Source organism: Dromaius novaehollandiae, chromosome Z (assembly GCF_036370855.1).
Source record: "Dromaius novaehollandiae isolate bDroNov1 chromosome Z, bDroNov1.hap1, whole genome shotgun sequence".
In the NCBI taxonomy this organism is placed as follows: Eukaryota; Metazoa; Chordata; class Aves; order Casuariiformes; family Dromaiidae; genus Dromaius; species Dromaius novaehollandiae.
In genome coordinates, this window is record NC_088132.1 from 32949347 (window position 1) to 33237704 (window position 288358).

The window sequence follows — 288358 nt, forward strand, 5'->3', positions numbered from 1 at the left end:
AATGCCACAGTTTTTCACCAAGGGTCCAATGCTTTGTTCGCAGTTGCAGCTAGCAATTCGAGCTATAAGAACTGGCAAAGTTTGGTGCGTGAGATTTTTGCTAGGGCCCTTCTAATTAGTGGGAAAACAACTGTATTGTTGCAGGAGAATATCATGGCTGTGGTGATATTCCGTGTGCTTGTCATTTTTCACTTCTGTATGACTGCCTGGTGCAATCTTAAAATTTTAAGTAAATAGTTGTTTGTCTGCATCACAACTTGATAGTTCTATCTTGGCAACAGAAGAAGATGAATACATAACTAAAAAGTCAGTAACAGTAGTACAGAATTTTCAGAATGCAGATAAATATATTAAAAATGGGCAAGGATCCTAAAAGCCAGATCCAGGAATTTCATGACTGATGCTATTTCATCCACATTTTTGTTTAGTACCTTTTTTCCCCCTTGCAAATTATCTAATTAAGTTACTGTTAACTATTTTATCTAATTGATATACTAGGAAATTTTCAGGACTTTTCTTATAAAAATTGTTTGAGGAGTTGCTCTCAATCAGAAAACCTGAGCTCCAAAATGCTGAATTGTCACATAATGAAAAGTAAGCAGAACTCTATCGACTGACCAGAAGTTTTGGGGTTTTTTTCTTGCTTTCCTCATTATTAGATTTCCTAAGTGTTTCAGTGTTTATATACTCCATAATAAGGACGGATTTCCTCTTTGCCAGGAAGAAGCTTAAAATTCCAGGGAACTTTGAGTTTATATGTATAGAGAAATACAAATTGAACTGATTGTTTAAATGTAAAGCTGAGCCATGCATTTGTTTTTGCAGGAACATGTTACTTCCTTATTTTCTCCAGACTCCCCTCCACATGACTTGACACTTTTACTTTCCAGTCACTCTTATAAAACCGCTTCCACAGATCACACCTTCCTATCTTTTCAGCAGATTGAAATGAAGACTATAACATCTGTTGCTGTGGTAATTCAGTAGCCTCCTAAAGAACATTTTTCAGGTTCACCAGAATTTGTCAATTTTACTCTCCCTTAACTTAAGGGCTCTATAACTACGAAGAGCAGCAAAAACTTACTTGCTACTGATGCTGCTGCCCCACAATGGGGAGAAAGACAGGGTATTATATTTACTTTACTTAGACTATTTACATGACTAGCAACTGAATAAAACTTACGCGACTGAATAATTTTATTGCTGCTGACAGGATTAGTTTCACTGAAGTTCAATTAATTATGCCAGTTTTACTCTGCTACAGCTACAAGCTATTTGTCTAGCTTAAATTTCATACTTGCTACGTGTGGAGTTTTATTGGGCCTATTTTACATATGGATGAACTGAGGGTCAGAGAGGATTAGCGATTTGCCAAAGGTTGAATAATGTTCACTAACATAAAGTCAAATAAACCCAAAAAACTTTACTTACCATTCTCTTTTCTAAGCACACTCACAGAAAGAGCCATTTTAAAATACCTTTGTAGAAAGAACATTTAGAAAATTAAGGTCCCCCACCCCAGTAGGAAATTCAGGTACACAGAAGGCAGCATCCACTTCTGAGCTAACCTGTTGTTGAGACTGTAAGCACTAGTGGGGATCTGCCTTTAGGCCCTTTATTAAGCATCAGTACTACAGGAGAGGGCAGAAGTGATCGCAGCAGAGAGAGACAGCAACAACCTGTAGGGGCAGACAGCAAGGGATTGGACAAGATAGAGTTAAGGAACCGAAAGCCTTGGGAGGAATAAATAGCAGTATGTAAACAAGGTAGTAGCCGCACAGGATGAGAAGGAGTGATGATGGGAACTTGACCTTCAGGAAGGTACAGATCTGAGCTAGAGCTTATATAAAGGGCTTGCTTGCTTGCTTGAATAAAGTTGAATCTGATCCAGCACATTGGAGTCCGTGAATCAGACTGCCACAAATGGCGCCCGAACAGGGACCAAAGACTGACTTCGTCCAGGGCTGTAGAGGCAGCGGTTAGCTGAACCGGTGGCGGAGCCCAGCTGAACAAAGAGCTGCTGAAAGGAAGCAGAAGGGGAGCCGCTGAAAGGAAGCGGCATTGCGTACAACAGGTTACCTACCGCTGGACGGAGGTAAGAGGCTGGGAATGCGTGGGAGTCATGGGAAACGGAATCTCCCCGCAAGACAGGTCCATGCTAAACGTAATGCAAAAGACTTTGAAACAGCATGGCAGAGATATACCCCCCCCCAAGATCTCCAAATGTTATTGATGTGGGCACGCTCGAACTGTCCCGAGGTAAATTCCAGTATGATTTATAGCCTCGGTACGTGGCACTCGATCGGAGTTAAGCTCTGGGACGCGGCAACAAGAAACGATAAGATGACAGCAGGACTTTTAGCCCCATGGTGTAGCATGCTTGAGACCCTGAACGAGCATAGCAAGAAGAAAACACAGGGACTGGAGGCACCCACAGCCCCCACAGCAACTCCGTCAAGCGACACGGTGGTGGGGGCGGTGGGTGGGTGGGACTCCCCAGGAAACGACCCAGACAAACCATTTGACCCACGGCCGATCGATCCGGAACAGGAGCCGGACCTCTATCCACCTCTTAATACGCCTTGCTGTGTCCATCTTACAGCCCCTTTGGAACCACCGCCCCCCCAAGAGACGGGGCCGCCCGCGAGTGCGGACTGCCCACAATCCCCACCAATGACCCGGCCTTCTGGGAAGGATCCATCGCCCCAGGGCCGCTCAGCGGGGCGTGACTACACCAGCCGGGGATGCCCACCGCCTGCCTCCTTCCCTCCCTCCTTTCCTCCCTGCCTTCCTTCCCCTCCCACCCGGCCCTTCCTCTCTCCCCCTGGTGCCTCCTCCACCTGGTGCTGCCACCGCCGAGCAGCAAGGGGAGGAACATGGCGAAAGTGGAGCAGGAACATGGCGAAAGCGGAGGAGGGCCTCAGCCTCGAACTGCAGCACGAGCTCAAATTCAAAGAGCCTTTCACAGATGTTGTCACCATAAACCTGAAGCTCAGCAATCCTACAGACAGAAGTGTGTGCTTCGAAGTTAAGACCACAGCACCACGTAGATACTGTGTAAGACCTAACAGTGCAATTATCGATGCAGGAACATCAATTAATGTTTCTGTGATGCTACAGCCTTTTGACTATGATCCTAACGAGAAAAGTAAACACAAGATTATGGTTAAAAAAAAAGAAGAAAAAAGAAAAAAAAGAAAAAAGAAAAAGAGAAACAGTCTGTTTGCTCCAGCTGACTCTTCAGATATGGAAGCAGTATGGAAAGAGGCAAAACCAGAAGAACTCATGCATGCGAAACTTAGGTGTGTGTTTGAGCTACCAACGGAAAATGATACGCCTTATGACACAGAAATGAGATTGTATCTACAACTGCAACAAAGACAGATTCTTCTGTAATGTCTAAGTCCCTCTTCGGAGGCACCCAGCTCGAGCTGTAATTACTGCATGCATGTCATTAAAATTTAATTATTTAATTTGCTTTGATTTGGCTCTGAACTTTTCTGCGGGAACCTAGGGTCAGGCCCTGTTATGGTGGCCGACAAGCCTAATTTCCATAACAGTTTGGCACCCCAGATGGGACCCTAGGCAACCACTGTCGGGGCCTCTCGTCTCCAAACGATCATCTGGCGTCATCGGGTGAGTTTACCTGGGATCTTTGGCAATGAGAGGAACCGAAAAGATGAGTCTTCAATTCCCGCCTAAATTCTAAATTCTGGTCTGGTAGCAGTGCACTGTAAGGGGTACGCGGGCTGGCCACTGTAAGGCGTACCAGGGGATGGGTGCGAGTCCCATCCCCAGGGTTTGGGTGGGTTTTGAGTCCCAGCTCGGTCCATCCGGAAAGGGGAGTGCGCAGCCTGATCAGCATAAGGCGCACTGCAAGACTGTAAGACGGAAGTCTAGAGTCACTGTGACTGGTGTGAGTGTGAACAGTACTGTGTGTGCGAGTGCGTATAGCCTGGCAACCGACCGGGGCGCCCGTCAGCTGATGAAGCCACCCGCTGCGAAAGGACAGCAGTCCTAGTAGTTAAAGACTCAGGTGGTGTGAGTGTGGTTCCCAGAGAGTGAGCGAAAGAGAGTGTGTGATGATTAAAAAAAAAAAAAAAAAAAGTTGGTCCAACTACGTCAGGAGGATTGCCCATTCCTGACAAAGGAGGAAAACCCAGCGGAACCCAGCAAGGGACTTTTGATCCGCAGGATAAATTGTCCCATGATTTCTTTTTTGTTCACCAAAATGCAAAAGCGCTACAAAAATCTTATCACAAGAGACCAGGCCCAAGACATTATTCGAAGTTGCCCCCATTGCCAAAATGTGTCCCCACTACCACCCTACTTAGGGACCAACCCTCCAGGCCTGCAACCCTGCAATGTCTGGCAGACAGATGTTACCCATTATCCCTTACTCCGAAAATTGAAATATGTCCATGTCTCTGTAGATACCTTTTCCCATTACGTTGTTACTACTGCCTATGCTGGGGAAAAAAAAAGCCGTGATGTATGTTGTCACTGGCTTTCCTGTTTCGCCACAATGGGGGTTCCCACGCTAATTAAAACTGACAATGGTCCCGCATACACTGCATAACGAACGCGGGCATTTCTCCAAACCTGGGAGGTCACTCATGTGACCGGAATTCCCTATTCCCCAGCTGGCCAGGCAATAGTGGAATGTACCCATCGTACTCTAAAAAACATGCTTGAAAAACGAAAAAGGGGGAATAGCCCCGGTGCCTCCCCACAAGAGCAGCTGTGGAAAGCCTTATACGTTCTCAACCCCTTAAACCATTATACAGACCAAATGCAGTCAATAATCATTTCTCATGCCCTATGTGGTGAGAACAGCCTCAGGTTCACTACAAGAACCTGGAAATGGGTCAGTGGAGTGAACCAGTAGATTTAATAATGTGGGGGAAAGGTTACGCTTGTGTCTCCACAGGTAACAGGCCTCGTTGGATGCCTGCACGGCTGATTCGACCTGTTGACGCATCCCTCGAAACACCAAACGAGGACTGAGAGCCAGTTAAGATGAGCCCACGTCGGGACATTTTCTGGCAATATTTGCCTGCCTTGTGCAGGGTCAGTATCGATTCATAAAAGCTTACTGCGACTACATGGCCTTACTGATAAGTTGTAGGCAGAATCAGAGTGGAACCCTTTTGAGGAATAGGACTGGATGTTAGGTTTGGGGTCATGAGTTAAGAAGGTACTGGCGTGTGGATTGGTAATCTTGCTAAGATTTCTAGCCCTTGCTATCTATCTCCCCTGCTTAATAAGCCTAATGCAGAGCATGACTCGAAGGGCTTTGCATCAAGTACTTGTTGTACAAATACACACTGCACTGCCAATATTTAGTTTAGAAAATAAAAAAGGGGGAGATGTAAGGGCAGACAGCAAGGGATTGGACAAGATAGAGTTAAGGAACCGAAAGCCTTGGGAGGAATAAATAGCAGTATGTAGATAAGGTAGTAGCCACACGGGATGAGAAGGAGTGATGATGGGAACTTGACCTTCGGGAAAGTACTGATCTGGGCTAGAGCTTATATAAAGGGCTTGCTTGCTTGAATAAAGTTGATTCTGATCCAGCACATTGGAGTCCGTGAATCAGACTGCCACAAGAACCAAGGAACAGATCTGCAAAATCCCAGCAAGAGCTGAGAAAGCAGAGAATATAGGAACAGTCAGGTTAAGGTGATAAGAGGCTGCATGACAACAGGCATGCTATGGTTATGTGACGGGTATCCAGCAGAAAGTATAAATACGGGTTCCTGCTCAAAACTATACAGAAGCAAGCTCACCAACCCATCCAAAGTCAGGTCCATACTAAGATGGCTAAATCTGATTAGCTATGAAGACAGAGAGAAAGAAGCATTTTGGAAGTCCTCTGAACAGACGGATTCAAAGGTCCTGAATAAAACAGTGAGAGAGAGACACTTACAGTTGGCAAAGGACTTGTGCTGTTTGGATGTTATCCTCAACATCAAAACCAGAGTTCTCTCTGCCATAGTAAGGAACAGGATGCTGTGATCATCATTTCTGCATTAGAGGCTATCTTTTTCAAAATTCAGTTTGCCTATATTATTAATCTGGATTTTTTTCACTGCATCCAGTCAATAAAATCATTCTATAAAAGACTGAGATTAGCCCCAATATTTCCAAATTCACTGGGAACACTGTCAAGACTTGATGCACTCCAACTGCTTTTCAGTTATTTCAAAATTCTTGGTTTTGACATCTTTCTGGAAAACAGCTATTTGCTTGTATCATCCTATCATTAAGGTATCCATTAAAGTACTCTCTTTAGCCTTCAGTAACTTCATTGTTTATAACTTACAGGTGTCTTTTTTGTTCTTTATCAGACTAACTTGTGATTTATCCTTTCCTTATACAATGCTGCCATCTTATTAGGTCTTCTATCCTACTCCAAATTCTCACCCAGCTTTACAATAATTGTCCTTTAAATTGCTTAGATTCTCTCATACTTGAGGCTTCATCACATGCCCTGATGTGATCAGATTACTGTTCAAAATGCAGTGATCCTAACAAATCGATCTTCAGTTTCTCTCTGGGATCTTCATCAAGCTACCTGTCATTCTCTAAACTTGTAGGTGCTCTTATCTCTTCCATAGCTCCTTTTGCTGTATTTAATCTGTGGTCCTCAAAAATTCTGTGCTTTATCTACAGTTCATCTATTTCATTCATTTCCTTTTCTTGTGATAAGTCATTCTCATTACCTGTGCAAGCAGTGACCTGAGTTTACAGTCAGACTTCCTTCTGTGCAGTTCTGGGCTCCTCAGTACAAGACAGACATGTACCTACCAGACTGAGTTCAGTGAAGGGCTACAGAGATGATTAAAGGACTGGAGCATTCCTCATAAAAGAAGAGGCTTCTGCCTGGAGAAGAGAAAGCTCAGGGAGGTGCTTATTAATGTTTACAAATATCTAGCAGAGGGCATAAAGAGGACGGGGCCAGACTCTTCTCATGGGTGCCCCACGACAGGACAAAAGGCAATGGGCACGAACTGAAATACAGGAAATTCTGTCTAAACATGCAAACACACAAAACACTTTTTCACTGTGAGGGTGGTTGGACACTGGCACAGTTTGCCCAGAGAGGCTGCAGCGTCTCCATCCTGGAGAAGCTCAAAACCCGACTAGGTACTGTCCTGGGCCACCTGCTCTACCTGGACCAGAGGAACTGCAGAGGTCCATTCCAAACCCACCTATTCTGTGAGTCTGCCTTCTCATTTGCCACGTGTTATTCTAGTGTTTTGAATTAAATCTATGGTCAATCTGACCAATTTCAACACCATCTTTGGACAGCTACACAGGCTTGAAAAGCTGCTCACTCCAATCATACCTTTAGCTGTATTAAATTCATTCCATTCATACTGGTTATATGGTGAGCATGGGCTCTGATGAGGATGGTAGGAGTCAGTCATTTAATTTTTCTTCCTCTCTTTGTCTCATTACCCCAGTCCATAACTGGACCACTCATGCTCTTCTACTTTTAGATGTGTTGTAAGATTAAGTACTGCAGTCACATGGGGCAGTTCTGGTGTGGTACTTTGGAAGACAATTGCTCAAGCCCTTCCTAGAAGGCATCTGTTGTTTCATTATATATATGTGTCCAATCTGCTATCACCCTTTTCCCTATATTCATTCCTGGATGCCAATGTAATAACATGGGATAACATGCTAACATGGAATCACTTGCCATTACTGACAACTCTAATTGCTTTTCCTACAACTTTTCCACAATACAGTATAAAAATAAACAGATTTGGTATGAGATTCCGAAGTTTTCCCAGCTGCTGTGTCTCTGGTAAGACTCAGATGTGCATATGATACTGCTCCAGTTGTGCCAACATATTATGAAAAGTTTCTGGTCTGCTAAAGTCTCCAAATGGAGCCATAATCTCACCAGCCTAGCAGATGAATTACAACACAAAAAAGATTTGATCTGATTTGTGAAACTGTTATTGCAGTTTTGTACCAGAATAACTCTACTGAGGGAGGATGGCATGTTTTTAACCAAAGTTAATTCCCTTTTCTACTAGATAGAAGAAAACAGTAGGAGCTGTACAGACAAGGATTAGGCAAAAACAATACAGAACTTCCTAAACAAACTCTCCAGCCTGAGGACAGGGGAAAAGTTTGATAGGCGGATTATGCAATCCCCCTATCTAATCCCCCTATTTAGCTGGCAAATAGATTTATGGATCTGGATCTTTTCTTGGCAATTTCTCAGTGCCAGAATGTTCCTCGCCCAGAACAACTACACAGGTATTAAACTGAAGTAAGAATGTGATGAGTCAGCCTTTTTTCTAGCCTTGATGTCAATGAAAAGTGAGTGTTCAGCAACTGACAAATTCCCGGTTTTCGTGTTTTTAAAGCAATTTGGGAGAAAGTGCTGAGTATTTTTATTACCATGGCTTTGAGGAACATTCTGCGGTTTTATTGGTTCACTATCAACTGCTTAATTTGAGATGAGAAACTAGTGAGGGGAAAATGTTTGGTGATCTTGCCAAAAATAAAAATAAAATCCCGAAGTATGAACAGAAGCATGATAAGCAGAGCATGAAGTCATGATATAAGGAAACAAATCCTAAATTCACTAGTTTCTGGTGCTTCATTTAGGACAAAAGGAATATAATTATAAGAAACTGGAGTTTTTTAGTTTCATAAGCATTGTCAGCATATTCAGCATTAAGGGTTGCATCCATAGCTAAGGCAAACTTTCAGATTTTTGTCCAATAGGCCTATGTAAATTTTTATTCACTGAGAATGTTAGAATCATATTCTGATTCTGTGAGCTTTTGATGGTAGAAGCAGGTATTTTTATTTTTATTTCTGCCAAATTCTGCTGTAATGCATCTGACTCCATTTTTATGATGGTTTAGTTTTGGTTGCCACTTTTAGCCATATAAACTGGCCTTTCTAACAAAATGTATTTAAGGGCATTAACAGATTTGAAGGGGATTTAATACCAGCTTTTTCAGAGAACAGAAACCCAGTAAAGGATCAAAAATGATGGTACAGCCCATGACAGACGGATCAAATAAGAAGAGGAAAAAAGGCTCCATTGGTACATGGAATCTAATTCACAGAAAAAAGTCAAGAACTGATTAAAGGTCATCTGAGAAGAGAACACAGGATTGAACAATTTATCAAAGGCTACCTTTTTCATATAACTTAAGCTTCCAGATGGAAAATTAGAAAGTTCAGTGTAGAAGAAATTGTGCTTTTGTGTTATTAAAGGGAAAGGGACATACAGGTCAAGCATGGCAGGACCCTGTATTCAGAAGCTGACTTTAACCAATGCATGAATAACAACTGTCAGATTGACATTCCTGTGGCCAGTGATCCAGCTGGGAATTTTGATCCACTTTTATATTTTTCCCCAAATACCAAGACTTTTATCCTAGATGATAATCTATGGCTGAAGAAGGAATTATTGATGTCTTATGCAGTGCATCTTTCCTGAACCAGAACCACAAGGAGAATCTTGTCAGACAGTATTGCACATGAACCTATTTCACAAGGAATTTCTGGTGGCACTTCTTTCCAAGTATTATGGAAAGAACTTTCTTTTCACTTGAAATCTTTTTTTTTTTTTTTTTAAGAGAGGAAACTACCAGGCATTTGGGAACTTATTTTGGAGCTGTATCATTATTGTAGAGTGCATGCGGAGTCACCAAAGTGTGCGTGTTGCTTCCTTGTGATTTTCCAGGAAGTATCTAACTGATAGGAGTTAAAATGTAGACAAAGTATAATTTCCTGCTCCGGACACTTTTCTAAGTCTTTATAACTAGTTTTCTTGCAGTGCAACCTATCCCAGCCTGTCCTCCTCCAAAAATGTGCCAAAGGAAATAACGGTCCTGCAAACATATTCTACAAAAACATCTAAGGCACAAAGCATATCTTGGATAGAAAATATTCAGCACAAGTCGAGCAACAGAAAAATGTCTCAGAACCCTGGAAATGCAGACTTGAAGAGGCCTACTGATACAGTACAGGTACCCATATTTCAACCAAAGTTACTATGGTGCAGTGAAGATCTCCATCCACTCCTCAACTTTCAACAGCAGAAAAATTCAAACACTAGTATAGGAATGATGCAACTGAAACTTGTGTGAAGATGGTTCCTTTAAATATTTTTGATTTTGCATATAACTATGATGACAAACCATAAATAGCAGTATCTTTCTATCCTGGAGTAAATACCAGTACTTCTTTCACACAGTCCTACAGCAGTATTATTATAGTTATTGTTAATAATTGAGTTAGTTACAGTATTCGTAAAAGATCATAACTGAAGTCATGACTGCATTGTGCATCGACACTGGCTGTATAGTGGAACAAGAAGTTCCTACCTCAAGTAAGTTAAAATCTAAATAAATGGGGGAGGGGGGAGACATTACTAGAAAGTCACTACTGCAATATTCTTTGTGCTTATCACTGCATCTCCACACTACATTTCCAAAATTGTGAAATTACTTGATTACAGCGTAGTTAAAATCTTAGTAGAGAAACATTCACATTCTGCAGGATGGCATTAAAGAAAATAATAAATTTCTAAATGATGAAAAGACGCTGAAATGTGTAACTGCTAAGTTTCCATTCCAAACTGAGCAATTGGATAGCTCAGCTGATCTACATTGACCAATTAGAAGTGAACACAACATGTTTCGGGGATTGATTTTGCTTGTTTTTATGGAAACACCCTAACTAATCAGGTAAACATAAGCAACGATTAATGTAGAACAGACTGATGAAAGCATAGTCAGGATGAAAAAAACCCCTAGATTCTTGAGTACACAGAGTTTAAACTATTGGGCAGCAGTAAAGAGGAAACAGCATGATACCAGAGAAGAATAAGTTCACTAGCTTCATTTTTCATGTAAATGTTCTCTCTTTAAAAAAGAAAAGGCAATTTAGTGAAATGAAATAAGTATCTCTGTGTGAACACGTGCTGTTGGGAAAATGCCTATGAGCATACTGGAGAAACTTAAAGGTTTGCGACCTTTTGACTATGATCAAATACTCAAAAGAGTACTCCTATAAAAGAGTAAGGAAAAAGACTATCCTGAAAACATCTGCAAACATATGTTGACGTAGGAGAGTTTAGCTTTTTTTCTTTTTGCCAGGTGTTTACTTTTTCTACTTTCTGCAAAACTTGAGTCAGAAAAATCATGCACACTTAAAATTCATAAGAATCCTAAGCATTTACTGAAGTTGCAAAATGAATGTTCTTACAGAATAGCCTTAATCTCCTGATACAAGAACATTTAAGCGGTAGAAATACTCAAAGGAGGAAAGTACACTTCTAAAAGAAGTGTTCAAGTATTTTATTCCTTAATGGTACTAATAACATGAAATGAAACCAAGACAATAGTGATGGTGAAAAGCATTTCTAGCGTGAGCCCAGCTTTGAAAGGACTATAACCTGAGTGACTCGGTTACACTGAGCATTTACTTCTGAAAACAAATTCTGTCATTCTGTCACCTTACCCATCAAACCAGGTATCTGGATATCTAACAATTTCCTTTGTCATTAGCCCCCCTGCAATACTAGAGATTTGGGGTACAAACTTGGAGTTTATTCTGTTCCCTGGAAATCTGAAATTAGAGGGAACAGGCGTGAAAATAAGCAAGGAAAAAAACTAATCACTGAATCTCTGAATTGCTACACGTGTCCATGAAACAGAAACCATAATGAAACTCCATAAATTTAAACATTTTTGAAACTTAACATTTAGATACAACAGGTGGAAGCTAAGTAAGGGATGAGAACTTATCTGGAAATCCTGAGGTACTCTATTCCAACGTTGTTACTTGTTCTGCGTATAGAACATTAAAAAGTTGGTTTTAGAGTCTATTTTTAAAATCAGTGTTTTGACATTAAAAAAATCTTAAATAGGATTGTCATAAACATTTGAAGCTGTTATTTTAGCTCACTGATGACTTTTAGCTTGATAGCTGGTCAAAAAACGATGATGCAAAAGATAGCTACTTTTTTTCCTGTCAATTATTGTGCACCACCTTCAGAGAACAACAAAAAATTCCTACACTGCCTTTTGTTACTTATAACAGTGCCTTCCAAATCTTTTAGACTGCAAGACCACCATATACCCTTGTTACTATATTTTTAATTCAAAATGGTTCGATTAACAGCTGTGAAGCACTCTATCACAGCTACACCTTCAATATTACTACACAGAATAAGAACACCACTCCCAAAACTAAAACAATATTCTGGATGCTTTCCATTCAGTTTTCATTCCAGGGCCATTTTATCTCCATACAGCAGACAATCTATGGTTAAGTGGCCATGAGTAAACAGTAGTTGGCATATCACAACATTATTTGCAATCACTCTTCATTAAAAAGACAACTGAGGTAAGACATATATCACTAAATCTTGTCTTCAGCATCCATACAAGCCCACATAGACAAATAAGTTCACACATCATTTGGCTTCAGCAGCCAGCAGTTTACCAGTGTTACCCAACTGTGTGGCCAACTTTACATTGGTGCATATATGACTGCTACTAACATGAGCTAAATTCTGCAGGAAATCAACTTCTGCATGCAGAGCAGCTGATGGAGCCTCAATTCAGAATGCCCCTGAAAATGCACCCAAAAAAAAAAAATAAATAAAACACACACACAAAACTTTATTCTGACCAGCAGAAAGTGCTTTGATAAGATAGTTATGGCAATGCTTTTCAATCAACCTGTCTCTTTAAAAGCATGTGTTCTTCACAAACACGGTGTGTAAAAACCTCCAGATTTATAATGAACTGTGACTGCCATCTAGAACTGCAGCATAAAATGTGTTGTTTCATCTCTAGCTCTCAGAACACTCCAGCTCTCCCCCCCAGCTGAGCAAATGTTCAGTGATACCTACATTTACTGTGTCAACCATGGAAACCATACCGAGATTTTAGGCAGTGCAAAACAGAGCAGCCCACCTCCAGAACGCAGGCTGCCATGAGGACACTCCTCCTCCTTTTCTTTCACAGTATCTACTTCATTATTACTGTCACCTTAATTTTTTGGCTAACTGCAATACAGTCTTATTTGAAGCTCTATTTATAAAATAGTTAAACTCTATCGTAACTTTGGATAATCACCACCATACCCAAATTATCACAAAGCACGGGCACCTCTCCATAGTAACTTGAACTGTAAAGTATCATCACCTCTGGCTGTAAACCGAAGAACTCAAAGCCCAAAGGGCTGGGCACTTACCACAGACACTTGGCTGGACCCAGGCTTACTGTCTGCTCCTCTGCAGTGATTGTGGGACAGTTACAGTCTCACAGGCGTGGAAGTCAAGTGCCCTGAAGCACCCAGTGTGGCTGCAAAGGTGGCAGCGCAGCCAGTTGAAGGAGCCGCACCTGTGAGCCCCTGCAGTTGCTCCTGGTCTCATGGGGTGGCCAGGACAGCTGGGGCGACCCTCGCCGTGGGATGGCCACTGGGCACTGTGGGGTGGCCCCTTACAGGGTGTTGTGACCCAGAGCACAGCTGTTGGCACAGCAGATCTAGGGGGCACATGGCTCTTCCCAGCTCTATTCCCAGTTCTCCTGGGAGCTACTTACAGCATCTACAGATTCAGCTGCTGCCAGGAAGGGCTAACACCTGACTGGGGAGGCGAGGCACACAGCAAGCAGCAGATAGAGACACAGCCCTCGTCATAGCAGGGCCCAGCAGGGCCCAGCCCTTCTGCCCCATGGAGGCTGTGCAGTGCTGGTGTCAGCACACTGCAGGGTATATGCTCTGGCACCTCCTGGTGCTGATGCCCTCCGCACAGAGGAGGCCTCCCCCTAGACAGGGCTCCTCAGGGAGGATGCTGGCGAGGGGGCTGCAGAGAGGGCCTGGGCTCTCCCCCAGGGCTGGGGCAGCAGGGGTCTCTTGGGTCAAGGCCCTGAGTCACTAACGAAGGAGCTGCAGGGAGAAGGGAGCAGGCAGTGCACCATCAGGCTGTGCATGAAGGGGACATTGACAGGGTCTTCCTGGAAAATCAGCTGAGCCACAAGGCTGAGCCACACAAAGCAAGGAAGCAGGGACAGCTGGAAGCGATAGTCACACAGGTAGCGGAGGGTGGCTGTTGGGTTGGAGAAGGCTGGACGCTTGTGACTTCTGGCAACAGGAAAAAGGCTTCTGCTCCACCTGCAGCTGTTCAACTTCAGCATAAGTATAGTGCCCCAAGCACTGGTGAGGACAAACAAGACATGTCTGGGGAACCATCAAAGCCAGCTGAGCCTAAACCTTGTGTCCACACAAAAAAGAGAAGGCATAGGATAGTTATAGGAGACTCCCTCTGGTGGGGGACAGTCGCCAATCTGCCAACCCGACCTGGTGTCTCAGGTGGTTTGTAACTTGCCAAGGGCCAAAATCCAAGGTGTTGCAAAGGGACTATCATGTCCTGTCTGGTCCTTGGACTGTTACCCCTTACTGCTCTTCCATATGGGTACCAGCAATACTGCTAGGATAACCCAAAGCATATCAGGAGGGACTACCAAGCTCCAGCTGAGGCTGAAAGGCATAAGGCCTGGGTGATAGTCTTCTCAGTCCTGCCAGTGATGGGGAATGGCTCAAGTAGAAGTGGTCTTAGCCAGCAGGTCAACACCTGCCTTCTGCCTGGCCTTCTGCCTGCCTTCAACACCTGGTTTCTATGACCATAGGACCCTTTCTGAGGAGCGAGGTCTACTGAGCAGGGATGGGATACAACTGACCACATAGAGCAAGAATGTCTGCAAAAAGGCTTGCTGATGTAGTGAGGATTGCTTTAAACTAGTTATGCCAGGGGAGGGTTACAAAAATCTGAGAAGTGAAAGCACAAGGGGTAGAGAAGCTATATCTGAGGGACAGCATGACAGGGAAAGATCTCACACTTCCTCTGTAAAAATCTCATGACTTAAGGCTTATCTTAAGCCCGTACACAAATACATATTGCATCTGGAACATGCAGGAGGAATCAGAAATCCATGCACAGTTGCAGAGCTATAATTTCACTGGAATTATTGAAGCACAGTAGAATAGCTCTCATGATTGAAATGCTGCAGTGGAGAGATACAGGCTCTTTAGGAAAGATAAGGTGGGCAAGCGTGGAAAAGTGGCTGGACCAGAGAACCTCTGAAGGTCCTTTCCCACCTGGGTTTTGTTTCTGTGATTCTTCACTCTGGACTGTTGGTGACTCTTTAGGTGTCCAAAAATTTGTTTTAAAGGCAATAGTAGGTGACATGAATATAGCCCTATGTAAAGATTTGTAACACAGATTTTAGAATTGGTATGAACTAGAAAGAATTGGAAAGCCTGGCTTTGGAAGCACCAGACCGAAGGGCAGAAGAAAGGATCTAAGAACGTAATGTGTTGATTGCACCTAGCTCAGCAGGTCATCATGATCACAGCATATCTGCAAGCAGTTTCTAAAGCTTTTTCCAGACTGGAAAAACAAATTACAGCCTGAAACGAGTGACTGCTTTAGTCTGGCTATGCCCAGACTAAAACATAGGATAGACTACAGACTGAAGCCGTTAAGACAGAATGGGGAGAAAATAAAGAACAGACTTGGAACCATAAAATTCCCAGATGGGGACACAAAATACAGCAAGTCATTAAGAATAAAGGAAGTTTTATTATGACAAAAGCATTTAACTTCATGTGGCAAAAGGAGGTTCAAACCTCACTGCATAGCTTTTCTATGCACAGCCACATAGAAACTGTCATTAATACCATATTGGAATATATGTGTGAGAGTGCATACAGGGTATTATTAGATGTTTAAAGAGATTTAACACAGGAGAAGACAAATAGTTTGAAGTATCTTTGGAGCTAAACACTCTAACCTGCCTTAGGGAGATGATGACACAGACAAAAATGAAAATATAAGGGTTAGTGGCTATGCCAATATAGTAGAAGGGGTGAGTAACGAACTGGTGAGTAAAAAAAAAATCAAGAACAGTATAGGGGACAATAAACTGAGTGGGACTTGAACTAAGCTTTGATCTGACTGATATAACTCACAACTCGGGCTTAGAAGACTCCAGGGTTCTGTAGGGCTTCAAGAAGTTCTCTATGAAAGAAACCAGGAAGGCTCTCCTGCAAGGCTGAAAAGGGTCAAGTTTGATTTTGGAACAAATTATCAGAAGATAAGTTTAAGTCTTTAATTATTCAAAAGATTTATCATGTAGGCATAGTTTCAGCTTTTTCCTAAGGGTGACCAGGTTGTGAACTTAAGAGTTGAAGCCTTCCAAATGAGTATATTTGGTCCCTAATTCTTACCTGTTTTATCATGGGTTTCGTGACTGCTTTGGGAGTGTTTGCAGAAGATTACCTAGCAATCAGCATAACATACAGGAGAGCTACTCAAAACAAAAGATCTCTACCAGTTCGTAAGACTGCAAAGCTATAGGGCAAATGTGTCTATACAGCTACAGCTTCTCTTTTTAATTCTTCATCCTCCAAGCTAGTCATACTGCAATTGTGCTAGAATTATAAACACAACTGTAATACAGCATCTGTGCACTTGTAACATGGTAGTCTAAAGAGGACTGTTAAGATGGGATTTGGATGCATAAAAATGACACACCATTAGGAGATCAGGAAGGAGTAAGTTTCTTGGGGGTGGAGAGGGGAAATCATTTAAAAGTATAAATAAATGTCTTGTAACTAGTAAACATGCCAGATGATGAGGAAGAAAGCAAAGAAATGAACTACCATGTTTTCCTTCCCCCTCTATGCCCACCATGACCTTATTAACCTGTCTGGTTTAAGATGAAATCTTTCTGCCAGTTTGCTTCAAAGCTACTGATTTGCCATGCTTTAAAGAAATTCCATTTCAGTTTTAGAGGTGAATATTGTCTTTACTTTTGGTTTTGGCTTTTTCACTTATTATATTATCTGAAATTATTTTCTGATATTTATGCACAAGGCATTAATATTACTAACATACGACACTGGTCAACAAGTCTCAAAGTGTCTTTCAAGGCATAAGTGAAGATGATATCAACAACAGTATCTTGTTAATATTCCAGATTTTGTAAACTTAAAGGTAGATATATGTCATAACCATCAAGTCTGAAAATTAGTTCTAAGTAGGACAGGCCCAAATCTAATGTTTACAATTGTTACACACACACACACACACCATTATTCTGCTCTGAATCTGTCTAGGAAACAACATTGCTTAGCTTCTCCCAAATTTTGACTGGACATTGATAACCCAATTTACATCCCTTTGAACTTCAACCTGCAGATTCTAAATGTTCCAGAACTTCTGTAAGTCACCTTATTTGATATTGCCCTACTTTCTAGAAGATTCACACATTATGAGGTTACAAAAAGTTTGAGAAATCATGTTGCATATTACTTCACTTAGTTTAGTGATGTTTAACACATTTTAATGAACACCTATGTTAGATAATCGAGAAGAAAATGATCAGTTACAAAATGAATGACTGCAATGCTTAGTGATTCAGTATCAAAATTCAAATACGAACAAAATGAAAACACACTGCAGAGATAAAAACATGACAGTTTTTTCTACAAATACTAGAAAATTAACAAGCATAGATGATATACAGACACTTTCTCTCTTTAATAATGGGATAAACATGAAATTGGCCTTTGTGAATTATTCATGAAGCTCAATTTGACAGGATTTTTTTTTTTCCTACCATCAAGCCATTGTGGTAATTGTATTTTGAGTGGAAATGTTGCTTTTACTAACTTGCTAATTCCACAGGAAGAAAATATGGCTTATAACATACCTTCTAAGCCTGCTAGACCTACAGGTTTAGAAAAACATGATCTATGCTGCAAAGAGACTGAAGTAAACTCATAGATTAGTTCTGCTTTCATTTAAAAGGATCCACAATTTCACAGAGAAAAACATGAGGAAAAGAAAAAACACCTCAGAATTTGATTCTTGAGGGAATTGAGGAGACATTAGACAATTCCCTCTGTTTTTAAGCCACACATAACGTAAAGAGGAAGAGACTCAAATGGACTTGGACTACAGCCAGATTGACTGGCAGGCAGCATTTGACACATGTAAAAATCATTTTCAAATAGAACCGTTTAACAAAATGTAACTTTAGGAGCATTTTCCAGAAAACTCCTAGTAGTTAAAATGAGAACTATATGGAAGAAAAATAACAATCCAAACAATCAAAAAAAAAAAAAAAAAAAAAAAAAAAAAAAAGCAGTCCCTTAGGGTTGCTTAAATAGAGATTTTTGTCATATTTTTGTAATGTGTATAGAACAGCCTTTATTGGGGCAGAGATTCAAGAGGAAGCTGCCTGAAGGGGAAAATTTTAAGGGAAATTTTAATGCTTTTCCATTTTTTCTTCTCACGGACTTTTTTTAATCTGGTATCAGGCAGCACTTGAGGCTAGCCCTAATTTTAAATAGCTTTAACTGTTACTGAAGTGCACTTTTTTTTATTCCTTTTGTCCACCGAGATAAGTCTGAAGGAAAAGCAAACCACAAATTACAGGAATAACTGATAGGTGTCAGCAAGATTTCCCAAGATGAAATAAGTGCATCATGAATCCGCACACAAAAATCTGATCGTAAATAGCAACAACGCTGGTATCAGCAGAAGCTGACCTGAGCAATGCTAACCAAAATCTGTTTGGTCACAGGAGTTTTACTGAAATTTCTTGAGCAGCTGTACCTTTAACTGTATAAGTGACCAGGCACATCCATCAGAATGAGAGGAAGATAGAGGAAAAAACAGGAATCCTCTTGTAGAAGCCTTCAACAGTAAACTTGGTATGCTGTTTGTCTGTGCAGGGCACTACTCACAATGAAGTGTAATAAATCAAAATGTTAAAAGGTGAAAACAAACAAACAAGCACACACACTAAATATATTCACTTTGAGAATGCTTTCACTGCCAGGATAAGGCCTGTAGAAACGAACTACATTAAGAATTCTTCTTTGATCCCAAATACACTCTTCTTAGGATACTGTTTTTACTCAAGTGGCAGGAGAAATGTTAGGGTAGTTTGGTTTCTGACAGAGAGAGTGCAAGAGAACAAGACTTCCTTTTAAAAATGTCCAATTTAAGCAATCTGCAGGATATTTTGAGAATTACTAAAATGTTGCCCTAAAGCCAGATTAGACAGGAGAAATTCTTCTCTGTGCAGAGAAATCATAGTATGTCACTAGGTCAGTGCAGCAGGGACTTCTGGCGTGTGTTTCCAGGAGCAGTGACTGAGTTAATCCGTCTGACTGAGATCCACAGCTGCCAGCACTGGCAGCAAATATACAAAAGAGCAGCCTGAAGGCTGCTAATTATATACATAGGCCAACCAACACCAAGGAACACAGGAGTGACTTAAGGCCAAGTATGACCACACATGTAAGCAGACTCAAAGCTCAAGTTCTGCCTTTACCATCTTGAGGTGCGGGATGTTGCAGTTTGGCGCTGAATTAATGGCTGGATTGCTGCAATGATCTTTGCCACTTGTCTGTCTCTGGCAAGCTTGAAAGGAAGCTGGAAACCGAGTACTAGACTTTCCAGGAGACACTGTGTAATCTCAAATGACACAAAGTGCACTATGCTGGGCATTGTAAAACATGGTAAAAAATGTTCACCTGTAAGGGCTCTGTCTGAGCTCACAAACTTCAAGACAGTACTCTAGAAAGTGCCTTAAGTAGCCTTGTAGTGGAGTCTCAAAAGTGAAGTCCTTGTGGAATCCAACTTTGCAGACTAATTTCTTCGCACACATGCACGCACACACACACACTGAGGTTTACTATTTAAATCGCTTTGTATATATATGTTCACTTCAGCTTTTGAAAGACCATCAGAAAGACTCGTCAGCAATATTTTGCAAAGACAAAATACAGTGCTAGCATTAGCATATCACCTGCTGTATCGACAGCCTTAATTATATATTAAGACATAAGATCTGGATACAGATTTAGCAGGTTTGGTCCCACAGCTAAAGCTCACCTGCCTAAGGCCAGGTTCACACAGATTTAGCCACTGTTCCTTTGAATCTGTAATGCTATGGAGTGCAGGAAACCTGACTGACCCAGCTTTGTATGTCTGCTTCTCATTTATCATAGTTATCTGTATTCTCCTATATAGCACACTGCAGAGTTTTTATATCAAATTCTTTATGTTTATCAGTAGTCATATTGTGATTATACTAGTTTCTCTAACCTGATTCTCCTAGAGTCCCAGTAAGTTGATTGGTTCCTGCACTCTAAATTGTTTAAACTGTTTACCAGCACCAAAGGTGCTTTTTTGATTACTTACATCTACTTTATCTACTTGTGTAGTTATAGCTTTTGCTTCAGGTCTGAGTTACTATCATCTTGGCCTGTCAGACAAGAGTTTCTTAACAAGTCTTAAAACAATATAATGAATCAGATGAAACACAAGGTACAGGAAAACAAAGTATCTCTTCTATATGAAGCAAACTAATCAACTGGGCTCAGTTTCAGATTTGGGATCTAGATTTAATGTTTTTGTGCTCCCAAAACAGAAACTGGGATTTGCAGTGCATGTCCCAGCAGCCAATATTCAACTATGAAATTCCTTATAGTCCAGCAATTCAGTGAAAAAATGGGCCTGTAATATGACTTAAATTCTGAATGGTCCAATAACATGTTGAATGTAATACCTAAAAAACTCTGAAATTTAATAAAAATCAAGTTGATTGTTTTGACAAGAAACAAAACACCAATTCACAGTTTATAATAGAAATCTCTGCTAAGATTAAAATAGCCAATAATTATCTAGGAGCATCTTAATAAGGAATTGGATAGAAAAATATATTACACTCCGTAAAGAGACAAAAGCACACTGGTTGAGTGATTGCCTTTCTTGGCCTTATTTCAAAGAAGTCACTCCCATGCCCTGTGAGATAACACCGTTATTTACAGCTAATCTAGCTATATAGTTACCCAACATTGTGGCTATTCTTCAGGGTGGGATTTGTTAAACAGTTCAAATAGAGTCACAGAATAATTTAGGTTGGAAGTGACTTTTGGAGTTCACATGGTCCAATCCTCCTGTTCAAAACAGGGCCATCCTCAAAGTTAGATGAGGTTGCTCAGGGCCTCGTCCACAGTTTTGAGTGTCTCCAGAGCCTCTCTCTGTGCAAGCTGACACTGTATTTGAGCACCCTGATGGTGAAGATATTTATTCCTTACCTAAACAGAGTATCATATCTTGTGTCTGTTGCCCTTAGCCTTCTGCAGGGCACCTATGAGGAGATGCTGGCTCCTCTTCTCCATTCCCACCTCTTAGAAAGGGGAAGAGAGGCAATGAGGTTCCCCCTCCACCCTCTCTTCTCCAGGCTGGCCAAACCCAGCTCCCTCAGCCTTCCTTCGTACCTCATGCACCTCAGCCCCCCACCATCTCAGCGGCCCTCCGCTGGACTTCCTCTGGCTTGTCAAAGCCTTTTTTCTACCAGAGAGCCACACGATACTTAAGATGGAATCTCCCGAGTGCTGAATAGAGGAGAATCATGTATTATTGTGTTCAACTACTCTATACATAATTTAACATATTTATATATATATATATAAAACAAAACTAGATTCAAAGATCAATTTCTGTGATTACAGTTATTCAGAGGACATGTATGTTAAGGTTCAGATTGTATTACTGTCAGCATCACAAACTAACATTGAGAAATGAAGAACACAAGGACAATGAGAACACACTGCTTTTACTGGAATCTCTCAACGTAGACTAAGCACAGGGCTCGCATGAAGTATTCTGTAACAGGGCCCTCAGGCATCCTAGCTCTTCAAGAGCAGATTTTTAAAGTCATGAGAAAAGGGGAGATGGAATCTCTGAAGCAGTCAATGTCAAAATGCTTCAAGGATCAGTTTTGGCTCCAGGAACTAACGGAAATATGAGACACCTCAGTGATACTTTTCCCTTGAAAAGGCAGGATGCTTTCATTAGCTGATACAATCTTCCCATGTTTTTCACTTGGTCCTCTAAAAGAGGACAATACAATGTTGTAAGAAATATGGCAATGAGCTTCACATCACAGTGGCTGTATTAATAAGTCACAACAGTAGTCCTTAAGAAATTAGTCAGTAGTCTAGACTTAATTTCTTATAGAAAGATTTGTCTACAAAACACAAGTCTACCTAACATTTTCTTTGACATCATTTTTAAGCATTTCCCATAGCAATGAAGAGAGGGCTAAAAGCTGGGTAAATTTCTTTCAATTTTTCCATATCTTGGAAGTTTAGGGAAAATTAATATTATTTAAGTGAAATATGTTCTTTTAGAAAGAACAAGGAAAGATGTATTAAGATACTGTTTGAAATTATATTATTATTGCTGTAAAAGAAGTTTCAGAACTATTTCTATGATTCGTAAAATTTAAGATGAAGTTGCCTTATTTGTAAATGTATGGTGCCACATACTTAAAATTTCTGCATAGCAGCATATAGCTGTGTAAGGCCCTTATTAATAGTTTAAATTAGGTGTTTGCAAAGTCACTAGGTTTGTCTGAAGGTATTGCACTCTGACAAAGCGACATTGAAGACTCATATTTATTATGGAATTTTTATATGGGTCCAGATTCTTAATAGTATGAGGCATTAACTGCACTGACATGAAAAAAAATTATAAATATACATAAATGAATACATTAACTTTCTAAGCTTTCTCTAGAAACAAGTTTCTCGTGCATCTATATAAAAGCAGGTTCCTACTTACATACTATTTGTGGGCTCTCCAGATAAGATCTTCTAAAATTTTATTTATTAATAGCACTGCTCCAATCTATTTTCCTCATATATTTTTTCAAAATGTGGGCAGGAAAAACTCTAATCACTAGTGTATTTGCTAGTCCTATTTCAAAAATAAAGTCTTATGTTTGCCCATTATAGATTTGCCTGAGGTACTTTTTTAATTAACACAATTATATACAACGTTTTTCATTCTGAGGTAAGTTTTGATTAACTAATTTTGATTAACGAATAAATACTTCAAGTATTTCAATCCCTCCCCACCCTCCTGCAAGGAACAGAGAACACATGAGGGTTTTTAACCTTAGCCATTCAAAGTTTCCAAATATTTAATGCCTTAATGATGATTGCATTCAATAATTTTGGCAACAGGATAAATGAACAGAAAACATGAAATATGTTCTCATTTTACATCTACACTAAGTTCACTTTTGGCACAGGAGTAAAAAAAAAAAATGAGAATGATTTTAAAAAACCTAAACAGATTTGTAATTTTAACTTAGCAACAAATTACTATTGCTAAAAGAAAGGTGAGAATTTCACCTCTTTACCAGTCATGTTCCGTCATTTTTGATTCACCTGTTTTAATATTCTAGAGATGATAGAAGCCTCTTTAGCATACATTTTATACAGTAATGCAAGTGTTGTATCAAATGACTATAAACTTGTGTGAAGCTCCATTGACTCCTATGGACTCTGCAGGGGTGGAAACATCTGCCCAGTCGGATCAGATTAAACTATCTTTATTAAAGCAAAAATGTCAATGACTTAGGAAAGGACAATTTGCAGTATATTCTACCTGATTCATCTGACAGTTGAATGAAATTATAGAAGCTGCTTATCTAAGTGTGTTTTATTGTCAGTAGAAAAATTTCTTGGCATACTAATTATAGTTGATAGCTCTATTGATCTTGCTAAATTGATGAGATTAACATAATGACTAAATTTATTGCAGAATGTTAGTAGAAAGAAGTTTTAAAATATGTTCCAAATCTGTTAACAGTTAAAAGGAGACTAATAACTGTGTATTGCAGGTCCTAACAATTGTTTTGTAAGAGGATTCAGTTCTTGTTGGAGCCTCCATATGGATTATAGACAAACACAAGGAACGACAGGAGTGAATCATTGCTGACTATTTGTATATGCACAGATTTAGAAGGGAGACTTCAGGGCATTAATTAATTTATCTCCACAATATGTTGGTGTTGCATATCCCAAGGCCTGACAAACACAATGAAGTGGGGGAGAGCATTCATCCCTTTATATTAATATATAAATTAGGCAATTACATTTTGTGTAGGCAGCTAGCAATCATAAAAGTAGTAGGGAACTAGATTCACATGAAAGAATAAAAAGCTACTTTTTACATTTTGCAGCAAAAAGCTTCAGATAAAAATGACCTCAAATCATGTACCATTTCTGTCTTTTACACAGATCTTTGTAATCTTGTAAAATGAAAAATATGTACATTTTTCTAGCCAGTTACTATTTCTAGGACATTTAAAATATCCAGCTGTTACAGAAATAGGACAATATTCTCAATATTTATCTGTATACTAATACTCAAAAAGCATGCTATTGATGTTCACCATGTAAAAGCATCTTTTTAATCCCTGTGAAGCAATTAAGGTTAGCTGAACAATATATGAAGATGGAGGGGAGGAATATAAGAAAAAAAAAATCCCAAATTAAATCCCAGTACTGTATTACATTGTAAGAGTATGACTAAACTCACAAAACCTACTCAAAAGTTGCAAAGAAAAGTCAATAAAGAAGATAATTTAACTCCTTCTTTTTGTATCATGCAGTCTTTTCACTATATGCTCACACGCTGTTTTTATCCAACCTTCCACACTGCAATGTAATGAACATGCAGCTGTTCAGTGCTTATTTTTATTCTCTTTATTCTGTATCCAGCCACAAAATACAGTAACCTACCCAAAACTTGTCTGAAATGTGCAGTTATTACTTTACAAACAGCTATTTTTGTTGTATGCCTATAATGGTTCCTAAATATTCCACAAACATTTATACCTTTGTCCTCACCAAATGCTGGTATTATTTACTCATTTTTTTCCCCTCAAGTTCCACAAGTTTCTCAGTATAGAGCTTAGGCACACAGAAACCAAAGTCAAAATGGTGAAAAGGATCCATTAGTTTTGGATACCTAACTTCAGATTCCTAGAACCCGTTTTTTCAGGGCATTTTGTATTTTTAACTCTACATATATAAAAATAAAGGACACAGCTTCAGAGTGGTTTTTCTTACTGTATAAGCACCTTTTGCAAATATGGTTGCCACACTCATGCTGAATAGATTGTCATTCTTAACTGTGACCATGGCAAAAGAAATTCTGTATACAGTGAAGGTTGGTGATAAAAAAAAAAAAAAAAAAAAAAAAAAAAAAGCAAGGAGAGAAGTAAGATGTGCCTAACTAAAATTGATCACTTTAAACAGTTAAGAAATTGCAGATGGGATAGGAGAAACAGAGTACCATACAGCACATGCTTATAGGTAATTGAAAGAATTAACACATTTCCTAGTAACTAGCAAGAGAGTCTAAAAAGTAGAAGCAAGGAGAGAGAAACCGACACTGCATGTAATTCTTTATATATTCACTGACCATGGCTAACACTGTACCAGCAGCACGTACATATTAGAAATCAGATAGTATGAAATATAGAAATACATACAAAAAGTTGTCTTTGAATTACATCCCATTTGTTTTTAAAAGACGGAGTCATTTATTCAGCTACATGTTTCAACACAGGACATTTATTGCTTATTCAGGGTATGACTGAACTATAGTCCTGTTCATGTTCATGCAGACTGCTTGGACTAGCAAGTCATGCTCACAGAAATAATCAGATTATGTGTATACTCACCTCTTCTCTACAGCAAGCAAATAAGGGAAACTTCGGCATGCTTTCATTCCTGCTCCTTAGCAGAGGCTAAGATATAGATGTACGAGAGACATCATTAGTTTAAAAATTACTAGTAATTTACAGACAGTCTGCATTACATCTAACCCTGCCCCCACTCTCCAATGAAGAAAAGGAGACATCTGGGAGCATTTGAGGGCTTTCAGAAGACACCTCTGAGGCTGCATGCTCCCCTGGTGACAGAATCTACCCCCAGGTATGCAGTTCTTCAAGCATTCCCATCACATCTTTCACTGTTTCCATATCTGAACAAATGAAGGTAGTTTGGAGATCTTGTATGTATCTTAGAGTCATTCAGCTGCTCAATTTAACTGCTTCCATATTACATTTTGGAAGCTGACTACTTTCAGCTTACATCAATCCTGGGCAAAGAATTTAAGATGCTGTATTCTACTAGCAATAGAAAGTATGTCTGTTACAGTCATCATAATATGCTCAACAGAAATGGATAAGCTTTAACCAAATCACCATCATAGAAAACCTAATGAATTTTGAAATTTAAAGAATATTTTTATTTTCCAGGATAAGAAAAATTAAACTGTTAGAAATTCTGATGCACCAACAGAGCTAAAAAACAAAACTGAGCAACAGATATACAGATTAGATAGTTCAAAACACTAATTGATCAAGAACTGTCTCTCAAATTGAAGCTATCAAGGAAAAAAAAAAAAAGCTTTACATATCTCCCCCTCAAAAAAATTAAACTAGCAATATCATCAAAATCAGTTTGAATCAAGGAGTTTCTGACAAACAGCTCTTGTTTATTAGTATTATTAACAAATTCTTAGGACTGCAATCCCAGAAAAACTCAAAAGAATTGGACAATACTTCATGGAATATTGAAAACTATCTTACTGGTTCTACTTCTTTGGATCAATGTTGTCTGCTCTATCTGAGATTCATAGCATGGATCAGAGAATAGAAATGTGTCCTTCTTAGAGGTTTTAATAATAAGTATTTCATATTTTATTTCCTATGGCAATGGTATTTTATTAAAGCATGAAGTAAATCAATAAAATAATAGTCGTACTTTTCCATTTAAAATATTTTTTCCTTATTTCCCTTTATGTGACAGCACAAAGGGACACAGACAGTGAAGTCACAAAGAACAGCTTTCAGCAGGTGTTCTGTCTTCTCCAAGGAATGTGGAAAACATATTGAGCAAAAAAGAAAACTAAAGATGTCCCTGAGGAGCCATGGGTCCTTAGCTACTCTTAGAAAATAGGAGAAGTGTCAAAGAAACAGAAAAATAATTCATTATAACTTCCTATTAAATTCCTATTTGTTTCCAGTGAGGGAGTTCAGGCTTTGTATTTTTCTGATCTACAAAACCAATGGCCCAGGCTTTATTGAACCTTACCAAATGAAATGTAACAAAGTGACTAAAACATAGTTATGAAACTCCATAGAAAACATTCATATTATCTCCTTCAAATTTGGATTATGCCATAGGAAAGCATTCACATTATCTCTTTTAAATTTGGATTAAGCAGAGCAGTCCTCATCCCACTTTCATAGCTGGCCTTTGCAGAGAGGAGCAATTGCTAAGCCCATTTGCAAAATGTGGAACAGCATTCATTGTTATGGATTGCCAAGAGATTTATGCCTTACTCTTCAGTTTTCAACTGAAATATTAACATTCTCTTCAAGCCAAAGAGTACTTAAAGTTTGCAGCTGTCTAAATTATACAACCTGGTTATTCATTTTAATTAGCTATACGTAATGACTGCTAATCCTTCTGTTAATTAACCCTGCCTTTAGGTGAAAAAAAACTCTTACTTTGATGAAAAGAATTTGGTTTTTTAGATCTATTTCTCCCCTCCCTTTTTGTGGCCTCTCTGAGAACAGATGGGAAAGATTCTTACAGCTACAGGAATAGCTCATTTTGCCATTCCTCTCACTTCTCTATTTATGTCATTGTGTTACCTTAGTAAATATTTTTTTGTTGAGAGAAACAAGGGGTTGATTTTTAGTTCATCAGAGGTTCTTTCTTGTAAACAGTGAACAAAAACTTATTGAATTAAATTATGTTTTGATTTATATACTGCTGTAAAATATATCTTCAGATCATTTTATATAAAGAAAAGCTGTATAAATTATGATGCATTTAATACCCAAGCCAAAATATCCAGGATGGAATTGGGTCATAGCGACAGGGTGGAAAACTCCCTCATCGTCTTAGAAAGTTAGATATTATCTTTAATGACTAAAATTTTTTTAAAATGAGTGATACTTGCATCTGGTGCATCAGCAAGCGGTTAAAACAACAAGAGTAAATGGACTCTAACCCATGACTGATTACAAACAGTTTTGGCTTACTGCATCAGACATGAAATGCATGCTAGCTCCATGCCAACCATAAAAATAAAACAGAATAGTTACTTCATCAAGTATATGTTGAATTCTACCGCAGAGTCTCCAGTGCTTTTTCTTGTACTGCTGTCTCTTGTGGGTGGGCTGGGCTGGGTTTGTGTGTGCAGAGATTAACACATGGCCCAGACTCTGATTCAGATGTCAGATGGAGCAGATTTTGATGTTGCCTTGGAGGTTATCAAGGCATCCATGATATTCTTGGTATTTTGACATTTTCCAGGACAGCATGGCTCAGAACATCTAGTGCTTATCACTAATGTGTAATCAATACATATATCGCCTTCCCTGCAAGGCTGTTCCCAGAAGCTCTGGCTGGATGAGTCTCCACATAGTGTACTTTCCTAGGAAGAAAGGAAATCACCTTCCGGCCTTTCAGATTTTTAAGAGGCTTATTCAAAATCAGCAGCAACTCTCATTCAAGTATATGGGAGCAGGAAGTCTGAACACACCCAAAATCAAGGTGAGCTGAAATTAATCACCAGAGATGATGGCTGTAAACAGCTGTAACCACTACCATTAAATATTGGACAGGGGAAAAAGCTTTATTAGAAGAGTTTAGTAAACAGAGCTATATGGTTATATACTGTAGAAGTAAATTTATAATGTTACAGTCTGTAATTCCCTCGCTGAAGTCCATCTAAGCAGACTTGCAGCTGGTTAGCAAAGAGTGGCAACAGGAACGTCCTGGGTCAACTGGAGACTGAGAGATCTATAATCAAAACAGAACTGACTTTTCTGCTATCTTATTCTTGCCGATGGGGGAATCTTGACATCCTGATTTTGTCGTTGGTCACTGATACTTCACCAGGCAGCTGCAAACCATCCCCTCACCTCCCCAATTAAGAGTTTGTTGAAGACTTCACAGATTTGTGGGTTAAGCTTCTTTTCTAATAGGGATTACTCTATATGCCATATCACACAGAAGTTGGAATTGCCTTTCAGTCTGCTACTAGACATGTTTCCCTGGTGGATATATTTTATTGACATTTCCTATTCTCTCATCAGGTACTGGTAAGGATGAAATATGCATAGAGACCATCAATATTCATAATAGCCTAAATGAAATAAGGAAATCTTGTGAGAATATCTTTTTTATAAAAGAAAAAGGGAGACATTATTTTCTTATATGTGAAAGCACCCTCTCTGCCCTCTTTTCTAAATACAAGCATCTGTATCTTGGAAGCTGGGTGACCACTGCATTTTGCCATATGAGAAGTTACTCTAGTCCCCTCTCTCTTAGAAATATAGCCAGTTGGAATTCCTGTTTAATTGTTCAGCCTGCCACTGTAATGACTGAAACACTGCAAATTGACATACTGTGAACAAAGTGCAGGTATTTATAGGTACTATAAGAGCAAATATAGGTATTAAACAGGCCAATGTACTTTATATATTCATAGTCTCAGCTACCATCCTTTCAGAAAAACACAACTGAAGTAATTCCCCACTTCGGACTGTGTGCTTCAATAAATGCTGACAAACCAGGTATATTTGTTTTAAATGTGGCTGTTCTATTTTACTTAAGAGTGCATCAGCTGTTAATTATAATAAATGATTCCAATCAATATTTAGTCTCTCCTCACTTAAGTTTAGGATCACTCTGACATGGTAGTAGTGAAGGAAAAAATACTGTTGTTCCATTTACTAAGACTTCTACCGAAGTGGGAAGGGAAAAGCAACAGCCAAACTTAAAAGCAGATGCATGTTATTCCAACTTACTCTTAAAAAAAAAAAAAAAAAAAAAAAAAAAAAAAAAAAAACCACAACAAAATACAATCTAGATCTTTCAGGGTTCTTACCTCTACCACATTTTGCCAGGAGCCCTGACTCTCTCTTCCTTGCATTCAATCTTAGCAGCAGAACAGCAATGACTGCCTGAAGTGAAGAGGTTATTTCAAACAGCTGTAAAGAATCTGGAAGGCTCCTTTATTATGTTTTAACCAGGCACCTATAGCAAATATATAGGACACATTTCTTAAGTAGGTGTTGTATCTTCAGGGAAGGAGGTGGTGGGGGAAGCCTCACTGTTCTAGGCAGTGCTTTAGCAGTCTTTGGTCAGCACTTCCACAAGTGTCAAGCCTCCACTGGTGCAAACCGAGTATTTGCCAGAGCTAACTGCTCTGCAAGTTTGTTACCTAAAACAACACAGCATTTCATCAATAGCATTTTTATTCCGTTTAATAATGCTCTAAATAGAAGCATCTCCTGGGGTAGCACAGCATTAGCAGTTTTTCAGCTGTTTGCTTTATTTATACAGGGCCAGGGTCTTCCTTCTATAAAAAGGAAGGCTAATTAAATAGATTTTAAAGTGAAGTAAAGCAAAGTGGATTTACTGAGATTTTTTGGAAATGGCAAAGAGAAACCTGCAATAGCAAAAACCTTTTCAATATTTTATTTATGTGTTTAGCTGAGGAGAAAGCTTTGTCCCTCGGATGGTTTCACAATTATATCTTTTCTCACACTATCCTTTATCCATTTGAAGATTCTACTTGCTAATTAATTTTGTTAAAGCATCCATTTTAAAAGCTTCTTTGTTCTTTCCATTCTTCTTCCTTTAGCTATCACTGTTAAAGCTAAGTACAACTTATACTGTGGTTTGAGTCAGTTTTTATTTTCCAATCATCAGAATTATTTTGAATTTCTAATAAATCTTGGTAACTGTCTCAGTAAAATCTAATGTCCCAAAATATTATATATCTGAGTATATATATCAGAGCCCTGTCATGAGGCATCAAATAGGCCTCAGATTCAAGTTTCTGCTGCTGCAGCATTGACTGAATCTCTAAATTTAGGATGTTCATTTTAGTTGGAGCATTACATATATAATGCAACTTTGAGGCTATTTGTACAGCGACCTAATTAATTTTTTCCAGTAAGATGCAGAAGTCCATTAACGTCATAAAAACAGTTACTTTCTTCTTTAATCTAGTGTGTCAGCTCCCTGTTTGCCTTCTATTTTTATATTTGTTTATATTTCTTGTTCACATGTAGGAAGAAGAGTGACAGCTTGGTACAGCCATTCACATAGACGTGCTCCTGAGTCTTTTAGGGAACTTGGGTCCCAGCACGGGAGTCTCCTGCCCCTCTTAGGTGATCTGTTGTGCTAGAATGTCTTTTCGAGTACTTGGTATCATCAGATTAATCCTAAACTCCACTTGCTTTATCTCATTTTCCCTTGCTATCACCATATGCCCTAAATTGTCAGCTAGCAAATTGTTTCAAAAGATTGTCCCTCCTGCAGTCCTTATGCTTTCCAAGCCTGCTATTACACAAATAATAATATGCATTTTTATAGTCTCATTTTACTGTTCAATTTTCAAAATTATTTCTATAAACTAAAGGCTACTGAATTGGTTTGGAAGCAATTTGCATTGCCATATAATTCTGGTGCAGATCTGCTGCATAAATCGGGAAGCCATGCCACATAATTTAAGTCTAATGTGTTTTGTAGTACCAGGAATCTTAATATTACTTGGCTAATTTCATGAGCTGAGAATATTTCATCGTCCTCCTAGCAGTGTTCATAGGATTCAGATGGATGAGACATCAGCAAATTGGAAGTTAGTTTCCACTAACAACCTACAAATCTGGTTTCCAAGTGTACACCATTATGGATACTTTTTAAATCAATGCTGTCACCCAGAAGAGAGTTTTGTATACATATATCTCTCCTTCCCATTTCCTTTGCTAGGCTGAGAGACAGGTACCCTGTCAAAGACTCTTCACTCTTACTGAAGTCAAGGGGAAGTGAAAAGCTAAGGAGAAAATTTTGAGGCTGTATCCTATGGTGCCCTCGATGAAGTTACTAGCTAGTCCACGGAATTATTAGTCAATGCTGAACTTCAGCATAACCATTCTAAAGCTTCTATTATAACAATTCACAAGATTTGCCTATCGCCAGTTCCAGTTATCATATGATTTAACCCCTACTGTATTACCATAGTAACTTTGTTGCATGGATTGTACACCTCAGTTACCCTCTTTCCCTGTTGTGCAGCTTTGTTGCAATAATACCCTGCACGAAAATTTTAGCGGTTGTAAAAGATGTTTTCAAAATTTCAGACATCCAGTAGTTCATACAGAAAGCAACATCTTCTCTGATACAACCAGAAAAAAAAATGTACAAGACAGAAAAATAAAGAGCTTTTTTAGTCCTAGAAGAACCTGCCCCACTGTAATTTTGTTTTCTAACTCTTGCTTCCATGCTCCAATCTCTTTTTTCCCAGTTTACCACTCCTACACCCCTTCAGTCTTTCAGGTCAGTATTTTATTCAATCTGCATTCAAGGATTTCTCTCCCACTGAAGGCCTCCTTCTGCCCAAGACTGAACATGCCCAAGAGGAAAGAGTTTTCTGGGGGATGAAAAAAAATTAGAATTGTAAGAAGTCCTTATTGGATCCGTGTGAATCTCCATGTTTCACTGGCATATAATTAGCCCCACTGGGTAGATTTTTCACAAGGAAAGGAGGAAAAAAAAGAACATGCATTCCTGCCAAAAATTTAATTACTACTGCTCTAGAATATGGAAGACCTATCTTTTAACAAAAAGAAAGAAAAGAATAGCTTAATATTTTTAATCATAAAACACCTACATATTTTCTTAGCCTCGCTATTGGCTGTTTGGACTGAAATTTCAACAAAACAAGGCATACCTAGCATAGAAAATTTCTGCACCAACGGTGCAACACAGAACCAGATCTTACAACAGAAAACAGCAGTCATCCTTTGTTACAGGCAGTGCTATCAGACTCCCCTGTGAAAAAAACTATGAATGAATGGGTAAAATTCACTTTTCAAAGGCTCATAATTCCATTGAATTACAAGAGATTCTCACTGGAATACCCATAGGCATTTCTTCATGAAAATTATTTCACTACATTTTTCTTTTGCAATAGTGCTTAATGCTAGAATCTTTCAGAGAAATTCTCGGACAAAAAGATGGAGTAAAAAAAGGAATTGTAAATTCAGACAAGACTACTCTAGCTTAAGGTCTGTTATCAAATAATCTAGAATTTCAAACCTTAGAATATGACCTGCTTTTAACTGAACTAAATTTAATCACAGACTGTTCATGATAAATTTCATAGCGGATTCTAAACTTAATTACATTTACCAAGGCAAATGTTTTCTACATACGTCATTGTGTCAGACAGAGAGAGTATAGGCTGTTACACTGCAAATAGCTAATATTGTTCTCTGAACAACCTCATACATGACCTGAAGGGATCAGGCCTTTCTCAGAGAGAAAAATCATTTGTGCTTTCTCTAACCTAAACTTTGGACTGAGCCGAGCCTCACAGTCCATTCTTGACAAATTATCTATTCTCTATTGATCACATAGGACTGAAGAAGTCAAAGGTGAAACTTGCCTGGGTTGCTTAGTTTTTTTTGTTACTCTTGGCTTTTTTACGGCATGAAATGTCAGCAATACAGCTTAACAAGCTGCTTGGTACTGACAGAACCACACAAATATTTCTTGTATTGTAATTATGCAACTTTTGTCCTTAAATTCAAGGAAAGATGTCTTGAATATTTATTCCTCATAACTCATTCCATAAATGTGGCAGCTATGTTGTAAAGAACAAAAAGTACTGGGGTAGGCAGTTATGGATTACAAGTTTTTATTATCTGCCATTTTATTAGGATAGCTCTCTATTTTCATAACCACTACACAAATTCACAGAAAGATGTGGCTCTTATAAAAGACATATCTTGTATTTTCAGGATCTCAGCAGCTGGGAGTAGTGAAAAATACCACTTTTAAAACTATTTCTTCAGCACTGTTATATTAAAGAATGAACTGAATACTTTAAATCACCTTCTTTTCAAATAAGCGTCATATGGTGAAAATCTCTAAATGTCTGTGAATTACTTAAAACATTTTGTTGACTGACTTCCCATTGATATAGGGTTTGGGTAAAAAATGAGTTTGTATCAATTGAAACCTGGTTACAATGGGAACCCAAGGTAATTTTTTTTTCAATCATCAACATAATCCCCAAAGGTGAGGTTTTATGTGTTGATCAGACCTCTCTGACATTTTTGCCTCATTGAGTTGTATAACGCTGCTATTCTTGTAAGCACTTTGTCCTATAAAAACAAAACCACAGCAACTAGAACCAGCCAGCAGAGATTGAGGGGACTCAAGAGATACAAGCAGACTCATATGTTGTTTTTAGTTTTGGGGGTATGCCAAGTTATTTCAGCAGTGAAAGATAATGGAGTTCAAATAAACAACAATATGGGTAAATTTATATTAAGGGCCTGAGACACAAAATTAGGAGCTGAGTTTTGAACCTCATCAAGTTTCAAGTGTGCTCAGATGGAAAGCTCTGAACAGAACCCATTGACGGAAAAAATTGCAAATGAGCACGAAGACCACAAAGCAAAACATGGCAAACATTCAGCTAAAACAAGATACAACAGCACAGATGGATGAAAGGTACTGCAGCACAGCACAGATGGACCAAGTTCTGTTCAATTGCAGGAGGTTAACCCTTCCTTGGATTTTTGTTTCAATTAAATTTATCCAGAAATTAATCCCTAATATGACTGCTCAGACTTCAGTGCAAAAACATTACAGAGTAGAGCTATGTGCAATAATTTTTATATTAAAAAGTCAAAAGATTTTTATCTCAATAATTTTAGAAATGAATGTTCTCCATTTTGTAAAAGCATGAACATTTCAGGGTCAGCATGAAATTTTTCTATTAAATTTTGGTCATTCTTTAATAAAACTTCTCTTTCAAAGGGAAAATGTTTAAAAACACCAATGATATCTCTTTTGATCCAAATGCACTCACCCAAACATTTTCTTGGAAACAAGCAAACAAAAACCCCAAAGATTTCTATTGGGTTCACCAGAAACAAGATTATTTCCCACTGATTCATAGAGTGGATATGGACATGCTTCATTCAGCTATTGTGTTCCAGGGGAACGTGAACAAGATCACTACCTAATATAGTGGTGTTATCTTAGGTATAGATCACCAAATATACAGCTATCCAAACACAGACTCTCTTACTAATAAAATAATATATTCGACTTTTATACTAGAACTTTCAGCACTGTTATATTCACATTTCTGCAACTGATATGGTATTTTTACTTGATAAGTAGAGCTATTTGAATAATTACTTTCTTATTTACAAATATATAGAAAAAAAGAATTTAAAGACAACTTAAGTACAGATTTATTTGGTTTTGTATTATAAATGAAAATCTTGAAGAAAAAATTAATTGATTCTAGATTAAATTATTTCCCAACACAACCCAGTAATCCCCCAATAATCACACTTCTGATTATAAAATACAAAATGTTCTATCGTGAAGATACTGCAATGAAGCGGATTTGTTTAAAAAAAATTTTTTTCAGCTGAAAGTATCCATGAATTTTGTATGAATTTTTAAAATAATTTGTTTAATCCCACGCTACATTTTCACAACCAGTGATAGATTTGGACCTGTCTGAAAATAAGATGTTACTAACTTATATATAGGTGTGTGTAGCAGGAAAAAATCATCACAAAAGCAACAACTACAAAAAAGCATTCAGATATTTGCCTCATTTTTCCTCCCTTCCCTACCTCACTTCTGTCCCCTTACACTGCCAGAGGAATCTACTTGGTTAGGAATAAGAATATAAGGAGATTCTTCTAAATGTACCAGCTGATGGGAAGAGGGAGTAATGAAGGAACAGAGATGGGCACTTTCCAAATAGTGAAAAATATTACCATTGCATAACAAAACAAAGACTGAAGCAAAAGTTTGGAAGTCATGAACAGCAGGAGACAGATCCCTAAGTGAATATACTTCAGAAATATATGTTATATTGCAATTACAAGTTATTGAAATACAAAAGTTATCGAAAAAGAGAGTCATGAATCTGCTCTTAAAAAAATAAGCTAATTAAAATAAAATAGCTGTAACAGTCTCTCCTTTCCTTTTTCTTTCGTAAGATGGATGGGAAAACTTGAAGCACGTACTTCCTTTTTTTCTTTCTTTTTTTTTTTTTTTTTTTTTGATGAATGAAAGTGAATTTTAATACCTCTGCATTAGTCCTACTTTTCAGCCAAACCTAATGGTGGAGACGGAAGGAAGTTGTTTGTCCTGCATGTTTGATAGCTTTTGTACATTTGATTTGAGTATAGGCTAAATCAGACCAAACAATACAGATTATCTCATTTACACAAGTGGAAATCTAAACTATCAGGTTGAACTGTGTTCCATGTAACAACAGAGCAAATTAAGAAATCGTTCCTCAAGATGGATTTAATTTGGATTTATGCAAGTATAACAAAGCACATACTGTTTGACACAAGTCTACTTATTCACCCTTTCAATGCATCTTAATCTTAACTTGCAATGATCCCATCTATTCCACTCCTGAGCATTTCGAAGAGCAACTGATAAATGTGTTGTGTTTTGTAATGTGGGCATCTGTGAGCCAGACAGCAACTGATTAGAGACCTAATTCATTCCACAGATGATTTATAATAAGTCAGATTAGCAAGCAGGCCATTTCCAGAGGTGACAAGCTAATGCATTACCACTGTGTAACCTTAGCCCACACAAGAATGTAATTTAGTTTTTAAAATGATAAATATCTGTATCTCCAAATTTGTACTAATTATTGGGCTAAAAGGTTCTTTCAGACACTTTTGATTCCTGTGTTGCTTTATATTAAAATACTTTATATAATTGTAAAGGTGTAGATCACAGCACTGAAAGGTTGAACCAGTTAGAAAATAGACACAAGGTTAATGTGAGAATAAGTCCTCCTTTTTAAATTTAGCGGGAGTTATTTCAGGAGACAAATATGCTAACAACAATATACTTATACTCCATATTATTGCTGTGAATTATACGGCTAAGGTGTTGTATTTAAGGAATCATGAACCAAGTCAAAAAGGACCCAAGAAAAAAAGTAAACAAGAAGTAAAAGGTAATTGATAAGAGATAAAAATAGGTCTGATGGAGAGGCCATTATAATTTAAGGAACTGTTCTTCCCCAGTGGACTGAAAACTAAAGGAAGTAAGCCAGGATGTACAGCACAAAGACAGCACCTACCCGAATGATCTGAAAGAGGGAGGTAATGGAGGGATGAAAAGGGTTATCAGTCTCCCATCCATGTTATAAGACACATAACCAAATGTAGGGAGACTATCATTCACTTACTCACAGTCAAACCTTTCTTTTTGCATTTCCAAAAGACAGTTCAAGTCAGACTAATAGTTCAGGACATATTTTGGAGTAAAGACAGTCAAAATCCAAACCCCAGAATTCTGGTGCCAATTTTACCACCGGCACCTTCAACATCCGAGCCACGATTTATAAATCTGCCCTGATTTATAAATATATGTAGTGTGTTTGTACAGTGAAATTAAATCACCCTGCTAGTGCTTCCCAGCAGCTTCATTGTCTTTTCAGGTTCAAAGTATCTCAGGTAGTAAATCTGTGTAATAATTCAATCTATTTGATATGTTTGTGGGGGAAGGGAGTAAGAACAAATTTTCTCCTTAAAAGCCGAAGTAGGAAGGAGTAAGGTAGCAACGACTAATGCAGTCATTTAGAGGGAAACCAATATCATTTGATGCTAAATGGTAACCATAGCAAAGTTATCATAGAGTTTTACTACTGCAGTATCGGTAATTCTAGTCTTATGCTCATCTGCATTGCCCTGTGTAGTGTGGTCTCTCTTTCCACAGGCTTAACCTGAGCCTTAACCTCCAACCAGACAACCTCCCTCTAGCTACATCAGAACATTTGGAAAATAGCAGAGACAGAGATGTATGTGAAGTAGGGTCCTCTGCCTCTAGTCAACGCTCTACAATAGTCCACTAAAACCTTATCTAAATGGTTAATAATTTGCCGTAGTTGCTGCTATCATGGCATTTTTTTGTATCACCATTATGGAAAATTTAGAGCCCGTCATGAGTCTTTGATCAATTCATTTTAAATAGGCACATTTTAAATACAATTACATACAACTGATCATACCCATTTAGAGTGAGCTGAGATGACTGAGGATAACATGCAGCTTTGGGAATTTGCAAGTAGGGATGGAGTGCTAATGCTAACTGAGTTTCTACCACATGAAATCCTGATCATTTCTTTGTGATAGAACAAATTATATTCACAGGAAAGCTAGAGATGATAGTTTTTACTTAGCAGAAATTAAGCCTTCACAGATTTCAAGGGCGCTGATGGAACAGATCTGTTGAGATTTTAAAAAGATTCAGAAACCTCACTGTCAGACAGTGTGTTAAAAGGGAAAAAGATTCTGCAGATGCCTCTGTAACTTGGTCCATTTTCTTAACATTCTGTTGTTGTAGAGGGAATTATTGTGAGGCCAGAAACAAAGAACAGTACTTTCACCATCGTCTCTGACTTCATGCATGCTTCTGAATTTTCAAACCTATATGTTGTTGAGAAAACAGCATTTAAATTCTTTGTGAGGACATTTTAATCTTGGCAATTATATGACAGGTACAATGATGAAGTTTTCTCAGAACTAACCAAAGAACTGTTTCACTTCATTTTGACCTGATATGGACAAGTTTCATTTGCCTTTTTATTTAAAATAACAACTTGATCTACATCTTCCCAGGCTCTGGATGACTGTGTATCATTTCTGACAAGTTCCATTTCACATGTGGCATCACAGTGTAGCTCTGTTTTGTGTGCACTTAGGTTTGGGGGAAGGCTGTGACCAGTATCTCGTCAGTAGCTGTCAGATACCACTGTCTGTCTGATCCCCACAGAGTTTGGCTTTGAAGCAGAGCATATTAATCACAAAACCTGGACCTCTTTTCCAAGAGATAAGAAAGGAGATGGGAGGAAGGAAATGGAAACAGATCAGGTTCAACATTTATTTGGATTTGAAAGGAAGAAGGGAAAAAGGAAAAAGACTTCTGACACTGTTTATACCACAAACAGTACTGCATCATCCCTCAAATGTCTATAACAACTATGGGGGAAAAAAGGAAAAAGGACTATACATAGGCTGCTTAGGAGAAGCAATTGGAAGTGAAAAAAAATTAAAACAAGCTCTAAAGTCCTAGGCTACCACAGAGAAATTTTTGCCTTTGCACAATTAAGCAACAGTAATTACTTTTGCAAGAAAGTAATTCAGCAGGATTTCCATGCCATTCAAACCATGATTGTTATCCTAAAAAAGGCTAGTCAATGTCTTCCACTTCTCTAAATACCGCAAAACCAGTCACTGAAAATGGTGAAAATCTTTATAAGAAAAAAAATCCCACTCCTTGTCTTTTTATTGGTTGAATTTGCACTTTGTTGAAGCGCAGTTCCAAATGATTGAAAAATTCTGTTTTTTTCATTCCAAGTAGCTAACTGAATAAAGACCAGCTAATGGTACTCTAACAAAAGCATTCCCAACACTACCCATATCTTCAGAAACATTTGAAATTAAAATGAAAATTAAAGAATTTTTCAGCTTAAATCTCTTAGCTTTTTGCAAGTAATAATACACTCATTTCTAAAGTCATCATTCTCACAAGTCTCTATTGGAATCCCACCTTTGAGGTTGTAAAATGGGCTGCTTTGGATGTCTGCTGAGGAAATTTTGTCCATTTAGGTTAGAATGCTGTCCAGTCTTTGGAAAAGCCTGTTTGTGTCTTCAGAAAACGTAGGCAGAGCTCCATCCTGACAGAGGATTAGATGAACCCATTGCCTCATCCTCACCGTGACATTCTTTGCATCCTTTCAAGCAACCAACATCCATAAGAACTTAGCAAGAAACTCTTCAGTTTCTCTTCAGTGAGAGCTGCCCATCCCTTCTTCATGGTAGGGCTGAGCAGAGCTGCGGTAAAATCAGAGGTAAAAATCTGCACACTTCTTTCTTATCCATTGTATACTTCCATAGCAGCCAGGGACACACACTGGCTCAAAATCAAGTTCATTCAAAACAAGTCTTCTGTTTCTTTTTACAACTTTACTTTCAGCTTTTGCACTAGTTTAAGAATCTGTCTTCATTAAAACAGCCTTAGTCTATACGTTCTTTAAGTCAACAACAGGCCTAATAACAATCTTACTGCAAATCAAGCGAATAGAAAAATCTCATTAGTTTCAATGAAAATAGATTTAATGTTCAGTCTCTTCATGCATATCTGTCTTCATGCAGATATTTAGAAAATTACATATTATATATCTTTCTGAATATAAACTAACTAAACTGTAAAATCCTAACATCAGGGAGCTGCTGCATTCATTATTTGAGATCATCACTCACGAGGAAAAAAAATAAACAAATTTGAGCCCAGGTCTGTACCTAGAAAGAAGCACCTAGATCATTGTGTCAACAGCTATTCTGGAGATTCCTAAGCAAAATGGAGAGACTCATTAAGAAGCTGTGTCTAACCCTTCTAACAAATACAATTAGGTAAGTCGCAGAGCACTTTAAAAGTAAAATGAAAAATAATTTGGCCTCTTAGAGGTACTACCATACAACAAAAGGCTCAGAGTTTCTGGGAAAGCTTCCATACAATATGGCTCTCTTCCATCATTAAATTTTGCAAAATTGTAATATATTCTCTATTTTACTACAAGCATTTCTTTTGATAGACATACTAGTCACAATAGTTATTGCAATGTGACAGCCTTTGGTCTCCTATTTCATATTTGAAAGACTTTTCTTGAAGGAACAGAGATAGTATTTTTGGTGTGCACTCTTGCTTTGTCACTCTGAATTCTAGGTTCCTTTAAAGATGATCAAAACAAGGATATGTAAATGAAGTTTAACCTGCTGACCTACTTCTAATCTAATTCAACTTGACCTCATCCACTCATGCGTCCTGACCTCTAGTGCTCCCTTCCTCATTTCTTTTTATCATTAATCTCTACCCCTCCCTAGCTTCTTCCTCTGCATTCATTGATCTTTTTCTCTACTACTATAAAGGCATTCTCACTTGATTGCAATTCTCTGTCTATCCCTCCTTACAACTCCTATTGCTTGTCTCTTGAAAATGGATACGACTACTGATCTATACTCATTTCCTCACTTCCCTGTCTCCATGTCAGTTCCACATTTTTTGCTCCATTCAAACTATCCTTACAAAAATCAGTGTTAACCTCTTTGGTTGAGCCTTCTGACAAACAGGAATTCATCACTTCTATGATACCCCCTTTTCTTTGTGCAATACATCTTTTTTTTCCCCCTTATTCTCTTCCTCTTCAGGAAAATCTTTCTTCTGCTTCATTTTAGCCTGCTGATATTTCTTAAGAGGAAATTACCATTTCTTCCCTAATGTTCATCTCTACTTCTTCTATTACTCTGTTACTGGTACCTTACATTGTCATGAAATAAGTGGCAGAGCTCATATCAGTTGTGCTTCCTGATCAGTCACACCTGTGAACCTATCACTCTTCCCTACTTGGGCTCAGTATCATCAAATCGGAGATAAGTATTGGCTAACTAAAAGCCTAATTCTAAATTCCTATTGCAGCATAAAAGGCAGCCTTTTTAAAAAACTCTTGAGGAAACTACTCCCCCCTCCTGAACATGTCTCTCCTGTCTCCATCGATATTAAATATTCTGTAATTTTACCATAAAGGAAGCAAGACAAAGCTTGAAGGATTATCTGGAAATTTCTCCCCAGCCATAATAGGTGAAATACATGAATATTACTTAGAATTGTTAGGTCCTTCTTCTTAAAGGAAATACACGGTGCAGACACAAACAGCTGTCATATTACACTTTCACTACCAGGAGAAGAAAAGCTGGAATAATGTAAATAAGAGCACCTACAGCAACCTCCAAAGTTTTCATGGGAGCCTGTGCATGTGAGCTCATGTATGTATATATGGCAGCATATATGTATACATATGTGTGTGCATATATACATATATATGCACATTAAATGAAATAGGGTTTGAATTAAACATACAAGTGGAAACTGAAAAAAACAGTATTAAAGTGTGATTATTTGACAGTTGAAGAATATATATATCATCTTGCATGAGGCAAAAGGAGACTAGGACACTGCATCCTGGAAAAACTATGCCTGCTAAATGTAAAAAATTGCGAAGTCTAACAGAAAGAAAAGCTTTATTAACCTGTTATCATTAAGTGACAGATGAATTCTATGTCTCAGATTCACAACCCCCTCACTTGCTGTATGCAATATATCTAACACTTGCTAGCGGTATGTCCTCTCCATGACTTGACTTCAATGTCAAACTAGAAAGTTGTCACTAATGCAGTCTGCTGTTAGTAAGGAAACCTCCCCTAAGCCCAACAAATTCCCTACGTTACAAGAGACATGAGGCACTCCAAGAGCAGTCCACAAAATTTTTTTTTTATCTGTTACTCTCCAAAGAATGCTACATTCGGCAGATAACCCTGACATCTCTCTTTCCACCAGACAAAATGAGGTAAAATAAGATAAAATGATCTTCATTCTACAAGTTAGGACAGTAGGTAGTAGGAAAACAGATATGGGGGAAAAAAAAAAAAAAAAAAAAAAAAAAACAAGCAATAGCATGCCTTATTAGCTGGCTTGGTTTCCAGAGTCTCCTCCGCATTTCATTCAGCTGAGAGCTGATGAGACACATCTCTAACTTTCTAGTGCTGAGACCCAGTCCTCAGGTTAGGTATATCTTCATAACTTTGTCTCTCTGAACAGGAACCTGCTACTTAGGACAAAGCCCTTCCATATGAATGCTTCTACTCACTAGAGATTTCACTAAAAGTAAATGAGAGTAAACCCTGAGGGATTTCCTGCTATCCAGAGTCTTGATAATTAATGTAATGAGAGTATCATTACAAGCTTCCTGCTAATCAAAAGCTGCCCAGTATCATATCACTTCTCAGTACACAGGAATGCTTCTGAGACACCCCTTCATTCTGGGCATCCCACAAAGTGTTATCATGCACCTTGTCAGTAAAGAATTCATGTGATCCAAGCGTTTCCTTTCTTAGTAAACAGGTTGGTGGGGTTGAATCTGACTCCCTTCTGAGCTTATATGGATGTAAGCATATGAAACTTTCTATCACATAACACTAGACTTATTTATAACACAAATATTTTAGTGGTAGGAATTACAGGTTAATACTGATTTTAGATATTTAAAATAAACATGGCAAGTAGAAGAATAAGGATTTGCTACTTCTCACTGCCACCTATCAACAGCAAAGTATCAAAGCCTGCAACAGTATGTGAGCACAAATACTCATTAACACATACTTTTGAGTTCCCAAAGTCAGAAGGCTTTAGTATAGTTTTGTAGAACACATATATGTAATGGAAGAATAAACCCTTGAGAAAGACTTGAAGTGTTTGGTGCAACACAAGGGCTGTTAAACGGAACAGTGCCATGCCTACACAGAATCAAAATCAACTGTCAACTGTCAAGTGATTAAACACCCGAAGTATTGTCGTCCCATCTTTTCCACAGGACATTAATGTCACCATGATATACAGCAGTTTCCACTGCCCAGTATCTTACTGGCAACTTAAGAGAGTAGCCTGAACAAAAGGTCAAGTGCCCAACTGAATTTAAGAGGTGCAGTATCTTTTTTATTTTACTTTCTCCTTCAAGACCTCTTTCACGTCTAGTATTCGAATATACTCCCCCGCTTACTGGAAGGTGTTCGGTTATTTCTTTCCAGTTAAACATGACGAGGTGTGAAACCGACCACGGTCAGCTGCCTACTGTGCAGCAGAGGATTGGGATTCCAGAGTCAAACATTTCTTATCATCACTGCTCACATTTACAGTGATTTAAAGCTTTGCTCATAACCACAGCAGATGCTACTCTAAACAGCTGTAAAATCAATGTGATACAGTTAATCCTGATTATCACCCTGACACTCACGATGATTTGTGATTCGGAAGATTACAAACACTGTGGAAATAAACACAACAGGAGGAATCTCAACTTACAAGGGCTTTCTGTCCTTGTAATCGTACTAGCCTCTTACACCTCCTTGATGAACTGTGGAGACATTCTGAAGAGCATCTTTCACTCACGTCGTAATTGACCATTAAGCATACTTTCGAGGCAGTCCTAAGCTATCTTAAAAATACTGCACATGGACTGCCTGCTGTTTTAATCCATCAAGCACAGCAGAATATTTTATCGTTCAGAATATTACTATTAAAAAGAATCATCCTTCGTTTCTTGCTAATGTCTAAGCCATGGGATGCTATCATATATTTTAAGTGGTAAGCCTGAAATACCATTTTCAAGGCAGGGTTGTAAAATTGCACTTGCCTGCCTGTGACCAAATTTACATTTAAAAAATGTGGGGTTTTTTAAACTCACACAGTATTAAGAATGATCTTTTATGTTTCTAATTAATGTTATTCCTAAGATAAGGGTATCCGTTTCTAAGCATACCAAGCTTACAGGAATATTGGTAGAGCAACTCGTGCAGATGTTTTATAGCTGCAGTAGTGCAAAGTAAACTGTCTAACTACAATTCCATTGATGCTCTAGCCTCGCTGGTAGAGGAAAAAAAGAGACACAGAACAAAAGGGGAAAAGATAAGTAATTTGTATTCTCTTGATGACTGTAGTCTTTGTTTTATTTGCCAGTATGATGGTCATCACTCTTACTGCTATTGAATAGATGACATGTAGTCTATCTGTACCTTGCAGAATCAAAAGACAATAAAAAGGCATCTCAGCCACATCTTACCTCCTCAATTACTACACACCCAAGTTGCTGAGTCTCTCTAGAAAGAAATAGATTGGATCATGTTCATTGCCTGAGTTATCTCATGATCTGCCAAAAAAATTCAACAAGCCAGAGAAAGATTTTTTAATACAGAAAAATGTATAAAAGCCTAATAGCAAACATTAATAAAATATTAAAATAGTATCTCAAAAGATCTCTGAATTATAGACTAGAGATTTACACTGGGAAATGTACTTTCCTCTAGAGATTCAAACTCTCAGCTCTTCAATCGTTAAGCTTATGTTACTGAACATAAACTGATCTGACTGACTAACCTAGTACTCACAAATCAAGGTGGCACAAAGTGACAATGACACTAATAACAAAAACTTTCAAGTTGATACATTAACTCTATTTATTGCTTCTCAAAGTTATGGTTTACACCTCAGTAAAACTGGAAGTGTTATAGAAAAACAGAAGAAAAAGAAGAGAAAAAGAAAGGGTCGGTATTTACCAAGAGCCTAAATTGCTTTCTGGAGTCTAACTTCACCTGACAAAAAAGAATTATCCCTGTTTATTTCTTCTACAGAATGTCATCCCTACAAAATCCTAGTTACTACCTTATGAATAAGTATTCTTTCTTCTATTCAGCCTCAATTCTTTTTAATTCATTTTATCAACATATATTACAGCACTTGCCGGAAGTAACATTCAAGTCAATTTTAATTTTACCCATAACTGGCAATTAATAAAGCATCCATACTACATAGTTATATGTATATATGTACACATACACACTTAACTCCAAATAAGGCATTTTATCAATGACCCTCGGGCCAGAGAACTCCTGCACATTAACATCTGATAAGATCTTTGGGGTATTTCATATCTCAAAAACATCAGTAATAAAGGGACAGCTCATCTGAGATAGGAAAACAGAAAATACTAATATTATTTATCTTGTGTATATGCCTACATACATTTGTATGGATATAGATATGTACGTGTGTGCGTGTATATCTATATTTAGAATATATATTAGATTGGGAATACCTAACTGGCATTAAAAATCACACAGAAAATTGGAAGTTATCCTGAAACATACAGTTTCTAAGCTAGGTTTCAAAATTAAGATTACACTTAAGGAAAACCCAATTATTTTTTGAGGAATGGACATGTAGAAATACGGCAAACTAAACAACTTTAATTCTGCCCTGAGAATACCTTACAATAATTCCATTACAGCTTTGGAGCTTGCTGGTTGTCGCAGATTGGGTGTAAATACCATTTAAAGTGAATTTGTTTCTTTTTTTTACATGGCATATTTGCAGGATTTTGTTAAGAGGCAGCTGCAAACTACAGCGACCAAAGCTGTGATGTAGTGGACACAGTACAAATCTTGTTACTAACGGACGCAAGAGAGGCCACATCACAAAACTCGAGTTTCCTGATGTGCACAGGCTAGGAGTATTTATTAAAAGCTACAGCACATAGTGCTGAGACTGGCCACTCTCACTGACAGAAATACTTGATCTGTAGAAATAGAAGGCGTTGTATTACAGACTGGAAACACGGCACTTTTCATGAGCTTAAGTCCATTAAAAAAAAAAAAAACAGAGACACCAAATACTGTCGCACTCATTTTGAGAAGGTGAACTTTTAATCTGCTTATATTTTTCTCTCACGTATTTATTATAAGGGGATTTGTGAATACAGCTTTATTTCCATTGAAAAACAATCCTTTCCAGTAAGACCACGCTTCTCCAGGTGCAAGCGTACCTAAAACACGTGTACGTTCGTGTTTCACAAGCCTGCGAGGCCGTTACCGACGGGCCTGATGTGCCCTACGCGTCCACGTCTGCGCTCGCCCTCGCCAGAGACCGCCCATGCAAGCCCACGCCAGGGCTTCTTCGCGGGACACAGTTAACAATTTGGCAAGATTTTTTTTTTGTTTCTTTCTGCATCACCCTACTTTCTCATTCTATGAGAACAGCTCTTCAGATTTTAGTTGGTGAAGGCTTCACGCTGAGTTAATTAATGAAACATAAACCTAAATTGGAGGCATGCTGCATAGCCGCGGAGGGGGAGACAAGGCACCTGTCGCTGCTCTTGGCAGAGCCGTGGCACAGGGGCGCTGCCAGCGGGGCGGGGCTGGTCCAGTCCAGTCCGGTTCAGGCCGGTCCGGTCTGGTCCTGGCCGTCAGGTCCCATCCCCCCTTCCCACCGCGGGAGAAGGGAGCAGGGCCCCGAGGGAGCCAAGGCAGCCCTAGGCCCAGGGGGGTGTCGGGCACCACCGCGGGGCCGGGGCTGGGGGTCCTGGGGCCGGGCAGGGGCAGGGCCGTGGCGGCGCTGAGATGGCGGCTGGGCCATTGGGGCACTCCCGGGGGAGGTGGAGGCGGGGGGCCGGGCTGGGCTGGCAGCGCACTTTGTTTCCCACTGATGAGAGGAAACCACCAGCTACTTCACCATACACAGCAAATAATGACACCAGCAAACTCCGTGCCAACAAACTGGGAATGCAGGTTTCGTTTACCATCGATTACTTCGACTTGAGGTGCTACATCTGGCTGTGGTAGTAAACATTTCAGTTCTGCCTGATGGACACCCTGTACGGACATGCCTTTATCTGTAAAGGATAAAGAAAATAGCAGGAGCAGTATATTTAAAAGATCTCAGAATTATCTTTTGATTATTTACCTCCAGTTGAAGCTGCCACAGACTAACGCTCTTCGTGAGGCGGTTTCAGAGGTCATTAGGTTCTGCTCAGACCAGCCCCCGTGGCACCCAGGGTGCCTTCGCGCGCTGTACGTGCCTTGCCAGCAGGGAAACGCTGTGTGTTTTGGTTTATGTCTTGACTTATTTTAGGATAACACTTACTTTAGGATATTTACTGGCATCTTTGTCCCCTGCTTCAAAGAAGACATTCAAATATCCCTTCAGTTTCCTTCCCAAACTCAGTGAGCATGCCACAGAGGGACAGGGACTGACAGTTATCAGAGTCTGTGTCCTTTTCAGAAAAGCGAGCATGATCTGAAGGAGCCCAGGACTCTCCAAGTTCACTGCCTCTGAGATCGCTAGCGAGTAGGTTCGAAGTGGGGCAATTTGCAAAGCTGGAATAGGAAGCGTGGAGCCTGCGCGTGGACATGGCCACCCTGAGCCCCAGGCTACTTTCTGTCTGCTCCAGGTACACACGCAAAGCTAACACACAGTTAGGAACCAACTTTATATTCCTAGGAAAGACAAATACTTCTCTTATAATATTGAATAAAAATATCCTCATTTTTCTACAAATCAGTTCACATACCATTTGAATGACTTTGCATCTAAAATAAAGTTTGAACTTTATGTGAAGATTTTGAGAGCTACCTGTTTTCCCATATCTATTCCTGAGTCAGGTGCTGCAACTGAAATGCCAAAAATCTCATGAGAAAACCTGTTCTGGCTATATTTCCAGCTAAGCTCAGCAAAATAATAAGCTTCTCAAATTTTACAAATCTCAGTAGACTTCCTTTACTATTCTGGAACACAGTGTTCCAGAGTGAGTATCAGCAATTCCCCGTTGAGTGGGATAGTAAGATAATAAGTTGTTTTCCTTGCTTTTAAATAGATATCCTAGTTAGGTAATTAGATAACATTCTACTCAAGTAAGCATACTCCTTTAAGTGAATCTCACTGTGGCTTTTATAAGACATTCTTCCATTTAACACACTGAAATTTTGTTACTTGATAATCATATCAAGTAACTTACCAATAATTTGAAGAATATGTAAATACTTGTAAAGAAAAAATTTAAAAGTACTGTACTCGTGAGTTCAAAAGTAGGCTGAGAAACAGAAGTTGATTAAAAATTTCTCTTCAGAGCTTCTATAACTTACCCATATACCAACCAGCAAAGATCTTAAGACACAACTGTCCCCAGTGTAAAGTCATTGCCATCACAAGCAACTTTGAAAGCACTCCTGCAGACAAAGAATCATTGTCTTCTCTCTATGCTAAAGTATATAGAGGAAAAATATGCAAAGTTTGTGGTTGGTAACTACTATTATCATTAGAAGGCCATATTTCTTGCCTTCTAGAAGACAGATAATCATATTCCTAAATGTGACAGCCAATATACATCAGCTAAACTTCAAGTTTTAAAATGGAGAAATAATAAAATCTGAACCACTCAGATGATTAATATTGTGGAAAATTTCCCATGCTTGGATAACACCATAATGGCAGAATCACATTCTTGTTGTAGTATCATAGACCTTATCTGCAAATAAAAATAAAAGCATCTCCAGTCTTGGTGAGTGTATAATCTACAGGAAGACCTCTGGTATCCATTCTACAGAAGCATAGATTTTACAGTATCACATAGGCAATTTATGCTAAAACAAAGGAATGAACACTCTTTCTTAGCTGAGTGCTGTTAGTTTTCAGAAATCATTACTTTTGAAAGACATTTTGGATAAACCAAAAAAAATATATAAAACTTAATTTTGAACAAGCTCTGGCAATAGGGTAAAAACTTCCGCTTCAAATGCTGAAGTGTAATCATCAGACTATGTTAAGCAGGCAAACACTTGAGGCATTTCACAAATACTGCTTCTACATAAACTAAAAGAGCTTATCAAGCTTTTTGGTAATTGGTAACTACTGAAGGGGAAACAAACAAACAAACAAAAGAATGCTGATGAAGCAGCTACCATTGATTTAGAAAATCAAAATGAAAGTCTTACCTTACTAGTTGCACATCGATTTGTTCTCTTTTGTGCTCCTTCTCCCTCCCTGATACAAACAGAATTTTACAAAAGTGGAGACCCAGACTAAAATGTTGAAAAGCAGTTTCAGTAACAAACATTGTCTAGCTTGGAGTTGTTTTCCATACTTTCTTCTTCTTCACTATCAATCACCAAAACTTTTAGAGCTCTTTTTAAATTATCCTGACACAGATAGATCTTCAACTGGTATAAACTGGCTCGGCTCCATAGCATTTTGCTCAGTGTCCAATTTTCCAGTATAGCTGACTCCAGAATTTATGCATCCTATAATAAGCTAAATAACCTAGTTTTTAAGACAGATCTCTCTTATATTTCTTCAGCAAGCTTACTTGAGACTGCATATTTGTTCTTTCATCTGTAAACTTTGTTATGTTGTGTGACGAACCAGCTAATGGGAGGCTATAGCTTCCATCAACTAAGCTCTTAGTGAGTTTCAACTCGTATGTACTTATATGTAGTGAGCATGAACAAAGCTCCCTTGTAGTGAGTTTCCCTCACTAAGCTCTGACCCTCAGGGATAACATGAACCATCCTTCTCTTTCCCTAGCCAACAAGAGATGAAAGTGGCAAAAAACCCTCTACAGGACACCCAAAAAGCAATGGATGTGCAGCCTAAAAGCAAAGGGACCTGCATTCAGAAAAAGAGGTCCCTAAATAATCAAGAGCAGAAAAGCAGTAACTGATATCACAGAGGCTTCAGGTCTACCAGGAATCCGTGAAGGAGTAATGGAAGCTGGTTGAGCAGCAATATTTGTCTAATGGAATCCACTCTGGAGCAGAGCTGGCAAGAGCAAGGAAGAACTTTCAGGTGGACTGTCCCCACTAGAAACTACTATTGCTTATTGTGATTTGCAGTAAAGTTTTGTAACCACTATATAGGAAAGTGTTTACAACTGCTTATTTTTTGCCAGCTTTTTAAAATGTTTCTTCATTTAGCCACATATTCAAATCCAGCATTACAGCCTACAAGCACCAAAGTATATCCAGAGGATTCTCGCAAACCATGGTACTGAGCTACTATTTGACTAAATCTCCTGATTACATTTCAGCACAGATCAGGTGGAGATATTTTCAGTGATGATGGGATGGGCCTCTCCACAAGTTTACAGTTTCTTTCTTGTGCTTGAATGACATGCAGGAAAATACAAATTACTAACCAAATACTTACAGTTCTTTCTAACTCCTCTGCACTCTATTAGGAGCTTGCAGTGCTTTATTACGATGGGGAGCATTCATGGGAAACGTGTGTATCTTATGATGGGATGTGTAGAGATCGCATGGATATTTGGGTTGCACCTATCACTTGTACAGGTGTCTAATAGCTTTTATAACTGGATACAATTTCTGTGAGTTGTGGTCTAAATTAGCAGATGCAAATTTTCCCTCTTGACTATATCTGATGCAAAATATTCTGGCATTTTAGCAATTTTTTTTTTTATATATACATCAAGAACTGTATGTGCACAAGCCCTGAGGAATCTGATCAAAGTTGGTCCTGCTCTGAGCAGGTGGTATGACTAGATGATCTCAGGAAGTCACTTTCAGCCCAAATCATTCTATGATTTTCTGATTAAATGTGTGCATATACATACTGCAATAAGTGTAAAGCTTTGTCTTTCAGAATTTACAAGGCAACAGATATTGTAATGATGGTCATATTACAAGTAGGTAGATTAGCAGATAAAACAGAAATAGAGATGATGATAGCATGTTGAAAGATTAAGGATACAATTTACACAGATCTTTCCAAGTCGTAAACCACATTGGAGAGAACAATTCTATGAATCTCAAGCTCAAAAAGGGTCAAATACTGTAATTGCTAATATAAAGAAATCCTGCTTCCTTGACTGCAAAACTGCAGACTGCAAGAGTATTAACGAAGGCTATGCATGTACTTGCTTTCTTTTGTCCCTTGGTATAAAAGCTCATCATGCATAGAAGACTTGTTCTCCACTGTGCTTTGGTGACCAGCATCTATAAAGTTTGGCCAGGCTAACCATTAGGCTGCAGATTTTATAATTTGCCAAGTGCTGAGTCTTTAGAATAGTCACCTATGCTCTTCAAATAGCCTTCTTAGAGCTTCTCGAATTGAAAAATCCAGAAATCCTTCTGCACTAAATCTATTAAATACTTCTGTGAATGCAATAAAAGTATTTTGCTTAACTAAAGGGGGGGATAGAGATGAAATAAATTAGTCTGAAGTCAAAATCTTACTATGAATCTTGGACTAAAGACAGAACTGGAATTTTGTATATGTCCAGTAGATTTCAGCCACTGCAGCTTAAAACTGAATCCCTGTAGGACGACAATCACCAAGATACAGATAGTGTAATGGAACCTATTTCAGAGTATGTCTTAGAACAGAAAATATAATATAATCTAAAGTAATATTCACGCATTATAAGACAACTCCAGCTATCACTGGTTAACTGTGCAATTTCTGTTAATAGTTTTGAGTGGAAAATTTGGCAAATGTTCTTTATTTACTTTAGCATCCTAAGAGGATTTTAAGTAAATCTGAAATTACAAAAATACTGTCAGCAGAGAAATACACACCAGAGGAGAATTCAGTGATCTTCTTAAAACCTAGTCTGCAATCCTTTTATTGCACTCTTTTACTCCTACTCTGCCCAACGAAGATTTGAAATAGAGCCATGAAAATAGCATATACATAAACGTAGGTTTCAAAGCTTACTTCAAGGTAGTAGAAAACCCTTTGATCTACCCTGAGGAATTTGGGTTAAAAACAAAGCTTGTTCTTTACTCTACCTCCCAGTTATACTAAAGAAAAGTTAAAATCTTTGCATACCATTTGGTCACTTTTTCATCTATTCATCTGCTCACTTTTCTAATTTGTGGTGTTGCTACTTTTCCTTGAGAAGAACATAGCTATACTGGTTTCTCAGTGTTACTTCCCATTAGTGAAGATACAACGTTCAGGCCTGTTCAGCATTATCTTATAAATCTTAGTTTGATTTTTGTGACAGACTGTAGATTGTCTCTAAGCAAAATGCCAGGAATACCTTTATCCACTGCCGAATGGAGGTCAGAGCTGTCTCTTTTCATTGAAGCCAAGAAAGCCGTAGCAGCTCAAAGATGAAGCACATTTTCTTGAAAAGAAGCGAGAGACACATGGCTATAATTCTTCATCTGGACAATGTTAACAAGCCTAAGGATGTCCGACAGAGCTAAATAAAGAATCAGAACATCTGATCTGGGGAAAGAAAATTTTGAACAACTTCTTCACAGTTTTAAAGTATTTAATTTATTTTTCACCCATAGCTATTATGAGACAATAGTCTGAAAAGATAAAATACAGCAATAAAAATTGATTGACTTCCCTGGTAGCAAGGGAAGTGTTAAGAGGAGGACTGTTGTTTATGTATTTGCTAATTAACTCTTATTTGCAGTCACTTTAGAAAATATAGAAACTGCATTGCACAGATTAGTCATGATGACTAATCTGACCAATTTTACTTAAGAGAACAGCTCATAAGAGCTCTCAGATAGTAATTCAAACTAAACATGAATTCTGCTCTGTTAGGATGGGATAAAAAAAGCTATGGGTAAAAATAGGTAAAGCCATGTCCATGGATAGATGTCCTCTCCTCAGGTGAAATCAGGTAGTTTCAGGTAGGTTCAACTATCTTCATTTGATAGTTAAACCAAACAAGCTTATTTTGCCTCAGAAAGGTTAGGGAGTACTTACATTTTTCATTTCCCTGCTACAGGAAGGTGGCAACATTCTAAATCATTGTAGCATTCCTCCACCCTCAGTGGCCAAACACTTCTCTGAAGACCATGTTAAGCTTCAGAATCTACGTGCAGATCTTAAAGATCACAAAGCCATGGTAAGAACAGATCCAGGGTTTTGAGTCATGCCATCTCTGAGTAGGAGAGTTTAAGTTTTTGTTTTCCTTACAAACCAGTGCATAAAATGGAACAGATATCTTCTAGGACTATTAGCTAAAGGAGTAAATCTTTTTTAAAATGGTCAGATTAATGAATTTAGCATTATCCTTATCTGGAAAAGGATCTGACGAAGTAGTTCAATCTGCGTTTACTGCTGACTTGGGCGAGTGATGGCAAGTATAACCTGCCATCAACATGTACCTCTTGCTCATGATTACAAGCAGCTTTGTGCAAGCACATTGCACAGTGAATACTTTCTACGCTACAAAAAAATGTTGGGGCACCAGAGGAAACACAGAAGTACTTTTCCTGAAAAATGCTGGAGGACAGGCTGTTACAGCTTTGATAATAAGCATGCATATCAGTGTTTAATCCAGCCTGAACTGATTTTATTTTAGGATTGTAAAGATCATTTTGTATGTGCTCTTGAAATTTCCTGATTTTAAAACAAAAAAAAAAACATGTTATGGGATCTGTTATCCACATAGGGCCAGGACTGTCAGTAAGGATACTAGGTTAGGAAGCAAAGGCACTTCTATTAAATAGGAATTATTATCTGGAGACAAGACTCTGGGGAATACTGAGTTCTGAGCAGCTGGGAGCCTACAAAAAGATGAAAAAATAAGGAAATGAGGTAGTCGTCTGCTGGGAAACAGGACAGAAGCTTCTTACGGAAAGAAAACTGCCTGGAGACAGCTGTATCTTTAGTTATTTTTACTTTAACCTTGACGAAAGGGAGCTTGGCCTTGATTCTTTCTGACCCTAAGAAAAGTAAAAATGCAAGATTTATTTTGTGTTAACCTTGAGACAAGGAAGTTTGGAAAATCCTTTTTGCTGACTTTGAAAGGAAGAAATCTTAAAGAAGGAATTGTTTGACACCAGAGAAGAGAACACAACTATGGGACTCAGTTTAAATTCTGAATAGACTGTTAAATTTCCCTCTGAGGCTGCAAAATAAAATTTTATTTTAATGTTATTTTCTCCATTTGCTTCGGTTCCCTTTGTTTGACAGACCACCTGTTCTCAATATCTGTATCCTTTACACTATGGATTTGCATGCTAAGAACTTATTTCTTCAAACAGTGTTTGTTACAATTTCATGTTTACTGTTTGTAGAAAACTGATATTCTATGAACAAAGAGAAATTCAAAAAATAATTGGTAATTCTACACATACATAATTACAAATGACCTTTTCTGGTGAGTAATCCATTCTTCATTCCTTCATACTGCTTTTGCACCATCCACTGTACAACAACTTAACAAAAGACTATTCACAGGAAGTCTCTAAAGTGGCACATAGTGTACAGAGAAATAAATGTCAGCATGGATATATGCAATATGCATTATCTAGAGCTATGTAAATTAAACATAGTATTTTAAAGCATATATAAAAATCTTTATTTGCTTAGAAAAAGAGAATGGTTCTAATACAGTCATAGCAAACAGACAATGTGCCTTCTATCTCCACAGGTTGCTCAGTTTAAAAGAGTAGTTTAAAAAAGGGGGCAGAGACAGGGGAAAAAAATTTTAAAGAAGGCCAAGCAAGGGCAAATCAGCAGTATGTATACCTCATTAAGCACTCAGAGCTAAGTGTTTATATCAGCCTAATAACAGTACACTGCACAAGAAGTGTATGAAAAACCCCACAAATCAAAATCTCTTAAACATCTATGTCAGCATCCTGTTCAATTGATTCTCCATTTTAATCTCCCTTGGCAATCAACCAGCACAGTCATTATCTGTCTTATTTTTAGGGGTGGGTGAACTTGTCTTGCTAATTTTGAACCCACTCAAACATCAGGGGTTCAAAATACAGTCTAATGTTGTAAAAAAACAAGGAGGCCCAAGTTCAGCTGGGAGAAAAATACTCCGTTGTTCACATTCTGTGAGTTATATCTAGCTAAATAAAATGGCTTCAGAATCTGTAGAGCAGAAATGTGCTACGCTAAAGTGAAGAAAATAAAAGAACAGCCTTGTCTGGTGAGTTATTTTTCAACATGCAATGGATAGAGTTGGAGGAACATAACTTGTGAGGAACTTCAAGTGAGATAAATAAAAATGAAGAGAAGCAGGCCGCTTAATAATGTCACCCACCAGTAATGAGGTGATGGAACATTTAAATGTTTCACAGTAATACACACAGCAAACATTGCCGCTCTTCTAAATATTGCCCCTATGGACCGCACTCATTCTGTAGAAATAGGAAGGTAAGACAGACTCTCATCATGCCCCATATGAAGTGCCTAATGTCTCCACTAAAGACTGTATACTTACAGTGTTCTCACTTCTGAGCAGCTGAGGTGGGAGCTCATGTCCATGTCTCTGCACTGGGACTTTAGAAGTGTGCCCTCTGGTGTGTCCTCTCAGTATGTTGAAGATCCAAGAAATCAAAACTAGTGGGAACCTTCTCCTCTTTCAGACATGGGAATATTCAAGGTTCTTCACACCACTGCTGGCTTGCCAGGATAGAAGTGATCATATCAGAGAATCCTCTGCAAGCATCAATATTCTGGCTGGGAGCACCTCCTTAAGACTGCTTATAAACACCAGAAACACCAGATCCCACATTTCTACTCTCCCATGACCCAGCCATTTCTTCAGGTCCCCCTTCCTATTCATCTCTATGGATAGAAAAATTCCATGGAAAATGCCTGTTGATGTCCTCTTCTGTATCAAACAGCTTCATAAAAGTGACACAAAGGTAAGAGCAGCTCAAGGTGTTACACGCAGACATTTGTCATTATGGAAAATTACCAGAAACATAAAGGAGAGAAGGAATGTGGAGGTGTGCACAAATACTAGGGACTATAGCTCTGTACACAAAGAAAAACTGCACTGTTTTGAGACTGCAGCAGAGAAATAAGTCTTGAAATGTGAGACAAATAGGGTGGAAAGATGGAAAGCAGTTCCATTCTGACACTCCATTTACAAAGTTAATTTTGCAAAGTAAGCATGATGTTAGTCAGAACATTGTAGTTCAAGATATTATTTGTGCTGAGAAGAAATCATGAGGAAGTGTCAAATACACACCTGGGAAATATAACCTTTAACAAAGAGGCGACAATGAAAATCATCTCATCTCCTTTGTCCTTCACAGACGAAAACAGAGTCCCAGAATGTTGGCATCTCTGAGGCGAAAGGGGATACAGCAGTCCACATAAAAAGGAAATACGTAATTTTTTGATGCCCATTTCCCACAGGATAGGCAAAGAAGCAGAAGGAAATCTCTTGTATCTCCGAAGGAGTCTCCTTTATAATCGTTGCTGAAAAAAACAAACATAAACCCCAGCTCCCGATATTAAAAAAGGGAGAAAGAAAAACAGCCAGGCGATCCACCTAAGAGTGGCTGTGGGGAAACATGCTCTCTTGTCTCTCACCAGTGACCAGTCCTAGAAACAGCATCTCCTGGCCCCCATGGATCTTCTCTCACCTTCTTCCATGGCCACTTCCCACAAGTGCAGAAGGCCGGGTTGGTAGCTGCTTACCCCAGGGAAATTCTTCCACCTCTTTTTGACTGGAGAAGAAACCCAATTTTTAATGTAAGCTGTAGATCTGAAGTCTGATTCTTCTTGTCTTCTGAGGAAACAAGATCATCATTACTGTGTTTTTTCTCTTTTTTTCCCATCTTTTTTCGATTTTTAGAAATTTTCAACCATTCAACCATTCAACTCGAATGCTTTAGGACTGGAGTAATAAATGGCACGATAACACTACTTTTGTGGAGGGTTGTTTCTCTCTCATATGTTAGCCAATTTAGTGGGGTGTGTAATAAAGAAAAAAGACTGCTCCCCAAGTCTCACAAGCAATAGCTTGTAAAGTAAGTGATTCTCCCTCCATTGTGGGAGAGGCCTTTTCTCTAACAAGCCCTTGGAATGAAGGAGTTAAAAGGAACAAATCCTGGACATAACTTTGTGTTTGATGGTGAAACCCTTACTCAACGCAGAACACTCCATGAGGAAGTTGGAGAAATCTAGTCTCTCCGCCCTAAACCATGTTTGCCATGTCCCTGTTTGATGCCCTAATCATCATTAGACTGGTTGGGGCTCCCTACTCTCTTCTATTGAAAACTGAGCCCATTGCACAGTAAAAAGCACAAATGGGAGAGAAAGCAATCCCTTGGGCCATGGAAAGACTCCAGGGCATTTTCTGCATAACAAGGCAAATCCCATAAGTTCACTAAATAAATTTAAAAAATTACAATGTCAGAGAAACATTAGGAAACTCCAAAAAGCAGAGGGTCTTATGTTAGTCCTGAGTATGTTACCTCAGGTCCTGGGACCACCCCCATAGTTGTTGCACCCACCTTCCACCGTTTTAAAGGCTCCTCGCTTAATAGACTTGACAAGTCCCATAAATGCAAAAGATGTGCTAACAGCCAAAGTGCTTCCTTCATCATTTTCACTGGTAAAGGAAAGCTGTCCTGCCAGGGTGACTTTCTTTGCTAGTCACTTCTCTAAATCAAATGTTATTTATACACAAAAATTACAGAACTGAAGATGGGAAACATGTTATATTTATTTCTGGAGATCTGGCTCCTTGACTTTGCTGGCTCTCGTAGACATTGCACAGTATCTTTAGTTGACAGCTTTCATTTTCAATCTTGCCTGTGTTCAAACCAAATATAACATGTAAATGAAACTCTAAGCTGCACAGCCCTGTGACGATAAAGCCACAGGCTTCACATGGCTGAAATATTCTTTTTTAATGAAGTATTTAAGCAACAGACTGGCAACCTCTGCCCTCTGTGCACCTTTCTCTTTTCCGCTGATGGAGCTGATGATCCACTTACACCTACCTGGTACTTAACACAGTTTTTTAGAGGGAGAGAGACATTTCATTTTAGTTGTACTGTGCTGGTTAAAATGTTTATTTTGCAAACATTAACATGATTAACAACAGCCATTCGGCTTATTATTATTCTTCGACCAGCAGCAACTAGTTTGGTTTTATTATCATTTAAGCTATAATTACACAGTATTAATTTTATATCTTCATACAGGGTTAGATGGTTTACTTAAGCATACAGGAACTAGGAATTAATATTTGGGTTATGTTACAGTTGTCAAAACTTCAAAGGCATCAGGCTAAAGTAAAAAATGACAATAGCATTGTTTTAGCATGTCATGGGGCAGGTTGTCATCTTACATGTGCTACCCCAGTGTATACTTGCAGCAGCCCGTCTGATTGAGATCTGATCTATTTCAGGCATACACAATATCTGCGGATTCCAGACCAAGTTTTTTACAGACTACAATGTCATGTATTAATGCTCAATAAAACAAATTATTTATTTCAATAGAAATAATTCCAAATAAATTATGTAACTTAGTCTATATATATTTCCAAATATATTGCGTAATATAGAGAATGAAAACAGGATTTACAGCAAAAGTCAGTACTTTTCAGCTGTTCCCTGAAGTAAACAAATATATTAATTAGCACAGACTTCAAGGCAGGTTAAATACTTAAATGGGTAGGCGGAAGAGAATTTTTTGTTGTGGTTATCACAGCTAAGGGAAAATTCATCCCAGAAGTATAAGCACTTTAAGAAAATACAAAAGTAACTTAAGTAAAAACCTTATTCTACAAATCATATACTTAACTTGTGGTACATGAATTTTCCAGTTTATTTAAAAGTTTTATATATTTCCATAATCTTTGATATTCCAGGCAATTAGACACATTCTTAGAACTGTACAGTTGACACTGTGATAGGGAAATGTTTGGTTCCAAGTCTACTTTGAATTTAAAGCAATACTTCCATCTTCTAAGCAGTGGTTACACACTTCAGCACAAACCATGTGATGGTGGGGAATCTTAGGTGAAGTTTTATGCTGGCAGGATCAGACAAATCCCTACAATCATGGCAAAAGGAATACAACACACCTCTCCTCACATAGCTGCACATGCAGACTGCTGTGCACTTTACACATCTCAAAATCAAATAATAATACAACAGCATTAAATCAAAGACATACATAGTAGGAAAGGATAGAATCAAGATTACAGTGCAACACGTGGGAAGTACAAAAGGGACTTCAAAAAGTATTGAAAACCATCCTAATGAACAAAAATGGTTAGGTGTCAGAGTCTACTGGACCCAGGCAGTACTACTGGAGTGTAGTGAAGGAAAAAGTATCAAGAAAACCTGTGTGAAAAACAACTGAAGCAGTGTTTTGCAGACAACTGGAGAGAAGAATTACCTTCTGGCAACAATATATATAGTTGCAAATGGAGTTTGATGTGTAATAAAAGTTAATGGTGGACACATGAGAAAGTTTCAAAGAAATGAAGATACAGTGGTTCTAATAGAAATAGAGTTTGGTATGTAAGAAAAGCTAATCGTGAGCACACTAGGAGTTGAATGAAATGACTGAAAATATCTTCTTGCAGTTTCAGTATTAGTCTGTGAATTTTATAGATAACAGGCATGGTGTTCAATTACTTTTTTTGCATAACCTATTAAAGTATTATTGAAATGCCATTGGGTTTTTACTACTCTATACTTGGAAGGAGAAAACACAGCATGAGGAATTAAGGTGTAGAAACTATCTTTTGCCTTTATTATGTTCACAATTCTTGTGCAGAAGCCTAAGGAGAAAGCACAGCACTCATTGCTAAAATAAATATAGATAGATTGACCTGACTGACATGCAGTCATTGCTAGCATATACTATGTTTCATCTACACCACAGAGAATGTCTATCACAAGTAAAAACTGTAGAAGTAGTTAGTTAATGTAGCTTTTCCAAGACTGATTAGCACTCGAGAGATTCTGTTGATTCAAATGGGAATTTTTAGGACTCAGTGGCTAAAAACAAACAAACTGAAAAATCAGGATATTTCTTTAGATACATAATTGTGGACATAGGAATATTATTTTCACTTCCACCACTGAAAATCTTCACGCTTGTGTATTACTTCCTAAATTAGTCTCAGAAATTTTATTCACATTCCACCCCAGAGCAAATAACTTTCTTGATGGATGACTAAGACATCATCAGATATTTCATCACCATTATCATTATAGCTAAGGGTTAGCAAATAGATGCTGTTCCTAAGCTGGTCAACTTTCATGCTAGATTGGCAAGGTTGATTTTTATCCTACTTCAAGTAGCTGATATTCACATATACCCCTCCCCATTGCTTCTTCAGCAATTTAGATTTAGCACAATTGCTGATAGGATTTTGTTTGTGTTGCCTTTGCAACATTCAAGGATATGAAAGGTGTTTGCTTTCATTGCAGAGCACATTCCAGATCTTCAGTTCAAGAGAAAGCACAACATTTACACCTCAATGATTCTCACATTTATATGCTTCCAATTTAGCTTTTCAGAATTCTTTTAAAAGAATACTTCAATTGTTGTGTGGTTGGACAGTGACACGTCACATCCTTTAATTCTATGCAAAGCTATGCTGAAGAAGCAGTGTGGTTGGCAGACTGATAACCAGCCTTGAACATACAAGACGAACCTTTATTTTCCTGCTAAAACTCACATTAGAAGAAATGTTTATTCTGCATCTTTTTCTCTGGTGCCCTATAAGATCGTGACGCTCACGTTTTAGCTATCCAGAAAGAGACAATTGCATGTTAGCTGTAACCGAGCGCCTGTATTCTCTCCTGAGATTGCAACGTAATTCATCAGTAGACTCGAATAAAGGGTTTGCTAGGAAAAAAAGAGATAAAATTTCTTTCTGCATTTCCTCTCGGAGTCTAAAATAGAAGTCAAAGGGAAGACTGACAGAGTTTTTTGGAGGACAATACTGAATGCAACAGGGAAAGGGACAAGGCCACTGACCTGATGATCTTTGCTTGATCCTGAACAGTCCTAAAAGAGCAAGGGACACATCCCTCCACCAGTGTACTGTAGTGTGGACAGAAGCAAGGGAGTACAAGGAGGTATCATGCTTGCTCTATTATAATATTAACTGAATAATTAACTGAAGAGTCTTTATTCCAGTGGTACAAGGTGAGGAAAGGAAATATAATGTGTTATAATAATAGGTAGTGCACCTTTCTTTTTGCTTCAGCTTGTGCTTCGGCTGGTTGCTATGCAGCCTTTTTTCATGTGAAGACTACGAGTGTGGCTCTGACTTCAGTGGGGCCACTTCTGTCTTTGCAGGGAGACATCATTTCTCCTGACAGTAGTCTGTAAGCCTTCCAGCGAGCTTCACAGCTTTAAACTCAAACTAGCCAAAAATCTGTACCAGGAACTTCAACTTAATTGACAGCCATTGAACTATTCTTTGTTACCTGCCTGCAAAGATTTCTGTCAGATGCTCAGATTTGCAGTTTAGTGTTTCTTTTTGACCTTTTTTCATTGCCTTGAAATTTGCACGTTCAGAGTCCCCTCTGATGTTCTGCTCAAGGTTCCCACTGAAATGCACATCAAACCTTTTCCCTCAGTTTGTAAACATTCCTCTGATTTACAATTAGGCCTCGTGTTGTCAGTGTGTCAGCTGCCTCTCTCTCTGATGTGTACATCGTCACACTTAATTGCCCTTCATCATTACTATTGACAATCCCCAAAGTGATTAGAAGGTTATTAAGATTTCCTATCATGTTACATCAGCCTGACCATTCAGCAAAAAATAAGAGTTAGGGAAAGACCGTAGGATGTATTTGTTTCCTTGCTCTCATATCTTCTGTTCATTTGGGAATTTTCTGCTGTTCCTTTCCAAAGGCTTCTTTAAGATCCAGACAGTTTGGATGTTGTTTTCTTTTTTTCGTCCCTTTTTTTTAATCACTGTTCTTGTAGAAATGATGCTTGACTTGATAGAGTTGTGTGGGAGCTGGATGTCTTGATCAGCTACTTTATTCCTCTCCCACTGCTGTTTTTTTCACAAAAGCCCACATTTGGATGAGATCATTTCCTCTGTTCTCTACGTTTTTGATTTTATCCAGATTCTCCCTCCTCACAGTCCTTCTTAAAGCTTCATTTGATGAACAAGAGTTTCATTTGCTTTCTTCCTTTCTCTTTGTTTCCTCTTCTCGTAGGGTGGAAACCAGCCGGGTCTGACACCTGGGACTGCGGTCAGCAGCAGCTGCTGAGTCAGGATGCCAGCGGCATACACACACATGCATATTGCAACAACAAAAGTGTTTTATAAACAGTTGCTCAAAACTGACATAAAGAAATCAGTGCCATTTCCATACATAGTGAATAGCATAAAATTCATTCTTAAATAACTTTCCAGCTTCCAGGGAAAGGGGAATTTAAACTGGAAAAGATAGATAAAAGGAGAAAAACAAGACTTACAAGGGTTCCCGCACTTCCATGCTAGTCATTCTCCATAATGGTGCACTTGATGCTAATCCAATAACAATACTTCACATATACAAAGTGTTTTTTCTCTGAGGAGTTCAAGCATTTTTAGAGCATCAGCAGAGTCACAGAGCAACTCTGTGGAGTAAGTATATACCATTTTTTTCCATATTAGAAATGGTTTTTACTTCTGAACCCCTAACAAAGCAATGCTGATAATCTTTTCCCCTAGTATCTTTACCAAACTAGTAAACTGAGTTCTTTGGGGTCTCTTTGAATTAATTTTTACTCTGACTTCCCCTAGAGATGGCCTGAGACAGATACTCCCCTTAACTGCTGTGTCACTATCCTATTCAAACAATCCTTGGATGTATACTTAGATAAACGTTCCTATTCTCTAAAAGTCACAGTAGTTCTATACATCAAATAAATTCCTGTCTGACTAGTGTTGACTTCATACAGTGGGAAAAAAAAGAAACTCAAAGCTAAGCACTATACTGGGAAAAATAGGCTCAAAATCTGCGCTTAGATCCCTAGAATGCCAATAATCTGCTTTGCATGGTTGTTTATCAATTTAACATTTTCCTCATAAATTTCAGAGCCTTTAAAACAAAGTCAGTATTATTCATCATGTTTAAGTGTAGACAAATATTCTTATAGTAAATCTAAGCAGCTAGTCATACCACAATTATCTTATCTGATTTGACACTTTCAGTTAAATACAAAGTGACCCACTGGTATTATAAAAGAGTAAATTCAAATTAATTTTTATTTATTAAGCACTAAATATATTGTCCATAACTTACCAACCACCCCCTATCCATTATTCCTCTTTACTGCAACCTAATTTATATCTTTATTTGTCAATAGCCAAGCCAAAATCTCACCTATTAAAATGTTTATTTTCTTCTTTCTGACTTCTGCTTGTCAATATAAAACAGTTACGATCATATGGCAAGAATGCATATTCTATGACAAAGCTCTTTGGGACAGGGATTGCCATTTTCTGCACATTTACACAGAATAGAGCTTGAATGTCTTCTAGATACTTTTGCTAGAACATACATTCATAATAGTTATAACATCAGTGAAAACAAGGTTGTTGACTTTCTATCATTCAGACTTTCTCATAGCTTAAAAATGCAATAGTGACAGTTGTTCTCTGCTACATAAATACCTTCTATTTTTCCTTACCTTACTCTCCTGCTGACTTAAGAATTTTTATACAGCTTTCATTTTTTTAATTATAGACTACAGGCTGGATGTCTACATTTATCCTACTTCACTGAAAAGCTGGTGCTTATTTCTGAATTTTTCACATTCATAAATCTTACCGTTCGGTACCAGTGCATAAATATTTGCCCATTCAGTTAACTGTCTCCTCAGGATATATTGAACATCTAAAAAGAGTCTCAGCCCAAGGCCCTGTGAATCCAAAGCATGCCCTTCCTGACTGAGGAAAGACTTATGGGGTGAAGTTTTCTGAGAGATGGAAGAAATACTAGTGTCCCTCCCATCAGATCTCTCAATTACAGAATCACAGGAGAATCAGCTCTTTCTAGTCCTGCTCAGTATTTACATACAGACTCCTCAGATGACATGAATATAAAGCAAGTACAAAGCTTGTAATTCACAGACCTTCAACCATACCTGGAGAAGTGACAGAGTAGAATCGTAGTATTGGAGAAAACAGGTTGGAAACCTGCAAAAGTTTTCACCTCAAATAGACGTACTCTCCCCCTGGATAGCAGGGAAAGAAAAAATAGATCACATATGACAGTTTTTACTTATGACTCTTGATTCATTCTTGGAAGGTGCTCAGTCAAGGGCAGAGCAGAGCAGAGCAGAAGAGAAGAGAATTAAAAGTCATCACATTAAAATCAAAAGTAACTGGCTAAAGCTTTGAGGACCATAAGATAAAAATCACTGTTATCCAGAAAGACAATACAAACTCAATGTCCCACTTAAGTATACCACCTACACAAAACTAATTTTGCCTTTTCAGAAAATAGCTATCAAAAATAATTTCTTGTTCAGCTGTTATTTTCCTCTGAGATGAAGCATCATTGTTCTGTGCAACTAGTTGTTCAGCTTCAGAGCTTATTTTTGACACTTTCAACTGTAGCCAATGGCACATGTTTATCTTCCATCTGCTGTTGTCTCACTCCTAATCTCATAGGATCTCAATAACTTATTAGCAGGTTACATTTAGTATTTCAGCTATAATATTGTCAGTAAGAAACATGCAATAGCCTGCTGTTTTAGAAAGGAGAGAAACCGGTCTACAGATACAGAAAAACATAAAGGGTCAGAAACATTCTTCACCACAGATTAAAGGAGATAATATGCTTTAAAGTAGAAAGTTATGAATTAATCTAAAGGCCTTAATTAAAAGAGAAATGTTAAAAAAAAAGACAAATACAACATGGAAAACTTTTTTCTCTCTTTAGTTTATGAATAAGCAGCTCCCAGGTAAAGTCATTCTGTCTTTGCAGTCCCCATCAATCACACAATATGTAGTGTTTTTTACTGTAAGGTTTTTCAGACAGATTCCTATTCAAATAATGCTTCAAGATTCTAATGTAAAATGTGATTTTGCTTTTTCTATAAAAACTATCATAATTTAAATCAATATGAAACATTATTAAGTAAAATGAAGAAATTCACCTTTCTCTAATAAAAATGCACATATGCTTGTCCATAAAAATATACGGTCCTTTCTTAACAACATTATCACCAACATTATCAGTTATATAACAATATAATTGTAAATTACAAATATTTAATATGGTTTGATATTCTCATAGTATATGATTATTCATGCCATCAGCTCATCATTGTGGGTTCTCAAGACAACTGCTAATGTAGCTAATTATTCTCTATTATAAGTGTAAACTGATCAGGTTTAACGAATCTTAAGTGCTGTATCAATGACAAGGGCCAAATGCACTTTTCCAGAAAGGCTTAGATTTGTTTATGTGCATATTTAAGATCTACATTAAAGTTTGTGCAAATGAGATGCTGAGGACAGCATCTGAGTGACACAGTCTTACAGATAAAATTAGGACTCATTTATCTTTTGGTCAGTAAGGATGGGTAGATATTGTGGAAACTTTTGGCGCATATCATTATCTAAGAGAGATATTTAAAAATTCATATCCCAGGTGTTCCCAAGTACGGTATCAGGTAGCTGTCCTCAGATGAGATTTTCAAAGATTCATAATTTGACTAGCCATTACTCATCCCTCCTTGATGATAATTTCACACACCTGTAGGACAAGCTGAATTATGGGGCCAAGCTGCTGTTGAGAAAGTCTGACGCACAAGGCGCGCACTGCCCAATTCCATACTCTTCTCATAACAAAGCTGGAAAATGAATGTAGGAAACAACTGACATCTCATTAAATGTTGGGGCTGGTCTTCAGTGAGATGTCCATGCTTTTCAAAAAGGCATCTGAGAAAGGGTTAAACTCCTAAAGGATGTCATTCTGTTTCATATGACAGCCAGTTTAGCATTTTTAATGATTTAACCTGAGGAACAGTATTATGAGGAGCCAAGATGACTTTGGTGCATATCCTCTAAACTTTGTATGTTGCCAGTTTCAAAGAAAAAAGCTCATTTTTATTCAGACTATCTCATTAAATGGCTTTCAAACACTTGCTAGAGTACGTCATTGACCTTTTCATTCTTTCTGCCCTTGTGTTAAAGGAGAACATAGGCTTTCAAAGCATACAGCAATACTTTGAATGAAAGAGTGACTTACTGCAATTAGCAGGGGCTGGGGGAAGAGGTAAGACTGCTTTACTACCCTGTAAGACCAGCTTTCAGACAAACATGAATTCTCAGAACTGCAATATTGGTTTAATTCCTACTACTTTCCAGTAAATTAGCAATACTCGTCTAGAGATTAGACCCCACAGAAACTTTTAATACAAAAATTTTCTTTACCTTCACATTTCTCCAATATCTTGTCTAGTTTACAGCCTACAAAATGTATGTTCTTACTTTAGCAAGTGTAATTGCAGAAGATTTAACACCCCAAAAGAAATTCACTTCCTTCCTTTTCCCGTGCAAAGAGCCTGATTATACACTACAGTCTTGTTTTCTTTACCATCAGTCTGAGTTCAGCCTTTATCATAATGTGTATTTCAGACAAAATTACTGAGCCTGAATTTACAAGAAATTTTAAATGGAGACAAAACGGCATAAGCTTAGTAATGCATTAAATTTGAACTGTAACACAGAGAGAGGTCCATTTTTGAACAGTGTGACACACTTCAATACAGAGATCATCTTTTGGGCAATTCCTTTTTGCAGTCTCACAGACCAGCCACTGTTTTTCTCCACAAATGCGTACAAGTGTGGCTATCAGAGCAAGCAGTTACGTGGAGCGTATATAGCAGGATAACATTTATGTATTTTAGATATTTGCAGTGCAATCATGGTTTTGTTCCTCTGAGGAAGAAAATTTAATGAGATGAACTCTTCCAGCTCTTGATTCTCCTTCTCTCTGTGCATCTTTTCCCTAGCAAAAGCAATGATGGGAACTAGCAGTAAGCAGACATGCAGCATTCCTCTACATATTAGTGTTGCTCATGATATGTGACTGATCATAGCTTGGAGAACTTACACAGCCCTTTCAGTTCTTACATTAGCCTATATTATGTTGCTACTATAATTATAGCACTCTCTATATATTCTCTTGTAATGAAAAAGTCACCATAACAGATTAACTAATGAAATGATAACTTTTGAGAAACTTTTCAAAGGTGGATACTTGCTTCAGCTTCCTAGATCCACCTGGTATTTGATAGGTAATGGTTACATTTCAAAACTTACACATTTAAAACATATCTTCAGCTTTCACTGATTTCATTGTGATCCATTGAGTGCTGGGAGCCAGTCACTTAACCTGGTTTCTAAAGACATGCAAAACACTGATTTTTGGCTCCTACATTTAAAAACAACCCACAGGCAAAAATGTATAAAGAAAAGAAGCAAGCATTCAGTATCCTTCCACCACTACCAAGCACAGCGGGAAACTTACTCTTCCCCAGTGGAATGCCACTGTCTGCTTAGGAGGAAGATGGCTGGGCTGCAGGAACATCTAGAAAGGAAGGGAAAAGTATGCTAAAGGTAACAGAGGAGAAACACAAAAATCTGGGCTTAATACTTTTCATTCCAAAGTGGCAAATATGTCATCCTATTTTTCAGTGGTACAAATCTGAGGCCTAATGTGATATTACTGAAATTTATGGTCACATAAGCAAAAGAGCTATCAACGGATTAACTATGAGAGTAGTTTTAAAACACATTTATTCCTGAGGTTTCTGTTCAAGCTCCATTGTGGTACATACAGTTAACTAAAAAAAGTGTTGCTGTTATACCTTGGAAAATCTGCAGAGACCTGCAGTGGGTGACTGAAGAGAAAACACAACGATCCTCTTAGTACGGAGTGACTGGTTTCACTTTTTGCTTTAGCAATGAATTTCTCCTCCCTCTAGAATCACATACATAAAAGAACTTTCTCCTTCAGTTCCTAATGCTGTTTTCCATCTGCATCCCATATTAAGCACTCTCACAGAGTTTGATACTTAATGATCCGTCTCAAATACTGATTGAGTTTCCAATGACATGACATGACACGCTGTTTTGGGGAATTTCCTTTACAGTGGACGAGCTCTTTGTTAAGTATGCAGAATTAGAAGAGAAGTAGCACCTTAATGGTATAGCTTGTGCTAACAGCTGTTATGCTAGTGGCTTGCAGAGTTTGTTTAGATAAAACAAACAAGTGAAGCTTATTTTTAATAATTGCTTAAGGATTTCTGGAACTTTAATTGTTCCAGCTACTTGAGCAAGTTAGTTAAATTGCTGAATAATGATCTGTGTAAACAAAATTTTACAGATGCATCAAAGCAAGTTTAACAGATCATGAAATAAATTAAAAATAAACAGAAAGGATAGGAAGTCAGAATCAGGACACTCGCAAGGTAAATATTTGAATTAATCAATGGATGGAAATTTAACACTGAGTCAAAATGTAACAAGTGGAAATTTCAGAAGAAATGTACTGATGCTGGTAATTCAACAGCTTGGCAACTGGACAGGAAAATGCTTTCTTGCCCCAAGTAGTCTGTGCAAGTTTCACTGTGAAAAAACCAAGTTGGTGCCAGAGTCACTTTCTGTATTACTTGAATGAGAGATGTGTCAGAGTAAAGATGTTGGAGCTGAAGGTCAAATTCAGCTTGGGGCATAACTTTTCTCTTAAATCAAGTGCATAACTTTTCTCTTAAATCAATAAAAGTTTTGTGTTTGGCTTTGTACTTCATTCCCATTCACCTGAAACTCAGTGGGAGTTTTGGGTACACAAAGAACGCAAGAAAAAGGGTAATAATGACGGGATTAAAGGGCCATTTGGAAAATGGCCTGGAAAAACTACTGACCACAGAGGGAAATTTCTTATATAATATTGAACATCTAGTGCTTAGAAAACAAACAAACAAGCTGTAGAATAAATGTATTACATAGTTTGAATATTTTTCATTTTAAAATTTGAATACAAAGAAGGCAGAATAAGCCATGTTATGCTTTTGTCAAAAAGGCAAAGTTTAACATGCAATTACAATGGAGATGATCAAAATGAAAAGGAGCATTCTGTGGACAGTCCATGGATAACACTATTCTGTCATATAGTTGAAATGCAGTCAGCATACAAAAGGCCCCAGTTTAAATGCATCAGCAAGATTTTATACAAGTCTCCCTGATAAAGATAGAAATAATGGAAGAAAATGTCAAGAATACATATCTCAGAAATGTATAATAAAAATTATATTGGTATGCTAAGTTGAGCTGAGACAAAATGTTTCTTTTTTCTTTGAAAAAGGCAGATATAACACCATCAACACTTTTATGAAGCTATGTGCATTTTGAATCTATCACTTTGGAAGAAAACCCATTTCCTAGAAAAAAGATCTAAACATCATATCAGTATTTTCTAAATGGAACATTTCAGGTTTTCAGTTTGAAAGCACCTTTGTCTTAAAAATATATTTTAATATAATTTCTTATTATTAGAAATACTTGGAGTTGCAGAAAAACGGCAAAAAAACTTGAAGTGAAACTCTTTCATTAAAATAACCAGAAAGATATCAATTTTTTCAGGATATGAGCTGTGGATACAAAACAAACATAACTCTTAGCAGAACTAAATAAAAGAAACCGCATATGTCAGGACAAACAGCATGGACAGATTTCTGCTGCAGTACCAGAAGGGCAGCTCTGTTGGGTTGAGGAAGTTGCCCCAAGACACGGAGACCAGATGAAATTCGGGAGAATCCTTCCAGCTCTAGAGAAAAAGGGTGAAAGCATGACAAGATAACTAAGAGCAACAGATTGCTCAGAGGTTGGTTCTGCGACAGAGGTTTGGGAAACATGTGACTACTGAGGCATTCAGGAATATAGGGAAAAAAAAGAAAAGGAAAAAATGAAGTTTCCACTAGCATAATTAGAATATCAGCCCCTCTGGAACTGAGGATGATACATTTGATACCAGATTCAAATGAGCAAAAATGGGCAACAGACTGGGAGAAACTCAAATTGCCTCTACTCTCTTTTTAAAACCGAAAGAAGAGAGGTGAAAAGGCAGGCCAAGGGAACCCAAGCAGGTATGAGGATGAACAACAAAATATGCAGAAAAGATCAAGACTCATTCTTGGGCAGACTTTGCAGCCAGTGAAAGATCATTCCTTCCTCTTCCCAGGCAGAGGCCTCTGGCCACCAGCTCCTGCCTAACCTGAGGAAGCATTTGCTGTCTTCCTCCGATCTCTTACCAAAAGCAAAGAAAAAAAAAACTTCAAGATATTCAATAGATCCCTCCCACTCTGAAAAGGCAACATGCTATAAAAGCCTCTAACACTTGCCCAGGATGCGACTTTCTTAGCAAACTCTATTCTCGAGCATCACACCATGGTTGTACTGATGCTATCCATGATGTCCATGGTGGATGTGGTGCTGCCACAAGTTTAGGACAGGTATTTCTCTGATACGCCAGGTCTGTTCCTCTCTCCAGTAGTTCAGTCATACTGCACTCTTCTTTCTTTGGCACTTTGACTGGGTTATTCAAATCAAGTCTTAGATACGTTACAGACAGTACAAAATTACCAAAAACATTATTAGGCTTCATGTGAAATCATGCCTAACTAGACATTTTTGGAAATACTAATCTAAAAGATGATAAGCAAGACTTCTTCTTTCATCTTTTTAGAAATAAACATATAACTTAACAGAACTAATATTTATTTTCAGAGCTGAGACTACTAGGCATTGGTGGACCTCCAGCAATAGAACAGTAATGCCATTTCAATACCCTAAACTCTTAGCCATTACACAGACAAATTCATATATTTTACCCAACGCTGAGCATTTTTAGTCTTGTCACAAAATGCCTGATTTCCTAAAATAAGTTAGAATTCACAGCTTAGATTCCATTATTTCTACCATGTCTTATTCTTTTCTCTATCCTCCTCAAAAAATGATTATTTAATTGGTTGTTTAATTTAATTCCAACTTGTTGTCCATCAAAACCTAAACTGAGTGGACTGGTTTTCCTGGTACTTATCACTATGCTTTGGGAAAACTCATAAAACTAAAAGCAAACTCTCTTTGATTAAGAAAGATGGTAGAAATGAATGTCTGAAAATGTGTGACTATGAAACCAAGCTTTTGTAGATATAAGCAAATACAGTGACAATGATATATGTGGAAATTTCTGTCCATAAAGTTTCCTAAATTTGCTTCAGAAATTTATATGTGCAGTGCTGACAAAATATATCTGCCTGTGCCAAGAAAAACATGACAAAGAATGTAGCAAAATACCTGGGGCAGAGGACTGAGAAAAATTTGTCAGCGACCCCATGAGCTATTGTAATGCATACAAAGTATCTCAAAGAGCAGAAAGCTGTCCTCTCACCCAAAAGATTCACAGATGTGCAAAATATTCAGTAAACAGGCTTCATGACCATTATCATTTAACATCCAATGTCAATCAGGACTTGTCATTTTATCTTATATCATAATAATACTTTTGGTGCTAAAGCGTCTTCTGTTTCATTCAGGGAACAGATATAAGAGGCAAAGCAAGGTATATTTTGAATCCCACATTGTCTCTGAATTGGTAGCATAGCTTCCCAGGAGACCTTTCAACTCATGTTGTTGCAAAAAAACCCAGATAATACAAAATACATTTCCATCCTCTCTTGCTTTCCCCACCCAACTCCAGCTCCTGGCACAACCTATTACACACATGAGGACACACATCTCTCCAATTGTTTTATATCCACCCAATCAATCATTTTCTTGCCTTACAGCAACATGTTCAGTTCAAACTTTTTTCTTCACTGAGGAAATCTAACTGTCTAAACAAAAAATATGCATCGCTTTCATATAATGTAGGTGCACAACCAAGCAGAGGCAACAGACTTCTCAACATTATTATCAATCAGCAGTGACAGAAGGATATAACACACTCTTGTGGTCATGGAAAAAGAAGGAAAATGCTTTATGGGCATGATTTCTCAGGTTGTCTAAACACATGTTCGAAGCAAAGTGCAGAGATAAACTACTGCAAAACACTTAACTCCTTACAGGCAAGGATGAACAGAAGGGAGAAGTTGCCCTTGACACAGTAAACTAATTTTCCACACAAAAGTCTTACCAAATACTTGTATTGCACAGTTTGATATGTGACATTTTTTCTCAAAAATTTTAACACAAAATTGCAGGCAAAAAGAAAAGCCAGAAATGCAGCTTTAAAGGCATTTTATCAATGTAGATTACTGCCTAATTTCACAGGAAATTCAGAGTTTCAAAGAGCAGCAGAGCTCTGAAGCAGCACCTCAACAATACTTAAGATGGGAGGTTGACCAGTTTACAAGAACTACACAACACACAATGGCAGAGAAGGGCTGGACTCAGTGACCCACCAGGGTCTTTCCACTCCTGCATTCCTGTGGCAGACAGCAGCACAGCAGTGAGCACCACGGTCCCGACTTCCCAGGAATCAGGTTAAAGTGTGTCATGGCCCACACATTTTGGCCCATGTTACTTCCCATGGAAACCAAATAATAGGCAAGAGAGCATATCAAGCTCTTTCCATAGCAAGAAGCAGAGACACAGCTGGAGTCAGCAGCTGGAACAAGAAATGGAAATTGCGATGAGTCCCACAGCTCATATGTAGTCTAAGATGTTAATGGTTCCCTAATAAAATTAAAAAAAAAAAAAAAAAAACAGTCTCCAAGCAACTGCCCTCCCTAGTTACGGTCTTCCTCCTCTGATCTGATATCCTGGATCTTGACTATTATATGGTCCATTATCCCCATAGGCCAGAATTTTGCATTAATGGGAAAGGGAAATTCTATCCAGAGAAAGAAAAAGAGTTTCTGCAGAACTGTGAAAGTGTTCTGCAGCTTTTTTTTGCTAGCTACTACTCTTCTCAGGACAACTGAATTTTTTTTCTCTCCGAAAAGCTCAGATACTCGCAACAAGGCCTCTAAACTTTAGATGTTTATAGATTCATAAATTATGGATCCAAGTGTACAGTTTTAGGCAACTTTGCTAGAAGATAAAAACTAAAGTATAAGGCTTTAGTAAATTCTTAGAGTCAAAGTCATGCTAGGTATGAGCAATTCGAGCTACCTTTCAAGTACTGGTGACAGTGAGCGTAGCATAATACCTAAGTATAAACCAAACAAGGCTTCAAGGTTTGCCCTCAAAATGGTTTGAAAGCACAGTTCAGAACAGGACTCCATTTGTAACGAGAGAAAATTTATCTGCTAGTTTCTTTCCAAGTGTTTGCATTTAAGTGCAGTCATTCCAACAAGGCACAGCTTATTCCTCAAACCAATATAAGTGAAACACAAAGTGAAATCTGAACTGAAGCTTGCAGTGTGGTTATAATTTCTTCATCAAAACAACACAAAAAATAGCACCATATAGGAAAAGAGAGGCTATGTTACAAATTTTATTTCTATCTCTATGGCTATTTAAATACCAGTAATTTAACCAGTTCCAGGACATGTCATGTATTAATATGTTTTAAATACAGTCCCTGGCACAGTTTTCGCCTGTGCCAAGTAATACTTTCACAAATAATGACCAGTCACAGGGCTGATCATGATCCCTGGTCCACAGCCAGGAGGAGACTATGTCATTTTGGCATGTCTCCACTGACACAGTCCTGGAGTAATCTTCCAGCTGGCCTCAAGTCCACACATATACTCCATCTTCAAACCGAGACCCGATTCACACCAAACACATCTTTGGCACCATACCATAATATCTCTATTCCTAGGGGCTGCAAAGCAAGCCTCATCACACAGTTGCCTGTGCAGTGCCAAACTGTTTATCTGGATGAGAGGATGCTGCCAAGACTTTTGCCATGCCCAACCCAAGACTGGGCATCCTAGGCCTGCAAGATATCCCTCCTCCAAGTAAGTGTCCTCTAAGCCAAACACCTCAACACAGGACCCCTCAGAAGAGCTGAAGGCAGGGAAAGTTTGTTATCCATGCTAGCACTTGTTAGCAGGCCCACCTGTGGACCTGAGAAATGTCCGTTTGCTTTCTGGGTTTGCCACTAGGGGAGAGAAGAGGAGGAGGGACATGGACATTTTCCAGGTTAAGATGGCCAGAACATGCAGAGCCAAGTAACATGCCTTTGGTAAAGAAAGGGATCTGTCATCCCTGCAGCCGACTGTCTCCCATGGCAACTGCCATAGGAAAAACCATGAGCTGCAGAAGAGAAGATACACATACCAACCTGCTGTGCCACACAGCAGGGTGCTGCCATCAGAGTGGGCACGGTGTGCTGCCGCAAATGCAGCCACCTGTGCGCATCCTCCAGACAAGCCTTGCTGTGGTAGAAATACATATCTGCACTACCACGCATGTGCTTGTGGCCTAAATGACCTTCAACCCCTCGGAGAGAACCCGGTATCACTTCCAAAATGGCACCGTACATTAGACAACAAAGGCCTGTCCCTCCCACATACTCCTAGGCACACCACAATTTATTGAATTTACGGGCATCATCTGGATAAAGCAGCCATCACAGAATTCCCCATCTCCTATTTTGCCTACTCACATTTCTCTCATGGACCCCAATCCACATACAGCATGCCACAGGCATAACCCAAAGGCAGCAGGTTTCTGTCCCCCCAAACCTGCTGCACCCCCCAGTTCACATCCAGCCTGGGGGTAATCTCACTCCCCATCACCACATTTGGTGTGCACATAGAGTGGTGCTGAGGGAAGGTCCACCCTGGCCCAGCATTTGAGGATTGCACTATTACTCCAGCAGGCCTGGCTCAGGATTTGGGGGAAAGAAACAAAGGCATGTGGCTGTAGGAAGGGCTCTTCCACTAACAACTATCATGATTTCTTCGGGACACTAGGCTTCTCCTGAAACCCTGTGTCTATGGCATCTCAGCAAGAAGCATTTGTCATACCTGTTCTGCAGCAGGCACCCTGGGTGATTACTGTGATCATCCCATGGTGCTGCAGTTGCACTCACAGTGCCCAATGCCAGACCATTCTTGGATCTTGCCAGGCGCCACCATGGCTGAACCCCATAACATAGCAAACTGGGCTGCTGCATTTCCACTCCTTTAAAAGATATTTTTGGCTCTCCTCTTTTTGGCAACTTTTGGTACAGCAGCACCAGCTTTAAAACTGCAAGGTGGAGACTGCAGAGACACCACAGAGAAGCACCACAACCTCACTGACCTGTCATGGTACACATAGCCCACTCCTCCCCACCTCTGGTTGTCTGGTCTTCTTACTCCATTGACCTGCAGCAACCTGCAGCCGAGACGTGCTGAACACTGGATATGGCTTCAGGGCACGTCATCCTCTTCATCTGGCATATCCGCAGAACAAAATGGGTCATTCTTTTCAGAGCTAAGTAAGTCTCAGTAGTCATATAAAGACATAGTCTGCAAAGAAATGAGACTGCCCTCAAACATTATTGCAAAGTTTGGTCTTATAATGCCAGCAGACATATGGAGGAAGGACTTAGGCAACAGTACATTATATTGTGCATATCCAGTCACTACCAAGAACTGTCTGTCTCCTCTGAGGTTTCCTTCACAGACATATAATATGGAGGCTTCACAAGCCATCTCAAGGTCCCCCCAGAACAGGAAGTCTGCTAGCATAGAACTGCAGAATACTGCCTCATGGTTTACTGTCTACAGACAAGCAAAACTTGATATTCTCCAGCTGAAGCTAGAAGACATGTGAACCCACAAGGCACGCTTTAGTGTCCACTTATCACAGTGGAGCTTGACCTGCACAAAGGCAAAGCCTATGGGATTAAGATAGAGGCCCAGCATTTGGCCAACGTTGTTCTTCTTGAAGAGGGTAACAATTAAATGTAGAAAATGGAGTGGTTCAATTGGTGAGGTGATTATGACAGAGGAAGGAGATAAAACATTTTGTGATTTTGCCTGTGTAAAGCACTGAGACAGAAAGATAAGAGAGTGCAAACAGTAGCATTAGAAAACCATGATGGGGCAGAAATCTCCAGGCTGGATGTAGCTGTTAAGGAGAGAGGCTGTGTGCAATAAAAGCAGATTAAGAACCTCTTTGTAATTGAGCTGAGGCTGCAGAAACAGGAAGCACTGTGGAGTATGCTTGCAATCAGTCTCGGTGTAGCTCTGAAGAAGACAGCACAAGGAGCACATGGAGAGGGCTGGCAATTGTCTGAAGAGTTTAGATGGAGAGAGAGAAGCCAAATCTATTTTTTGATTACTGGAGCATGGATTGCAGCTATAGCGTTTGTGAGCACTGTGATGGAACTAGTCCTGAGCCAGATGGGCACAGATGGCCTCAGGCACTTTTCTAGTTTCTGTGTCACCACATCCTGGAATGACAGCGAGGGCAGGAGTTGGAAAGCCTGACCTCGTTGTGGCCATTCTGCCTAGAAGGGCTTGCCCATGTCCTCGTGCAGGCTGTATAAGGCACATCAGCCAAGGATGATCAACACCGTGATGGCACTGCTACTGCAAGCTGTTCTGTCTTGTGAGGTTAGCCAACTTGCAGCAGGCCAGTTGACTGCATGGCCTCTGATAACCTGACCAAAATGAGCATGTGGCACATAGCTGCTGTAAAATGGCTGTGTGACCCATGCTTGTAATGGGTAATCAGCATCTGCCATGATGCAGAGATACACAGACCCATGCAGGCTGAGATTTATGGATGCTCTCCTGGCCCTGCTCCTGGACAATGGAGAACTCAAAATCTCCGGCATTATGAGACCTGCTGACATGGTGTCATTGAATCTTATCCAGGGCCCTGCAACACTTGTAGTGTAAGGGAGTGGTAACTTCTGAAGTTCATAAGCTTATACGAGACCTGTGCAGAACACCAGACAGGGGAGTGAATCCCATAGAGGGCTCCCATGCACTTGTGGCTGCCATCCTGGGAAAAGTCCCACACGTTGTCCTTGACTTTGTTGACGAGAACCAGTCATGGGTGAATGATCTCGTGTTCACCTTCAAAATTCAAAGGGTCAGCATCACCCTGCCCACTGACTTCCCAGATCCTGGGAAAGGTTAGAGATGTGTGTGGAATAGCAAATACAGAGGACCATGGGTATGGGTTGTGCCCATGTCGTGAGCAGGTGAGAGGAGGCCATCCTGTTTTGGTGGACAGCACATTTGCTCCTAAGTAAGGGCAGTGTTGTACCAGGTGGCCTCAAGGCAGCAGAACATGGCTGTGGAAAAAGCCAGAGTATTTTTTTTCTCCTCTCACCCAACTTTCCAAAAAACAATATAAAAGAATATCAACCAGAGATCTCTGGTGAAAATGGTAGCACATAAGAGACAATTACGTCAAAAACTATTCTCTCTCATTTGCTGTGAGCTTCAAGTAATAAAATGTCTTATTTTCTAGAAACCATCCTGTTTAGTGTTTGGCACAATCTGTAGAAATATAACTATTTTTGAATGCCATTGCAGTTTTGAACCTGGATGTATATTATCAATTTTGGAGTCAGAACAGGTTATTACGACAGTCTAGTTGTATCCCCTGCTGTATACATTCCATATAAAATTTTTGGCTTTTTTTTTTTTCCAGGATTCATCCCATAGCACCTGATTGATCTTGAGGATATGTTTCAGGAAATTACCCAGTCTTTATTTAAAGACTTCAAGTAATGCAATCCCACTGAATACCTATGAATGAGCAGTTAATGAGCCTCGTTGTTAAAAACTTATTTTTTAAATTGTTAAATTGTTAAAAACTGTTTTTTTTTCTACAAGATCAAAGCAGACTCTAATACCAAAAGCTCTTCTGCATGCAGGTACTTGATGACCAAGATCAAGTAACCTTTTAACTTTCTTTTGGTAAACAAAGTGGATTGAAGTTTCTTGAGTCTCTCATTATAAGATATGTTTTCCTGACCTCAAATCATTATTGTAGCTCTTTCCTGAATCCTCTAATTTGTCATCATCCTTTTTGAAGACTGCGCAATTTTGTGGTAAGGACCTCATTAATCCCATATTTATTACTTCTTTACTCCCACTCGATATCACCTTGCCTTCACTTTAGCATGGGTGCTTCTCGTAAAAGTGCAGAACTCAGGCCAGAAACTGGCTACTAATCTGAAATAAGCAGTACTTTTGCTCCATTTAACAAAACTAGTTTCCTGTTTTGTGTCTGGTGGGGGGTGTTTATTGTTTAGGTTTGGGTTTTTTGGGGGGCGGGGTGACATTTTTAGAGCTTTCTAGTTAAAAATTAGAATAAAATAGAAGGAAGAAAACAATCAGAGGATAACAAGTTCTAGTTGTCTCCTTACTTGCTAAAGCACAATCTGACTGAAGTGAAAATGTTATCCTTTTATCACATAAACATTTGAATCTTCTTTTAAAGGATACACTAAAAATGTAGATCATTGTCTTGACATTCCCCACACTCTCTTCACCTACCTTTAGTCTTATCAAAGTGCAGGACTCGTCACAGCAGCACTGCACCAATAACAGAAAAAAAATGAGCAAGAAGAGGACACTATCTTTCAAAGTTGCTTGCTGGTTTTTTCTGTGTCACTGTAGAAAGATGAATGAAACATTAGCAAAATATGGCCAAGAATCACTGAGAGCAAAACAAAATACTTTCCTTGAGCAACAGTCCATACTCTGGCAAGAATCATTTAGTTGCTTTTTGTGTTAAAGGGAACTAAACTTGGATTTTTTTGTTTTATATCAAGAATGTCAGAAAAAATAAAAACTTGATTTGACCCAAGACCTTGAGCAGAAGAGAGTCTCATTTATTCTTCCTTGCCTGGTGTCGCTCTGATCTTGTGTTTAGCCTTTGGGAACAGAGTATCGACAAGAGAGATTTGTCCACCTGTGTGCCAGCTCTGGAACACAAATGCCGAGTGAAGACGGAGAAAAGCAAGACCAGAGAGCATCACTGATACGTTTCTTTTTATTTAAAGCCCTATATGACCCTTGCCAAGAATAAAAGGATGTGTTGTCTTCATATCAAATCGTGGAAGGATATGTAAGATGGACCGCAAAGTTTAGTTGTTTGCTACTTGTATGGAAATTGGAAATAAGTTAGTTTTTATTTACGGTTTTACACTCCTGAGAGTGGCTGAAACTCTTCTGTATGACCTGAGCTTTTGCTTGGAGGGAGCCAAGGTCTGCAAAAACTTTCTACTGCTGTTAGCTGAAATACAGTATAGTTGACGTAAACATTATTTACATGAGGTTGTATATGATTAATTGACATGCTGCTGCTCCAGAATAGTTTCAGACCTTTCACATAGATGTTCAGTCCGCGCAGCTCATTAAAAGGCAAGACTGTTTAGATGGCTGAGACGGAAACGTGCAAAATACTCCTCCGTGTTTCAAAAGAGGACACAAACAGCCTGACTGAGAGGTGAGAAAATACAATTCACCAGCTGAGTGAAGATTCAGCTGTACCTGTGCGAACTAATTATCCTTTCAGATAATATTTGTCGTTAATAGCATTTCAGTGGGGAAATGATCAGCTCTTCGCAGACCTTGGCTATCTCACAGCGGGTGTTCAACTCCAACTATCCTGAGAGCCGAGTGTAATTTGCACTTTTTCATGGAAATTCTTTAAAACGTGACTGAGATACTTATATAGACAAATAAACCCTCAAGCATGCATATTTATGAATGTAAACTATGGAAGAATGTATTTTATGGTCTTGTTTTAGCTCTTGAATGCATTTCTAGTATTTTTTAATTCATAAACAAGAATGAATAAAGTAAATAATAATTTATGAACATAAATATGCTTATAAACATATAGCTACACACAATGTAAAACAGATAATATTTTAAATACTAAAATAATAATAGAATAATAACAAAATAAGATAAAATAATAAACTGATGTTCTAACACACAATTTTTAAAGCCTATTTTTTTTCCTTTGAAGTGCATTGCAGAATATATGAGAATGCTACATGGTACATGAACAGGTTTTAAGGGCTAAAGAAAGGAAAAGAGAAAAACAGAGGTGACAATAATGCTAATAATAATAACCAGCTCTTACGTTCTAAGTTTCAAATAGATCTTAATGGGTATGCAAATTCAGAATATTCAAAACTGCAGACTTTTAAAATAATCTAAGAAAAAATGCAATTTAATGGGTGAAAATACCTATTTTAAAGACTGTAATATTGCTCATTTATGTTATTGAATTTCTCAAACCTTTAAGTGATGGAAGAATCACACCTGAAAGAAAGCCATTAAAAAATATATCTGTATTGCTACATAGCTGTATCATACTAAATAACAATTTTCTGTTAGGTTCGAAAGCCTGCAAAGCTCCCCATAAAATATTCCTTTCCCACTCATAATTTTAATGTTTGATATGTTCAAGAACCGGAGTTCAATCACTATTCAAATTAGGTATTTTTAGGCAAACCTGAATACCACATTTGTCCCTGTCCTGAGAAATAGCTCACCTATCCTATTCTGAGTCCTCTAAGGAAAATGTTTACACTCTGTATGCCAAGAGGACAGGCAACAGCCATAACTAGCACAAAAGTGCTTTGTTTCCCAAGAGATAGTTAAAGAGGGCCAAAGAGTGTGTAGCCACAATTTTGCTGTACGAGAGAAGAGAAGAGAAATAGAGGCATAGTTTTATCGCTGTCTTATTCTGCTTTGTGGGGCAAGGGGAGCTGAGGTGAAGAAAGTTAATGGGGTATCATTTCATAGGGAATCCCAATGGGTTTTGTTAAAAGCAATGCTACTGCCATCTATGAATGGACCGCGAGTTTGAGATATGCAATACTTGGATATATGGATATAATTATATTATATTCATATATATATTATATATATGGACATACGGATAAAATTACCATTCACTTTTCAGGGAGCTTTTCCCTAGTAGTTTGTGCTCAGAATGGCAAATGGTACCTTTGTGCGGTATTTTACGGCAGAATTCTGGAGCAGTTCAAATAAATGGGAATTCAGCCATTGATCTCAATTGAGTTTAGACATACCTCTGCATATTTTTCAAGGTAAAAAAGGCAGTCCAGTTCCTGTAAAAGAGTGGAAACTAATCATCTTCAAATAGATCATTATTAAGGTTTAAACTGCTTAACTGACTAGAGCTGATCTTAATCACAAGGACGATTGACATTATAAAAGAATGAAAATACATTAGAAGAGTAACTGTAAAATATAGGGAAGGCATTATGGAGTTCACAGAAGATTAAGAAATTACCTTCGGCTGCGGCAGAAGGCCAGGGGTAACAAGGATATAAGAGGCAGTGTGTGAGGGACTGTTCCTTTGTCTGTTGCCGAAGTTTAAAAATAATAACTTGGTTCTGTTTTAGTACATCTTTGTATGAACAAACACTGAAAGATCATGAGGGTCATATGGAAAAAGGGAAGCAAATTTGCACCCATAAATAAAATTGTAACAAAAATTACGAAGTTTTTGAAGAGTGAGTCAGCTGAAAAAAAGGTTTAGTTGAATTAGAATTTGTTTGTAATCTATTAGGTTAAAATAAAGGGATTTCTGTCATCTATCTTTGCATCCTAGAAGCATTAGGGAACTTTGACTTGGGGAAAGAATAGAATACAAATTCAACATACATTGGCGAGTCTCATCGCTTGTCATGTCAGATAACACAAGAAATTCGTAACTATGCCCATAATATGCAAAATGAAAACATAATCAAATGAATTTTAAAAATAACCAAAGCATCGCAAAAGTAATACAATTTCATTACCCCACAGGATTTTGTGGAAAGCAATCCCTGATGCTTTAAGCATCTGATCTTGCCAGTAGTTACAAGTGAGGATGTATTCTCATTACACATTTCCACATAATTCTTACTTTCCTTAGATCATTGGGGAGGTCATGAACTATGGTGATCCATCTTCATAGGCATGTTTCCTTCGGTGTCAGCCTGTTGTTAAATTAGAAGTTACTAAAAAGTGTAGTACATACTTGAACAGAAGAGAAAAAATATCCTACATATAAATATATGCGTGTGTGTATATATATGTTATGTAATACACACCTATACCTTATGTGAAAGAGAAAGAAATGAAATGGTATTTATTAAATGTTTATTGCTTACATGCATTGCCCCTCCTCCCCCACACAAACACACATATATATGCACATATACACAAGCTGGAGAGCTTTGTCTGTGAATGCCTCATACAGGAAAACAGAAAAATCTATTACAGAGAAAAAGATGCAGCCACCAGAGCTGGAGAGTCTCCTCCAGTGAAGCAGGACTTGGCACCAGTTATCAGGTTTCCTGGAACACAAATGAACTGCTGGGCTTATTCCAGACTCTCTTTTAAAATATGTTTTTCCATTTCTTTCTGCATCTGATCTCTGTTCCATTTCTGTTTAGAAATTCAAATGCATGTATCTTAACCTTGGCTGGCCCAGCATCATTTCCAGGACTTGTTCATTAAGGACAGTGAGAATATGCCTATTTTCACATAAAGGATTCTCACAGATTGAACGTTCATCTATATGAGCATATCTTTGCATGCTTTAGCACATCAGCATGACTGAATAGACAGAGGAGTAGATCTGGTGTATTCAAAGGAGCTGCCGAACACAATACAGGAAAAACAGCGACAGTCTTTACAGTAACCCTTGAGGTTAGTTTTATTCCAGATTGTAAAACATGCCATTTAGTTTTATTCCAGATCATAAATTACACTTAGGAAGTTAGGAGGAAAATACAGTGAAGCATTAGAAAATGCAACAGTCCCTTGTAGTATTATAGAAATTAAGTTGACACTACTTTGTGGCTCTTGGTAAAATTGTTGGCTCTGCTTGTAAGTGATATGATCTAAAGCAAAAGGTTCTGAATTCCATATGGAGCAGCATAAAGAATACCTGCCTACAATAGCCAAAAACTTTTGAGACAGAGTAATATGTGCTTGCAGTAGACTTCATTTTTTTAAAAGAAAAAAAAAACCATCTTAGTTTTAAACATGGGATGCTATCTAAATTATTCCTTGGAAGCTGTGATGAACAATTCCAGGTGCAGATCTCCGTTAGCACTTCGGAGATGCTGGCATGCCAGCTCTGCAGCTTCCATCACTCCCCGAGTCACATCTGCATCCCAAAGAAGGTCTACAAAACACCACGGCGGGAAATAGCAATGATTGCCACACACAGACATTTCAGGAGACTGTGTAAATATAGAGAGGGAAAATGGGCTACATTTTGCTAATTTTTGAAATAATGGGCTAAAATACTTCTTTGTGACATGGTATTAGAAAGTAAAGATGAATTAACCTTCAACAGACTGAGTGCGGATTGCAGAAGTAGTTCTGGAAAAATCCAGTCTTCACCTTGCACTGGAGAACTTGGTCAACAGCCATAAGACCGGATGACTTTAAAGCAATGTCATTTAATATTTTCAATGCTGTACTCCAGGTGAGCGGTAACTATTAATATTCATTCCACAGCTAAACACCTAACATTAACCCTTTGGATATCAACTTATTATAATCATCCAGTTGCCTTAGGCAGGACTGCATCATTCACATTTATCATGATGCCTATATAAGAACAAAACATCCACTTCTGAGACTCCATCTCAGCTCTTTTCCTAGTGAAGACTGATCCTCACATTCTCTCGCAGCACTATTCAACCATAAGAAATACAGCAGAATCAGGTTCTTTGAATAACAGTAAAATGGCATTTGTTTGCATAATTGTCAACATTTTACTACTAAGCACAGGAGGAACACTGGGCCATTTTACCATGTGGCATCTGTCCTCTTGGGCTAAGCTGGTAATTTATACTAATCTAAAGAAAACTGCATGAATAGCAGGAAAGCTACCTTAGAAGAAATTCCTTCAGGCATCATATGGTGTCTAGAGCCTACCTGATACATTATTAGAAAAGCATAAAGCCAATATACATCAATGCATGATGTATTGTAAGCCGCATTTCTTTTCTTGTGGTTATCTACTTTATAATTCTGAAGCCCAAATTTACTAATTCAAAGCTTACAAAATTATGAGATCAATCATAAAATATGGATGTTTATTAAAATACTTATTGACATAATATGCAGTTTAGTTTTATTCTGTATCTTTTGTGACAGTATCCTAACATTTTTCTTCTGGTGACAGAAAGAATAAGAAGAATGTTACAGAGTAATAGAATAATTTTTATGATTTCGTGGCCGAAATCCAAACAAAAACATACAAATTCTTGTAAGCAAATTACTGTAGTGAGATGAGACTGAAAATACTACTGGCCATTTTATTCCCCCCTTCAAAATCTACTTTGTCACAGTGCCTAGTACTAATGGTTGGTGAAGTAAATCAGTAGAGGAAACATTTGTAAAAGTGTAAATAAAAAAGTAAATATTTTAGTAACAGTGCCAACCGACAAAAAAAGTGTACTGTCAGAGCAAAGTCAATGCCTCAGTTCAGTTGTACATCTGTGCCATAATTTCAACCTTCATTACTTTAAATTAGCAGCTCTCTTACCTATCTTTCTCTAAGCTATGAAATATTTCTTAACAATTTTGACATATTATGTGGTGAAGTCACAGACCTTAATACAATTTTTCTTAACACTTTACAAAGAGGCCACTTGTAAGGAACTCATAGGAACACAGGACGCAAGACTGGAAGGAGGCATCACTGGGAGACAGCACTGCACAAACAGACGTGGGGAGGGAAGGGAAAAGGAGCAAACGGTGAGAATCGGTCTCCTCCAAGATGCATACCTGCATGCTAAAATTACCAACATCGGTGAAAAATTATTCTTTATTCTTGTTCTCACTGGATAGGCACCATGTTGGTCTCATCTCGATCTAATCAGTATGTTATATTGTTCCTAAATTTATCATGCTCCACCTAAAACTCTGTTTCTTGCCCTTCTGTTCTCGGATGGCAGCTCTAGCTCCATGCTGATTACCATCAGAAACTGTCTCCTAAGCTGTACCCTAGACTTGTTCAGGGCCATTTTGCATCAAAGTTTCTGTTAATACTACTATTTGGCTTACACAGCTCTTCTCCTATCACCTAATAGCCTTCCCTAACATTTTGAGAGCTGAGTTCCTGCTTCCATGGACTTTTTAATGAGGTAAATCAAGGCAGCCAATTTCTCGAACTGATTGTCTGCTGAGTGAGCCTTTTGCTATATTCTGAGATGTTTTCCTCACTTATCCTTCCATAATAATAACTCATATAGGGAAATTAGGCAGATACTATGACTACTTATTGCTAGTGATGAGGGCATTGTTTTGGGATATCTTTCCAAAAAAATCCAACTTATGCTTTTGTAAGTTGCTGTATAAATAGTAGAACCAAATAAATCATGTTCTCATTCGTATTAGGAACTTGTGCTTCATGTAGTCCTCTGTGATATATAAGATGCTAACATTATCACCTACAGTGTAACACATCACAGGTAGGCAGATTTGAGGAAAATATATCATCAGAACAATATTACTTTGAATACTGGGACTTTATTTCACAGTAAGGTCACAGATACAAGCTGTGGTTGGCACAGAGAGTAGGTTCTACCACAGTACAGATCGGTGCAGGACCCACACCACACCACTTCTGCTTTAGTGCTAAAAACAAGTATTACTGCAGAAGCGAGTCATGCTAAGACTTTATGTTGGCTGTCCATCTAAGGGAATGTTTTCCTTATATTCAATAACACCAACGTTAAACAAGTTGTAATCCATCATAATGTGATTTTTTTTAACTACATTAGATGTGATGCATTTCACATATTGGGAGACAGATTTCTATCTCAGTTGGACAGAAGATACCATTGGCACTGAGGAATTCTCATAATCTCCTCCACAAGTCTTAGAATATGTAGTGTTTTTCATAGCAGCCCAACTCCTGGGGTTAGTAAGAATGCAGCTAAGATAATATCTTAAGTCCTAAGGGATTTAGATGAAAGCTTGAAAACATGACTCAAGAGGCTGAAAAAATACAAGACTAATAATGAACACTCAAAGAACAACCTTTTTCCCTGTTTCTTTTTTAAAAGCTTATTATTATTTTCTGTATCCTGACCAATGATTTCTGAAGCCTCAGAAATGGCAAAAACTGCACCACTTCACAGCATCACATATATTCCAGACGTGGGCTAAATATGATTAGTCATCACAACTCCAGCAAATATCAAGATAGATACTTTATATTTGAAAGCAAAACATGAGCCTTTGTACTTTTAACAAAGCTTATCTGTGAAGTACATCTTTTGGTAATATTAAGTTTTATTCTAGAAGAGTCCCAAGAGTACTCCACAATGTACTGTGATCGTAAGATTATCAGACCAGAGTGGAAATGCTGTGAATTATTCATTGCAATCATAATGATGCAATGTAGATGTTAGTTAGGAAGAACGCCAGATCACTCTATGATATTTTCGGCCATAACCTGTTCTATGCCACTTGTTCCCAGTATCTGATTGAAACAGTGTCCTGAAAGCTGGAGGGTTCCAATTAAAGTATATTGCACTTTAGCAATCTTTGGTGGCATATATTCCCCTGAGGTTATTGCAAATTACAGCACTAATTTTATCACAACCCTCAAGGCTGTCCAACTACGCAAGCAATTTCCTGTTCTCTCCTCAGCTGCAGGAAAAAAAAAAAAAAAAAAGTGGATTTTTTTGTATGTGAAAAGCAAGAGGGATAATTTCCTATTCCTCAGAAGAACCATAACTGAAGAAATGGGCCAGATGTTCATCTGAGAGTGCTGGAGTTTGGCAGCTAACCTCTGGTGGTGAAGGAGGGAGATGGCTACAGGAATGGATAAGAGTAAGCTGCATAGCTGGGAAGGATGCTGCCATTGACTAAGTTCTCCCAGAGTCTGAAGTTTCAAAGTGTCTCATGTGAATAGTTACATCTTTCTCTACAGTCTAATGTCTTAGTGTATATTCACTGCACTGGGTTGCTTTAAAAAAGAAAAAAACAGGATAGCTAAATTTAAAACACAAACACATTTCAGTTACTTAGAAAAGGCATGCAGACATCACTATCATCAAACTGAGCAAGACTCATCTTGAAAATGGAAAAGAAACCTAATGCATGCATCCACCACTAATGCACAAGCCTTTCATCTTGTGATGTCCCTTACCACTCACTGCACATATTTCACTGGTATAAATAAATCAAACACTGAACAAATGAATTACAAACAGACTTCAAATAACACATTTACTTCCCTAATGGCTTTTGAGCTCAAGAAACATAATTGCTCTCCTATAAACAGAAGTGCAACAATTTGGTAATCGGGAGTGAGTACTTCAGCTCTAAGCTCTTGTTACTGCTCTGATCTACCAAATAATGAAAACATTACATCCTAAGTTATCAGTGTAGATTCCACCCATAAATAAATTTCTCATCATACCCTCTTATTTCAGAGATGCTACTTTGGATCTAAAAACCAATAAAGACGACTTTCATTTTTATGGCTGCGTTAAGAGAAGCTCAGGATTATGAATGCTGCAGACATCATACAATTTGATCACTCTTTTCTATAAGCTGTTTCAGTGGCCAGAGAGAGCCACTGAACATTAGTTCTGTAATAAAAGAGAGTCTTCATGGTCTAAATCCACAAATCTCCTAGTTGGCAAACAACTGGAAAGAAATTGTTGAGACTAAGCTTGGTATATTTAATATGTATATTTAGTTGACTAACTTGTATATTTGATTAACTAAGCTTTGTATATTTAATTGTCAGAAATATACCAGAAGGCAAAGGAAAGACCTGCACATATTTTGCAACATGTGAAACTAGTGTTTATACTCCTGCCATTGGACTGGCACTACAGCTCATTACTCTCAGCTGGTGACAGAAAATTGTTGAAACTGAAGTTCTCACTGTCCATCACAGACAATGAAAAGAACATTTCATCTTGAACTGAACTATCAATATCTGTGCCACAACGATAGCTACAGTATTGCAGCACCTCAGGTTGGGAGAAAAGTTTATACTGCCTAACCTGTTTCATCATACCACATCTGAGAGCAATATCTAGATGAAATTTTATTTATAATGTTAGCTAGTTCTATTTCTAAATTTCAGAAGCTGAACATGAATGAGATTTAAAAGAATTGAAAACATATTAAGTTTGATGTTGTGCAAAATTAAAAATGAAATAAAACATTTTAAATTAAAATATCCTACTAGTGTACTTAGCTGAAGTTTGCCACTACATTACTACTTAGCTAGAGTAGAGGAATACGGAGCTCCAATATGCAGAGAGAACATCAGAAACAGATTGCCTCTGGGAAGACACTTTCCTGAACTCCTAATTTCCATAGTAGAGAAAATGATAATCGGTGATGCTCCCTCATGGAATACAACCTTCCAGGCTGTGTGACCAATCAATGCAAGAAAAGGCATGCAAACCTGCTGGGTACCATATCTCATCAGCAGCTCCCACAGTCCAACTGCAGGTACCAAAAGTCAATCCATGTCTTCAGATCTTGTGTAAGACATTAGTCTTCATTATTCCTTCTCCTGTGTGAGATGGAACAAAAACTTAGACTGCAATTAGTCACAGAAATATCTATTTGCATGCAGAAAAAAAACCTTTATTTTTAGACAAAACCTATGTATGAAATCAACCCTCTATACTTGGTACATAGTCCTTTAAAAATAATATTACGGATCAAACAGGAAATAAATTACTAGACATGGGAGATGGAGGGCATTTGTATTTTTTATGTCTTCTTATCTTACAAAGTCCTCAAATGCCCTGCATTAGTATGTAGTATCGTACATGAGTATGACTTACTCTGTAGACAGAGAAGGTCTAATGTGAATCCTGCAGAAGCTAGTGAGCTTCGCTCTTGTGTAAAGGGTCACTTAAGAGGAAGAAAAAACATAATATGCTCTGAAAATCTGACTATACTGTCGCTTCACTACATTACAAGATGGTTTTGCTCCTGTAATAAAGAACATGGCTCATTAATCAAACCCAAGTGTTTTCCTTTTGGACAGTTGTATGAGCTTGCAAATTCCATTTGTATTACCAATATGTAAGATTTGTTTAACTGGATGATCTTTGTTTAATCAAATTATCCACCCTCTGTATCAGTGCTGGCACACTGTAATACTATAATTACTTTTAATGAATTTTCTATTTCATGGGGGGAGGAAGGGGAACTTGATTAAAAAAATCCATTGCATGTTATATCTAATATTATTAATTACTATTTAGGAAGCAAGTATGATAAGATGAATTATTTATTAACAGAAAGAAACATATTTAAAAATTAGGGGATACCAATGAGTATATTAAAAGATAAATATCACTAAAGAAATTAGAAGCCAGATTTTACATATACTTTGTTGCACCAGGAATCATTATTACAATATGCAAACAGGCTATCTGGTTTAATCAGAAGAATGTGGATAAAATACCCAGGAAGAGGAGATTACATAAAAAAGCCACCAAGTTGGAGGGTTCTTTCTAAGCTCTCAGACAAATTTAAGTTTTTGTCATGAAATGATATGCTAGAAAATTAAAATTTGTAACCACAAACAATAGAAACAAATCTCTAGAAATAAATTCAAAAGTAAAACACAAGTATAAGCTGAGTGATGAGACACATATTCAGAGGCTGTGCCAAAATTATTTCTGGATTTACTAGCCCACCTGCCTCTGAAGATTTGTCTCTTCAGCTCAATTGCATTAATCTGAACTAGGCTTTAGAAATGGAATTAGTATTAAGCTGCCAAAAAACACTCAAAAAACAAGCAAATAAACCATTAAAAAAGTCTAACTACATGTAGGATAACATGCTTTTGAACAATAATATACGTGTAATTAAAATCCTACCTAGACCACAGCCTCTTTCAAGTGCTACATTCAGCTTTTAATGTAACCCTGAAAGGAAACAGATTTTTCTTTTTCTTCTCATCAGTTTGTAACACAGAGATTCCTTAAGCTTTAATAGGACATCACCTTCTGCTGATTCTACGCAGCCATTATATTCTATATGGTGTATAGTCTGTGCTCATACACTGGGTGATTCCCCGCTGTAGTTGATGTTTACTTAAGGTTCAAAATAAACTAACACTTCTACAAAAGTCTAGTGAGTTCACTGGATGTTAAAACTGCCATAGCTTTGTAGATTTCGGGTATGTGCATGTCATCAAAACTAGCTAGAAGGATAGTCAGGATTTTACGTAGAGCAGGGGACTGTCCCAGAATACCTTCCAGTTTATTCTTCCCCATGAGGGGTTTAGCTTTCAGATATTCATTATGGACCCTACATGACTGGTAAGTAAACAGCAAGCTGTAAGAGTAAACTGAGTATCAAATGAACACCCCCGGGCCTGGAACGGTCGGCGGTGCCCAGCAAACGTCTAGTACTGCCTTCTCATCTGAGTGGGGGGAAGAGGCATAACAATAAAAAAAAGGAAAGAAAAGAAAGTAAACTACATCCAACATATCATGAAGTCAGTGAGTATTTTGGTTCTGCTACCTGATCTATACAGATTCATACCCTCAGAGCATACCAGTATGCTGAAGTTTGTTGGCTGGTTTAAGCTCCAGCATGGTCCCTGGACCATGACAGTATAAAATCCTTAGAGACAAGGAACCCCTCGGATGGACTAAAAAGGACAAAAGTGGTACTCCTTTAAAGCTTCATTTTAAAGAACTCTTATTTTGCATTCAGATAAAAAAAAACCCACAGTGAGGTGTGTAATGTAGCTGTCTGTACAGTTTGCGGGGTTTTCTTACAGTGTTAGGTTCACAGTTTCCTTCTTTCTTTTCCTCGTATTACAGATAGAAGAACTGTCAGAGCAGTTTAAAAATATGCAGCACTCAAAGGATCCTCCAACTCCTGTAAGTTGACTTAACTCTATGTAAATAACAACAAATTAGATCAAGTGCTGAGATTTTGCGATAAGGCATTTGATAAGGCATATAGTTTCCAGTTGGTTCTCTTAAGTGGGTAAGATTTCAACTTTACATATTTTAACTTTTCAGGGGAATACTGGAACAGAACTGAATGTAAATTATTTTTCAATTAGATCCATGCTTAGGGTCACCATCTCTGATGCCGTAACTGGGGGCAGGATGAAGGGGGTGAAAACAGATAGAAGACAAGACATTGTGAAATATTGCATTAAGGCAATGAATACTGCATTTCAATGAAACAAAGGAAGAGTCATTTTCTGCTCCTAACAATGCCTAGAACCTCAGGAGAATCCGTACCTAGTCCGGTTCAATAGACAGAATAAAACACAGTAGGTATCAGAGGACACCTTGCAGAGAGAGTATCTGATTGCGAGTCCTTCAGATAAAGCAATTCAGCCAGAGAAATTTATAGCAGTTTGAGCAAATGTATTAGTGTGCTGAAAAACATTTGAAATTAAATTTTCCAGTAGTAAAAATAAATAGAGCCAAAGAATGTGTGCTCCGCACCTCTTCCTTGAAGGTTGCTTTTATTCATTTAACATGATGAATGATACTGTGTTTGCTGAATATAGTGATGTATGATGCTTTTCTCCTTGAGGAAAGTTGGGTGGTCAGCATGTGCTGGCCAAGGCTGCATCCAGCCTATCTGATGCAATTCTTTCCTGTGCTTTATTGTCTTCATTATTATAGTAGTCAATATGATCCTCAGCGTTATTATCTTTTTTCCTAGAGATAAAAACATACTGGCTGCTGTGCAGTTCTTCCTCAATGCTCTAAACCTCCAAAATAGATCTGTTGAATTCATTGCTAAAATCCTTTAACGCTTAGGAATTGTCTTTATGACTTTGAGCTTCATCCGCGGGTAACTCCAACCTCAGTGGTATATTTTTTTCTTGAATCACTTGCGGCACAAGCAGAAACAGTGGTAGCCAGCTCACACCAGGTGAAAAATCCCACCTGGCACAGTGTGATGTGACACAGATAACTGCTGGGCTTCCCACCAGCAGGCCGACTGTGGGCTTAAACTGTCACTGGTGCCAAAGCTAGTTCATTTTTCACTAGCTTGTGTCTCTCTGAATAGCTTTCTTGTGCTCACTGCAGACTGCACAAGTTCTTCAAAAAATCAGTGCTTTTGCAGAGATGAATAATAATCCGATATGGTGGAAATTAGTTTGCTGAATATCTTCCTCTTGGGAATTCTTGACTAAACAGGATGAGTTGGCAGGTCATTTAACCTCTTTCTGCTACAGTTTCCTATATAAAGCAGGGATAATGCCTACATATCAGAGTTATTACAAGGCCTGCTTTCATTAATGTTTCCAGAATGCTTTAAAAACTCAAAGTAATACTGCATAGCAATGTAACATGTGATAATTATAATTCATTTCAGAGTCAGTTTAAGCTGTGTGAGGATTCCTCACATTTTTATGACCCATCGGCAGCAAATTAATGGAGACTGAAAGGAAAAAAAAGCCTATTAGGTTGAATACCTTTTTGCTCCAGCATAAGAAAATCCAGCATTTTTACCAGTTGTACCCTTCCGTAATTACTGTTTAAAAAGTATCTATTACAGAAATATTCCAATGTAACATTTTCTCAAAATTTCATCACACTGATTTACAATTTACATTTCAACAATACTCCTTACATTATTTTATATCTAAGCAATAGTCCAGCCCTATCCTCTTTTATAGGTATTCAAGTCAGCCTATAAAGGCAATTAACTTTTACAATATTTAGAAATGAGTTTAGACATTCTCAGACCTTGAAATCAGAGGCGTTAGCCAAGTCAAATGATTTTACAGGCAGTTTGGTTAATAGGTCTATAATCTAGCCATAACTGCCTTTCTGGGCATGGGCCAAGGTAAGCATTTTTAATATGCCTTCTCTCTCCATTTACAGCTGATTCAGAACTTTGGAAGAAACAAAGTATCCCTCTAATATAGAGGGACAAAGATTTGACAGTGAGGATCTGGCTGGATTTGTTTTGGAAGTGTCTTTGTGTTTTTGAGTGGCCTTGTATGAAAATTCTACCTTAGGAAGCTTTTATGAATTGAAAGAGAGAGTATTTTCATGAATCAAACCCTCTTTCCATATTTGACAGTAATTCCAAAATTACTTGAGACATCTACTTCATTATCTGAAATTTTTCAGGTGTAAAATTAGGGTACGTTTTTAATTTAGGGCTGAATTTCTAAGGTATATAGGGATGCAAATTCTATGTTGAACTAGGTACTCAATAGCTTTAAAAATCTGCCAGCTGGATATACAGTATTTGACAAGCCACCCAGACTTGCCTGATAATCACATTGCTTGGATGTGAACTGACACTCAGATGCCAGCTGTAAGACAACTTCCGTATTCTCAGCTTTACCTGGATATTCAGAATACGAATGGCCAGAGGGAAAGTCTTGGGCCTGAACCATTCCTTTGCATGATCACAGCACTGAGGTATCTGCAATATGGATGATTTCGTCCGCGTGCCTATCCCAGTATTTCACAGCCGATGAGGCAGAAGATGGAGTCGAAGAGCACACCGGCTTCGGTCTGCCCCTTCTGAAGCCTGAGCTTCTGTGGCAATGTAAAAGCAGTGCCAGGACTCCCTACAGGTGAATAGGAGTTTGGTGGCCTGTAAAAAAGGGTGAGCACAAAAAGGACACCCTTCACATCTGCTTTTGCTTTTTGCAATATTTTCTACTAGGGAATGGACCGTAACCACCAAAAGCACTTTCACACAGCCCCCAAAACAGCTACTGCATTGAAGAACTTTCCACCACTGCAGACCTGGTCACCTTGTCTCAGAGTCATTTTGCTCAAATGGGTTTTTGGGCGTGCTTAAAAACACTGATATTAAATATCTAATCAACAGTGAGGATCATTCTTACTTAGTGGAACAGCTTTCTTAGGATTAATATCATCATTACCACTGTACATGTAATCTAACTTGTTTATAAACTTGACCAAATAAGAAGCTACTTTTATTCTGAACTGATACATCTTTTTAATGCTCTTATAAATGTCTTTCAAGGTAGGGGTAATGTAATAGCCTCTAAAACTGCCTTCATTTTTCCTATACCAAAGAACACATCTTGACAAATTTCTCCATTTATTTAGTAATGCAAAATGTTGTCAGCTGCAGTTTTTCAGCATTCCCTTATGATTACAGCTTCTCTTACAAAATATTGTAGTGAAAGTGAAAAACTCACATTTCTTTCCTCCATCTCAAATTTCAAGGAACACAAATCCATCCATGCTACGGATCCCAAGATAAGACCATGTATGACAAGCAGCAAGCCAGGGTGATTTCTTTTAATGTCTTTTACATAAAGTAAAAGTTCCAGTTTGTCTTCCACTTTGGAAACTTCAGAATTAGAAAGGTAAGGTTCAAAGAGTACAAACCAAAATATTCATTGCCATTACTAATAACAAACACTAAAGAAGTATTTGCCTAAGATTTCAAAAAAGCTTTCTTTCACTGGTTATTTTCTTTGGACTTTTATCTATAATGCAACAGTGATTACAAATATCAGGCAGGATCAGAACTGAAGTGTGCTAGGTACTGTCCAGAAACAGCAGAGAAATTCCTCAGTCTTTCATAGCTAATTCCTATTCCTAGCTAATTCCAGCTATTTCACTCTAATGAATTTTTTTTTTCCAAGTAGAGAACACAGGCACAGGAGAGGCTGGGTCTGCTAGCGCTTCTCATATTATCATCCCTCTCTTGCATTTGAAAGCTTGAAACGTTACTCATACAAATGTTCACAGAAAGTGTTAGACTGTACAAGATTAATGGATAAAGAACTCTAATAGCTCAAGGTATAACCAGTTCAGCTTCTGAAAGCTGAACGTGGGCAAATTCAAAAGGAAAACACAGCACTGTTTTTAAGGAGCAATAATCAGTTGAAAAGTCACTCCTGGGCAATGGGGGCATAGTGAATGCCCCATTCATCACATTAACTTTTTACACCTAGATCAGTTGTCTCTGAAAGCACTTCTGTAGCTCAGCCAGGGTAGGGGATCGACTGCAGAAGGAGCAACGCCCTGTTAAGCAGAGGGTCTGGTTAGATTACCGCGGCATTCGTTCTGGTCTTCAAAGGTGCAAATATGCAAAGTCTATAAATGTGCAAGGGAAGGGATTATTCAGCTGTCCTTTAGAAAATAAAAACCTTGATACAAGAGGTACAAAATGTAAGGGAAGCTGAAGGAGCCAACTCAAGGAGAAGAAAGAAGGGAAACATTAAAAAGAGATGTAAAGGTGAATGGAGCCACAGAGTCTGTGGCTGCCTCATCACGTGCTCAGCTGTAGCCCTGCCTCAGCCTTTTGCCGTCTTCTCCATTGCTTTTCTAGTGCAGCTGGATCTAAATATATGGAGAGTAGCATAGGTCACTGGGTGTCCTTTCTGCTGTATTTGACTGTACATGGCCCTTTAGCTAGTTGGTTAATGTTACAGAATAAAGAAACAGAGAGAACTTAAATGGACTTGGTAGCAGAGGAATTTTGCATCATTTTTAACTCTAGGCTGTTCTGAGATTGCAGCTACAGCTTTCAGGGGGCTTCTGGTCAAACTCCATTTTGCTCTCAGTGACCAGATGAAGACTCCTGATCACGAATACAGTGTCCTCACAGAACAGCTGATGTCAAGAGTAGGGGCAGGACAGACTCTCACCACGAAACAAAATGAACAAAAACCCTCTGTTAGATATCAAAGCTAGAGTTTGGAATGGAAATGGAAAAATAAACGGAAAAGTACTTTCCCTTAACTGCATAGCCTTTTTAAATGTTTGAAAAAACAAACACTGAGATGATGCCCTAGTGGTTTCGCCAGGCTACTTGGCTGTAATTCAAAATAAATATGGTTTGAAAATTTAGCTTTGAATTTTCTTAAAATGAATCATAGATTGCAATTCTTTCCTGTGTTTCAAAGTTTGTATATTTTCTTACAAAAGCAACAGCACTCCAATTTCATATATAATTCAGCGTAATTTGAGTTCTTATATATGGCTTGATCAATAAATATTCAGCATTTCATCTTCTTTCTGGGGTCATCCAGCCCAGACTCATCTCTAAAAAACCCCCAAATTATTGTAACCCCTCCCAACTTATTGTGCAGATTTTCCTTCTCATATGATCACAGTTACATTTTAGATGACCGGTCCACGTACAGCTCTTTGCAGTAATAGTTAATTCAAAGTGGTCTTTGGGTTTCAGAGTCTAAAAATTTCTGTTCCCATTTTCCTCTCCTTGTTGGTATATAGTACCGAATGCCTTTTAAATTTACTATGCTTTATCAATAAGAGAAGTCTTATAGATGTCTCAGAACTGCTTGCTCAGTATTACTTCCCATAAAGATTATGATGTTCTGAGAGCGATAGCTTTTTCAGTCTACTAACAATTCCCTTTAAATAAGACAAGAAGAGGTCTTATTTTTTTCTGCTATCATACTAAGGGCAACGAGATTTAATTAAGTGTTCCTTGTTTTCAATCAAATTCTAAAAAAATATTATCTTATGCTTTTTTAAACCTCAGTATTTTTACATTATGTTTTGTTATTGCATTCATGAATGGACATACCCACAAAATATCCATACCAGGAACTGATAATTACATTTACCCAATAGGAGATTTTACGATTTTGTTACACAAGTAATTTGTTCCTAAGTTAAAATATCCTAAACTGGGGGAGAAAAGTACAACACAACTCTTGTAGACCTAAGTTTGGTTGATGGAAAAGGGATATACAAAAAGCATTCTAATTCAGAACAAACTTCCCTTATTGAAAATAATGAGCCTTTTTCACAACACAGCTCATTATCATCAATAAAGGAGGAGTGAAACCCTTGAGGTGCACTACTGAAAAGCCTTTTCTCTGAAGATGCTTTTTCAACATTTTAAAATAGAAAATAACCTGCCTGTGACAGAGTCAGAAGTGGGGAAAAAGAAAAAAGTCCCCTGACTCACACTTACAGCAGCCCCTGGGAAAGTGGCTGACATGATGTAATTTGACCGCTCTTTATTAAAAACGTAAGTGCTGCTGTAAAAACTTTTAACAGAGTATCTGGAGTTTTTTTTTTCTTTTTTTCTTTTAATAATCATTGATTTGCTATTAATTTTCACAGACACTGGGAATTAGTAAAACTTTAGAGAAGAGAGTAGGTTTATCAAGTATTTTATCCAAACCTCTCAATGAAAAAATATAAGCCTAATTACCGCAGTTCCCTTCAGATGGTAAATAATGATTATTGTTTTCATAATTTAATGTTGTCTTTCTGGAAGTTACTATTTTGACATTCCTGGACACTGCAATAGCTGGACAGTAGTTTATATGCTCTGTCAACACAGAACCTCCTCGCGCTGCAGCCGGGAAATCATAAGTGTTTCTAACCCACACGGAGATCAGTGCATTACAGGTGGGAGGAATTTTGGCACAGTAACAATCCTTCCTTCTATACACAAGATCGAGCTACCTCTTATGCACTATTAATAGCACCTCCTAGGCAATCTTTTCCTCTTACTCAATGTCTTGCTGTGTGTGCCAATTAAAGAAACTTGAATGTTTATTAGATTCTTTTCAGAATTCATATTAAGATTTTTCAACTCTGAAATTTTCACTGTGCAGACAGATGTCAACATCCCCATTCACCCTTGATATTAGTGGAAATAACCTGTTTTAGAGGAGAGCAGGAGTCCTTTTATTTATCCTTCTAAACAGAAACCTGGAATGAAAGATCTTTAATAAATTTTATTTACTAGATTTACAAGTAGAAGTACATTATTTTATCTAACCGGTGTTTAAATAGTCCATTACTTTCAATAGTATCCTTACGCAGTGTCACTCATGATGATTATAGCCATCCTAAGGGGAAACTACAGCGTGATAAGAAGATGAAGTCAAACAGAAACCTTGTATTAAGTCACTAGAAAACAATTTTGCAAGTATCCAGAAAATGCAGTGCCTTTGCAGCTTTTTACAGTGTTCCTTTCATCACTTGAAAAAAAAAAGAAGAACAACTCACCCCCCACACACAAAAAAACAAAATCTTTTGTGGAAATGAAAGGCAACACTCAGACGCATAGTTCTTTGCTTCATGCTTCCTATCATCTAGCTCCTTAGGCATCTGCTAGGAGAATTATTTAGCTGGTATTCTTAGGTAGTGCTTAACACCCATCTCTTTGATGAGTCTTCCATAGCAGATAAGTTAGTAAACGTAGATGAAAAGATGAAAAAAGGAAGCCGACTTCTCATCCAGACTGTGAATAACAAGCATTCCTGATTCAAACCACAATGTTCAGGGAAGTCTGTTAAAAGACCAGTGGAGTACAGGAATCACGTTTCAGAGGTACCTAATGCTCTCTTTTCACTAAACATTGGAATTTAAACTAAACGTGTCCTCAGATATTGCAGTGGCCTTAAAATGTAACTTGATCTACATTTCTTTTTGAAGGGAGAGAATATTCTTCTAGAATAAGTTTGTTTAAAAATATGCTTTCTTTCCATCAACCCATTCTTTAAATCTGTCCTTTCATCCATTAATAGGAAAAATCTGGAGCATACAAATTTTAACTTACGTCACTAGCCCTTTGATGCTAAATTATGATATATATTCTGATACCTGAAAACTTGGCACGTTCTAGAAATCAAGGCTGTATAAAGAACCAGTAGACTATGGGTTCCGGTTTAAGGACTCTGGACATTCAGTTAACATCAGAGGCCTTGAAACCCTCAATAACTCTGTGAGGTTTCCTAGATGAAGGTTTTGGCATTTATACTCCATTATGTCAAGCTTCATTTAGTGTTCATATGCTATTATAAACCCTGTTGCCTTTTTTTTCTTAAATTACGTTTAATAATCATGAACACAGCTAACAAAGCAAAAACGATAGACTCGAGTATGGTACTTTATATAATGTGCAGTTTCATTCAAATGAGGGTGGCAGATCTGATAACAAATTAAGTAAACATTGGCCAACAGCAGACTTTCGTTTGAATATAAATTGGCACTGCAGTCACTCCCATCTGTCCAGTCAGGCAGCAGGAACATTGATTATGTCCTATTACAACCTTTTTTAAAAAATGTCAAATGCAATCCTTAATCAGACTCAGAAAACAGCATTTTCAATTTCTGCTTTAAAAAGAGCGAAAAATGCTTGATACATTCAATGCTGGATAAAATCAATATTTTTTCTCATTAAGAATGACTGCCCACGACTAGCTAATTATCATTCCAAATCTGCCAATGTCAGTAAAGCTGCCCTTCTCTTTGGCTACCAAACACTATGAGTAGACCATCTACTCCCGCAGTTCCCTTTCTTTCTTGCTAACTCAGGGAGCGGTGACCTTTCAAGTATAATGCTAACCACTATTTTTTTCTCGAATTAAAAGCCAAGTAGGCAGATGCAGCTGCAAAATACTCCCCTCCCAAAGGCAATCAGATCAGAGCCAATCACTGATATAATTTGTGCACAAAATGGCAGAGGATCTTAACTTCTGTGGAGTTCAAATCTTTACAGAAGACACAGTTGTTGCTGGGACCACATGTGAGTTTTTTGTGCTTCCTTTGGCTTATAGGCTAGAGACTATATAGGTCATACTGTTTGCCGAGTCTCTAATTTCTTCTCTTTCCTTTCTCTTCTCCTTCTTTAATTTGACCAAAGTTGCTGCCACCCAAGTTATTGTCTTTTTCTTTTGGGAAGACCAAGGGCTTTCCCACACATCTTTCCCAGTATTTCTGAGGCTTCTTAGGTTACCCCGTTTTCCTTGTTTCTGCTTTCCAGTTGAGCTTTTGGCAATTCATTTGCCTTCAATTCTGGGGCACAAAGGCCAAGAAAAGAAGTTGCTGGGAAGATAAAATCCCCTCTAGGTATAATCTCCTTCCCCTCCAGGCGCAGTGGCCACAGTCCCTTGTGTAACCACAACAGGTGAAGACAGACCACAGCTGTACAACTACAGGGTGATTAAACGGCTGTAAGCCAAGGTAAAAGAGGACCGAACCAAATTCTTGCCCCACCAGGCAGGGTGAACGGATGAGGATAGAGCAGAGCACCGTTTGCCAGTGCGCGTCACTGGCAGAGGAGGGGTAATGGTGTTTCCCCCGCTCCACCTTTCATTCCTGACTCAGCTGCTTTCAGACTACAGGCTCTTTGACCATGCGATGGCATCCAGAAAATATCCTATGTGTCTCTTATTTCCCACTCTGAGAAGCTAAGCTGATCCTCTTCATGCTCTTCAAAAGCCCTTACTTAAAGCAGAGGATAAAACAGGCATGCATGTGGGGAGAGGAAGCCTTCTTCCCCTCGGCTTTTTTAAAGTGCGAGTGCATCATTTAACATTTGGCCTCTTGCTAAGGAGAACTAATACAATCCACTGCAAGATTTGTATTTAAGGGAACTCATAATAAAGTTGAAAGAACACCTGCAGCAGAAGCTATTACCTGAAACAGAAGCGATATATACAGAGAGAGAAAAGGAATAGCAATTGTAAATCCTTTCTTAAAAGTTCTGCAATCTATTACTGCTCTTGCTGTGCTATATTCAAGAAATGTTCCATGAAGATTTCTGTAGAAGTCTTGTTATGGATTTATTGATAATACTAATAATGTTATACTGTCCTTGAATCTCATAATGAATTGGCCACACTTCCTTCACTGGCACTTTGTTCTGCTGCTAATTATCTCCAGAATTTCCCCACCACCACCAAATAACCCTATTTCAAAGTTAACATTAAACACATAAACTAATATGCATATGCATAAACTTCTTTCTCATGCATTTTAATAACAAAAATTACAATAAAAAGATCAAAGCAGCCATATTAATACAAACTCTGGACTCATCCTGCATCTTAGTCCTCCTGGCAGTCTAGATGATTTTGATTGCAGAGGAACTCTTCATACTGGTGGCAAATCTAGCCTAGATACATGTAATTCTCAAGCACACTGAAGGAAAAGAAGTTGCTAGTTACCAACATTTTAACTAAAACACATTAAACACCAGATGTCAAATTCACTCTTCATCAGTGGGTACAGCTCATTCGGTATAGTAAAAGAACAGAGCTGTGCCAGACCAAACCTGGCTGTGACTTACTTATTTTTTGGGGGAATATGTTAAAATAGAAGAGCCAGGACCAAAACTATGTTCCAAAATTCCAGTTAATTATTCTTTTTCTATCTTGCATTATTATGTTTGTTCCTTTAATCTTCTCATTTCTCCTTTCCCTGTTAGCACCACTTCTGCTTTCAAGTAAAAATGCAAGGGGATCCTTTTGCTGTTCATTAATCAGTGACAAATGGGTGAGAGGGGTCAGAAATTCTTGTAGTATTTTCTCCCACTTAAAATTTTTCTTACTCATCCTTCTTTCTGTGAGTGGTGTTTTAATTTTTCCTTTTCATCATAGAAAGATAAAAACTTAAAAAAAATCAGAATAGTTTATTTAACTCTGCTTTTCCACAGTCATTTTTTTATACCTGCTGCTCTATAGTATATATGGGAAATTCTTTTCCTGAATTTTCATTGCAGCCACTAAAATCCTCCTTGCAACTTCAAAGTATATTCCTTTATTTCCATTTTCAACCAATTGTTTGCACCACTGCTGTTAATTCCCTTCCAGGTTTTCATACATTCAACTTTTTTGTCTTTCAGTGATCCCAGATCTGTCTCCCTTTCTTCCATTGTCCTCAATGAACTGACACTTTGCTTTGTGCAATACTTCACAGACAAAAAAGAGGGCACTACAGTCAGCTTATATGAAACTGTGCTTCCTTGGAAGCAGCTGGAAAAAAATGAGGAAAGCTTACAAAAAACATAGGTCAAGCTCTGTGCAAAAGAAAGACCTGGTTTCCAACATGATTTTGCTTTCCTATGAAACAAATTGGTTAATTAGAATCATCATCTCTCAAAACTAGGCCCTATCACAGCAGGACGTTTTCTTAATGGAGCTCCTGGACAACTGCATTGGATTTGTTCAGCTATAGTTTTCCTCTTTAATTGGAACTAGGATAGAACAGAGTGAAAAGCATGTTGAAGTCGCTGCTTCCTCTGAAGTGGCTATTTTGGGGTAATGGTTATTTAAACATGCCGCATGTCCTTTCCTCTCCTTCCACCTAGGTCGTGTCACTGTCACTCAGCCAGCAAAAAGCAGCTCTGATCCTTAGGAGACCTCAGTTGGGATAGCGGATATCAACAGTGTAACACAGCCCATTTTTCTTTCTTGAGGAGACGGAGGAAAGGAAGCACAGCCAGGCTGTCACCGATCCAACATCAAACACCTCCTGACCCCACTGGTAGCAGATCTGACTCCCAGCGGGGCGACGAACGCCGGGTTCATAGGGGTGGGCCAGGGCAGGCTGAAAACAAGCTAAGCCAGGATTTATGTTCCCACTGCTCAGTCCCAGCTACTGACCTCACTTGCTGACACCGTAGCAGTAACAGCTGCACAATTTTGGTTTTAGCACAAGGTAAGCCCTGAAATTTTTAGGTCTTACCTGAGATCAGTATGCAGTTGAATAGGACAGACTTTGTTATTGTCAATGAGATTTCATACAGTGTTAAACTGGCTATAGGAGAGCTCATCTATTATATCCTGAATGCCAAAAAACATGCTGAGAGTTTCAAACAAAATAATAGCAAGAAAAATGAACTTCAAGTTCAAAGACACACACATGGCAGCATTTCATTTAATTAAAGCTTGGAATAGCTAGAACCCAAGTAAATACCCATTCTAACTTAGAAAAGGAAAAAATAGTTAGTAGTTAAGAAGGACTTAATCTCATGTGGAGTTTTAGATAAAACCCAAACACAAATAATGCTATTTAACCTGACCCCCACCCAAAGACAATTACAAACCCTCTGCATATCCGTTCACTGACTGGTATTTTATCAAATCTTGTGTCCTAGTTTCTTTCTGTTTCCTTTTCAAGAAAATACCCCCATTTCTGACACCCCATTGATTCTGTACACACTCTGAAGAAAATTTTCTTTTTTTTTTTTTTAACATTACCAACCAATAATTCAGTCTATTAACCAGACAGTTTCTGTTTCTGACCTCTCATTCCACATACACTTTGTAAATAGCACCTCAAACTATCTCCACCTTTACTGTTGGATTACAGTTTTCACCAGTCCTAATGGTAAAAAGTGGCATGTTTTCACTCTGGAAATGCCATCCTGTTTTGAACATTTCAACCAGTTTTAGTGATTACCAGAAAAGTTGCAACAATTCTTGCCCAGGGCTGCACATTTGTGCATAAGACGACACCAATTCTTCATCTGGATATGGTTGTGATAATTGTTAGCAAGTACTAACTTTTTTAAAAGCTTCTTTTCATATTCTCTACTTTATTTGGCTCTTTCTTGCAACCATTTTACTTGTGATTACTCTGCTTTCTCACTCATCCCCACTATTTTTGCAGCATGTGCTTGATCTTAGTCTGTCTACTCAATATTTCATCTACAGCTGTGGCCATTTAGTGTTCACATTCCTGCTAGGATGTTCATTCCTCAAGTCTTTCCAGTTTTTATTGCTTCTTCTAAATCATTTGAACTCCTTAATTTTATCTTGAACCATAATCAGCTGAAAACATCTCCAGACACCTGGGAAATTTCTACTTCAATTATTTACAGTCTTCTCCCTTTGTGCACAAAGAATTTCTACTTCCCTTAAGCCACGTTGCAGATTCTTAGTCTGTTCCTAAAGATTACAGTAGATCCTTCTTGATATTCAACCACCGTTGATTTTCTCTTACCTGGCCCATGCCTTCCCCTCACGTCCCCCCGTAGCCTTCCACCACTCACGCACATGCACGGAGGATTTCAGTAGCAATATTAGATTGCGGAGAAGCAGCATCTGGGGGGCTTTCTTGTTTTAGCCAAGCTCGTTCATGCCACTTGCTTTTTATCTCATGTCTTTGTTCTGGAAGCAAAAAAGGAGGGCTCGCTGTTCCCCCTTGATGAGCGTGAGGGGGTGGCAAGGGCCAGCTGCCCCATAGGGCAGGGTGCCGGGAGCTGGGGCAACAGCGGGGCGGTGGCTTCCCTGACTGGGGGTGCAGCCCCACGGGACCCGAGCGAGAGGAGCCGAACAGGTCCGGGGACGACGGCAAGGAGGGAGGCCGAGAGCCTCAGCCCGGGGGCAGCTTCTGAGGGACAGGCCGCACACCCGGGTGTTCATCACTGCTCTTAGAGCTACAGCCTGCTGAAGCCCCCGGCCCACCAAGGGAGCTTGGGCAAGGCAGGCCCCGGGCTTGCTCCACATATAGCTCAGACACTTGAAAACAAGCCTTTACAAGTGTCATGCAGCCAATAATCCTGTGCTTATGTTTTGTACAATTTTACAACATACCTTATTCACTTACTTCTTTCCAGAGTTTGTTACTTAAGGGTAGCATTTGCAAAAGCGACTGACACAGTAGCCAAGTCTGAGGGATTTACAATCCAGTGTCACTTAATTGTTTTGAAAATCCAACCCTGAGGACTTCATAGCATCTGTTTACTTTTACAATATTTCTGTATTTTGAAAATGTTGAAAAGCTCAGCTAATGCTGCACGACAACAAAACCAGCAAGGACCGAATTGCCTGGTGAAACGTTTTGAGCAAGAAGTAGAGTGAGAAGGTAAATTTCCACTCGAGGCCAGAAAAAAGCAAACCTATGGAAGAAGCCTATTTAATATATGTACATTCCAACAGCTCCACAGCTGTTATAAACTTGTGTAGCTCCAAGAACATCAGTTTAGTGAGGCTGATTTATACCCTCTGAGGAGCTGGCCCATATATCACCTGCTCCTCCTCCTCTCTATACACATAGAAAAGAAAACTAGACAGCTCCGGCATCACAACATTTTCTTAGAGTTTTACAATTGCTCCAGCTGGGATTCTGAGCCCTTTGCTTGTTATGCAGTGTTTTCTCTGTCCCCAAATAAATTTTGTAACCAAACCCATCCTTTTTACTGAAACAAAGTTACTGAAGTTCATGGAATTCTTTGCATGAGGCAAGCAGAATTTACTCCTATATCCCTAGAATTTACACAATCCATTTTCTTGTTTTTTTCTTAATCTTCTAAAAGGCCATATTTTAATCAGCAGGAGGTTAGTTAAACATTCAGTAACTGAAAAACTTATGCTCTCTTTTAAGGCAAATGTAATTAGAAACAATCATGTTATGATCTAAATCACCCTATCACCTAAATCCCCCGACAGAGCACCTCACCTCACAGACACGAGTCTCTTGGCACAGCAGATCCTCCAACCCAGGAGTCCACTTAACACTACTGAAGATTCCTGGCAACTCACACCCATCACCAGACCCTGCAATGCATAACAGTAAAAAGCATAGCGAAAATATTTTCTATAAAAAACTCACTTCTCTGAAGAACATTGACCCCACGGTCTGTGTCACTGCTCAATTCTAAAAATTACTTAAAAGTTAGAACAGTTGTAAATTAGTCCCCAAAGCAATAGGACATGTGCAAAGGAGGCAGACGGTATGTATCTCACAAATCTGTAATTTTCTTAACCAAATAATGATAAAAAGCAAATACGAAGGTACATGAGAGGATGCATTCATACACATGTAAGGCTCAGGTTGGCATATACAGTGTTTACATATAGCTGTTCTGCAATATCATGCAGTTTTTCTGAGACTATCGAAGCTCCCCAAATGCATGCAGCCCGTATGTATTTGGGAGCTCCTGCATGTGCCTCTGTTTATATGTGTTGTCCTTGTTAACAGCTGCTATGTTGCTTTTACTTGATTTCCATACGTGTCCTGCGTAGGTACATACCTGTAAGCTACTTTCAAAAATACAGAAACATATCAAGGAGAGAAAAGCCCAGGTAATGCCTTTCTGCTGGGCAAAAAGCAGGCGTGCCTTTGCTAGGGAGAGAGCCTTGCTCCAATTAGAGCTTCCTGAGAAGAGGCAGCTGTGGGAGGAGAGCCATGTTCCCGAAACATCTGCACAGCCTTGGTACCAGTGCTGCAGCGAGCTCTTGACAGACCTCTGCTACATGTTTCCTCTGAACTTGCTGTGTGTGTTACAGTGAGGCCTTCAGACTTGTCAGCCTTGAAACAGCTCCCCTGAAAATTTCAGCAGGAAACAGCATGCTCCTCAAGGAGCTGTCTGAAGCGTTTGGGCTAGTTATTTATGCTTTTGTTTTGATTTGTTAGGTAGGTGCCCCAAATGAGATGCACGCATACAAAATCACGTCTTTCCAAGGAGTGCTTTAATGAAATTATACTCCAACCTACGTGAATGTTTGATTGTTTGAGATATATACTACTCATTCGACAGAGGAAGGAAGGGGCCAATGGAAGCTGGTGGTTCTATAGGCTTGTGGTGATTTGCTTATTTACTCATTTATCTCTCTCTTTTCCTGAGAGACTTTTAATGAATTGTAATGTCTGGCCACGCATCTGCCTGAGTATGTTTTTACTGGCTCAAAAGTAAAAGAGATAATACTATACGACATCCTGAAAGGCTTCCTCTCTCTTGAGGCCAGGGCCAACACCTGCATGCAGCCCTTAGCTTTTTAGCTGTTTTAACCTGTATTTCTCAGCATACTCGTATCTTATAATTAATTTTTAAATTTTTTACTTCTATGGCTTTTTATATTAATGATTTAAATTACAGATACATTTATTGCATGCACTTCTCATCTAGATCGCTAAGCGGACTGTTCTCTTTCCAGAAGCATTAAATTGCTGGCCTTCGTGAAAATGGATGCAGGTGATAGTGGGGAATCAGCATGGCATTATGAATATGATTTTATTTTGGTGCCAGTGGCATCATCACTTTAACTTACTTCTGGGTTAATCCTTTCTATCAGCGTTATTTTAACGACACCAAAGAGCACGGCACTACTAATATATTCAGGATCAGGATCATTCCAAATCAAAATTTGGTTAGATTTTAGGTCACTGCTTTGAACCACTGGTATCATCACACAGCGAAACAGCCTGCTGCTACCTCTGGACAGAAACAAGCATAGGACTGAGATGAAGTTCCCAAAACACCAAGCCAAACCTCTCTCCAGACATTACATCCTTTCTTTCATAAAGTGGAAAAGTGCCAGCTTAAAAGTCTTCTTGTCACTAATGTTTCTTTATGAATGTTGTTCCAGAATATAAGGGCTCTAGTGATTACAGAACTTCTACTCTCCATTCTTAACATGTATTCATCACACTTTACATATCTCCTCTGTGTGCCAAGCTCAGTTTTCAGCTGAAAGAGGTATTTCCACTTTTCAGCATGCATCTTGCTTGTGTTTATAGGCAGAAGTCATGTTTACTGTAGGCTTCTGATCTGCTAGCATGAAATAAAAACAAAGAAAAAAAATGTTTTTCAAGTTTTCTCTTGACATTTTTTGTTTTTCTAATTGGCTTAATATCCTCTCTCTCTAGAGGTTTCAGGTTTTTCTCATCCTTTTGGAACACGCGTGTAGTGCTGCACTCGCAGTAGCTATAGCATAAGCCTTCCCTTGCCTCTGTTGTTCCATGGTTGTAAAGTGCCTTGAGTTTATCGTAAGGCCAACCAGAACAGCTAGGTCTTCCTCCTCCATACTATCCTCCACAAGTTATAACAAAATTTTGTAGTGCCTAATATTGCATTTATATCCCATTTCTAGACCAAATATATATGCAGGTGTATATATGTATTCATATGAATGAGCACCTTAAATCTAATTTATATGTCCATATTTTTCATATTTTGTGTTTCTATGCAAAAACATACACCGTAACTTTATAAATTATATTTTGTCTTGTGAAAGAAATGAAATATTAAAAAAATCACTTCTTAGATCTGAAAAAGCATAATTTCTTTCTTATTGCTTTTGCTAGATAGGTACCTATTTGCAGAACTCCGGCTTTTCTAACACATGCATCTATAGAATATGAATACCATCTTCACTGAACGGCAAGTGGTTTCAAAATATGGATGAAACAAAAATGGATACATTCATCTAAGAGAAGAATATCAGTGTAGCTTAACTTAGGACACTGAACAAATATTAAATAATCTTTTATATGGTAAACAGCTGGAAATGAAGTGAACATGCATGAATGAATGTTTCTGAAAATCTATGTTTAATCAGTACAGCTAAAGCACAAGATCATCAATCATGAAAAGGACCTCAGAGTTTAAAAGAAAAACAAATAAAAAAGGCAGGCAATATTATAAAAGTTTGTGATAAAATAGAATTGTAAGTCCAATGACATCATATCATGTGGATCATAACAGCTTGACTACTTCTACAGGCTATCCATTAGGATATCAAGGAAGTCAATGCATGCACGAAGTCATACAAGGACTTCGTCTTTCATATCTTTTGAGCTTTATATGCTATTTAAATCATCCGGTAAACACAGGTTTCCCATCTATTCTCAAAACTAAAGATATACAGCAATAGTGAAAAAGGATAGAGAAGAGTTTCTATTTTCACACGAAAGCCAACTTAATTTTCAATATATCTCAAATTTCCAATGAAAGGGCATCTTAGAAAAGATGACAAAAACATCTCTCAAAGTGAAGAAAGAATGAAATAAAGCTGGGTTCTGCTGTACACAGTATATTTTTAAATTCATATAAAATACTATGTACATACGGCAAACATCCAACAGACATCTTTTATATTACTAAGGAGAAAATTATTATGGTTTTGATGGATTAAGCAAAGATAGTGAAAGCCCATTTTTAGTGAATAAGATAGTTAAAATTTGGAGGAGTCTGCCCTCAACTACATTACTGTATGGGTGGAGTGTGTGTTTCAGGATCATTTCTCCTCCTTCCCTAATAAGATAACAATGTGATCCAGAGTGTAACTCTTATAGTCTTCAGTCCAGCATGAAAGAAATAATAGACAGTTCAAATCTGCTTATATATTAAAAAGTATTATTTCTAATGATTCTGATTTACTGTTCAAGGCTCTGTCAATACCAGGAGACACAGCAGATCGGAGAGGAGCCGGTGAAAGGATTTATTGAGGGGCTGGACATCATCATACCAGTAGATAAACTAGGTCATTGTGGCACTTCTTCAGATGAACTAGAAAGGAAAAGGAAGGAAGTAACCACAGAGGATGAAGAAATCAGTTGCAGCACCAATGCAGAAAGGCATTTTGGACATGTACCACTTTCTGCCTATTGATTTAATTGCATCCTGCAAATATTTCAGTAGTAAAGTTTCTCCAGGAGAGGCCTAATTTTTGAGAACTAAGACACAGGAACAAATGCTTCCACCAGACAACAAGGAAAATAGCATGCTAATATATTTTTTTTTATCATAAAGCTGTTAAATATGATAAGTCAAGATTAGTATGTCCGCCACACAGGTAAAACACATTTAAGAATCAGTAAACATAAAATTTTTCCAATGTGGTATAATAAAAAGGTATATTTAGTATATTCTTTTGCAGGAACCTGCTTCAAAGACTCAGTGTTAGTTGCTCCCAAATTTTCCCATTGCTTAGCTATAATGGGTTTTGCAGATGTTCACCAGGCTACAGCCCATTAGCTGAAGGGTAACATTCAAGAGGTGTAAACAATTCTGAAAACTTCAGCTGTGTCTCAGCGTATTTCTAGGCTTCTTTATTCTCATTTAGAATAATAAAAAGACAAATCATTTGGGTTTTCAAGTTAGCAAAATAGCTGTGAGCACTCCCTTCAGCAACAGTTTCATAGGTCAGAGCTTCACAGCCCACAGACAATGCAGCGTTTTTTGGAGCACAGCTCAATCTAACACATTCAGACCATTTTCTTTAAATTTACCTTGTGTTCAGAAAGTACTTTACCTTCCAGCTGGCTTCCAAACTGCAGCATGTAATGCTCTACAATAAAGTTTGTTTGGAAAACGCAATAGTTTCTTCAAAGGTCAAGTCCTGAAATCTTTTTCCCCCCCTATTTGGCTTTTGTGCTGTTATTTTCTAGTGTAGTAGAAAGAAAAAAAATTAAAGTCCAAGTTCCTTTTCTTTCAACAGACACGAAAGCTACCTCCCTCTGTAACTCAATGAGCTACAAGATACTGCTCTAAGTGAATTACATATACGTGAAAAATGCTCTCTTTTTTGTATAAAATGAGTCCTCAGTACTACCAACTAAAGCAATTTAAAGACATTATGGAGACCTACGCACTGGTGCCTTAATGTTTCAGTTTGTTCCTCTCCTTCCTGAAACAAATGAGAAATCATTTAATTGACCTGAAACATGTTTTATTTGCCAAAAATCCTCACTTCACTATTGAGGATTCACAGGGCACTTAGTCACATTTCTTTAGGAAAGACTGCCAATTTTAAAGAAAAGAGGCAAGACTTTGGAATGTGCAAAAATTTAATAGCAGGCTAACAAAGCTAAAAGCCATCACTCTCCTCTCTAATAGCCCTGAGCCGCTCTTTGGCACTGCTGTGTCTGCAATCTAGAACATCAACTGTAACAATTTATTATTTTTATTGTTTCTTATACAGCTTTGGTCAACAGAAACAAAGCAATTTACATATGGGTTGCCAGTTGTTCAATTCTATCTGTAACAAATACGTTGTACGACGATATATTCATTTAATATTTTTATTTAGGGTTGACAGAATGTGCTGCACTGTATGACTGAAAGACCATCTAATATAAAAACCTTGTAGCAACACAGGCTCACTTTGTAATTTTCTTGATTGCTTAGTAAAAGCAAGCCAAAAAAAAAAAAAAAAAAAAAAAAAAAAAACCTTCAGATATTTTGCATCTTCTTATAGGAGATATTTTTAAAAGGCTATATCCACTAATTTATATACGAGAAAAAAAGTTAGAATTAGACAGATTCGGCACTGAAATTTAGTTGGTAACTGTACCCCTTGATAACCATTCGGAGGATTATGAACCTCTGATTTGTCCTCTCTTGTTAACTTTTGTCATATACACTCTTGCCCTTTCTCCACATTAGCTATAACCTTTCATAAATGAACCTTACTCTCTCATTTCCACTTGCTTTCATCTCTTCTGCATATTCTCCCACCCCTGATTTTTGATCTTTCTCAATGGTGACTTTTTTCTTCTAACTAAAAATGGTTATTATTACTCCTTACCCTGTGGACTTCTCCTTCATCTGAAGTGCCTCTAATTGTTTTTGCTGTTTTTGCCCTTTGTTGCAAAATGCAACAGTTGCTGCATATACTGACACATTGGCAGAGCTGCAGCTAAAATTCAAGATGTTAAGAGCCACAAGTACATAAGATAGAGTACCAAAAATGTGCTATTACATGTGCAAACATAAGCACTTATGCATGTGTGTGTTTTACTGAGTGCAGAGTGAAAAATTTATCCAATATTTGATACATTTTAACTATTTTCCCCTGCATTTAACAATATTGCCTTCAGCCGACTCCTAACAAGATCATTTGAGTAAGGTTGACTCCATCCCAGAACACAGGTAGGGGACAAGAGACTTTCTCGTCAAGAAAACAAAACTCTAACAAATGTTGATGCTCGAATGATGTCAGTTCAGTCTTGCGATGTGCTATTCTCAAAGTCAGCGGGAGCTGACACGCGAGCTGCATAAGCCATGCGCAGAGAGGCCGTGAAGTGCGTAATGGGTTTTCTAAACACAGAACAAGATGATGGCCATCACTGCCCATCATGTCCTGCCCACCGCTCCCTTTTAAAAAGCAGCAAGGTATACTGTGTTTATACTCTTGCTCTGTAATAAAATAGCTTTTGAATTCTCTCCTAGCTTGCTAAATATTCCCAGGGCAGCTTGTAGGCAGAGGGAATTTGGGGCTGCCAGGAGAGCATTAAACAGAAGGAAGGGGGAGCTCATGAAGGAGACGCAAGCTTGCTTTCCACTGATTTTCACATGAAAAGCAACACCCCTCCAAATTACTGCCCCTTGGAATATATTTCCCAGTCTCACTGTTTGAAAGACATCCGTGGCTACAGTAGTCACGTACTAGCCGGCCAGGAGAACAGCAAGCCGTGAGGGTCAGGCACAGCTCCAGAAGCCACAGTGAAACCCAGCCTGGGGACAAATGGCAATAGAAGGGGGCATTTGCGCCTCCCGCGGTAGCACTTGGGTTAAATCCCTGCTGCTCACCCAGCTATCGCCACTGCTTCCCCAAGTGCAAAGCGGGGAGCATCCTCAGAAGGGGCTTTTTTATTTTTTATTTTTATATATATATATATACATATATATATATAACAAGCCTTAAATTAGGCTTAGGATCACCCCATGGAGTAGGTGTCTGTCCCCACCGACAATCTGGAAGCTGGGTCCTAATGGAGGTACTTGAAGTTAAATTTCTAAAGTAAACAGAGCTCTTGTTGAATGATAATACACTTCCTTAACTACAGCCAGGTTTTCCTTTGTAGTTATTGGCTAGGAAGGGCATGGAAGTCCCCCTCTCCTACAGGAAAACAATTTAAATCTTTTTTTTCTTTCTTAAATTGTCATTTGAGTCTCATGAAACATGATTTTCCTAATTCTTCAGATATTTTAAATTCACTCAATTGTGAGTGAGCTCACTTATTTTAAAATCACTCAATGTGTCTTAATTTAATATGCATAAAATTTACCTCTCTGTGGTAATACAATGCTTATAGATTATTTTCTACCTGTTAGGACCACATAAAATTCTGCTCATTTTCAATGAGATAGTTTTCCTACCAAGATTTGCAAACAAATCTTCTCTTCATAAAAAGATTCTTCTGTCCTAAGAACTTTTATCAGAAAGGGGGGAAGATTTTGAAATAGTTTGGTGCACAGCTTGGAGAAAATTAAGACAGTAATTAGAAAGAAAAATGGATCATTGCCACATGAAAAAGGATAGTCATTTTAAATGATGAATTTTGATTTTATTATCCAAGAAAAGTAATGAATTGGCATCCTGGAAATAATCAGTGTTAATAGACTCTCATTTTTCATTATCAACGAGGGAAAAGAATTTCTATCAGTATATCAAAAGGACTTCATTTTAACATTGCTTATTTTAAGTATCAAAGAACCTCTTAGCTTTGAGAGTTTCTGGGTTTCTTCAAGAAACTGAAAAATTTGAAGTATTGTATAAAAGAGGAAGTACTCTGGTAGCTGATAAGACACAAGAAACCCAACTACCAAACACAAATTGAAAGTGTACATCTAAGAAAACTGTATAATATATCATCAGAGGATGGTTTTATATAAGACTGGCAATTTTTTTCCATAAATAGAACTAACTGCAATGCACAGATAATGTGTCCCCTCCCCTTTTTTTTTAACAAAGGTTTATAGTTCAAAGTAGGGAACAAGGAAAAATCAACCGTGATTGAACCAAAGACTTCCTTTAACTCTGTTCAATTATGGTACTATATATGTATCCACATATATATATGGAGAGAGAGAGAGTGCACGCTGTTCATTCAGGTTTTTTCAAGTTTGCTGAATGGTATTCTAACTCTAAATTACTGTGTAATGGAAAGATTTTGTTCGGCTTGCATTTAAACTGAAATTTTAGACAATGTGTTTAAAACACCTGATGAAAATGGGTTTTTTAAATTCTGTTAAATAATGACTTTTCTTCCTATATTTTAAGTATAACCAAACATGTTTATCAAAATGCTATTTCCCATATCAGACTCACGCATTCTTTTCTCAGTACTGTGAACTGCTGATGGATAATGAATATCACTAAGTTTTCGAAGAGTATTCAGTGGAATTTAAAAATAAATCTTGTGTTTCCTCTGCATTCCCCTTCCACAGCCATTTAAATGATTCAGCTTTCTCACTTCACTGCATGCCGTAAATAGATAATAATCAGATATGCATAGTACTCAGCCATGCTGAATGCCTAGCACTCAGATATACTATATGTTGGACATGCAACAGAAACAGTATTTTTTTAATTTAAAATCCTGACATACTGCTTGACAAGTGTTCCTAAAGACAAGGTTCTTCAACCCTAACATTTACTACAGTACACAGGCAGTTAAGTGAACCAGACAACATTTTTCTCTAAAAGTTTTGCAGTTAAGACTGCATACATCCTTTGCATTTTCTTCATCTCAAATGACAAGAAAAAAGGCAGTCCCTCCACTACCAGGTATTCTGGCAAGGAGAATGGCTCGCCAATGAACCATCTGACAATAAAAAGAAAAAAAACACACTTTGGCCTCCTTAAATTTTTTTCCTAATTTTCTCTTCAAATATTGCCTTTTTCTGGATAAATTCAAGAGTGTATACAATTTTTGGTAACTCTTTCTTTCCTGACTGGGATCTCATTCCTGAAAGCACCACATAGGTGACCTCCTCCCGGAGGTCCCATGGTAAGAGCGTACGGGAGCATCCCCCAGACCCACAGCGTGAGATAAGGGTGGCAGAGAAGGCCTGCCCTAAGGTTGCTACTATAACTCTTTCAGAATAAGACGCATATAAAAATACTCAATCTAGCAGCAGTAATATTGCCAGTGATTTTGACGGTATTAAAGACTAGAAAGAAAATTTATGAAACAGATCAACCCGGTTTCAGCAAGTCAAAAGAAAGCCTTTTGTACAAGTTTCATTTTAGTAGTCATAAATGTAAACAAGATGATTTTCATTTAAATCAGCTATATGGCAAATGTATCAGTAAAATTCACAGGCCTCTGAGAGGAAAATGTTTCACGTCATACACAGATAAGTAGAGCCCAGCACATTTGTCTTATCAACTTCACCATATAATTTCTATTGTATAGACATATTTTTGCCTTTAGATCAGACAATTACATGTATTCTGCTAAATCGTTATTAAAGCTTATCCAACACGAGATAATTCTGAGACATTCCAGGCCATTTTGTGATGTGAACTCTGCCCGGCGTTCACATGCCAGTCTTTCAGATTGTAAACCGGTCCTGTAAACAGGACCCAGTTCAAGAATTTGAAGAGACAGGTAATAGTGATTCTGCAGATATAAACTTGGAACTTAGTGAGAGGAATTCTGTGTTGATCCAGCGGGTGTTGCTGCTCTGTAAACAGCCAGCTATTTTGTGTGCAACTGTAAAAGCTTCTGAGCAAAGAACCTCTTTGGGTTGCAGACTTTTGAGGGCTGTGAAAACTGTGACATGTGTCCCAGCAAAACATGGTTATGACTACAGAAGCTACTTTTCAGGAGGTATTAACCAGAAAATGGAGAAATGTCAGCTCTATTTGTTCCTGGAGTGCTATCATCACAACACAGTATTCAAGATACTGCTTGTTTAATGAAGGGAAAATAAACACTTTGGTGTTGACTCACTAGCGATAGCAAGTAAAATGCTAAATGCATGTTCTAGAGAAAGGACTAAATTAAATAAACATACCCTTAAAAATGTTCAAGGCAGCATGCCGATCCACTTCTTCATACAGTGAGATTTCAAAGACTATTTTAAAAGGCTCATTTCACTCAGAATGGTATGATTTACCACCTGCCCGAGATCTTCTCAGGCAACCTGGTAAGGGTCATTCTTCTCCTTTTCCTTTTGAATCCTGAAGAGATAAATCAGCTGTTTCCTCACAGGACATGACTGTCGAAGGACATGAGGCTGGACACAGCTCATATGCCTACACTATAGCTGGTCGACATCATTCCCCATCATAGTTACGGACACTGTCGTTTTCATCAAGTGGTAGCTCCAGGCGTCCAAAACAGGGAGCTTTTTTACTCGACCTTGTCTGTGTCTTTGTACATTTGCGGCTTCACAGTAGTGCTCCAGGGACGCTAGTCTCTTCTTTCCAGCTTGCCATTGAAGAACATGTTGGAGCACCGGCTTTACTGATGCGCTCCTGTAATTTGGCAGTGCTAACTATAGACTGAAGTCTTTGCTGCCCTTTCTGTAGATGCTTTATTATTTTGATGCTTATTAAACTGAGGCTAAATGGAAATAACAGAACTCAGTCCCCCACGCATTGAATCTATCCTGCACTGTGAAACATTAACATTAATATCCACCAGATTACAGGTCAAAATCAGATGTTACTAAAACAGACTCATCACATCTGGCAAGAGAAGAGAATCCACAACTTCCTGTTACGCTCCAGGATTTTCTAGTAAGGTCATCTCAGGGAAGCAGCTTTAATAAGACTTCCTTGGAGACTTTTTCCTGCACCACCATCATGGTTTTTACCTTTGCCTTGCATTATTCTATATGCAATGGGCTTTAACAGCTTCCTTACTGTTGTTCTGTATATGAGGCCACTACAAAACACTCTGATGATCTCACCCATTTTTCAGTCTCTTCAGTTCCAACCTGTTTCTTTACAACATATTCTGCTATCACTTTTAGTTAAGTTCTTCTGTCTTGTATGTTTATGTCTACATAACATGAAATCTATTCACAGTCTTTGTTCCACTTCTGTAAGATATTCTAGAAAACACATCTGCAGCTCCTAGATTTTACTCTTTCCAGGTAAGCAGAGGGGAGAAGAAAGTTAGCCCTTGTTAGCATTGCCAAAGCTTTGCAAGCAGTTTCTGCTTCAGCGTCATTCCACAGGAAGGACAGGAAAATTGTTTGCACAGAATGTAAATAACTTCTGTTTAGCAAAATGTAAATGATTTCCTTTTTTTTTTTTTTTTTTTTTTTTGTAAGCATAGCGGGTACATGAGCTATTAGTGACTATGTTGAAACACTCTCCACTCATCGGAAACTTAGTCTTGAACTATGTTAATTTTTCACTCAGCAAATTCTTATTCTGGTGATGGTCAACTGAAAGACCCTAAATTACACAGACACTCACGGTCAGTCTGTCTCTGTTTTCAGGTTGTTGAGAGGGGTGGTTTTTTGGTTTGTTTGTTCTCTTCTGAGATCTCGAGCAGAGTCTGGTCTCCTAGCAGGATTCAGCAAGACCAAGGCTGGCTCTCAGCAGCAGCTGCCACAGACCCTCTGATAGCTCCACATTCTTTCTAAACTCTTTGTTTAAAAAGCCCATTTTTGTGTGTCATTTTTTCACGGAGTGCAATACTTCACTCAGCCCACAATGACAGCCTGCACATCATACTCGATAAATTTTAACTGCTTTCTGCTGCTCTTCCTGCAAACCAGCTCCATTGTTCTACCTCAGTTCATTCATTAAAACTCTTTTGGCTATCATGCCTACATAATACTCAATTCTGCTTCCTTGTATCCCCCTGGGTACCTGTACTCATGGTCTGATTCTGGTCTTTTATTTAGAGTGTAAGCTCTTTGGAGCTTTTCTTCCTGTATTTGCAGAATTTCTGTATTCTCGCAGCCTGTGGCATTTTATTGATACTACTGATTATATATTACACCTTTGGGGCATTGCCTGTACACATCAACATTATATATAAAGCCCTGTATAAATAAACAAACATACATCAAGATTTTAAGCAGCCTGCCACAACATCAAAATACTGACAGACAGAAAATTTCCTTGATCCAACTGAAACCTGAGTTATAATAACTCAGCAATTTTATATCTAGATCATTTGAAAAAACCTGAACCCTACCTCCAGTAGCAGTTATTGCTGTAGGGTACTTCTTTCTTTTTATTCTGCTCAAGGAGAAGGAACTTCATGAAAATATGAAAAAAATATTTTGATAATTCTGAATCTTGGAAAAACTATAGTCAAAACCTTTATTAATCTTTTCCCAGAAAAAAAGCTTTTGTTTTAATGACTCTTTTTTTTCAGTAAGCTTTTTCTTTTCAACTCTTGGTAGGATCTATTTTCTGACATTTTAACATGACTTCACCTCACCTGCTATTTTAAACAGACAAAACACTATCCCAGTCAACAAAAAAAAATCAGTGAACTCAGAAGTCCGTGCTGGCCAAAATAATGGAACAAATAGTCTTACACCTTCAAGTGGTCTTCATATTTGTTATACGAAGATAAATAGCCTTCATACCTCAGTTACCCATAGAGAGTTCACACGCGCTGGGGACTGTGTCACAGGTGCTGAGGTCCCGCAGCGCAGCCTCAGCACAGCTCAGCGGAGAGGCACCGGCACGCGGATACGGCGGCAGCGCTTTCTGCCAGCAACACCGCGACCCAGCTCGGGCTCCTCACACCCACCAGTGTCAATACACGAATCTGGCACCTCATGTGAGCTAATAAACCCCAGCTGCTGCCCTGGCCCTTAGGTCTGCCCGTGCCCCCCCCCAGCTCAAGCCCAGCAGAGGTCAGAGAGGGAGGAACACCGCAGTCAGTCGGGAGGAAGAGTGACTTCTCAGCTTTTGTTCCCTGCTAAGCTAATCGGAGGTGGAGCCATACAGCTGTATGCCCTGACGGAGAAAGCTGAAACATTCGGCATGGTTCCCAAATCATAAGAGACAGTGGAAGGCAGAAGTGAAGAAGAAAAGCCCAAAGAAAAACAAAAGGAAGTTGTATAAAGGCTTTCTAAAAATCTTCACTATCAATTTGACTAAGAGAACTTCCTGCTGAATATATGAAAGTATATTGTTATGTAAGACAGGATCAATACATTCAAGATGAAGCTATAGTAAATCTAAAATCAGACGATGTGGTGCCACAGTAGTGTAAATGTACTGTTATTTTAATATAACATTGTTCATTTAAAAATTATATAGTCTAGTGCATTTCAGCAAGGAGTCTCAGACCAATTAGCACAAATCACATCTCTGCTGGCTTTACCCCAACCCAAGATGCAAAAGAGACATGATTTTATTCTCTTTACCAACTGATTAAGCAAATTTTAATATTGTATACACATCCTCTTTTATGTATGCACCACGACTGGGTGGACATAAGCGATAAAAGAGAGACTTGTAACTGTATATAATGCTTAGGGTATTACCTTACTGCACAACACGCGTTAGAAAAAAACGGTTCCAAAAAGTAATGAAACCAAGGCTAATGTGGCAATCGCGGTGTATTGAATGTGGGCACAGCTAATTGCACATGTGCTATGTGAATCAGTCTTCTGGTAAAATTCGTTAAGAATGCACATTAAAGAAATTGGCAATTACATTACCTTTTAGTGAAGTGTCGCCTTTTTAACAATACTGTTAGTATTGTGAGAATTCTGTTTAGTGAGTTCATTGCACAGGAGTATTGACGGTAATTCGATGAAGCAATTTGAAAATCTCTAGAAAGCATTTACCTGATTCAGCTTCAAGGCTATTTAATAACATGCAGCAGCTCCTCAAATTCTCACTCCTCCCTTCATCTCTTTAAAGACGACAGGTCACATAGTTGACAGAAGGAAATTTTGAAGTCTGGATTTGAATCTGTGCAAATTCCTGTCATGTAATGGTTTGCAAAAGGTGAGGAAAATAGCACTGATGGCAGCAGCCACACTTAGAAGTGCTAGGTGTGTTTTTTCAGAATATGACTGAGCATACGGACGGTATGCAGGTCTTGCCACCTGCAAGTTAGGGAAGCAATATCAAAATAGTAATAATCCAATTCTATATCAGAAGAAGGACACATGTCTATTAACGGTCTGCATGTAAAGAAAGAGACTCATTTCCTGATAAATCAACTATGGCCCAATTTGAAATTCAGTACTATAAAAGTAGCTCAGCAAACACTGCTAAAAATATTCCCTCATATTTCTCCCCTATTAATTTTCTATCAGCATTCTCCTGACCTAAAAGCAGTTCATGTATCAAGCTAAACTGCATATGCTACAAGGACTTTTCAGAAAAAGGGAAGGACAGAGGCGGGGCGCTTGCTGCAGAACTTCATGACAGAGCACTGTAGAGATTATACAAAGTGCTTGTACGGCAGAAAGAATGAATCATGCTCTAGAGCATCTGAATATCAAACATAATACACAATTCTGGGCTTTGTTGATGCCTGAAAATTAAGAGTCCATATCTGTAGAGCTTTTTGAATTTAGACCGAATAAAGATTTGTTCACAGAGCTTTAATATTCAAAGCTAGATAGGGTACTTAAAGCTGGCCTAAGGCAAAATGGAAGAACTTGCATCTAAATCCAACCCCTCTCCGCCCCCAAAATGTTCCATGAACTTACACAACATTAGAGGTGCCAACATTTAATATACATCACCATGTGTCACTTAAAAACCCACTGCGACTTATTTCTGTGCTTCTGAAGACACCCATCACAGACCAGCTCAACTCTTAGTTCCTGCAAAAGCCAACACAACCAAAAACTTTTTTTTGACAGTCTTCTCCAGATATGCTGAACCACCACCCTCTGGATCAGGGTTTCATTACTGATTATTTACTTTTTAAATTCTACAGTGCTTGCTGTATTTTAAAGCAGAGGTGACGAAGGAGAAAGGGGCAGGAGACACAATGGTTAAAGAACGCCCACACGGCAGCTAGAGGACTGGACAGAAGCGGAAGTGTCCAGCTCAGTACCCTTCCTAGCCTGAGGGCCCTGGGGCCATGCCTGCCACCTTCAAGTAAGGCGCCGGGCTATGAAGTAGGCCAGATGTGAGCTTTCTCCTCTTAGTATTCACCCTCTCTATTGAAATTTCACCACTATATAGAAAACAATGTAAAATTTACAGGGAGGGAGTGCAGAGTACAGCTCTGATCCTCCTGGTTAGCACGCTTGGGAAGAGGGAACGAGGGCTCCTACCCCTGCTCAATAAATTATTTCTATGCTCTATCCAGTGATTGTACTGACTAAGGCAAAAGCTTGACAAGAATCATCATTTTTCTGGCCAATGCACTTCCACTTGTCATGAGAAGAAAATACGTTAGATGGAGAGTGAAAGATATATTCAATCAGAGCATCAAATGATATATGTTTGTACAGGCTCAGGATCTAACCATCAAGTAAATTCATCTACTTGGATTATTTCAGTTCTGCATTATGCTGCATTAACCATCTAATTGTCAATAACAACCACAATCAATTTGTGGAACTAAGATTTCATAAATAGCTTGAAAGGTAATTTCCTTTTCGGCAAGCTGATTTATACAGTGTTACATCTGGGAGACACGAAAGTGCTCTGCCTTGGGGTCTTCTGCTGCTCTCTGCTACTCTGTAGTTGAGTGCGAGCTGCAAGCTGGGGCTTTTGACTGCAGGCTTTCTGCCTTTTGGGAAATTCAGTTTGGTAACTGACCATTTTGCAACAGGAGCTGCTTTCCCTTAACAGGCAAAAATGCAATGTTATTTAGGGAATGCTGTGTAGACGAAGACTGTGACTGCAAAGGAGGCCGGGCTTTTAAGCACAACTTTTTGAAGAGCGCTCTCCAAAGAATACCAAAATACTTCCAACCTCTAGAAACATATTTCATTAAAGGACAAAACTATGTGAATCGGGAACACAATAATCCAATAAAAATCTCCTTTGTCCATTGTGTCTTCACAAAATGGCTCCTCTCCTCAAGTTCTGCTTTCAGATCCAGCAGTTTTAAGGTTTTAAACAAACTCCACACAGCCTCCTCCTAGTTCCCAGGAAAAATACCCTTCCTTCTTTTACATTTGAATTTGGGCTTGCTCGCAGGAATCTCCCAGACTGCAGCCGGGTTGCGGGATGCTCCCCGTTTTGCCATCTGTCATAGGGAATTCTGATTCACCATGCGGAGGGTGTGCACAGGGACTGCGTTTTCATGACAGGAGAGATTTTAATTGTTTTGCAGAGGAAATTAGACACAAATGCAAAGGGCACTAAGAAGTGTTCAGTTTCAAATACTCCTTCTTAAACCTCCATTACTGATCACAGTCAAAATAAAATCCTGTGTCAGACAGGCTTTCAGTCTTTCCCAGCATGGCAGCTCTGCTGTACAACCGATCCTTTCAGAAAGCCGGGGTATCGTTTCATCTCCGTGAAAGGGAAGTGGATGCTGAGCCTGTACTTTGTCGCTGCTCTGAGACACCACGCAACAGTGCCTTCAGCCGTCCCATGCGACGAGCCAGGCTCTTTTTTCTCCTGTACTTCTGCATTCTGCACCCATCTCTGCTTCTAGGGCCTCTGAACTACTCTAATTCAATACAACAGTCTTTGGGCTATTAAGTACAATTGATTACCTTATCCTGAAGCGCTGTCGCTTTCCTGGGGATTTACAATAAACCAAGATAAACAACACATAATGAAATCCACAGCTGTGTGCATAAAAGATGCTTTTGAAAACGAATCCTTCCTTGTTAACACAGGACTTTATGTGTATTTACATCATAACAATCAGAGCTTTGCAAGTAAAAGTTATCATTTTACTTACTGAGATTTATATTTTACCTATTCATTTTCAACCGTGTTAATACTTTCCTGAAATCCCAATCCGTCAAACTGATTATTCCCAGAAGATACTCATTGCTTTTAATCGTAAACGTCAGCAAGAGGAATATAATTGAAATACTCTTTCCAACCAAGTGCATATCACTAAAGTCTATTTTATGCTATGCTATGCTACATTAGGCGGCTTTCTTGTGAAATGTCAAGGAAAAGAAAAAGGGGGGGGGGAAAAAGAGGCAGAGGATTTATAGTATACAGGAAAACTTTCACTGCTAGTGTTCTACCAATAACCTTAAACGCCAACCTGGAGCACCGGCTCTTGGAAGAAGAATAATCAAAGCTCATTGCCTGAGCAAGCTATGGTCTGTCTGCACAACTGTTAATTATGGATGATAACTACCAAAATGAACAAGAGTAGGTTGTTCTTATAACAGCTTATATTTTTTAATCATTGAAATAACCCCCCAACTTAATGTCCAGGAAGTGACTGCAACAACTTCCAACCACCAATGTCAATGTGAATTAGTACTGCATAAATTTCTTTTCACCAGCATTAAGGCCATTCATTATTTCCCTTAACTGAATAGCATTTCATATTTGTTTTTCTGATTTTAGTGTTGATTTAACACGAATAAAAAAACCACTAAACTAAAGTTATAGAAACTGGGTTTGTAGCATGTTAGTCAGCATATTTTCCTGCTAATTCCTCATTCACACCTGGGACATGAACAGAAGTAGTGTAGTCAGACTCACCAAAAGCTTTTCGCCCCCTGAACCTTCTCACAGTTTGTTTTTGGTTAGAAAGTTCTTCATATTATGGGAATACCCACTTTTGTGCTCCCTTTCAGAATTGCTCAAACTTTCAATTCAGCACAGTACAACAGCACATATTTAAATTAATATAATTAGACCTAAGTTCAAAATTTAAGCACATATACCGGTATTTCACTAAATCAGGTTTCAAAGTCAAGTTTATATAATGAGGAATGAGAAAATTTGATGTAAGGAGTTCTCCATGTATTTTTTACCTTAGACTCAAAACAGAGTTTCACCACCATTCTTACACTTCACACTAAGTATCTCTTTCCTAAAGTATCTGCTTCAAAATACACTCCATTATTAGTAAGTCCTTCAAAGTCCAAACACTTCTGCGACATCCTCTGCCTCCCTTTCTGTCACCAGCTTCACAGTGTCCCTATCCGCAGATGGTGCTTTGGAGATACCAATCTACGCTTGCAGATAAACACGGTGAAATTTATTATTAGAGGATAATTTTCACGTGCCAGTCAATGGCTATAGTCTGATACCATGCTCCATCCTGCTCTATGAAAATAAACTACTACATTTATTATCCATGAGTGATATATCATTAACACAATATAAACACATGATATGAATCATGTAATACTGCGACACATAAGAAGCACATAATCAGCTTTAAGCAATACTTGGCAAGTACTGTTGTACACTGTCAGATTTGGTGTCCACTGCTAGCATGCAAGATGAACCAATGGGATAATGAGGTAGGTAATTGCCATGCAGTTGGATTACTTTACAGTATGTAATTATTATTTTTTCCTTCAAGCTTTAGACAGCAAAACAATTAAAATGAATAGAATATGCAGTAGTGCTTCCAGCAAAGAAAATGCATCAGTTAATTAACTGTACTTTGTGACCTGATTATGTTTAAGGAAAGAAAGAGGGTGGGTAAAAAAACATATACCCTCAGACCTCGTTGTTCTTTGGCAGTTACCCCAAATCTTTATGTACATAAATTATCTTAGGTTAAACACTTGACTTTTTTATAATGACAGCATTGCCTTTGCCCAACAGATAATTTTGAAAAATAAGTTTCTTTTTAAAAGTCTTTTCATTTTTCTTAGGTGCAGCTGATGGCTACAGTTACTTTTTTTTTTTTAATAAATCAAAAAGGGAAGACATCCAGATTTCATTATGTCCTGTCATGAATGCAAGTATACTGGATTGAACTTTTTAACGCTACAAAGGTATACAGAAAAAGCGCTTGCAGTTTCTGTGCCCATTAACGTTGGAGCTGGGAAAAGGAGAATGACAGGAAGTGGGTGTCTATCCATTTAAGTTCTATCACATATAAAAAAAATTATAACATACAGATAAATATGGACATATTTTATTGGAGAATGTTGCATACAACTCTACTGATTTCATTAGGAACATTCTACAGCTAAACATCACCCACTACATCATCAAGCAAAATACCTTCACATTGAGCCCTAAGCCATCCTAGCACAATACATACACCTGAAAATTTAACTTTTTATAGGAAGTTAAGACATATGCAGTAATTAATTAAACCTAGTTCTAAAATGACTTAAATAATCTTATATTTCTGTGTGTTTATGCAGTGCATTTACCTTAATACAGAAGATGTATTATTCTGAATGTCTTTAAAAGACACAGTGATGCAATTACATCAAGCCAAGTATTTGCTGACTGCAGTGGATTTTTTCATCTACAAAACAAAATATTTATGTTGATTTCCATTTTTCTCAGAGGCACTAATTCTTGATATTCCACTGAAAGTGTGCAGTAGCATACATCTGGACAAGCTAGGCATCGCTTTCATAGGAAATACTTGATGTCATTTTATTGCTTAATTTTTTACATTCTGACCATCTAGCATTATATGCATTGGTATAGTATGGATAGTGTGGAGTAGAATGATTATTTTTCTGCTGGTAATCATTTTAATGCATCATCCCTAGAAAACACATGAGATATTTATAGGACCAACTATTTTAAGTCTACTTTCTATTTATTTTAGATGATATCTAAGGTGATTCTTAGACATTTCTAGTTTGATAAAGCATATGGATATCTACATATTAAAAGTGAACTGTGAGCTGTTTTTCATAAGCAATTACAGATTACAAATTCAGAAAAGATTTAAATTAATTATTCAACAAATTCCAGATCCCTATTTGTATATAGATCTCTCTATAGAGAGAAAGACAATGCTTTCATTAGAATGAGGCATATGCCATACTTTACACACTTGAAAAAACAAAAGGCCAAAAAGTTTTCAATTTGAGAGATACGTTCCTTGAGGAATACACATAAAGCTTGCCGAAAAAAATAATTAATTGTTCTACCTTCTGCTGGAACATAAGTATTATTCTACAAAGGAAAAAGGAGAAAGAGTGAATAATATGAAAGTAAATCATTAATCTGAAAATCCAGGAACCAAATTAATTACAACAGTGGACATACAATCCTTCTCCAAAACCAGTTAACCCACTTCTAAAAGTACATTTCCAAAGTTCACAGTATCCTTTTTTTGAAATGACTGGAAAAAAATCAAGACAAGAGGAATCCTCATGCAATTTAATCTGAAATATCTTGCCCCATCAGTTATGGGCTGGTTTTATAACACTTCTAATCCCACTGTAGATTGGATCTCAGGACAGGAAAATTCTCACTTTGGGAGATCTAAGGATGTTCTCTTCCAGAAATGTTACAGGATAAATTGCTGATGCCAAGTCCAGAAATTAACAGTATTTCAAATTTGTATTTCACCTAGCTTTAGGACTTGAAATGTGACATGTCAATAACTTTTTTTTGCAAATAAGATGTAGTATTTATGAATTTTGACTCTTTATACTAGTACTGCATTACTTAACAGCTTTTCTTTTTTCTTTTTTTTTCCTTTTTTTTTAATATGTCATGATCTGGCAAGTGTTGCTAATAAATCCTGCCTTCTCTTATGCAGCTGAGTCTCTTGGCACAGTTTGAAAGTGCTGAATAAATGGGGGCAGGTGTAGGAAGTGCCTAGTAACAAGCCAACCCACGGACATGCCATTGACCTTGCATTTGTCACCAAAAACTGGGTTAATATTAGCCACAGGTTTTTTATCCAACACATAGATCTGGAAAGCAATGTACCACTGCAATGACAGGCTAGAACTGGTGATGTGTATGGTTCACATATGCTATCAAATGAAGTTACAGTGAACTATATAATTTATAGAAGCCTCATTACAAGCAAATTGTGTTGATTCCAAAGTGAACTCTACAATAACAATATATATTATTAGGGTGCATAAGCATACGAGTTAGAAGAAAGCAAAGGCTGGAAGCCTTGAAGTAAGGATGTTTATCTGAAGGTGGTACAGGCTGCTGGGAACCCAATACTTTGTATAGACTCATGATCCGTAGAGTATCGACACTATTCCTCCATGGTGTGTGAACATGCATAGACATTTCAGAAGGGATTGTCATCGCTTTTGTGGTAAGCAAATCCCTCTGCTAGTTAGGATAGAGGCTGAAACTAAGCAACCCAGGTCTATGTGAAAAGTTATCAGGGAAGAAAGATTCTGTTTGTCTAAGAAATTCTGCTTTATAGTTATACAGTAGTACCTGCCATGGGGTCAGAGAGAGAGAATACATCCTCCAGAAATGTAAGATAGTTCCATAACTGTAAGGTCACAAGAGATACCTGACTTAATTGTTGCCTCATATAAAGAAGTTGGTGTGATCTGAGCTTTTCTCCCTGTTTAGGTCTCGAGTTGTTGTATTATTAAACAGATTATCCTAGAGGTAAAAAAATAAAAGAATCACTAAAATAGTGAAACGAACCGTTGGATTTCTTTACCGTGTTCGTAGTTCTGACTGTATTTTGGGGAGCTAAGATCTGCATGACATCTCTCTTTAAATGTGTAGAGCTCTTCAGTACACAGCTACTATTGTCATCGATAAGAAAATACACCTATCCAAAGGCAATGTCAAGAAGGTGGCCGTCATTAAAATGAATAAACGTTGACTTCTGCAAGACTGTATAATTTCAGGAAGCATTACAGAATAAATATAGGGAAATTATAGGACACAAAGAACATAGAGTCTTTTAGCACTAAAAATCTTTTTATCACACACTCTGTCATGAAGACCTGAGAGCAACTGGTTCATTTACAAGGAAAATACATGCTGTCTTTTCTCTGGAGATTATTTTTTCTCCAGTAGATTTCAGTTAATCAGTAAACAAGTGCAAGGAAAAAAGAGAGAGAGAGAGAGGAAGAGCAAAAACCAGCAGATATAGCATTTCTCAGACACACAGAACTTGGTGTAGTGTCAGGTCAACATGTCAGAACAACACGTCCCTCTCCCACCGTAGCCAACTGCATTACACGAACGTTTTTGAAGAACAATAAAAGTGGAAAGCTAGTTCTTATAGAACACAGAAATGGAAAGTAGCCAATTTGAGATACACGTGAGTCACCTAAACCTACTAAAAAGTCTTCTGTGTTATTCATGGAAGTGGGCCGTTAAGTACGGACAAGTTCTATATCTGGATTTTGCAGAAAGGAAAAAGGAAAAAGTGAAGGTACTTCTATGAAGCTGATATTTATTGCTGGCACTCATAAGTAGCACATATGACAAATGGTTTTCTGTTACAGCTACTGAGGCATTACAGAATGTATTTGATGTGTACGAGTTAGCTGAAGTAATCACTTCAGTTAATAGCCCAAACATTCCTCAAGGAAAATTCTGCTGAAGAACACTAGAACTGCTATTTATTGCCCAAGATCAAACTGATTAGCAGAAGGCTTTGTGCACACAGAGCCTTGAGTCAACATACAGAATTTTGAATAGAAAGAGGAAATGAGATTTCCTATTTCATTTTGATGCTCCATGAGGAGGCTACACTCCCTAGGATCTGGCTACAGGCAGTGGAGGAAGAGATGATCCTCCGGAGAATGCTTTGCAATAGGAGCCTACTGCAGGTGCATTAAAGTCCCTCTGAATTCTTGTAATTTCTTCTGAGGTTCAGCAAGCTGCAGAACACATGCCCCAATTCCTGCCATGGAGGATCTCAACTGCCGCTGCCTGGAGAAAGCAGGCTGCAGTGTTGTCATAGGCTGCGAGGGAGGACACGGCATGTGCTGAGCTCTTGGCAGAACTTGGGGACACTGGAAACGGTTGCTGTGGGGTGAGCAGCCAACCCTTCGCCTATGGACAGAAAGTGCCAGCTTCTGTCTCCCCAGCAGCCACAGCTCTCTGTCATCAGTGTGGGCAAACAACAGGGCCACTGAATTGTTTGAACCCTGTTTGCCCATTGAGTAGACACAGCCAGTCTCTTCCCCTGAAGAGGAGGCAAGGAAAAGTCATGCGAGCTGTAGCTGGTCTGTAGGCTCGGTCAGGCTGCCCTGGTTATGCTGCTTTACAAATAACTCTGCATAAGAAATACATACTACTGGTTCACTCAGAGAAAAGATGAGAAGTTCTCTCCTCAAACAGGTAATATTTTTCTCTTGGTGAAGCCATACTGCTACTTTAACCATCAAGAAAGACCTGGTGAGCAAAATTTCATCCTCTCTTTGTCCTTTTCTTCCTCAGTGTTTCAGGTCAGCATTCCAGCAGACTGAAACAGCTTTAAACTGGTTGATCTGGTCAAGAAAAATATGAGAATGGTACAGCTCTACTGCTTCACATATCACAACTCATTTATTAGAGTCATCCTCTGCTTCCACTTCAGCAAGGGTAGGGTATTGGTAGTTGTCTCTGTACTGATTCTCTGTCTGTACATTAACGACCACACCATTCTAGCTCCAGAACATCCATATGGCCTTCCAGCGTATGCTTATTATTTACTTATATACACTATTTCCACCAAACCTTGGGGTTTTTTGGTAGTGTGAAAAATATCGACTAGAAATACTTTAAAAACATGAGCACAACGTTTATATTTACTCGCGATTTCCCCAGTGCACATTGTTTTATGCATGTATGCACCATGAACCACTGCTCACTGATTTATGTTTGCAATTTGCACTAACCATAAAAGGAGGCAGTCGTTTACTTTTTTGCTTTAAGAAAAAACATGGTCATAAATAGAAATCTTAGAAAAGTCCTAAATACAATCCCATAAAATGAAATGCAAAAAGAAATCTCTACCCTCAATTAAGGTATTTCATAAAAGGGACAGCAGAAATAAAAACACAAGCATGTAAGACATTTTCCAAAGCTATATATTTTTTAAATAGGGAGAAATGCTGACCATGCAAATTGCTTATTTTATACAGATATTTTCAGAGAGAAGTACCATTGAGAAAATTATACATTATATGTAACAAGCATATGCATGCTCACATGCGCACACTCACCAAGACAAATGCCAAAGCAATTCATTATCTTTGACACTGTTAAAATTAAAAATGGACTTTAGAGATTTCACGATACTATCAAGGCTACCATATGAATGTTTTGGTCATATTTGAACTAACAGACAGGTTACTTATACTCACGATATCATTTTTTGCAGTTATTAAAACATATAATAAGCAAAAAATAACATAAGTAAATGCACCTCTGTAAATATTACACTTACTGCAATATTTATAATCTAGTTTCCTATTGAACAAGCCTCACAGTGAGACTTGAACAGCGAACACACACTTAAGTTTACACAGATCTGCTGAACTTGTTGGCCAGTAAACTTCCTGGGGGTATGTGGGTGACATGTCCACCAAGCCCATGAAATCAGCAGTTAAACAATGGTAGGTACCAAAAGGAAGCAAGTGTGAAACTCAAATCTGCAAGAAAAAGGATTCATCCATTCTGGTTTTCACAGAACTATCTGCTTTATTACTATGTTATTATTTCAGATGAAAGTCTTTCCTCTGCACATAAGATCATTCTCCTCCCTAAAATTAGAATTGTTGGCAAGAGTTTTAGACATAAGCCATGCCCAGATCACTAAGTTTTGTTCAGTTATGACAATCTACTTACATAATTTGAATTTACACTTCCTTGACTAGGAGCAAACTTACTTCTCTTGCCAGATGCCTTTCAGATTATCTGCTGACCTAACTGTGCTCAATTTGAGCCTAAAGGTTTGCTGCTGACGTGATACAATTGCTTGATCATCTGTCCTTTCCAGTGGGAAATTGGGTCATGTCATCATATCCATCTTGCTTTACTACAGGAACAAAGGAAACTAGCTTTATATTAGATTAACAGAAATATGAGACTCACTACAGTCTATGTTTCCTCTGATAACAGACTGTTTAATACATGGGGAAAAAGCAGTTCAATCCCTGATAAAACACAATTTCATCTTGAAATCAATAAAAAACTAGGCAACTTTCCTCTAAATCTTCATGTTTAACTCAAGAGGCATGTTTTAAATAAAAAAGACTCCACAGTCTGCCCCTTACTAGATTTCAAATCAGACTGTTCACTATGTGCCAAAATCTAGAGGTCAAAAATTATACCAAGTATTATAGCATACAGCAGCACCTGCGGTGTTAAAAAGGCAAAAGTCCCACTGCGTGGCAGGGTAGTAAACACGGCACAGATGTGGGATGCCACTGATCAAGATGACAGCTTTTCATCTCTGCTCTATGTTTCGTTATCAGATTCCCTGATTTATGGAAGAAAGGCAAGCATGAGTCTCTTGATAATGTTTATTGATTATTTGTGTCCTTCCAAAGATCAGTTCCTTACACCATTTAGCTGAGAAGAGGATGCAAGAAGATATATAGCATGGCTTAGCAACCATGAAAGAACCTAATGGAAAGCCAATAACTGAGCCATTAGTAAAACATCTGAAAACTGTTACTATTTGAATATAGTACGTGGCGTAGATTTTTTCTTTCATTAACTGGTTTGCTGTAATAAGGAAGACAAACTACTTTGGTTTTGATTATCTATCCATGTTCATTTGCATTTGCAAAAGCCTAGGGATTATTTTTTAATGCAAATACTGTTCTAAATCTTTTTGTAAATCTCTTGGGGGAAATTTAGCCAATACTCAGTCAATGAAAGTTCTGTTTTTTCATTTCAATGGCATTACAATTTATCTCAAATGATAATCTATAAAATTATTACTATTATTTATTTTTAAATTTTGAGAGGCCAGAACATTCAACAACTCATACCAACAAGAAAAGATGAAGCTTTTATAGTTAATTCATCCATCTTACATGCTTTTAGTTTATTTTTCAAAAGCTACAAGTAAAAGCTCCCATATTCCTATCATTTTTAAAATATGAGACACCAAAATATCAGGCAGGCTGTAATAAATTAATAAAAAATAAATGCATTAATAAATATAAAATAGAAAATTAATTCGAGTGAGAAGTAAAAGGGCAAAAATACTTTTTACTTGCCTGTTTTGCATTTTCAGGTGTCAGCAAATGATTGTGAAGCAGGAAGTTTCCATCTCAGAATGACTGAGCAGAAACTTTCTCTAAACCTATTCAACGTGGCACCTTTTGTGAACTGATGAAATCTAAACGATCACTTAGAATTTACTTTCCATTTTATTTAGATATTGAAAATGCCCCTGTAACATCTTAATATAATATATTGGAAGCATGGAACATGGATTGGAAAGCCAGAGAACAAATACAAAAACTTCCCTTCTCTCTGTCAGTCATGCAGCTCTCATCCTTGAGTACCCAAATGTTCTGTTATATAGGTACATGCCTCTTTTCAAAGGAATCAGGAATCTCACAGTTCAAGTTCAAAGGTCCAAGCTAAAATAAACACCGATAGTGGGGAAATAAAACTATAGCATGAGTCTAAACCTCTCCAGTGAAAATCTTACTCTATGTGAAACATTCAAGATGTCAGAAATCTTGGGCCACAGTTTGAATATATAGATAGGAATCCTGAGCAACTGTACATCTTAAATGGAAGGTGATGACTCATCCCACCTCAGCAGGTACCAGCCAGAAAGCTACGTGTGTGCAGAAATCTAGAGAGGACTGCTGATGAATAAACGGGTGAAACTGGAGAAGTAGAAATGTGATTAGTAAGTCAGATTCAGCTTTAACCTCATAAAGCAATGTATATCCTTCTGACTGAAGTTACAGAAGAGATGCTCCCTCCTACAACATCCACAGTGTCGGAGTCTAGTTCACAGTTAGTCCGCCTTCCTTTAACGCTTCTGTCACCACCAAACAGCAGTATTTACATGAGAACTATTACCTCTTCAAAGCACCATATTGGGCCCACAGACATAATCCAAACACAAGGATGGTGGCGAGAGGGAGGGGAGAAGGCTTGTTTGCAAGTCCAACATCATCACACACTGCCACTCCCCATGTGGAAGAGACAAGTGCTGTCCAGGTCTCATTTTTTTTCCTGTAGTTCATGCAATTATCCAGTTTGAGTGCATAAATATTCAAATTGGCAGCTAATGTTATGCATAACCCTTTTCTTCTGTATCACAAAAGTTGGGCCTCTGGATTCTGCACTGTGAACAATGCAAGTATGATAATTAATGGTCAGCTGTCATCCACTGCTTATACAACATTACTTGGAATAAAAAATAGAAATATGTTATAAAGAACTATTTTCACTGGCATAAGAATTTTTGGATTGTCTGGCTAAGCTTTATCATCTCTCAAACCTTTATTAAACTCATATATTTGCCTGAGTCTTTTCTTACATCCTTTGAATGGAAGGCACATGTGAGGATTTAATGGTGATGGTTTATAATAATTGTCTCACCAACCACGAACGAGTATATAAATATCAATACTTTGCCACTGTATGGTAATTACCACTGCGGGTAATGTTACATTCTTCCATTCTGGACCATTTTATGAAGCTTTAACATACATTAACACTTGCTTGAGATTTAGTGTTCTTTCAATCCCTACCCATTCCCTATCCATCATTACCTCAACCCAATCACCATAAAAATCAACGATACAGCTGTATTCATAATGCATATATTATGTAATGGTAGAACATGTGGTAAAATGTTTCGTAAAACCAGAGAGAGAGAAGTCAGCCCACTGCTTATCCATCAGATAATACGGTCTTCCCAGCAGCATATGCCTTGAGCATGACTACTTAGGGAAATTTGCTAAGAAACCAGATGTTGCACTGCAAGTATATCTTCTGTGAATTAGTATCTTGGTCCTGAAATTACTGTCAGACAGGAGAAGGGGTTTATAAAATGTTTTATATCACCTTATTAATTCACTTCTGCGATACTAATGATCACTATTATTATTTATTTTTACAGCTCCCAAACGTATGCTACATGTTTCAGAGCTCATATTTCACAAACATATTGTAATTAACTGGCTAGCATAGGGATTTGCAAACTTTTTTTATACTGTAGACCACAGTCTGAGACAAGATTGCTTCCTAGACCACTTCCTCTGCTATTCATGACACTAATGTATTGTACTAATGGTCCCTGTGCTCATTGCAGAAATTACTTAGAAGAAGGGAAAAAGAAACACAAGGAAAGTATTTAATGGATTTTTTCTGCCTTCTTAAAATGCAGCCTATCCGGTAAAAGTAAAAGAGTCAAAATACATTATCAACTGGCTCACCACAGACCACCAACAAACTTTTCCCACACCACAGCAGAAAAGCCTCTAGCCTAGTGAGCACGACAGCATTTTTTCTACGCTAAGTAAGGTTGGAATTCACATTTATTTTTTTGCCAAATACCTGCTACAGCCTTCCATTGGAGTAAGGAAAAATTCACAGAAAGACTAAAAGTAGCATATGGTCTTCATATACTAATTATATTTTTCAAGACAGTAAAAGTTACTGTTGCATTTATTATTGCTGATCTGAGACCAAATGAAATAGGGCAGTTTAACTTACTTATTTTGTCTTACCCAAGCCCAAGCCGCTTATCTCCTGAAATTTCAAAAACATATATTTGAAACTTTTCAGGTTAGTAATTCATATAATTAGGCTTTGGCAATAACAGCTCTCATGGCTAACATTCAGGAGAAGAAGAAAAAAATCGCAGCAAGAAGTATGAGGACTACTTGTACACTTTAACAGAGCTTTCCGCTAGGCAAATTGTTCATGACATTAGATAACTTCATAAGCCATTGTCAAGATGTTTGCCACCAATGGCAAATTTTAAATGATGCATTAAAATTGATTGCATTCTTAAAATTTTTGACACCCTCCTGCATTTAAGTGAAAATCTTCATTTCCTGTATCTTAAACGATATAAACAGCCAAAACTTTGCTCCAAAATGACCAAAATAGCTGTTAAAATAGCAATTGTTATCAAAAAGTACCAGCAATAGTTTAATACAGCTCCCTTGAATTAGGGCAGATAGCTTTATAAATTCCAAGCACCTAGTATTAAAATGAAAAAAAGGAGACATTTACATTACCAACCACCATTTTTCATAACTTTGCCAAAGTATTGTAATCATCCAAGGTCATGCAGTTTTCTTTTCTTGCCTTGGGAAACCCATATGGTCTAGATTTTATCCATCCTAACTATAAAGTAATTCAAAATTTATGCACACAAACATATGTATGTACATAGGTGTCACAGACTACATGAAAACAACCTTCTCTTCTACAAACCTCAGCTAAAAAGAGTGCTTGAATGCCTGGGTACAATTTACCTCAAGAATTTATTCTCACCAGAGCAATTAAAAAAAAAAAAATCTACTACTTACATAGTTACACCTGATGAGGCAAAACTAACTATGTTTTTATTGAGAAAACAAACCTGAAAAAATGAACAGTGCCAAGAGGTCACTAGTGCTATAACAAGCTTACATTTTTTCAGGGCACTTTTGGCATGGTTTTTTATTGCCATTGAACAGAGCATTGTTGCTTTTTCTTAACTAGACTTAACAACCCATGCCACAAACCCCCTCAAGTTTTACAGAACAGAAGGGCACGGATGCTGTTACAGCATATTTTATATGATTACAGATGGAAAGTAGTTAGCATCAATTATGTTCTTCACGCCAGTTCCCAAACGGGAAAAACAGTGGTTCTACCCTTCTGTCTCCTTCATAAGGCACCTACCTGGACTTTGCCTGTACAACCTGGAGCAAGCCATCTTTGGGGAAACAAATTCCGTAAGAAGCAAAAGTCAGAGGACAATATGATAAGCCTATGTGTGTCTACTTGTGGCTAGATGGATCCTGAATCATGGGTAGTAGAGAGCTAAGAGGAGAAGATTTTACAGAAATGTTGAAGATGGATGGAAACCTAATGCAGCTGTTCCTGGTAGTAGTTCAAACTGACTGAAAACTTCAAGGATCTGCTTTGCGGTTGGATATAGCATAACAAACAGGGATGCGACTGTATGGGAAAATAAGAACTGAATACATGGGAATAAAAAGAGCATTACACTTGACTCTGAGACGTCAGTCTCCCCAGCATGGAAAGTCTATTGCTTTGAGACGCATCCCTCCCCCAGCCATCTGCCAAGAGCCTGACAACAGGTTAAGAGAAAAACGTAAATACATCACTGGGCTGTATAAGGGGCTGTAACACCAGGAATGGCATTTACAGCTTGCATGAAAGTCAAGCAGTTACAGGCTTTGAGATGAAATAAGACAAAATTTTTGCTTGTTTTTTTTATTTTTTTTCATTTGAACATTTTTTTTTCTTTTGAACTAAGTGGTACGTAATTAAATGGAAAGTGGCATACTTCTAAAATTTGATTTGGGGTCTTTCCTAAAATTGAAATGAAAATCTGAGTGAAGCCTAGAGAAATTTGGTTATAATTAATCGGTGCTTATTTAGTAATCAAAGCAGAGCTTATAGCTTTGAAATGAACATTACAGTAAGCAGTGCTTACTGCTTTGAAAGGAACATTTGCTCTCTGGAGAAATCCAACCTGCACCAATAGTGTCAATCTTATTTTCCAGTTTATCAAAGTTGAGCAAGTTTTGCGAGCCTTTTCACATCGCATAATGGAACATGACAATGTGGTATGAGTTACATAAAACAACGTGACTCATTATATACCTGCTGGAATATGAGCAGTAATATCATTTTCAGAACTATGGTATTCTTAATGATAGATCTACAACACATAACAGAGATCAATTTTTTTCCAAGGTAAAATAGGGACTTGTTTTTTTAAAAAATGATGTCTTCATTTATAATCATCCATATTTTCTTAACTAATTTCCCTCTAAACATGGCTAGAAGTAGGCAGCAATTAGCAATTGAGCTAATTAAAGTGCATCATCGAAGTGCTGCAGAACTGCCATAAAGGCAATGACAAGAGCGCTGACCTCAGAGCTAAGTCAAAAAGTGCCAGCTGATGGGATCTGCTATGCTGGAAGCAAGCATCTCAGACATATCTTTCCACAGACCTGCGCTGATTTTGCCTCAGACAGAAAAAGGTCAACATCCTGGCTGCTAGTTATTGACAGATACTTATTTAGGTTCAGGGTAATAGCTTTGAAAGTAAAATCACAAAGCTATTTTCAATGATTGCTCAGAGCTTTGGCATATAAATTGAAAATGCCTTTAGCTTGCATTTGTTGGGATTTTTATGAAGTCATTTTGTCATTTTCCTTTACGGTGACTTGAATATTGTTATTCACTATTCACTAAGACCTCATTCTGAAGAGTTTAAAATCTAAACCACATTAAAAAGCTAACATACAAAACCAAAGAAATACTCTGGTTAACAAAAACACAACTCTTGCAAATTTTACTGCTCACTTATTTCTTAAGTTTGTTCCAAAATAGTTACTTGCAGTATCCCTTTAGAAGGAGCGATTATTGAGAAACTATGAAGAGAAAGTTTGAAATTATACAGGACACTGCTCAATAAAGCTATGCCAGTGTCTAATACCTTTGTGCAACCATCATTGCCACAGACTAATCTCCTGAGGTCAGCCAAAGCAGTGGACAACTTAGCAATGGAGCATCAGGATCACTCCAGTTCCATCCAAAGTCCTATTGGCTGAAAAGTAGTTTTCCAATAGAATTATCTGGATAAGGAATAGGATGTAAAAATGTATTAAATTATATATTATTATATTATGCATTAGAAGCCTGAAAGAAAGCACTGAAGGATAGAGAGTGGAGCCAAAAATTTAATTCTGAAAGGGAGACTTGAATATCAACACTTGCCAGTAGTATGGATCAGCTAAAAGACATTCTGAAGAGTCTGGGTGATCAATATTTTCCTGGCTTTACTGTTTGACTGATAATGAGAATTGTATTATGAAATGAAGTGGAAAAATGGAGCTTAAATTAAAAACTCATCAGAGCCCTGTAATTTCATTAAAGTGTACAGAGCTATTTCTTCATCTGTATATTTAATAGCTCCATGAGATTGTAAGTGTTTAACAAAGATTTCAATTTGGGAGAAAGTAAGAGACTCCCACATATCTCTAAGCAACTGTTTATAGCAGTTAAGTACGACCACCCAAAAAGTCTTATTTACAGTATAAATTCTTCTAGCTTTAGCTGTTAGTCTTTGTGTCTTATTGTGACTGACTGCAAGTCTACTATCAGAAATCTTCTCCCTGGTTAGGTACTCAGAGATCATGATTAGGCCATGTAATCTTTTTTCAGATAACAGAGCAGATTAAATTCCTTTAGTTGCTCACTATGAGACAGAGCGTTTGTGCCTCATAAGAAGGACTTCAGTCATTCTCCTCTCTCAATTTTTCCTAGGTGATCAGTACTCTTAAAATTAGGAGCATATTGTGCTGGATCTGTAGTTTCAATCTTGCTATATCTGTGTATAGTCAAGCGTAGATAAATCTAGGAAAGGCAGAAAAAACACAAGGGGATTTGCAGATGCTATCATGCACTTTGGGACAATCCACAGTCCTGCGCAGGAGACAGGGAGCAGCTTGGGGTGGGAGGGATCGCGCACTAGACATGGCACCGTACAGGATGGAGTTCAGCACCCAGGTCTCCATTCACAGAAGCGTCTGCAACAAACTCCTCCTCAGTGGTAACTCTTGCTTCCTACTTCTAGTGATATTCTCCTGTTTAAGCAGCTGCTCTAGCCCAGTGTAGCCCAAGCCACCATTTTGCTCTCCTAGGTTATACTGAATTGGTTTCCAAACCAAGACACAAGCTCTCTCTTAAACGGCTGCTTTTCAAAACATTATCTCCTGAATTATTAGCACAATATCCATTTTTAATTCTTAGATATACACAGCTGTGCAACCCAGAAAGCAGTATGTAATTTACTTGTACTTATCTTTAAACACTTCATCAAATTTGGAATCATTTACACATTTGATTAAAAACATGTTTCTATTTTCATCCAGATAATTGAGACAAAAAAATTTTTTTTGAATAGCATTAGGCCATTCCTTTCAAAACCTCGCTAGAAACATCTCCTTTAGATAAGGATTCCCCACATGCTTTTACTTTTGGAAGTCTCCTAGCACATTTTTAATCATTTTGTATTCTTTAATTTGTTTTATAGTCCTAGGAAAAATATGTAAGGGTCTTTCCTCTTAACTAAAATTATTAATTCTTGACTCAACCATGTTTAGCTTAGCTTGGTTTTTTACATAAAGGTAGTAGATGCAATATACTTAAGATTCAGCCAGGCGTTTCAGACTTTGCCGTATAACATAAGGATTGGGGAGTAAGAACAATACAAAGTCAGCACGACAATCAAAATGTGATTGAAATCTAGGTAACTGAAGACTGGGAATTGTCATAGGACAAGTGTACAACAAATAAGAGCCACAGGGACTGATGACCAGGGACAGTGGACAAATTAGCAGATGATCGAAAAGTCAGTTGATAATGAAGAGAATAATGTAGATCATTTAGTAAACAAGATACAAGTTAATAACATCTTAACATGAGCAAAGAGATGATCAAATGTCTAAGAAAACGGAGCATAAGCTACCCTACCTCACTACCTCACTAAGGGTCCCATTAAACAGTGGCATTGCACATGATCAGGTGACCAATGCAAACCTGTACTGAAAAAGGTTATCATGATCTTTGGTGCATAAGTAAAAGACAATGGAGAAGTAGATACGCCACATGATATATATGGCAAATGCGTATTATCGACATACAACACAGTGAACTCACTAGAAGTGGAAAATATATTCCAGGAGCAGCTACAGTTCAAGAATGGTGAAAATGGTAAAGGATCCAAAGAATAGTCACAAAAATGATCAGCAGTTTGGGAAATAAACATTACCAACAGAGTGACAGCTCCGTTCATGTAGTCTATCAGTTTAAGTAGTCTAACAAAGCAAACTCAGTGGGTGTTCAAGCACAAACACATAAGTATTTCTGGGAAGAATATGAATTCGACAGAAGATTTTGGAATAGAAGACAAAATTTTAGCATTCTCCAATAGCTGAAAGTTAAAGCTGGACAAATTCAAATTCAATCCAAGGCACACATTTTTTAACATCACAGTCTTGGAATTGTAAATAAGATAATCTCTAGAAAGAGTCATTCCTGACTTGCTTCTCTGATATGAAGGCCAGAAGTGATGGAGGAAGCACTGCATTTCACAACCCTCCCAGTGAAAATCCAACATGATTAGTAAAAAATAAATATATAGAGATGGCACCTGGAGCTTCTTCCAGTTTCCCTAGAAAAAAAAGTCCTCCCTTCAATAAACTTTCCAGAACCTACACTAAAAATAAAACTGTTAGAAAATGTATGACAGCAATACAAGGTATTTATGACAGGTTTTAAGAATGCCCCAAAATGAGTATCTAAGCAACCCATCAGGCAGTTCCTGAGTTCATATAGCAAGCCTGTGTTGTGAATTATACATCTTCATCTTTGACTCATGTTCACACAGGATTATTACATCTGAATATAAAAGACTCAAAAGAAAGAAGCTCTGGAGAGAGGTGACAGTTTGTCTTCTGCATTACATATCTAAAAAAAATACAGAAAGATTTCCAGAACAATTTACCACAGATCATAGTGGTTTCTCTTCCTTTACAGCTCTTAAATCAAGATGGGAGATTTTTATAGAAGAAACATTGCTGTTCAAGCAGAGCTACTAGCCATAAACTGAGAAATAATTTGTTCTTTGAAGGTCAGACTAGATGAATGGAGCAGTCGTATCAGTTTTTAAATCTATCTCCTCTCCTAAGCATGACACACACTTCCTTTTTAACACTGATACTCTCCTTCGCAAATAGTCAAAATGTAACTGCTATAGCTGAAATATCTATTAGACTGAATGGTATTTTAAGTAACCCTATTTTAAAGAAAGGTGTTTATCTCAAGACACATGACATTTAATAACCTGCCCCCTCGGTTATATAGTTCAGGATCACATGACCAATCTGGACATAATCCTGTGCACTGAGCCCTCTCACATGATAAAAGGGAAGCCCCTAAATGTGTACCCATCACACACCTACACGTGTGCTTTATGCTCTCCACTGAGCAGCCAAACTGTTGACAATAACTGAAAAAAAGCTTCTGCGTTAATCTTTTCTTGTTTATGGTAAGATTTTGTACGGCTGGGTACTTTTCAACAATTCTCTCTCTAGGAAACAGAATTTTTATTAAAAATGTCTGAATGGAAACAAACTACCTAGTATTCAGTTTCAGAAGAGTGCTAGCACCCACAGCTATGCACAAACCCCTAAAGAGCTATTCTGTATAGAAACATTTTGGAAGTCATCAAGAGATTTTATTGAATATATTCAGTAAATAAAAGCAGAAGACAAAAGCTACATTTCATCAGATCTCTGGCAATTCAATTATCTCTTTATTTTCACTGCCTGTGAGGAAGAAGTTAGACCTTGATCTAAATTACTGAGCTAAACTGGAACAATACATGTGTGACATAGTTCTAATTAAAAATATCCCAGTACATTTTAACAGTCACTAGACACACTGACAAGCCCTAAATTTATCCTCCTTAAACGTCTTTTCAAATTTAACTGGATTGCTAAACCTAAAGGTTTTGTCACGTAAGTTTTAAGTAGGGAAAAATACATCCTACCTGGCCAAATAGCCTGCCAAAACCAAATCCAGATTATAGGGTTGCCTTCAAGCTCATTTACCTAATACTTTTTCATTTCTCTGCTGTAATTACCAGGTTGAATTCATACGTTCGGAATTAGGTATGAGGGATTTTGATGATAATGAAGTATAAGTTTGATCCCGTGAGTGGAAGTAGGCATACAATGTTCAGAGGTCATAGCTCCTGTGATAATTTAGCACCTATTTGTTTGGACCATGTTCTGGCTGCACCTTGGCTGTTTCCTCTCAAGTCATGGCTGCGTAACAATTCGTGGTGATACATAGCAGAAACTTTGCCAACAACACGCAGGCACAAGAATTGCTTTGCCGGTGCCGCGTGGTGTAACGACCGCAGCGCCCCAGCCCCTCTGCAGGGCTCCTGCACTAAGGCTTACGCAGGAAGAGAAGAGGCACAGGCCATCAGGGAAAGGGCACAACAGAAAGGTTTAAATCTTCCACAGTTCTTAAAATGTCAGCGTGCCCTTTCACCAGCACAGTGTAGCCTTCTGACTGCTATTGGTAAGCCCGACTGAATAACGCTTGCTGAATATAAGAGCCAGTGAATATTACTGCTTTTCATAAAATATTTTGTTCAATTAACAGGCATGTTTTTTGTGTTCAGGTAGCTCTATGGCAGACCATCTCCTATTTGTCACATAAATTCTTTGGTGAACACCAGCCATACTTGTCAAGTGATTTATTTATGGAAGTACTTCTCTGGTATCCAGCCAACTCTTCTTTTCAGACACACTCCTCCTCTTGCTTGTTCGTTATGCCTAAATTGGAAAGTGTTCAATATCTGGGAAACAAACTGCTGCCTTATTTTACACCATTTTTCCGCCAGATCTTCTGATGACCACAGTCCCCATGGACACAAATTTCTACCGAAGCACAGGCCATATCCACGACTGTATGGCAGAGGGTTGTGGTTTTTTAAGGAAATAATTAAAAAACAATGAAACTACTTCAGAATGTTACCTTTGCAAATGTTATTAAGCACTGTCCCAAAAAAGTTACATAGAAAATAAATCATCATCTTGAGATTTATTGTGCCAAATTTGAAGATTAAATTTAATCAGTAAGAGTGAAAAACAGAGCAATTTTTTTCCCTGGATTCAGTGCTAATTCCCTGTATACCCTGACTGTAAGGCTACTATTAAAGCAGAGAATTTACAAACGCATGTTAATTAAATAGCCCCCATAAAAGCTTCAGGAAATAAGCAAATTAATTTGCATATTTCCCTGGTGTGCAAGGGGTTAAATAAAGTGCTTTAAAATATTTCTTTGATGCCATTCGGTTGAGTTCTGATCATCGGTTGATTTTTCAATTAGTTCTATTAACATGGGCTTTGATGGCATGAATGGAGGAGACACGAAGAAGTTATACGGAAGGCGAACATTACTATAACCAAGACTGGTGTCCTAGAGCAGCTTTCGCATTTGGTTGTATTTTCACACACTCAGGCTATTGGATCTCTGTGAAGAGTGGAATATCAAAACAATGGGGGAAAAAAATGATGTTAACTTGTTGGATGCATTATAAAAAGCATTATTGATTGACTAGTTCTATGATAGTGCAATTTTTATTTGTAGCTACACTATAAAAGCTGGAGGGAAAGTGGTCCATTATCCTATAAAATTTCTTTATAGTTCTTTCGTAAGTTCTGACTTTATAGTAATTATACAGAAGTGTTTCCGTCCAGGATTGTTATTTTTCCCCTAGTTCAATTGGACATATTGGTGCATGCATAAGCAGTCAGAAGTGAAAATGAGACTTGCGGGAGGCAAAAATTAAATAAATTACAAATCTATATCCAAAATCAATAACATGAGTGTTGTCTAGCTGCACATGAATGCAAACAGAATGGATAACTTGAACAATAGATTTCTTAAAAGTAGATGCATATCCTCCAAATTTTAAATTACAAAAAGTATGCCAGAAACAGGCATGTACCACAGAAAACAACATAACCTTACTGTCATATTTAAAAAGGAAACAAAAAAAATATAAGGCCAGGTCTCTCATTTTCCACTGCAGTGTCAGACACAATCAAAAAACTCCATATAAAAGAGGACATTTATTTAGCCACAAAATAAAATTAATTCCATTTCCCCATTTCCCTCCTAATCATACGGAGGCAAAGAGCTAGATTCCCAAAAGACTACTGTTCCTATTAGATCTATAATATTGCACCAAATAGATGCTACAAAGCCAGCAACTGCTGCTGATAAACAGGATATGTAAAAGCAGAAGAGGTTTACAGGCACCTCTCACATACATCTCAGATTTGATGAATTTCGCATAACTGTGCAATATCATACCAGAATTAACCTAGAGGAATCTCCCTTCCATGAGGCATATTCCAGACTGATAACAGAGAATTGTTACCTCTTTGCACTTAGAAAGTATTCACTCCCGCTCTTCTCATCATGTGTCACATATACAGTCACATAAGATGTGTAACTTCTTTAGTTCCTTCAAAAGAAGGACTGTCTTGGTCATATTCCCTTACTGACCCAGTGGGAATTACGCCAGCTACCCCTCAGGAAAACTGTTCTGGAGAGCATGAATGGGAAGTAATGAGGAAAGCCGATAAATAGGGAATGGGACTGGGAGTACTTAGCTCTTAACCCTATGTATGAAATGAAAATTGCACATGAGTTTTGGAAGGGAACAGAATGCTTGAGTGGGTTTAGAAAACATGAAATGAAAATAGGAAAACATTACTGAGAGAAGTTTAAAGAAAACGGGATGAAAAGCCGTCTGAAAAAGGAGCAGTTAGTCCTGTTGGTTGATAAGGTGACACTCACAGGACAGAAGTATAGACCTGGCTTCATCATTCATATTTACTTCAGGCACATGCTTTGAAATTTATTACAAAGACATACTGTAATTATTCTGTAAAAAAGAACGATTTATTTCTCTGGGAATATGGTCCAGTTCCTCAGCAAAGATAGGTCAGCATAATCTCAATAAAGTCAACTGAGTTATTCTAATTTACAGTGAATAAAGATCTGGACTGCAAATTTAAGGGCATAAAGGCTTGAGCCATCTATCCCAGAGGAGAGAACAGCAGGGGTTAAACAAAAGATCATGCTATATATCATAAGAAAAACTCTGGGGAGGTGAGAGCATAAGTCCACACTAGTTTCTTAGCTGTTAGATAGAGACTTCCTCCACAAATGAGTTATTAATGACTGTCCTAATCAATTTTATAAGCCTGATGAGGCTTGACTTCAAGATAACAGCTAATATCTATCCTTTAAGTGCCTGTAAGGTGGAAAAGCAGTAATAAGAAGATGACATTGAAGAAAAATCAGAAAAAAGACAGTCTCAGAATAGATCATTCTGGGATCAGATTATCACCTCAGGAATGAGTTGAATTTTTGAATTATCATCTGAAACTTTTAATTGGAAAAATAAGGAAATGGAGAATACAATATATATTTTTTCAAACAACGTTAGGAGTCCATCTCAAAATTATCAGCCAAAGAGAAAAGTCATCTCAGCCTATTTTCATACCATATACAAGGATCAATTCCCAGTAGCACTTGCTAGCTCTTTGCAGCTTCTCAGAGACCTTTCATATATTAATACTAATAGCAATAGCTGTAAAACTAATATAAATAATTAATAATAAACAAATTAGAACAAAATAAAAGACATTTGAAAAGGACAGGTTCACATGCTTTGACCAATACTTGGAGGTATTGCAATTTGCCAGTCTCAATCTTTTCAGGGTGAAAAGCACTGCCCCCCCCCCACAAGTTTTATTTTTCTTCCTCTATTAATTAACATTTAAAAAACAGTTATCCTGTTTCGTGAATATTTCACGTAGCTGATAAAAATTCCTTCACGTTTAAGTGTAAAGATACAATAGCAAAAGGAGCAAAATGGGAATAGTAACCTCATTTGTGTCCTTGTGTGGACACAAACCTTGAAGGATTTGGCTACTAGAAAAATTTCAGAATAATTTTATTTGTTAAATAATTGTAGTATCTTTTTTAGTTCCTCACAACCATCTGACTATCCTTCGGATGACTTTTGTCAATCTGATGAGGTGCTCTGCCCTATCATTACAATAACAGTGCTATGTTCTTTCAATTAAGCCCTTTTATTTTGAAATTTTTAGCGATGCACATCCACATTCTACACTAAGATTATATTACATTACATTATACTTCCAACTGATATTCAAAAGCATTCTGCTTATGTGGCTCTATGCATATGTACTTAGTGACATTGCTTCTCACATCTCCAACTTCATGATACATAGCTGCTAGTTCTTGTCAAAAACTAGGCAGTAGTAAAATGTATCAAATCTAAAACAAATCTTTTTTAAAAAAAAGTAACTAGAAATAAACAGATTTTTTTTTTTAATGTGCCAAGCTGTGATCTTTCCGGTTTAAACCTTATCATAGTTTTAGGCCCGTAAATCACTGAAAGGATTTCACCTTCTCATCTTCTAAACTAACTTTTTTTGTTTACAGAATAATGTCACTTTCCAAAGTAATTAAAGCATTAACTGGAAGCCTCACGTTGAGCTGCTTGCATGACATTGTTCAATACTGGGTCAAAACTCTTAGGGGTGGATCTATTTTGAGAGCAGAATCGCTCTTGGGAATATGGAAATAGGACATGCACACCACTAACACTGATGTGACTGAGGCAAACACAATAGAAATGAATAAATATTTTAGTCTCAAGACATTCTAATTCATATAGCAAAATACTAAGTTATCTTGAATATTTCATCTTTCACAGCTATGAGCTCCCTAGGAGTACAAATTGGCTTGCCCATTAAATGAAACTCTTGCCTACATAGCAAAATTGCAAAACATAATGTTGTCTATCCTTCATATGTTTACCTTTTTTTCTGTAGTACTGCTTTCTGTGATTGTACTATCACAGGAGGTTCATGGCCTCAACAACAAAAAAACACCTCCAGAAAAAAAAAATACCAAGAAAAAAATATTCTGAAAGCATTTTGCTTTCATTTACTCCAGTTCTACAATAAAATAATATAAATTCTCAGTATCTGACTTTCTACAAGCATGGAATCAGACTCTAACCCCAAGCACTAAAATTATACAAAAGGAAGCCGTGCCATTAGAAGCAAAGGAGAGCAATAAAGTCTTCATAGCTCCATGAATAAATAAAGGCCCCTCTTTATTTAGAATCTATTAATATTTATAGTAGAACTACAAGGGTAATCATCAAGCAAATCTGGGAGGAGATTTTTTTTAAACAAATTTTAAAAATCAATTAATTAAAATAATTTCAACCAAAGGAAGATGGGAAAAGCAGGAGGACTATTTAAGAAGTTGTTTCCATAATTTCAAAATGTTATGCTTCATTTCAGAGTTGACCACTGTATTCCGGGTTAGTTTCTGGTAACAAACTATTCGATAAGGACACATCTATGTGGGAAAACTCATTGAGATTTTAATGTCTTAAAAGGCATCATTATGTAGAGCTAAAACTTATTGGACCTAGATATCTCAACCTCCCTCAACCTTCATAAACCCATCCGCTACCTTTTGTTCATCTTACAAGGTGAGGAAAGTCTTCTCTGATTTTTGGTCTTGAAGTGGAAGTTGCTCAAAGTACTAATAAAATTTTCCCACTTTGGATATTTAAATGAAATATTGAATTTTTCCTCCAAGGTCTAAACCAACTCTTGTTCCTCAGTGTATGAGCTTTTCATCATTACTTCATTCATGATTACTATTCTGTGTAAAATGAAAAAATTGCAAATATTACACTGAACATTTTTTGATTTAAATGAGCTCAGAGTGCTTGGCTGGGATTCATTTAGGTCTGCTTTCTATACCTAACAGGGCTTGCTCACAGATGAGTGGATTTGTTCATCATTACGCCATAGTGAGAAAGGTAATTGGTACATAGCTTTAATCTATTTTCTTTTTGGTGCAATACTGGATCATCTGCTTTTGATTTGGTTGTCTTGTAACAGTAATAACATGACTACACGAACACATTTAAATATAAATTGCAAGCAGTGAGAAATACATTTTCTAAGTGTTGGTGAACAAAACACAAGCTCAGCTCATCCTCAGAACGCCAAACATTTTCCTATATTTCAGATAGACAGAATGAAGCTTAGTATGAGAAATAAAAAGTCACAACCATTATCAATGTCACTACAGCTAGTGAGTAAAATATTTGTAATATTAATGGGAAAAAAGAGAAAGACTTTCCTAATAGTTAAAGGTATTCTCCAAATAGTTGCACTATTTAAAACAACTGCAATAATCTATTTACTGACACATCAGTACTTCCAAATCAAAGCTGTTTTCCAGTTCTTAAATGAGATTTGAAAGAGCTTGAGCCAAACCCTTCTGAAGACGAAGAAGAGCCTGCTACCAGACTCTCTTGCTTTGGATCAGGCTTTAACTGCCCAAACACGCAGAAGTCACAGTGTAAGGTGACTGAGAGGCCTCCATTTCTCTAGGTGCAAGTTAAGACAGGCACTTTTTTAATGCGTTTTTCTTTTTTATTTATTTAGTTTGTAACTAACGCAGCCTGCTGTTTCTGGGCTCTTCGGTCCCTCCTTCAGGAGGTTTCGTCAATGAGAACTGTGAGCGCTGCCATTCTGCTCATCTCCTTCAGTAACCTTACCTTAAAAAGCAATTTGTGAAACTCCCAAGACTCATTCAGGAATGACCCGAAGAGCCACAGAAGCTGTCATCTTCAGCCTCCCCCTCCACCTGAGCACACGTTAGCCCTCCCCCCCCATCCCTCTCCCTTTGCTTTTCAAGATGAAATGGGCTCTGCTTTCATAGAGGAGTGACACAACATCGAAACGTGATTGCTCTGTGCTAAGCCAGATCTGTACACTGTAATGGCAGAAAAAATACTGTGTTGGTTATAAGTATGTGAGTACCTCGTTCGTCTTTTAAAATATATCTATGAACCGGTTATATGTATTATGAACAAACCCTGGCACAGGTTCCTGCTGCTGTTCAGGCAGCTACAACTTCAAGACATTAAAACAAGCAGTTCCTTCAGAGATTGATGGTAACACAATGGTCAGGCTCCTTGAGATTGCTTGACCAGGGCATACAGGATACGACAAACCATCTCAGTCTTCGGGAGCAAAATGAAGGAAAAGGGAAGCGCCCAAAGGCAAAGTTCTTTGTCCTTTTCCTTGTCCACCCACACAGAGGTCAGGCACAGTCTGATCCACAAACATGCTAGTCTTTTCAAAATGCTTACGGCGGGGTAAAAGAAACCATGCCTTACAAAAAATGAACACCAGCTTTCCCAGGCTTGCAATCAAAGCCTGGCTACAAAGTTGACTGCAAGTCTTGTGGCAGTATTTGAGTGGGAAAGGCAGTCTCTAAAGCTAGTGGAGCTGTCAAAGCCACTTGATGTGTGAATGGCAGCTGGTTAATTCTCCCATAGCTGATTTCCCACCGCCATTAGAACAGTGAAATAATTTACAGACAAAACCTCAAAATCCCAGATTTCCCAGAACTACAAATAAAGCATGCTTCCCTTGGTCTCACTTGACTTTTTCAATGTGTTTGTGCATCCCATGTTAAGGATAAAGCTGACAGAGGCTTACAGCCATCTGCAGCATCTCTCGATTCTGCAGTGCTGCTTGGTAACTCTGAGCTCACTACTCCTCGGCTCCTTCACTGTGCCCCGCTTTAGGGAGAGACGTTAGGTCTAAACAAAACACAACAGTCCTATTGCATCCAAATCCACTCACATCCAAAAGGGTCATCTTGTAGCCAGTTAACCCTGTTTAGAACAACAGTCATTAAGTGAAATGGGGAATGGTCCAGCTGCACATAAGGAAAAAAATGAGTATAATTAGGTACTGGAAAATGTTGCCCAGGGAGGCTTCCAATGTCTGGAGGTTCTCAGGACCTGACTGGACAAACCTCTGAGCAACGTGGTCTGAATTCAGCATAGACCCTGCTTTAAGCAGGCTGGAGTAGATGACTTCTGGAGGTCCCTACCAACCTGAACCTATGACTCTGTGCTGGCAAAACAATTTGAATGTCCTAATGCTTTAAAAAACTTAAACCTACAGTTCTGTTCTCTTCTACAAGTGAAAAAGGACATTATTTTTTCTTAAAAAAGGGGGGGCTGGAGGTAATAAATTGACAGGCACAGAATCAAATCATGTATGTCAGGTTAACAACTCTGAACCTGTTTGAATCCCCACTCTTTTACACCAAAAGATGCACACCAAAATCATCTATAAAAATGCTGTACCTGTTCAGCAGGGAAATATCTTCTGCTTTTTCTTTATATCATTCCTAATAGATGCATGCTATTGTAGAAGGTATCTACTTTCTGCTGGAGAATCAGGTGTGGTATGGGTTATTACTGATGAAAAGGTAAGAGCTCTGATGGACAGGTCCTCTGATCTGGAATGGCAGTATCTGAGCAGGCTAGACAGCTGTAAGAGAAAAGCTCCAAAACTAGGCTTTGTCCTAGGAACACCCTACTAAAGTAGTCTTTCGAATGTTCTCTGTTGTAAACATAGATAAACAGACCAGTGAACCAGGAGTGAAAAGTACTGTCGATATAAGCCAGCTACAGGCTGAAAATAACTTTCAGCCAACCTGGAAACACATGTAAACAAATGCAGATTCATTCTATTGGTCATAAAATAATCTACCCTAAGAGCATGGAAAGAAAACCGTCAAAAAATCCAGAACAAAGCAGAAGACCCCCAAACCCAGTGCTTTTAGGTTGATCACTACCTTTGATATTGCTGTGGACCATGAACGATCGATACAATTGTTCTTTTACAAGCTTCAGTACAATCTTGACTCCCATTCATGTTATCATTTGCATGGACAGGTGTTTAAAGGATATTTGGACTACTCTATCTGGGGTGTTAGAGGCCATAAATTACATGAGTACCTAAATATACGTATCTCAAAAATAAATCTTCTTTCTTGCAGGATCTCAAACATTTAGTAAATCTCAGAATTGAAAAGGAGATTGCTGACAGGAAGACAAAAACCAAAGCAAAAATTATTTCCACATAAATAAGTTAGGAAGGAATGATTTCAGGGATAGGTTATCAAAAAATTCTCAAAGAAAACCTGCATACATCATCCAAAAGGTGGCCTTGACACATAAGGGATCTGTGGTCGCTTCTACCATTCCTTCCATTCAAGCATTAATAGACATCAGAGAGAGCATGGAAGGAAGGAGTAAAGGAAGCAAATTAATTCCATGACGATTAATACTCTGTTTCAAGTTTTGCAAACCATGCTTTGAACAAATTTTCATAGTCAATGTAAAGGCTTTATAGTTAGTGGTAATGGTAAATACATGGCCTTCTTTGATAAGCCAATTCAATGTTGAATTTCCAAAATACACACTGCTGGATTTCAAAACTGGATTTCTCTACCTTCTCTCTAGGACTTTGGACCCTGTTACAAAATTATTAGTCAAGTTAACCCTAAGTTATCACACCTTCTCTCACCGCACCAGAAAACATAAACACTGTGCCAGTCATATTGCAGCCTTTGGCACAACGTGCAAGATGTGCTGAGCTCATTAAATTTGCATCTTAAAGATTATTTTGCATCTGCAGAGATTTGTTTGGTTCTCTCTACAGTTTATATATTGCTCTTAAGGAGAACAAGAAGAGCAAGAACTGAACACAATGAACTGAACACAGTATATACCAATACAATTTGCAATGTAATTCACCAATATAATTTCCCATCCTTCTAGGCATCTTTGCTCTTAGACATGTATTTAACAACATTAAAATGCACCTGTTACACTCCAGTGACTCACCCAATCTTATGCATTATTTATCATCATACCATCTTTGTGTCATCTGTAAGCTTTAAGGGCAAAAATCTTCTATTGCATCTGCACTGGGCCTAAATATCATTGGGCCAAAAAAAGATATTTAAAGAACTCAATTAGAAGCAGCTCCATTAACTAGTGTTACCAAAACCAATTTTGTTTTAAGATCAGTCAGTGAACTAGTCTTTATCTGACATATATCCTTTTCATTCCATACAATTCTGATCAAACTATTAAGCCATTTTAATATGGAGGTCAATAATAGTTTAATTCTAGTGATGTCACAACTGAAAACATAATTGAACTTCAATACCACTTATTTTCCAGCACATGCATTTCTTAAATCAAATTAAAATTCCTACCATAAGTAGCTCAAGTTTTTCTTTAAGATTCTTGCATTCTCCCGTTATCTATTTACACCTATTCTGCTTATTTTTCCCCTCTATTAATTTTCACAATATGTTTATTTAGTTGCCATGTTCTTTGAAGCAGTTTCCTTCAGAATTCAGAAGTTTTTTTCCTGATCTTTTATTCAAGGAGTCAGTTGCAAAAGATATTACATTTCAAAATATCAAAAAGTAGACCTTTATGAACTGAAGAACTGCCACGGCTCACATGTTTTTATTAGGCAGTTAATGTTGCCTGAACCACACCAGGTAAGTCAGCATACAATGCTTCGTGCTTTCTTTTTCAAAAGATAAAGTTTGTCTCCTGTAACATCACTGAGGTTCAACAAGTTATCAGACCTGCTTTGCATAAGGCATTGTTCAGATCTGTGTTTCAGGTACTTCAGAACAGCAAAGGAACTCAGGACAACGTATCCCTCATCTCTTATGGCTTCCCAGTTGGACCTTCTCTATTTGTTCTGTTATGCAAGAAATTCCCATTGGTGACAACAGAAGTTCGGAGGAAAATGAGTAGATAACGCACAGTGAAAATCTGCAGTGCGGAGAGGAGTGCAGAGTTTTCTCTTAGGCTGATAAGCCTAAGTCAACAGCTGTACACGTCACATAGGAATATAGCAAAAATTTCTTTCCTGGAACTTCCCATGAGGCAGGCAGTCTGTGCAGGCTCTGGGACATCAGCAGAAGCTTTGTCGGATGTGACTCGTCCTTATATTTCCATAGGCCTAATACTGAAAGGCTTTTTCTCTATGAAAAAAAAATTATATTTGAAATATTGAACCAACTACAGAATAGCCTCTTGCCATACCAGAAAAGTTTCTAGTTAACATTATCCTCAACTTGTTCTTTGTGTGTCTAAAAGCCTTAAAACTCAAATGAAAAATTTGAACAAATTCTTCTATATAAAAGATATTTAATTGCACTTTTCATCCCTCTTTCTCCTTAGGTTGCAAGTTATTTCATATGGAGCAACACTACAAAGAATCATTAAAAATCCTGGAAAATATTCAAGCAAACCCAAAGGTCTGTAAGCTTTGGCTTACAGCTGCATCCAAATAAAATACCAATTTGGTTATTTCAGAGCTTACTCAACAGAAGTCATGAATTAAACATTTGACTATTATATGTGTGAGTTTTTTGCAAGACTATCAAACATACATCTTCAAGTGCTCATGAAATGAGGTCTAAGATAGTCAGTCCCTGGGAAGACTAAAGTCTTTGTAGTTGTTAGCTGCCAATGTGAAGAGATAAACTAAGATTCATTGAATACTGTATGAAATACTGAAAATAGAATATTTTTAAAATTTCTTTAATATATATAATTACTTTTTTGTTCATGTTGGTGGACAAAGGGCTTTTAATAATATGAGATAAAGAAACTGTCAGTGTGCTTTCACATTGGAATGGTACAGGCACAAGAGAAACTACCTACGTGCAGATAAATGACACATTAAACCTGCAACATACTCTTCAGCTGTTTTTGATTAGATAGAAGTACTAGTTAAGTGTTGGATGGCTTTCCATGCAAGTCACTCACTCAGAAAACATTTTACTAAGATTGTACTTTGAAAAAATATCTATAGTTGCCTCAACCTTTAATTTCATATAAGACCTGCTAAATTCAAACTCCTATTGAAGTCAATGTGACAAATCTCAACACTTCAAGTGGAACCTTCCAGTTCATTAGTGATTACAAAAGTATCCTTTAAGATCAATTGCTAATGACTTACTCTACAAGAGAGGAAAATGAAAAAGCAGGAATCTTTCATTCTTGAAAATGGCATTGTACAAAAGTTTTCTTCAACAAATAAAAAGCAAGGGATGATCTTTGTCATATCTGAGACAAGAGTGTATTTCTGTTTCAAAAATTGTACCTTTTTGATAGAGTTGATAAGTTTTCAAAAACTGAAACCTCTGACTGAAATTGTCCCACCGCTGGAGTGCTGCCCAGATGAACAAAAACTGTCCACCTGGACTGAAGACATGGAAACCTACATCCCTAAAGCAAGCTTGGAAGCACCGTTTCATCCCCCTCCCAGCAAGAGTTATAAACCTATTTGTGCACCAAACGGGAGTACTTAGATTAGGAGGAAATTCTGCTGGCTCTCACTAAAGAAATCTCAATGTTTAACAGGCAGGTAATACTTAAAAGGAAAAAAGTCATTTTGCATAAAATGCAACGGTGGAAATTAATATTTTCAGATCATGAATAGTAGTTTCATGATACTGGGTATTTCTGAAAATCAAGTAGGAGAGCAGATTTAAAAGATTAGATTACTGAAACACAACAGAGCATACTAAATTCTTATTTCCAGTAGCTCTCAGGCTGTTACAGTAACCTGGCCAGATGAGTTAAGAGAATTGTTTCTGAAATTCAGAAACTAACTGGAACAATGCTTAGCCACCCAAACAGAAAGCTTCAAAATATGTACATCCAAGTATGTGGCCTCTCTGTCACTCAGTAAAGGCCAATTTATTCCTGGGATGGCTTCACTGACTTTAACAGAGGTCTCTCAGCCCCCCTAAATGTGAACTGTCAAACAGCCTCCTGTTTCTGTGCATTTCAGTTATTATGAAAGCTCCAGAGAAATGTCAGATATTCAAAAAAAAAAAAAAAAAAGGGAAAAAAGGAAAAAAAAGAAATCCACAGAGCTCCACTATAAAATGAAGACTACGTTTAGTTCTACCTGCTTAAAATTAGTTAGAATGCCTTGGGTACGTGTTTAATTGAGTTCTGAATTGATGCCTTAATGCTCAAATACTTTGAAAATGAAGCTCCATTAGAATCTCACTCAACAATATTCTGGTATTAGCATCCCACTTCAACAAAAGCTGCTTGCTTAAACTTTTTAGTTCTTGAATGTGTGCATGAACAAATTTATTCACTGACATCCTTCCCCAAAAGTGGTATTAATGGAAAGTTCAAAAAGGCATATTCCAGAGTTATAATGTTTCATAAACGTCAAGCTCAGAGAGGGCTATAAAATCTCTTATTTAATCTCCTGTATATCACAAGCTATTACATTTCACCCCACACCCCCTGTATTAGACTCAATACTTCATTACGATGAAGCGATTCCTCTGAAGATGACTTTTTATTTGCCAGAGGAAGAAAAGAGAGGAGGCCAGGACGCTATCTGTTCTCAGAAACTGGCTAGGTGAGAAGTGCTCAGATGATCTCTATATACACTTGGTACTACAAAAGGACTTAGAAAACCTGTTTTTTTCCAGGTCAGCCTGGTTGAATATTTCTGACATAAAATCTCATGATCATTTTGACCCTAAACACCTGAACAAAACCTACCAGCCAAGCATCTGAGAAGAAAGATTCTCTACGCTTTCTTAGAGTATTAGTCCAGATCATTTGGTTTCCTGTCTCAGATATTGGCAAATCCCAGAATGCTTCAGAACAAGTAATGGAGAGGGAAAGAGAGAGAGAATGTTAGAAAGAAAAGTGAAGCTGTATTAAAGTAAACATTCAACTTCACACATCAGGGTTTAAACTCGTTTATACATGCAGCCTTCAAGTGGAGCAGATGATCCTGTAGATGACTAACTGCAATTTCTTGAAATCTCTGGTTTAACTATGCTATGAAACAGGACATAAGACCAGAGGGCCACAAGTCTGACCAAGCACAAGAATTTCGGTAAGTGCAAGCAACAAAAGTGTATTAGTCATCCAGTGATTAGTCTTCTCTATGCGAAACAAGGATAATAAGGTAACAGCTTATGGTCCCCACACACAGCTTGTGCCTGTTCTTTCTTTTGTCAGGTATTTACCTATCTAAAATCTTATGTTTCCTTATGCATTCCTTTGCCATTATATATTATACCTTAAAGTTTTTAGCTCTGTATTAATCTTCAGAAAACTTCATAAACAACTCTTGTTTTATATGGTTTTATATGCATTCAGGCAATTTTGTCATCTGAACAAAGCTCATAATTCAATGTATAAATATAAAAATTTAAATAACAGTTTGCATCATAACAGACTGCTAACCCACAAACATTAAAAAACAAACATGCTTCAATGAATAATATGATCAAACATGTAATTTAACTTCAAATACAATTGACAATGGGCAAAACAAAATTGACAATGCAAGACAAACACATTATATATCTCATGCATTTTTCTAAACAAAAGCAAAATAATGTGCTACGAATAGAATCAACTGATGCCTAAAAAAGCCCTAAATTAAAATAAAAAATACCATTTTCTGTTCCAACAGTCATCCAATAATCAAAACCTTACTGCACATCAGTAAGGAAAATAACAGGATGAGCTGTGTTTCACATGTTGATTATTCTTCATCTGAGGTCAAATCCCATGTTTCTTACTTGGCTCTTGGTTAGTCTAACCTCTGACCGACTTGCACATATTCCCCCCTTCACTCCTGCCCTCAGCCAGAGATCAAAACAGGCTAATAGCAACCATGTGGAGTCAAATCCATCTGTATTTTACATTTCAAAGATTTGGTCAACTGAAGCATCAAGATTATAGAGGCAAAATAAAAGAAAGTACCCACAAACCACTGATTCTAAAATACTAGTGTGAATAATCTAAAGTGAAACTAAATCACTGGCAAGAGAAAATAAAACAATTATGGGAATATTAAGACTGCAACACGGAGGTCTTATTGCCTAGAAACAACTAATTTATATCTTGCACTTTCATAATTTTGGGAGGATAAATTTGAATTTGGATGTTCACAGGGATAGAAAGATAGGGAGATTAAATAGCCACAAATGAATATAGAAGCATGGAAAAAATATTGGCTGGGTCCCCAGATAGCCTGAAATAGTGTAACATCTCTGCTTGAATGCAGTTACAACACCTTGAATTCTATCACATATGTCAAATCATAGTATTTCATGCTGTGATACTATAAAACACATTTTAACTTGTCTAATATCTACAGTCGTCCGTCCCTTTTTTCAGGGATAGGACATCAAACACTGATACTTCAAGGTATGGAGGTGACATGATCATGCACAGTACTTATATATAGCCATACAATTCATATTTCAACACATCAGTAAGTTTTTGGGTTTTTTTAAATCAACAAAAAATAAGACATACCTAAATGTTTCGCCTACCTTCCTTCTAACCACCTTGGTGTTCCAGAACATTAAAACCAACAACAACAAAATGCCATTCTAATACATTTTCTTTTCTCCTTTTCTTTCTCCACGACCATAACAAAAAGAGGATGCAACTTGTGCACACTGTGAAAGCAACAACATTATTAAAGCTTTTCTTTCTGATCTAATGATGTATTCCTCGTTCTTCTTCCTCTCCTCAATCAGTAGGAACAATGGCCTATATAATTGAGCAGCTGTCTAGTTATTTGTATGCAAAAGCACACGAGTTACAGGAAACATAAGTTAAAGTTGAAAAGCAAAACCACAAGGAACCCCTTTGCAAGCAGATGAAAGATTTACCCAGAGAAGTTATCTGAATAATTCAAATACCTCATACGGCCACAATGTCCCTGCAGCTTCTTCCTATAGCCCATGTAAGAGCATAATGTTAAAGGAATAAGTAAAACGGGGGGGGGAACAGGAAAAAAACCTTTCACTAACATATCAAACCCAATTAATTACATAAATGTGTAGAAGAGTGTCCGTTAAATATCTAACTGGTGTTTATTTAATTTTTCACTACTTAGTAATGTTAAAGACAAGGTAAGGGAGAAATATCTGAAGCCAGATATTTTTCTATGTTTGTAAGTATGGGCAAGGGTACTTACCAGAACCCTAGGAAAAGAAACCTGAGCTTTTATTTGTTTTACACTGTTTCCGCAGACTGCCATTTCAATGACATTTAACATCCCATGCCATGAGGTAGTTATAAAAAAAAAAAAAAAAAAAAAAAAAAAAAAAGTACAACAGGTGTTTGATGGCATGAAGGACAACAGGGCCTAGATGAATGATGTTTTTTGATCTAGAGGAAAAGAAAAAAAAACAGAAGACAGAAAGGAATCTTTTACTCACTTGTAGCAACTATGAAAAGAAGCGATTTTGTTGAAGATGTTTTGGACAGTATCTAAACTATCGAAAGTAAAGAAGAAGTCTTTAAAAAATAACTAGAGGATAATGCAGACAGAGCTGGAGAAAAATCCACCAGTTGGGTAGTTCTGTTCTTTAAAAACAGATTGTGAGGCTAAATTCCCTACAGATCCGGAGATGCAATGAGAGAGCTATTTTAAACGAACAGTTTAGGAAGACAAAACAGAAAATAAATAAGAAAAAAAATCCTGAAAGAAGTAAAAAAAAGAAAATCCATAAGAACAAATCAGTGCTCAGTCCTGCAAATGCAAGCTTGCAAATACAGGACTAGAAGCAGATTCTTCCTCTAGAGCTGCATGCTAGCTATGATTGTGATCTTTCAACCATCTTTCAAACTACTGGATTCATAACTAGATGACAAAAGTGAGGCTGAAAATCTATTTTGAATCCGGGGAAAAAGGGTGGCCAGATTTGAGGACTGTAACCTGATTTAAATTACTTTAAAGATTTACCACAGTAAGCCTTTACAGATTAAGTAGCTTCAGGATGCTTTAAGACTTCAAGTCATCTTAACTATTGAAACTATTTGCAACAGTTGAGCTGGTACAGTTTTATAAAATGCTTGATATATAGATTCTTAATGGATAAAAGAGCATCTGCAATTCCTGCTTATTTCAAAAAATTTAAGATATCAGACCATGAATTCCTTAAAGCAACTCATAAACTTGTGGAACCAGTTTAAATTTTCTTAGATACTTAAAAATAATCCGAGCTTTGTACTTTTTAATTTCATTTTTCAAAATATTCCAAATTAGTTGTATATAAATCAAACCCATTCTAAGTAGATGTTATATCCCAAATAGGAACTGTAAAGGGAGCAGCTCTATTTTCCCATGCTTTTCTGTCTTTGAAACTTTGCTCGTCTGCCCAGTGGGATCAAATGTTATGTTTGATTCAAATACATGAAGAAAAAAGAAAGAAGAAAAAAGACAAAATACATAGTAGAAAATTTCTTCGAAAGCATCAGATATCAGGTAGCAACTATGCAGGCAGGGTGTCAGCCAGCTAGATGGATCATCTAATATTTCATAATAATTTTAGTATTTGCACATTCCAGAAACATGTGTTTCTGCATTCTAAAACAAAATTCTCAGAAAAATTCACAAGAATATGGTACGTTACCATGGATTTCTAATACAGCTAACTCTAAGAAGTAGGATGATCTATTCCCACAAAGAGATCAAAGAGGCTGCTAGAATTAAAGCCATTTGTGCCTTGAAATGGTCAGAAAGCAGTAAGCAGGAATATTTGAGTGTTTTATTTTAATATTCTTTGCATTTCTTCTTACTGTCTTGTCATATCAGGCCAGGCGTAATGATGTGCTTTAACAGGATCTGACAGAGTGTGGCTAACACACGACAAGAGAGGGCGGGATGGGAGACCAGCAGAGCTCCCATGGTCTCCCTGCCCAGTCCTCTCTTCACGTTTCTTGTGTAATGAGAAACCAGAAGCTTACTTAGCAAAAGCAACCCATCCCAAATACCAAGTGACTGAAATTTCAACCTCCATGATTTTCACAACAGACATTTAAAACAAACAAAAACACGCTTGCCTCTACATCAGAATTCAAAAAAAGTCTTAATAGGGACTCTGTCATATTAGTAGCTATTGGATATATAAACATAATTCCAAATCTTTGTGAATATACGTGACGGTACACTATTATATTAACAGACTGGTGTTTTTCCTTCTGCATAGAACCTTGCCTCATTTAGTAGGCAAAATGGATGGTGCTCATTTAGGGAACAGTTATTTGGTATGCTGTTCTTTCTTCGTCATTAATTGGATAGCCCGAGGCCTTAGATATCCCGTATTATTCAAATGCTGTTCTGATGACAAAGCTATTAATTTCCTCATGTGATTTGCTATGCCACTTTTCAGCAAAATATCAGCCAAAATTTCTATTGACTTCAGTTGCAACTGCATATTAGTCTTCAGAGTATCGTCAGAAAATGACAAACAGATGAACGAATCTCAGTTAAAAAATGAAAAAAAAAGCTGGCTTCAGCAGTATTCTTAGCATCACACAGGAACTCTGCTGCCCAGGAGGAGCAGTTGTGTCCCTGCTTCTGCCACAGCTCAGTGTGAAATAGCTTTTTCTACTCCCATCATTATCACCCACCACAACTAGGCAGCTACTATCAAGAGGAGACGGAGTCACGCTTGAAAGCAGCTCAGGTGAATGAGTACTGCGGAAACCCGCCCTTTCTTTTAAACTGGTTCACATTATTTTGCAACTCCTCTCCCACAAAAAGGCAGAAGAGATTTGAGATTTCTCATTGTTAAAAGAGTCCGAATTTTTCATAGTGATTCCACCTAAAAGCCAGAAATTCATATAGCGTGAAACATCCCATTGTTAATGAGCCTAAGGTATGTTTTTATTTACTTTCTTATTGCCTGGTGGGATGGAATATCAAGATGTTAAATGCTACTCATAGTTATAAATACAAATATAGACAAAAGGATAAGATTAGTGTAACAAGTAATATTAGCTTTTCCTACAAACCTCACATCTGATAGACAGAGACAGACATAAGAGTCTGGTAAGCAGTCAAGTCTGTGTAAAAAACAATCACTCATAATTTTTTTATCCACACTCCTTAGAGATCTTCCTATACAGGCTTGAAGACCTTTGAAAAGTGGACAAAAAAATGAATGAAAAAATACCTGAATTGGGTTCTTGGTTGTCCAAATGAAGAATCTGGCACAAAGTACATCTGAAGAATATTTGAAATTACAGCATACTGTGCTGCAACTTCCATTGCTTCCCTTGAACCTCCACACTTCATTCATTTAGTTTTTGGTTGGCTGTTTCTGAAGATAATTGTTATTAAGCAGTTCTAGATAACCACATTCTATATAACTTTAATAGCCAATATGATTCTATGTGGGCTGCTAGCAACCCTAAGGAGCTCAAAGGATATGCGTATAACATAAAAAGAAGGATTTTAACAAGACTAATAATGGCCTTAAAGTTGTTTAAGGAAGGATTTAGCAGTCTCACATCTAAAGTGGCTATAGTAAAGAGCATTAATGAGAAGAGTTTTCTCTATTTAGTTTATAAATGTCATCTTATTTCTGTTGACAATTATTTCAATTGCTGCTGAAATTAATTATATCTGTTTTTATACTATCATGAAGCAGCATGATACAAATTGTTTTATAATGCGAAATCGATATTTAATGAGCACTATGTTATTACAAGTGTGAAAATATTTTTGCTGGAGTTATTATATCACGTTCATAATTTCCCCCCATTGCCAGACAGATCTTTCCAATGCAAATAAAGTTTTGTATTGCAGATCCAGTGTCCAGGATCTGCACTACCCATTTCAAATTAAAAGCTACCATTCTGAAAGGAAAGCCAAAGCCAGCGTCTTTCGCTGTCTGGAGATGGCAGAAGAAGGTGGACTCACTCATAAATGGGGTTTCTGATTTTTAGTATCCTTCGTAGTCTATGTGAAAAGCAGTTTTCAGACTGCTTCATTAACTGTACGCTGTCCTGTTTGCCAGGGCTGCAGGAAAGCTATACCATTAGTCTGTGTTAGCTGCTGCCCAGGGCTGCAGCTGTGGGTCTCAGACTGGATTTCAAGGTGTAACAAGCTACAGTTTGCTTATTTAACTAAGATACAGTCTGGCAGACCTAACTCTGCCTGGCACTTCTACACTTTATTTCTCTGCAGACCTGACGTTCTATGGAGCGAGGAAAGAATGCTTTGCGAGACATGAAGACACCGTCTTGCAAAATAACAGTGATGAAGGGACTGAGACTTCAGAACTTGCCAGAGTACAAGAATAAAACAGCTCATTGGCCTATACTACGCGGTTTTTTAAGAAAGGACATTCAATTTTTTTTGTCAATCTAAATATGCAGTGACTGAAGACTGACCTGAAAGACAGAGTCTTCAAAATTAGCGTGGACCTTGCTTTTTGCGTTAGCTTTAAACACCATTCTCTGGCAGGGAGAGACATCATGGCAAGAGGCATTCAAGTGCCCCAAGATACCAGTCCCATTCTTTGCTGGGCAGAAATAACAAGCAAATACTGTACTGCAGGCAGCCTCATATGTTTGCTTTTTTCAGTTGTTCTGGCTTGCTCAATGACAGAGTGTGTCACATGGAACACTTTGCTCAAAGCTAAAATCTGAGCACCACCGTGCTCTTCTTGCTTTCCATTTATTGACTATCCTTAATAGTCAACAGGGAATATAGGATCTACAGATATTACAGGAGATGGAAATAGCTCTTCTACCACATTAACGTATTTTTGAGATATCTGAGTCATTTCTGTTTCATTATTAGTTCAATACTGCTCTAATAAGGAATATTGTTGTTTAAATATGATGTACGCTTGAGGACTGCCACAGGAAACCACTAAGACATAACATTAGCCTTATTCTAGAAAAAGCACTGTAACACAGTAGGGAATGTTTAAAAGAGAGTGCATAAAGCTACCAGCAGAGATTTTTCTTTTTTGATTTTCTCACAAAGTTGAGATTCAGCTTAACTGCTGACAGTTGCCTAGAACTAGCACTGCCTGATGCCTTGAATGACTAGAGAGGAAAGAAATAAATGACATTCCAGAGACAGACAACAGTTGCATCTCATGTCAGAGGAAACGGCAAAATAAAATTAAAACAAAAAAGCTTTTGAAGAGGTAAAGCAGTCTCTTGACTATAAGTGTGCAGTAGCTGGCAACACTCTATATGTGCAAAGTAGACCAAATAAAGAAAATTGAAAATGCATTTGGAAGTTCCAGCAGAACCCTCACTTTCTACAACATAAAACCACAATTTTGTGCAATTTAGCATGTTTGGCAGGCATCTCGGCTCAAGAGCAGCCTAGGAATAAACTAGAAAGTTGGTATTACAGAACAGGATTGAAGTACATTGGCAGAGCTGCTTTGGAGATGCGTGTGAAGCATCTGCTTGCACAGTGACTTGCCCAAACCAATGCTGTTTGCCTCTTCCTAAACTAGCCGCTAAATCCCTGCACAACATTTGGAGCACGGAAAGAAGGAAAGTGAGAGTGATCTGTATATGAACTTCCAAATACAGTACATTTTGCAGCCAGCAACTATTAGTGGGGCACTTTTTAACTACTCTGAAATGAAAATTCACAACATTCATAAAGATGCCAAAGAAAAAGGAATTATGCAAACAGGCACTTTACCCCACACACATTTGGAGTTAACCATTATTGCATTATTATCATGTACTATTCTTTTTGAGTTAGACAGGGTGGGAGTTGCCTGCCTTAGCACACATGTGCCCTCTGAGATACCCAGGGAGATGCCTTGCCTCATGCTGTCACTCCAGAAGAGAGCAGGTTATCCAGAAATCCTGTGTCAGCCCTGTGGTGCTTCAGCTGCGGTGGGGACAGGGGGTCTAAAATAGCCTTAGGCATCTACACTTCAGTAAATGAATCCCACCCATCGACACTCCTCTAGTGAAACTCTTTATCTGCTGAAGGTTTTTCTCAGTTTTTACCCACTTTGCATTGCTGTTAAGTGCTCTTGGTGATGGAGAAACTCAATGAAAAGGTGCAGCTGGACTGCACGTGTGTGTAACCACCAATAAGGCAAAACCCTCCAACTTTGCAAAAGTCTGCAGGGAAAAGAGGTTTTACAAAGAGAACCCTCACTAGAGTCCCAGTCAAAGCCCACTAGAAGAATCTTCTCAAAAACTCAGTGGGTTTCGACTTGGCAAGTTAGTAAAATAATAGAAACTAGTTAAAATGTAACTGCATGAGTGTATTACTCATGACTTTGTAGAGGCAGAAACAGCTGAGATATGATATGGAACAAACACAATACTAGCAACAAAAAAAAAAAAAAAAAGCAGCCTTTTGGTGTCCCGTAGTTTAACAGATTTTAATTCCATAGCTACGCAGAGCGGACCACATAGCCTCAGTATGGAAGTGAGTATCCAAATCTACTCAAAACTTTATCAGTTAGCAAATTACTCTCCCTGCTTACTTCTACACTAATAATAAACATGGATGTGCTATATCATCCAGATAGAGGTAACTCCTGTCTAACAGAAATGTTTATCTTGCTCAAGTTCAAGCACTCACACTAATCACAAATCATTTAAAAAATCTTCTCATTTGAGACTTTTGCTTCCTGAGGCTCCCATTAGAGTTAAAGCAACCTGAAAGTGTTAGCACCATTTGAACTCAATTCAAACCAAGCTCTAGCCTAAAAATGGATCAAAGATTAAAATTATTAATAAGCATGGAAGAGGATAAAAAAATACCTGACTAGAAAACTTTTATGTAAATTACTGATACTTATTTAATCTTCTTCAAAGTTTTGTGCTATTATGAACCCAACAAACTAATGAAATAACTGCCTACATGTTGCCTTCTAACATTTTAATAGATCTTAACCTCTTGAAATACGTAAACACGTCTACAATGCCACTGATCACAACCCTCTGAACTCTGCCTTTCTGCCAGTTCTCAGTCCACCTCACTTTCTGCTAACCTAGCCCACGCTTCCTGAGCTTTCCTATGAAGATGTTATGGGAGACAGTGTCCAAAGCCGTACTGAGGTCAAGGTAGGCAACATCCACTGCTCTCCCCTCATCTACCCAGCCAGTCATTCCATCATAGCAGGCTCGGGTTTGTTAAGCATGATTTTCCCTTTGTGAACGCATGCAGACTGCTCCTGATCACCTTATATCTCAGTCATATATTCACTGGGGTGAAGGATTGGACAATTTAAAAAACATGAGTAGTTTCCTGACTCTGTTCCTCAAGAAATTATGAAAGAAATTAAAGAAAATATTTACTTAAAAAACACAAGAAAGGAAACCAAAAAATAGGGAAAGCACAGATGATAACATTTAATAATATACTGGACCTCAGTCACGCTTCAGTATGTGAAGATATTGTGAATAAAGTTTAAACTGGAATAGGATATATCATAAACATGATGCAAGATGTCAGAATCACAATGTCATACAATGTTCTTAATCATAATGCTCTTCTAACGGATATAAGAAAAATCCATGCAGAAAATAAAGTATCCACAGAAGAGTCCCATCCTACACACTCCCAACTGCCCTCTAAGCAATCATTTCACTTATTTTGAGAAAGAATTGACTGCTTTCATTCTCACTGCTGACTCAGATCTCCTCTCCATTTTGCTCTGGCATACCCCACTCCATTTTCTAGCAGGTTAAGTGACATTAAAATCAGATTCCAGATGTTGACATGCATGCCTTTTGAACATTTAACAGCTCTTTTCCTTTTCATTCCACTACATGCAACAGAGATAACAGACTTTTCATTTAATCCTGTTTCTGGTGGCTTGAGGAAGAAAAGTATCATTAAAGCAGAGCAACTCAAGTATTAAATCGACAATCCCCCAAATTTTTCTAAACTTTGTATTAATGGATGAATCTATGCAGAAAAGCAAAAGGCTGGGTAAAAATAAATGCTTATTGTGGATACTGTTTACTAATGTTGGCTGAAAATATCTCCACTTCTTAGCTATGTGGAGCCAGCTCCATGTAATATTGTCTTATGTTCTCAATATTGGTTGCACTTGCTGCTTAACAGCTATTCTTCAAGACACATACGTAGATATAGTTGACCCCTCCAGGCAACTCTAACTTAACTGTTAATCCTTTTTCATGTGGCAACAGGTATCTATGTTGCTATGAACAGGACAAGCTACACGCATAGATGGTTTATAGTCAAATAATAATAAAAGAAACTGCTTTTCTATAAAATTCATAAACTCATCTCCATATGATTAAACAATATGAAATGTTTAGGCCTATGAATAGAATGTGCCTCATTACACCAAGTCGTCTGATGAAATGGCCGAATTTGATTATTTAAGGAAAGAGCACCCTTTAATGCCTTAAATTAGGCTTTTGATGCTAATCTTAGACTTGCAAAAGATATCATATTTCTTCCCATAACTCTGCAAGGCCTATTTCAGAACCTCCTTGCTCTCTTTCATATTTGATGTCTGCTACTTGACAATCTTCAATACAAGAATATTATTGCATTGTGTAAGTGCAAGATACTTCAATGCAAATAACATTGATTTATTAAATCTTCATAGAAAACACAGTTCAAATGAAGAATCAATTTTTTGTGTCAACAATGAATAGAGCTATAAGTGTGAACTTGTGATCAATTCCAGGTGAAAACAGTGTTACTAGAAGTGAAACTGGGAACACTGTTCAGAACCTGAAGTTGCTTTGAGGCGGTAACTGTTTTTCACTTAAAATTCAGTGAACACTGATTGACTGTTTTATTTTAGAAAAATCAATATTGTTATTGAAGAAGAAAAAGACAAAATAGTTGTCCACTTGAACAAGTCAATAAAAGCAGAAAAGCTTAAAAAATTCCTGAAGAGGAATAATTACATCAAGAGGATTTCATTACTGTGGAGATTACCTTGAAGTAAATTTCAGTATCAGAAGTCAATAGCTACCCTGAGTGTTTTGTCATTGTTTTGCCAGTTTCCACTTTTGTGGTAAAGACAAGATAAGGTAAATTACTAAAATCTGCTACAGTATTCTGAATAGAAGAATAATTCTGTTTCTAAATGGACATATTTTTGTTTGCTTATATTATATCTTCTCTTGAGAGCTAACCCAAGAGAGAAATTTTCATGTCCACAAAAAGTTCTAATCAGTACTGTATCCAACCACCTGCTTAATAGCAACTATTCAGTTTTAAGCACATGCTCATCGCTGTTCAAACATTTTTAAAGCCTGAATAACGTGTCAATCCTACAAGAAAACAAGGTGTGTGTGTGTGTGGGGGGGGTGGTTATCAAAATTATTCCCTTGCTTGATTTTTGGCCTGATAAATTAGCCCCATAGGCTTTTTCATATTTAATACCTGGCTCTATTTCAAGTTCTTTTTCATGTCAGGAAGCATTAGAATATTTCATTGCTTTTACCTTATGTCTTATTAAATATAATACGAATTGGAATGGACAAAGACAGTAAAGGGATTGTGGCCAAGGCAAAGCAACCTCATTTGTGCTCTAATTAGCAACCTGGAGATTCTCATCATTCGCCAATACTGTATGTATGTATGTGTATATATTTTTTATTCAGTGCAGGTTTTTCAATCTGTGCTTAAATTCTTTGGCCACTAGTATCACATATATGTTTATGAAGAGCAGAATGAAGATACATGAAAAATTAACTAAGAGAATCACTTGAATTTTAATATTGCATTCACTTACAGCTAGAGATACTGGTAATAAGCACACAAGTTTATAGCACTATTCCAGGCAGTATTTCTAAGCTACATGTAGAAATCTCTCATGGGTATATTTGGAGACTAATCACTTCACCATGCATGCTCCTATAAAGCTGTTTCTTTACCCGAGGTTGGAACTGCTTTTAAATGCAACAACAACACTACAATTTAAAAGAAGTAGAGGGTCAACCCAATAGAAAGAGTGAGAATTACGAGGGTATTTGTCTATAAAACATAATTTAGTCAGGTTATGAGGAGCTTCATACATGAAAGTTGCCCAGAGCAACAGTACTAGAACAGCTCCTCATGTACATATTGTATAAAATAATGACTATTTCAAATATTACACCACTTTCACAATCAAAGCATGGAACTGAATACATTTTCCCCCTAGATGAAAATGCCTACATAAGTACTTAAAGTTGTTCTACTAATCCAATTAAATTCAGTCTTCAGTTAATCTGGATAAGTTTCCACAGTTTTTGAGCCCCACAAATGGGGATTTGGGTCACTCCATGAAGTCACAAGGACAATATGGAGTTCTGTACACTGAAGCCAATTGGCAGGCAGGATATTTATCCTCCCACAAGACTGACATTTAGAAATGTGACTAAAAGCTTTTGAAGTATTATGAAATTGAAGTGTTCAGTTATTTTCATTCAAGTTTTGCTGCAGTCAAAATTCAGATGGTTCCACGTCACAGTTCTTATCTTTAGAGCCAGACTTATATTGACAGCACTGAAACCTTAAATTGTCTGGGCTCAGTGTTCAATAATAATTATTCTGCCCTTACTTCTCTATATCTAGGAACATTTAGTCTGTTGAATTCCTTAGTCAATCACTAAATCTCTCTGAATGACACACCTAATCTCATCACTGAAGCTTGTAGCTAGCAAACATACTCCAGCAAACATCCTCTGAAGATTCACACTCTTTTCTCATTCAGTATCTTTAACTGCTCCCTAATGTTAAGGTGGCTTGTTTTCCCTGAAAATCTTTTCTGTAACAACCCGTTATTATAGTACTGAAGGGTGATAGGATGAGCTATCAGACTTCTTTGTGGGTATAGTTTTGAAGGAAGGTATCTAGACACTCCAAAATGCTTTCTGAACAACAGCTGTTTCAAAACTGAGAAACCCTGTGATTTATATTGGATACTGAATTATACTGGATCTCTACAGCATGCCTCTGAAAAATCAATCAGTTAATATTGTGCATCTTCTTCAAATCTAAGATCCATCTTCTTGTCACATGTGCGAATTAAGGGACCACTCCTTTAAGCAGTTAAGAAATACTATCATAGCAGTAGATGAGTTGTCTTTTCCCTGTGAAACAGAGTTCTGTGCCCCAAAACTTCATTTAGCAAAGAAGTAACTCACAGAAGTATCACACCAACTTTATCTACTCTCCTACTGTAGTCAATAGAGAGAGATTCAATTACCAAAGGGTAGTTCATAGAATCTCTATTAGGCTCTTGCTCTAAATTACTCTTTAGAGGAGCTCACTCTTTTCCTCTAGCCTGTAAAGGAGGTTAGAGAGGAGAAAAAAAAGCTAAGTTGATTACGTAACGGTGAATGGTACAAAAATAACATACCACTCATCCTTTTCCCTGCCCGTTCTAGTCAAACATCTCCTAGATCAAATATTATATGTCACCCAAATACAGATGTCTAAAATTTGGTAACTTGTTTTTAGCTAATTCATACCTCCCAGAATGCAGATAGTATTCATTTGAAGAAATGAAGGATTCACTAATGCTTGTTTAAGGGCTTAATCACTCTCACTGTTAAAAACGCGTGTATTAGTTTGATTCCAGTTTCTGTCTCTGGATTTTGTTATGCCTGTCTGTAAAATTACAAAGTACTTTAGCAACTGGCGTTTTCTCCCTGTGAAGGTACTTATAAACTGTAATCAAGTCATTTCTCAGGCTTTCCTCTGAAATGTAAACAGTGTGAGCTCTTTATGCATCTCGCTAAAAGCCATTTACTCCTGCTTCTTGAATCATTCTGATTCTTTTTTGCACCTTATCTAATTCCTTAAGCTGATTTTTTAAATCTGAGCATGTGATCTGTACATAACATTCTGGCTTTGATAATGCCTATGTTGTACTCAAAGAAGTAATCATCTCTCTTTTCCAGCTTCTTCTCTATTTATACATGCACATCACAAGGACACAGATCAGGGCCAAAGAGAGATTTAGAATAAAGTATGCAACATCTGCGATCTCTGGAAACTGCTTAACATGTACTGTTTCTCTGCTATAGCAACTTTAGAGTTCATGTCTATCTAATTCCATATAGTGTCTCTTTTTTACAATATTTTAATGTACAGTGAAAGTGTACTCAAAACTGAGCCATCACTATGACCCATTAGACCCTTATTAATTGTAAGATCAGAACCTTAAGAATTTTTATGTGGAACAAACTGAAAATTCTTGTTCAGGAAAACTCCCAATGATAAAATTATTCACATAATGAGAAACATAACCACAAACTGTCCTTGCACCCTTATACAGTCTGTACTATTCCTTCCAACTTATGTGCAAGGGACTCTTTTTTTAATTTAACAAAATATATCACAAATCATTTCAAAGAAATAAGGGAGACCCTGATTTATCTTTCATTTAACATAATTTAGCTAACATTGTTACAATATCCATTGCTGTCAATTACACATTCTGCACCATGTAGTTGAAGCAATTTGCATAGAATAAATTACTAGTTATTCTGAAACCATTTTCTCTTAGCATAGCACTCTAAATGTGCTATAATTGCATTTGATATCTCTCTGACAGGTTGTGGTATTTCATACCCATTGAATGATCAAAACATGCACTCTATCCAGTAGGATGCATTATGAATAAATTGAAATCCAGCATTTACATGCCATTTCCATTGATATTCATGAAAGAAAATGCTATAGTTTGGCAACTCAGTCCAACTGTCCTCAAAGTCAATGGGAAGACTCACAGCACCATCGATGACAGCTGGACCATCAACAGAAGCCCCACAGAGGCAGACTGCCCATGGCACCTGAAAATGAGCCACCTAGACAGGCATCCAAACTAGATGGCAAACAGCAAGCCTGCTCCTTAACGGTGTCACTCTCTTGCACTGAATATACAATAGCTTTCTGGTTAAATTCAGTCCAGTAATGCAGCCCACCAATAAATGATTCCAGTATTCTCATGATACAATTATGGTCCAGATACATGTCTTTGACTGCCAGCCCACACCCCAGTTAGCATTCTTGTAGCAACGTCCTCTTTAAAATGAGACCCAAAATCTATCCCATTTCTACTTTTTTTTTTTTTTTTTTTTTTTTTTGTCTTAGTGCCATGGTAATGTCAGATCCCACTCAAGAGCAAGAAAACAACAGCAAAAGTTCATACTACCAAATAAAAGGGATTCGTTAATGAGTCTTGCAGCCATACAAAAAGTTACCAGTATTAGTAATAGTCTCCCTTTGAAACTATTTCTGTTTTTTCAGGAATATTGGCTTTGTGAGTGGGCATTTGTTTACACAGAATAGGTCTGTTTTGGAAAAGGTCAAATTTTGGAAAAAATACTCCAAATCCAAAAAGTTTTTGCAGTGACAAACAGTTGCCCTTACTTCCACATGCATTTATATTTCATTTTTTCCAACAAATAAGGTGAGTCTTCAATATTTAAGGCCATCCCTATTTTATTGTGAGCATGGCTGTTTTCTTGACTCCTGTAAACATACCACGCTGTAGCTGGTAAGCTGGCTGCAAGACAGTAGCAAGGTAGCTCCTAAGAATCACTCCAGTTTCAGTGCCTCCCTTAAAATTTTACTGATTTTATTAATTTAGTAGGCTCATTCATATATTTAAAGTTAGGTGTGCACTTAGATCACCAAATGAGGACCTAATTATTTGGTCCAGCTTTCCATACAATTAATAGGAGCTTTCCAGCTGATTTAATTGGGAGTTGGTTTCATCCTTCTGAAGAGCACTGATCCTCCTCCTTAGTGTTATGCAAAATTTTTTGCCTTTGATCTATGTACGGTTTGTCTGAAGTTCCTGAACTGTTAGTGTTTTATCTCCAGGCCCTCTCCAGAAGCACAGATTACATGTAAGTCATTATGTTGAACGACCCTGGCTGAATATCTTCATTTGGTTACAGAATAGTTTTTTGGAATTGCCAGTAGTACAGTATTTTTGTACATTGTTATAAAATAAACATTCTGACAATACTCAAGGATTCTTCAATATGCAACCATCTGCTTGTAAAAATCAGAGAAATAAAGCTTGTTTGATTTAGGTTATGATCTGCTCTCTAAAGCTGCTAGCCTTTCTTTATATTGAAATTCAAAGTTAAAGATAGTAGAGATGTTTGGCTAAACTGTTTACACAGTTACTGCAGTGTAAATTCCAAATAACCAGGAAGAAATACTATAAATATAAATCTATAAATTCTATAAATATAAATATACTCTTTCAATAAAGGTTCATTTCTGCATATTGTATGCAACCTACAAACCGATCAATTAAAATATTTCTATATTTACCTACTCCCAAATTCTTAATATGTGTAATCACTACACAAGTGATCAAATAGGTCATTAAATCATTATATAGATGATGTTATTGGCAAGACCAGTTCATGCTTCACATTGCGTTGAAGGTATTTACAAAGTCTAAATACAGTGTTTAATTTTCTATTAATTTCCCCAAGAATATTGCTGAATACCTGGCTTAGAGAATAATGCTTTGATATATATGACATATACATACTTTTATAATATATGTTTATGTACATACACACAGATACACACACATCAGTGTGTTAATACTTTGAGATAAATGGGCATTAAGTACAAAATATTTATGAAGCTTTTCTATCAGTTTGGAGGCAGTTCAGAAACTGCCAGAAAACCAGAAATTTTGGTGACACACATTTTCTTTCGAGTATTACTCAATAACCTAACACCACATTTCCATACAAAGAGAATTTTTTGCTAGACAATGGTGATTTTGCAAAACTGGAATAGACTGTGGCAAAGTCCAGCTGCAATTCTTTGTCAAAACAGAAAGGACATTTAAGTTAATCTCACTTACAATATTTTTTTTGAAATAACCATAAAGGTCTATTACAAGTCAGTTTGATATACCTGCATCTACATTTTCTATGACAACAGCACCCTCTACTCAGATGGCAGAGAAGCTGTGTGACCTCCCAGGAGTTACGTTACTGCACGTGCATCAAGGGATTGGCAGCTCTGCCCGGAGGTATAAGACCCAAGAGGAAAAACTGGCTTTAGATTCTCTGTGATTTCGGTCAAGCAATTCTCCATTAGGCAACAAAGCAATCCACGTTGAGCCAACTCAAAACGTTTTAATCAGCTCAGACTGAAATTTTAGATTAGAAACAAAGGTCTGAATGAAAATATAGCTGAAAGTTTTGTTCTCAAAAAAGAGTTTTCAATGTTTTTGCTTAACTAAAGATAAGAGCACAATGCAGAAATATTGTCATTTCCCTAAAGAAAAGAAAACCTAATTTTCTTTCACCTCTACTAGATGCTTGAAAATGTTGGGGAAGAGTAATATTATTAGTTATAGCTTCACGGCCCCAGAGTGTTCTAGATGCTTTGGAAAAGGAAATACTTATTTTGTGTTCAAAATGGGCTGTACAGCAAGTGAACAAGGACAAACTAACAGCAGTGGAAGTGTTTTGTGGTGCTTCCCAGAAATCAGTGACATGCTTGCAAAATATCCCTCATCCTGTCTTATACATGCATTTTCTCTCCATGTAATGTTCACCTGAACACAAACGTGAAGATACATCATTTCTTTCTTCATGCACAAGAAAATAACATTCAGAGAAACTGCAGAGTGAAAGTCAAGCAGCAGACATGGTGGAAAACAAGACACTCTTCCACACATAGACAGAAAAGACACCCAAAAAAACCTCAAGAGCATGAAAGAGCAGAAAAAAACTTCTTGAAAAGTGTTGTAAGCACCACTTGTATCAGATGATTAAAACTTGTCCCTTACAGGGCTACAGTAACTGTGGGAACTCCACGTTAATAAGTTAGTCAAAACTTGTCATGTATGAGTTTACAATTGCTTCATTACCCTTGTAATCTCCCTGTGTTCCAGTGGCTCTGTTTTAATATTCTGTACATCTCTTTTAATATTATCTCACAACTTGTGAAGGACTTTTGCTTTTCTTAAAAAACATCTCCAGACTTCCTAATCCTCCACTGAAGGGCAAAGATAGAAAAGATATTGAGAAACAAAAGCTAAGTTTCGCAGGTTTATCACAGAATACTCATGATAACAGTTGCACAGCGAAGACCCTGGGACAAAGACAAGAGAAGTTGTGCTCTATATAACATCATTTTACAGTAACATGTTGAATCTAGTGGGAGCTCTGCACACTCTCACTTTTACAAGACAAAAACATTACATTCACAAAGCTTGTAGGAGTCCTAGAACTGTAATATGGCAAATCAATAACTCCGTATAACCAGATATCAGGAAAGATGAGAGTAGAGGGAATATTAGCAGGGGTTTTTTTGCTTTTTGCAGGCCTGAGGCCTAGACCTTTGCTTTGTCCAGGTAATAAAACACAGCATAGACTTTCTTGACAGCACAGCATAGACCACTAGCCAGTTGCCAGCATATGAGCTATTATTTCATGCCTATCCTACAGCTTTGGCAAGGAGTCCCAAGCAGGATACCTCAGCAAAAAACAAAAAACAAATATAAGGTGCTCCTGAGAGACTGCTAGTATTTGCAGTGGGCAGTAGTTGGTCTGGAGCATGAGCACAGGCTATCAGCGACCATCTCCCAGCCCAACAGTTTCAGCACAAGACTGCAGTTCACACCATCACAGGAAAGTTCATTCAAACTCAGATCAGTTACAGAGCTAAAGATATCCACAAAGCAAGTGTTGGGCTTTGACTAGTGCATCCCAAAAGAAAGAAAAATAGCAAACAGTATAACTATTACAAGTTCAGTTGACCAAAGCATACCTGAATTGCACTGACCCTGATGACAGAAAAGGCAAATAGGAGAGAGACACCTCTCTCTCCCTGAAAATCTTGCTTAAAAGGGCTATGTCAAGTGTGACACGGCCTGGAGCTAAATAACAGCACGTGCAGAAATGAATGGCAGCTCTCTCTGTTTCAGTTTTTCAACCTTCTTCTCAAAGTTACCATTCAATATGTTCTGAAAGCTGAAAAAAATGCTGCAGCTATAACTGTAAGATCTGCAAGAAAACATGATGCACAGGAAGACATGCAGATATAAAATGCAAAACTTCAACATTATACATATATACTGCTCTGGTTTTATATGATCACACAGTTTGAACTGAAAGGGAAAGCATAGGTGGACTTCAGCCCACATACAGACAAAAAGGAGTGCCATGCAGCTCATACGAAGCATTAGTCAAAATAGTCTTTTTCAAACTCTATTTTTAGGTATACATATATGTATGTGTATATGCACACTCATACTGTAAGTGAAATTAGAACTAATGGTAGCCAGTTTTGTACTGCATGATGTTTTGCAGACATGATGAACCTACAGAAGGAACTAGCCACACTTGAGCTCTGTATTTACCTTCAAATAAATAACTGCTTTTTAATTTAGGTATGAGCAACAGGGACTTAAATTTCAGATAGTACCTTGATTTTTCATGTTGATCTGGCCTATCACTTTAAAAACTTGCTGACAGTGTGAGGGTTATCAACATACATAATACAGATATGAAGATGGGAATCTTCAAGATATAGGTTATAAAATACATATCAGATTAGTTCAGATTTCAGAATATGCATCTCCTCTAGAACTTGACAAACTGGTGAACCAAATCTAAACTGAAGGTTTGGAAACAGCTCCTTTAACACTGTTTGTAATGGCAGTATGTTTGACATTTATTAAAAAATTTGATTGTTCAGAAAGTCTCCATATGTGATCAGGGTCATATTCTGAGTTTGGTTTAGAAAAAGGACACACCACTCTTACCGACAACTGTTTTTGGAGGATTCATGAAAAGGCCTTTTTCATCAATATAGTAAATAAAAGCATTTATATTCCCTTTAAGAACTTTCTTCATAACAGGAATCTTTTCCAGTGCTGATAATCTCCCAGCCTAATTAATGTCACTGTTCACTCCCACATTAGAGTAGTAATAACTGCTTCTTTTACCAGAGGTAAACCACTAGTTAAGTCTAAGTATTGAGACCAATATTAGACAATGCTTAAGAGATCACAGAGGTCTCTTCGGTGCCTTAGCAGACATAAGCATGGATTCCTTTTTCACTATGATAGGAGTGCTTTGATAGTTACTACTAATAGAAAATAGGGAAAGTGTTGGTTTTGCAGCAGCAAGGATGTCTAAAGTCTGACACACAGGAGCACAAGAAAACATTTCAGCTCTCAGATAACACCTGGGGCTTTATATTGTAATTTTTTTTTGCTGTTGTTGTCTTATAACAACAACCCAGGACCTCCTGGCTTGCTCATATTTCATCTTTGGATATTATTTCTTTCAACTTCATTTTATGCTTGTTAGTCCTCTTAGATATCCCACATTTTGTGTTTGCTTCTGTTATCCACAACATAGAATCTAAATTGTCAAGGTGAATAAGTCAGCATATAACATTGCATTGCTGTTCTGATCTATGTTTTTTGGTTTTTTGTTTTTTTTAAACAGCTGTCTTGGGCATCACATTTTGTGTGCAACTGAACAACGATCCTCTGAGGGCTCATCTGTACCCAGCCTGGTCATCCAAGATTTTGTGAGTGCTACAATCTGTGGGTTTTCCTTATTACTTCACATGATGCATAGGAAGTCAATATAAATTACCAAAGGCCTATAATTTAAACATTTGCTAGCTTTCTGCTTCACAGGTTTGCTGGACATCTTAATGGTATGACTAAGATTATTGAGGAACGTAAAGATCACCCTTTGTAAAGAGCTTGCAGTTGCAAGCACTCTCACACTAAGCTTCAAACTACATTTGTATTTTCTGTCAGATATTTTTAATACTTGCAGAACGCTTCTGCCACATGTGCCATTAACTTCACCTGAAATGTAACGATCCATCCCTTGTAATATTAAGTGGAATGGGCTGACAGTGTTCTGCAATGAACTCCTGATATTACAGTGGTTGTACTTCATTGAAGCTTTTCTTCAGGATTTCTATAAAGTAAAACAGGAGAGACTATTGATATTTTAAAGTGAAATGCATCGCACAAACAATGACAAATTTTTGATTAAACAATCTGGCAACCAATCTTCATCAAATTGCGAGGCTATTAAGTTATACATGATTACTTTGCTTTAGCACTTGGATTGCAATCTACATTTAATAGCTGCTAAGCATTCTTCTGATGTCTAAACTATTTCTAGACAGAAACAGAATTTTGTAATATAAGTAGAATTAAAGATAGTAGACTAATAGGGACCTATTAATTTTTATTCACTTGATTGTGCACAATCTGTATGCTACATGGTCTGCAAATGGTATAGTAAACAAGCACACATATGGACAGGAATATGTGCCAAAAAAAAATCTCTAACAAACCAAGAGGTTACACATGTAGAATGAAAGGTAAGTAGATATCTTGCTGCTGTGAGCATATGACAGGAACTCTGTTATTGGTGCATTTACAGGTTGGGGAGTGTAGGGTTTTTTTTTAAGTAACGCCATTCTCTATTTCAGCGCCCTAGCAATCCTGTAATTCTACCCCAAGAACAAAAACAGAGCAGAAGTAGCACCAAAAGCTGCCATTTCAAGAAAGGACTCTGATTCATGACTGTCAACTGCATTAGTAATTCTATTTGACTATGCTTTGCAAGTTATGAGCTACAATGACAGGCACACCATATCTATGCTGGAACTTTGCTGGAGCTGCTCTCCACAGCATCCAAACGATGTCAGCACTGTTTGGCATATATGCAAGGGTAGGCTTTTCCCTATTCTTATCGTGCTGCACAGCACAGCCAGGTTTATGCACCCACACCCTCTCTCTCCCACATAGCAGCCTTTTTTGCCTCGGATGAGGACTAGTGCCCCCAAGGCACTAGCACTAGGCGGTGTTGGGCTAACACTGATGTGTCATAACCAAAGGAGACAGTTACCTTTCCTTCCAGCATCACTTTGTGCAATTTCTGTCATGGGATGAAGTCCCTCCAGGACAAGTGTTGGACCGTGCAGGAGATCAAAATGCCCACTTGTGGGATAAAAAAAGTTGGTGAAAGTAGAAAAACCCTCCTGTCCTCACTCACTGCTCCTTTAAAGTTGAAAAGCCCATGTCCTAATGGCCTAATAGCATTATCATCTTATATCAGTACTTTTGAACATTGAAATCCACCAGTTGTGTTGGGCATGTCAGTTTGGCCTTGGACGCCTGGGTTAAGAAACTATAGGCCTTACTAGCAGGCAAATTCGTGCTAAACCTCTTGGAGACCACTGTAACTTGGGCATAGACATGTATGGAGCACCTGCCTACATCAGAGCACAGCAGACCCAAGGTGATCTCAAGCTACCTCTCCTTGATTTTGCTGTGAGCTCAACCCTACAGAGCCTGTTCAGCCATCCCTGAAAGGCTCCTTCCAGCACTCCAGTAGAGATACGCTTTGCCTATGTATGAACTTCAAATGGGGGCACATACTGGTAAGAATAGAAATGAAAAGTGACAAAGATTAAAAATAAACTCTCACCATTTCTGATTTATCTTCTCAAACTGCATCTCCGTTACTGCTTGCACTGTCAATGTTAGCTTTTAAGATGGTCAGGGCTTGTCCTCAAAACTTTGTAAAAAATATTCCCTCAGCGCTTTGGCATTGGCTGTGACTATCCAACAAAATTTTGAGTGAAAAAATTCAACAGCACAGGAGAGAGCAAAACTCTGCTCTGTCCCTGATCCTTCCTCTACCCATACGGCTTGTGCCAGAGTGGGAGCGCAGGCTGCAGGAGGGTTGGTTTTGTTTGTTTTTTGTTTTTTATAGCCCTGAAAGGCACTCGTATTAGAAGTCCAAATGCTCTTGGCAATTCCTCTGGAACTATAAATAAGTTCAGGGGGTATCTACAGACTGATAACAACGTGTTTAGGCTCAAGGAAATATTGACAGTTTCGGACTATTTCCGAGTCCTGTGTGACAGCACTCAGGCCCTCAATCCACTCCACAAAGCTATCACAGTAGCACCACACACTACTGCTGCGACGGCAGTGAGCCAGAAAATCAAGGCTTTTTACTAGCCTTAGATGACCAGAAACAATCCTCCCCGTCCTTCCCTTTGCAGTGCTCCTTCCTCTCCCAAATTTGCAAGCAGGGAACAGCCGCGCTGACACAAGCACTGGCAAACCTCCACCCTATCCCCAGCATGTGCAACAGAGGCACTAAGGCAGAACAGCTAGAGAGCCATTTTTCAGCTAGTAAAGAAATAGCAACATGCATTTTCTCTTTCTCTCTGTGTCTTATGAATGTCAGAAAAAGATGGGGAAGCAACAAGCTTCATATGTCTCCTCTATGTTTTAGTGTCTCAGTTTATTCCCCAGGTTGCTCCTGAGGAAGTAAAGTGATGTACTGCTTTACCTTCAGGGGAAAGGGAAACTCATAGCACAGACCCTTCTTAACTGGCCTTTCATAAATGCATTTTCTGTTGGTGTAGCTCCTTTTAAAAATACCAGCTTCTTGTTTCTTAACTTTTTAATTTGAAAAAGTATCATTTCTAAACTTTATAAATGCCCTCGTTATCTTCAGGAGAAAGTACCTAAATAAATTCAACCCAAGAAATATATTTTAAGCTGTGTAAATTCAGCCCAAGTAAAATAAGTAGGAAAACACAGACTATGGTTAGTAAGTTTAATTGGGTGTTTTAGTATAGCCACAACCCACAATCCCCTTCCAATGCTGCTGGTGGCCTAAGTACAGCCAAGGACTAGACAAGTTGCTCTGTCTCCATAATGAAACTGTGCCATGCCTGTTTAAATGTGTGTTCCTCAACAATTTATTATCCTCAAGACAGTATAGCAAGACACAATCCAGAAACTATGAAAGTAAAAGAGAATTTTTAAAGAAGAAATAGTCAAAGATACTAAGAAGACATTGTTACATATATTAACGAGAAAAGATCTACTGTTTTTTCCTATGCCTATTCACCTGGCTGCAAAGAAAAGAAGATAAAGGAAACAACGTATGAGTTTCTTCTGTTTCTCTTCAAGAGATAAGCAGGAAACAAATGTGGGATCGGGTTCTCAGGAGGAGCTGGTGAGGCACTGGCAGAGGGATAAGTTATCAAAGAAAGGAGCGATGGAACAGCTTGACTCCGTTACCTTCATTACTAGGTGTCTCCCACCCTGCCTTGCTAAATGCTTTGCTTTTACGTCCTAATATGTCATTTAGCAGCAGTCTCTCTTCCTGCTGTTCACAGACAACTTTCTTGTGATCTTCCTCCATACTGAGTGCCTGATGACAACACGTATGTTGTTTTCTAGCCAGAAATCTCCCGCATACCAACATGCCATTTCATAGATTTGAGACAAAAATGCTGAGATGCTAACCAAATAATTCTATTCACTGAAGTTAAATTCTTCATGCTTCACCATATCTACACCAACCCTCAGTAACTGACCCTAGAAGATTTTGTTCAGCTTAACATGTTTTCAGGTGACACTCAGTACATTATACCAATCACTAACATTTAAAATGTATCACCTAGCTGCCCTGTACCCGACATTTCTCTCCTTCTATGCATTTTTAATGTTATCCTCCTATGTGGACAATTATAAATATCACTTAGCTGCAAAGTTTCCTGTACTGTATTTGCTGTGACCTATTCATACACCAAATGACATTAAACCTTTACCCAACAAGATAGCTTTTCTACTTAAAGCTCTTCAGCTGAAAACCTAGAGGACAAGAAAAGAAGCAGTTATGAGGGATTTCAGACATCAAAATTTCCATAAAATGGAAAAAGAAAATCTAGTAACTGAAGTAGGCTATATACTATGACATACCATTTTTCAACAGTTGATGAGATTATGGCACTGAGAAAAATACCTGTGGAAATTTAGCTCATATTTTAAAATGTTGTTTAGCAAATGATCAAATCTCACTGCAAGTTAGGACACAGCCTTTTCTGAACCATCATGATCTTACACCAAATGAACCACCAAATGTTACAAGAGGAGATAGTGTCTTGGCCTATCTGCCAACCTATGTCTTGATTACAGGGAATTTTATCATTCTAAATTTCATGTTAATGCCAAAGTAGAACTTTAATTATCCAAACAGCAAGGGGAAAGAGAGAAGAAAGGACAGGAATGTGAGAGGTCAATAAAATAATTGGGGTAGGAAAGATACAGCTTAATTAGGGATTTAATTTCCATGAGTCCGAAAGTACTGCTTAAACACTTGCATGTAAAGCCTGATCTATAGCTCACTGAAGCCTACTAAAGCCTGTCCAGCTTTAAAAAGCGTTGGATCAGCGCCATAAATATTAACACTGCATTATGCAAGTCTGTAGAGTACAAGAGCACAGAGGAAGGCTGATCTACTAAAAATCCTTGGCAGCTTTGAGACTGCACAGGTTTCCTGCTGAAGCATTTCCTGACCCAGGCCAGTTTCATGTTTGTATGCCTTCTCCTGAAAGGCCACACTGTCTCACAGGAGTTACCAAAAAGGTGCACATGCCTCTACCCTCCTTTACGCGAAGCCTCTTTTTAAATGGCAGTGATGTCAGTTTATAGCAGTCTCTTGCCTGACTGAGCACATGCAGTGCATTGCAGGAGATAAAAACCTCATCAGCGGTATGAGGACACAGGAATTGCAGGAGCACAAGCTATCTAAATATTTCTCTGAGAAGGCTGGTGTAGTCCAAAGCATTTCCTAAACACATAGCATAGCAATGATCTGCTACAGCAGTACTCTGATCTTTCATGTTGTGCTTAATCAAAAACCCAAAGAGAATGGAACATAGTAAACAAATCCTCCCAAACTAAACAAAGGTGGCTATTGCATTATTTTCTTTCTCCTACGATCCTTTCTTCTCTGTTGGCCAACAGGACTTTCCTAAGAGAGAAAAGGAGGGGAGGAGAACTCAAACTTGATGGAAACATGACTTGCAGAGTTCCAAGCAGCTTAGGGTTTATTTTTCTATTTAAATTTTATTTAAATTCTTCCCACTCATCCATTCTTCCACAAAATGCCAAAATGCAAACAGTGCGATACTGTTCCTATTTGAAGGTACACATATATCAGAAGTTTTCCCACTCTCCTGCTTCTATCTGATTCTGTGCTTCCTAAAGCCTCCTCAGGTGCACCTCTGCAGAAGTGCACTACGCACTCTTCAGGTGTAACAGAAAAGGAGTGACTTCTCACGCTCTGTTCATCCTCCTCTTGGCTAAAGGAGAGTTTACAGCATAAGAGGATCCCAGAGAAGTTAAGCAAGTTCAGGTAGTCACAGTTCAATTTTCAGCTGAAGGAAATAAATATTTTTTCCTGGACTCCTGTTCTACAGAACAGCTTAATATTCCAACTTGTGACCTGATTTGGAATGAAAACAAGAGTAAGGAAACAGTGGCATTTTCTTAAATTCTGAAGTTGTTTATTTGATTAGCTCTAGATCTCTAATTCCTCTCCATCTGTTCTCCAGAAAAAAACAAGTTTTTCTCTGGAACTATATTTCTCTTTACAAAGGAAGGTATGCCTACTACTTTTGACTTCTCTCCCAGCAAAGACCTAAAATTCTGGCTAGGTTGAAAATTAAGGAGGAATCACTTTTGCAAATACCTGCAGATCGGAGCCAAAGAGAATTCTGTGCAGTTTAACTACACCTCTTTTCCACTCTTCAAGGCAGCCTTCCTCCTAACTGCATGTGGGAGCATTTAGGCAATGTCTGTTAAAATATACCATGGCAGCAAGCAGGCTTTGCTTCCAAGTTTCTGCTTTGTTGTGATTATGTCACATGCATTCAGTCCCATGTACAAAACTTGATCAGAGCTGCTAAAAACTCTGCACTTCCACAGAAAAAATAACAAAATTCACTGTCAGCTGGAATACAGAGCCTAAAATATCTAAAAAACACACTTTACCAAGCTTTTTAAAAAACGAAGAATTTCACTACATTTATTTTGCATACATACATTTATTTTTAAAGGTTGCACCCTGCTAAGCAAGATTTCACCTTCAACTCAGCAGTACTTTCCTTTCTTAAAGCAGCAAAATAAAACCCAAATAACCAGTGGTCATTTCAGGAAATATTCTGACCAGCCCTTATATGTATAGCCTAAAGCGATAAAAACGCTCCCCAGCGACATAGTTCCTCGTCGGTAATGCTTCTGTCTTTGAAAAGCAGCCAAGTGATGGCAGGCTGATGATGCCCTTCTGTGCTGCTCAGCACAGCTGCCTGGGTGAGCACCAAGGACCACTCCGCACTCTCCAAAGCCGTGAGCTATTGATCCAGAGCAGGCTCCCTTCCAGCTCATTGGATTTCCTCCTGCGTATGCCAAAAATACTGCCAGCCTCCTGAATTTCTTGTAGCATAACTGAGGGAAGCTGGGCAGAATTAGAATTACTTCAAAATGAAGTGTATCTTATGCCTTTTTAAACTACATAGAAATAGGACACAAAGGGACACGTAATCAGATTCAGGGAGAAAGTAGTGAAGTAAAACTCATGATTCATCCATTAGAGCTTCTCGCTAGAGGTAATAAATGAGGCATTTCTAGAGCAACTGAATAATTTGTACATTTTCACAGTAGATCAGGCTCATATAGCAAAACCTGGTTTTGTAGCTGTGACACATTGAGGGAAATTCAGTGACTCAGTGTTAAGTGAGTTTCATTTCCACCTGGATGGTATCCGGTTGCAATATAGGTAGGCAAGTCTTGTAATAAGCCATGCAGAGACACTTGTTACCTAGAGGCTTTTTTTTTTCTTTATACTGCCTGTGAACCTTTATCTGTATTTCTTTGTGCAAACCTAAAGCTTATAAAAACCAACAAAGGAATTTTTACTAGTTTTTAAAAATAAGATTAACTTTGTACCCAAAGTCATTTTGACCATTGATGTACCTCTATACCAGTAAAGCAGGGAAAGAATTCAGCACTACTACTTTCTAAGCAGGAAAACTCTATAACCTTTGAATTAGAATAACAAATATCGATATTGATTTATATACACTAATTACCCAAAAAAGGTTACTGTATACATATCGATAATGTAGTAAAACAAATAATTGTTTTTGCTCCTGCACTCCAGATATTGCCTTCTGACATCAAAGAATTGTATGTCTTACCAAATTATTCATGTTCATTAAAAAGTAAGAAAATAAGTCTCTTAAATCCTCCAAGAAAAAAAAAAGTCATAAAAAAATGCACGCACACACAAGCCTCTCTATTATACATTTTCCTGTCTGGTAAACCAGGAATGCACTGTTGAGTAACAGAGCAATTCAATGGATTAACATGGTTTAAAACCAGCCATGGGGAAGACGCTGTATATTTTGAGAGGAACCCAAACTATATCTATTCATAATCCCAAAATGTATCTATTCACAATATGGCTGATTGACAAAATCTGTTTATTTCTGTATCATAGGTAAGGTCAAGTGCCCAGGCTCTTGGAAGACAGCCCTTCTTTTTGTAGCCAGTTACATTGAGTGGTGTCAGAATATAATTAACTCACACCAAAAGGAAGGTAAAAAAACCTCAGAAAATAAAACCACCAGCTGATAAAAAGATACTATAAGCCTAGGTGGGTTTTTTTGTTTTTGTTTTTTGTTTTTTTCTAAATAGTTTTATCTGTCTTTCACTTTCTTACAAACATACACAAACTAATCCTCTCCCCTATTCTACTGTAGCTACCACTACAGTTGTTCCTCATCAGTTAGAGATCTGAGGTGTGAGAAATTAATCCCTGCACGCACTTTCCTCTTCCCATCCTATCACCTAGGACAGTCTGCTATTGCGGCGCGCTTGCTCGGCCGGTCCTCAGCAAAGTGACCCGGGTAACAGCGGTTCGCACAGGGACGCGAGGGTAGTGCTGTGTGCCAACGGAGCGCCCAAAACTGAGTTTGCTCCAAACCAGCCACTTTAAAGAGGAGGACAGCCATCAACGGGATTAAACCACCACCAAGGAATTAGAGAGACTCCTGAAGCAAAGGAGAAGCCAGCCTAAGAAGCAGTATAGAGGAATCACGAAAACTTGTAACAGCGGGAAGCGACAGCCTATGGGTCAGCGGGTGGTAGAGACCCCGGCGGATCCTTCTAAATCCTCCCAGGATGTGGGAGCCGGGGATCCCACATGCCCAGGAGACGGACACAAACATGCAGGGCATCGCACTGCTCGGGGGTCATTATAGAAGGGTGCTTAGAAATGTGTAGGTGTTCATTAACACTGAGGGGCTTGTACTGTGGGTTATCTTGAATATGTAGTCCACTGGTTGCTAGTTAATCACATGTTTTTAATAAATCAATAAACCACTTTGATCCTGATTTGGTTTAACAGCATGAACTGGGTGGGTTTTTTTCCCCCTATGACCACTTGCCACTCCATATCTTTCAGGATCATGAAATGGATTCCTTAATGTTTTATAACATGCCAGATTTTAAGGAATACTGCAGAACTTACCTTTGTTCCACAGGTACAAAGCCATCATAGTCAACGAAGTTACCCTCAGTTCACACCAGTATAATTAAGATCAGAATCTAACGCCATCTGCTTCTGGCTTTTAAATTTCTAATTAATACTTTTTCCATATGTTGCACAGGGATTCATTCAGTGAAGACATTTCTGCTTTTTTCATTCATTGCTGGCTAAATTCTTCTCCCAATTTCTTTTCCTTTTTTCTTTTACTGTATCTATCTAATTTTAGAAATGGAAAGTAAGGTATACTACTAAACAGATTGTATTTGCCCTTTTCAGGGAATTTTTCCTCCATTTCCATGAACTCTCCAGACTATATAGCCTCGAGATCTTTTACAGTCACTTCAAGAGCAGGTGGGAAAAACAGCTAGGTGTAGAGAAATACTTGATGAACAGCACACAAATAAATATGTTGTTTTGGCACACTTATTTTTTACAATTAAAGCAGTGCTGCATTTAAGGTCTTACTAAAAAAATACAGTCATAGAAAACCCATTCACATATACAGAGTGAAGGTTTTAGTTCACAAGTGCAACAGGAAAATTATTTTAATGAAGGCACAAAAGTTTTATGAATTAAACCCTGCATATTCTCAAGGCTTCTATACCAAAATTACTGCCTCACTCTTCACATAACAAACTATTTAATAAGATCTCATTTAGGAGCCATCCCCAGGTGGCCCTGTTCTGCTGTACAAGAATCTTTTAATGCTTCTCATATTAAAACATTTGAATCGTTCTTGGAATTAAGCCTAGGGTCTATTATGAAATAATTACTCTTGGGGAAGGAAGAGGGGTTGGTTCCAAGACATTTAAGGCCTTTTAAAGAAATTCCCCTTACAGAGAACTTGTTTTCAGTCACATAGTTTCTTGTTTAAAGAATGCAGTTGATATTCTATTTATTGAGAGTCTGGACAGTTCCTGAAGCGTGGAAAATCCAGACATCATAAAAGGTGACTGAAGGCAGTTTGAAAAAGTAATTGGCTCGAGCCTGTTAGACTGAAAGATCCCTCAGACAGAGATGCTGCCCTTACTTTAGATCTCAACAGTGCTCATGCAAATCAGAGATGCTTCATTCATTACGCAGTCTCATAAGAATAGGACTAAAAGGCCTGCTTGTATGTTCGTACTTGCTGCTGGATCGCATGGCAGCGTTGGGTCTGGAGATCAGGTAGAAACACAAACCAGCAGCGTGAGATCCAACTCTGAAAGCCATGTGGCTACACCAGTGAAAAAAAAAAAAAAAAAAAAAAAAAAAAGTGTACTATCTCTTTTTAACAAGGCCACGCACCTCCCATACAAGAGGCAGCTGGTACATCTGAGATGTCATCTGTCACCTTCAACCAGTGGCAACACGTGGTATCTTCTGTTAGTATGGTAAAACAACTTACAGCATCTTCTGCCTGCACCCACAGACTTACCCCTTGGCTTAAAATAAGTAAGCAAATAAGTAGATTAAAAAGTTAGAGCCTGATAGATCACAGTATTTTCTTTCGATCCTTTGCAGAGAAAACAAACAAACAAAAAGTTTTCTATTCTCTGCCTTCTACCAGCATAGTGAAAGAAATCCTTACAGTTTCTGTGTAAGGTTCACCTGAACCAAATTGCAAACAAATAGCAGAGGTCCTCCAGCAAGGCAAGAAACTTCCCATTCTACATTAGTATTGTACAATCCACAGAATAAGGAGAACATAGTTTCCCTGTACCTAAGCTAAACGTGTAGCAATATTGAGTAGTCTCATCGCCAACAGTCATCAACAACATATACTAGTGTCTTGCTGTACAGTCAGAATTTCAACCCAGAAGTCTGCCTGAGAAATGAAAGAGAAAATCCAATACCAGCCTTTCCTTTAAATTCTCCTGTCAATACTGAGTGTAGGGAATCTGAAATATTTAATTGAATTTGGGCTGATGATTGGGCAGAACTGTGTATATGGCAATTGGCTCTGATATTCAAAGTGTCTTGAGGAAGGCAGAGTTTCCCAAGCACTCTCTTTTAGCTCTACAACAACAAACCTCTTCTGAGATAGACTGAAGGGAGAACTTCGGAGGGAAACAAAGAATCACTAGCTGGGGGGGGAGGGGGGGGGAGGACACTTCAGAAATTTAGAAATTGTAAAATTCTTGCATAAATAAAATTCTAAACTGAATCTTAGAGTATTGTCATGTAACTATGCTATAAAATACACTCTCCAATACTGCTACATCATACGGTGGTTTTAGAAAATGAAGCCCTGATAGTGTTTCAAACTCTGAACAAGTAGAAAAACAGATAACCAAAGCAATTTTAGAGTGCTGTTACAACCTCAAATGCTAAGCTATTTTTACCTTTCTCCCTGCTGCATCACTGATATCAGAAATATTATTTCGTAGGTCTCATACAACTGTTAATGTACAGGATTTGGAATTTTACCACAGCATCTAAAATATTAATAATAATAGTTATGCTATATCTTTTGAATTAAGATATTTCTAATTTGGGAGTACCAATAAAACACTTCAGTGGAAATAGGCGACCTCTGTTAGAGCGTGTTTTGAACTTTTGTTCTCAGGTGTTTTCATTGAAGTGATATATCCCTTGGCTCCCCAGAAGGTAAGAACACCTATCAACAAAATGGACACAAATCAAGTATCTCCAGAAGGCTGGAACTCATTTCAGAAACCTAATGCCGGGTTCAGGAGTTTCAAACAGCTTCCTCCATTTCCTTTACCTCCCGCTGAGCTATGTTGCTATTCAGGCAGTGCAAAGTAAGCCATTTTCAAACTTTACAGAATGACTATTGTTCTTGAAATGTGCTACGTTTTGAGAGAGTTTTGAAATTTAAAATACATAATGGCCATAAGGGCTTCCGTTTTGTTTTTGTTTTCTTAACACCACATTGCTATAGTTCCAAGCAGTCTAGCCAAGTTGAATGTGACTTTGCTTTCAGTTTTGCAGCGTGGGCCTTCAGCATGATAACTTGTGTACTTGACATTATCAAAAGGGCAATATCTAGAGTCATAGGAGTATTGTGGAAAATATTCCCAAGAGCTTTTTTCCCTGGATGATAATTAGTATCCTTCAAATAATTTGTAAATGTAACTTGAAGCCAATCCCAACATATCAGCAGCGTTTAGTCTCCTTTCTTTGTCTCAGCCATGGGGTGTTTTGCTTTATTTATTCAGCTTTTTAAAAACTGAAGATATACTTAAGTCCCCCTTTGCTCCTGTTATTCTAACAGGATTAGGCTTTCACTGTACTATAATCCAAGACAGCTCTGGTATCATGCCCCTTTCAGTACCCAAGTTATCTTCGTTATAATATGTGTTACTGTTAAAGGCTAATCATATAAGGACACTATGGCAGCTCCTTAGAACACAATATTTCAATATAATCTAATAATTCTGCCCTCTCTTACACATTTCAACATGCGTTTTTCTTCTGACAATGTCAGCTGCAAGAAAAGCACCATCTCCGCAATAAGCAGCCACTGAAACAAATGGGATGATTTGTCCCTTACCTGTTGTTTTTGTCTCTCTGAAAACCCAGGTGGGCACCTAATCATTTAAATCCTTTTAAGAAACAAGAACAGTTAAAGGACACTTTCAGAAGTATCTAAAATACCTCAATATATATGGGGAGCTTATGATTCTAAGAAAACCAATTATACAGGTAAATGCATTTCTAGCCACCTAAATACTGTTGGAAAGCTGGCCCTTCTCTGTTTAACAGTATAAAACTTATAACATTCAGCTAACTCACCAAAAGAAGTAGTAAATATTAATGCTGAAAAAAGTTTAAATGACAATGCAGTCACCAGCCTTCTCAATTTTTATTGTCTCGGGCTCCTCAGGAGCTTGCAATTACTGTATTTCTTATGCATGGGGACACGGTCTGTAAGGTAAAGATAATTAAAAAAGCAATTACATAGCAGCTTTTTGGCTGCCCGGTGTGGGTATGCTCATGCCTGGAGCATACTCCAGGACGGTACAGCAGGAGCTAAAATATTTTATGCATACCCATATTCCCAACACCAGTGTAACAGACCTACAATAACCATTTGCTCTACAATTTATTTTTTTTTTAAATGATAGTTCAAGCTTCTCCAATGTATTGGTCTACAGTTATTTCTATAAAAGTTTTGTTCCCTTCCTTCATTATCCAGGAGTGCTACTTATTTCACATTACAGTGTGACTTCAGTTGCATTCCTGTAACTCCAGAAGCGATGGGCACAAAGGTATGTACATTTTTCTGTTTGTTTATTTGTTAAGTCATTTCAACCAAAATCAGTCTTCTGTCAGTTTGCTAAAGGTCAGGTTTCAATACAAGAGTCCTACCATACTACTGTCCATCACAGTTCATAATAAAACAGATAAACAAGTCAAAAAGTGCCTAGTGTAACTGCACAAGCATTGCTTTACCTTCTGTTGGCATAAACACTTACTAACCTTCTGTTGACCCTTTGCTGCATTTTTCCATTATGTATGTTCTATTATATCACGTATCCCAATGGCCAGCAAGCCAGCACAAAACCATAAAAGTTACACATTATAAAACACAACTTGTCACTCAAATGATACACTAATATTTTCAAGAATTTAGGCTGAATGTCTCCTTTTAAAGAAACTACTTTAGACAGAGTGATTTTTCTGTCCTTAAACCTCCTTAACACCACTGACTTGATTAAAGCTAGGATGAAAGGAAAAACCAGATTCCATGCATTTTCTTTTCCAAACAATCAAAAAATTTCTTATCATGTTCTCTTTTATAGATATCTAAACACTGCCGTACAGATCATGCATAGCAACACTAAAAGCCAAGCCCTACTAGCCTTGTTTATTTAGGATTTCAAATAAGACAACCATGTATACTACATCTGCACCTTTGCTCGCCCCCTCCTCACCAGATAAAGGGCTCTTTTTTCAATAAAGACAAGGCAAGTATTTTTCTCTTCTGAAAGATTAGAATTTGACTTTTGACCAGAGAAATAGATGTGGAATCTTAGAGTTATCCACGTTATTTGCACAAAACTAAGGCCTACAGTAATACATACGGAAGAATCTTTTTTTGAGTTTTGAAGACCTAGTCATATACTTTGCCATCCTGCACAGGAGCTAGTAGGGAGGAAAAAAAAAAAAAAAAAGACCCACAAAAAAACCCACACTCTAAAATTGCGGAGATCCCTGTCTTGTTGAAATTCCACTCTAGCAAACATCCCATCTATACGTATTTCAATACAATGCTGAGAGGGTTAAAATTTATGGTGCCATCCAATACCTGTCTTTAAACAAATAGAGAATGATCCACCTACCACCTTAGATAAAGCTCAAGAAGAGAGGCAGTTCCGATTGTGCAAAAACAAGGTATATCTCTTATTCTGTATAGCAAAGCCATCCATTTGTCTGAGAGGATGATGTTCAGAAATAGTAAGTAACCTGTAAACCCCATGGACATCCAGTTTCTGGCAGTCACTGAGGAAACTGAATGATATACGAACATCACACAAACATCTTCAGAATGTCAAAGTCAGGCTAAATCAAAAAAAAAATCAAAAAGAAGTTGTGTAAATGGTATGTCTACACACTTTCAATAGAGCTAGAAACAACTCCAAAGCCAGTCTTTCCTATAATGTTTTAGCATTTCCAGTTTCAAACAGAAAAGACATTTTGAAAATAAAGAGGAATTAACCTGTTAATTCTGCAGCTCCATAGAGATTCTAACTGAAATCAGGAGCTGTCAGATCCAAAATAGAGACCAATATGATGAGGAGGAAGGGAGGAAGAAAGAAAGGGGTTTGTTATTTGCTTAAACAGTTGAAATACTTTTTGCTCTCCCCACTGGTGTAGGAATAGTCAGTTGTGTCACTAAGCTAGTAACTCCTCCCAGATTCTTGTAAACGAATCAACTACTAAAACATGTGGATTCTTTCAGGCAAGGGGGGCAAACCATACAAACTTCTAAAAAAAAAAAAAAAAAAAAAAAAAAGTAGAAAAAAGGGAGGTAAAGATTTTATTACTAAGGAGAAGGAAAAAAAAAGAAAGAAAAGAAAAGAAAACCCCACAACTTTGGGCTTCTCATTTCCTCTCCCACAAAATTAAGTTTTGCTCACAGTTAACCTTTGCATATAATAATTGAATAATTGTCAGTTCAGGTTCAATTGAAACAGATATATCTGAACATAAGGAAGAAAATGACACAGTTGCAACACCACTGGGAATTAACAGGATATAGTCAGATCCCTTCAAAACATGGTATGAAGATTGTTACTTTTACTCCAATTCTTGATCCAGCTGAACCCCTAATGGACTTCAGGAAAACAATGGATTAAACCTCTGGTTTTCCTTTGCCAAGTATCTCAAAAAACTTTTCTCCTACATAGAAGAAAAAAAAAATCTGTAATACTACATAAAATGGAAAAATGCTCTTTTTGCTGCCCAAGAAGGAATATCAGTGCCTCCCCTAGGCCCTTCCTTTAAAACAGTTTCCTTTTTAAAAAAAGACAGTGATATCATAAAGTCTGTATAGTATTCCTACATGTTTACACTCTAGAACAACTCAAGAAGCTGTCAGAATTCAATATTCTGATCAGGTTCTTTTAGATATTCCACACATGAAGGGTGTAATGTTTAATATTAAAGTTTACTTTGGAGATATTTGATGCTACACAGGATTTTTCATTTAGCAGAGCAATACAGCAATATACTGAAATCACGACACAAGTGTATACACTTAGCAAAATATAGCAATTGCAATATACAGTTTAATCACAATACCGATGTGATTCCCCTTACCGATCTCTGTAATACACTCACCATCACGACACTGGGTGTCCCCAGCTGCCGGGAAGGAATATGTGCGTTGAAGCCAGCTCTAGCCCATTGCTCTCTTTGAAATTCTTTTGTTAGTTGTTCAGGTTTTATACTCTATTTTGGGCTGAGCCACGTATACGCTTCCCCCCTATGTTGCTCTGGCTAACTCAGGGAGAAACATCTGCACCAGCTGATCCACTCAACAGATAGAGCTGCTTATCTAAAACAAAGGTCCAGCCCCTTTGTGTTGAGCTGAAGTCAGCTCCTGAGCAGCAGCTCTGGTTAACGAGTCACAGCCTACATTACCACCAAACTTCATGGGCACCTCACCCTTGCTCACCTTCTGTGAGCCTTCTTCCATTGTGGGGGTTTATCGGTCAGTCACAGAAGCCCATTTCTTTTCTACAGCTCCTTGCTAAGGATAAGTGAGCCTTTCATAAGTCTCAGCCGAGCACTTCCTAGGTAAATCTGACAGATGGATGAAATGGGTGGTCTCTGGCCCTTAATAGGAAAAGTCATTATGGGACATATAGGAAAAACCTGCTTTAGAAGTTGCTGTTGGAACCAGGGCAAAAAGGCATTCACTGCAAATCAGTTCACGAATTTTTCCTCTCTCACTTTGCCAGAAAAAAATAATTTTGGACTAGTACTTGAATTCTTTCACATGGTTGAAGAAAAAAATTCTTGAAAGCTTAGCTTCTTCTCTTCTAAGGTTTGTTTCACATGTTTCCATGAAAACTGAAGTAGTCCTATCCCCCTCTCTTACTATGCTGTTCCACACTATCACTTATTTGGGAAAAGAAATGCAGCTGGCTTCAATAAAAACTTCCTTGTCCATTTAAAAACCACAGAAAATGCAGGGAGAACTGTTTGTCAGTAGAGATAGTAACTTTTATGCAGATGCATCATCCCATTTATTTTTCATGATCATCCTACTTCCTCTTTTAGGATGTTGCTAGGGTTGATTCTGACCATTTTTGTATAGCCTTAGGACAGCCTCAGAATTAGCTTTTATGTATCTATAACTGATTACTTCAGAAACTGTTTTGCCCATACAGCTGTCCATAAGGTATTATTTACCAATGAGGTATTCAAGAAGAGGAAACCAAAGCTTCTTGGTGGTTTATAGTTTGAAGGTTTCACATGTTAAAAAGGAAAAAAAGAGAAAGAATAGTGAAGGTTTGAATAACTTGAAAGGAATTTATTTAGCAGTTTGCTACAGGTGAGCCTGGAGTCAGAAATATTGTACTTCTCTGATTGATTTTTTGAAAACTTGTATGGGACCACAGCGTTTCAGAAGATAATAAATTATGGGAATAAAGAGAGAAACACATGGGTTTTATCACAGACATCAGGCAATAAGCAGAAATAGTTCCAGCAGCTTTATTCTAAAGGTCCTCCATTTGAAGTAGAGGATCCTATCTTGTACATGACATAGTTTGAACTGTCAGGTCTCCTTTGTAGTAACTCTTTAAACCAGAATGAACAGGAATAGACAAATTAAAACAGCTATTTTGGTAGGAAAAATATAATAAAACACTTAAATAAGAAATGATCCATTTAGATCTTAAAGGAGTAGTTCTGGCACAGCAAGAAGTACTGCCCATTCAAAAATCAGAAAATGTTAAAAATCTCTGAAAGTATGATAGCATGAATTTGTCAGCCTGTCACAGCAAAGAGATTCGATAAATATCAATCAGCTCCTAGACTAGTCCAAACTGAATAAATGAAAAATATCACTTGAAGTTATGCATCTTCATTATAATATCCCTCATACATTGTAGTGAAAAGGTTATATATAACAACATCCTGAGTCTATTTTTATTGCAGCTCCTTTTATTTTCTTGTCTATAGGGCAGAGGAAATTAATATTATACAGGATACCACATTAGCTGATGCCTCACTAGATGCAAAGGTACTTGGGCAGCTGCCAGCAATCATCATTCAGTGGAGGAGGTCAAAATGGTCATCAATTGAACCCAAGGTGAAGGGTTTATGTTTTCAATATCTTTCGTAATCAATTACAGTAAGCTAATTATCAGACACTGCTGTGAGGTTTGCTCTTGAAAAATGCAGATTCCCTATAGGACCTAATAAGTAGCAAGTAGTGCAATGCCTACTTTACATACACAGTGTAGAAGCATTAGCAAGGCAGATGGCAATAAAATCAGGGATCTTGAGTTTTATTGGCTATTTTAACACAAGCACAGTGGAAAGAGTATTTAAGCTTCAACTAATGCAGCACTTTATTGTTCTTCTTATTATTCTAATGTTACCATTAAGCGACCTCTTTACCCATCGAGGGTTTTTTTGTGTTACTGTCACTACGCCAAATTAATTGCGGTCCAAAGCCAAGAATTGATATTGATCACAGATTCATCTGTCATCTCTAATCTCTTGATAAGTACATATGCATGCAAATTACAAATACAAATGCATTCTCTATCTGTAAATGTATATATATTGATGTTGTGGCTTTTGGCATTCATAAGCTAGAAGACAACATCCTTCAAGTAGCTGAAAAATCTGAAAGCACAATTTCAGCAGAGGTTAGTCATCTGTAACCAAGATGATCCCCAAACCTTTGCTCTGCTGCAGGCTTGTCCTGGCTAACTCCAGCACTTCCTTACCTTTTAGCTTCGAAATCATCACAGTGCATGTATCAAAACTGTGATTCTGCCCAGAAGCATGTTTCACAGGTGAGGACAGCTCTGAATTTATTTCACACTTACAAATGGTCAGAATTCAGAAGCAAGTTACACCACTCACAGACACTTGATCCAATCTCTGCATTCACTGTACCCCCCATGTGTACAGGGACAGAAGCTGTCAGCCATCCCTCTCTTTAAAAACTAGTCAGTGAAGGAGGATGGAGCGTGTTGATGCTGCTGAATTTCTAACAGAGAAACATCGCACAAAGGAAAGAGGAAACTGATTATGCATTTTCATGAAACAGCAATGGGATACAAATACAAATTTCACTGTGCACTGAAAGCCAGCTCCCTCCTTCCCACAGAGAAGCTGGAAGCCAGCTCCCTACTTTTGCACCTGGAATAGTTGCACATCTGCAGCAAGTGATGTGGAGAGCATCTCTCTTTAGGGCAGGTGTTGCCTGGTGGCTAGGGCACTCTCTGTCACTGTCCAGAGGTATGCGGAAAGAAGTAGGCAGTTTAAATTATTTCATTATTAGGGATACTATTGGACTAACAGCTGTCAGTTTGTGTTTTAAGCACAGGTAAAATTAATAATTTTTGCAATGTAATTATCATCAACACATTTAAAAACAAATGCATCCAGAAGAAAAATATTAAAATATCCAGACCAGTGCTGACAATAATTAAAGCACAGTTTTGCAGAGTGATGCTAGGAACCAGGAGTTCCTATGCACAGCTCCAGATGCTGGAGTTATACAGACACTAGAGAAAACCTGAACTGCAGTAAAGACTACTGACTGGTGAGCTAGAGCAGTGCTTGTTATGCTGCAGTAAAGGGTCTGTAAAGTCACTTCCATCTTATTTTGGAAACATCTGTCAGTCTCCAAGCAGAGATGCCTACCGCAGTTGTAGCTAGCCCATTCTTCTTTCCGTCAGCCTAGAGGATTTTTTGATTAACTAAGCTGCATCAGAAAGTCACAAGTGCTGCACTGAATCTTGCACAGCTGCCTCCAGATCCCCAGGCGCACTTCACTACTGATTCTGCAAGATGTGAGGCTCAGCAGCTAAAATGAGAGTCAGAGAGGGGGTTCAGGAGGGCTAAAGACTCTTCTCCTCCCCAGACCTTTGCGACTCAGCCACCCCAAACAGACAGCGGTGCCTGACACGGTGCTTTCCGTGGGGTGAGCTGGGATAACACACCAAGTCCCCACAGCCCCAGGGACTCATTGATATTATACACACAGAGACCAGTATTTTGGATGATTCAAAGGATATTCTGCACTTTTCTGCACTACTGCTATGATGAAGCCCCCTAACTCACCACTGCCCCTTGCTGGCATTGAAGAATGGGAATTGGCTCCTTCTCCAACTGTGGCAGTGAATTAAAAGCTTCCTCTTGTATTTTTTTTTGCTGCAAGCTATGATCAACGGTTCGTAAAGCATCCACGCTGCTGCGGCTCACCATTGCCGTCACACAAGAAAACGAGAGCAAACTGCCAAGTGAGCTGAAGACTTGAAAGCAGTTGGAGACACAAGTGGAATTACTGTTATTGACAAGGATACAAAACAAACTCCCACATCTGGGAAGTCTCCAGCATTCAGATCCAGATCCCACTTCTTATGAGTTCTTCTCATCTCTATCATTAAGAAATGTAAGTTTTCCCAATAAAATGAAGTGCAAGACAGCTGTCTAACAGCAAGAACGATGGCATGTTAACCTTCCTTTCTTTAGTAGGAGTTCATCTGATCTTTGTAACATCACCACAAATAAAAGTGAATCTAACTGGCCCCTTCACCTTAAATTTGAAACAAATACTTACAGATTTGCTTTTTAGGCTTACTTAGCTGAGTATTTTTTCCCCACAAACCAAAGCAGTGAGAAACGTGTTTTTTATTTTTATTTATATATATAAATATATATATATACACACATATACATATATATACATATATACACACATATATATACACACACACATATATATACACATATACACACATATACATATACACATACATATAGAGAGAGAGAGAGAGAGAGAGAGCGCGCGCGCGCGCGTGCATATGTGTGAGTAAAAGCTATGTGTTTTGAGATAAAGTGCTGAGAACACAGGATGGGCTGCAAAAGGATCTATTTCTGAATATTTTGTCAGAGCACATCACAGATCTTCTGAATAGTGAATATTACCTACCTCAGTTGTTCAGTTCCAGCCTGAAATAAATGAATCAAACCTACTGCTGGAGAGCAGCTCTAGTATTTTTACTTAAGCCTAGCCAAGTCTTTATATGGAGACTTTATAAGAAGATCTTTATATTTCACAAAAACCTTTATGAAGCCTTTTACCACAAAGTTGCAGCTTTTATTATTTAAAGACAGGAATCTCCTATCTTAATCATATTTCTAACCTGATTTTAAAGGTTTTGGAATTGTGTTGATTATTCCACACTTTTTTTCCTCCTTGCCATACAGTAAAACCTTCTGACCAACCCTCTTCTCGCCACTAGCAGTAGTCTGATCTTTGGATAGCACTGGAGTTACTTTGTTGATTGACAGAAAGCTCTGATAGCCCCTTCACAGACTTGTGGGTCACTCCTGAGGACCTGTCCTGCAGGTAAGTTGTCTGGAAGACTGGTTTTTCAAGAGATACTTCAGGTAGTTCAGCCTTTCAGAGTATATTATTTAACATGAAAACCACATCCTGGATACATTTCCCTGCACCGCAGTATTAATCAACTGACTGGCTGTACCATCTTTTCTTTGCTGCTGTTTGACTGGGTACTAGAAATTTACAGAGGAAAAAAGTATACAGATAAGTTCCTCCTCACTTTTCAGGGAGAAGAGACATGTGGCAGCTGCATCTTAGGAAAAAACACTTTGGAGATTTTGATTATTTTGTGTGCCTATGCACTTCTTTCTCTGCTCAAGTTTTTTCTAAATTCCTAGTTCTAAGTTTGCGTTCTTTCTCAAAGATTAATCTTGTTCTCGGATCACTCCTGACTCCACAGCCATACACACAAAGATGGAAAGATCTCTTTGTTTCTTAAGCTGATCTATTCTTAGCCTGAAGATTGCAGAGTCTCGTCTGTATGAGCACAGCATCCCCCTCTTAATTAAAATGGTTAAGGATGACTTATCAAGGTGGTTATAAGCTCCGTATCTCATTAGCTAGGGGACCTATTCTCTAAAGAATAGCAATTATGTCCTCTTTACTATATATTTTACAATTGCTGGACATAGTGCTCAGAGAAAACATTAAAAAACCTGTAGCATTATTTTCAACTTATACCTTGTAAACAATCACAAATTCTGAAGCTGCTTAACCCGTCAAAGTAAAAGAAGCAAGAAAGGTCTGTCAGTCCCTGATCTGAAACAGCAAAACTTAGCATGTCAGCTGCAAGTCAGTTGGGCTTGGTTGATTTCCAATAAGAATTATACTCCTGCCAAGATCAAAAATGTTTATGCTTTTCTTTGCTATAAGGCAACTACTTTTCTTATTAGATACTGATACTTTATTCCGTGCAATCTTCCTTGGAAAACAGAATGTAAACAATGCTTTTTTTTTTTTTTTGGTGTTCCCATTAAGACAAGCACTAACCCATTCTATTTTGTTAACATATCCTGTCCCAATATGATAATCAGGAAATAGAGCTAGTGGTGCCCAGTGTCTGGCTGCTACATTTGGCCCCACTGTCTTCTGGGTGGCTGCAAATGGCAGTGAGGTTGAGTGGATTTTTGTCAGCAGAAGCATTTAAGAAATCACATACTTGTGAAGAAAACTGAGCTATTATTTCCCTTCCTCCTTTCCTCACAGAAACCATGAGCATATCAGGCCTTCACAGAGCTCTCATTTCTGCTCCATACATTTTACTAAATAAAAGAAAGTCTCTTCTGAAACTGAATGTTCAAATGGCAAGAGAAGAAGTGAATAGGCACAAAATTGATTAATCAACTTATAATGTCCAACATCACCTTACTTGGATGTACGTTTTGTCACTTAAACACTACTTTTCAGTTTAATATATGATTTCTCATTCTCCGAATACTATCAGCTCAAAAGCAAGGCACTACATTTCTACAGTAGAAAATCATGCTAAATTAGCATTTAACATTGAAATGACTTATTGTTTCTAATGCAATGCTGAACATAAGTTTGCAAATGGCATGAGCAGGCATAAATCATGACGAGCATTATGCTAACTGGTCTCCTCAAAGTCAAATTCTGAATTTCATCTTCCAGCCCTAAGTTATTCTAGACCTCAAGCAAGATTTTTAAACTTTTTTTTATTATTTAATCTAATGACAACTTCTGTTCAGACACATGTGTCTATACACACTCTTCAGGCGAAGAGAGTGCCTGAAAGATTCAGCTCCTAAGATGAATTCTGTTTTTCTGCACTTTCTTTGCACTCATCATGACCAACACTTTCTGTTCAAAAACCTTAATTAACACACTTCAGGCAGAGCTCGTGCCAGAGTTGCTCACATCTAGGTCACTCAGTACTGAATAGGATTCATTTCTACACATAAAGTTATGGCAAATATTGTGTTAGCTGACATAACACCTTAAGGTTCTTTTGTCGGAAGAGCAAGCAAGATCTTGGCAGACATTTCCCTTATAAATCTCACCTTTACCCTATCACACTCTTCAAACAAGGGTTGCAGAAATTTATTTTTCCCCTGCAGAAAAGAACATTTCCCTTAATCTCCTGGCAGATAAATGTTGGTGAACAACTTCTCTCAGAAATATGCTCGAAAGCTGAGAGAACGTCTGGAAACATTTCGCCCACGAAGGTGAAAGTTTTACAAGGTTTATAGTTGTCTGAAAATCAGACTGGAATAGAAGCAATTATGTAAACTTAACTGTAGTAGGTGATGGCCAATATTTGCTCTAAAACTGCACACCTATATGAGAAAGCAGTAGAAACAGAATTATCAAAAAGTACTTTTGCAGGATGATAGCACTCTGTGTTTTGACTGGAGAGCAGTATCAGCTAAAATCTCTCAGGTCTCATTTTTATGGTTTTCTGTTATCATCCCCGATGAGAACCTTGGGATGAGCTTTCCGATTCTGAAACAGCTCGCAGCAGCTCTGAGATCTCCAGCTCACAGAGATCACAGCTCTCTACGGCTAACGGATAATTCCTCCCATGCCCTCCCTTGTAGCAGTGTGCTTGCATTCTCCACTACTTCTCACAAACTGAATGTCAAGCCTCCAAAAGACCTTCATCCATCAATGTCCTCGCTCTCCGGGTTTTACAAGCACTCTGAGGTTAAAGAAAATATTCTCTGCAGGTACTGCGAGTAGTTCACCACCGCAGCAAGAACAAAAACGTATACAGCAATGAGCTGCTCTGCTGGAAAGAAGTCTGCAAGAGTGAGGTTTCATTTCTTTCTTTTAAACAGAAAAAGACAGGTTCCTCATTTATTGTATGTGTGCATTCTTTTGGGGTTTTTTTCAGTAAAAATATTTCAAAGAGTACTTTACATGCAAAGATACAGTCCTAGAAAATACTTGAAATGCACAGGGAAAAGGTTTTGAATAGTCAAAGCACAGTGACTTCAAGTTAACAATGCTTTTCTTTGCCTACAACATCTCTCTGAACTGGGATTTGCTTTTTACAGGCATTCCCTTAACATCCTAGAGGCTATTTTCAGTGCCAATTTGCAGTTCCATGGAAGTTATTGACTCATTCAGCATTGTTCAAGTCAATGCTGAATGTGGTTCGGTCCCTCCACAAAATATTGGTCAGTCGAGCAACTACATATAAATGAGATTTTAATGTTTGTCCACTTTAAAAGACCACATTTTCAGACCACATTCTTAGTGGCAGCAATGATTTCTTTAATGCTACTATATCCCTGAATGATATACCAATATACCAGCACATTTAGAATTTCTTCTGATTTTCTCATGTTATTATTTTATCATACTAAGCGGAGTTGGACAAAGCCTTTTTTTGAGCAACTCAAAACAGCTTCAATGTTCACAGGTCCTGGTTCTTCTGGGGAAATTTTAACAGCCCTGGTATCTCTAGAATGACAACATGGCAGGGCACAAATAATCCAGGCAATTTCTAAAGTTTATTGAGAACAATTTCTTAACACAAGCAGTAGACAGACTAACTAGGGAAGCCATTCAGCTAGATTCAGGAATAAGGAGGAGCTGGTTGGGGATGTGAAGGTTGACGGCAGTCTTGGCTGCAATGACCAAGAGATGCGAGGAAAGTGCACAGCAGAATGATGACCTCAGATTAAAGAGGAGCAGACCGCAAACTTATTAAGGGTCCTAGTAGGAGGACTGCTGTAGTAGGTTGCACTGACATGCATAACTTGTAAAAGGCCCAAGTGTTTGATCTTCAAGAACAATCTCTTAAAAAACACAGCAGTGCTCCTTTTTGATGGGCTGGAAGTCCAGCAGGTGTGGCAGGAGACCAGTTTGGTCTCTCAGCCTGAGTGGAACAATCCTGACTGATTTGAAATGAAAAAAAGAAGCATACAGAAGGTAGATGTGGGGCCAGGCTACCCAAGAGGAACACACAAACCTTGCCTAGGTTTAAAGGGATGGAAATAGGAAACCAAAAACTCAGCTGCAGTTGAAACTGGCAAGGGACATGAAAGGCAACAAGAAGGGTTTTCTGTAGGTACATCAGCAGCAAAAGCAAAGACCAAGAAAAATGTAAGCCCACTGCTGAAGGGGTGGGCAACCTAGAGAGAAAGTATCTGGAAAAGGCTGAAAGTATCCAGCAAAGGCCTCTTTCCTTCAGTCTTTACTGGCATGGTCAGCTCTGAGTCCTCCTAGGTCTTCCCAGCTAAGCACAGTTCAGAGGAGAGAAGTACTGCCACAGTAGAGGACAACTGAGTTAAGGGCTAAACTGGGCATATACAAGTCCCTGGGGCCAGATGAGATGCTTCTAAGTTTGCCAGTTCCCTCAGCGCAGTGCCATTGTGAGGCCTTTCCTTATCATCTTTGAAAGGCCACTTGGGAGGTCCTTGAAGACTTGGAAAAGGCACAATTTATTGATTGAGGAGGTATGAATTTGGCAGGAGGAGCACAAAATGGGTGAAAAACTGACTTGACCATTGGGCTCAAAGGCTAGTGGGCAACAGTTCAGAGTCCAGCTGCCAGCTATTTATGAGTGGTGTTCCTCATGGGCTAATACTAGACCCATCACTGTTTAAAATATTCATCAACAAGCTAGATGATGGGGCAGAATGCACTTTCAGCAAGCTTTCAATGACAACAAATTAGGGTAAGATGTTAATATGCTTGAGAGTAGCACTGCCACACAGCCCTGTAGCTCTCCACAGGCTAGAGAAATCAGCAGACAGAAAAGTCATGAAATTTCATTAAAGATAAATGCAAAAGTCTTGGTCCTGGGACAGAATAACAGTACACATAACAGTAAGACTGGGTGCTGACTGGCTTGGGAGCAGCTTTGCAGAAGAGGACCTGGAAAGCCGGGTGGACAAGAGGTTGAATGTGAATCTGCAGTATGTCCCTTCCAGGCTCCCAAGTGAACGATGGAAACCATCCTCCCTCAAAGTGATAGAAGTCGGTTGCAGAAATACCTTCCTCAAGGTGAAAGGCACAAGTCTGCCACACTGCATGCAGCTTTGTCTTATTTTCAGACCTTTCTCACTCTCACAGTGTTTAGGGAACCTGAAGAAAGTCGTCTTAACAACTATCCCATTTACCGCTTCCTATATTCTTTATGCATAAGTAATCAGCTTTTGAAACATCTGTGTGAACTAGTACACAGTCATTATTTCTCCTTAGCTAGAGGAAACTGAGCAGAGAGCGAAGTGACCACACTAAATGTTTTGAGCAAGTCAGTGGGAGAATCTTAATAACCTAAAACAGAAGTTTCCCATATAGATTTCAAAACACTTCATTTGGAAGCAAGAGAAACTATCAAAATGGATACATCCTCCAGGGAAAAATATTGCTGAGGGGAGAATCCATCTGATTCATTCAAACATTACAATTTTGATTAGAACATAATATAAATTAAAATCCTGACAAGAAGTGAATTCAAATTATGAAAAAATTAATTGTTTTGTTCTGGCAGTGCCAAATGTTTTGATATTACAAAACACTTTCACTTTTTAAAAAATAAGTGCCTGTGAAAGCAACACGATTTCATAAAAGTTTTCCCATTTCAACAGATCCACTCTTCTAAAAATAAAAAATTCCAGCTAGTTAGAACACAGGAATATCTGGTTCTTCACAGTTCTCATCCTGTGATACCACAGTGCTTAGCAACAATAAGAAAATCTTCCTGCTTTCAGTATTCATTATTTTCACAGCACTAATACTCCTAGTTATGTCAAAATAAGCAGGAAATAATTGATAAAGTGGAGACCTTCTGAGCAGGTTTCTCTCATCTGAAAGACAAAATAGTTTCAAATTGAAGGTTAAAGTAAAATAAAAACCATAAAAATATTATATGCATTTCTTAGAAAAAAGTAGGAAATTTCTACTTTCCTAAAATAAATATAAATAATAAGCCTTTTTTTCCTACAAAATATATTAATTAACACTCTAAAATAATTTTAAAGTACTATTTGCAATGATTACATGGTGGCAATTGAAAGAAAATACTGTTGTACCAAGACTATGTTCTGTTCTCTGTCTGAATTCAACCACATTGCATGGTTTCTTTCCAGCTTTGCTAGGTGCCAGCTCTAGAAATTTCAGGTGTGGGACTCTTGCCAAATTCAAAATAACTCCCACCTGCTATTTAGAACAGTTCTTGTGGTGCCCACTCAGCTCTGATGAGTGAATAGACCCATCCCTTTTATCTCTGCAAAGATGTTAATAGGCTAAGAATCATTTGAGCCAAAATGGAGAGATCTTTTTTACCCTTGAGAATTTCAACCACCGCATTTGTAAACAAACTCTTCACCCTGACAAGACCTGAATGGGAGGCCAAAGAGAACAGCTCAAAAGAAATTATAGTTGCAGAATACCAAAAAAGGAGCTGAGGTTTGTTTAGATGGTGTAAACATTTACACTACACTATTCTTAGTGAATTAAAGATATATTTACAATAACATTTAGAAACTCACTTTTTCATAAAATGAAGGAAAAAAGACTAAAAATAGAGACACATATTTGCTCTTATCACAGAGGAAAAGGACTTCAAAACATTTAACCATACCAGTTCTACCTATTCTTTCAATGTTTGTGTCATCCATACACTCTTTATATTTTTCCCTTACAGAGACTCCCTACTATTGCATTATCCTGCAAAAAGTAAAAGAGTATAAGCACAGAAAGCTAAAGCTGCATGAAACATGACTGTTTCCAACCCTTGAGGTTATTATATGATTAAAAGTTCACCTGAAAAGACAGACCAGCAAACATTAGAACTCGCTCCAGGATAAAGTAGCATTTGCTCCCAATTAGCAGCCTTGCGTCCGAGATGTTTGCATACCGTTGCCCAAGAGCCAGCCTGAGGGAGCGTATAAAGTGATGAAAGAAGACTATTTCTCTCTTCTACAGCAATGCAGAGTCAGGCCAAACTAGGTCTACTGCTCTCCTAAGCAAAAGGGCTCTTTAAGTCTCAAGCTAGTCTCCTCTCAGCAGAGGTGTGGAGGAACCACTAGCCCATCTATTGCCTGGGCACTTCCCACACCTTTAAGGGGGCGGGAGGTGTCAAAAGGCTGCACCATTCCCATCTTTACTTTTGGTTACAGTCTGGCCACTTACGGTACTGTAATTTTACCCAGTTAGACAGATACAAAGAGGTTATGAAGACATGAAGAATGAGTTTCCTTCCTTCTCATGTGGCAAACACAGATACTGGTGTAATTGTTTGCTCCCTTACAAAGAATGGAACTGGAAAAGTACCAGGTTATAATTTCAGACCCAAAAGTCTGTCCTGTTGGCATAGATGCACACAGCAAGATCTCGATTGACGATACAGCTCAGCTGAAGGATAAAAGCCTCTATACTGAATCACGTCTCAGCAAAAAGTAAAACAGACTTTAAAAAATGAGTTGAAATGAGACACATTCAGTTGTTTGACATAAATACAGGCTTATTCCTTTTTTGTCTTGCTTATAAACACAAAATAACTCACATGTAAACTAGAGTAACCAAGGGAAACTATAGTTGAAAGGGAAAAAGCAGTATAAGAATATTATATAGATCTTTAAAAAACAGAAAATCCTTTAATGTCTCATACAAAACAATTCATATCGGATCTTAGATCCCAAATATTGTAGGACGATAATGGCTATCCTTTCCTGGTTTGCTTTGCTCCTCCCACCTTTATAGCTATCTCCTTCTTTCTAATTTAGTGTTAAATATAGAAATAAAGCACACTGCATGTTAAATTTAGGTCACCACTAGGCATCTCCTTTTCACTCCCTGCCACAATACTCTGAAATTTGCCCAGTTGAGCAGGATTGACACACTTCAGTGCTTTTTTGACACGAGACATTACAGCAATTTCTTCAAAGCATTAGGATGGATTGTGCTAGCCCTTGGTATTATGCCATCAGATTTAGCCGGACCATTAGTCTGTTCATAATGTTATGACAAGTTACCATACAAGGAATTCCAAACAAGCATATCAGGATTTAATTCTACTCTGCCTGAAATTTTTGTCCATCCTGTAGATTCACACCCCAACATATCTGCTTTATAGAAGACAGCAAAGTTGATTTTACCCAGACCCCATTTCATCTGAAACGCTGCAACGGCAAAACTAGTTTTCATTCTCATCCTCCCTTGCTGAAACCCCAGTTAAAAGATTTGCTCCTACCCAAAGTCGGTGCCTGGACTAAAGTGCTTGCTTCACAGAAATTAAACTAGCAGTAAGGAGCACATATTTAAAATGCTCTTGTAAATCCTGACAGAGATTAGCTGGGGTTTCAATGTGTTCCCAGCGAGTGCTGCGAGTAGGACGAGGCATCGCCCTCACGGGAGCAAGTGGCTGCCGGCAGCCAGGTGGCTGCTGGGGCTGGGGCCGGGGCCACGGAGGCGGGTGGTGCTCGCCCAGGGAGGCAAAGCCCCAGGCCTCTCCCCGGCCGGCCGCATGGACACAGCGGCTGCATACGAGGGCCTGTCGGCACAAAGCGGTGGCACAGAGCACTCCTCATCCTCCCTGCACTAGACACGATGGCAGCTGCTTCTTTACGGGCAAGGCTGTAGGGGCTGGCTTGGTTTGCGCCAGCTGGACCGCGCAGGGTCAGCCCTGTGACAGAGCCAGGCTCAGTCTAGGACCACTGGGCACGAGCTCAAGGCTTACCATATACAAGAGGTCAGAATAAGGCCCCAAGAAGAACGTGACTCAAAGACAATGTCCCATGATCCTAATGAGACTCATATACAGTTCTACAGGTCACAAATAACTCCACCAAACTCAGTCAATAACATATTTTAATATTACCAAAAGGAAGGCCGGAAAAGCGAAAGCTAATTAATGTCAGTGTTGACATGCTTCATCAAGAGCCGGTCACATTTACATCATGGAGACTATTCAAGTGCATATAAAAAAAGAATGTATGCCCTAAAGATTGCTGTATTTGTAAGCATCAAATAAATATGACACCGAAATCCTTCTCAACCAGCACACAATGCACATTGCCTAAAGCAAAAAGGAATTAACCTCAGCAGCTAAGTAGAGTGACTGGCAGCTGCCAAAACCTGCTGTGTATCCAGCATCACCACTGCAGAGTGTACAACTACTAGTACTCTTGCACCCCAGCAATCTAACTTCACACAATTACAGCTAAGAACAGATTTTCAGAATGGCATATACACACCTGCATGCCTAATTTCCATGCAAAGCTTTCAGGGCATCACATGAAAATAGAGTAAATGAACACACAAATATGTGTATAAAAATCCAGTTATGGAAATCTGACAAGCAGAGTATCATAATTATATCAACATTTTTGTATCAGTCACTGTTGTTGCAAGAAGCAGAACATGGGATGAAAGAAATGAGAAACTGACATTTTTTTCCCAAGAATCAAATTGCCTTTTTGATAATCTTGTCTTTCAGGATGAAAACATCTTATTTCCTCAAAACAAGTTACACAGTTCAAGATACTCTATGCAATGTTTTCAGACATCTCTATAAGTGTTGTGCATGTGTAATTCAAGAGTTTCTTTCTAAGAAATACGGGTTATGAATTCTGAACTTAAGACTGGTCAGGATATAGTTTTCATAGCCCATGATAATTTTCATGTTAATTCTAACCTGTTTGCAAAAACTCAGGAATTATTCAGAAAAAATATTGCACTATCTGGATCAAAGCGTTGAACTTTATATATATAACTATTATAAACTGACAAATTTCAAGAGGAAAAGTCTTTTAAAAAAAACACATTCGGGACTTTTTTTTTTTCTTTTTCAGAATTTTATTTCCTGATGAATGAATTCAGTTTTCAATAAGGAGACTTTCATTAAAATAGTCTCAATTACACGTACTTCTGAGTTTCCTCTTTCCATCTCTTACCTTCTCCCTCTCCAACAAAGTCTGTACTTAATGCAATATAAGCAGAATTTATCTAGCTTATCACCAGACAGTTCCATTTTAGGACTACTGTAGGATAGTTACAGATGCTAAGAATAGGAGAGGACCAAGCTTTCCTTGAAAAAACCTGTTGTTAAATTATTTTGCCTTTTATATTAACTTTTCCTAACACTTTTTATAACCTAACTGAATGTTTTACTCCCCCTTTCATGCGGCATTATGTGAGTAATGTTCCTTTAGCTTCTAATCTTTAAACATGATTTTAAATGGTTTCATTTGCATCATTCTTTCTTTAAACCTTAATGAAGCAGTTAATTCGGCTTAAAAAAAGAGTAAAGCACTTGAAAGATGCTTATTTTAAATGTTTAATCACATAAAAGAAATTTATATTTCATTTTTCATTTAGGTCAAAAAAAATAACAAAAAAAACAGATTAAACCAAGTGTCTTTCCAAAAATCATTCTTTCATCTTAATCTCAACTAAAAACACTCTGTGCAAAACTAAAGAGCTGAAAACTAAATACCTGAAAAATAGCTGCCAAATATTAGATATTTCAACACAAAATCTTTAGGTACATGGCCCTAGGTAAAACACCCTGGGGGTCTTGGCTGCCTGGACTGGCGGCTGTTACTCCGTACGGACAAGAGCATGGCAACTCCACGCAGGCCAAGATGCAGAACTTTGGGTGCCTCCAGTTTAAGCTGAAATAAGGATTTAATGACCCTGGAATTCAGCAGCACCTGCATGAAGGTTTCTAAGATCTTAGTTGTGGATTTAAGATTTAATTTAAACATCAAAATGCAACACTCAGGGCTTAAGTTTTTTTGGAGCTAATTCAGATTGGATAATTCTTGCACATTAGTCCTCCAAGGTATAAGCCTCAGAGCACATTAGCGATAAGGAAGAAGCTCAGTCTTATTTTGGTGGAGGATTAAGCAGGGTCTCTGGAGAGCGATGAAACAAGAAGCTGAGCATGCCCCCCCCCCCCCCCCCGCATCTTTCCTTTAAGAGAGACAGACGGATTCTGCCTTGGTTTAGACTTGAACCAAATCTAACTGCCCAAGGTTTCAGCAGCTGATGGAGGACGGCAGTTTGATAGAGTCAAACTTATTAAAGCAGATTAAAAAAGAAGAAAGAGATGGTGCAAAGATGAAAGTTAAGAGAGGCAAACAAACAGAAGCTTTACAAATAGAGAGGCAGCTTGTTTTGCTTTTTCTTGTTTCCAATTAATTTTTCTTTCTCCTCCCCCTCAAGTCTTCTCTTTCTGCTAGTAACTCTGAGATAATTTTCCCAGTAGCTCATTTAGATTAAGTTTTATAGTTTCTTTAATTTTTTCTAAACTGGCAAACTCCAATCACTTGGCTCTGTTTTAGGTTGTATCCCACTGATCAGAATCTGCATGAGTTATCTCTCCGTCTGCTTTCTTATTATCATTATTTTGCTTTTTTAGGATCCATGCTTTTTCCTTTTATGAGATGCAGTTATATTTTGCAGAGCATTTTTATCACCTTTTGTGTTCAAGCTTAACTACAGCAAAGAGCTCTGTTCCTCGGATTAAACCCTTTCACATAGGATTTTTGTTTGTTGGTTTCCTTGGGGAGGAAATCTACTACTATTCCAAGCTGAATATTGCAAGAAGGCAATCTGTTTTCTTGGATTTGAGCCCAACACATTTAATATCAATTATTAGTATAAAAAGGCTTTATTGTATTACGATTTATAGGTATGCAATTCATAGAGCTCAGAAACTATTAATTACCAAGGGAGCCATGCACTTCTAACCTAGTGTCTAGTACTTCCAGTACTTGTCCAAAGGTTAAAAATCTTTCATGATGCTATTATTTTTCCTTACGTTGATTGCCAGCTTTGAGCAATCTTTATGTTCCATTCTGGTGACGTACAGCTGTTTCATTCCCGCATACAGTAGACATGCACTTATTATGCATAAATATATGAGAGAAATAGAACATTAAAAAGAAGCCCTGAATTTTTAATAAAACAATTAAAGGAACTATTTCCTTTGTAAGTAATTAGTTCTGTTCATGCCTTTCTAAGGCCAGTGATTTAGTATCATAAAGGTTTTCGATCCAGCTCGAATTGGGAAATGATAAAAACAAACTCATTTATAAATTGTAAAATCTTAAAATCTGAAAAAGGTGTGTGTGTGTGTGTGTGTGTGTGTGTGTGTGTGTGTGTGTGTGTGTGTGTGTGTGTGTGTGTGTGTGTATATTTACATTTTTCCTATCGTATTTATGAATTCATACTCTTTGAGGAAAAACTCCATAGCCTGGAAAGATTCAAGTATAAGACTGTATAAGTCATTGAAGGGTCAAGCTGTACTGTATCTTCCTATTCAGCAAACATGAGTCTGAGAAGTTAAAGTCAAAAATGCTCCTAGCATTTACTCATTTACATGGTTACTATTGCATGTCGTTGTGCTGTGAAAGAGTGGGCTGGGTACCATGGGAAGCAACAGTTGCCGTGTAAACTGTAAGGATGATTTTTAAGTTACTGCTTTTTTCCCTCCAACTCTCCTTAAAACTGCCATATATCAAAGTTAATGTAATTTTAGGTATTTAAGAAATGTAAATTTCTTTACATTTCTTTATATACTTTTTTTAAATAATAAGTTTGGATCTCCCCCCATATAAAGAATTAAATTTTTAATTACTAAGTAGAAAAACAAGGAACATTTTTTCCCACAGTTGTTAGCTTTCCCTCTAAATACTCTGCAGGAACTTTTTTGTACTTCAACTCCCTCCATAAACTTCAAAAAAATTACATTTTAAGTTTCATGTAATTTTAATTTAAATCTTTTTAAGGTTAGCTGTATTTTTTTCCAGGAAGATTTACAACTGCAATTTGATGCAATCCTCTCATTTTTTGTTTAATGCTGACTCACTGCCAAAAAAGATATTAAATATATTAAATGTGCCATAACTGATCTGGGGATTGAGCCCAAATGGAGGCTGGCTCTGACGAGCTGTCCAAAGGCAGAAAAAAAGCTTCTCAGCTATATCGTACAAACAGCGTGCCACATTTGTGGGCAAATTATTCCAAGACGCTGGCTGAACTAGCTGTATAGGCGTATCCTAGTCTTCTAGGTAGAAAAGTGACAGAGGACAATGAACTTGCACAGAACCTTTGCATCCTACTACCAAGACCCAAACGCTTGCTGGTCCACTGCTCACTCTAACAGTAACTGCTATAACAGGAACAGGATGATCTGCACATATTTTAAGAAATGGATTAATACCCTACTCTGCTCGGATACCTGCAGTGAAAACTAAGAAGTTAATAAAGATGAAGAAGATAGGTAAATTAGCTTTTATGAATACTGAGCACCAAAATAGTGTTTACTTTAAAAATAACCGGTGTATCTTGTTCATGTTGTTTTGTAAACTATTCTCAAGAAATCTAGGGCAAAGCTTAGGTTCCCATCATGCAAATTATACTCTCCTATAACTAGTCAAGTGTCCATATGATGATGAAATAAGACATTTAAAAACATACAGTGTCACATCAGCACATGCTAGCTTTAGGCTAGCACTAAGAACGTGCACACTCACTTTGGGAGTTAGGAATAAGCCCTCATATTTGGCTTCATAAATAGTTATCAACGTATTGTATTATTTAGATCTTAATTCAAATTCTGCCATTCTTCAATAATAATCTTCACTGTACTAATCTAAAAATCTAACTGAAAATGTGACGAGCCACACCTTATCCAGAAAATATGATGTGTTATGTAGAAGGGAGTAATACAGGCTTCATGCATTTCTAATTTCATGTAAGCATCCTTATGTACAGGAAAATCTTCAAGTGATTCTCAAGGTCAGGACTTGTAAACGTGCAAACAGTTCAAGCTACCCTTTACACTAGGTCAGTTTTGCACTTCCAGGGAACTGAGCTTTTCCACATCTGTCATTTGGACTAGAAGCATGCTTATCACCATCTTGGATAACACACACTGAGAATTTTGCTGAAGACTTGCAGAACCAGAATGACGATCTGTTACAGCTGATAATCTTCACTACTTAGGATGTCTCATACTATCTATCAATGGGCCACAGATGGGATGGGATGGAGTGTGCCATCAGAAAGATAGGAAATACTGAGTTTCAGGATTTCACAGAAGATGTTGCACTGAGTTCTCTGTGCCACAAACTGAACTCTTCAGTCTCATGCTGGGTTAAGCAATTTTTGGTACTTGGATATTATAAGAATCTCAGCAATAGTCAGGCAACATATTCTTTGTGGTATGCTCGTCCAAGTAACATTTTAAAAATATTTTCACTATTTTCATGCCACACCTGTATAACATACAGTTCCCCTTCATCCTCTATATCCTTTGAGACAGTAAACTTCTTGGACATTTCCTGAAAGTGCCTGAACAGTGAAGAACATTTGGGATGTAATGATGTTTATCACCTGACTTAGGCTCAGAGGAAAATCACATATAATGGCTTCTAAACAAAAAGATTTTTAAAACTGGGGAGAAATATGCATGCAGGAGCTAATGAACTAGCAAGCTTTAAGTGAAAACGAAAACAGTAAATGAGTTTATTTCAGAAAAATGTTGTTTGGGACTGTACTCATTTGTATGGCCAAGGAAGCGAGCTTAAACTGCTTTTGATTGGATTATGCTTGCAGACTGAAAATGGATCTATGGCAGGACTGAAGAAAAAGGAAGGCACAGGGAACCTGCTCATAGTGTATCCCTTGCTGAAGGGAAAAATATCCTGTAGACTTCTCCTGACCAGTGAACCATAGCAAACATTCACACTTTTGAGAGGTAAAGAAGTTGAACAGGGGTTAAGAAGGCAGGCCTATGGTCTTCAGTTCTCTTACTAACTCACCTCTGCACTGATTAAGGTAAATTACTAGGATCAAAAGATGAAGCAGACTGTGTTGGAACGCACTGATGCTGAAGAAACAAATACTGAGCTGGGAGTTTAAGACCACAGGCAATGACACTTCTAGGGTAAAATTATTCAAAATTAGAATGGGATAAAAACTGGCCTCATTTGAAAATTTATCTCAGTTCAACAGGTCTGTACCAGTATTTCTTTACCAATTATTTTCTGAATTGGGAAAACTGATATATCCTGTTTGTGTATCCAAGGCCTGGTGCAGCCTATAGCTTCACATTCACCTGGCTAAGGATCCTTTCTTTCCCAGTTTAGGGCAAGTCTCCAGGGCAAGGACTACAGTCAGTGCAGACACACATCAGCTAGCTGCCCCAGCTGCTGTGACTGCTGCAGTCACCACAGCACAGAGCTCAGCACACAATGCAAAAATCTGCCCAAAATCATGAGCAAAAGTGTTGGCCAGAAGCCTGCCTCAAGCTTCAGGAAGACACAGCATGTAGCAGTACCTGAACTAGTTCAAGATTTTGTCTGTGGGGAGCTGCAGTCACTGCAGCATGGAGGCACCTTCATTTCACCATCAAGCAAATAGGGCAACAGTCCTGACAGAGATCCAAAGTGGCATTCCCTGGGAGTGCTGCACGGTTAGCTTGTGCTTTGAACACACGTGAGTGCTAAATATTACTATGATTCTCTCATAGGCATAATGAGGTTTGAAGAATGATTATTTTTCTCTGACAGAGTTAAGTCTTAAATTGTCCTCATTGTAAGTCAGCACATAAATTACAAAGACAGACTTTGGAGGGAGGGGGGGGGGAGAAGGGGCATGTTCAAAGATACAGAAGACCAATCCCTTTGAAATTATCCTTCTTCCATTAAAACAGCACTTTTTAATCTATATTACGTTGTAATGTAATCTCCCCTTTCAAGATATTTTCTTTGTTCATCCAGTTCCTACCCAAAAACCACCCCAAAGACATTTCCAACTGAAACTTTGCTCCAATAGCACCAACCATCACCATAGTGATTCCTCTAGGACTGTAATTTGGTAACAAAAGAAAGCAAAAAAACCCACTGCCAAGTATAACTAGTTGAGGGATTGTGAACACTTGATGATTGTTGCAAGGGAAGAATGCAACATCTCGCTCAGAATTCAAACCCACAGCTGTACCTGTCACGCACACACACTCAGATCCAGAGATAGTGCCACCAGGCTGATCATCACACCAAGCCTGAAGCTTTCCAACACAAAAGTACGAGAACATACTTTTTAAATGAACTCCAGATTGACTTTCTCCAGTTTATTGAGCCAGTCTAAGTGGCTATCCTGTGGTCAAAGGCAACGGAATTTGGAAGACCTCTTTCTTTAAGCTCTTTCTCTCATTTTTCCTGAATATCCGGGGGTCTCTAAATGACTGCGGCAATGTTGCACTTAGTAATGTAGGAGTCTGGGGAATAAACTGCCTTATTTGTGCAGCAATCTAACAAATGGGACTGTTTATGCTGCACTTTTCTTTATGCTATAACAGGTGCATTATATGAGTCCTAACACAGCATCCGCAATTAATGAGACTGTAGTTATCTTTTAATAGTGCCCTTTTGACACCAAAACATCTTAATTGGAGACAAGAAAAGAGAAGACCAGAATCACCTAGTTACTAGAGCTGTACTAGGGATAAATTGGCCAAATCCTAGCCTTCTGCTGAAAGTCATAATTTACATGCAGCTTGGATTTCGTGTTTAATGTGTGTTTATGATTCCGCCTTCCCTTAACAGGAACAATTTTGGTTAAATATGGAAGCTACAGATTTTTTCTTAAATGTATGATGATTATAAACACTGCATTGTTTCACAGAATTGTCTTACCTTTAAAAGGTACCTTAAAATATGGTTATAGGCAAAGCAAAATAAAGTAGGAACAATTATTGACAGCAATGAAACAATGAAGACATTTTGGAAGTGCTCCCCGAATGTGAAAAAGTTAAGGAGCTACATACTATAATGACATAAAACTGTAATGAACATGATAGTATTGAAACAAGCTTTTTAGAATGAATCATATGCTGTGAACATAGAGAAATACTGTTTTACTTAGGATACTGAACAAAGAAATGCCCTGTATCCAAAAACCTTTAATATATCCTTCATCATCAGTGTTCAAAGCCTGCATGCAGGGTAAAAGATCCCAAGCAGCTGTGTACAGGAAGGCTCATGGGTATGAAAATACTTATGCTAATTCCCTCAAAGAAGATATACTTACAATTAGATTCAACATAATCATTTAGAATGGAGGGGGAGATATCTACTCTAGAGGAAGCTTTGACGCTTTGGGATTGGAAAAAAGACACTTTTCTTATACATAGCCATATTCCTTGAAAATTGATTTGAAATGTCTGGTATTTTACAATGAGATGGCAAAGATGCAAATTATCCATGGCTGATGAACAAGAGAAAACCTGATTCCCTGTGCAGAACAAGATGACTTTCTAAATCCACCATTACCAATGGAAAAGTAAATTTTAATAAGTTATCCTGTGAGTAAATGCCATATTTTATCATTTGATTTAAAAAATTCTAGCAGAACCTGGGCTTGTAATTTAGAATTATGTAGGCAACTGTGATAAGAACTAAGCAATTACATAGAATTCTGGCAATGTGACTAATCCACAAACTAGAACTACAATTGATTAATAACTCCACCACGAAGTATTTTCCACACATAAATACCTTCCTCCCTCTCAGATATTTCCATTCTTAATCTTCCTTTCTAGTGGCCTGTCAAATTCTCCTTGCCCTGCTTTACATTGGTGATTGTTGAAAGACAGTTATGTTTTAAATTAGAAGTGCAACTATTTTACAGGAAAACAATTTTCCTTTCTTGCAAAAAGTTCTGTTTTATCCACGATGTGGACATACATTGTTCAAGATATCCTAGAATTTCAGTGATATATCAGTTTACTGATTAGGGTAATATTTCACGGAAGGATGATTAACTATGACAGGATGTGATCTGCAGTAAGTATTTTGTAATCAATAGGTTTTCAGTTCCACCATTTTAAGAATCTGTAGAGTGTTCTGGCATTGGAAGGTACTAAACTCCTTTTAATTTTCACGTATCTATGTGTACAGCTTTTCACAAGTGTACTTTTTGCATTTTATTTCCACATACATGATTTTGCCATTAAGTTTTAGTGGCCAGAAAACTGGACACAAGATGCTTAGCAGAGGCACTTCTGTGCAGAAGGGCTAATGTCGCTTCTTAATTACACTAGACCTCACAACTGAAGATGCTGAACATACACAAGCAGAAACAAAATTTGGTCCATCGCAGTAATACCAATAGTTACACTTCTGTGTGACACACATTTGTCATAAAGTGACTTGTTTTCCTAAAATAGATTTACCAGAAGGTCAATACTGGCAGTAGTTGCCCTCCAGAATTACTAACATGTGATAGGTAGGAAAAGCTCTGCTACTGCGCAGCCTCATCCCTTATATGCAGGACTGCATCCTGCCCAATTTTTCGCCTTCGTATTTCTTGGTACAGGCAGCTATGAATTTGTCAAGCAATTAAATGTCTACCTTTCTCTATTCAACTTTTATGGGTACCACTGCTAAGTGCCAAAATAATATTACTATATTATAGTAATCATGCTTATTAGGAAGGAGGGAATTGTCACACAAACATTGTGACCTGAGAAACAGGCAGGGTTCTGGAAGGGAGATCTTAGGTTGATGTTCAAGGTCAGATGATGGCTCAACAAATGACTTAACCCACCTGGGTCACTGTTTTCCCATTTGTGAAATGTTAATAATGACTCTTGACTTGTCATTCTTCATTGTGAGTCACACAACTAAGTGATACTGAAAAATGCATTAATCCATGTAAAATATTACCAAATTCCACATCTGGCATGGGTGGAATAATGTACTCAGACCAAAATTCATTCATCTGGATGAGAGCAGTGGCCAGAGACAACACCTTTTGTTATTATCAGACATTATCCATCAGGAATATTCCACCAGACATTTTTGCCTCTTAAAGTTCTTGCAGAAGTTATCCAAATGTAAATGTCCTGATCAGTTTACAGTAAGCTAAATGTTCTACATTACTGCCCATAAATGTACTGCTTACATAGTCTCTCAGAATTCCAAATCTGAAAGAGGACCCTAAAACTTACATTAGGCAATCCTGCTGTACGTGTGGACGTGAAGAAATCAGAGGTCATAACTTCAAAGCCTTCACAACAAATCCAAAAATCATTAAACAAGTTCAGCTTCTGTTGAAATTCAGAAGTTACAGAAAATATGAAGACTATATATACAGTTCTACAACTAACATAAAACAAACTGCTGAATACTTTCTGCTGAAATTTTCCAGGAAGACTGTAAGCTCAAATGGAAGCCAAAAAGTGAGATTTGATTCAAAATGAATTTGAGTAATTTACAAGGAACCTTAAAAGGAACAACAGTGCTTTGTATTTGTATTTGCTCCTTTTCTCTCATATCTTTTGAGAAGATGGTCCAAAACCCCCTTTGCTTCACAAGGTTCTTGCGATATTAGATTCTGCTTCCACTTTCTCTTTTAACTTAAAGTGGTTATCAGGCTACTCAGGCGATTCTCTCTCCAAGAATCTTGCTGATCTCCATATTTCTCTACTTCTCCTCTATATATAAATGGAGATTTTTATTCTAGAGTAGATAGTGCAGGAGAAAATGCTGGTTTCTAGCTCTTTGTGCTTTCTATCCAGGATCAAACTTAACCCAGCCTGGAACACGAAGTTATAAACCGAGTCTGTTCCTGAGGTCTTTCCTCATTGTTTCTCCCTGTCTTTAACATCAGGACTCAAAGCTATGGGTTTTGAAGAAAGATTTCAACAGGGAGGATTTAAAAGATCAACAAACAAATGACTCAGGGAAAGGGTACATTCACTAGGTGGCAATCATATAGTCTTAGGGCAGGCAGTCTGGCATAGCTTTAAGGGGAAATACAACAGGATCTAGGCCAGTGAAAGGATAAATAAGTCACTATTTATTTTGTGGAGGGATATACAACATGAAAACTTTTGTATTTACTCTCTGGTGTATTATATTTCTTTATGCTCACTTCTAATCAGTGTTCACAAATAAATGATATAAGTACACTAATAAATGCCTCTTAAAATCTTCATTTTCCACTATTTCTTAATGATAGCCACATTCTATTCTCAGATCAGATCTGTCATGATCACAAACTACAATATGCCTTATTAGTATGCAGTACAACATTTTATGAGTCATTTCTATTCTCTGGCTACTCCAAATCCACTTCTACCACTAATCCTTCCTGCTCTGATCTCCTCTCCATACTCTCATGAATCTATTACATTACCCTTTGCTCTGTTTGTGTCTGTGTTAGACTATAAGCTTTCATGGTCATAGCCTTTGTGAAGTGCTGTATAGATTCATTACATAATTAATTATATTTTCTTACATCTGGTTCTAAGTATTCTAACTAAACAAGATTATTGATTTTGATCTGTCTTGCAAGACAGATCAGACTCAGACAAGGAATCAATGTTTCCCATAGTTAGTACATGCCATTTGAATGTTTAAACGTGCATTTTAGTATATATGCAGTTCCAGTAACTGCACACAGGAAGTCTGGCAGGAGAAAAACGCTACAGTGTGGGGCTCTCTACTTATCAAAACAGAAAGATAAATCTGAAAATCTAAACAACATGAAACACATCCTAATAGGAAAGATGTGAAACTATTATCAACACTTCCTAAAACGCCAAAAACATTTTCAAATGCACTTTATCCCTTATTTATGCTGAGATTACTTCATTCAGTCTGAAGAAACAGAAAATGAGTGAATAAGTGTTATCTTTTTGGTAATATTATTTTTTAAACATAATATGTAATATAGGAAGATTATATCTGAAACAGGTGTAAGACTATAACATACATCATTGCAGTCTGTTCATTAGTATTTGGATTAACTGTTTGAAGAAAGATTGCAAATACATAGTCTCACAGTTTAACTTTTTGCACTGTGTCCCTCATGTAACTGCAAAATCCATTGCATTTAAACAGCTCTACTGCCTATATAACTGACATGGCTCAAGGCTATTTGGGGGGTGGGGGTGGGAAGGTGGGGGCCAGGTAAAATAATTCAACAGCTGATGCTCCAGATCCATCTTTAACAGAGAGCAGCAAGGAAAGAACTGGCAACTTGCTAAATTGGGATAGTCTTAGACAGCCTATTATAGACCCATTTTGGACACCTGTAATTACAAACACAAAACAGAGGAGGAAGCAGTCCCCGGTTCAGACTGCAAGCCTTTGGCATGGGCCAAAGTAGGTTCCAGGTCAACTGCAAAGTGAGCTCAAGGATTAAACTAAAGGACAGCAGAACACCCACCACAATTCATTTTCTGCATGTCTGAGGAGAGGGTCCGTGCATGTATTTTGTTAAAACAAGCAAAATAAGAACAATGTGCCAATTTTAAATATTCAGGACATTGTGTGATTAAAGGACAACTAACAGGGGCAGAGATGCATTCATCTTGCACATCACTATTTCACAGATACAAACAGTTTCATGATAGGCCACCTAAACTGCTCTAGCAGACTTGGGATTTCCATTTTCAACTACTGAATTCTCAGTTACTCAGTGCTTCCCCTTCATGGACTGCAAGCAGTGTCATGTCAACAGGGACACACTGCTTCTGTGGTTCTGCAGGGCCTTTGCCACCTAGAGAAGTTGCTCAGAGATGTCTCGCCATTGCTCACAGCCTCTTGTAGCTCCCCTTTTAGGCAAAGAAACTAAGGACCCCAGAGGGGTGCCTCTTCCCACCCTGTGCACCGTCCTGTTTTGGATGCTAAATACCATGTCTATCTTCGCTTGCACCCACTTGAGTGCTCTGTAGTATCTGTGGGGTTCTTAGAGCCTTTGATTCTGGCAGAACAAAGTAAAGACCCACCATATTTAACAACATGCAAATATATATCCATCTCCAATTTTTTTTCAGCCTTTCCGTCCCAGAATCCGTATTTTATCCCATTTTAATGTGTCTTTATCCAGGCAGAAACAAGAATAAATGGCTTTAAGAGAAGGACATCTAATACTATAATATGTCCTAACGCCTGCTGACAGCCCAGGGTCAGCATTCAGCAGCAGGTTATAGAGAAACGCTGATTAATAAGCCCTTGCAAGACTGCTTTACGTACCCTAGGACAATGACAAATGCCCAGGTTCTAGAACAAATGGCTCAAGATCTTTGCAGCAGCTCAGAACTACATTTTCAAAAGCTTGCTATATAGTCTGAATAACACTAACTTCAGCTTCTAAACAGGTTACAGCCCCTACTGTCTTCAACATTTCAGAGTTCTACACAGCCCCCCGTGCTTTCAATTCACTGGATTTACTCTGTTAAAGGGACCAGAAAATAGAAATGGGAATCCCAGCTCAGCAACAGCTAGTTTCACACTCTCATTAAAAAAAAAAAAAAAAAAAAAAAAAAAATCACACATGAACACTATCTTCAACACATAGCAGCATAGTTGCAATATGTAAAAGAAAATAATCTTCATAAACAGTATATGGGGAAAGGAATTAAGTTGTTTCAGAAAGGCAATTCTATATGAAACGCAATCAGTTCCCCTAAAATGAGGGCTTCAACCAAACTTACATGAGATCTTTAAAAAAATATCTTTGCACATGAAGTCTAAAATTATTCCCTAATTCATAGGTTTCTTCTCAGAAAGGCATGTCCAATGAAATGTATTAATATGAAATCAGATGCCTTGTGCCATTGCCAAAGTACAATGGTGCCATTCGGAAATGCAGCATTCTTAACATTTGAGATGCCTTGATTAAAGTAGTCACCCTGGAAGGCATCAACATTTCTGGAAACAAAGAGACAGAGAGAAATCAATCTTTAAAGTACTGTCTATTAAATTGTGTTTATTTATCTATGCGCTTAGCAAATGATGTTAGATATCTCAGTTCAAGTACTAACAACACACACAAATTTCTGCTTATGCCGTGGTAACATATGTGCACACAGTGATTAATCAACAGACCTAGTCATGTCCAGACTATTTACAGTTTGTGTTCTGTTCTTTTTCTGCTTCTCCAGTACAAATGCATTTGGGATTCATTGCAATGCAAAGGAACAAAATTTCATGACACTCAGAGTGAGAGTATCTCCTGTCTTAAGAGAGAGGCATCCAAAAGAGTTCTTAAAGGGGGGTTAAAGAAAATGAAAAAAATATATCGATATGCAAGTACAAATTATTTCTGATGACACATGAAATTGTCTTAAAATTGAATGAAACTTGTTCAGCTGAAATTTCAAAATAAAAAGAAGATAAATTTATCAAAGAAAAGTTATTTTTTAATCGAAAAAGTCCAGATTTTTATGTGGAAGTTTTCTAAATACCCAGCATTTCAGAATTTGGGGAAACAGGGACAGCATTGTGTTTATGAAACAGTCTGACATATTTGATATGCAGTTCTAAAGTGTCCTCACTAATCAGCACCTGCATTTTTCAGCCTTTCCAAGAAGCTAACCTAAGACAACAGCCTAAATTTTTGCCGGCACAAATTAAAACCACTTCTTTCCTTCTATTACAGCCACCTTGCCCATTAACAGATGAATTTTTGAATTCAGGAATTTCACCTGTGACCTTACTTTCTCTGACATGGGGAAACTGTCTGTTTTCCCATGGAGGCCACAACCAGCCTGGAGAGCTGCACAATGACAAATGCACAGGATACATCAAGCTGCTGCTGCTGCATGATGATAAAGGAAATCTCCATCCCCCTTCTTCCTTAACACCCAGCCAAGTTCATGAAGTGGGAAAAGGATGGTGCCAAGACCCTTGCTGACCCAAGGAAATCCAGAACTTGCATGAAGAGAGCAAGAAAACTACTTAAATTTTTTGTAGTGGCATATCAAACATCAGCCAGACTGGACAGGTGATGGAGTCATGGCTTTCTTTCCTCCATTGCAACACACAGTTCTGGAGTCGGCCAGTTCCATGCACATTGCAAAAAGAACTAATGTCAGGAAACCCTTTAGATGTTTTGCATTCATTGCTTTTTGTTCTGGGTTGTATCAAAACATCTCAATCAAGCCCATGAACCAGAAAAGGCTTCCATACATCTCACCAGATTTCTAAATTGTTCTATTCCTTCCTATTATGTTTTCTTTGAAGCAACACAAAGAAATCCCTTGGGACTAAACAGTCAATGTGATTAATTTCTTGCAATTACAAGAAGTGAACATTGTTTCTTCATATTTTCTCTCTCGCATGAAAGCGCTGAAAATAGACTTTTGTTCACTAAATGTCTTTTTACCGTGATGGACTGCAGAGCAGAGCTTTCATCTCTTAATAGCAAGTAAAATTTTGTAACAGCATTTTCCATATGGTTTTCTAGTATGCCCTCGTGGCAGATGCTAACATTTGCTCAGTTATAGACCTTTGTCATTCTATTGGACTGACCCATTATTTTCCTAGCTATTAGTCCACCCTTTGTAATACTATGACACATTTGGGGTCCCAAGGTCAAAAAGTTATTCTTGACATACTCAGCAAGCTTTTATTCTGAACTCACATACCATCTATAAAATCCTTGAAAGACAGAGTACAACATATTTAGATTTGGTCATAGCTTAGATAACTGCCCCTGTTTTAGATCCTTCAGAATCCCTCAAATGTATGAGAAACTGCTGAAGGAAAAAAAACTTAGAACTACCCAGGAGCCCCTTTTCAACACATTCCCAATATAGTTTGCCACCGTGCACATTCAGGATTTGTCCTTATGTTCCACGTCATGTCTACAAAGGTAGAACCAGCTGGGTTCAAAAGTGCCATGTGAGGATACACTTGAGATTAGAAGGAAGTATCTGAATAGTTGTCTAAATAAGTGAAGGACTTTTACAGTTTTCTAATGAGCTGCCTTGCCCGACCATAGCTTATTCCTTAATGCGGAGGGACTGTTGCTGCTGCACTTGCCAGCTCAGCAAGTGTTCTGTATAATTACATTCTCTTCCATATGATGTTTTAAATAGCTTAAGTTGGCCTAAAATGAAGCACTTTGCCATATTAGTTGGTGATCTGCACAGGCAGCTTTGTTTGGCAACTGAGTCTATAAAAAGTGTTCACACTCCAAGATTCAGGAAAGTTACTGGCATTTAGTTTACATTTAGTTCTACCTGTCCTAATTAGCTTTTGACAAGCTCTGTTTTTTTTTTCAAAATGTTGTCAATCATTTGTCATCTGTCTATTCAAATCTACACTTAAAGAGAATCAAGTTGGTACAGTCATCTATAGCAATTCTATTATGCTTTTATAGGTATGGAAAACAAAGATAATTTTATTAAATTACAAAAGTGGGGTGGAGGGAGTATTGTTAAATCCAGTAGAAAAAAATTTTTGATTAATTATATTTTATATAAAATCTAAACTGATGTCCATCTTGTACACAACACTTAAGCATGCATTGCAATACCAGGTTTTTTTGCTAAAATTCCAGAATAGCATTCTCTAGACTGCTACTCAAGACATCTGTAGCCAATAAGGAAGCAGTTCATTTCATGAGTCAGTCTGTATGAAGGAGCATCCCCACAGTGAATTCAATTTGCTAGACTATGAATAGTTTTCATTACATACTGTAGATCTCAATAAACAAAGGCTAATATTGACAGATTACTCCTTTAACAGCACCCATAGTAAGTGACTTCTCAAGTCAGCAATTACGCTAATCTTTTGCAATGACAGTGTCTATGAACAATATTTTGCTTTAGAATCAAAGCAGAGTTTGTGCATTTCAGGAGAGAGGAGAAAAAAAAGAAAATACCAATTTGCAGCACTTACTTGCTTGGCAGTTACAAAAACAACTTGGACTTGGAGGTATTCAGCTCATGAAAATACATTTGTCTTCTAAATCAATGAGATAGGAAAAAAAACTTTAACTGTCCATGATGGGCCTCATCTTTGCCCAGACTATTTGGGATGTGTGGACCTTTCTGAGAATCTTCTGCGGAAGTGGTCAGAACTTGGAAGAAATTTGGAGAGGTGTCTCAATGCTACATTAGGTCACTCGAGATCATGTCAAGCTGCGCACACTATGTGGCAAACGATTGGTTTTACTTGAGGGCATCTAAGACTCATAAGCAAATCCATCTTTCTCTGTCATTGCCTTCAAAAAAGGCAAAGACACTCCAGCGTATTAGAAGAAAAGAAAAGAGTCATTAGTAGGTCTCATTATAACCACATTTCACTATCTTTAAATTACAACTATGGTATAGCTGCTGATTCTGTTTAGAGATTAAGTGAGATTATTTCTTTAAGATGATGATGATACTTCTTTTATGAAAGCGAATGAATGCTGATGACATCAAAGTCATTACTTAGAATGGAAGACAAAGCAGCTACAGAGATCTGTACTGTCCTCCTCTCCATCAGGACCCGATGTTCCTGTGGATACACGATTTGCAGGTTCCACAATGAGTAACACCAGGCGAGTACTTGCTGAAAATTTTAATTAGCTTTACAACAACTAAGGAATGATAGAGGAACCTAGTAATCACAGGAGAATTACAGCCTCCTCCTGGTAGGCTTCTGCATCAAGCTGAATAGCAAGCTGTGTGCAACAGCTGAACAGCAACATATGAGCTTGATTAAAAAAGTAGTGCTGTAAATGAACAAGAATTAAGTGAGAATTCATTAAAACCCTTCACAGAATTGGCAGGGATACATGTCAGGAAACTTTCAAAAACATGCAGCAAAAGTAGCTGTGCAGTGTATTGACACTACTTTGATTTAGGAAATAATATCTAATAAGTCCCAGACCAACTTGCTGTTGGCATCCTCTTAGTCCCTGAAAAAGGCATTTTGATAAAACAAGATCTTTGTTTAGTATCTCCCTGAGTGGTTTCTTATTTCACTTATAAAAGAGCCCAAAGACCATATGATGAAAAAGTGCTATGAGAACACCTGAAACAGTGGGTTCAGAAGTTTTGTAAGATTTTATGTTAATTACAAGCAGACACCTCATTTACAAAAGAGCTGTAAGAGCTTAAAACAGAAGAGACAGCATTCCTTACTTTGTCTCCTAGAACAGCAGTTATGTTTGATGCTCATTTGACATCACTGGGTGTTTTAGGACCTCAAACCATGCCATATTTATTAGATTTTACAGAGCTTCTGGACAAAGAGGTTCTTTGTCTTTTTTCCCCCCTCTACTCCACACAAATTACTATTCTCTTCATAACACCAAGCATACAAATAAGCTTCCTCCTGTGGTTCTGCATCCCAGTAGACTTTGTAATACTCTAAATTCTGGTGTAGGGCATTGTGCACACCGTAAACATCAAGTCTTTCTTACACCATACATACTGTAGTATGTGACTACAAGGCCTAATGGCCTTTCTATTCAAAAACAGAGTTTGCTGTTTTCACACTGGAAGTTGTACAAAGGTAATACAGCATGTGCCCTCCCCATCCCACAGGCACTCCATAAAATTCAAAACCAGTGTCTTTTATGTTACCTCCAAAAATGGTTCCCATTAACTACAATAAATTAACACTGGCATAAAAAGAACAACATCCTAGCTAACTAAATTAAGAAGAGGTACTTCGGCTTTTTTTTTTTTTTCTCCTTTAAACTTATTGTCAGGACTTATATAAAAATACAATAACCAATTTTTTGTTCTGTTAGCAAGTCAAGAATAAGGAAGGAAAAAAGTGAGTATCTCCAAAGAAGCTGTCAGTGAGATACAACAGGGATCAGAGCAGACATTGCTGGAGTACTAGACAGGGTGAGAATGCACATGCCAATGCACAAAAATTCACAATTTAGTGTGATTATACAAGCTGAAGTTCATTAGCAGATGGTGTACCTAATTAACACAGCAGAACAAGAGAGAAGTGTTGAAAGGGGGCTTTTCAAAACTGTCAAGAAATTCCTAACAGCAATTATTTTCCATTGTTCCACAGAGGAAAGTGAGAGACAAATCTTAAAGTACTGATTTAAAATGCAGGCAAAAGCTCTTATCTATGTGCATTTAAAAAAACAAAAAAAAAACAAAACAAAAAACAAAAAAACACCCCCCACACACAGAGAAAATACCAGAAACCACTTGTAAATGTGAAGTCCTGTAAGACAACAGCAAAAACAACAGGTTAAATCAGATTAACCTTTCTTTGAAACTTCCCCATACAACTTCATGAAGTTATGCCAGTCTCAGCCATAGCAAGAAGAAAGTCAAAACTCTGAAGTCAAAAGGAACAACAAACCTTGCTTATCATTTTATGCAAATAATAAATACATAAATAAATCTCTTAGTTTTTCCCCAAACTTCACAGGACTTAAGGCAAGCAAGTATTTGATTCTCATTAGAATATTAAGACAGGAAAGAGACTGTTCATTCTAGTACATATAAAAATGACAACAACTAAGAAAAAGACCTTGGTGTATAATATGCAGCATCTAGGTAATACTCAATGACACACACAAAGATGTAAAGCTTAGGTACCATCAGCACCTCACTCTCTAACATAATACACCAAAAAAACTGTTCAGAAACTCAGATTATTTAAGAGGGGACTTTTTAAAAATAGATATAGTTAATAAGTCTTACATACTCTGCTTTATGAAGGTTCTATTACTTAACCACTTGGCACTGACATCTTCAAATTTCAGTTTATAAATATTAAGTACTTATCACCATCTATACAATCCAAATAAATTGCCATATATGAAAATACTTGTTTCAACATATCAGAAGGATTAAATAAATGTTAAAAATTAAATGGATATCTTTTCTAGCAGTAATCCCCCTTGCTCAATAGCCTCATCCCATTTCTGATTCTAGCGGCCCCCTTCCCCTTGCCTTAGGAAGTCTGAGCTTTGCAAAATACCCAGGACATTAAAAGATCAGGGCTCTGAAGCACAAACAAAAAGGAAAATGTTTCATAGCTGAGGTACACTACTGAAGAACTCATCATAAGCTTTTCCCATTCTCCAGTTTAAGCACTTCCACACGCAGAAACTTGGATAAGTGGTTTTAAGAGGATATCATCCACGCAGAATGTAAATGTCAAGCCAGTACCTTGAATTTCATCCAGAAACTCTTAAATAACTGCTGTAGTTCAAGAATCTCTAGTGTTATGCACTTCAAAATGGGTTTCCATTTACAGCTAGAACGAGTCAGCCACTGACTGAGAGGGTCTCCATTATAACTCCAATGCAGATTAATCTTCAAGTAATACAAATAGTAACTTGGACATGCAACGACTTTTATCAGAAAAAAAGGAAGATAGTGCAGGTAAATTGAGAGATCTGGCCTGAGAAATAGTCCTGTTGAGATCAATGTCTGTAACATTTGTTGCAGTCTGTAATACAGATGCACTAGGTATCCACACTGCATGGATACATACTTAGTAGAAGAGGATTTTATTTTTTCTCTTGATACAAAGACCAATGCTTCCACAATAGAAGGACTAACATTTACTGTAGTAAGATTTAGTTCACACCCTCATGAGAAAACAGCAATCTCTTCCCTCAAATGCAGTCTGCCAAAGATGTCTGTGCCTTTGTCATTCTAAAACAATCTGTGCTATCTGCTCTATGCAGGACTGTGCTACAGAGTCACTAAGGCTCAGCTAGGAAGGCCACTACTGTTTGCTTATTAAATAGAATCACGCATGGGCTGCACTTAATCTGCTAAATTAAGGCCTTCCTTTGGAAGAGCTTTCAAGACAGCATACAAGAATGAGCTCTTAAAGGAGCAAGGTAAATCTAAATACTTTAAGAGCAGACCAAAGGGAAGGATCAACTTTCCCCCCATCACACCAACCTGTTGCAGACAACCAAGTCCCTTGCCCCAGAACGGAGTGCTCCTTTGCCACGAGGCAGAGCGCATGCCAGCAAGGCATTCCTGGTGGGAGGTTCTCCAAAGCGGGAATAGTTCTTTCTCACTTGAACTTTCAACTACCACAACATCAGCTCCACTTACCTCCACTGCATCTCTCCAGATATAGGGCAACCAGGTAGGCTCCGGGCTGCAGAGATTCAGCAGGCACCTTTTAAGGCACTTAGAGCTTCTTGTGCTATACTTTGTATGTTGCAGGGTATTAGAACACGGAAGCTGGGGATTCTGATACCCAAATAAAAATAGCAAGTGGTAGGAGCAGGCTGATGAGCCTGATCAGATGCAGCTGGAAGTGCGTGCCCTGGGCTATCCCCACCCCCTGAATATTTACAGCAGTGCCAGAGTCTCACAGCACCTGTGACTGGGCGATTTTTCCTGTTATCTCACAACATACCACACTGCAGTCATGTACATACATATCCTGCTGTGTAAAGGATCCTGTTTACTGGATACAGGGAGATTTTTATAAAAAGATTTTGATGTTCAATGAGATTTGCAAACTGTTTGCACTGAGGAAGTAAAGACACAGAGAAACCAATCAGAGAATATCACAAGTTGGGAAGCGTTAGCAATTTTGTAAGAAAATACACAAGAAAAAGAAAAAAAGAGAAATACAAAATATGTCCCAATGTGCTGCAATGGCAAGAAGATTTGTTCACAGCATGGGCAGCAGGATCATCCAGTTCAGTGGTGACAGATTTTCTCTTTCAATCAGTTGTTCTTAAGCTCACTAAAAACAAACTGGAAGTGTACATTCACCACCTAACAAGTGGTACTCATGTTATCTTGAATAATTGGCTGCAGCCTCAATACAAGCAGCAAACTTTGTCACATAGAGTACACAAACATGGAACTTGTTTTTCCCCTCATGACAGATGGGTGCAAGGATGCTGAAGGATGAGTATCTCCTTTAGCTATTTGCTTATCAAGGATTTTCCTTCTAAGTAAAACAGCCTTTCTTGATAAGTCCTCTGTAAGTCATCAGGAGAGTATGACCAATATTAGTATTATACTGGGAAAATTTTTAAAAGCAGTGAACCGTACTCTGGCCACTGATTCGGTGTTTATGTAAGACAAAGCATCAGTGATGCATGCAGAACAGTGGTGCTCTTTAAAAGAATATATATTCGTAGAAGGGACCATGACTATCGTTTACTTCCTTTAGCTTAGAAAGAAAAAGGTGGCAAAGTAACACTCAAACATGGCAAGATGAAAATGTGTCAGATTTGTTTTGCAACTTTTCTAAGGTCATTAAAGGGAAGGACAAAAACCTCTTAAGACACCACTGGCATTTTATCAGAATTAGTGCAATTTTGAAAGGTAGTACTGGTGTGATTAGGTGATAGAAGTCCTTTAAACTGACCTAAATTCAGGAAGTATTGGTGTACTGTAAAAAGCTATTAAAAAAAGATTCTTACTGCTTTAAATAGATCAAGCTATGGGAGTATAGAATGAGAAAAAAGATAACAGTATACTCCTTGCATATGACAGCATGCTTCCAATTTCCCTGTGAACCAAACATAAGCAACCACAGATCACTTGAAGACTGGAGTTTGCATAACTTTCAAGTTTTTGAAGAAAAAAACTCTTGAGAAACAAGACTATTACCACCATCAACCTTCAGATATCTTTCTCAAAAAGCAAATTTAGTCATGAAGTGATGCTTGTTTGCACAGGACAGAAAAAAAAAAAAAACTGATATTTGAGTAAAAAAAGTGTCTTCCCTCTGCCAAATGAAAAAAACTATCTTAACTGATCATCCCACACCAGTCCACAGAGATTAGTTCATAGCTTCTTTCCTAGGTATTAGAATTACATTAAGCAGAAATTAACTCAAATTATGAAGTTTGAGTTTATATGAAAATGAAGATCTGAAGTTACAGAAGTCTGAGGATCTTTGAGTGTGCAAGTTGGCTTTTCCCATTACAGAAATCAAGCAGTTGTCCCATCACCAAAACTTGCATCAACAATCACTGTTAAAATAAGACCAAAGTATAGTTTGGCATTTTTACTTTCCTCTCCTCTTACCAGTGTAAACCAGAGGTAAGTGAAATGAAATCAGGCTAAGTTAAATCACTGGATGTGAATGTAAGAGGAGAACCATGCCACTGGTATTTGAAGACAGATAAAGACCTATAGTAACAAAACTTTTGAATGAAATCAATCTTCCTGCAGGGTCAGATGACCAAGAATCACATTAATTTCCATGAAAGAAGAGTCAGTTACCATAGTAACACAGCTAATACTGGCTTTTCTACTTGAAGAAATTAAATTTTTTCAAAATTATTATAAATACTTCTGCAAATGAAAGAGAAGAGGATTGGCAAAAGTGAGGTCAGATCTGAAAGCATCTGAGACCAAGCTTTTAAGCAGAAGAAAATGAAGATTTTGAAAGATAATGTGACTGGGTTACAAAAAAGGGAGCAAATCCTAGAATACTGCAGAAGAAATAATACATCAATCAGAGAATGGAAATTGGGTACAAGATGTTAAATCTGATCAAAAGTGTCAGTGGGGGTGGGAGGAGGGGTACCTCACTCAGGGCAACATCAATGCCATTTAGAAGTCCAGAGAGCAGAGCAGAAAAGAAGAGGCCTTGGAAGAAACCCATCACTGAGACTTCACCTCATATTTCTCACCCAACAGGTACCTCCTTATGTGCACTGCCACTGTGGGTATTTCAGATTCCTAGATTGTGTCTGGGAGAGGCAACACAGAGCAAAGAAAAGCCCCATTGTCAAGGGTCAGGTTCTGGCACAGTATTTTCCCACACCAGGGAGGAATCCCTCAGTAGTTTAAAACTTAACCTACAAATCCCTACCCTGCAATTTATTGTTACACCTTAGGGAGTTGGGATAAGGCATATTAATCCAACTGAAAAGTTGAGATAGGACATATTAAAATCCATATGAATAAAGTGCTATCTAAACACTGTATAGGTGATGGTATGTGCTGGTTTAGTCAGGTTTTTTGTTTGCTTTGTTTTTTTTAATAAACCTGGATCATTTCCACAGTCACCCTAGTGCAACTGGAAAAAAAAATTAACTAAAGGCTAGAACAAATGCCAGGCTGAAGCTCAGGAGTCTGGTTTGTGCACAGAAAGAAGACTACTCCTTCTCCACCATCAGCATCAGTTAGAGCATGATCCTGAATCACAGGGTCATTTCACTGCTCAGCTACTTTCTTTGCTTCTGCACTGAGGAATTATACTTTAAGCGACATATATCATGGCCCTCAAAAGCATTACTTCCTTACTCTGCTTTATAACTGAAGTCAAAGTCAAATAATGAAACAAATAATGTTTCTGTTAATAATTAGACTTTATTTCATCTGCTCAGAATAAAATGGGGAAAAGAAAGAGTCTGTGGGAAGTAAACTCAGTCTTAAAAGCTAAAGTTAATGCATTTGTGAGGATAAATGCATCTAAACCTCCGCAATATTTTAAGGTTTGAAATATGATTATGCTTATAAGATGCTGTACAATTAGCAGCAAGGCTATTAAAAGGCAGCCTTCATTTTTTCATGTTGTTGCCTGTAACAGCTATTTGCCCAAGCCATTCAGGAACTTGTAAACAAGAAAAAGTGCAAACTAAACATACAAGCACAGAAATATGGGAATATATATACCAGGCTGATTTTTTTTTTCCTCAGAGCAATTAAAGTTGTAGAAATGTATGTACTGAGATGTTTTCATACTGTGGATAAAAGCCAGTTTGTCTCCTTTGTGAATTAAAAAGAAATGTAACTTAAATGTAGAACAAGTCAATAAACCCATAAAACTGAGACATTAAAAATGTATTTGAGAAAATAAATCTGTCATCAATAACTCAATAAGCTTGACCACAAAGAAAAGTTACTCAGTTTCATCGACTAATAAATTCCAGGAAAAGAATACTAGGTATAAACAAATTCCTTGGGAAAGGCTAGCTGGCTTGCTTAGGTCTCAGCAAATAAATGGACATGTAGATTCCCTACAACCAATTTGTTTTTCAAGAGCATGTTTCAAATCTCACAGAGATCATCAGGTCCTTTCTCTGATTCTGTTCACTTTGAAGCAGTTCTTTCAGTTCTCCTCCTTCCCCCTTCCCTGTCCCCACTAGGAGCCTACTGAAAAATATGAACAGAAACAAAAGCCAACTCTAACAAACTTTCAAGCTCATCGCACAATGTTAAGGATGGAGAGTTACCAAGCGTACAGTGCCATACCACCATTTTGGTTTGTGCATCACAGTTACAGTTTTGGCCCAGAAATCAGCTCTTTGTTTGATTTTGAAATGTCTCGTTTGCCTTCCTGTTCCACTGGTTATCTTTGAGAGGAGCTACATGCTAGGTGCTGAATTTATATAAAAAAAGAAAATTGTCAACCCCTTAGTTACAGTTGGTCTCAATTTAAATACCTGGAAGGGCATAACTCAAATTTCATAAGATATATGGTTAAACACTTATAGGATGTGAAACGCCTGCTACCTCCAGGGATCAGACATGTCCTAATTTCCAAAAAAATCCTGGTTCCTTATTAATTCTACTAGGTCCTTGCTTGAAGGTATAAGCCAAATAACACAATTATTGTGACATATAAAACACATCAGTATTTGCCGATACGCATACTACAGATACAGACAACTATATTGTCATTATTTTTCTACTAAGACTTTAAAACTGCAAAAGCACAGATAAGCACTGAGCACAGACTCAGAAGTCTGGAAATCTCAATGCAAAGGCTTAATGTTCAAATTTAATAATTCCATTCCTTCGTGCATATCCATTACATTAGTCTCTAAATACTTGACTGCTTGCTGTTTTTCAAACAATATATTTGTTCAGCCTGAGGAACTCTAATGTAGTATGTTCAGGATATAATAAGAGGTGCTACAGTTCTCCAGGTGTACCATATCAAGTCCATAAACATCACTACTTTTATGTATAACATAACTTGGAAGAGGCAAAAGTCTCTTGCCCAGTCACTTATGAGATTGTTGAAAAAGGCTAAAATGACAATCATATATTTATGTCACATTTCACGGAAAAAAACAACAAAAATCCTCTTGAAAATTTTAATGCAAATTTAATTTTACTCCTGTTCCCTCGTAAGCACAGGCCAGGTTTTAGCTGTGGTAAATTAGCTTCACTGTAGGTACTGAACTTTCTTGTAAGTATAAAGGTCTAAGCTTAGCAATAATTCCAAAATATACCCACAAAGGTCATCAAGAAAGGAAATGTGTAAAGTACATATGCAGGCACCTAAGTGAACTTTGATCACCTAAACACTAAGGAAACTCCCCAAATGGATGGATAGCCCTGGAGGCTTGTCACAGCTACTGAGCACAGTACAGCTGCACTCAGGCAGTAGACTGGATGCGCCAAGATTTCAGGCTAAAAAGATGGACAAAACATTGGAAAATGCAGGTAGCCAACCATGCAGAGGTGCTTTGCACCCAGGACAAAAGCAGCTGCATTTTGGCACTGTCAGGAAGTCAGAGAACAAAACTAACTGCTGCTGAGAAACTAAAATTTCTACAAAGTTTCTGCACCCTGTCAGACTGAAGAGTGCAACCGAAATGGAGTGGGATGTCAAGAAAGAATGAAAACTAAAAATACCACATAGAAAATACCAGGAAGTATATTGTTAAAGACAGGAAAAAAGGAAAAAAAAAAAAAAAAAAAAAGGTGGTATTGCTGTGTTCTGCTTCATTCTCATCTCAGCCCACAATTAGCCTTGTTCCATCTCTGTCTTCATCTTCTTTCCTTTACACCCTCTCTATAGAACTTCTCTAATCTTAGCTCTAATTCAGATACATCTATACTGGCATGTGTACAGCATATGCATGTACCTATGTGTAATGTCTGCTTGCTTTTCTGTTCCCCCTGCAGCGAACAATGTAATTTAATGAATAGTCCACAAAACTGTTTTTTCTTTCATTGGAAATACAATTTTATTTCAGTTACAGTTATAGTACTGTGTCATATGAATTGATGCAAGTTCTTCAAAAGGCTATAGCATGGTATTGTGGTTTAGATACCTTCTGGATATTCCATGTATTTAGATGTATATTTTTCTTCTTCTATATTTTTATGGCGTCAGTTTTTTATTACAACTAATAACACATTTTTTAAGAATCTACACCTCACTGTTAGAGGAATGCTGACAATGACACCGGGTTATTTTAATATTCTTGACCTAATCCTGCTTACCTCAGACACACAAATCATTTTATGGAAATCAATAGGACTTACTGTGTAACTAAGGTATGCAGGATTTGGCCAAGTGAATCTGAGAGCACTTACAGAACTAAATCTCTGTGAAATGTAATTGAGTCGTTATTGGCATGAAAGAACAGAACTGCCACTTTAGCAGAAATGCCAGTGGATCTGGCTTGGAGGCTGCAGTCACCTCTCTCTCCATTTATGCGGGTTTGTTTGTCCATGTTTCACTACAAAATGGGGCACAGAATCACACTGCTAGCCTTAACCATGATCCAGCACACGCAAGGGGATTAGAAATGGCACCCGCACAAATGCAGGCATAATCACTGGACTGATTCCTTGCTTAGGCAGCCTGGACTTTCAGAAATGTGCCTATGCCAGCCAAAAAATTGCCTGTTTTGCACTTGTAGTTCTGTTCATTCTTACAAACCATCTGAACGCCAAAAATAACTGTTTAGGTTCCTTAATCTCCTCAGGAATCCTGGTCCCTCCAGTGCCAGTAGATTGTTTGTCCAGCACTAGCTGCTAACAGTTGTCACTATGCACTTCAAATTCTTTAACGTGCACCTTTCATTCTTACCTTTAGTGAATTTAGTACTTGTAGACTGATCTACAGACAGCCATTGCTTATGGTTATTCTGTTGAAAATATGAAATGGAGCACAGATGGAGCCTTGTTTGTTCTTTCTTGCATCTCTTTGTAAAATGCGTTATAGATCAAGAACTAGGCATTTACAAACTGTAAAAGTTGAAGACACTCAGAATCAAAACTATCTCCTAATTAAGCAGGTTTGTAAAGACTGCTGCTTATTTCCTTTCCCAAGCCAAAGCAGTTCATTAGTTGCACTCAGTATTACAGCAGTATGACAGGACCAGATTGAGTCTCAGCTGTAAAGGCCCTCACTGCAAAACAGATGGACTGAATGGAGGATACCAAGTCAAAGAGAAACAGGAGATACCTTTATTTACACTCCCACTTGGTACACAATACAGGCTATTCTACCAAAAGTTCAAATGAATCAGAAGATAGCCTGCTACCTTAACAGCATTTTTCCGTGCTAGTCCCACCCACAGCTTCACTTCCTTATTTAAAAAGAGGATTCTTCTGTCTTTTGTCATACAATCTTTTACAAAATGGAATTTTTTTTATTCAAAGCTTTATCTGAAAATATTCAATTTCCTTTTACCGTTTTAACCCCTAAACCTCACTGAAGGATGGTTGTACTAACTGATGTTCTCTACCTCCCTTCTGTCTCCTCCAAATTGCCCCCACTCTACCAATTCCAATGAAATGCTCTCAGCAAATTCACACTTCATTTTAAGGATAGGATGACTTAATCACTGTTAAGTACTACCTTCTCCATAGGCCAAAACAAGAAGTCAGTCTAGCACTCTAAGAGGAGTTTTACAACATCGGAAGTCATGAGAGTCGAGTTGCATTCCAAAAAAAATGAATTTAGGACACTTGGGAAAGTACAGCCCAGTTCAATTCAGCAAGTACTTTACAGAGCTAGATCTATAGTGATCAGCTCCTTAAATAATCAGCTTATTAAAAAAGTGAGGAATTACAGTTTTTACTGAATAATATGGCTCTTCTTCAGCCATTATCTAACTTCAGCTTTGTACAGAACAAAGCTAGAAGAGAGAAGAGAAAAAAAGTCTCCTCTGACTGTTTGATTTTCTCCCTAAAGTGTGATTCCTAAAACACAGCTGATCAGCTTTGATACAAAATGCATTTAGAGCTCTTCCATACCCCCAGGAGTCCATGTTATCCCAGTTCAGAGCTCAAAATTTAAGTTGTCAAAGTTTTCCACAAATAAGAAATTCTAAGTTACAGTCAGCTTCAGCCATGATTTGAAGGGTTCTCACTCAGCTTTTTCAAAGGTTTTCAAACAGCGGTGGCTGGTGATCAGAGCAGGGAAATGTTGCCAAGCTGATAGCAGCAGAACTCTTGGCTGTACATAAGAAAGCTGTGGGGAAGGAGAAGGGGATGTGCGTGGCAATTTTTGTTCCATCTGCTACATTTCAACAGACCTTTCAAGACAAGTTATTGTAACTGTGACAAATATCTAGATATCTTGTCACACAAGCATAAACTGCAACAAATTTTAAAAGATGAGGAGAAGGAGGTGAACAGGCAATGGACCATGCAAGAACAGCTCTCTGTAACATGAAGTTCAACAAGAACATTGCCATATTGAGCTGATGAATCTGACAGAGGCATTTATCTTAGCAAATATTCCTCTTCATACCCTGGCTCATCCAACCGTGAAGAAGCATACACAGACTGCAATTTGAAGAATATTGGCCTAATCTATGTAGTTCTCCAGCTCAGAAAAATTCAACCTGCCTGTCTTTTATGAAGCTTAGAAAGGGAAGAAAAAACAGGGACAGAGCATCTGTGCCTTGCACTCTCCAGTGATGAGACTACTGAGGTGCGGGATTGGTACCGTGTGCTCTGAACACTCCTGCTCTGCTCCGTTAGAAGTGTGACAGCAGCTTGGGAACAAGCTCGCTGGAACCCTTCACAACAGGCTGTGTGGTCTTTGACAGCAGTAACTTCAAGGAATCCCATAACTAGAGGGCTGACGGACAGATCTATGCTAGGAAAACATAGGAAAGACAAACTAACAATAATTCATAGTGTCACCTGCAATTTTATAGTATATCTTTCTAAGAAAATACTATTGGTGTTTTAGCGCTTTTCCCACAAAGAATCCACTGTTAGGGACACTTTTCAGGAAGAAGAATCACAAGGATACTAAGCATTTTGAATTTGTTCCACCAGTTCTCCAAGAGCTGATAAATACAATCGGCAATATTTTGCATCCTCCGTGGGGAAGGCAAACAGAAGTTTATTGCAAGGCCTAAAATAGAGATTGTGTCAATAGCACAGCTTGAAACTAGCTCCAGATCCCCCACCTGCTCATCCTCTACTGGAATATATGAATTTTCATTTGCTAGAGCAAATTCATGACAGTTCTTCTACCAGAATCACCTTTTTACATTATCTGTAATAAATAAGTAAATAAAAATAAGTAAATAAAAAAGAAAGAAAGAAAAAGAAAAAAGAAGGGAATGGAACATATACACAAATGATAGTGTGGGCTATACACCAAAATCTCTGAACAATGGTCCATTTTGCCTCAATTACTCATTATAATAAACTTTTGATGAATTAAAGGATCTTCTGACTTGGATGGATCCTTGCAGAGCAGAGCTGAATGAAATACCACGTTCATTTCTCAAGCAGACACTATGAGAAGGACCATACTTCACATCATAATTCACAGTACATCTGAGTATTTTGTAGCAGCCAATATTTTATGACAGTATAAACCAACAACAGCTCTTGTGACCACATTCCTGGCATATAACCAAAGCAAAGCAAATAGATTAGAAAACACGAAGAAAGGTAAACAAGAAAAGTTTAAACAAGAGAAGTTTGCTTTTTGTTTGAGGGTTGGGTTTGGCTTTGTTTTCTCTCCTTTTTCTTGTTGTGGAGAATTGAAACAGGAACAAGGAGCCTGCAAAGTCAGCCGGAACCTCCCTGCACTGCAGACCCCACACAGTTCTGGCAGCACTCAACAGTTGGCCTTAGCACTTGTATCAGCATCAATGCACCGCATGTCTGTACCTGTGAACAGTCTCTCTGAGGAGCGCTCATTAATAATACACAAAGATGGCTTGAGAAAATGAAAGATCCATTGAGAAGCAGGTATGATGATACATCCAAGCAAAGTGAACTATACTACAGCCTTAACAGAAAAAAAGTGTTTGTATGTGACTGGCTTTGACATAAGACGTTAGCCAGAGTGGGTAAGTTTCAGTATGTTTTATTAAAAAGATTAAACAGTATCATTTCATTTATAGTCTCATATGTCAAAGGCTTTATGTGATGTTCATAATATGCTCTTTGATTTTCAGCAGTTTATACATAAATAATGCAGGATTTTGCCACATACTGGATATAAGAAAATATGATCATACAACTGTACAGTCAGAAGAACAATAGTCACAGTCGCCTCTTCACTGGTGGCCAACCATAGAGCACTGTTCCCCAACAGAGGAGCACTAAGAGCAGGGAAGCTTTCTTAACCTCTCCCATCAGCAGGAATCAGTGGGTGGCACCCACCTCTGTCTGCCCGCTGCTGACCCACAGGGCACCTGCAGCTCATTCTGGCTTTGAAAAACACCATAGGGAAGGGGCTTTCTGGGCAAAACCCCACAGAGTCTGGCATGCAGACCAATCTGCAACTCAAAAGGGATGCAGACTACTTGGCTATTGTTAAAGCCAAACTAAGAAAAAAAGGAGGACACTTGCATGTATTAATCATACATACTCTATTTAGGACAGGGTGATAGACTACCCTGATTTTCAACTCAGCTCTGATGCGATTGCATTAATTCCAGTTCATTTGGAAAGGTGTGGCTGCTGTTAAAGTCTGGTGAAGGGCAGAAATATTAAAAGCAAGACATGTATCTGGGCAGGCTTCATAGGCCAGTAAATAACATCTGCTCTGTAAGAAGCCCTTCCCCTATATGAAACATCCACTTCTACTGAATGACTTCGCCACACACTTCAGTGTACCTCAAAACTTCTTAAACAACATCCTCTAGAGAAAAGCAATCAAACAAAAACCATTCTGAACACTTATTTATCACATAGGAAACAATCCTATCTGGAATACTCACAAAGATAGTATGAAGGGTCAACACACAGAATTTAGAGATTTTGCTTGAATGAACTCCATGAAAAGCAGCGACACTGCTGTGTACAACCAAATCAAATGCAAAGCTCTGCACTTTTGTGTACTTCAGGTACCCAATGTACCGTCACAAAATATGATGCCTTCCTCTCCAAACATGCACATATTTCCTAACGTGACAGTGACCACAGAGGTTGCTCTTCCTACAAATGTGCAAGATGGCTGGCACTGCTTTTGGAACATTTCTCTCTTCCTGAAGACACTGCCCACTTGTTTTGGGCTCTACATGTATCAACTAGGCAGGCACAGATCTCTTGTAGAACACCAGATTTAGCCACTTGCATTCACGAGATTTGTAATTTTTCCAAGCACCTACAAGAGCCATGCATCCAGGATTAAATTTCTATAAATCACTCGGACATCCTTCCCTATTTATCCTCTAAACATCTGCAACAACCTGAGAACTGTAATTCCATTATCCAGCAGGCTAAGCACAGGCAAGCAGCCCAAGAATAAAAATTTAGTGAGAACAGGATCTCTTTATTAAATCTCATTTTATAGATATCACTCAGGAAATCTGAGCTCGCATTGCACACAGGAACTACTACAATACAATCAGTTCGAACTGCTATTTGCTTCTGTTAGAATGGTAGCTAATTTGCTGGAGGTGAAAGCAGATTGTTCTTTCTTCTCTACTGCCATTTCTGCATCTTAGAGCAGGCTGTCAGGGAAATTAGTGCTTTGTCTTTGTATGTCAAGGAGATGAAATGCAATTTCAGATAAATTAGATGAATAATAAAGAGTGAAGTGCTGGTGCAAAAGACCATCAAACTTTATTAATGCTTTGCTGGAACTTCTTGCTCTGAGGGTGGTTCCCGCTGAGAAACACTAACTCTGAAACACAATCTGCCACTTGTTAATACTCTGTAGGCAGAACATAGGGTTGCCATATTAACCAGCACGGTTTTTTTTTTAAAAAAAAAAAGTCTACAGTAAGCACTTGAGCAAAGCTCATGGAGAAAGCGGAAGGCAGACCTAATGGGGTGTACTTTCAGGTATTCGGCTGGCACAGAAAATCCTGCTCAATTTCAGCATCAGCTGCCTCTCAATTTCATCTAGCTATCCCATTGTCTGCCAGTTTAAATGCTTCTGAACCACAGTTACGTTTTCTCTTCTCTCCAAATTCATATTAGTTAATATTTGCTAGAAATCTAGTCCACAGGCCATAGGGATACACGGTTCCCCTTGCCACAGTTCTGACAAAATAAAACACAGGTGTTTTCTCAGCACTGAGGCTATATACTCCTGAGGAATTCAGCAGCCACACAATTCCTGGATCAATTTTGCTAATAACCCATGATCTTGTCATTGCATACTGCATTGTATGTATACTAAATGGTATTCCACTCACTCTTCCACATCTAAAGCACATTAATCAATAAAGACATTTAGGCACACAGGTGTTACAGAGAAATCACTGACCAGCATTGATTATTTATACCATCTACACAACATACAGCAGCAGCATATTTGTTGGCCTGAACTGGCTATTCACAATAGCTAGTACATTGAGCAGGAACCATGTAAACTGGACATCATTAAAAAAAGTTTATTTGAGAATATAAATACCTTATTTTGGTTTGCAGGGAAGTTTTTCATTTAGTTTATCATTAATAAACATTTCAATGGCATTTGCAAGTAGACAACCATACTTTTTTTCCTTGAAACACACAAGAGTCAGTCCTTTCTCTCAAAGGACTGGCAGAGGAGGGTAAGCTCCTCTCCTTGCTCCTTTTATCTAACAGGCTGGTGATTACATTTGGGGGAGTGTGTTCAATCTGTAGGCTGTAAAGATTTTTCAAACCATGCTGGATCAAACTTCAAAGCTCTAAGCTTTTAATGCATCGCAGACCCTGCTCCAAGCAGACTATCCAGAACTGAAAATGTGATAGAATGGATGCCATTTTTAAAGGTTAATTGGTGCAATAAATGTTCAGGGGTCAATGACCATCTGGGATCTTTTTCAAACTCTTCAAGCCTTTGGTATTAAATTAATCATTCATTTAGTGCAAGTTGTGTAATGACTCTCATTTTTATTAAATAAAAATTCTAAAATATAAGCAATTTCACTGATCATAAAATAATGAAGATAGGCATGAAAAGATTAAAAAATGAACATGCAGATCCATATAATGTAAAATACCTTTATTTTTGTTTCTCCAGTTTCTGTCCTGTGAGTTAAGGTTTTCATATATTCCAGTGAACCAGGCTTGAACTCAAAACACACTCTGCACGGAACCTTGAATAAATCTACCATGACAATTTTCTCTCTCATAGACATAATTACAATCCTGTAGTCTTGGGAAAGAAACTTGCACAGATGAATTGAAACCCATTCACCCTAGCCTGCGAATAGCCTTTGCTACACCACAGGCTGTTATACAGTGTAAGTCACTATCACAAACACAAAGGGGCATATACTCAGTAGAGACTGAAATAGGTCAAAGGACATTTACAAAATGTTAGCACATCTGTTCACTGAGAGTTATCACGTATACCCATAAAAATCATGAGCAGCTGAAATGCTACCAAGTCCCCATATTCATTTCTGGTAACAAAAAAAAAAATGCACTGTAAAACTTGCTTGTAGATATCCCTGACTGAATCATTTAGTTCAGCCCCTTAAGGTATTTACAATCAGCTTTGAGTTGTCAAGAGCAATGCATTTGCTCTGTAAAACTTCTCAAATTTTTTGCTGTGGCTACCTAATGAAAGCAGAAAAATAGGACTTACATATTTTGGTATTTTTTGGTCTCCCCTTTTTATCTGTAGTCTCGCTGTGTTTCAAATTCAAGTATGGCTTGTTGACTAGGTTACATTGTATTTCTGCAGTAGGCTGCATTTATGTCCTAGTACCAAAAGAATAGTAATCCAATTCAACAACTTCTTGGTTTGGTTTTCCAAAGCAAGGCCACATTTCAGTATCTTTCCCAACCCAGCTTTGAAGGGAGTGGGGGGGGGGGGGGGGCGGGGGAGTATTCTCTTACCTTTGGGTCTGTGCCATGCACTCATTTCCTTTGGAGATCACTAGAATATTTTGTCATAGAACACACACAGACCATCTAGAAAAAGGGTCATGAAGGAATAAGAAAGTCATTCACACATCACAGCACCAAAATCTTTAAGCCATGGATAACTGACCTTTCTATCTCCATCACGTGTGTGGAAAAAAATTATTTTACATGGCTTTCCCGTATCTTATCTAAAAATTATATTTTATTCATCTGTTATAGAATAGCTTCCCTAATATTATTCACTGAAGAGGAGACATTCCATGACTGAAAATCATGGTCCTCCTTTGGTAAACGATTAAATTAGTAAAATTCCTTGTGAAAGAAATATAACCAGAGAATCCGAAATGACAAAGTCACTTGGAATTTGACGAGAACTTCATTCAAAACATACGCATGTATAAATTCAGAGCCCAAGCTAGCAGAGAGAATTTTTCTGTTTTCATTCCAAATGGTGACATGAAGCAGCTGGGACAGCTTTGGCTTTGTCAGCATTAAGTAAAGGTATCATATCAACTCATAGAAAAGAAAACCTGGAAGGAAGAGGAATATTAAAAGAACAATGACACCACTAAAAGCTATAGATCCTTCTATAAACTATGCTGCCACATCTTCATTGCATTGTTGAAAAGATCACACTCGCATAATCCAATCCTTGTATTAACCATCAGAGAGGTGTGCAGGCATTTATGCACATCATCAACTGACCAGAGTTCTGACAACATGTATCCCTTCTGGTTGATCAGGACAGCAATGTCCATCACTCAGCAGGTTCCTAACATGCTTCTGAATTTCTTCCAATAACTTCTAGCATAAAAAAAGGCACAGACTTAATGCCACAGCTTGGTAGCTATTAAACGTCACAAGGGAAATCTATCCCTTTTGCTTCTCTGTTGTCCTTGTAATCATCCTGAAGAGCAAGAAACAAAGTCAAAAGAAAAAAATGGTACCCAATACCTGGAGATCTATGCAGTCAAAATTCAGAACAGACAGACTTTTAAGGTAAGTACCACTCCTAACCCAAGGCCTTCTCCTAAATATATCTTCGGTCTTTTATTAATGCTACACACAGACTTTTCTTTTTGCATTTTGTTTATGCTAACTCACCATCATTTCCTTTCACTTAATTCCTCATCTCTCTGCACAAGCCAGGCTTATAGTCACTGAAGGCAAACGCTCTTAACCACTAAAAAATGTGGAGGAATACATAAAGAAAGAATGTACTTAGCAGAGATGTAATTTCACCAGGACACTGTGCTGAGCAAAGCTGCTTTATTAAAGTGCATCAGAAACTTTGTTTTGCATCTATGCTCAGAAAGAGAGATCCCAGGTATCAGCTTTAGGCAAGTTTGGCAATGGGCATCGAAAAGGTTTTGGGGCTGGTTTTTTGCTTGTTTTGTTCTGCTTTTTTGAGACAATCTTGAAGCTCAGAAACACAGTATTTTGTTTTAGAATTCACTCTTCTTCAGTGTACATTTGTCCTACAAAGCATGCAGAGCTTGAAGTAGAAATCAAAATCAGCAATAGTAGTACTTCATCATATCAACCCATGCTGGGGGAGGGATTGAAAGGGTACAGCGCTGGTGTGTTTTCATTTGGCAGTCATTGTGCTGTGTTAAATAACAACGCAGTGGGAAAGTGGCCGCACACTGCAAATGCTTATCTCGGTTGCTATGAGCACGCACTTTGCATTCAAGAGTTTTTACATGAATGGTGTTGCTGATGTACTAAAAGATTCTCACAGAGGAAGGAATACCACATGGATTCAGATAGAATATCTTGTTTCAAATTTTAAGTGATTGACCATGAAAGTCATCACAACAACATTAAATTCAGTGAGACATCCACACGACTCAAACACCTCCACCTTCATCCCACTTAGGTCATTTGCAGAAAGAAGGATCCAGCTGTATGAGTATTCATCCAGATTTGTGTAATCACTTTCTGCAGAATCCCCAGATGTGACCTCAGAGAACAGTTACCATCACCTACAGTCTCACAGATCTTCCTTCAGTAAGAAGCCAATGTACCAGCTTCCCTTCAGTGGAAAACTCAAAATGAAGAAATGTAATACAATGTTTTTATTTTTCCACAGTCCAGTACTTTAATGCAGTCTCACTAAATAGGGAACTTTGATTAGTGCTCATTAATATACACAAATAAATTATAACCTGTCCACTAAATTTTCTTTTCACTTACTGAGAAATAGTCAGGAATACATTACCATATATTTGAAATCCTTATATTCTTTTACAGACGCCCTCCATCACTAGAAGACCTTTTTTTTTTTTTTAGATGTAAAAAAGGAAAAAAAAGAAGTTTCTCCACTAGAGTATCTTTGTCTGCCTTTAATGCATCTGTTTAAAAAATTTCCATTCAAACATGTCACATCCTTTCTGATTTTGATCAAGAAAGAAATTTGAACGTAATCTTTTGATAATGTGGATAATGCAATATCCACCAAAGCAAAACTCAGACTTTTGAGGAACTGAATTGCTTTTGACCATATCAAGAGGTCTGAGAAGCTTGACAAATGATCTATTCCTTTAAAAAGTTGGCCCTTCTTAAAAAGTTTGATAATAACAGTATTTCCCTTTAAAAAGTCTTACACAGAAGACCTGACACTTTTGGAAATAAAAACTTTCTGTTCTTTTAAACAAAAATCTTGGCATCCTTCCTTATATAAGGGACTTCAGCATCAAGGTCAGTGCACTTCACATTTCCTTTGATTAAACAAGGTATTTGTTATCAGTGATTTCTCTTTATTTTAACTTCCATTTTATTGATTTTTAAATTAAAAAATGCAATTCTTGATGCATGAAAGCATAAAATCACACAAAAGAACATTTCAAAAGGAATTTAACAATATACACCAGTTCTGTCAAATAAAGTCATACAGAAGGCAATGCCTCCAGAAAAGATCTTTTTCCACTAGGTAATGAAGACATCTGTCAAAACTTGCACTGTAATCAGGAGTGAATGTGTGCTTTCGCACAGAACAATAAACAAAAAATCATAGGCACAAGTAATGAGAAAGCAAAATATTGTTTAAACAACTTTTTTTAGGAATAAATTGTTGAAAGGACCCAGCAGAGCTAACAAGTCCAAGAAGAGACACACGAGCATACTTAGTGTAAGCCTGCCTCAGAGATACACTCCTGTTGTTCTCTCAGTAGCATGGAGGAGTTAAGGGACAAATCTGAAAAACACTAACTCATCTTCCCCCAGTTCTTAGCATCTTTTGCCTCCTTTACTCTACCAGCTATCATGTACAACAAAATATTCAGTCCTTTCCTCACTATAGTTGCAGCTAGTATGAGTATTGTGCATGTGCAAGCTTCCTTACTCTGAAAGGGCTGCTTTCCTCAAGTTTCTCCTCAGTCACCTATGTTCACAACAGAGTTTAGGCACTCCTCACAGCCATTTAGATGGCCTACGTAACTCCTGTTGTTTTCTAAGGACAAGCATGTGCATATGAGATTTCTCTTGTGTTTTTCAGACTGCTCGTGCCACTTATGTTTTGTCCCTCCCCTCCAACACTGTCACACACATTAGTCTAGGATGTTACAGGAGGAGAAACAGCAAATTTCAGCCTCATTATGCATAATTCTTCTGCTGCACTCATGAGCATTTGTTGCCTTAGCTCTGGCTTCCGCTAAACACCATACACAACCATAGTGTTTCTTTCCATTGTGTTCCTGACAGCCTAAGATTTGCCTGTATCTACTTGTTCCTCTTAAGAAGAAATATTTTCTTCCTGAGAATGAATTGTTCCCCCTCACCACCATCTCTTCTGTTTTCAACACTTTTTGATGTATATTCTTAATTACACTCATCTTACGCATATATCTGACAATATCAACGATTTGACAGGCAGTTGAACTATTTCATGGCTAACTCTGGATCATGTGATATCTGCTTAATATCACATTACACTCTGTATATACAAAATTGCTGAAGAAAGAAAAAAATCACACTTAGAGTATTAGACATTTGGTGAAGTTTGTTTTGGCTATATCATCTCCCAGAAATTGTTCAAAGCTGCTTATAATCTTTGCTAAACTACTATTCACACTGAATTCAGTGTGAATTTTCCTCTGTCTCCTTTATTCTGTGCTGCAAGTCAGTGGCTCTTCTAGAAGGAAAACATGTTCAGCATTAGACGGGATTATGTATAGTGGCTGCTTTTGAACTAAATTTCACTCTCCATATTTATAACTTTGCCATTAAAATCTTGACTTTGAGCATCTACCTTCCCTGCTAATAAATGTATAGCTCAGTTACCATTTATGTGAGCTCAGGAGCTACTATCTGGCACTCAACATCCTAATGAGTCATCCACCATTTCCAAAGGTGGAAAGTAGAAGATTCTGCCTCTCAAACAACTGAAAAAGAAGAAGAAAAACAAAAAAGCAGAAACCAAAATGGCGTCCCAGGTTTTGTTCTTTCATCCTGATAGAGCTCAGTACTGAAAGAGTTTAGGCTCCTAAAGCAGGTCTGGAAGGACTCTGGAAGTTTTGGAAGAAGCTCATCTTGGTCTGTGAATAAGCACTGCTGCAACCTAAGTCAGGGCACATAAAATATGGATGAAGATTGGATCTGCTCATAGGTGCAAACCACACAGAAATGGCAATGTGGATGCTGGGGGCTTGGAGGGGTGGGAAGAGAGAGAGAATGTCACATGAGCCCACTTGTGGCTCCACCTTATGGATCAGGCCAGAAAATGGCTGCATTTTGCCATGGAGGATGCCAGATGCAACCAGAGGACAAATACAAGGGCATTAACTTGGATGTACTCTTCCAGTCTGTCTTCATCATAAATTTAAAACTATAGATTGGGTATTAAATTTGGGGAAGTTTAATAACTGGAAGTTTGACAGTAATTGGAAGCTAATCATATTCTCTCTGAAACTTACCACTTACTTTTTCATCAAGTGTAATAGTTATAACACTTTTCTAATGAAAACAGTGCTGAGTACATATCTTTAAACCAAATATAAATTCATAATAAATGGCCAGTCTTAATGAAAAGAAATAGTAAATAGTTCTGAAGTACTTAAAAACTCCAAAGTAGATTACAGCAATTAACTAATATATGTTAAACAAGTTCTAACATAAATTCAGTTTATAACCTTGGCTAAATTTTGAAATTTGAGTCTCCACATTTAGAAATATAGCTCCCTTAGCCAGGCATCCAGAAGAACAATCTAGGCTTCAGAGATGCTGAGCAATGTCAGATACAAGAATTCAGTTGCCTCAGTGTCAGTATCTACACTTTCCCTTAACTCTTCTATTTTCCTCCTTCCTGCTCTGTAAAAGAGCGGGGGGGGGGGGGGGGGGGGGAAACAGTCTTAATTCACAGGCTTCATACTTTCAAAATGTTTTGTGATCAGATGGAAAGCAGTAAGGAAGCATAACATACTACTTGTATTGAACACAGTTAGGGCAGAATTTATTTTAAGATTCACTGTATTAATATGAAGTATAAACAACCAGTGGCCCTTTCTCCTCCTCCTGCTTCTGTGGCTGATCAGCTAGTTATATGGATGCCAAGAACTGGAAGATCCAGTTTCAGAAAATACATCTGTCTTGTTGGCAGACTTCAGAAGCATCATTCACAACAATCCTGCACTCGCCTCTGGCTATGTCACCTGCTCCAGTTGTTGCTCTTTCCCAGAGTTTGTAATCCATCTCATAATTCCTCTCCAGATCACTTTATATTCTTTAAGCATCTGTGTTTATACCGTATGTCATAACCTTCTTTGATATAGGTCCCTATCCAAAGATCTTTGACACATATAGAGGAAGATGATCTTTGCTATATGTGGTAGCACATGCACCTATTATGGTAATTTTCCTTTTGCAAACAGATGTTCTTTCCCACTGTTTTTTACTGTCTCATGTAAACAAAGCATCACAACATGCAATCTGAATGGAATTTTCTCATGAATATATCACAAAACCATCAAATATTCACCTTTTGGAAACATAACTATCTTAGGATGAGAAACTTTTTTTTTAGCAATCTAATTGAAAAAATACTGAGGTTGATCTGAATCTTAAGATACGTTGGTTGACTTACAAACCTCTGTAACTCAAAGTTACAGTTCTATTGCACAACTTTTCTGTAACTTCATAGCTTAACCGAACTAAAAAAGAAGCAACTCACAACTATGGCCTTTCCAATTTCATTCTACACAGAAAGGACCCTTCTGAAAGCTGGATTTTTTTTTTCATTGAACTGCCTTGTCCAAGTGAATTTCTTACACAAAAGCTGTCCATAAAAACTTCAAAACGCAGGATAATATTGTTGAGAATAGTTTTACAAAATCTGTTTATATAGCTTACCTACTGGAACTGTGAGTATTCTCGTCGATCAAGTACTCTTCCACAAAACAAACATAGAGGACAACCCCAGCCTGAATATTTCCCTGTCACTCTGGATTTGACAAGTAGTCAAAATGTTTCCCGGTTGTTGACATGGGTTAATTTCTGAGTGACCTTTGAAACCTCCACAAGAAGTTTAAGACTCAGTGACAGACTACAGCTGATTTTACTCTAGCAATAACCCACCTATTCCTGCCCTGATGATGTATTTCAAGATTTGGGAAGAAAAAGCCTATTGAAAAAATGGCGTTTATTTGCATGTTTTCATCTGCTGATGAGGCATTGGGAAGAATTTCTGACTATAAATCCTATTGAACTAATTCCTCAAGAAAATGTAAAAATTCAGTGAGTTGTTCATTCTCGATTTCCCTCTCTTGCTTGTCCTATTTTCCTTGCAAATGTGCAAAATCCCTCCAATTAAAAAATGCTTTTCTTGAAGGGAAAAAAGGTCAACAGACTGTTTCACATGATTTCCCCTGTAGTTGAAAGCAATATATTTTCCAGGCAGTGAACACAGTAAGAACTGGAACTGGCACAGGATGTTTTTGAGCTATGAACTGACCCAGATAGCACCGACTGGAATGATAGCCCTTTTTGATATTCATTTGATATTGAGCAAAAGATTATTGCAGTCAATATCTAAACACTAAGTGCTCTGCCAATGTTATTTTGATGTAATTTTCTATGTCGGATGTAGAAAGACAAGGTGATAAACTGATAGGTTCCATAAAAAAGGCAGACAAACAAATATCCTGCATGCAGTTTTTTCATGAATACTCTCTCCTCTGGTATTGCCTATGACAAAGTCATTTTGACAGGGCTGCGAGACTTTCTCTCACCTAATTTCCTTTGGCAGACCAAGGCAGTTTTTCCGCATGATGACTGATCTCTGGGTTATCTGGATATTCTCATTTTAAGATGCTATTGGAAGGACTTAAATAATTTACACTTCCTGCCATGAACGTGGCAGCTTTTTTCACTAGTTGCTGATTTATTGCACCTAACAGTGCAACAGTTAGTTCTCTGGTCTATGTAAAGGCAACATCTAGTCACAAAGAGTACAGGTACTGGTAGATTACAAATTTCACTCTGTCATGAAGAAGTCTTTAAGGCCTCTCTAAACTTGTTAACATACAAAGTAAAAGTCTATCAAAAATTTGCCTAAGATTCAGACAAGGCTTTGCGTAATCAGCAGTTTTTAATAAAATTTCTCATCTTATTCTTCCCCAGCACAATCAGTTGAATTAAGAACCAAAACACATGGAAAGACAAGTAACAAGGAAGAAAGAACCCTACAATCAAACTAATCTAACCCAAAAGTTACAAATATCTTTGAAAAGTCAGCTCCAGTATTTTTCTTCAAGGATGAAACAAATCAGTATCTGGATTTAAGCACTACAACCTGAGAAAACCTCAAATGTTCAACTCAGCTTATCCAAAGCCTTCCTTGGCATGAGCAGTACAGCTTGGGCCCTCTAGCTGTCCACATAAGGTTTGTGGCCAGTAGTCTAAAAACCATCCAGCAGTAAACTGGAAGGAAGAATTAGCAGAACTAGATGCAGCTGATCCTCCCTCAGCCAGTGGAATGATACCAAAGAAAAACTCGAGTTTAGAGCTTTCTTATTTTTCCTGAACTGCGTGTGTCACTCCACAACTATCCTGGCATTAGCTTCCTTTCATTGCATGGCATAATCTTGCTAAATTTTTATGCGTTTATTGTATGTTATGTGTTTCAAAATTATGGCATAGACACTTTATTGCTATTGGTTCTGCTGAACAGTACCATCCAGAAATAATGTCTTTCCTTCTCCTGAAATAGGTTTCCATAGCTCAAGTTTACTGACTTTCAGAGAACAAGCACTGTTTGACTATGAACACCAAAGGAAGTGTTTTTTTCTTTTTTTTTTCCCCCAAGATTGCAGCAGTAAAAGACAAGATTGTCTGATATCAGTATTATGGGCAGTAAGCTAATCATTCTGCTTGTTTTAAGTACACGTGCAAATATAAGAGTAAAAGAACACATTTGGATGACAAAGTATAAATACAGTTGATCTGATTAACATATATGGCTAATTCATCTCTGATTTTGCCTACATTATTTCTCTTTAAGCTTAACATTTGTTTTTTTCCACTAAAGCATATTTCAACACAACAAGCAAAACAAAATATCATCTGTTCTTTACATAGATGGACACACATCAGTAGTTTGCTAATGCTGCAGAGTTAAAAACTAAAAAGACAGGAACTATCTAATTAAGATTGCCCATAGCAGTTTATTATAATACAGTCTAATTATCCTTACACATCAACATCCAAAAAACGGTAAGTGACAACATAAATGACACCCTCTCAACACAGCCACTGCCATAGGTCATCATCAGCTGTTATATAGCACCACTCAGCCTCTTAAACTTGTGGTATTTCACCAGTCTACATCCTCCTCCTTCTTCACCTTTATTAGACGATCAATTCTCAGCCTTCCCTGCTTCTCTTTTTCATAGCACCCAGGGTCTCCAAGCAGAAAAGGCATTGCTAAAGGCCTCCCAGCTTCACAGATCCCCTTTCTATCTGGTGACTATTTAACAGACTGCTTCACTGGCTCCAGGTGAGTGTGATCTTTCACAGTCCCATCCCCATAGGGCTAACCAGACTATACAGCTCCCAAAAGCATCAGGTGTTCTTTAACTCTCTTTTATCAGCTTAAGCTGGAAAATCTATCCCCCCAAAAAATATTAAATTCCCCTTCTATGTTACAAGAAAGCACAGAGAGAGCACTCATTTTTTGGAGATTCTCAGTTCTGAGAGTTCAGTCCAGATAAGGATTCACAAAGCAGGAGACTACTAGCAAAAGTCTGGGGAAGTCAAGTGTTGCAATGACTAAGACCTCATGAAAGAGATGTTTTGATTCCCTATCTCAGACAAGCCCCACATAGCAGAGGTTAATCTTGGAATATCTTGCTATGGATCTGTGCCTCCAACTGAAAACAGGGATCTCAATGGTGTGTGAAAGGGAGGAGAAAGTTTAGAATTTTGCCACTCTGAAATGTCTGCATTTAACCTGGAAATGTTCACAAATAACTGCAGAGATGTTCCTATTTTATCATCATGCCTGAGCTGCAGAATTTATACAGATACTTTCTTACCCTTTGGTTATGAGATGCCCTTGCAGTATTTGGGATCTTTCTAGTGTTCCCTGTGCTCTGCAAAAGAGCCTCCTCTGCATATAAAATATGGCTATACACTTGACAGTCGCTACACAACCAAAATAGGATTTATAATCGAGAGTGCTCTGGCTCTGTTGGTTAAACACACCAATAGTGAGGAGAAGAATTTCTTTTTAATATCTAATTAATAACCCTTAACCACTCAGATTATTTTAAAAATATTTTATTGTATCTTCTAAAATATCATTCCTGATATTTCTGGAGACATATTTTACATCCCAAGCTTTAAACCTACTTAAATGTGCTGTTATTTTTTCTAATTTTGTTCCTCAGCAGCTGTCTAGTCTTTTCTTCTTTTCCCCTGATCTCTTTTTGTCCTCAATTCCCTTTAAAGATCACTTTTCTTTGTCCCCTGTGTTCTGTCTGTCATTTATATTTCTTCTTGGCCTTCATTGCAGGGCTTATTTCCCTAATCAGCTTCTTTCTGTATAGCTTTGAGATTTCTTCTTTTATGTCACTCTTCACTGTTGGCTTCTCTACCTTGGCTTTGCCTGTGACTGGCAACTTCACACTAGTTCCAGTTCAGAAGTTAGAAGAGACCTAATACGAAGGGCTGGATCCTCAGGATCCTCATGTCTTTGCCTTTCCTTGCAGACACAAAAGAAATGATGAGGCTGGCTGAAAACAACTTCTCCCTCGTGCAGGTAAATCTACAAGTACTGTATGGGAAACGTCTCTCGCAGTCTGCCAGAGATACTGAGGAGACTGCAAATTGCCACAACCACAGAGCTTCATTTCCTTTCAGGTGCCATATTTTTCAGCAGAGGCATCTCAAAAACAGATGAAAATCTTGGATAATAACAAAACTACAGAAAGACATAAACTTGATCAGCACTACTGTACAACTGAACTGAGGATAGGTGATTTCTCTTACTAAATGACTTTTCTGGGGTTCACTGTTACAGTGTCAAAAACCTGGCCCCACTGTCACCAATGCTGTACTAATACAGTAAAAATGCAACCCTAAAATGTCTGGCAGGCAGGAGTCTTGGGACAGCAACAGCCTAATTGTTTTCAAGTACTTTGTAGTTACTGTGATTTGATTTAAGGAGGAATTAGAAGGCAGTAATTTGTGAAAGCCTACTGCAAGTTCCCCCTAAACATGAGGGAAAGCAGGTGTTTTGACAGGGGCTTCAAAAGTACCCAGGAGACTCAACTCTGTAAGTTTGTTGACTCAAGAACTGTTCTGCTAAAGGCACTTACAAAAGTCTCCTTTTTTATTAACGGAAATATTGCAATAGGATCACAAAGCTCCAGTCAGAATTCAGGCCTATGTGCTAAATGCTTTAGAAACAGGCAAAAGAGTCTACAGTCCAAAGGGAAAAGCACACAAAAAAAGAGAGTGACTGGAATACAATATATAAATAAAGTGATGATGGAGTCACATTTTATTATTTTTACCTTTGTTTTATACATCCACTTATCCACCCACATATATACTTTACACCAAAAAGATAAGCAGTCTGTAGACTTCAGCACATTTCTGAAGTATCCAGAAGGAAAGCAGTATTATGGCTCTAATCTCTCATGTCCCATCCAGAGCATTACCCTCCTGCAGTATAACACAAGCTAGGCAGCAGCCCCTCCTGCTCACACCTAGCAACGCACATTTGGGAGTGACTGGAAGTGTTTGCCCGGGAAGAGGGTACTTGCCCACATCCCACAATGCAAACTCGTGCCTAATTTGCTGTCTCCCTTTGTAATTCCTTTTGGCATTTTTATTTTCCAATTACCCTGTGCATTTCACACCAAATGTGTGTGGTTTGGGTTACATCATGTTAGATTTGTTAACTTGGTACTTCCATGCTGGATACCTTTTATTCCTCATCTCCTATACATATTTGCAATGCAGACAAATGAAACAGGGGTAATAACAAGGGCCAGAAAAAAAATCATTGATCTGAAATACCAGAAAGGTCTCATTATTCCCAACTTCTTAGCTCTTCTTACACAGAAATTAGTACAAACTGAATTTTAAAATACTAAGGCAGTTCCTATAAATTTGGATAAACATATGAATTTTGTGGATAACAACAGAATCACAGAATAAGGGAGGTTGGGAGAGACATTTGGAGGGCCAACACTTTGCTCAAATGACGGCTAAATTTACAGTTAGATCAAGCTTTCTCCAGTTGTTTTGAGCACCTCTGAGAATTGACTCCAAAACCCTTCTGGGTAATCTGTTCCACTGCTTAACCACTCTCATTGTGGATTTTTCCCTTATATTTAGTTGGACATTCCATTGCCACAACTTCATCTGTTGCCTCTTATCCATTCATCCACTGTGTACCTCTGGCAATGGTCTGTCTCCATGTTCTCTGTAATCCAGAGCTTCTGCTTATGCAGCAGAAGACAGCAATCAGGTCATCCCCAGCCTTCTCTTCTCCAGGCTTATCAAATACAGCTCCCTCCGTCTTTGTGCTCCAGCCCCCTTGGTGGCCCTCCACAGGACTCATTCTAGTTTGTCAACATCTCTCTTGTACAAGAAGGCCCAACTCTGAATTCAATACTGTGGAAGTGACCTCAAAAGTGCTGAGTCAACGGGAATAATCATAGAATCACACAATTACAGAATCATTGAGGTTGAAAGGTACCTCTGGAGATCATCTAGTCCAATCCCCCTGCTCAAAGTAGGGTCGCCTAGAGCTGGCTGCCCAGGACCCTGTCCAGTTGCATTCTGAGTATCTCCAAGGATGAGGATCCACAGCCTCTCTGTGCAGCCTGTTTCAGTGTTCAATCCCTCTTGCAGCAAAAAAAAGTTTTTTCTTGTGTTTAAACAGAATTTCTTGTATTTCAATTTGTTCCCACTTCCTCTTGTCCTGTCATTGAGCACCACTGAGAGGAGTCTGGTTCCATCTTCTGTACACCCTCCCCATCAAGTATTTACACCCATTGAGAAGATACTCCTGAGCCTTCTTTTCTCAAGGCTAAAGATTTGCAGATCTCTTAGCCTCTCCTTGTATGAGAGATGCTCCAGTCCCTTAATCAATCTTCATGGGCCTTTGCTGGACTAGACGCTCCAGTAGTTCATTGTCTCTCTTGTACTGGGGAGCTCAGACCTGAACACAGCACTCCAGATATGGTCCCACCAGTAGAGGGGAAGGATAACTTCCCTTGATCTGCTGACAATGTTCTTCCAAATGCAACCCAGGATACCTTTGGCCTTCTTGCCACAAGGGTATATTGCTGGCTTATGTCCAACCTGGCGTCCACCAGGACCCCCAGGTCCTTTCCTGCAAGGCTGCTTTCCAGCCAGTTGGCCCCAGCCTGTATTGCTGCATGGGGTTATTCCTCCCCAGGTGCAGGACTTAGCATTTCACTTTGTTGAACTTCACAAGGTTCCCACCTGACCACCTCTCCAGCCTGTCAAGGTTCTTCTGAATGGCAACACAACCCACTGGTGTATGAATCACTCCTCTCAGTTTTGTATCATCTGCAGACTTGCTGGGGGTCCACTCTATCCCATTGTCTACATCATTAATGAAGATGTTAAACAGTATTGGACTCAGTATTAACCCCTGGGGGACACCGCTAGTGGTTGGCCTCCAGTGAGCCTTTGTGCCACCAATTGCAACCCTATGAGCCTGGCAGTTCAGCTAGTTTCAGGCCACCTCACTGACCACTTACCTAGCCTGTATTTCATCAGTTTGTCTATGAGGATATTATTGGAGAGAGTACTGAAAGCCTTGCTAAAGTCAAGATAAACAATATTTATTACTCTCCCCTGATCCACCAAAGCAGTCACCTCATTGTAGAAAGCTATCTGGTTGGCTAAGCATGATTTCCTCTTCATAAATCCATGCAGATTACTCCTAATCACCTTCTTGTCCTTCATGTGTTTCGAAATGGTTTTTCCATCACCTCCTCAGAGATTGGGGTGAAGCTGACTGGCCTGTAGCTCCCCAGATCCTCCTTCTTGCCCTTCTTGAAGACAGGAATGACATTTGCTTTCTTCTAGCCCTAGGAAACCTCTCCCAGTTGCCGCAGCCTCAAAGACAATGAAGAGTGGCCTCATACTGACATCACCTAGCTCCCTCAGTGATTGTGAGCGCATCCTGTCACATCCCATGGATCTGTGCATGTCCAGTTTGTTTAAATGTTCCCTAACCTGACCCTCTCCCAAGGGTAAGTTTTCATTGCTCCAGACTTTCCCACTGGTCTCAGAGACCTATGGTTCCTGAAGGAAAATCTTACCAGTAAAGACCAATGCAAAGAAGGCCTAGAGTACATTGGCTTTTTCTGCACCCTTTGTCACCAGAGTCCCTGCTGCATCCAGCAGTGAGCCCACGTTTTCCCTAGCCTTCCTTTTGCTGCTGATGTACTTCTAAAAGCCCTTCTTGCTGCCTTTCATGTCCCTCACCGCATTCAATTTCAGTTGGGCTTTGGCTTTCCTAACCCCATCCCTGCATGCTTGGACAGTGTCTCTGTATTCCTCCCAGGTCACTTGTCCCTTCTTCCACCTCTTGTACACTTCCTTTTTACATTTGAGTTTTGTCAGGAGCTCCTTGTTCATCCATGCAGGCCTTCTGCCACCTTTGTTTGGTTTCCTGCTCATCAGGATGGGCCATTCTTGAGCATGGAGGAGGTGATCCTGGAAAATCAATCAGCTCTCTTGGACCCGGCTCCTCTCCACAACCACATCCAGTGCAGATCCTTGAAGAGGCCAAAGTCTGCTCTCCTGAAGCCCAGGGTTGTGATCCTGTTTTTTGCTTTGTTCTCTTCTCTCAGGAACCTGATCTCCACCATCTCATGGTCCTTGCAGCCAGGGCTGACCCCAGACTTCACATCTCTGACCAGTTCTTCCTTGTCTGTAAGAATCAGGTCCAGCAGAGTGCCTCCCCTCATTAGCTCGTTGATCACCTGTGTTAGGAAGTCATCTTCAATGCACTCCAGAAACCTCCTGGATTGCTTGTGCCTTGCTGTATTGTCCCTCCAGCTGATAATGGAGTGGTTTTAAGTCCCTCATGAGAACCATTGAGGGCCTGCAAGCATCAGGCTTTTTCCAGTTGTCTGAAGAAGGCCTCATCTGCTTCTTCTCCCTGATCAGGCAGCAGACACCCACAACAATGTCATCTGTGTTGGTCTGCCTGCTAATCCTGACTCAAAAGCTCTTATTTGGTTTATCATCCATCCCTAGGCAGATCTCCATGCATTTCTGCTGCTCTCTCACATAAAGGACAACTCCTCCCCCTCCCTGCCATCCCAGCCTGTCCTTCAGGAGCCTGTATCCATCTATTCAGCACTCTAGTCAGAGAGGTCTTCACACTATTTTCTTGTCTTCTTCCCCCCGCAAAAAATCAATTACAATACACAGTAGGAATAATACATGACATTATTGTACAAAGAGCTCCAGTTTTCAGCTTCTCTTCTTTCAGCGTATGCGTTCAGAATGGAGAGAGTAATTCTGAGAATTTAGACTTCATAAGAATGCAGTGAGAACTAGGAGAATTGCTTATACGCATATTTATTACAGCTTTATAATGATTTGATTTATGCTTCTGAATAACACAGCCAATTTATAATTACAGCTGTCAATTAAGAGTTGTAGTTATAATTTAGTGAGTGATGTACCCCAAACTCATTGTACCTTGAATACAATCTTATACTTGTCCCTGTGACATGGAGTAGGGGCATACATATTAGACTTCTTTAAAAGGCTGAAAATTAATGTAAGTATTCATGATAGTATTCCTTTCTAAGTCAATTTGAACTAATGATTGAAGTAAAATTGAGAGATGTTGAATACAATGTTTTACTAAAATCTAAACACTTCCCATTTACTCTTTCATCTTCTAATTCTACAGTTTAAACAAAGAAGTCAAGTTTATCTGGCTTAATTTGATCTTTAAAGATCAATGTTCATTAACGGTAATGAATATGTTGCCCTTTAGGTGCATAAAGGCTCAGTATCTGTTGCTAGCATATTCTGCTAGCAAGAAATGGAAGGTTTGTTATTTGATAACCTCTAGAAGTACCCTTTCACCTTTTCTTAAAAATCTTTTATATGAGATTTTTGAAATCACTTTAATTCCCACAATTCCTAATTGCCATCACTTTATTCATTACCTAATTGTCTATTTCATATATCATCTAAGAAGGATTATTTCTGTCCATGTTGCTGCCACTTTTCCTACATTTTCCTCTATCTGGCAATGTTTGTATTACTTTCTAGTTATCAGCATACTTTTATTTTATTTTTTACTTTATTTCTCCATTTAAAATTCACTTTTGCAGAAAGGATGCTTTTTTTTACTTAAACCCTTCCCCTCACCTCAGTCCTCTCTCTTGCTTTCCATCTACCAATTAAGAATGTGTTTAGAGACAGTCTGATTTTTCAAAAGGTGATGTGCTGAACATTGGAACATGGGAGCTTCTAGATATATACTACTTTTTAAAACTATGTATTTTAATTAGCTAACTATCGATATTGGCTAACTTCAAGGAAAACATATGCTAACATACGAAAATCTTGTCCTGATAATCATCTCATTTGATCTAGGCTCTTGCTTGCACCAATGGCTTGCTACTAAATATTTATAGCAGTATAAAAATTTCCAATAATTTATTTTAACACTTGCACCATGGCAAAAGGAAGCAAATTCCATGCAACAGAAACTGAGTAGTTTATGCCCTGAAGCCTAAGAATTAATTGTTCTTATTTTACCTTACTGAGTGGAATTGCAGGCTATTCTTACTAATACAAGTGATTCATTTTTAAAAAAAAACTTGACAATTTAATTTGCTCTATCTGGTTTGTTCTCTTCAAGTAAATCCTCTGGTTGATATTGCTGCAAAAGTAGAAAGGGATTTCTTATAAACTCAGTATTGCTTTTCTTCCAGTACTTCAGCCTATTCTTGTGAAGACAGACAAATCATTCGTCAGTCCTCCCAGAAACATTCAAGAGGGGAACAGATTGAGTCATGTATTAGAACTGATAACTAAGAAAAAAATACCAGTGTAATTAAAGGAAGAAGTTAGAGAGTTTTCGAACAGGCTTTTTTCATGCATTTAATCAGAAGAGGTCATCAGAAATTCTCCTCTTTCAGCTAAGTACTATAAGTAGCTGACCCAGGACCTCACTATCTGTAAAAGTCTGATTGGAAATATTCTGAAGTACTGGGAAAAATCATTTGAATAACTAAAGAAAATGTTATTACATTCTGTAATCCAATAATGTGCATCAAAGTTATTAACACTACACTCTTAACACTGATTGAACTTCACCTAAATATCAATCCATTTTCGATTCAGATTAAAATGAATTTGGAAAATATTTTTTTTTCAAAAATAGAAAGGAACATGACCTTATTCCTACCAAACTGGAAACTTCAAAGTATGTGAGTTCCTCTTGATTACTTTCAGCAACTGAAATAGTTGTCTTTGGAAAACTCTGACTTAAAGAGGATATGTTATCATGGCAAAAGCAAGTCTCTCATCTTTTAAACATACTTTCCCATATAGCAGAACTAAAACAAGCTTAGATTTTCTATATAAAAGTGAAAAAAGTGAATTTGAAGATTTTAGGTTATTAGAAAAACATCTTCCATTGCTCTCATTGTGCGCACCTCGCATTAAGTTCAAATTCAGCTGCTGACTTCAACAGATGAACTTTAAACCAAGACCCAGCCCTTACATAACCCAACAGTAAAAACAGACACAGAAAGAGGACAATCAGGCTCCTATACCCATCTCAGGCATTTTTCTTTTAGTCCTCCATCATCCATCAAACATTCCTTCCCTCTGCCTAATACAAGAGGAACATTTCTTGTGTAGACAAAAATTGCAGCTTCTTAAGAACAAATTGTTTCCATGTTTGAATACAGTTGCCCAACTCAAGCCCAGATAAAGTAATAGCAGGACTGACCACTTAACTTCACAGAAATAGCTGCTAGAGAAACAACAGCAAGCTAAGATTTCAGTAAAAATTGTTGTTTTGCGGAGAACGCTGTTGGAACCTCATGCTGTATCAAAGCCTCATGTCAGCTGAGTTCTCCCAAAATCCAGGGTTGCTGAAAACAGTTCAGTCTAATTTTTTTTGTTATTGGACTATTGTAGCAATGTATGAACTCTTAAAAATAATGATGGGAAGAGACAGTTACTCACTTGATATCCTGAGCATCAATGAGAGAAATCTAAAAGTCCTAATTAGGAGCTTTTCAAGCACAACGAGGTCTACTCTGGCTTTGGTGATAATAAGCATGCAGACTCAAGAGCCCTCACCATGACATGGTCCATGGTAATTCACTCTACTGACTGGAAATCTATTTCAATTAATGTAGCACATACTCAGATACCAAAATAGATTGTTAACAATGACAGAAAAGAATATAGTGACAAGGATAATATGTCCATCTGATTTTAAGTGCAAAAAAAAAAACCCGAACCATCATGTGACAACCAATGAATAGAAAGAACAACAGAGAACAAGCTGAGGTTCATCAAAGTTGAGAAAGATCTGTTGAAATAGGCTTGCTGTCTTATGCAGTTCTTGCAAGCAGCCTACAAAATTTGCATGGATCTCACTAAATCCATAGGAAAAAGCATAGTTACTACAACTTCAGAAGCCAATACCAGCAGTGACCACAACCCTTGTGCTGGCAACACAAGAATAAAATTGTGAAAAAATCAGTGAAACAGAAATCAATACTGAAAATGGAGAACCAAAAAAAGAAGTTAGAAATTCTGATTTGAACTGAAGAGCAGATTTTGGGTCTCTATCACAGGCAAAAGAAAAGGAAGACAGACTGGAAAAGCAGAAAAAAAGAACAGAGCAAGAAACAACATGATTCAGCAGCAAGTCCCAGCTGGATAACACCACCAATAGAGCCACAGACATGGAGGCATATTGAGGCTCTGGGGAAAGATCAAGTAGAAAGGACAACTACTCCACATTTAAACTTCTGAAATAGTGAGGAAAAGGGAACAAGGAAGTACACAAAAAATCAGACAAAACAGTAAAAGATACATGTTGAAGGTCCAGTTGCTGAAATCACTGCCATGACAGGAATCCACAGAGCCATGTGCTCAGTAAATTAAGTATGGACATTAAATGTGGACTTTAAAAAAAAAAATCCAATGCAAATGTTAGAAAAATGCTCAATAACTATATGTAATCAAGGACGGGGGTGGGAGGTTGGGGAGTTACTCAGCCATATTACATTGAAAACATAGTTCAGTGAACAAAATAAATAAATATTCATACCAGCAGAATCAAAATGGCAAAAACAAAGACTGCAATCAATCTCGGCAAAAGATGTTCAGACTACAAGAAAATACTAAAAGCACTAGCAATTTCTGCCCTAATGAAATAGGCAATGAAACTAGATGATGTCTTTTGAAAACTAGGCATTTCTTGAGCAAAGAAATATGGAGTCATTGTCCAAATATCTCAGAACTCCCTTATTATGAATTTCATTGACTTTCAAAAGGTGTTTAAAAGCCTGACACAGAGCTTAATTATGGAATACATTTCTAGTTAGCCAGTATTACTAATGCGACCTAAAGCTTGAGGAAGGATTTTGTATAGCTAAACAGAAAACAGAATAGGACGGAGGTGTGTGCAGGATATGAAAAGTCACTACACATTCTTTCTGCTGTTCTTTGGCCCCGTAGTCTGAAGGATTATGCTACCAAGACACTTGAACACTATTCCAGGTAAGCAATATCTAGTTATTCTAGATAACCAATCTAGAAGAGCTAAATTTTGCAATATTGAGTAACACTTTCATAAAATCCCAGATAATCTTTCAAGCTATCATGCCACACCTGGCTCAAACTCAGCCACACCAAAACAACCATCCCTGAAATCCAAGGACAGTCAACATCACTTTACAAAATCATCAGGTAGTTCTTCTAATTCACCTTCCTAACTCTTTAAATCCAACAATAACAGCAAAGACTAGAGAGGTCTCACAACATTTAAGGCTCAGCAATACTTAGGAAAGAAAGCAATACTACACCAGAGCAGAATGAGAACATTCAAAGATTAATGCTAGTCCAAAATGAGAAATATGATGGCTTTTGAAAATAAATGAGTGAAAAGATTATGGACATTTGGTGGAAACACTCCACTACTGCCACAAAGGAAAATCACCAGTTTCCATCGCTATCAGAAGGAATCATTGCGTATTTGTGGAGCAGCCTATATCCTAAATCCCACACAAGGCTGTCAAAGAACAAACTTTTGTGCAGAAATGCAGATATTCATTAAAAAACTAATTACAACCCTTAGCATGGAGAAGGGAGTATTTGACCTCGACACCATAAAGCATGTGGAAGTAGTGGCAAGTGACAGAGAGGAAAGGAACAGATCCACTGTCATCCTTTGGAGCATTACTGACAGGCAAACAGTAGGAATGAACAAAGACATAAAGCAATTCTACAGTTTCTGTTGTTCAACCATATTAATTGCCATGTCCAGGTTGGAGTTACTGTGAATAGCACAGTGAAATCACAGCTGATTAATAGTCAGTATTTTAACTCCCCCATGACAGTCTGCTCAAATCAGGATTTTCATTAGACAAAATGTTTTCCTTATGTAATTTCCTTATGCAGTTTATGAGTATATATACATTTTAATTTAATAAATATTGAACCATCACTTGTAAAATAAAATGGCAATTTAAATTCAGTTCAAATTCTCTAGCAAACTTCCTATAGACCATCCTCTCTGTAATAGCCTCTTATTTATATTAAGATAGATTGGAAAAACTTGAATAAAACCCAGTTCAGAATACAATCCTAAAATCTGCTTGCTATGACAGATCAAAAAGGACTAATATGCTGTAATTAACATTAATTCTTTCTAATTTAAAAGTTAACTATTAAAGTACATTGCATATAAATACACACATTATATTTATACAGAGAGAGAGAGAGATTGAAAGAGTCAGTATCAACAATTTCAAGCCTAAAAAAAAATCAGTAATCTTAAACTGTAAATATGGCCATAAAAGAAAACCAATGGTAATGAAACTTCGCATCTAATGCTTTTTATTCCTAAAAATTCCTGTGATATTTTTTCTTTTAAATACGTGGTGCCTACTAAGGGTATACATAGAAGATAAACTCTTCTTACAATCTTTATTAAGGAGTCTGGAGTCATTAATGTCATAAACAAGCAAATGGTGAGCTCTCACCTGAACAGGCAGAAAGAATATCTTTTCTATTTCAGACTGACACAGCTGAATATATCATGCCTTTGAAAAGCAACACAGTAAAGTCCTTTACCAATCCAGATCATAGAAGCAACATGGTCTCAGGCTGGGCTGGGATTAAGCACTTTTGCAGATGAAAAGATCATTCAGATTGTACCCATACCCAATTCTTGGCTTGTGCTTAGTGCAATATGACAAGGGGGCCAACCGGTATCATTTGTAGAAGGAACATGAAGTGTATGTAGCTCTGAAACTCACTTCATCTCATTTATTCTCTAAGCCTCCAGGAAAGAAGGACTTTCTTCTTTTATCACCAGCTCTCAATCTGGGGGTCAGTGTCCAGCTGGGTCAGAGCCCAAAGGCAGGTTGTCTGTGAGGATGCCGAATACTCTAAATTCTGCAAAATCACTAATGAGTCAGGGAACTTTGCAGAAACTTTCCTTTACGATTCACTTTTAAGAAGCAATCAGAAATATTCCAACAAGTTACAGATGTCTTGTTTTGGGACAAGACAAGATAGACAAAATAAGAGAAAAGAGAGCAAATAATATTCATCCAGTCACCATAGTTAAAAGTAAATGCTGAAGTGGGTTGTCAAAGCATTACGGATAGATCAACTATTTTTGTCCTAAGGAAAAGTCTCCTTCCTTCTTCCTTCCAAATAATATCTCACAATTCAGTTATCATTTTATTTTACTTTCAGTTTGGGGAGAGGAAGCAATATGACAACTCAATGAACATTTTTGTGGTTGGATGCAATGGGAGAACTTCTGCATTTAGATCCTAGAGATAGAACTTTAGCAGAAGATGGGAGAAAGAAGTTAGAAAAGTACATGCATTACAAAATGCATTACAAAATACATTCTTCTCTAAGATGAGATCAGTTTATTCACTAAAGCCCCAGAGTTTCCAAAACTCATTTTCCCATCTAGAGAGGTTTGAGTGGTGCCATTTTAAATATTAAGCCACCCTGCCTTGAACACTTTGATATTCATAATTCTACTCAGGACAATATCTCCTCTGCAGCATCTGCCTTCTGGTATGCCTTCATCCTTCTGTTTTCCTCAGGCCTTGCTGTGTCTTTCATGACTCCAAGCCATTTCTTGAGTGATGTGTGCATCATACACAGACATTTTTGAAAAAACAAGTGGGTACAGACATCCTATTGAGCTGTGCTGTTGTCACTGCAGTTGTGTTCAAACTCTCCCCTGAACTTTGGCATCCACCAGATCTCTCTGCAGTACTCCAAGAGTCGCAGCCTGATGCTCAGCTGCAAACCCACAGAAAATATTGGCATAATACCATCATAATCTCTGTAATGCTCTGATTAAATTACTTATTTAACTGTGAGTGTCCTTTATGTATGACCCCACTACATCAGGTTAATTCACCAGCCATAAGTTACAATAGGAATGGTTACACCTCCACTGGTAGGTTTGCAAACTGAAAAATTCTGACCATTTGAAAATTGTTAGCAACCATTTAAGCTAAGATCTCTTACTTACCAACAAATCTGTTAAGTATTACTTTCAAGTATTTAAATAGTATGATTTTAAGTCCCCCTATTTTTAGAAATGCCTGCCATGCTTTTTGCTGCTAGTTTAATTAAGTAGAATTCATCAAACCTCATCGTTAATTATGTGGGTTTTTTAATTCCATATAGGAATGGAGATGCAGTGTTTCCTACAAAAATACTGTACTAAGTATGATTTCATTTTATTTTAAACATTTCAAAAATATTTTTACAGTTTAGTCATTATTTCAACTATAAAAAGGCAGTTGCAAATCTGTGTTGGCTTTTTAATTATTGCAGTATAAATAAATGTTCTTAAACAATTAGCTAACTGAAAAATATCCCAGTAAATCCCTAGTGGACTGATCTGTTCTCTGTGTTTTCCCATTTGAAATTCTGTGAAATACATAAATTCCAGTGAAATGTTTTACTCTCAGCACAAAACATTTTCCAGTGGAACAGTTCTAGTAGTAGCATGCATTTTAAAGATAAGACTGTCCTCCTAGCTCCCATTTCCATTCCTGAAATTATTCTTATCAGCTTTTAGCTAGGACTTCTGAATAAAGTTCACAGTCCCTAAAGACATCTGCACAGAAACATCTTATCTGGGATTAAGGAAAAAAGTGAGCATTCCTTCTACAAACCACAGGTGTTTGACTTTCCCTGACTAATGAGGTAATCAGAGTTGTCTGATCACCTACTGTTATCTCTTAACTTTTAGCTCCTACAACTTATTATTTTACAAGATCTGTGGAGGTTACCTATAGATTCTAAAAGCTGTTGCTTTGATTAAATTAGCTGCAATCAAGTTTAGCAGCTTCTGTGATACAGACTTTGTTCTAAATGGTCTCTTGAAGGTTGATGTTACTTGTGCTTCTTAAAAGAATTATCAAAAAATTGGCTCCGTTATTATCTTTAGCCTGGGCATCTGAGGTCTCAGAATTAACATTAATCAAAATTTACGAACCCTGCCATTCAGATGCAAGGTCTTTCTGGGTTCAGATATAAAACACAATTAAATGAAAATCCTTTCGGTATCTTGCAGCTAGAGAATATCACGAAAGATTAGTATGTATCCTCTATTGCCCAGAAACTTATTGACAGAATTTGGTAAATAAGGAGAGCTGTTCTGTCTGCACTTACACCCTTTCAAACCACCAGAGAATGGTAATTTTTTGTTGATGGGTGCATTGTTATGGGTTATGAGGTACTATTATCCTGACACTTTAGATAAGGTGTTTTAGCAAGTAGGAGAGAGAAGTGCAGCAGAAATTTTGTTATTATTACAATACACAATTCAGTAGTGTCCCTTCTAGCATGTACTGCCATTATATAGAAATGGAAGCATGTAATTTCCCTCAAAGACAAGATCAGCTCTCCTTCAACCTTCTAGGCAGTCCCCTTCCCAATACAACAGATTAGAATAGTTTACAGAGAAGGGAATTTGTTCTTGTCAGCTGTTTGGAGTTTGGGGCTAGGGGTTTCCCTTTACCCCAGATTTTCAGTTCAACTCTTAGAAAACTTAGCACAAAACCAAGAGAATAATTCCTCCATGAGCTAAATGAGCTTTGACTTGGGCTGAATTGGACTTCAGGAATTAACAAAGCCTTGACCAATTCACTAAATCCTCCACTAAGAACAATTCCACATCAGCAAACTCAAAACATCCACATCTGCAAAGTTTGCACCTGTAGATCAGAGTTTCTCTTAGATAGCTAATCTCAAATTCATTTTAAGGTACTGGAAGTAAAATTGAGGGTTAGATCACTGGTTACATCAGAGGGTTAGGTTTCTTTTTCTGTGAAAGCTCTTTTAGGTCCCTAGTTTTTTCTTTGTCTTTCAAGGTATTCTAGCCATCTCAACACACTTACAATTTGAGAGGTGAATTCCACAAAACCTGGACTATCCCGCAAAAATATCTTCCATCGGACTATAGTCCCTTTCTCTTCTTCACACAGGGCTGAGAAAGGACTTCCCCAGTAGTGGGAACAGATTACAATTAATTACATTAATATTTGGGGGAGGGGAGAGGAGGTCACAGATTGCCTTGTCAAGTATAAAAATGTTCTAACAGTAATTACCTTCCCCTTTCCCACACTACAATAACAGCTTTGATAGATATGTTTGCCCAAATTTCTTGAAAGAAAAACTCTTTTTTTCTCACTTAAAGAAGCATTTCCCAGCCTTATCTTGAACCTAATATAATAGCCTCTTTTCTTTCATTTTCTTGGCCTGACAGGTTTTTGAAGTTGCCTATGGTGTCACACAAATGGAAAGGCCAAATATCCTCTCCCACAGGAAAAAAAATGAAACACAGGCTTGTGCTGGGAGGTTTCAAGGGTTAACTTAGAAAAGTAGTACATTCTATCATATTGCAACAAGCAAGAAGGGAGCTTTTATGAGATAGAAGTAAAGGGAGAGAAACATTTATGTGAAACTTCTAAAGTTAAGGTGAATGTCAGATTTGTAGTCCAGAATAGAAAAACCCCCAAACCCTGATATAGTTGGAGAGACTTCCATGGAAAATTCTCTTATTTTGGTCTTTCCCATACTACCCTGAAACATGCTGAAATGGTTATTTAACACTTTGAATGGCAGAAAGTGCGGTTTTAGAAATTAGCAAATGGAAAGTGAACAGAAGTGACTACTTGGGTGTTCACTCAAAACCTGCCATTTGTGTTACCCACACTTGGTCCAATTCAAGCATCATCCAAAACAACCTGAATGTCCTGATTCAGCCTAAGAATTTACTGAAATTTTTCATACAGGAGGGTTTTACAAAGATAAAATTACACATGTTCAGCCACGACCTTTTCAGAACACTTTTGCCAGGAAGAAGAGGCTGGATGGAGACTGGTAATTAGTAGGCTCCTTTTTTATGAGGAATGTCTTTTTAGTAAAGGAATAATTGCTGCTTCAGAACTCTGACAAGGAACTTGCCTGCTCCAGGAGTCAGTAAAAATTTTAATAATATATCATGTTAGAAGCCCACACTTTTCTGAGGATGAAAAAGAAATGCACAGACAGAGGTACAAATACAGGAAAGAATGGTCAGAGTCACCTCATGGTACTTAATTTGAACGACATTAGAAAAATATAGAGGTGAAAACAGTGGACAAGAAGTAATACTACATGTTGATCGGTTTTCAAGTGAGCAGTTTTAAGCATGTATCTTATTGCACTTTTAAGCATGTTCCTTATCCCTACTGAAAAGGTTGTCTTCTGCATACTCCTTATACACTAGAAATACTAAACCAACATGTTGTGTGTTCCGGATTAGCTGCACATACATTTCTCACTTACAAGAGTCCACTGTAGCTGCCGTGTTTTACTTACGCTATTGAAAATACAGAACCTCTGCTTACCTAAACCTATGGGGTAGAAGGGGCTCTCTTCCTCTGGCCCCTCTTCCTTCTTCTCTCAGCAGCGGAAAAGAAGGGGACTCGCAGTGTGCGACATTTCTGACGGAACTTAAATAGAAAGATTCTCCATGAGCTTGATGATAAATCCCCAATAGCATTGTCTAAGTAAATAAGTCAAACCATTTGAAATATTTAAGATAATGAAACATCACACCAATCTTTAAGGTCAAATCTGTAACAGTCTTATCAAGAGACTACTTTTAAAGCACCTGACATTGTGATCTTCAGGTCATCACCATAGCCTAAGCAGAACAGGGGGGGAAAAAGAAGATAGGAAAAATTACTGGTTTCAGGCTTTAATTTCCTTTTAATAGAAAATCCACTCCCCATGCTTCTTTGCTCTGACTCACAACATCTCCCCAGCCCCATCAAAATTTCCTGAACACATATGTGCTTCCCACTCCCCTCTTGCTGTCCATTCTTCAGCCAGGTCAACCCCTCAATTCTTGCAGGGAGGTGGAATTTGAAATCAGCTAAGTATGAGGAAAAAAAAGAGAGGCAGGGTGAGAAAAAGGAAGGGGAGAAAGCATAAGGATTGTCCTGAAAGTGGAGATAGACTACTGCCATCTACACCAGAACATGTTCTCTCACACAGTTGGAGAAAAATTTTGTAATTGGCTTCCTCATTTTAAAATAATTATCGTCTGTGAAACCAAGAATAAAAAGCTGTCTATCAGACCTGTTACAAAACAAGGATATAAAGTTTAGCGGCATGGTATGAAATGGTTTCTGCCCTTTACAAGCATAATAGGATACACCCTATAATTGCAAGACAACACTTTATTTCTCAAACAGCAGAAAATACACTTCTTTCCACTATAGTCTTAAATAGCCTATATTTTCCTCTGGAGTTTTAATGCATCTATCATGTAGTACTGAATATTACTGTACGCATTCCAGACTCAAGGCCCATTTAAGTCATTTAGACAAAAGGTACACTATAAATGATTCTTATACAACATAGAGCGGAATAAATATAGCAAGAGTAGTAGTGGAAATGTTGTGATATATGCATGTCTTTCAGGCTTATTTTAACTGCAAGTTGGTTAACTACCTTAGTCCATCTATTGCACTTAAGAAATGTTGTGCTGCCTGGTGACAAGAAATTGTTCACTCAGGCTACCTACAGAATTAGTAGATTATATTGAATAGCAAGTTTATCACAAACAGAATAAATTCCCTCCTCTACTGAGATTCTTTTAGCAAAGGAAAAAGAGAGAGGCAACCAGTAACCACCCCCTGATTCTGAAACTCCCCTTTATCTTCCCTATGTTCAGATTAGGATAGCCTCTAATGTTAAACAAGAGGCTGCTGGTACTCAGGGTGAGATTTGTCACACTACTAATCATCTAAAACTTCTGTGTCTAGTACACATTAATCATTTTGGCTCTAGTCAAAGAAGAAAAAGAGCCCTCTTCAAGCAGACAATTTATCCTATTTTAAAAGAGGTTTCTAAAAGAGATGAGATGAACTACCCTCAGAGGAGGTCTGCCTCACTCCATGGACTGAAGAGGGAGTCTGGACGGCCTCCTTAGATGAGAAGCCCAGTTTTCAGCTCCACTTAGGTGAGACTAGTACTATCTTACATAATCAATTATCACTTGGAAAATGGGTGAACTGGTACTTCCCTACCTGTTACAAATTTTCTGGGGGCAATTTGCAACAAGTGCCCACCCAACACGCACCCCACGGAGTTTTCAACCAGATAGCTGTTGTTAGACTTGCATCTCTCTGTACAAATTAAGCAGCACTAGCTGTGTAAAATTTCATTCGGCTGTAACACTGGCATAGCTAGAAATTAATTTTACTGAAATCTGCTGAGTGACATCAGGATGCTAACAATGTCAGAAAAGAATTCAAATAGCAATTATACCAAAGGAGTGTAGTTAAATTCTCCACGAATGTGATTCATCTGATCAAGTCCTCATACATGATACGTCTTTGGTATAAAATCTTTGATACAGCTCTTTATCACGCTTAGTCTCTACAGAATATATGTACTGGATATCACACGATTGATCTACAAACACATACCTCTAACACTCTGTGCAAACATTGCAGTGTTTGTATTCACCATCCACAGCATGACCTGACTTTCATGTTGTGACAGAATGCCCCAAAATAGTGCTTATTCTTAAAAGGGTCTAGTTTTTCTTACAGCTTTTTCTTCTCTTTGATATGCAATATATTTTCAAGCACTGTTCTCCTTCACAAGTCCAAAGAATCCCCAGGTCAGTCTGAAACACATAAAGATGAGACCGCACATATCTGCCAAGGAAGGTGTACCAAGTAGTGTTCAGTAAGAGCCACTGTGACCAGGTCAACCCTGAATCATAATCTCGCCAAGTTTTGTATTCTCTGTGAAGTTGTAACTTCAGGTGGACCTAACCTGTCCTCTCTTTATTCTTCCTTTGTCCCAATTTTTCATATCACTTTAAACACGACCACAGTATTGTATCCTTCTCGTCACTCTTCTTAGCAACCAGTCGCCCTAAATGAATTTCCACCTACTACAAATTTTCTTAAGTGCACCACTATAAATTAGCAAAATGTCTGTGTTGTAGAACTAGTTCTGCAAGGAAAGATTTCAAAAAATGTTCAGTTCGATAATGTCGAAACACTTCATTTCTCATGGGTATTCTCTCAGTATTGGCTTCATTCACAGTAGCTGTGATTCTTGGTCCCAGATACCTCTGCTGTCCTTTGTAGTTCTGATCTTCGTCTCTGCCATAGTCTGTAAAGGTTTCTCACAACTCCAGCTGTACAGGATCTAGAGTGAACTGAGGGTAATGCTGGATGGGGAACTGTTTTGATATATGCACGCCCTTTGAGCTTATTTCAACTGCAGGCCAAGAGCCATCATTGCGGCTCCAACAGATGAAAACATTGACTGAGTCCCCAGTGACTTTAGCCTTACTTGGAACCTGAAAATGTGAATGCTTATATAAACTAGTTCTCAGCTGAGATTTCATTTCATCCTAGCTAATGAATTTCCTGCTTAACTATCATGAACCAAAAAAACAGTAATCTGTACAGAAGTTGACAACATTTGTAATTTTATAGGAAGTTTCTGGACAAAGCTCCACATTTGTAATAGCCAAAAGATGTTATCACAGTGTCATCTGGCATTCTGGAGACTCCATAATTCCAATAGACTGAAAAGATTCTGATACTGATTTAAAGTATCTGCTTAAGAAAGTGTATCGTGATAGAATTATAAACAGATCTGCTCATATTTAAAAAAGGAAAACAATTATTTCACCAAATATAGCAGTTGACTTTTCTTATCTAGCATGTATGGGATCAAAAGCACAAAAGTAACAAATGCCCACACTCTGCACCTTGCTTGTTAATTAGCTCCAGGTAAATCAACACCCCAAATGCAGGGAAGAAAGATTTTCTGGTAGGGGCATTGGAAGTGGTGGTGAAAAGGCAGCCTTGGTTTGCATCCTGAGGCCCATCCTACTTCCTCACACTATGAGGGAGGAAGGCATATCTTACGATAAGGTCTCTTGAAAATGACTCTCCTTTGGGAGAAAGGGAAGAAATTTCTGCTGTCCTGAACTGAATTAGTCCCCTGACGCTTTTCCAGTTTGATGTGTTGACACCTTATCTGGACAAGAAACATGACACTCATAACACAGGGGTCTTGCTGAAGGTGCAAATGCAATCTTCCTGTTGTTTTGCAATTTTACAGTGTACTGTAAAAATGGAACTAGGGACCAATGATAACACCATTCCCTTTGTAACACATTCTGTCTCCCACAGAAGAATTTCAGTACTTGAAAGATACCCTGAATTATTAGTAGGTAGCATAAATCCTTATTCTGAATAGTTAACTAAGTGAGAACAAGACAGCAAAGGGTCTGTTATTCCTGTACATGTCAGACTTACTGGTGTTTTCATCTTAACATGCTATCTGCTTTGTTATTTTAATTTATGTCATTAGCCTCCCTGGTATATTTCCTACGCCTTTACATTTTTTAAGAAGTGCAATACAAGATAAACACTTGCAATAACTGCCTTTATATTTGGGGGGAATAATTGCCTTCCTTTGAGTCTCCTTATGACTAAAATAAAAGTGTTTATTTTAATAACCTTAATAGATATAAACAGGTAAAACCTGAAGTACACATTCTAAGCTAGTTTAAGGCTCCTGCTTGCAATTGTATTATATTATCATGTAATGCACCCTTTTATAATTAACTAATTTAGTCCCTACGCTGGAAAGAAAGGAGCCCTTGCAACTCTCACCACAAAACTGTAAAGGAAAAATACTGTAAGTGTTTCCTCAGATGATAATGCCAATCATCTGTTAGCTCAGCGAAGCCCTGCCTGAAAGCTTGAGGAAAGTATTTGCTCATACACAGAATAAAAATTTTGCTTACAGGAAGCAAAGGATTATCCTGGAATTTAGGACTTCACCTACACTAAACTGTAATAAGCTATTTGTTCCTATCTTGCTCCTTAGCTTATAGATCCCCCTAAGACCCATATGAAGCGACATATATTTGCCTGGCCAATTTTCATCTCCACACTGCCATGCACTTCTATTATCTGCTGTCAGACATTGTGATTAGAAACCCCTAAGAAGGCAAGGTAATCTCAGCATTCAGGGGAAGAAGAAACACAAATTAACTCAGTTTTAGGTTATTTTAACTTCCGTAAATTATGTAAGAGAAGCAGCAATGTGAAAAAAAGCAATGTGTGTGTTTTCCAGGAATACACAGTCATCTGGTAATCCAGCCAATCTTGCTTCAGTTTTGTGGTATGATTTATTCAAAGCACAGATGGAGCTTGGGCCTCTCACATGCAGCAGAAAAAACAACTTGCTTATGAAAGTATCCAAAATTTCCATTTCCACAAAGGAGAATTTTCCAATCACAACAACAAATTATGTTTCAGCTAAAAAATCCTCACTTTTCTTTTATTCAGTGCATTTATGCTAAATTGAGGAATATAATTCTGAAAGACAAACTGGTCCATGAGATCATTTTCTCCAACCTGCCAGTGTTTCTGCTAGGATTTTGGAGGAGATCAAGAACTGCCACGAGTGAAGAGTGGAAAACCCAGCAGATTAATGCTTAATCCCAAACTGCTTTTACATACATACATATATATATATATATATATATGTATATATACACACACACACACACATATATATATGCGCGCACACACACACACACACACACACACACACACACACACACATATACACACACACACACACACATACAAATATAAAAACACTAGGGCATTTTCTGAAGGTCCACTTTTCTAAAAATAAGCTTTTAGTGAGTTTTCAGAAAAACTTTAGTCCTCACTTTACCTAGAAACAATTTTCAGCATGTCCAAAAAATATCTAGCATTTTTAGCTTTTTCTTAATTTAAAATGATTTTTAATCCATTCTAAACTTTTTCCCTCCTTAAAATTATTCTGTTTCAGAAGTTTCAATGAAAAAGCACATCCAAAATTATTAATATGCACGTGTGTACATGCACCCACTGTGAGTGAAGTAGCCAGGCGTATCCCACGGGACATGTCAAAGTGTTGTAAACAGCCCTTTCTGCAGATGGAAAGACAGGCGGAATAGCGCCATACCTGTGTGGTGAAGCTTAGTGGTGGTGTTTTCTTTTCCTCCATTCTAGTATTTCTACATGTTTGTAAATAGCAGTTCTATAACCCACACACAAAACATTCACAATTTTATCCTTTATCATGAGTTTATTTGAACATATGCTGGGCCACAAATCTGTTGTCCTCTACATTTTGCATGATGAATTATACTTGTTAGGTACAATGTCTTTCCCAATGTCAAAAAGAGTATGTTACTGCAACTGAACTTGTCATATTTAATTATCACTATGTGAATACCTGACAGATAAGAAACAACAAATGTTCATGGATCACAGTAAATCTGACTGTTTAGTTACTCTACATACTTGGAAGTATTACTTTAAACCTTTGTTAAATAAGCTTTACATACTTGGAAGTATTACTTTAAACCTTTGTTAAATAAACTTCAGCAAAACTGGAAAGAACTGACAAATCCTTGGAAAACCATTTTAAAAGATATAATGAAACCATGTCAATAGCCACAAATAGATTTTCTAAGGATTTCTTAATAAAAAGGATTTTATAAGGTTGTGTCATCTATTTCAAAACAGGACAAGTTCAAGACAGATTTTTACTTTGGTCTCTAAAAGTCTCAAAGTTGCCTATACAAATTAAAGTGAAAAGCAAAGGCTGTGCCACAAGTAGACAGAGAATTTAAAGAAGATTAAAAAATCCAGGGCGACCCCAGCATTCTCAAGGAATTCAATGGTCTGTCTGGGTTCCTAATACCCTGCCCTAGACACACCTGAAAATACTAGTTCTTTACAAGTCAGGACCCTATGCTTATCCAAAAGCATGAGATCTCTCAGCCACCTCAGAGCCACCAAGTAGAACAAGATGGTCCTACGTGTATACACCAGAGTCATCATTAGTTTTAATTTTCTTTTATTAAATGCTGGTCAGCGCAAAAATGTCACCTGAGAGGAAATCGTGCTTTTCCTGGGATTCGGTGTTTCACAATACCTGCAAGCAAAATCGAGGCAAGGAAGATAGGGAGCGATTTTCTGCTGTGTGCCTCCAGCACACGTGCTGGCCACAGACACAAGCCACCGACTCCATGAGAGAACCCTGCTGACTGATACGCTCCCATGGGGCAACATGGCAGTTAACGTTTTTTTCTGGGAAACTCTCGGTGCGCCTTGAGTAAATTCATGTGAGAAAATTTTACCTATACCCATTTTTGCATAGTATAACTCAGAATGAATTCTGCAAAGCTAGGCAGTAGCTTTACTATAAGAATCAACACGAAGTCCCACAAATGTACAACCTGCTACTCAGTCCTCCCAGTGCAAAGTCATCCAGAAAAGAGCGTGTTTGTAGTACAAAGGTGGGACAATCCTAGGAGAACCATCTTGAAAAGGAGGCATTAGCTTTGAGATAGGAGCTGGGGTGATTCAGTGCATTTTCTCAGAAAGCTGTGGAGCACTTGATACAGTTTAAAGCTGCCATTCACTCTGCCTTTCCTTTCTGAATTATAAATCTCATGGGGCTTACATACTCCCACTGACACATGAAGGTACAATCTGCACTTTGCAAAAGCATCAGTGAATATAGCTTTTGGTGCGTTAGTCCACACAGAATAGTAAATATTTCTTTACACTACAACTTACAAAAAAATCTTTAAGATAGAAGCATTGCCTCAAGGGAGTTATAACACAAGGAAAGCAGACTCATACATCTGGAGTGAAAATTGAGCACTAAGTTTGAAATTCTCCTAAAAGAAAAGTCCTGCAACCTCTCTTTACCAGGATGCGTAGTAGAATTAAGTAATATTTTTGAGCTGACGATAAAGTACAGCGTATTTCTGTCCTTACCTGTAATTATTTTGCGTATCTGACTAGCAGTTTTACAAGGTAGAAAACAGTCATTTTGCTGTAAAATTTTTTCATTTAAAAAATGGTGGCCTTTCCTTGTGAAAATATACGAAAAACACAATACTGCTGCAGCAAGACTAAAAAAAACTTAGCTCGTTCACAGGCACTGTGAAACATCTCAGTTCTGATTTGCAAATTCCTATAAGCACTTATAAATACATTTGAGGAATTCTTTACCCAGCTACAACCATGCTATTCCTGGACTAAACAAACTGAATAAAAACATCTTGAACTTCCTGGCATACCTAACTGATCGAACGCTTGCAGTAAAGGAGGAGGAAAGGTTTCCAAGTCTGGGTGAGCCACTTTTCAAAAGTATTACATTTTCTGCTTGTGTTTTGGACTGAAGCTTTTATACTTCTATCAGAAGTGACACAAATATAGCTCAAAGGTACTATCAGAAGTGACACAAATATAGCTCAAAGGTAAAGAAAATTTCTCTGCTATGGAAAAGATTCAGCTTCACAGATCTGGGGCTCCTAAAAGCTTTTACTAGAAATTGTGTGCAAGTTGTTATGCTATTACACAAATAACCATTATTAGGAAACGTAAGCCAAGATTTTTTAAAATGCACGTCCAAGCTGATATTCCTAAATATTTGTAGGTGCTTAAATAAAGGGTCTGCTACCAAGGCTCACACTAAGGCTTATACTGACTGAACTTCATAATCCTTGGAGTACCTTTGCTTTCCTAAATTTCCTTTCTAGTTTGAAAGGTCTTACACAAATTTAGAAGTGGTCCCTGCTATCACGGGCAACATTGTACTATGACTGGTTTACTTTGAAAAGGTCTATGACAGGCAGTAGTCTCTGCCTGTGCACAAACGTGATATTCCACAAATTTCCAGCAAAAACAAAGGGAAATAATTTTGGGCCATCATTTTGCACATCATTGTGTGCTGTATCAGTCCAGAATCTGGATTTTAAAATGTGTGGCTCTATACATTAATCACACCACAAGAAATAAATTTCGAAACAAGCAACTAATTAATTTTTAAAAATCTAAACCATCCACATCATAAATGTGTGTCTTCCTGATGATCAGAAGACTGGAATGGCTTCCGATTTTAATAACTTCCAGAGCTGTCAGCAGACAGATGTTTCGATGCCAGGAGACCTCACTAAGCTGCGCCTTGCTATGGTTTCGCTAAGGCTATTTCGCTTCTTGACGAACATTCGTGTTCTCTTAATTGTCTCCTGCTCTCTAACACACATTACATCCTGGGGAGAGCAGTATATTGTACCTCTCACAGCATCTAAGCAGAGAGTATGAGATAAAAAAAGGAACATAAACATAGAGTGGAAGCCAAGCCAAAGAGAGCTCCAAAGAGTGGGTCAGATGCAAAGTAAACGGACACACAGTAAATGAATACCTCAGAGGGTGCTCAGCTCCCCTGGATCCTCGTGCCTGGACCTCAGCTGTCAGTACCATGACAGGCACTTGCTGGACTAAATCCTAAATTAATATATTCAAGTAATGCTCAGGGACCCCAACAGCTGCGAGCACCTCGCCTGGGCCCCGCCCCCTCCCTGACCATGCCCCAACGGTCCCCAACGGCGGCGAGCAACTCGCCTGGGCCCCGCCCCCTCCCTGCCCGTGCCCCAACGGTCCCCAACGGCGGCGAGCACCTCGCCTGAGCCCCGCCCCCTCCCCGCCCGTGCCCCAACGGCCCCCAACAGCTGCGGGCACCTCGCCTGGGCCCCGGCCACACCACAGCGGGCTGGGGCTGGCGCCGAAACGCAACTCTGTCAGGCCACCAGTGTCCGGCCGAAGGACTGCACTTCTCACCAGAGCCCACACAGTGCCTGGGGAGTTGGCAGCCAACAGGAGACCCTGCCGAGCGCCCCAGCCTCCCTGCTGCCTGCAACAAGGCTGAGCTCTGCGTTTAGGAAGTCATGCCTGATACTCAAAGTCATAACTGCCATACATACTAAGCAGCTTTTCCAAAGGATTAAGCATCCAGCTACCTGTGCAATAACAACACATGTAGACCATGAATTAGGACGTTTCTTTATACAGTCTTCAAGTGTGCACATGCTAATGTGATAATTTATGCTCCTTTATACAGCCCTCATGACAAACCCATGCCGTACGCGTTAGACCATCTGAAGTGACCATCAAGAAGAGAAATCCAGTGCAGAGAGTGAAATGCAAACTGGGTGACAAACTGATCTTTCTGTTTACTAGTGGTAATACACCATTGTTTTCAAATAGGCATTTCGGCACTGAGCATATTGACATTTATATAAGCAAGAGAGTCATCGATGAAAGTCATTAGTACCCTCTACTGGTGGAATTCATAGCAGCAGACGATACACAAGTCCCACCTTGTTCAAATGACTTCTGTGCAACACATCTTTTTAAATAGGAGCCATAGCTAATTAAGAGAGCTAATTATTCTTCTATAAATTACAGAAAAGGTAGACTTAAAAAGACATTAGAAGTTGAATACAGCTTTGTCCAACTTTTTTAGATTACTTAGAACAAAATTAAGCTTGGAGTTTCAAAGTCATACAAATCCGCTCTGCTGGATGAGGCTGTAAGCAGAATACCATGCTTTAGAACAAGGACTAGCAAAGCGTTTTCATTCTGCTTGCTTCCAAGCCTTTAAAAAAAAAAGTAAATAAGTTCTATGATCTTTGTGCTTAGCACATGGCTTTCTCTCACTTTCTATAGAAACCAGTCTTGACCATATAGGGATAAGAGTACTGATGCAATAAGTAGAGATGTGCAGACAGCAAAGCCCCTAAAGTCACTGCTTGCATTGTAAAAACTCCCTGCTTCCCAAAGCCAGCCAACCAGCATCAAACGAGCTGGGCACAGGCATTGTCCAGCTCAATCCCAGCTTCAAGGCTCCAAATGAAAGTGTGGTGCCCTTTACTCGGCAGGCCACGGTGTCCCATTGTGCTGCATCAAGGCACAGAGACGTATTTCTGGCTCAGAGCTTCACAGTGTGAAATAAAGGACTGAACACAGAGGTGCTAAAAGGTAGTGGAGAAGATACTGACAGTGAGCACTTTGTGTTACATTTTCAGAGGCTGGGACATGAACAAACTGCTCTCTCCATTCTTTGACTACAGAGAAATAGAAGAGTTTGCCAAGTATCTAAATTACTTCTGGATGGCTTGGCATATCTGTGATGATAATCAAAAGGAAAGACCACAGAGCAGCCATCATTTTGTAACAAGAAATCACAGCCTGTTATGATCTATCCAGTGCCTGCGAAAGCTTTTGCTTGAGCGTTTTGCTCAGATGCCATTCAATCCCGGGAAGCAGCAGACCAGATCAACAAAAGATGAAACGATTGAGAAGGAATCCAGAAAATTTTTGTAGCTGCAAACATCCTTCAGCTTTTACAGGTAGTTAGATTAATCCCTTTCTGTAAGTACTTATATGGAGGTGTGCTGAGAGGAGTAATGAGAATAAAACAGCTTATTTTTAAACTTCAAAAGAAGCTAACCTGTGGTGCTTGCTAACATACTTTAGTGATAGCAACATAGGAAATACTGATATGAAAAAATGATTTTAGCTTATCAGGATCTTTTGATTTTTAGAGCAACATAACAGGATTGCCTGTTAGAGAATATTAGAATACTCAGTTCAGGGCAATAGAAGATAAAAAAAAAAAAAAAAAAAAAAAAAAAAAAAAAAAAAAACAAGTATTATGGGTGTCTGTCTGTCTGTCATACTGTCTGTCTTTCTAGTTTGCAGACTTTATTTTAGAAACAAGTCTTAAGCCTGAGTGGACTCTAAATATATTTCTGCTTTACTGATATGATCATGTATTATTTACATTACTGACAGAAGTACCTAAAAATTCCAGACAAGGTCAGGACCCATGATGCTAAACACTGAGTAAATCCAGGTAAGTTAAGGCAAACTGATGATCCAATGAGTTCATAGTTTGATGAAAAATAAGTAGCATTAGTACCCACACTTTCAGAAACATCCCTGGATACTTGTAGCAAAGTCGTGAACCTGATCTCCTGAGTGCTAAACTGATGACTTAGTCAAGATCTACCATCCTTCCTTGATGCTTTAAAAGGAATTGCATCTTCCAGGTACTGGCAGGCAACACAGACACACTTGTGGAAATTATCTAGCATGTGTATTTATCTAGTCAGATGTCACCCCTGAACCTGCTGATACTCAAATCTGAGGCAAAAACAGTAAAGATACAAGGGGGAAAAAAAGAGAATTGCAACCAACTTGAAGTAAGGCAGAAGTTGTTTTCTGTTTAATACAAATCACATTTTTCATTAACCTTAGTATCATGATTTAGCACTTTTCATGTAAATATTTTACAGTAATGCAAGGTCTGTGTGAGGTGAAAAATGAAGTAAATTTGAACCTAATAAGAGGGAAAAGCTAAGTGGCACATATTTCACTACTATACCAATGGGTTGAAGATCATATATTTTAAAGATATTCTCGTATCTAGAGATATAGACAGACACCTAATGAGAATTGGAAACAAAAACAACTTAATCGTGTGAAATCACTAAAAATCAAGAATTAGCTGCTAGCCACTTTGAATAATTCTACTATGCAGTCCTCTATCTTGATGCTGTGAAAGCTACCTTAAAAAATCTGGGTCCAAGACAATATATCCTCATATCTAGTTTACTTTTGTAAGTCTGCCACAGCAATTCATATATTTTGAAATCCCTTAAAATATATCAATAAAATAAATTATTTTCTGAATGTGGTTAACTGTATGGATGGCTATAATCAGCTAAACAGCTTTAGCCATTATTTTTAAAAAACATCAATATTCTGTCTGCTCTTTATAAGTATTAAAGTACCTATTTTCCTAGGTATTTTTGCCCTAGTGTCCTTAGCTTCCTTTATCACCTGCTATGCATGTGATTAAGGTAGAGAGGTAAGCTTCAGGGAAGGTGAAGTGATGAGAAAAAGTGGAGATACAGAACCTTCCAACCTTCAGATACATCTTTTATTCTCAGGAAAAACCCACATGAACTACCAATCATTACTACCAGAAGAATGTAATTAGCAACACAAAACCCCAAATACTCCTCAGTAACGTATAGGCTGTATCTGCAAAGGACTCCAGTATTCAGGAGCCACTGAGACGCTTCCTATCCCCCCCTTAACCCTAGGTGGAGTTAAGTCTGGCAAAATCTCCACATGCCAAAATAAGAGGCTCTGCTTATTACCTGTTGCCTGATGCCATTGAGCTACCTGGGATCTTAACTCCTGCCAGAAATTGGTAACATTAGTAGGCATTCTTCCTTCCTGCCCCTTGCATATATCTAAGACTCGATACTTGTGCAGAAGGCAGTGATCATCAAGACTTTGGAAGGAAGTGCCCTCTGGCATATTCAGTACATCAGAGCATGGATCTTCCCTTCACTTGTCCTGATTCAGGTCAGGGTCTTGCATAAACTTTCCACATCATTAGATATTGCCTGAACTGCACAGTATCTTGGAATAAGTGTTTCCCCATCTCTCCAACTAAGGCCATTCCACTTCTTACAAATAGTGAGATATTCCCAGGATAAGAGGTAGGGAGAGACAAAACAGACAATCCGGTTGTTAGTGCACTCACCTAGGTAGTCTAAATCCCAACCCATAAAATATTGATAAGAAATGGAATGACTTCACAGGAGAAAAAAGTCAAGCCCAGAATACCTAATAACAAAGTGTTGGACTTAAATCTCTTCTCCAAATCAGGCAAAAAAGAAATTTTAGAGTGTACTCCATTGAATGCCCTAGCCACTAGTTAAATGGAGAGGATCCTTGTATTTTGTTTTTTGTTTTTGGGGTTTTTTTTCTCATTATATAGGATTGACCTCAGCTTTAGGAGAGGGTTTAAAACTGAGTAGCATTAGATGCTTCCTTCTGGTTTGGGCTTAACCATCTAATTAACTGTGAAGAACAGGAGTCACAGTCTTATCCCTCTCCTTGGCATTTCCTGCTGCTTAGCTAAGACAGCACTTTGTTCAAATTGCTGGCTTCAGCAAATTCTCTGCTTTGGTGCTGAGCTCTCCAGGCATCACTAGAGAAGCCAGACACTATTCAAACTAAGCCTGGTGATCCCAGAGACATAGGGAAGTTGCTGGAATAGTCTGCTGTACTGAAGAATTACTACCCAAAAATTGAGAATTGTGCCTAAATAAGGTATAAAGATTGAACGATTGTCACGTCATTGTCTTAACACTTCAAATAATTTAATTCCTGGTCAGTCTTCACTAGAAAATAGTTGTATTTCCAGTAGGTTTCAGTATAATATTTAAGGACTTAATCTAAAATTGAAGCAAGGAAGAGTAAATAGAATAGACAGTATTTTTGTACAGCCATGCCCAAATTAAGCAGTTGCATTCAGCATTCCTAAAATAGCTGTAATTAGCCTCTAAACCAAATCTAATAAAGGCAATAATTTAATTTATACAGCTGTTCATACACAAAATATTGTGCAACTCTTGTGATTACAAATCCTGTGTGACGAGGCACACATTCAGAATCAGGCTTTTTAGCAACACCTTGCAGAGAAGTACCTTTCAGTTTATACTATAATGACTTCAAGGTATAAATGGGCAAATTCCATATGAGGCTACAGTCCAAATTACTTAGTTAAAACCATGAATTGTGGACTCAGACATTCATCTGCTTGTACATCACAGCAGGAATTTCATAGTAGTAAACACTCAAAAGCTTTGTTTTTTTCCTGATAACAGCACTTTGGGTTCAGATTGCCCAGCAAAACAAGGAGAGAAGCGGGGAGCCCTTCAAAGACAAATTGTATCCAATATCAGAAACAAAATTGTTTGCTCCACTCCCACTTCATGCAAATAATAAAAACAAATTTAAGGTTACACAGCAGAGACTCGATTTCACATAACGTGTTCACCAATGTATCTATAGTTCCAAAAAAAGAGATCTACGTCCCCTTACAAAATTTTGAGATGTGAATTTTCTGACCTAAGCTGTTTTTCTTGTGTGCAGAAGGCAAATTGTTTGTGGGAGAAGGAATTAGGACTGTATCTCAAGGGAATTTGTCAGCTGGCCATGGGGATAGCGAACCAGGCCTGAGGTGGTGTGCTCCAGGGTTTAGAAAGCAATTACTGAGAAGGGCATTTGGCAAGAGAAAAGATTTGAGGCATAAAATGAGAACATGAAGAAACATGCAGACAGTTTAAATGCCTCCGCTCGGTTTTTGTCTGTGACAAACACAAAGCACTCCAACAAGAAACAGCGCAGCAGAAACTGGGCTGTTAAACGTTGTTCCTTCGCGTAAAGGAAGGGGTTCAGACGCGAGTGCCCCAGCGTACTGCCAGCGCCAGCTGGACAGAAAGAGCCAGAGGAAAACAAGGGGTCGCATCCACTAGGCCTCCCCAGCTACCTGGCAGCAAAGTTGCACAGAGATAGATGAACTCTGCAAGAGCTGAAAATTTGGGATGGCAGCCCTCCGAAGCTGGCTAACAAATCTAAGATAAAGGGAAAAAAAGTCAGATCTCCCAGAATAGATCTGATCTGCGTTTCAGGTACTGGGGGAGAGGTAAGAAAAAACAGCAAATTGTACTATGTAAAATATTTGTTTCAACATTATATATTACTAGAGCTGATCGCATGTACCAACTTCAGCAACAAATATTTGGTTCCACTAGGCCCCACAGAGCCAACCTGGCCACCCACATTTGCACATATTTCTCTGTCAGCGTTACTAAATCCAGGGAATTACATTTGCATGCTCACTAAAGGGCTGAACATATACCATTAAGAGCATAATAAAAAACCCAGTTTCAATAGAAAAACTGAGGGTCTAATGCAGTTGCTGTTGCCTATGTTACTGGCAGTGATGGGTAGGGAACAAAGAAACTAACTTAGTATCCAGGATAAACAAGTACCACTGTCCTGGAGGAAAAGAAATTCACATCTTTTTACTTGTAAATTGAAAGTGTTAGATATGGAAATTAGGGAGAAACAAGAAACACTGGGTACTGTCACTTTTCAGAGTAGGATAGTGCTTGACTTTTATTTGTTTCAGTATCATCTTCTATAAATCTGGCCCTGCTTAAGTGCACAAAGAATATCTGTATAAAAAAGATCTCAGATAGCAGCAGGCAGTTTCCACCTGATTATTTTTTCTCATATCTGCAACGTCCAAATCACCCTCGGAAGAGAGCCATTTTGGCAAGCAAAAGTAAGAACAGCAAAACTTTCTACATTCTATTTAGCATCCTAAAGAGAAAGGTTTGGGGTCTCTCTCAGACTTGTTTTCAGCTTTCTGCTCTAACAGAGATATTCTGCCTAGACTTTATTCCCAGCAGTATTAATTCAGAATATGCTACTCCCCATAGTAAATATTACAATCCCTACATGCATTTTTTTTCTCTTAGTCAACAGGCAGGTTTGATGGAGTTGAAGGGCCAACGTCAGCCATGGCATAAGCAATCGCTGCTCCAGCACAGTCAGTGCTGACACCAGCACTGAATTTGGATGGGCCAAGCTTGCCTCAAAGACCTATTTTGACAAACCACCCCCAGGAAAGACAATTCAGCCAGCTCGTTGAGACAGCTTATCACAGCGAGTAATAAAACAAGACTTAGCTTCTATAACATGGAGAAGAGCTGGGCAGCTGATGCTCCTCCACTGGGATGTTCTATGTCAGCTGCTGTTAGTGCGAGAAACCTGGCTCAATGCATGTTCCTTCTCTAGGGTTATTTAAGCATAAACCATATACATCACCAAACATCTTAATTTACTTTCTCAGAACATTTGATTAGGGGCATCAGCAAGAGAACAAACCAAGAACTGAGTCAGTCTGACCTTCGACCCTGTTATAAACACAACGCCTTTACAAAATAAAAAGTAGAAATGACAGCCAGCAGCAGCACAGTCAGGAGCAACAAGCCTGTGCCAAACACCCAGCACCTGCCCAGTCTTCAGATGACAGGCTAACTGGGCAGCCCTGCTCTCCTCTCTGCTCACCTCCTGGCAGCTAGCTCCCCCATGGCAGTGCTAAACCCAGTTGCTATCGTAATGACAAACTCGTCATTACTCCCTTAACATGCCAGCTAACCAATTGCAAAATTAAACTTTGGTACATCGAGTCTCCAAATCCAATGAGTAATTAGTGCTTTTTCACACACTTAAGCACAAATTGTGCATTGGAGAACAGCAACCCAGTATTCAGCAGTGGGGCTGATTATAACTTGTGTTGTGATAATATGAGAAAAGTTGACTCTCCCTCCCCCAAGCAGTCCCCTGCACTGCTCCCTCTTCCTTTCCTTCCTGGCCTTCACAGCCAGGGTTCCTGCCAGAGCACCACCAGTCCCGGTTCTCCTACCTTCTAACTTGTATCTCACTAAATATTATATCTACTAAACTACACTGTTTGGGCAGTGTATACAATACATTCTGACATACCTGTATTGTACATGACAGTGTTCCTCACGGACTGTGAGTGAAAACCAGGCTTCACTGGGTCTGCTGAGGTTCAAGTTTTGCACACATGCAAGTACTTTGCAGAAACACCACAGTCAGATGTGGAGATTGTTTTGTTTTGATTTGACTGTTATTGCATGTGAAGCTACAAATATTGCAGAGTATAGACCACAGCTGACTGGGAGAGACTTCCCAGATGCAGGAGAGATTGAGCAGTCAAAGCAAGGGCACAGGAAACCAGAATAGGCTGGTGGTCAGAGCTCCTACCTAGGATTGGCACTACTGGGTATGAATCCCTGGCCTGATTCAGGCAGAATAAAACCTGAGCTTCTCAGATCTTAAGCAAGTGCTCTTGTCTAGAGAACTTTCCTTCTGTTTTTCTGCAGAAAAATATCTAAGATGACCTAGGGTTTCTCTCAGTCTAAAATGGCTAATATCCCAGATTTCAAGGCTCTTACACCATGAGAAAGAAAAAATATTTACTGTCTACATTTTGTGAAAGATGATAAACATTCAATGGAGCAGTATGAAAGTGTTTCAGTCTTGGAGAAAAAATGGTTTGGCATAGTTTCTCGGATTAGTTTATAGCATTTGTCTTTATTGTTTCATATTGGCTAGAGAACTCCCAGTATTTATTGGTTTGAATTGCTTCCACACTGACGAGTTAGCCCTTTTGCTGCTCCATTCCAGAAACAGAGTTCATAGAGTATTTCTTATTTCCTTTGAGGCTGGCAAATCTCCCAAGGAATGATACAGTAGCAAAGTCACTGGAAATAAAATAATCTCAATTATTCAAGACAATCCTGCTCAATTTTTACCACTCCAGATTTCCAAACTTGTGCATACATATGATTTTATATGCAGGAAGTAAATACATTATTTGTATGTACATAACTACAGCTGACAGTACAAACCACACTGATAATATGCAACTCCAAATGTTCAGACTACAACAAATAATTGAATTTATACATCTTTAAGGTTATATCAGTTCTGTATTAGTTTTCTATGCACTATCACAGCTCCAGATGTAGAAAAAGAATAGGATTCACTCCAGAAGCAGTTCTAATCTCGCCTGTCAGTAATAAGTATTGTGAGCTCTGGCTGCAAACTGTGCTCCCCAGGTGAAACACTGATAAGCCATGATCTCAATTTGTGGGTACTGGGTACAAGAAAAATTGCTTTTGGCTTGGCCTGTGGCAACATATTTTGCAGTACACATTTCTGCTAAGCTTCAGCAAAGCACAGGAGAAAAATGGAGAGAGATAAACCAGGGGTGATAACTGGACACAGTGAGATGGAAGAGATGCAACTGTCAGCTGGGTGATGGGATCATTCCACATACAATGATATGAAGAGGGGGAAAACATCACAGCAAAATAGCTGAATGTGGTGCATAGCAAAGACTTGGCTGGGTACCCAGATATCTTAGAAGTCTAATGGCTAGAAAGACTCAAGTCACAGAAGAAGACATGAGGAGAAGATCATTAACATTCATGCATCAAATGATGGAAACACAGAAATGGTTTGAAACTTACAGGATTTGCGAGAAGACTGAAGACCACAGCTTCATTTATGAATTGCTGAAAAATGGTAGGCTATATCTGTAGCTGTCCTGCAGACTTTTAGGGTCTTGCTCAATGAAGAAAGAGAAATGTTCAAACATTTGAGTTCCTCCAAGTATACTGTTCATGATAAAGGCTAGCTCATTTCTTACACTGGAAAGAGACCCTTGTTTCCAAACTCCAAAAATACCAAGCAGATTTCTGTGGAAAATTATTTCCCTGACAATGCTCTCAGCCAACCACCCCAAACTGAGACTGCAAAAATCTTTCTGCTTTGTCTAGCAGTGAAATAAAGACTTTTCAGAACTTGAAAAATGAGAAAGAATAGTCCACAACCCAGCAGTCAAAGCAATCACATGGCTTTTAGGGCACTCCCGTTCAAATTTGGGCCCTCCTCTCACATGTTGCCTATCCTGGAGTAAGTTTCTTTTAATATGTTTTTGTTAGAGACACTTCACTGTCTATAGATAGCTACTTAATTGAGCTGAGATTTGAACCTCAACCCTGTTTCTGAAGAAAGTTGCCTTGCCTCTTCCTTTCTTTTTTCTGATTTTGATAAGAAACTACACCCTGCGGACTGAACTTTCCTGCTGGAAGTTTAGCAACACGTGGTACAGTCCCGTTAAAATGTATTTTGTCAGAAACATTTCTAACTGACAAGCATGCTGATTAAGCTGTGCATCACAAAGGCGTCTAAAGATGGGTGATGGGAAAAGCAGGACTTGATGTGAAGTGAAAATAGAGGTGTGTGGAGGAGAAAAAGGCCTGACTTAGAAATCCAGGATGGTGTTCCTTCTGCTTCCCTGAAAGATACTCCATTTTGTCTATTTTCCACTTAAGAGATGGGGCCAAAATGTGGAGATTTTTTCTCCCTTAACTGCCTTGCATAGATATTTAGCTTTCATGATGACTCCTCCTTAGACAGCAAAAGGAATATGGAAGAGACCTGTGGGAGTGAGTCTCTTCACTTACCAGAGATATCTGAAGTGAAGCTTTTCCCTTATAGAGAAACTTCTATTAGGCATTTCACGCTGATTTTGGAAAGTTATGCTACAAATAGGAATCCATGTGAAGTTAGACCCCCACAGCCTAAGAACAGAGCCAAAAAGAGATTCCTACAATACTTTTCCTGATTAGGGGAAAAAACTTGGAAACATGTTAATTATCTGAACCTCTTACCCATAGTGCAGAAGTGCAAATCATTTCCTTACAAATGATCCATGCTCATTCCCTCAATTTAGTATCTTTCACAAGTATAAAGCCACCTTTGAATAAAACTGGAAGTTAAAATTAGAGTTTTAGCTTTCTAACTGTCTTCTATAAAAGGGTGATATGAGACCTATGAGAATCAATGATACTCTTAAAGAAAGGAAAGTGTGCTACAAAAATGCTAAGGAAATTCCCAAGGAAAAAAAACAACTTTAAAACCACACATTTCTTTTTAACTAAACTAAAGAAAAAATACTAATTCGAAATCTCTCAGATTTTCTAATGAGTAACAAATAAGGGTGTTAAGAATTAAGGCTGACTGCTTTCCTTAAGCTCTTCCTTGCCTCTCAAAATCAGAAGTCATGAGAAAGACTCATCCACACATTACAGATAACAGAGAATAAAACGTGCAGTAAAAAGAGAAGCGCTGTTGATGCCCTTGCAAATGACTGTGTACGGTTCACCGATCACTTTGGAAGACAGTCACTTCAGATCTGGAAAAATCTCAGCTTTCTTACTGTCAGTCGGGTTACCATTTTCTCCAGTACAAGTGGGAAACAAAAATGATTTTCTCTGCTTTGTATTATTGTGCAGTCTGTGGTAAGATAATAGAAAGAACAGCTTATGGAAAAATTCTAATTTCGGAACCAGATGGAGAAAGTTTTACATACATTTCAGTGGCTCATTATTTTATGATTCAGCCTGAAGACATTCTTCTCCACAATAATCAATATAATAAATGTGATTTATAGGAGTAGAAACATGAGAAGACTTCCTTCTATTGTGTTGTCATTTCAGCCAAACTTGCCTCATGTTCTTTCACATATTCTAGGTTAAGCAAAAAAGCTCAAGGAGTAATTGGTTATCCTAATCTTTGATGGTGCACTGGTTGAACAAAGCAGACCTTAATGTAGGCAAAAAGAGCTATTTTTGCAGCTTCTGTGTTCCTAAAGATTGATGATAATCTCTCTCAAATGCCATGACAATACTACCAGAAAAGCTACCCTGTAGGTTTAGAATTGCACTTCTAGGAAGTGTGATCAATAATTTGAGAAGAGACCTTTCTTTGCTGAAATTCTTTTGAAGGAAAGGATATTTTCACCCATCTAAAAGGGAAAATCAGTAGGAACAAAGGGGACATGCTACTCTGAATATACTGCCTTTAAAAACTTACATCACACTGACCAAATTCATCCCTGACTGCAGTGAAATCTCATGAGGTTCAAATGTGGTCCCTGTAGCACTTTTTAGGACTATCTTCCTGTAGAAATGTCAAAAAGAGTGCATTGTAGATAAAGAATTCATTTTCCCTTTAACTGCCAAAACCACGTAAGATGCAATCAAAAGCAAAACACTTATTACTTTTACAGTGCAAAAGCAGAGGATTAACATTCAGAGTTATAATAAACAGCAAAAATGCATCAGAATACACAAAACTATTTACTACTTCATTTAAAGATGAATTTCACCTTGCTCTCCTTTCAATTTCACCTTGCCCTCTTGCGCTAGTAGAAGCACTACGAAACTTTCATCTGGAGGAGTTAAAGAAAGTATATACACTGACAGGCAAGAGTCCTAAAATAGTCATATTTCCACCCAAGTAAATGACTCTAAAAGCTTAAGGGTTCAATAAAGCATTGTTTGCACAAAATTTACCCTTAAATAATTAGGCAAATAAGTGTGACTTTTTGTATTCAATTTCACCCGCAAATACACACCTGCATTTCTGCAGGCACAGCCCTGAACCAGCTTTTGAAAAAACAGGCTATAAAGAGTACTAGGTATTTGGTGAGCACCAATTTCACATGTCATGGGGTTTCCAGATTACAGACTTTAACTGTGGGATTATCAAAAGTACAGAGTATCTCCCCAGTTGCTCCCAAATAAATCAGTGCTGACTTCACCATTAACTTCCGTGGAAAGATTGGTCGATTTAAAATGGGTGCTTCTGAAAATCTAATTTCTACAATAACTCCGAAATAATTGCAGTGAGGATCTCTAGTGGCTGACAGATTAATAGCACAAGGAATATGTATGATAAGACAGAAATTTTTTTAATGTAAAAAAATAGACTTTTTTCAGTCATAAGTTAAGTGACTTTTGGTTGCTTTAATAAATTCAGCAAATGAAATTTAAGTAGTCACACAGATGCAAGCAATTAATAAATCTGAAACAGGAAATCCCTTCCAGCCTTCAAAACAAAATTGCCAAAGGTGACATTTCCGGATGGAGATAAAAGGTTTTGCCCTTCCCTATCATTACAACATAACAATTTGTCTCCATCCTAGACAGGTTAAAAACTCTTGTGACCTCTCCCACCCCTTGTTCTTTCAGAATTTTATTTCAAGGCTATCAGGAAGCCCAGATCTGCAGATTTTGCTTGTCACAACAAGATAGGCAATAGAAAAAAGTATGAATGAAGTGATGTTTTACTAATTAAGGCTTTATGTTACACAAGGAAATCACGCTCCTAAAATAAGATGGCTTTGCCCCACAACCCAACGCAAGCACCAGATTTGGGTCAGGGTGAAGGAACTTATGGATCCAACAGTTTTCTAGCCCTTGGGGGAGTTCATGGAGGGAAAACTCCTCCGCCTCCGAGCAAGAACCTTGGCTGTGACAGCCCCCTGCAGAGGATCTGTCAGTCCAGCCAGAAGTTATCTTAGAGCAAATGTTACTTTGTGCCTTCTATCACATCAGATGGGCACAGTTTCAAGAAAGTTCATTACTGCTCACTGCAGCACCTCAGAGGGTCAGGTCTGGGGCTGGTCCTTTGCTATAACTCAGAGGTGACAGCAGCAGAGGTGCTGGAAAACCAGAACATTACACTGAATGACAAAATAAACGCTCCTGCCTTCATATGGTTTGCACTCTATACTCTCAACCTGCTGACACAGATTTTCTAATTAAGCTGCAAAAAAAAAGTTTAATGCAGCTCATTAAAATATATCTTGTCCCCACACAGCCCAGAATATAGGCTCTTTTCTTTATTCTGTATATCATACGATGTGGAAATGTATTTTTGAAAGTCCAATCAATATCAGCCTTTTAAAATTTAGCACTAAATATGCTGTATTACAGCAAAAAACTCTGGAGATAATGGCATATTAAATCATCTCTCTGAGGAGAGGAATAGTGGTTTTATTCAACTGAAATTTTACAGCATGGAGGGGCAGAAGGAACTGCTGCAAAGGTATTGCTGTGCTCTGACCTTCTATGTC